Genomic DNA, 288,358 nt, shown 5'->3' with positions numbered 1-288,358 from the left:
CCATAGTGTTCTGGAGAGCGTATAGGAAGCGTGGCAACGACATCATCTTAAACAGCGCCGCCCGGCCGAGCGGCGAAAGCGGCAGGCGCCGCCAGCGCGCGACGTCCTCCTTCAAGCGCTGGAGGGGGGGAAGCAAGTTCCGCTCGTAGCGGGCTTCCGGGTCCAGAGTAATGTAGACACCCAGGTACCTAAACCCCTGAGCGGCAATCTGGATCGGACAGCCCCGCGGGAGGACGGGAGCCTCCCCGGAGAGCACATACACACATGATTTAGCCCAGTTGATGACAAGGCCTGAGTTGCGGCCAAATGAACGTAAAACATCAACCAGGACTATTAGTGATTTACGTGGGGAGGCTAGGTACAAAAGGATGTCGTCAGCGTATAGGGACACGCGGTCCTCGTACTCGGGGGTCCAACGGAGACCACGGATGGAAGGATGCCACCGCAGCCACTCCGCCAGGGGCTCCAAGGCCAGCGCAAACAGGAGCGGCGACAAGGGGCAGCCCTGCCGCGTGCCCCGGCCCAGCTCGAATGGGGCCGATACTCTTCCGTTTACCACCACCTGCGCCAATGGGCCCGAATACAACAATTTGACCCAACTGATGAAACCCGGGCCAAATCCAAACTTCGCCAGCATCGCCCAAATGTATGGCCACTCAAGCGTGTCAAACGCCATGGTGGCGTCTAAGGACGCCAGTATGGCCGGCTCCCGCACGAATGGAACACGTGCGAGCACCCCGTGCAAGCGCCGCAGATTAAGGGCCGTGTTGCGATGGGGAATAAAGCCGGACTGGTCTTGATGGACCAGATCGCCCACCACGCCGACCAGCCGATTGGCCAGCACCTTGGCAAGAATTTTGGGCTCCGCATTTAAGAGCGAGATAGGCCGATAGGATGTAACCCGGTCCCGAGGTCTCCCTTCCTTGTGGATCACCACGATTGTAGCCAGACGCTGGTCCAGCGGGAGGGAGCCCAGCGAGTGGGCCGCCAGGAACATCGCGCGAAGGTGGGGTGCCAATGCATCCGGCCGCAACTTATACAACTCGATGGGGATGCCATTCGGGCCCATGGCCTTGCCAGAGGCGACCGAGCGTATGGCGAGGGCAATTTCGTCGGAGGTGGGAGCGGCATCCAACGACACCCTGTCCTCCTCCGAAAGGGAAGGAAGCGCGATATCCCTAAGCAGGGCATGGGAATCCTCCTCCGAGCAGGGAGAAACCGGGGAGTACACTTCACGGAAATAATCCGCGAAACAGGAGACAATTTCTTCTGGCTCGGTTACACTCACACCATCCATCCTCTCAATCAGCGGGACCACACGATTCGCTCTCTCCTTTTTATCCAACCACGCGAGCAGTTTACCAGCCTTATCACCCACATCATACAGTCGCCCCTGTTGCTCCCTACTGAGGCCCCTGGCCGCCTCCGTGACGAGGGCCCTGTAGGCCGCCTGCTTAAGCTGTAGGACATGTAGCGCAGCATCTGTCACCCCACCCTCTAGATCACCCTCCAATTCGACAATTTCGGCCTCCACCCGGGTCACCTCCTCCCGCTCGCGCCTCCGGGCATGGGAAATAAGGGATAGGGCCTCCCCTCTGAGAACTGTATTGAAGGCTTCCCACAGGGAGATAGCCGAAGGGACGGACCCCACATTCTCATCAAAGTATCGCTGTAAGGATTTAATCAAGTCAGCGCGAATGATGGGGTCGCGCAGGTACCAGGCATTGATTGGAACTACCCTGCCCTCACCCCTCGGGCAGACATCAATGTGTAACAGGAGCGGGGAGTGATCTGAGATACCCCGCGCCAAATGTCGCACCTCTCCTACCCTCCCAACATAGGCCGCCGGGACAAGGACATAATCAAGCCGTGAGAGGCTACCATGGGCCCCCGAGTGGAAAGTGTACTGCAGCTGCGTGGGATGTTTTAAGCACCAGCAGTCCACCAATCCCAGTGTATCCAAGAGGCCGGACAGCCACGCCTGTGCCCGGGGGAGGTCCCTAGGGGGGTGACGATCCACAGTCCCAGAAACCACCGCATTGAAGTACCCCCCAACCACCAGAAGCCCCCCCGGAAGGCCAAGGAGGAGGCGCCCCAGGTCTGCAAAAGTGGTCGACTGTAGCCCCGGTGGGACGTATACTGATACAAAGACAACTACTTTGCCCTCCATTCTCCCCACCAAGACAGTGTAGCGTCCCCTATCATCATGGAGCACCTCATCAATTTCCAACGGGAGTGAGTTCTTCACCATGATGCCCACACCCCGTGAGCCCGACGTGAAGCCCGAGTGGGCCACTAAACGGTAGCCACGCCGATTCATGGCACAAAAAGAATTACCAATAAGGTGTGTCTCCTGCAGAAAGACTACATCGGGTGAGATTCGTTTCAAATACTACAGGACCACACCTCGTTTGATCCTATCCCCCAGTCCATTAACGTTCCAAGACAACAAAGTCAAGTCCCTACCCCCCATCACACACAAAAGCCATCATTCGTCCCCCCGAGAGCACCTTAAGACCAATACAAAAAAGGGTTTGCCTTGTGGTAAAAACGAACAACACCCCACCCCAACCCACCCACCCCAACAGAACTCCCCCCTCCCTGCACCCCTGCATGAGCCCGAACAGCCCCCCCAAAGTGCAGTGTGCCTGTCGCCCCATAGATGGTTAAACTAACTAAGCCCCCAGAGGAGGAGGGAGAACCCCCAAGAGACCCCACACGACCTCCACAGGAGGGGAACTTACTCGAACAGACGAACAGTCCAAAGTGACATCAATTTTGTCCAGAGCGAGGCCTAATATTAGTCCCTCAGTCCTGATCCGGCGAGCCCTCTCCCCCAACCGCTCCCCCCCCACCCCCCCGAGCCCGATCCCCAGACAAAGTATCCAGCCAGTCCCCAGCCGCTTCGGGGCGATCAAAAAAGTGCGTGCGGCCATCCACCTCCACCCGCAACTTAGCTGGGAAAAGCATTGCATACTTGAGGTTTAGGTCCCGTAGACGACGTTTGACTCCGAGAAAGCTCAGTCTCTGCTTTTGGACCGCTGGAGTGAAATCAGGATAAAAATTGATGTCCATATTATCGAGTCTGATCGGTCCCTGTAGTCTGGAGGATTGCAGAATAGCATCTCTGTCCCGAAAGTTGAAAATCCGGGCAATGAGAGGCCTCGGAGGGGCTCCGGTCTTAGGCCTTCCCCCGGGAACCCTGTGGGCCCGTTCCACCGTGAAAAATTTACTCAGCCCCCGGGGCTGGAGATGGGTGAGAATCAAGTCCTCCACGAATAGGTCCGCCGCCGCCTCCTCACGTCCCTCAGGCACCCCGATAATGCGGACATTGTTCCTCCGGGCCCGACCCTCGGAATCCTCCAAGCGGCGGTCCATCAGCGCACTCGCCTGGCCAAGCCGGCGCACCTCCTTTTGGAGGGTCGCCACATCTGTCGTGAGGCCCGATGTGGTGTGGGCCAAAGAATCGACCCGATCATTGGTCTTGGATAGATCGGCCCTCACCAAGCCAACATCCACGAGGACCGAGTCTATCTTCTGCGCCAGTGTATCAAAACGCTGGCTCACCGAGGCCTTCATCTCGGCGATAGCACCCATGACATCCCGCAGGGTCAGATCCGCGGGCAGAGCAGGAGCATCAGTCGGGCCCTCAGGGGACCTACGCGGCACCTCGGGAGATCCCTTCTGGAGGGTGTAGCGGTCCATGCTGTTAGACTGCTGGGCTGCGCCACGTCGGGTCGATTTCACCTTTGCCCGGTCACCATCTTGCTTTGTGGACATGGTTCCAATACCCCGATCGTGCCAATCACGTCGTAAAGGGCAGGCAAGCCGGTTCACGGGCTCCGGGGGGGGCCACCCCAGATCCGCGGGGTGGATCACAGCCGGCGGGCCGGCAGGGTACCCCAACGAGGCCACACCACCTCACAGTGCCCCGCGACCCAACCTCGCCAAGACAGCAAGGAGGGTGCAAAAGCGAAAGTGAAAGTGCGGGGTACGCGAGTCGCCGAGCCCTGCCCGCCGCTGTTGTTCACTTTGTCTCCGAATAGCCCCACAGATCTAATCCGGGGTCCGGCGTGGAGAAGGCCGCAAACCTCGATCGATGTTCCCGCCGGCGTCCGAGGTCCAATTTGGAAGCGGAAAACGGGTGCCACCTCAGCTCGGGCTCACCAAAACAGTCCCCTCATCTAGGACAGGATATTTTCAGGATATGTGTAGGAGGTCACGGAGGTCCTCGGGAGCCTCGCACCTACGCCGCCATCTTGGTTGCGCGCTAGGCTCCTCCCCCTAGGACATATTCTTTGTGCAAAACTGGAACCGCCTGGGATGGGCCTGACCTGCTCCTTGCACCAAGAACTGTCGACTGCCAGCACAAGGCGCCACTACAGCTCCCTGCATGGACTTGGACTCAGAGAAGGTAAAACTCTTCCCGGGGATAAACCTGGTCCCTTTAGCGGACCTGCGCCCCATCGCAGTTGGCATGAACTTGTGACTTTGACCCGGTCGTACTTGACCAGATCACCAGATAATTGGCGCTTTGTAGCGCTATTTTCACTAGAAAATGTATACATTTATAATTTGTGTACTCCTGAAAGGATTTTTGTCATTTTGGTGCCATCTTATTTACTCAAATTGATGCTATCTTTCTAAATTGTTTTGGGGGTTTTCTTGTGTTTTCACTTTATTTCTGTTTTAGTACTGCAAAAATACTTTACACATTGTCTCTAAAGTAAGCTTGACTGCTTTTGTGACAAACTTTTAGAGAGGTAAGCACAGGTTTAATTAGGGACTTTTTTGATTCACCCATACAAGGACTGTGTTTATTACTTGAATGGCACTCTCACCCTCTCAGCTAATAATCCAATTTCTTACATTCCCCATATGCTTTTGAAAGCTGTCACCCCATACCAGCTCATATTTCGGATCAACAACACAGCCTGGGTTCCAGAAAAAGGTACAACACTGCAGGTAGTAGCCAGCAGGGCCTGCCTGGTCAGTTGTGAATTCCCCATGGGAACCCTGTGCACAGCTGCAAATATTTAAGGTTTGCCTGAGTTTGACATTTCCATGTTTCCCGTCTGCTTAAGAGCAACATTTCAGTGCCTTATGTGTATTACTTTGAGCGACATACATATCTGGTAGAACAAAGCATTATGTCCATGTAATTAGATAAATGTTGGAAATTATTCCCTTATGAAAACTTAATGGTCAAGAAACTGCCTTAAAACATTCCATAAAGCGAAATGCTGCTTTCTGCTAAACCAAAGCCAAAACATCAAAACAGCAAAAGTATCAGTTACACAAGGGAAGCAGAAGCCAGACAGATACATCATGGACTTGTCACTTATCCCATACCCGCTCCGGTCTCTCTCTACCACAGAAGGAATTGAAAATGGCACCATTTAGAATGCAGTTACAAAGTCTAGGACCTGTAAACATCAATGGATTGCCATAAACAAACACTGTAATCTGGTAATTTCATCCACATTGCACGAATCAAGATTACAAACCTCAGAATGCATTGTCAAGTCAAGTCAATAAGGCTTTATTCGACAGACAATGTCTTAAAAGCATAACATTTAAAAAAAAAAAAAACATAGTACATCAATAAGGATTTAAAACATTTGCTCAAGTTTGGACAAAGATCAACCATAAGTTTTAAAATACATATTAAACATATTGATCTAGCCTTTTTGATCTAATGGACCAAGTCCATGATAAAAACTTTGAAACACCGCAAACAAACAAAGGTTGTGTATCTGACATTAAGATGCGGAGTGCCTCATTACAATGCCTAGTGCCTAACAGTCTGCAAATTGGTTTCAACCAACTTTTCCGTGGAAATGCATATGCCGGACAGGCAAACAGAATATGGGCAACAGTTTCTACTTTATTTTTACAGATAGGACAGTACGGTGTTGTTTGGAATGGGGGTTTCCAGCGGGCAGTAAATGCACACACTGGAAGAATCCCCACCCTAAATTTAAAATACAAAGCCCTATCTGCAGGCTTCCAGACAAGGTCTAGATAAGGTTCTCGAAATGCCACATCTTTTATTTTTAAAAATTCCTCCGTTAGCCTGCCAGGATTAGATTCAGAAGTAGCTCGCGATGCAACCCATCTCCAGTACAATGTTTTGAGTGTTGCCTTTGGGGGGGAGGACCTACCTAGCCAGGCTTCATTCAAGCCCAATTCGCCAAGTAGAAATTTAACATCTTTTAACCACTTTATTTTATGCCATCCTGCAAGTGACATAACCTCTATTAAACCCTTGGCATAAGAAGCAAGTTCCGGGACACGCCAAAGACGAGCCCACAGGAGCACCAGGTCTTTGATAGAGTGACAACCTAGATCAAGCAATAAGGGTACCATTGGTGTGCTCTGGGGGAGTGGCATAAGCTCCCTTAAAAATTTGTTTTCCGACTTGACCAAGTGATTGGTATTCGACAAACCCCACAGCTCGGCCCCATAAACGGCAGAGCTTACGCCCTTTGCTTTATAAATGTCGATAACAGGAGCAATTGGTCTAATTAAAGAGGAGCGCTGTTCTTTAAGGAGCGCCCCAGTAACCCTCTTATGAGATAACAACATTTTAGCAAGATGCGGGGACCACTGCATGGTGTCTGACAGACGTATACCTAGATAATCAAAAACAGTGACCCTTTCTAACGGTACGTGGTTGAGTACTGGAGGGCGTCCAAGTTTTTTTGGGGGATTCAGCACCAAAAATTTGGTCTTGTCCGTATTTATTATGAGCCCTCGCTTAGTACAAAAGGCCTGGAAATTATCCAAGAGGGTTTGGAGACCCACCGGGATCTTAGATATTAAGAGTGTATCATCAGCGAATAAGAGGGTAGGGATTCGTTTCCCCGCCAATGAGGGCGCGTCAGCTGGCATTGACAACAGATGGTCTACCACTCCATTAACATATAGTGAAAAAAGTGTGGGAGCAAGGACGCATCCCTGGCGGACCCCTCTTTCCACTGGATTTCTTGTGGTTTTTTGGCCCTCGGTACCCCACCTCTCTTGTGCAAAATTGCCAATGTGGAGTCTCACTAGGATTGATAAAATATTTGGTGGGATCCCCATATCCATCAGCACTCTCCAAAGACATTCCCGAGGTACAAGGTCAAAGGCAGTCCTTAAATCTATAAACGCAAGATAGAGGCTGCCTTTGCCTATAACAACAACTTTCCAATAAAGTAACAGCAATCTAAAGGCTTGCTCTATGGTCCCCGTTCCAGCCCGAAATCCTGCTTGGTACTCAGAGAGAATCCCATGATCTTCAACCCATTGTAGGATTCTCTCAAGAACCACTTTACCAATGACCTTCTGGGAAGAGTCCAATAAACTGATTGGACGATAATTGGAGGGGTCGTCTCTACACCCCTTTTTAAAAATAGGGACGACCTCAGCCCTTTTCCAAGACTCAGGAATAGCGGCACCATTGTCAATAGCTACAAGTAGCATATGAATGAATTTCCCCCATTTGGACGGGTCGGAACGGAACAAATCTCCAGGTATGCCATCTGGGCCTGCTGCCTTTTGGGGTACAATGCGACTGATCGCATTTTCCACTTCCTTAACAGAAAAGGAACACGATGTATTACCACCTGGGGGCATAAAAAAGCTGGGCGTATCTAGATCACCAGCAACTCCCTGGTGGGCCACATACAATTTGGAAAAGTGTTCGACCCACGACTGGGCGGTGATGTTACATGTGATAAGATTGCTATCAGGGTTGTTCTTATCTTTGATAGTCTTCCAGAAAAGACCCGGGTTCCTCCCTGCACTGGCTTCCTTTAATGATTGCCAGTACTGGTCCTCCCACTCCCTTTTAGCATTTACTATCACCAGTTTATACACTTTCCTTGCTTGTTGAATTAAGGGTTGTGACTTTGTTTTTACTGCTTTAATTAGAGCATTTTTCATTTTCCTGCATTCGGGGGTGTACCATCTTTGCTCACCCATAAGCCTCTTAATACCACTCCCAACCCCACTTCGTGTTTGAACCAAAAAACAATTTCCTATCATCTTAACGGTATTCTGGAATACAGCCATTATTCTTGAGGGATCATAACAGTCTGAACCAATCACATCCAACTCATTTTGCGACGCTACCAGAAAGGCTCCAATAGACTGGATTTTCTCTTGATCCAGAACGACTTTGCACCACTTTAGGCGCCTGCCACAATTGGATACAGTGACTTTCGTGGTGGACATTGTTTCAATTGGTAATGTTGAACCAATCCTATTCAGCCATAATTGCTTTAGGCTTAAGGAAAGAAGATTATGGTCACTGTCTACAGTTGGCAATATAGCCATATCTAGCACGTTATGCCACAATTCGAAGTCGAGGAGAATATAATCGATCCTCGACGAATGGTTCACCCTATTGTATGTATGAGCCCCGAAAGGATCTGAAGCGGTGCGGCCATTAGCTGCTCGCAACCCAAACTCCACAGTTAATCCATTCATTTGGATCGCCCTTTGGGTCCATCTTTTTATTGGATGTACTGTTAGTAATGGTATACCCCTCCTAGCATCATCCACATTAAGATCTAAAATATCCTCGGCCGCAAGGGGCTCGAACGTACAGTTAAAGTCCCCTGCGACCAAGACTTGCGTGTCAGCATAACAACTTCTAAGTACACTTTCTAGTGATGCGACTGTCGGGGAAGGGGAACCACCTTTAGTCCCCCTTGCATATATATTAAATATATCAAGGGATTTACCCCCATTGGGACCTTTAAGTGCGATCCATAATATATCTTGTGAGTTGGATTGTTTTTGTTTAATAAAGCAACCCAGTGAGATGCTCACCCAAATGAGGAGTCCACCCGAAGGGCGGCCCCTCCCAAAGGGTGAGGGTACCGCTGGTGTAAAGAAGGTGGTATAACCGACTCTATGATTTGGTTCTAAAGTCCAGGTCTCCTGGAAGATACAGTTCTGGAATGTTTCCATCAAAATATTCCATTCGGGAAGATCTAACTTCCTGGAGATACCTGCAACATTCCAGCTGGCTATCTTCAATATGGGGTCGCCCACTACTGCCTCCTGAAAGCTTTCAGGCATTACACTGGATAGATTAATTTGCGCTGCCACTGGTACTGGACCCAAGATCAATGAGGGAGGAATATTCAAAGAACATACAAGACTCTGGGCAACAGATTTGACTACTGGAATGGTACTGTTAGCAACAAAATCTGCAAGATTTTCTCTGTTGGTAATTAGCCCTGCCTCGGCATTAAATTTAATGATTGATGCCTCCAACTCAACACCCCGACAATTAGGCTCTATAGCTTGGGATACTAGACTAGAACCAACCCCCATTCTAGATATTCAAGGGGGAGGAAAAATAAACGAGCTAAGGGATGGCCAAAGAGAATATGCCTTATCGTTGTCAAAAGGCAAGGAAGGGGGAGATACATAGCCACTGGGTCAATACCCCGTATCTCTGGTGCAGCAACTCGCTACACCTCTAAGAGAGTCAGCGGGTAAATGCTCAAAATCCTCAACAAGCCTTCCTCTAGGGTTTGATCCATTGCATGGTCCTGAACGTTGGTGTGGGGGCTGGGGATAAAAATATCCCAAACCAAATGTACCAATACCAGTACCATCAACAGCATTCTGCTGGTTGCAAATTGACCTTACAACACGGGGATCCCTAAAGTTAATGAGTATGCAATCCCCTGGAATATCCTTAGCCCTTCTCCCCACCCAACCAATTCGTCTAAGGAAAAGAATTTGGCCATCCAATTGCCTTGGGAGAGGTCTATTATTATTAAGCCAGAATGTGGTTTTGTTTTTAAGTTCACTATAAGATTCCAATTTGCCCGGTGCTAGCCGTGGGACTCCAGTGAGGACAACAGCATAGGGCATACAGGCAGGGGGCAAATTAATTTGTAGGGAAGTCAAATCATCATTGTCAGCCAAAGCAGATTTATAGGATGATCTAGGTGAATTTTCCCCCTGCCTCGAGACAGGATTACAAGTATGACCACCTGTATGACTAGATGAAGGTACACTCCCACTAGTTCCCTTTTTCCCCTTATACAGTGGTTGCATAGTTGGTTTACTACCTTTATTATTTTGTGCAACCAGATCAGGAGAATTACTTCCGCCTCGGGATTCGGATACATCTTTTTGGCTTGAGGACACATAATTAGCTGATTCTGAGTTGTCCACCACAGTGGGTCGTTGCTGCTCAGCAACGTCAGCGCCATTTTTAGCGTGTAGTTTGATTAAAGATTTGACCGAGAAAAAGTTATCAAGAATGCTTTGTTCAAAATGGTCTACTCGCTCGGTCAAAACCTTAATTCTCTCAAGCACTGGCAACATAAGAGACTTCATGATTTGTTCAATATGGGCAATAGAAAGAATTTCATTAACTGGACCCAAAAGGTGCTCTGGATTGGAATTGGCATTAGGCGATGGAACAATATTAACAGTAGGCGGCATACTGCTTGCTTGGGCATTACAAAGTTTTTTAACAATAGTCTCCATTCTTTCCCAAAAGCTTACATCAGCTAACATAGGGCTTCCGTTATCAGAAATGGGAACTATATCAGTTACTTTGCTATTAACAAAATTCATTTCCTTAAACAAGTTCTGGTTGGCAGTCACTTTCTTTAATTTGTTACCACCTTTGGTCCCCTTAGCACGTTTTGGGTTTAAACATTCCCCATCAGTAAGCTGTGTCCTACGCCTAGCCTTTTGACCTCTGGTGGTCACATGTGAGCTAGCGTGACTTAAGCTGGGCCTTGAGTCAGGGACCAAAATAGGGCTTAGTGGGGTCTCTGGGCACCTAATGGCTATAGGATCAGGAACCTGTGGAAAACTGTCAGTATTAACTTCATTTTGGGAGAGATTGAGTGATACTGGTAGCCTAGAAGGTAGGGGAAGAAACTCTAGAGATGTGTTGTCCATAATAGAGATTATATCCTGGTTAATCGAACCTTGATGGGCCCCTTGGAAAGCAACATAGGATGATACTAACGGTGTATCCTGTGAGTTTAAATTAGGATCCGAAACATTTGCAAACGAGAAAGGGGGTGGAGAGCCAGGGGGGGGGGGAAAGACGGCACTTTGTGCTTTCAATGGCATTTGCTACCACCCCAATCGTCTTCTGTAGCATGCGATCTATTGCAGTTAAGCTAGGCAATTGGGGAATGGAAGCCACTTTTAGCTTTGAGGCGGGGGTACAAGGTACAAGACAATGCTTTACCATAATTACGCTATCACCCGAGCAAATGTAACAACTGGTTAAGAGCGTATTATATATACAATAATCCACCCTTAAGGCTATACTATAAAAGGAACAGTGAACAGCACAGAAGTGACACTTTCAGGGATCTGTGATGTAATTGGTACCTTAAATACTACTAACGAAGAAATAAATCGTTAGATATGATGCTATGGCTCCAACTACGTAATTACAATGTCTCAGGATCAGTAGACACAAGGTCTGTGGCCCAGCCCGGCCTCAACCGGCCACTAATGGCCACAAACGGTCCCGCCCTTGTCCCGGGCTTCTCCCGGCGCACGACCGCGTAGCGGGATTCTCCGTCAAGTTTATTCCTGCTGCTAGCGGAAGTGACGAGAAGAGGACACAGCTGAGCGGTGTTACGGGGCTGCTGGTCCTCGCAGTCCCGTCCGCGATGTCCTCCCGCAGTCTATGCACAAGGATAGGATCCCGCTTTCAGCTTCAAAGCGTCAGTTTTAAAAAGATGGTTTTTCAGCAGGATTATTACACGCACCAGGCTCCCTCTGACTTCAAACGGCACCCGCGAAGCGGGGACCGTGAGTCGCTTATGAAGGCTCAGGCGGCAACAACTGGGGGCGGGAAGAGGACACAGCTGAGCGGTGTTACGGGGCTGCTGGTCCTCGCAGTCCCGTCCGCGATGTCCTCCTGCAGTCTATGCACAAGGATAGGATCCCGCTTTCAGCTTCAAAGCGTCAGTTTTAAAAATATGGTTTTTCAGCAGGATTATTACACGCACCAGGCTCCCTCTGACTTCGAACGGCACCCCATTGTCAATATATGAATTATCAGGGCTATGGCATTCAATGTCAATAAAATAATCACTCAGTGTCAATAAAATAATCGGCAAACTTATAAAAAGCAGCCATTATCTTTACCCAAGCGGAATGAAGTGTAGAGTAGACCCTGTTAGAATTCAAATGTTTGACCTCTTGTTCTACACTACTCTTTGCCGAAACGGCTTAAACTACTAATTTACCAAATAGCAACTCAAGAAATCTTGCTCAGGCGGTTAGCTTTACAGCAATTCACATAAAGCAGACAATTATCCATTAAAAAAGAAAACATACAAGCATGAACACGATGCAAGTTATTTAACAATCCTGCTGTCTCTGAAATTAGGTTCACAACGAGGTCTGTTGTGGTGTTCTGTATTTAACTTTGGTGGGATTGTATAAGTTGCTCTGTGATGATGTAAGCATACAGAATGTGGGTTTTTGCCAGGGTGAAATGTAGATTACTGTGAGAGCGGCAGTTGAAGCTAGCTACTTGGTGGATGAGGTCTCTATAAAGGATTCTACAATAAACTGACTCTAATCACCAAACCTGAGTGAACTGTCTTGTCTCAAGGGAGGAGCATTACCACATTTTGGCGACGGGCGAAAACAAAGATTTAATTTGACTTGAAGGGATACCTCAACACCATTCACTGTGGAAATGACGACAGTTGAAACAACTGAAGTACAAGAACCTGGGTGTATTGTTACCTCTCAACTGCTGACACCCCTTTGTTGCCTCTGCTGTGAGATTCTATTGTAGCATCTGTCGAACTGTCAGCTAGACGGTGTATGCTGCTGGTAGGAATGTGAACCACTGGAAAGGTTTTCATTTTTGCAGTCCTCCCTGTGCATCTTAGCGTTGAAGAGTCTTTAGCTGTCTCCGGCAGTGGCAGTGAGAGGGGGACATTTTCAAGCCACTGGTGAGTGAAGGCAAGTTTGATTTCGCCAGGTCTCAAGTAATTTCGTATTGGGGGCTCGAGTTGCACATGTGGAGGCCCTCGCGTTGGCATTGCATGAGGTGTGTTGGTTTGCAGCGGTGCTTGCGACTAGTACTGGCAGCCTGCCTGACCTAAACTCCACGTCACAAGAGTGTCTGGCACGTTTTACGGGACGTGCGTGGTGGCCATTTTGGATCAGGCCTAACATTACTTTGAAGGCTGGCTTCATCTATTTCTTCAAGCGCTCCTCACGCCCTTTCGCTGATGCGCACAGCTGTTGTTTTTTAGGTCTCGGCTAGCGAAGGCTGTGCTTGCGCAGTCTCGCTCGCGAGAGATAATGACTTGGAGAAGAGGGGCTTGAACCCGCCCCTCTTCTCCCCTCTTCTCCATTGGCTGGCCTCTTGAATGCTGGCCAGCCATTGGAGAAGAGGTTCGTCACTCCGAACAGGCCCCGTCCTTTTCGGATTCGAGGGCGTGTTTTTTGCAACTTTTCTAATTATCTCCTCCAGCCAATGGCAAGAGGAGAGAAAAGCAAAACACGCCCCCGAATTCGAAACCGCCGCTTCCTTTCTTTGAGGCATTTCTGCTTCGCCTCGGAGAAAGGCGGAGGTGTTCAGGGCGATTTCCCTCAACGACGCACAGTCTCTTCTCTCATTAATTAAATTATACTACTGAACCCGCAGATGACGATCCGAAGAAGCGTTTAGCCTCACAATGATGTTGACAGTTTGGAAGTGCATCTGCACACTTGCCTCCCAGCACACATGCAGCCGCCTCACCTGTATGTTTGTTAGCAAAAACAGCCTATTTAGCCACCATCTAAAAGCCTCGAAGCGTCTGCCAAGATCAGAAGACCCACTTCCAACACGCAACCAAGAACAGCAATCCCATTTTTTATGACGTTTCTCCGCTGTGCCAGGAAGAAGGCTGAGCGGCAGCCTTGGTAAACAGCAGACGTGCCCTCTGACGCCATCTTTGCCTCTCCTCCCTCCCTCCCTCTGCCCCGAGGCGCTCAGAGGTCACATGTTCACACATGGTATTGCTCTCCCCTGCCAGACAGACGCAGGCTCGTCACCGGTAGCTTGCCAACACCATGGAACGCGCAAGCAGTGTGGCGTCGTAGGCGCTGGTAATCAACAACACAGACTAATACTGTGTACCGTTATGGTGGTCCATTAAGTAAATACTTAGTTTCACTAGGCCAGTGGTTTCGAAATGTTTCGTGCCGAGTCACTCTATAAATGTGTCTGGAACCGATTGGACTGATAACATTTTCCATATTGATTGTGAGAAAATTGTAACTATTGCGTGTGGAATAAAATCGATGTTAAAAAAACATGAGGGATATTCCCATCAAGAAAGGTGCAAAGATAATATTGAGGCTTCATTTTTTTTTGTTCTCCTCACAATAAATGCTGTGTTTAGTTATTATTCACAGTACACAATCTCAACATTTCTGAAGTGTTTTGGGTTTGCATTGTCCAAGAAAGAATGACAATGGAGATGCCCAAAGTCTCCCTACATTGCAGTACCATAAAACAATTAACATTTGAAACAGGAGCTGGTGTACCAAAAAATTCCAAAAACGTTTACAAAGAGTTTGTTCCTTTGTGCCAATAAACATACATGTTGCTTCATATGCTAATAAAACGCAATTGCTTTCCAGAGAAACCTACAACCTAAAGCACGATCAGTTCTCTTTTTAGGCTGAGCCTTGCACCCCCTTAAAATACCTATCCTTTCAACTAGGTTTGTCTAGATAGATTCAAGACCACCGCATGGCTTTGGAGTGGCCCCATGTGACACTAGAACAGCCTTGCCTCTGAAGTAAGAAGCCAGTTACATGCTGGGATATGTGGTTTCACTTTTGCTATAGAAGTACGGACCACTGGTCCGAACATGCCAAGTGCTGTTGGATAACAAACTGGGGCACGTTAAAGTTAGCACAAATTACATTGGCGCTTAATAGGGGCTATTCCAGTACATGAAGGCAAGTGGCCCCCAGATCGCACACCTCTTCTCGTGCTGAAGACGCGGTTTTCCTGTCCAGTGAAACAGGGTTCAGGGCCTTGCGTCCAGAGTGCTACAGAAAAACTATATAATTTCTGAAAACAAGGCATGCTGATTATTGCAATTTACTACTAACGAGCTCTCAAGTGAACATCATTTCGGAGGGTTTTTCCCTCTTTGTTTGTGCCTTTCTGTCCTCTGTCCTCTGTTCCACTCGTTTTCCCTCTGTCCTCTGCTCCTCTCGTTTTTGTGCCTTTCTGCCCTCTGCTCCTCTCGTCTTTTGTGCCCTTCTGCCCTCTGTGCCACTCGTTTTTGTGCCTTTCTGCCCTCTGTGCCACTCGTTTTCCACGTTTTTTGTGCCTTTCTGTCCTCTGTTCCACTCGTTTCCCTCGTTTTTTGTGCCTTTCTGCCCTCTGTTCCTCTCGTTTTTCTGTGCCCTTCTGCGCCACTCGTTTTTTTCCCTTTTGTGCCCCTTTTGCCCTCTGTCCCACTCGTTTCCCCGCCGCTGTGCCCCCTGTGGACCCCTTCCAACACTACATATTCACCAAAGGATTGTGTGTGTGGGGCTCGGTGTGTGTGTGGCTCTGTGTGTGTGTGTGTGTGTGTGTGTGTGTGTGTGTGTATAAATGCAATAGGTCTCGCCTTTGCGAGAGCTAAAGCTATTGGCATTGTAAATGACTATGCCATTTATTTATCTGTTTTCAAAACCAACCCATAAATAAAAGTTTGTCATTTACAATACCAATAGCTCCAACTTATGCAAAAGGCGAGACCATTGCATTGTAAATGCTTGTTTCTTTTAGTTTTAAAGTGCATCGAGTGGACACGCTGATGTGCACAGCATTCTGACTTCTTTTATTTCTTCAAGGGCTTCTCACACTCTTTCGCTGATGCGTGCAGCTGTAGTGTTCATTTTAGTTTTAAAGTGTATTAAGCGGACACGCTAATGCACACAGCATTCTTGGTGAGGATTTACCTGTCTTCGGTTTCGGCCTCTTTTCTCTTATTAATTCTCTTGACTCCTGGTGTGTGTTGCCTTATTGCGCTGATATGCACAGCTGGAAGATTTCCTACGTTTGCAGCGGTCCGGAGTGAGTGTGGGTTTCCAGTGCTGATGCAAACAGCTTTTACGAGGGAAAGACGCTCTGGGGAACTCAAATTACAAGACTTCATATAAAGCCTTCTTGGGTTAGATTCATTTTATGTAGAAACAACTTGTATATCTATCCTTGTACATTTGTGATCATAAGGTTCTCGAGTAATTTCAGTGGGATAATATTTGTGGTCCAGGATGCAGAATGTTACTGCCCCTCCATTCTTTTTGTCTTCTCTGGGCAATCCCCCTATTCCTTGGTTAAAACGGAAGAAAGATTTTGCCCACTACGATCAAGTATGTGATATTTCTCTTAGTGCTGAAAGGAAGTCTTCCTTGTTCATGCATTGTTTGGGTTCAGATGGTCAGGAGGTCTTTGAACATCTCCCTGAACTTCCAGACAATGAAGCTTCTGCTTTGAATGAATATGAGATTTGTATCAGAAAAATGGATTTGCATTATCTCCCCAATATTAGTATGGTTCTGGAACAGTATTACTTTGGGAAGAGAATGCAAAGACAGGAGGAGTCTGTGGAGCAGTATATCACTATATTACATAAGTTGGCATCCACATATAGTTTTGGAGGGTCTTTGAAGGAACGGTTGAGGGATCAGATGGTGTTGGGCTGCAATACTGACAAGGCTTAAGATAGTTTGTGGCAAAAGGACAATATTTCATTACAAGAAGTTATCACGATACTCAAAATGCATGAGCACTCAAAAGCGTGTGTGGATACTAAACGCAAAGAAAATTCTTTGGGAACAAATGAGGGGGATGTTGTTAAGGAATTGCATGACAAGTCTTCCCAGAGTAAGTCTAATAAAGCCATGATGACGAAGGCGTCCAGCTTTAAAAGCTTGCAAAGTAAATGTTTTAGATGTAGTAACTCCAGACATATGGCAAATTTTAAAGAGTGTCTGGGGTGGAAGGACACTTGTAGCATCTGTGGGAAGAAAGGTAATTTTTTCAGGTGTTGCAAATCGAGCAAAGAACAGAAGAAAGTCAGAGGGGTAGATATATATGAGCAAGTTATTGAAGAAGTTAATATTCTTCAGATCAAGGAACGTGCAAATGAAGGCCTGTTTGAAAGTGTGTTGATCAATGATGCATCTGTCAACATACTTTTTGACTCGGGGGCTAGGATCACTCTGATTCCCAAAGAGTTTTATGAGCAACATCTGTTGGGTATGGTTGTTTTGTTGAATCCCAACATTAAGCCAAAGGGTTATGGGGATGAAACCATTGATCTTTTGTGCTATTTTTGGGATACAATGGGTTTCAAGGGAAGGATTATTCCTGGGAAAATGTATGCATCTATGAAAGGAGTCTCTCTAATTAGATGGTTTCACCAACGTGATTTATTTGTGTATTTGGATCCGAATGAAAGTCCTTTGGTATTCTTGAAAGAGTTGCCTTCTGTCAGGATGGTGAGTCGGGATGTGAAGTTTGGATCAGAAAGTTTCCAGAGGTATTTGACAAGAAATTGGGCTGTCTCGGGAATTACATGTACCAGATAAAACTCAAGTCAGGGACCATTCCCAAAGTGGCAAAAGTTAGAAGTGTGCCCTTGTTAGTTAGAGAAAGAGTGAGGGCTAAGCTGGGCAAACTTTTAGCGAATGGTATTATTCAGGAGGTGGGATCCATGGAGTGGGTTTCTCCGGTTGTCATGGCTTGTAAGGCCACTGAAGAGGCTAAACTTTGCATTGGCTTGAGAGAACTCAACAAAGCGGTGATGGTTGATCACTATCCACTTCCTAACATAAGTGTCCTCATCCTACCACCAGGTCAAGATTAATTCTTTGCCCCTAGAACTCACGGCTTTCATCACTCCCTTTGGTACCTTCAAGTTCTTAAGAATACCTTTCGGACTCATCTCCACAGCCTCATTGTTTCAGATGGCAAAGGAGGGCATTCTTAGGGGAACTGAAGGCATCAAATTCTTTCAAGATGATGTTTTGATTTTTGGGGTCAATCTCAAAGAACATGATGAGAGGTTGACACCAGTGTAGTGGAAGTTGCTGGAGTCTGGACTCACTCTTAGGGCAGACAAGTGTAATTTTAATATTCAAGAAATTGTGTATTTAGGACACTTAGTATCTGTATCTGGGATTAGACTCAAGTCTACTCCACTCCGCACGGCCCCCGTGTGCCCAGATTCTGCTGCTGCTGCCTTCTTGGCCTCTCTTGCTGCCGCCTCTCCTGAAGGCCCCTACTCTCCATGCTTGCCCAGGCTTGCCCTCGCTCTCCCGCTCCGTCTTCCCGCTCTTTCCACCCCCCCTTTCGCTCCCCGCCGCTGCTCTCCTGCGGCCCCCCCCTTCTCTTGGCACCCGCTCCCCATTTGCCGCCCCGCTCCCGCCTCCCAGCTGTTCCTCCCTCCCACTTCGCCATATATGGCGGGGACCACGCGTACGCGCAGCGGCCACGCACAGCGGGCGCGCCGATTGCGCGCCGAAGGCGCAACAAAGGCAAGCCCGTCTACGCCCATCCATGCCTGGACCGCGCCCAGCGCCAGAACCCCTGGGCCCCGCCGGAGCCAGCCAACCCGACAGAGATACGACGACGCCACCCTCCACGCGCTCAACACCGGCCGACAGCCAGCCTGCTACCAAGCCAACCCGAAACGCACCCACGGAGCATTCACCTGCTACGCCTGCAACTTCCCCTGCACCCGATCCTGCACCGCACCCACCAAGCCAGGCTCCAGCAACGACCACCTCAAGTGCATCTTGCTCAACACCCGCTCCATCCACAGGCACGTCGTCGAACTCTGGAACCTTCTCGACCCAACATCACCAGACGTCGCCTTCCTCACAGAAACATGGATGAATGCCTACTCAGCTCCCGACATCGCCATAGCCATCCCGGATGGCTACAAGATCGCCCGGAAGGACCGCGTCAACCAAGCCGGAGGAGGCATCGCCATCGTCCACAGAAACACCATCCGAATCACGACCAACTCCGACGACACCCTCACAGCCGCCGAACACCTTCACTTCCAGATACACACCGACCCCAAGACCACCCTCAGAGGCACCCTCGTCTACAGACCCCCGGGACCACGCACACAATTCAGCGAAGCCATCGCAGACTTCGTCAGCCCGCACGCCCTTACCTCCTCAGACTACATCCTCCTAGGAGACCTCAACTTCCACCTGGAGAACAACAATGACAGCAACACCGCCACCCTGCTGGACAACCTCGGACTCAAGGAACTGGTGAACACCCCCACCCACATCGCCGGCCACACGCTTGACCCCATCTTCTCCTCCAGCAAGCACATCTCCTTCAGCCACTCCACCGGACTGCACTGGACAGACCACAGCTGCGTCCACTTCAACTTCAGGAGAACCACGACCCACAACCACCCTCAACAGGTTCCCCGCAGAAGCTGGAGCAAGATCACCGCCGACCAGCTCACCACCTCCCTCAGCCAGAACCCCCCCACCAACACGACAGACCCCAACGAAGCAGCCCACAACCTCACACAGTGGCTCACCAACTGTGCCGATGACCTCGCACCACTGAAGAACCCCCCCCAGCAGACACAGCAGCAAGAAAGCCTCCTGGTTCACCAACGACCTCAAAAACTCCAAGAAAACCTGCCGTACCCTCGAGAAAGCCTGGCGCCACGACCAGACTACAGAAAACATGACAGCCCTCAAGGACGCCACCCGCAAACACCACCAACTGATCCGCACCACCAAAAGGACCACATTAAAAGAACGACTGGACAACAACTCCCACAACATCAAGGAACTCTTCAGCATCGTCAAAGAGCTCTCAAGCCCCAGCGCCTGCAACAACGACATCACACCCTCACAGGACCTCTGCGACTCACTCGCCTCGTTCTTTCACCGCAAGATTGCCGACATACACAACAGTTTCGGCACACAGACCGCGCACCCTACCACCGATCCGGCGCCCCCCACCACCACCCTCCGCACCTGGACGACGGTCAGCACCGAAGATACCACCCACACGATGAACACCATCCACTCCGGCTCCCCAACCGACCCCTGCCCACACCACATCTTCAACAAAGCCGACTCCATCATTGCACCCCAACTCCGGAACATCATCAACAGCTCCTTCGCATCCGCCACCTTCCCAGAGAGCTGGAAACACGCCGAGCTCAGCGCCCTCCTGAAGAAACCCACCGCGGACCCCACGGACCTCAAGAACTTCCGCCCCATCTCGCTCCTCCCCTTTCCGGCCAAAGTCATCGAGAAGATCGTCAACAAACAACTCTCCGCCTTACTCGAGACCAACGGATCCCTCGACCCCTCGCAGTCCGGCTTCCGAGCAAACCACAGCACCGAGACCGCCCTCATCGCAGCCACCGATGACATCAGGTCTCTGCTCGACAACGGGGAAACAGCTGCCCTCATCCTCCTGGACCTCTTGGCAGCCTTCGACATCTTATGCCACCGCACCCTGATACAGCACCTCAGCAACATCGGAATCCAAGGAAAGGCCTTGCAATGGATCATCTCGTTCCTCGCCGGCAGAACCCAGAGAGTCCGCCTTCCCCCGTTCCGGTCCGTGGCCACCGAAGTCATCTGCGGCGTCCCGCAAGGATCCTCGCTCAGCCCCACCATCTTCAACGTCTACATGAGCCCCCTCGCAGCCATGGCACGCCAACACAACCTCAACATCATCTCCTACGCCGACGACACCCAGCTGATCCTCTCCCTCACCAACGACCCCGCCACAGCTAGAGCCAACCTCCAGGAAGGAATGAAAGACGTCGCGGAATGGATGAAGCTCAGCCGGCTGAAACTGAACTCAGATAAGACGGAAGTCCTCATCCTGGGAACATCCCCCTCCGCCTGGGACGACTCCTGGTGGCCCCCTGCCCTGGGCTCCGCTCCAAAGCCAACGGACCATGCTCGCAACCTGGGCTTCATCCTGGACTCCTCCCTCATGATGACCAAGCAAGTCAACGCCGTCTCGTCATCCTGCTTCAACACCCTGCGCATGCTCCGAAAGATCTTCTGGTGGATCCCCACCGACACCAGGAAGACGGTCACCCAGGCCCTCGTCACCAGCCGACTGGACTACGGAAACACCCTCTACGCTGGAACCACAGCCAAACTACAGAAAAGACTCCAGCGCATACAGAACGCCTCTGCACGTCTTATCCTGGACACCCCCGCTTCAGCCACATCTCTCCCCAGCTGAGAGACCTGCACTGGCTCCCCATCAGCAAGAGGATCACGTTCAGACTCCTCACCCACGCACACAAGGCTCTCCACAACATGGGACCCACATACCTCAACAACCGCCTCACATTCTACACACCCACCCGCCACCTCCGCTCCGCCAGCCTCGCCCTCGCCACTGTCCCGCGCATCCGCAAGACCACCGCCGGAGGAAGATCCTTCTCCTACCTGGCGGCCAAGACATGGAACTCCCTCCCCACCCACCTACGACTGACCCAGAACCATCTCTCCTTCAGGAAACAGCTCAAGACCTGGCTCTTCAAACAGTAGCGGATACCCCTTCCCCCAGCGCCTTGAGACCCTACGGGTGAGTAGCGCGCTTTACAAATTCATTGATTGATTGATTGATTGATTGATGGTTGATGCTACTTATAATCTTCTTCCTCCCAAAAACAAGGACGAGTTGGTAAGATTTCTGGGGGTGGCTGAATTCGACAATAAGTTTATTCCTACGTTTTCTGAGAAAACTGAATGTATGAGAGCGCTACTCTGGAAAGGGAGTGAATCTGTGTGGTGCCAAGCTTGTGACAATGAGTTTGGGATTATTAAGAAATATTTGAACGAAGATCCAAATGTGCGAAGCTTTGATCCTACAAAGTTCTTTTATGTAATGACTGATGCAAACTTGAAGGGCTTAGGTGCTGTTTTGTTGCAAAAAGTGGATGGAATGTAGAAAACTATCTTGTTTATCGCTAGACCATTGAGAGGAGCTGAATGCAATTATTCGGTTGTGGAGAAAGAACCTCTAGGTGTTTATTGGGCAGTGTGTAAGCTGAGGACATTTCTGTGGGGTGAGAGTTTTGAGGTGTTATCTGATCATAAGCCTTTGAGAGAAAGTTTTCACCAAGAAAGGCATTGATTTTGTATCACATTAGATAAGAAAGTGGGTGGTAGCCTTGCAGGAGTTTGAGTTTAAGGTTTCTTACTTACCTGGTTCTAAGAACGTTTTGGCTGATTGCCCTTCCAGACTGAGTGGGAATGAGACGGAGGCATCTTAGGATTTCGCCACATTTGAGGATTGTGATTATTTTGGGTCGTGAAGAAGTTGAAGAGGTGGTCAATGTCTGTGAGATCAATGAGGGTTTGATTTCAGAAAGCAAATGGAGAGAGTGTTTGGGAAATGATCAGGAATTGCAGCAGGGTATGGCGAAAGTACAAATTGGCTGGACTGAGAAGCGGAATTGTGAAGGTGATCTTAGAGGTTATTGGCAGGTCCGGGAGGACGTGGCAGTGATTGATGGTCTTCTTATGCGGGGTAGCAAGTTGGCTGCTCCTGGTAGTTTGAAAGACAAATTGGTGAGTAATGCTCATGCTAGCTGCATGGGTATTGCTAAAACCAAAGAAAGAGTCTGAGAAGCCTATTGGTGGCTCACCATGGATGTGCATATTGAGAGGGTGGTTCGTGATTGTACACAACGCATGTGTAGCGATAGGATTTTGAAGTGCAGGACCCAGCCTATGGTAATCAGAGAACAAGCTAGTGGTCCGTGGATGGACATTGCACTTGATATTTTAGGTCCAGTCAGTTTAAAGTCTCAGGACCGGTATGTGTTAGTTTGCCTTGACATGTTTTCTAGATGGCCTGAGATCAAGGTGGTCAATTTGGTCGAATCTAGGGTAGTGATTGGCTTCCTGGAGGAACTCTTTGAACGTGAGGGTTTTCCGGAGTCTTTTTTGTCAGACAATGGAGTTCAGTTTACCTCTCGGGTAATGGTGGTCTTTTTGAGGCAGAGAGGGATAAAGCATAAGAAGGTAGCATTGTATCACCCAGAGAGTAATGGCGTAGTAGAAAGATTTGTAAAAGTACTTAAAGAAACTCTGCAACAAGCCGTTGTGTCTGGAAGTGATTTGGAAGCCACCATGAGGAAAACGGTACTAGAATACAGATTTACGCCACACTCTTCTACTGGAGTAGCTCCCTTTTGGTTGTTCAAAGGCAGAGTTGCCAATACTGAAGTGACTCCATTGTGGGTCACTGCAAAAAGGACGATAGTGGATGATCGTCTGGGTGGCACAAAAGGCTGGAGAGAAAGAGAGAGGGTAAAGATGGAAAAGAGGCAGGAGAGGTATGATGAGAGAAAGACAGTGAAAAAGACCATTGTGAGTGTGGGTGATTGGGTCAGAGTCAAATCACCAAGGACAGAGTCGAGGAAGTCCAAATTCAGTCAACCAGTGAAGATTATTAAAATGTATAAGAACGCAGTTAAAACTGATGATCATAAAATATGAAATCTTAGTAGAATTGCTAATTGTCAATCTAATGGAGCTTGTGGTGCAAATATACCTGTTGTGCAAGGGGAAGGGGGTAGACTTCTTTGTGTAAGAAAAACTCCACTTCGTTTGCCAGACTGTGTCTGCTAAGATGTTTTCAGCATCTTTGTTTCTTTTTGTCTTATTTGTTTTTCAGGGTTTGGCTTTCATTTGTTTTATTGTGTTAATGAAGGGGAGGTGATGCAGTGTTCTGTATTTATCTTTGGTGGGATTGTATAAGTTGCTATGGGATGATGTAAGCATTCAGAATATGGGGGGTTGCTAGGGTGGAATGTAGATTACAGAGAGAGCGGCAATTGAAGCTAGCTGCTTGGTGGGTGAGGTCTCTATAATGGATTTTATAATAAATCTACGCTAACCACCAATCCTCAGTGACCTTTCTTGTCTCAAGGGAGGAGCATTACTACATCTGTGTAAGTACGGAAAAGTCCCTCGCATTGTGATGGACGTGCACCCCTGCCCTGAGTGTTCCAACTTTAATAAGATCTGGATCCCCAATGCTGATTTTTGCTGTCATGGGCGAACATGGATCATGTGAATTGAAGTCTTTTTGGACTCGAAGGGGCGCCCAAAGTGCTACCCTCATAGTGGTGAATGGCTACTGCTTTGGAGTTGAGAAGCACAAGCACAGTGGTGGTCGCATTCCTTGTAGTGATCATCAGAAGTGCACACGTCTGTCTTTTTACCTGTTTCACTGGTGTGAGGCCCAAAGGCTCACTTATTAAAAGCTCTACTGTTGTGTGCCTACAGAAGTGGCATGCAGTGCATGTTATTCATGTACTGGGGGTATGTGTGCCTGTGAATGGTACAGTACTGGGATTGTGCAATGTGTATATGTTCTATGCATGTGCTGGGTGTTTGTGTGTCTATGGATGGTACAATACATGAAAGATGTAGTGCTGTGCAGTGCATGTATGGTATATGTATATGCTGGGTGTATGTGTGCATGGCACAATATATGTAAGATTCTGGGTTCCATTTTGCGAGACCCAGGACTAACTAGAGGAACATGTGGAGGTAGAGGAATCTCCCCATACAGATTTGAGGATTGCTGTATTCCTTTGAAGTAGGTGAGAAATACTAGAGAAAGGGAGAGCCATGTTCTTCAGTATACTTCTAAGGGTGCACTTTAATTCAAATAGAGGTCAAAGGGACGGGGCCTTGGCACATCTCAGGAAAGAGATGAGGCACATAAGAGAATCATAAAGAGTAGGGCTGAAGCCCTGGGGTAACCTTTTGATACACGTATCACTGTGGCTGACATCCAGACATGAACCTCTAGTAACTCACTTTATCTGTGTTATGGCGCTATCAGATTTTCAGTTGCTCTTGCTGTGACAGACTGCTTTCTGGACGAAAGGCAGCGCAGAGAAGAGCACATAATCTTCATAGACTCAGACTCTAAATCACATTTGGTGCCTGGAAATGGACTAGAACAAGGAGAGCTCAAGGCCTCCAAAATGATCAACTGTCAAGGAACCAGTCAGGATGAGTGAGGACGAGAAACTCTGCAAGACTTCTACCTTTGACCAGGATTTGGGGCCAAGGCCTGCTAGTCTCCCAGCTTGGTGAGGGGACATCATCCAGTGACTCCAAAACCACCTGCCCCAGGAGCCTGGAGCACCAGCACTTGCCTGCTTGCCAAGACCAGTGTGCCCTGTAGTGAGCGAGGTCCAATGGGGAATCCTGACTATTGGATTCCTGTAGCAAAGTGTGAGGAGACAGCTGCTGAACCTATTGGATCGTTGCTGGTGTGGAGGGAAAAGTCAGCGAACCTTGTATGCCAGGGGAGGGCCACAGTGAAGTGAGCTATAATCCTTTCAGCACCAATCGGGTCGCTGCCCGTATGCAGGGAAAAGCGGCAACCCCGTATGCCAGGTGTTGCCACAGTGAAGATTGCTGCCGTACCGATCTGGTCATAACCTTTGTATGGAGTACAGTGGCGACCCCATATGCAAGGTGGAGTCACCGTGAACATTATTACTGATTAGATCGGGTTGCAGTCCATGTACCGAGGGAGGATGGTGACCCCGTATGCAAGAGGAGGCCACCGGGATAAGGCAAGAAGCGTGGTCTGGTGAAGAGGAGGCCACTTTAATAACTCAAGCGGTGCCAAGCCTTAATTGAGGACCCACATCAAACCCCACCCCAACCTGTGGGGAGAATCCCAATAAACTTAACAGCATAGGGGGGAGCATTGAGGAAACCCTCCGCTGCTGCCCCTGCAGGACTACATGTACAGAGCTCATGCACACCAAACAGCTGTTTATTATCCCTCCGTGTCTTGCACATGTGGCTGTCCTCAGCGTTCACCCATTCAGCCATATCTTTCAATCAGTCAGCAATTTTCAGTACAATCGGTGACAGCCACCCATAGCAATTCTACATTTTGCCAATACCAGCCCCAGGACAAGAAATGGCCTACTTTTTCCTAAAGGGGGTATTTCCCAACAGACAAGGACCCACTTCCCCGGGGATTGTCCACACCAAGGTCGTGCCTAATGACGTGAGAACTGTCTGCCAGTATTCAATTATGTTCACACACCCCAAATCATATGTAAGAAATCTGTTTCCCGCCCTTTGCATTGGGGGCACCTAGAAGAGCGCGCCGGGTATGTTGCATATAACCTATTGGAGGAAAGGTAAACCTGATGTATCACATTATAGTGCAGCAATTTAAACCGCAATTTGGCGGATGTGGATTTCACACCTTTATGTATTCCCTCCCATTCTTTTGTTGAAAGGGTGCCTCCACAATCTCTTGCCATTTGTGCTGTACTGAAAGTTCGAACAGAAGAGCATCCTTCCTCAGTGCTCTGTACGTATGGGAGATCAACCTCCAGCCATGGCTAACAGAGTTTACAAAGTGTGGGAGGCCTGCGAGATCTTGGGAAAGGACGGCTATATCTTGTGTGCAGTAGCGGCAATTTTGGAAAATTGAAGGAATTGTCCAGTTCCCAGTTGAACACCTCCGTGATGTCCACAAGGGTGAGTTGGGTATAATTCTTGTAGAGTGTGATGACTCTGCTCCTAGCGCTGGGAGACCTTCTGGTAGCCATGCGCTTTAGAAATGCAAATTGATTTATTCATTCATTCAGTATCACAATCGCCAGCCTGCCATTTATTTAGGGGCAAGGTTCAATAAGTTTAAAGGGGCGCAATGCCCAGATGCTCATATCTGGTGCAAAGGGAGCCCTCTACAGCACTATCTTGACCACCCGCTTGCATGCCTCACACACGTATCTGGCCAGGTAAGATTGCCGGTGCCCTCGCCCCATCATCAATAACTACCGGAAATGGAACCCCATTATAGGTGACCCTCAACAGTCTGCGTTCCCAATTCTCTTGGCTGTCCAACCAGTGGAACGCATGCTGCAATTTTGCAGCAAGAGAATAAGTTCCAAACAGGGTAACTCAAGACTGCCCTTACGCCAGGGGCACTTCAGAGTGGCCAAGCTAACTACCTTTCTTCCATTGGCCCATAGTTATTCCACTATCAACCTGCCAAGGTACAGAAAGAACTTCCTGTGGATGTTGGAAAGGGTTCCTTGGAAAATATACAGGCAGCGAAGAAGTAATATCATCTTTACCAATGCTAGCTACCCCATCAAGGAGAGACAAAGTGTATTCCAAAATTTTACTGTAGGCTTCAGACCAATCAATCACTCTGCCTATATTTGCTGCATCAAATTCCCTAGCCCTAGGTGTAACCCGTATCCCCAGGTAGCTCATTGCCCCTGTCGGCCGCCCGGCTCAGAGCAAAGCTCCTCAACACCACGCTACCCACCTGCACCCTAGCCGAAGGGGCACCATAGAACAGCTGCACCCATTTTATGCAGGCCCCTCTAATACCAACCTTGCGCAGCACCTCCCATAAAATCTCCAGTGACAGGGAATCAATGCTTGCTCTTTGTCCAACAGCGCAAGCGCAAACTGGTCACCCTCCAAGGTCGGTGAATACATCACCAGATATAGTGTTCACAGGTTACAGAGGGTGTTTCTGCGTGGGATGAACCCGCACTGATGTTCTGCAATCAATTGGGGCAGGTACTCTAACAATCTTGTGGCAAATATTTTACTGAGAATTTTCACATCCACATTAAGCATGGACAAAAGGTGGTAAGAGGACACCACTGTACTATGCCTGTCAGTCTTGGGACGCATAACTATAAGAGCCTCTCTCATGGATGCAGGGAGTATCCCCCTTCCGTAGGCTTCATTATAAACTCTAGTAGTCCATCGGCCATTCTTCCTACCTACCTTGATAAAATTCAGCTGGTAAGCCGTCCCCCCCTTGGGCTTTATCTGTCTTTAAAGCCCTCCATTTCTTCTTTAGTGATGGGGCGTCTAGACTGTCCCTCTTCTCCCAGGATAAAGATGATATTTGTATAGTAGCTAAATATTTAACCCTAACCTGAATGCCCCTATCTAGCGGTGCTTTATACATCTCATGCAGATGCAATGCAAACACCTCGGTGATGCCCCGCTGTGAATTCACCATACGCACCCCTGCACGTCCTGTATTCCCACTATAGGTGAGCAACGAATTTCGCCTGGATGAGCATGGCAAGCATCCTGCTAGCTTTGTCCCCTTCGACATGAAGACACTTTCTATAATTTGAGTGAACAAATTTATCCAACCTGTCCCAAGTGTCTAGCAGCTCCCGTTTACACTGCTTACATTCAGGCAATCAAAGGGGAATTCAACTACCTCGCATTCCAGGGTACCAAGCTGTCCTTCAAACTCATCCAAGGACCAGGTTATCTGTTTGACACCATTCGAGACCTTCATACAATCACCACGTAGCACCCCTTCAATGCTTCCCATTCCAAAGCTCTCGTGTTCGTGCGTTTTCGGCAAAATAGTGATCAATGACTTCAGACACTACTCCAGTGAACACCTGGTCTGACAAACGCATCCACACTTATCCTCTATAACGGCACCCCAGTAGCCTCCTTATTCATTCAGAAAGAGACAAATGGTCAGACAAATAATGCTCTAAATAAGAAGCATTTTCCACGCATTTCCGATAGCAAACAGTAGTCAATTCGGGCTGTGCGCCTCGGTAGCAGGTACATAGCATGAGTAGTTCTGGTCTGTGGATAGCGCACCCTCCATGCATCATGCAGTCCCAGTCCTCCCATCAATTCCCAAAGAAAGCTTGTGTTTGCAGGCTTGGTGTCTATCTTTGGGTGGAGATGATCTATATTGCCATTTAGCACAGTTGAGGTCGCCAGCCCGAATTATTGCTGGAACCACATGCTCTATGGCCGCCCCAGCACCGGCCCCAAAAATTCAGGATAATCCACATTGGGAGCACACACATTCACCAAGCAAACATCTTGAGCACCCAGTACCCCAGATACTATCACAAAGCGACCCTAAGGATCTAAATTCACCCCCTTTGCTGCAAAGGGAACAGTAGGCGTTATCCAAATCAAAGTCCCACTGGCATAACTGGAGTATGATGTGGAAAAATGTTGCCCCCGCCTCCTGTGACACAGGTGTGGGATACAAGACCCCCATGTGTAAATATCCTTAATGAAGACCACAGAGACCCCATATTGGAGGAGAAAGGAATATACCGTTTGTCGTTTTCTAGGTTGACCCAATACCCTGACATTCCAGGTCACAAATTTCGATCCAAAAGTCATAGATAACTACAGTCCACTACACCAATGTCCCATCACGAACTCCACACCCGCCTCGCACATCCCCCTCAAACATACACTGTGACCCATATTCATAGACATCTTCACAGAGCCTGACTCCCTGAATCCCCAAAACAAGCACCTCAGCTCAGAACAGCGGGCAATTCCCCCCACTAACAGGCTGTGAGTTCAAACTTTGAAGGCATAACCGAACACGGCCAACAGTCAGGTCCCACCGTCCCAACCCCCCCATAGAGGCAACCATCTCAACTAAGTAAAACGCGTAGTGCAGAGGACCTAGCATCCAACCAGGCCAGCGAGGCCTAAGGCTCTCAGCCCGCCCGATAGGACCTTGGTCCACTATGACCTCTCGCCAGTACATTTACCACATTGCCATCAATGGCATGCCATATAGTGACAAGAAACTAAAAAACTACAATCATACCCCCATCTATAGTAGGGAAGGAGCCTTGTCATAGACCAGCGCACGCCAAAACCAATGTGAATGCCATGCATATATTGGGAAAGAATTGCAACAATACATATACTCAATTAACTGGAGAATACGAGGTATATGCACAATGCCCACACCATAAACCCAGCTCCTGATCCTAGGCATCCCTCCTGTAGTCTCCTGTATCTCTGTGCAATGTAAAGGATTCACGGATGTCAGGCACACAGTTCGAGTCCATTAAAGTTCCATCCGGGCATACTATAACTCGCCCAGTACAACGGATATTAGTGCTTGGCGGAGAGTCAGAGGAGAGTTTACGGGTTCTATGTCTCCAACGTTTAGCGCCACTCTCAACTCTATTGGGTTCCTGAGGTCCTTTCCGAGGCAGTTCTCCTAGTGAATCCATCCAGTCATTAGCCTCGCTGGGAATGGTGAAGAATTACACTTTCCTCCTTGTGTTGTACTGTGAGTTTCGCAGGAAACATGAGACTGTAGCGTAGATCCCTGTCGTGTAGCCGTATCTTAATTGACAAAAAGTCTCTGCCAAGGTCATGCACCTTACAAGTATAGTCTGGGAATACCATTATGTTCTTGCCTTCAAACTGGGGGGGCTCCATGAGACCGAACATGTTGCAGGATTCTGTCTCTAAAATTATACAAGCGTACTATAAAGGTGCATGGTGGTGTGCCCAGCCTGGGCGGCAGCGCTAGCACCCTATGGGCCCATCCAATTGTGAAAAGTGTCAAAAGTATTTTTGACCGCAGGTTGTTCCTGATCCAATCCTCCAGGAATAACTCTAAGGATTTCTCCTCTGCTCTCTCAGGGAACCCACAAAGCAAAGGCTATTCCTCCTGGAACGCCCTTTTGAATCTTCAATCCTCGCTTCTATGCGGGCCGATAAAGTCTGTAGCTCAGACACAGTCTTTTTCAGGGTATCCACCACACTTTGCAGCAACTTTTCATTACCCTGTGCCTCTGAGACCCTCTCTAAAACTTTGCGGAAGTCTATGCAGAGCAAGCCCACTTCAAGTACCACCGTGTCCATTTTTGCAAGGGGGATCTCTCTTGAACCCCTTATCTCTGCTAGGATCTCTGCCATCGCGGGCACCCCTCCCCCCAGGATGGGCAGACTGCACAGTAACGCCCGTCGCACCTTTTGCCGGCAGGGGATGGGCATAATTATCAATGTTATTTGTTTGGATAGGCTTTGATGGTTTCTCCTTGGCCATGTAGGCTTCCTAAGGTTATGATCCCAGTGCAAATGCTGCCACCAACCAATAAAATCATCCTCAGGGGACCTATTTAGCCTCCCCAAGTCAGTCACTACAGAGGCTAGAGGCACAGTAAATGAGATGGCTAGAGCGCACATGCAGAAGTCTCTTTTCATGGCCCAAGAGCTTCACCACAGGGACTCTCCCAACATCAACCATACATGTGGTCCCAAGGCCTGCTATTCGGCAGCAGTGTGGGTTTATTTTGCTCCACAATTTAGGGTTATTGTCTATTAGGCCCAGGCAGCGCGTCTTCAATCCCCCAGGCCTTCATGCTGACACAGCTTACACCTCCCGAGCAACCACGCGGCCGGTCCCAGCTGCCCTCACTCAATCTTCCTCCGGATCCGGAAAGCTTCGGGAGACCACCCGGGGCTGGACAATAGTAGGCCTGTTGAGCTGAACACAGCGTGACCGGTGGCGGCCGCACTGCTTCCCTCAGTAGTCCGGCTGACTCATGCACGGCCCCCATCTCTGCGACCGGAAGAGCAAGCCAGAACCAGGCCATGCCGCTCCACCCAAAGGAGTCACCAATCCGTCTTGAAGCTGTGGCCGACAGTGGGGACACATGTAGTCTCTCCGATCATGGTTACATGCTCCCCTGTGGCCTAGTATCTCGGAGCAATGACAACGCAAGCCGGCAGGCCCTCCGGTGCACGCCAGCTCCACCTTCTCCACAGAGTATCCGCGTTGCAGGGATTCAGCAGTGACACAGCTCCGCTGAGAGGTGGGGGCCGTTGTGACTTTGAAGTAGCGGCAGCAATTGAGTATAGTAAAGAATTATTTGTGTGCCAGCTAGAGCTCCAGGGAAACATGTCTAGGCAGTCATCTTGCCTGGCCACACCCCCCAAATCCAACTAATAAAAACAGTTGGTTAATTATTTTTCTAGCTAAACCCATTCCGAAGATACAGTATTAGTATTTAACATTGCATCCCAGTCCTGTAAAGTGGAACAGCCTATTCTGCTACAGTGAAAATAGCTTTTGGGCTTTTCACTGTGCGGACATGTTTAACATTACATTTTCCTGTCCTACTAAATACCGTGCCCCCGCCTTATGGGCAGTAAGGCCTGCTTAGGGGGTGACATAAATATTTAAAAGGAGGTTTTATGCCTGTCAAAAGGGGTTATTTTGACAGGTAGATTTTACAGTTAATATGTTGCACAGCCAAGCTACTGGTGGCCTTCAGTCATGTTTACATTGTCACTGTGGAATACAGCACAATGCCTGCTGTAGTCCACTTGTGACATTTAACTTACAAGCCCTGAGTACACCTTGGTAATATATATTAGGGACTTGTATGGAGATAAAATATGTCAATAAGGAGTATGCTAATTTTACCATGTTGAAAGGAGGAGCACACATACTTTACCATTGGTTAGAAGGGGAAAATTGCACAGAGTTCAATAGCTAGCAAAATAGAAGTCAGCGAAAATTGGGATAACCCTGCAGAAACGGCACATTTTTTAAGAGTATGGCATGCCATTTCACCTCAGGCGAATTTTAAATGAGTAGGCTTTGCCAATAAAGTAAAAGGTGCTTAAGCAGTTCCATAAAATTTAGGATTTTAACTTGGACTAAATTCACATAAGCCTAATATTATTTCTATGTGTAAAAATATATTAAACTTCTTTTATGTATTTTCATATGCAGAGTGTATAGCGATTTGTATTGTATTTCAAGTATGGTATTTGCTTGATTATTTTTCAATGGCTTCCCTGAGAACATAGCTTTTTTTAAACCAAATTATGATTGGCTGACTCGTATACTTCTACTGCTCACATTTAGGGTAGTACTTTTTTCTTTTGGGTACACATTCATAAGTTTTCCAGATCTCTCCCCCATGTGCTTTTCACTAGTCAAATATCTACCCCCACGCTCCTTGTTGCTCTCTCCTGCGTGTGCGGCTAGCTCGCAATCCTCTTGCTTCTCCCCTGTGATCTTGCCTGAAGCGGACTTATTATTTTACCTGTTCTCTGTGCCGTGGTAGAACTCTATCAGCACCCAAGGACGCCCACACCAGCGTGAATCGGTGTTTCCCTGCCGCTGCCGCATCCTACATCTACGCGGCCGCTGTGTGCAGTGGGACCACAGTACCCACCAACCCTTGCGGGACAAACCCGCCGACGTCAGCAGAATCGCGCTTGAAGGCGCATAAATTAAACGGGAGCCCCGGCAGAGCGGGGGTGATCTTGCCTGAAGCGGACTTATTATTTTACCTGTTCTCCGTGCCGTGGTAGAACTCTATCAGCACCCAAGGACGCCCACACCAGCGTGAATCAGTGTTTCCCTGCCGCTGCCGCATCCTACATCTACGCGGCCGCTGTGTGCAGTGGGACCACAGTACCCACCAACCCTTGCGGGACAAACCCGCCGACGTCAGCAGAATCGCGCTTGAAGGCGCATAAATTAAACGGGAGCCCCGGCAGAGCGGGGGTGATCTTGCCTGAAGCGGACTTATTATTTTACCTGTTCTCTGTGCCGTGGTAGAACTCTATCAGCACCCAAGGACGCCCACACCAGCGTGAATCGGTGTTTCCCTGCCGCTGCCGCATCCTACATCTACGCGGCCGCTGTGTGCAGTGGGACCACAGTACCCACCAACCCTTGCGGGACAAACCCGCCGACGTCAGCAGAATCGCGCTTGAAGGCGCATAAATTAAACGGGAGCCCCGGCAGAGCGGGGGTGATCTTGCCTGAAGCGGACTTATTATTTTACCTGTTCTCTGTGCCGTGGTAGAACTCTATCAGCACCCAAGGACGCCCACACCAGCGTGAATCGGTGTTTCCCTGCCGCTGCCGCATCCTACATCTACGCGGCCGCTGTGTGCAGTGGGACCACAGTACCCACCAACCCTTGCGGGACAAACCCGCCGACGTCAGCAGAATCGCGCTTGAAGGCGCATAAATTAAACGGGAGCCCCGGCAGAGCGGGGGTGATCTTGCCTGAAGCGGACTTATTATTTTACCTGTTCTCTGTGCCGTGGTAGAACTCTATCAGCACCCAAGGACGCCCACACCAGCGTGAATCGGTGTTTCCCTGCCGCTGCCGCATCCTACATCTACGCGGCCGCTGTGTGCAGTGGGACCACAGTACCCACCAACCCTTGCGGGACAAACCCGCCGACGTCAGCAGAATCGCGCTTGAAGGCGCATAAATTAAACGGGAGCCCCCGCGACGCGGGATCGCGCGCGGGTCGGCGCCGGGCTAAGCCCGGGAAAAGGGCGGGCCGTCTGAGGCCGTCAGAGGACGGGACGGGCCACTACTCCTCTGACTGTGGTTGAGTGAGTTTTTCATTGATTACTAGCTCGCTTGGCACCATTGTTGACTGAACTATCTACAGCTGACACTAATTTGCTACGAACTACTACTATACTCTGTTACAGCTCTGCGATAGTATGCCGAAATCAAAAAAGTCAGTAAGTGCAAACACTATGGACAATTACATGGTGCAGATCGTTAGCAAAATCAATAATGACAGGAGGGTTTCACTGGGGTTAAACTGCTCTCCAACTTCTTCCTTGCCAACCCCCCTGTCAGATTCGCTGCTGGCTTCTCCTTCATTGGCTAATAGTAGCACTCCAATTGAAACAGAGGTCGTAGATAGCGATATCTTTGAGTTAAGTGGCTACCCAACTGTTAATTCACAACCTACCCCTGATGTAGACCTGCATACGGACACCTAATTAGTCGATCTTGATTCTCCCGTTCCTCCCCCTAGAACCAGGCAAATTAGAGCATGTAGGAAAATCCAGACTAGAAGCAATGGATCTCGTCCAGGGAAAAAAAAGGCAACCTCCGCACCTAAAAGTATGAGAAAAGCAGAGGCACCAGAGTCACAAGTTGCTAAAAATTCTGAGAATGAATTATCTAGGAAAATAGCAAATATGATTGACACCAAAATTGAGAGTATTATTACTCCTCTGGTAGCCAGGATTGATAAACTAACGACAGAGGTAGCCAGATTAAGTGCTTTACTAAATAGACCTGTAGAAGAAGCGACCAGAGCTGTGTCCCCGGCACCAAGTTGCCTTACCTCGATTGCACTACCTGTTAGAGGGGAGAAAAGGGCTACACAAAAAGAGATAGTGAATCCCCCACCTCTGCAATCCAGAACTGATGAGAACCCCCAGAAGGCATTTAAACCAGGTCCCTCCATTGACCGTTTTGTTCCGCGCCTAGCGAATGATCAATTCCAATGTACTGCTGAGGCCCTTCCTACCACATTGGTTCTTGCCAATGTTCCTATTTTGTCACCTGACAAAATAGAAACCACATCTTCTCTTATTAGTAAATCTTTGCATTGGTTGATAACAAATATGAGGATGTCCCCCTGGGGAGCGCGACAACTAGCCGGGGAAATTATCATGGCAAGAAGAGTCTCATGGCTAGGCCATGATCCTAAAAAGTACACTGGGGATTGTGTGGTTCTCAACTTTTCTAACCCAGCTGTTCTCCCCAATGTCCTGCACAACATATTTCCCCCTCAACAGAGACATGGTGCTATCATTCCCCTAACACTAAAATTTTTTTTATTGTGGGAGGAATTGGGAAGTTAACCGGGTGGCACTGAGGAAAAGGTGGACCCCAATGCCTAGTATAGGGGGCGGGAGTGACCCTGCCAGGATGTGGAACATCAATATAGAAAATAGGTTTGGGGTTTTGTCAGATTTGAATGATTGCGATTGACTTGATGGGAAGGTTAGACTCGAGGATAATGTATTGATATCGCACGATAGGTTATCTACTCCTATAACCTCAGCCAGCTGCCAAGACAATATTGCAATAAGCAACTTCAGTACTAACCAACCAAATGCAATGGAACTTTATAGATTAATGTCACCCAACCATCTAGAATCTGGAGATATAGCATTAAAGGCATCAATAAATGAATCATTAGGTATCCCATGCATTAATGTTGAACACGCGAATAGGATTGATGGTGAGTCCCAAAGCTCATCAACATTAAATGAGCTTTCTTGTCCTTTCGAACCTGAGTCACGTCTGTCCTTTTTATCCTGGAACCTTGCAGGAATCGGCAATAAACTACATTGTACTGAATGGCACACTTTTGTCGATCAGTTCGACATAATTTTATTTCAAGAGTCGTGGTCCATGGACCCGGTTTATTGTCTGGGTTTCCTTAATTTCTACGTACCTGCTACCAAAAAAACTAAAGGTCGTCCCTCAGGTGGCCTGATAATTTGGATCCGCCAATCCCTATGTTGCAAGATTAACCAACATAGTCTCCAATCTAAAGACATTTTGTCATTAAATGTCACTTGGCCTAACGACCAGGGTATTGTGGAAATATGGATTTTTATGGTCAGTTATGTCCCCTATCTTGGACCCCAACGGTTTCATGTATAAACCATGAGTACATGTATGTTTCCTCCAGTTCCAGTTATGAAGACGCAAACACATGTGCGTCCACCGTCAACATGTCCTCTTTCAGATCCGCCATGAATGGGCCGGATATTCTATTCCTAAGTATGAAAGGCCACCGGCTTTATATGGTTCATTTATCCCATTTTACAGTTCAGGCGAGTAGGCCCTGATTCTGCCATCAAGCCTTTTCTGCCTTCTGCCTCTGAAAGCTCCAGTCTGAGCTCGCATCTGTACCCATGAACTTTGTCCTACTCCCTGCGCGGCTAACGGTGCCTGACTCCAGCCTGTTGCCTGCCAAAAACTGTATTTCACCTTCAAGATTATCTGTTTTGCTCCGCTCCCTATCCAATACATTCCTGTCTAGTAGTTTAAGTAAACATTCTTCCAGCTACCGAGCAAAGGGCCCGGCTTCTCTGTCTTCATGCAAGTAATTCATAGCCCTATTACTATGGAAGATTTCTGCCCTCGCATCTAGTGTAGACACTTAGACGCTTGTACACGCACTAACGGTCAGTATAGTCAGTATAGAATAAGATTCTATCCTAAGAGTCCTTTCTTTTTGGATAACACAGTTCTTTAAACATAGGATATTAGATATGATTTGGGATTAGGTTGACATAACCCCAGACTTCTGTCTCCACATGTAGAGCTAAATGTCAAGTCCCCTTCACCTCCTAGTTGCACGTCAATCACACGTCATGCTGCTGCGCGCGCATCTCTGCCAAGTATTTCTGCTGACATTGCGAAATTCTTTCATGGAACCACCCATTTATGACATCATACCTGATGACGTTCTTTAGTTACGCCCAGTTACACCCACTTTAGTTACGCATGGATGTTTTATCTTAGTTATCAATTATTACGCCTCCTGCATCTGTTTCACTGTAATGCCTATTGTATAAAAATGATTACTTGTCAATAAAGTGGGGTCCTTCACTTCCTGAACCTTCGTGGTGATGGAATATGGAGTCCTCAATTCGAATTGATTTTGGAATAAAGCCCGTTCCGAACCTCTAATACCACGGATTCTGCCTCTTATTTTACTGAGCTATTATTATAGATTTTCCGCATCAAATTAAGTTCCGGTAATTAAATTATTTACCACATATATGGCGCCCGAACAGGGACACTTTCTCATCTCACGCACCGGAGGTGCGTTGCAGGCCCGGTCTCCTGTCACAGCTGGACGGACAGCAACGCGTACCCACAGGATTTCCTGTATCTCCCTCCTGCCGAGCGGGGGTAACTGAGGCTGCGATCAACACCCAGACGAGGCGGTGAGAAGTGCGAAGTATCCCGACCAGAGCCTAGCTGAGAGAGCAAGATCCGAGGTATACAGAGGCCCACCAGTTCCGAAGTTCCGAAGTTCCGAAGTATCGAGTCCAGTCCAGTCCGGTCCGAGTCCAGTTCAGTTCAGTTCCGAGGCCTTCCGTTCCGAGCTACCCGGTGAGTACCATTGTCGGGGAGGCGTTCTGACGTGCACATAGGTTGTGCCGGTCAAGACGGGTTTGGGTACACAAATCCGGTCTGCGCTGTTTCAGCAGTGCATCTGTACTGTTTAGCAGTATATCAAGTATTTGTAGTATATAATTCAGAATTACCTAGTTAGTGCCGAGTATTATGCTTAGTAACTAATTCCCTAGATGGCCATCATTGTTGTTCATTAAATGTTAAATGTTAAAAATGTTTTAAACACGTTTCTGCATATTGTGGTGTGAATGACTGTTCATTATTGTGTTTTCGTTGTATTAAACGTGTTCAAAATTAGGTATCAGATCAGTTTTCAATATGCCGCTCTTTTCGAAATTAAGGCAGATAAAAACCAGAAAAGGGGTACTCGAAGAAGCTGTTCCCATTCCCCCTAGGGACACTCCAGGGTACTTCATGTATCATAAACATGGCCTAGACGCCATATTATTTCTTGATTTATGGGTAGACTACACCAAGGAATTACCAGAAAGTCAGAGGTGGCCCGCAGCTGGGACCTGGGATGCAGATTGCATCGTGAAAGTAGAGGAAGAATTATGGAAAAAGAAAGCTAGACAATCACAGAAAGAAGCCATTGAATTATGGCGTAAAGAATCGTATAGACGTACAGAAAAAGCACGTAGACAGGAAGAGAAGAGTAAGGAGAATTTAAATAAAGTTCGAGAAAATATATTAATTGAAGAAGGTACTCGAGTAAAATCAGAACAAGTAGACAGACAACGAAATGCCCTTATGAATGGTATGTATCCTCTCCTGGCCGAAGGATTACCTAAGGCTACTCCGGAGATACCAAAAGACTTGCCACCCCCATTGTTTCCGATAAAAGTACATCCCAAAGGGCATCCCAGAACCGCAGAAGATGTTTTTCTTTCCTCTTATTTAGACGACGCAGCTCCCGAGTATGCTAATGCTGCGCCACATAGACCGCCTGCCGAGGGGGTTCAACGCCAAGACCCTCTTCCGTCTGTACCTCCGCAACAGCAAACTCCGACACAAGTTCAGGCAAGCACATCTGCTTCGACATCTGTATCCACACCTATAGTTGCTATATCACGTTCGACGAATCCTTTCACATCCAGCACCCCAGGTGGGGCTACCGGAGGTACATCAAACATTTTTTCCACGCCACCCAGAGTAAATAAACTTTCCTTTCAAGAATTAGCCCACCAACGTACGCCCAAACTAGTAACTCCCAACACGCTCAAGGAACTTCTAATAGATTGTAGATATGACCCTGTGCCCGGAAAAGGGGACGAAATGATGCTAGCATCATTACGTATCCGACGAGCTGCAATATATTTAGGGAAGCTACCAGGAATGACTACACACTTAGAAAATATATATCACTTTGTTCAGTGAGGGCGAGATTCTGAGAGTATTAACAGAGCCATGGAGTACCAAAAAGTGGAAATACAGGGGGAACTGTTACGTTTCCTCATAAATTGTGTGATCAGAAATCAAGACCAACCAGGGGTAAATCCGAAAGAAATGCAAATTCTTACCACATGGAGTCAGAATATATCAGAGGGGAGACATGATAAACGATCATGTATAGTAGCTATGTGCCGAAAGATCCGCAAAGAAATAGAACGAATACACGAAGAAAGATTAACAGTAGACGAACCTGAACAAACCGAGGAGGAGGAAGAATTAGAACTGCCCACAGGACAGTTAGAAACCATGGCCTATATAGGTAGAGGAAGATCTTGCAATAATACTAGATGCTTCACTGATCCGATACGTCCGGTACGTCCAGATAATAGCAGAAATTTCCAAACTCCTATAATAAATATAAGGTCCCCCGAACATTCGTTCCAAGCCGCTGACAACCTACTCCGAGAACGAAGGGGTTATCATATACTCGATTCTATGGACGAACAAGAATTAGCCAGGTCAGCCGTTCATTGGGTTGATAGTCCCGGAAAATATAGTGATGCTACATTAGCACACACGTTTTTGAACCTCGCCCCAGATGAACAGCGTTTAGCTGGTATCTATATGATTCAACAACTCCTTATATTATATAAAAGCCAACACTCCGACCCTGGTCCCTTACCTGATATATTGACTAAATTACTCACGAATAAATGGAGAGGTTCAGGTACTGAGCTAATTAGAGAAATACTAGAATCCAGAAAGCAGTACATTCTTTTTGTATGTCCCGAACATGTTTCACTGCCCATCAAGGAAAGAACGACGTATTATATGGATAGACAGAATCCCTTACGCGAAGTGCATCCGATAAAAGGTGATGACAATCAGTTTAAACGTGTGTTTGTATACACACCAATATCTAAAATAGAACTATTGGAAATGAAGAAGGTGGTACCCAGTCATGACAAAGACCCAGCGGGTTTCCACCGAGAAATTAAAGACATGTTACTCATGGGAGAATATACCTACCCCGACATTATGACAATATTGAAGGTATTAATGCCTGCGGGCATTTATGAAAAACTCAAGGAAAAGGACTGGGAGGTGGGAGACCAAAAGATAGATTGGACAGCATTAGAAAACGAAGAAAAAGCTCGAGGTCCAGGTGCAGGGCTTGGGGAGTAGACCAAAACACTACCAGGTTTACTAGTACAGGTACTGCCACGTTTATTAACTACGAAAAAGGAAGACTGGGGTGCAATCTCAGCCTGTAAACAAAAACCAGACGAGGACACTAGTGATTTCTATGCCCGATTCGAAAAATGTTTTGGTATAAATAGTGGAATAAAAGCAAGTAGCGAATCGTATCCGCATCTGTTTGTGACAAAGTTAGTTGAAAATTCTTTGCCCCAAGTTAAGAATAGAGTATTGAAATTCGAGAGTACCTGGCAAGGTAACACTCCGTCACAAATGTTACAAATGTTACAGTACCATCACAATAGAATTAGAGAGGAACAAGAACATGAACAAAGACGCATGAAAGACACGAAAATGAAAATGCTAGTTTCCCAGACAGTTCCAGCTGACGGTCATAAAAAGGGTATGACACAGTCCAGTGTTTCAACAGGTCCTGTAAAAGGGACATGCAACTATTGTAAACAGCCAGGCCATTATGTACACGATTGTCCAGTTTTAAAACATAATATCGCCACGGGTAATACAAAAGAAAGACCACGGCCACTTAGACAGGATCAGAACCAACAAGGAGCTCCGCAGCATGCACAGTCCATGCCAGCTCCGCAACAGTCTATGCCAGCTCCACCACCACAGCCTATTGCTGCCACACAAACAACGACACGACAGATGTACCAGACCGCACAGTATGACTATCCTGATTATCAACGATACTCATGAAACAGCCTAGAGAGGGAAGTTGGCTTACCCCTTATAGAGGTCCCTGTAGATCAAGAAGGACCTTATGTACACAGTGAACTATTAGGCCAAGATAGAAAATTTTTACTTGATACAGGGGCAAGCCGAACAACCATAAAACGTAGTGAAGTTCCAGGGGCACCCCTCTCAGGCTCACAGAATATTTCCCTTGGCTTTTCAGGAAAACCTATCGTTAACGAAGTATCACAGCCTCTTCCCCTTACGATTGGTCCTTTGACACGAACTACAGATTTATTGCTTACTAAATCATGCCCAGAAAACCTGTTAGGAATAAAAACTTTGAAAGCTCTAGGAGCTATAATATGTTGTTCTCCGGAAGGAGTAAGATTGTTTTTACGTGATTTCAAAGGGCACTATGTGTCCCGAGACATGGATCACCGACTGCAGACTTTACCCACACATTTATGGGCACAAGGCCCTACAGATGTTGGTTGCATGAACATTACACCATATCGAGTCACACTAAAGGCAGGAGTGGTACTACCACGAATGCGACAATACAAGTTACCACCAGATGCTGTAGTGGCTTTACTGCAAATCATTGACGAACTTATTACCCAAGGAGTGGTTGTGGAAACAGACTCCAATGTATGTAATTCACCGATAATTCCGATTCTTAAACGAACTGATCCAAAGGCCCCGCCAGTATATCGATTGGTTATTGATCTGCGCGAATTAAATAAATGTATTGTACCACAATACCCCGTAGTTCCAGACATTTCTTCATTACTGACAGCTATTGATTCCGAAGCAACATTCTTTACTGTAATTGATCTCAAGAATGCCTTTTTCAGCGTCCCAATAGATCCGGAAAGCCAATACTTGTTCGGATTTAGTTTAAATGGACGAAGCTTTAAATTCACACGCGCACCTCAAGGATTCACAGAAAGCCCCAGCATCTATAGCCAAGCATTGAAACGAGAACTTGACAGTATCCACATGCCAGTCAACACTGCCCTGCTTCAATATGTCGATGATCTGCTGATCACCGCTAGAAGCGAACCTGAATGTGAAAAGGCCTCACTGACGGTTTTACAATTTTTGGCCGAAAAGGGGCACAAGGTGTCCCCTTCTAAGCTGCAATTCTGTGTCCAGCGAGTTGTTTACCTTGGTCACTCGCTGTCCAAGGAGGGAAGGCAGCTTACACCAGATCGCATCCAGTTAATTGCTAACATGCCAATACCCAAGACACAAAAGGAGGTGCGGGCTTTTATAGGCCTCACTTCATATTGTAGGCAGTGGATCCCTCAGTATGCATTTCTAGCAAAACCACTCATTCAGTTGACAACACAGGAGGCAGCCACATCGACTGTCCTCCCTTGGACTCAGGAACATACACAAGCTTTTGAAAGCCTAAAGAAAGCTTTATGTCAAGCACCCGTTTTAGCAACACCATGTTACTATAAACATTTTACACTCTTTGTTACAGAACGCGAAGGTACTGCTTTGTCAGTACTCACTCAGGAACAAGCAGGATCACACAAACCGTGTACTTATTTTTCTAGTACATTAGATCCCGTAGCTCAGGCTCTGCCTGCGTGCCTGAAATCAGTGGCAGCAACAGCTTTAGCAATCAGACAAAGCGATGCCATAGTGTTAGGACACCAATTGACAGTACAAGTACCACATGCAGTAGAGGTTCTCTTGAACCGCACACAGACACAACACTTGACTATAGCACGACTCACTGGTTACAAATTAACATTGTTTCAGCCACATATAGAAATCAGACGTTGTAGTACATTGAATCCTGCCACACTGTTACCAGTAAACGGAACAGACCCACTTGCACATGATTGTATTGAAGTTATTACTATCACGACGAAACCTAGACAAGACTTGACAGACGTCCCATTGTCAGATCCAGACCTGACGTTGTATGTAGATGGGTCATGTATGAGAACAAGTACAGGAGAGTTAGTGGCCGCGTATGCAGTCACAACAGATACTGAAGTTATTGAAACAAATCGCATAAATACCTTGTCCGCTCAAGTAGCAGAGCTCGTCGCTCTGACACAAGCCTGTATTCAAGCTACGAATAAAAAAGTCAACATATATACTGATTCACGTTATGCATTCGGAGTTGTACATGACTTCGGCGTGCTGTGGCGAGAGAGAGGTTATTTAACTTCTCACGGTACCCACATTCAGCACGGACCCCTCATTCATGCCTTATTAGATGCAATACATCTACCCACTGCAATATCAATTATGAAATGTAAAGCTCATACGAAAGTTACTGATATCATTTCCCAAGGCAATGATTTAGCTGACAGAACAGCTAAACAGACTGCTCAAACCCACACATCTGACATGACAAAGACAATAGTTCCGACACCAACACATTGCATGACGGTTAAGGATCCCGCTCTTGACGTAAGTGACATACAGACACATGCTACACCAGATGAAATAAAGAAATGGACTGAATTAGGAGGGACCCAAACGGATCAAGGATGGATGACGAAGGAAAAATCTGTGTGGTTCCTTCCTGATTCAATGGTCCAAGTTATCATTAACACTGTACATAGTCCAGCGCACCTAGGAGAAAAAGCTATGCTAGACAGCATTCAACACATTTGGTTCAACAAACATTTACGAGCAGCAGCTAAACAAAAAGTCCGTACCTGTATGATCTGTTGTCAGTTTAACCCAGGTAAAAGCATTCCCGTAGAACAGGGTGGATTTCAGCCTCCTGATCACTCTTTTGAAGTCCTCCAGATGGATTATATCCAGATGGAACGATGTCGAGGATTCAAATATGTTCTCGTAGTTGTCTGTGCTCTTTCCTGTTGGACAGAGGCATACCCGGTTTCAGATTACACTGCCTCGACTACTGCCAAACAGTTGGTTCGAGAATTCTTCCCACGATACGGTTTACCACGTGTTGTCTACTCAGATAACGGCCAGCCGTTCTCCTCCGAACTAATGAAACACGTTTCACTTTTGTTAGGCTATCAGTGGAGATTTCACTGTGTCCGACACCCCGAGGCAGCAGGTCTCGTGGAACGACATAATCAAACTCTGAAAATTAGATTGTCCAAAATATGTAGAGAGAAAGGTGTCGACTGGGTAGTAGCCTTACCAGTTGCACTCTTTTACATGAGAATGGTAGCGCACTCTCGAACAGGGCTATCCCCTTATGAGGTGGTCTTTGGTAGACCACCAAATATGTGGGGGACGCCTATACCACGAAAAATAACTGATGTTGACTGTAACATGCTGACAGATTACTTGGCTTCCTTGATGTCTGCACTACAATCTTGTCGTTCACAGGTAGCTGCAGCCTTTCCCGACAACACCGAGGTGAAACCCCATGACGTAATTCCAGGGGATTTGGTGTTAGTGAGGAACTTTGACCGGAAGTCTCAGCTGGATCCTAGGTGGAGATCGCCTCAACTCGTACTGTTAACCACGAGGACAGCCGTGAAGATCGAAGGTCGAAAAGGCTGGATACATTCAAGTCATATCAAGAAATTTCATGGACTACCGTCCGATGTAAATGACACACCTTGCGTGTCTTCACCGATTGACTCAAAGCTTCCTTTGGTTGAACTGAATGACAAAGAACAATACAGACTAAAATTAAGGTCTACCAAGTCAGACAATTTGATTGTTTAAGTCCTCTCCAAGGTGAATCGGTCGAATTTGTCCCTGACATGAATCCCCTAGACCTGAATAGAGAGAGACACCGAAGGAAGCGAATGAAACAACATGCGTACTATAAATCACTGCGTAGTCATTGCACAGTGACGTTATTAATTTTGTTTTTCTTATGTCTTTTAATAATAGCTGCAAGTATATTGTTGCACATATATTATCCTATTTCTAAACATGTTTATAATGTTACTGCTGAACATTCTTTTAGTGAATTTCCTCCGCATGAGTTGTCATATAGATTTGCGCTGCGCAATAACACTTTTATTAGTATGTTACATCATTCCCATCAGGTTAGCAATGCTACAAATTGTTGGATATGTGGCCGACTCCCTCCCTATCAGAACTATAAAGGAATTCTGCCTCTCTTCCCATACCCGTTCACACACAATGGCTCCTGTGGAGCATGGTTTAGTCTAATTAATTCCCAAGATTCGAATTCCGCAGTTTATCAAGACAACTGGGTATGGGGAAACCTGAACTTAGTTTTACTCAAAGTCTGCTACCCTGACAAGAAGGGACTTCCCAAAGGAACAGGAACTGATCTAGAAAATGAAGTATATGGATTAGGTAATTTCACGCTTAATCTCATGATCCTGAACGTTGAATCTGAAGCTGCACCAATTTTGCCCGCTATGTCAGTGTTTCCAGTTAAAGGTGAATTGTGTATAAAAAAGAATGGCTCCACACACATGGGCCACAGTAAATGCACCACTGTAATAGAATTCAGTGATCAAGGCAAGTCTACATTTAGAGCTTCTCGCCATTCCTACTTCATATGTGGTCCGACTGCATATATACGTCTGCCTCTAGATTGGGATGGTACCTGCTACATTGGATTCCTTTTGCCACCTGTTTTCCTAGCTCCTCCTGATTATCATAGAAATACTCATTTAGTACACAATAGAGAACGGAGAGATCTCCCAATAGTCGATTACACTGAGACAGCATGGGAAAAATACACAGATTTCAATAAAGGTCTCTTTCCCTATATAGGTACAGTTACCAATAGTAAGCTGATACGTAGATTAACCAGAACCCTTGAAGCAGTAGTGAACGAAACTATTTCCGCCTTAGGCAATTTAACAGAAGAGCAGTCTGCTATGCGGATTGTTGTGCTTCAAAATCGTCTTGTCCTTGACGTCATCCTGGCCGATAGGGGCGGAGCTTGTAGGGTCATCGGATCAAGCTGTTGCATTTTCATACCAGAAAATTCGCCATCTGTATATAAAGCCATAACTCGCCTTCATAAGATTGTAAGCCAGATACACCAGAATCCAGGCACCTGGACTTGGTCCGGTTGGTTTTGGAGTGTATTATCTACCTTCGGATGGAGGGTCCTATCCTTCCTAGGTATTGGCTTTCTCATACTATTCAGTTGCTGTTTATGCCTACAATGTGGACCAGCGATTTGTGGTCTGTGTGCCACCTCGTGTATCCCACATCCAAGTTTTCATTCAAGATTCCGGAAGAAGAAAGAAGAACAAATGATGCTATATGAACAGATCAACGGATTGATGAAGATTGATATCTCTTAAGGGCAAGTAGGGGACAAGGAGGGAATGTGGAAATATGGATTTTTATGGTCAGTTATGTCCCTTATCTTGGACCCCAACGGTTTCATGTATAAACCATGAGTACATGTATGTTTCCTCCAGTTCCAGTTATGAAGACGCAAACACATGTGCGTCCACCGTCAACATGTCCTCTTTCAGATCCGCCATGAATGGGCCGGATATTCTATTCCTAAGTATGAAAGGCCACCGGCTTTATATGGTTCATTTATCCCATTTTACAGTTCAGGCGAGTAGGCCCTGATTCTGCCATCAAGCCTTTTCTGCCTTCTGCCTCTGAAAGCTCCAGTCTGAGCTCGCATCTGTACCCATGAACTTTGTCCTACTCCCTGCGCGGCTAACGGTGCCTGACTCCAGCCTGTTGCCTGCCAAAAACTGTATTTCACCTTCAAGATTATCTGTTTTGCTCCGCTCCCTATCCAATACATTCCTGTCTAGTAGTTTAAGTAAACATTCTTCCAGCTACCGAGCAAAGGGCCCGGCTTCTCTGTCTTCATGCAAGTAATTCATAGCCCTATTACTATGGAAGATTTCTGCCCTCGCATCTAGTGTAGACACTTAGACGCTTGTACACGCACTAACGGTCAGTATAGTCAGTATAGAATAAGATTCTATCCTAAGAGTCCTTTCTTTTTGGATAACACAGTTCTTTAAACATAGGATATTAGATATGATTTGGGATTAGGTTGACATAACCCCAGACTTCTGTCTCCACATGTAGAGCTAAATGTCAAGTCCCCTTCACCCCCTAGTTGCACGTCAATCACACGTCATGCTGCTGCGCGCGCATCTCTGCCAAGTATTTCTGCTGACATTGCGAAATTCTTTCATGGAACCACCCATTTATGACATCATACCTGATGACGTTCTTTAGTTACGCCCAGTTACACCCACTTTAGTTACGCATGGATGTTTTATCTTAGTTATCAATTATTACGCCTCCTGCATCTGTTTCACTGTAATGCCTATTGTATAAAAATGATTACTTGTCAATAAAGTGGGGTCCTTCACTTCCTGAACCTTCGTGGTGATGGAATATGGAGTCCTCAATTCGAATTGATTTTGGAATAAAGCCCGTTCCGAACCTCTAATACCACGGATTCTGCCTCTTATTTTACTGAGCTATTATTATAGATTTTCCGCATCAAATTAAGTTCCGGTAATTAAATTATTTACCACAGTATGGTTATATCAAATATTTATGCTAGAGGGACGGTTGGTGGCACCTTATCCGATGTGACATCCGCCCTAGACCATCACCTTTCTGTATTACCATCGGAGAAGCTTGTTGTAGTGGGTGGTGATTTTAATACGACGTTTGAGCCCATTGGCCCCGAGGACCAGTTTCTTGCTGAAGAGGAGGACAGTAGGTGGGGTGTTCCCCAGCTGGATCTCCCCCCAGTCAAGAGATGGACTGCCGCGGCCATTCAACTTAAAGCACTCTGTTTAGAGAGAGGGCTCAGAGCTGCCAATGGACGCACCCGGTCAGACCGCCAGGGCGCCAGTACATTTAACAATGGCAGATCCACTAGTCGCATAGATTATTTTCTGGTGGATATAAGGATTTGGGATAGACTAAATGATATGACTATAATCGCACGAGAAGATAGTGACCATAACGCCCTGTGCTTGGAATTACAAACTCCCAATGGGCCCACAGAACCTAAAACTGATGGGGCAAAAATTAGCTTGGACGTTGTCGTATCAAACAACACGAGGCATGTCAAATGGGGTAGATTTATAGAAAAGCCTGAGAAATTAGAAGATCTCAAAAAAGTGGTAACTGATGAAGTGGCTAAATTGAACGCCCAACCGACTGGTAATAACTTTCCTTTATCTATGGATGAGGTCCATACTACCTTTTTCTTAAATCTCCAAAAGTTTTTTATAAAACCCCTTGAGGGTGAGAAATCTAATAAGGGCAAACAACCTGTGGCGGGATGGTTCAATAAATCTTGTAGAGCGGCTCGCCAGAGTTTAAGCCTGGCCCTTAGATCAAGAAACATCGAAAACGTGAGATCTGCCAGAAAGCTATATAAACACGTACAGCTAGTGGCAAAGAAGGAATGGGACGAGGATCACTGGCAGGATTTGAAATCTGCTTGTCTGGCCAAAGATTATAAGCAGTTTTGGGCAATAGTGAAGTGGGATAGAGGTGGGGTTGCGCCATCACCCCAAAATAACGTGGCAAAAAAACAGTGGGTTGACTTCTTCAAACCACAATATGCTTCAGTCTCGCGTGAAGGAGAGCACCCACTCCCTCCGGCTACTTATTTCCACACGCAGGTGTTCACGATTAAGGATGTTAACCTAGCACTAGATTGTATAACCAGGGGCCGCGCTCCCAGGATGGATGGGATACCTGCGGATGTATTTTTAACTGATAGATCATCCTGGTGTCAGTACTTTCAATGGCTAGCAAATTCTATAGCTATGGGTGCACCCGTTCCCCCCTCATGGAAAGGGGCTGAAATAATCCCAGTTTTTAAAAAAGGGGACAAATCACTACCCAGCAACTATAGACCTATCAGTCTCATTGACTCTGCCCAGAAACTGATAGGTCGATTAGTACAAAACAAACTACAAACCTGGATTGAAGAAAATAATATCTTGTCCCCATTCCAGGCGGGGTTTAGACCATGTACCAGTTCGGTTGACCAGGTATTTTATTTTTTAGCACTCTATTGGAGGAATGTGAAGCTAACTAATGGGACCCTTTATGCGGTTTTCATAGACTTAAAATCTGCATTTGATTTAGTGCCCCGCTCCAAACTTTGGAGGGTTCTCGACGAAGCAGGGATAGCACCGGAACTACTAACGCTACTCGTCCGCTTGCATGAGAACAATTATGCACGAATTAGGTGGGGAACACAGGGGGAGGTGACTGACACATTCCCTGTAGAGCGTGGTGTTCGGCAGGGATGTGTCTTGGCACCCACGCTGTTCTCCCTGTTTATAAATGGCATCGTAGAATATCTGAGCCGTTCACCCACAGACGCTCCTGTATTGGCTGGGTCTCGCGTGCCTGTTCTCATGTTCGCGGACGATACGCTGATAGTTTCACGGACACCTAATGGCCTGCAGAAGGCGCTAAACGCATTTGGTGACTTTTGTCGAGAACGTGGTCTTGAAATAAATACCTCCAAAACTAAGTTCATGTGCTTAAATCAGCGGCAAAATTTTAGAGGTGTTATTAAATTCAATGGCACCCCGCTGGAGCAAGTGGAGGCATTCACATATTTAGGGATTTCCCTCCAGAACAATATGAAATGGACAAATCATATTGATATGGCCGTCCTAAAATTTCATCAGTTAGCGGGAGCAATTGTTTCCAAATATAAATTATCCTTGACTAAACCCATTACTCCAGCCTTGGAAATTTATAACATGAAAGTTATTAATGCTGTACTATATGGATCGGAATTATGGAGCTTTGGCAACCTGAATCAACTAAGACTAGCTGAAAACAAGTTTTTACGTTGTTTAACAGGAGTTCCCCGAAGTACCCCAATGATTCCATTAGCATATGATCTTGGCAGGAAAAGAGTCGAGGATTTGGCACGATTGCGCCCACTCCTTTATTGGCGACGGATCATGGTCACACCGGAACTTGCGCATTATGCTACCGCCCTAAAAGATATCATTAGGGCTGATCATTTTCACTCCATTACATGGCTCAAAGAAATCAGAGATTTGTTAATAAAGTTAAACTTGGGGCATCTATGGAATGATTTAAATGGTTTAAATTTTCCACCTAAGTCTGCATTTAAAAAAATGTACTGGGACTTTAACATCTGCTTTTAGCTCTGGCCAGAATTCCAATCTAACAGGTCGTTATTTTGACATTAAATGTATTCCATCTTGTGAGGCATTTTGGGATTACATAGAGAGGCCCACTGATAGAAAACTGTATTTTCAGTTTAGAATTGGGTCTCTCCCTGTAAAAGCATTCACCCATAAATGGTCACCTAATCAGGATAATAAATGTCCTCACTGTCGAGATTTGATTGAGGACGCTGGCCATTTATTGTTTGTCTGTCCATTGTATGTCATTCCACGTCATAGGTGGATAAAACCAGTATGTTTAAATCTGGGAATACGCAGATATAAGGAGGCCCTAAGGATACTTGAATCTGATTGTACCCCTTGCTTGGTTATTGCTGTAGCAAAATTTTTGGGGTGGGCATGGATAATACGTTTGCGTACCCTAAAAATGTTAGAAGCTGGACAATGAGTATCTGACACTAAGGTTATTGATCTATTTTTAACATGAAGGTTTTTATTTTTTATTGGATAAATTGATGTAATTAAATTTATCGGAACTATTCGCCAGCATCATGGTTTAATGTAATTTTAAAATTTGCACATTGTATTTTAAAATAGTATTTATATTTATGGTATTGTTAGGATGATAAAATGCTTTTATGACATGCTGTCGAATAAAGCTTTGAAATTTGAATTTGCTTCTCCCCTGCACTATGTTTCTTTTCCCCTCATATGCTTCTTCCCCTGCCACCTGTGCAGCTGTGTGCTGCTTTCACTGTCCTCCCTCCATCCAGCTTTATTTTCACTTAATCCACCTCACCCATTCCCCGTTGCTTACCAGCTTCTCTCCACCTCCTTAATCCTTTTTTCTTAGTTCACACTTACAGGTAGGCAATCATGTAGAGGTTACTTAGGCTTTTAATTAGTCTCCTCTGTAAACTCTCCTCCTTGCTGTCACCTCTCTTCACACCCATCTCTTTGTCTCCCAATGCCCTGCTTGCACCCAGTCAAGTGAAAATGGGCATGACTGTACTCTCTGACTAAATGCACTGCTAATGGATGCCATAACCTTACAAATGACCGTTAGTCTCCTGGGTTATGTAACCAGCTGTCACAGGCACTTAATTGTGCCTTTTTAAAAAGGATAACAATGTTCCCCCACTCAGAAGACTCCACCTAAAGAAAAATATGGTTCAAAATTGTGTGTAGTAAAGACGAAGTGCTGATGCACATGTACTTTTATGGCCTTTGGAACTGTGTGTCTCGTGTGTCATCAGGGCACTAATGAGAAGCAGGATATCACACAGCTAAACCGGTATATAAGGGGAAAATCACAGAGGATCCAGCCTGATAACTGGAGTCACACCTTGGCTGGCTGCTCCTTAACACACTACAGACCACCTTCCACTGCTCGATTCCTCCTCACATGGCATGTTGCAGAGACCAGGAATGTCTGTAACCTGTTATACAGAGAGTGCACCTCAGCTAGTGGCACAGCAATAACTTTTTATATAACACCAAGTAATGCCCTTTTGCTGTTTCTGAGAGCCATGAAAACATGTAAATGCTACCAATTCCAGCTGCAAACAAGTGATCTTTAACCAAATGAAGTACAGTGCTTAAAGAAAGGTCCTCACTTTTCATGTGCATGAAAAGTAGAACATTTCTGGTTTTATTAGCACTAGATTCTCAGAAGTTGATTGAAAGATCTGCACTCTTCTCATCATTCTTTTGTATCTTTTTTTCTCATTCTTTCTCTTACACATGCAGGTTTCCCTGTCCAGTACACGGCTACTGTGAGAGATGGCGCGTTGGTTCCTTGGATAGGTCTGTGGCAGCCGGAAGAGCTGTGAGTCAGTAAAAGAGAGAGACGAAGCTTGCACAACCGAGAGAGCTTGAGGGCTGGCCATGCCTGAGTCAGGCAGTGGCAGGTACCTATATATGGGCGCAGCGCTCACAACAATCCCCACTGTGCATGACACCTGCTCCAGCTTCAAACCAGCCTTCTCCGAAGCCACTGGGCAGTTCCAGGCCCAGAGTGCTTGAAATTAACAGATCCCGCAGCATAATGAGGCTAGACTCGGTGGACTTCCAAGCCCACACTGCTGTGCTGCACCAGGAGGTGGGGCATGGACCCATAAATTAAACAGCCACAACCCATGGCACAGGATGCATGCAAGACACACCTGGGCGAAGACTGTGATCTTTGCGACTGTCCGCCACCGGTCAAGAATGGGCTGGGCACCATCTCCTGGCTGAACTCTTGTGGGCCCCATCAGCTGCCAAGAACTACTGAGGTATTTTTTCCTTTTATTTATCCCTTATATGTAACTGACTGTACATTGTCTGTTATAATATGGTGAAACAGAAGTGTAACCCACTCGCAGAATCGTAAGCAAGAAAGGCGTCAACACAAAGTCCATCAAAGAACTACTTTTCCTCAGTCATAGGGATTACTGACTCTGAAATAGGGCAGGTTAAAGCCAGGTCAGACACCATACTGAGAGATCCAGCTCGGTCTCTGATGCAGTTCAAGCTGCTCCCCATCTGTCTGACACTATGAGCCCATGTGTGATACAAGACCCCCCCCCCAACAGCCTGCCAATTAAGAGGACAAGAAAGAACAATCTATGGTCCAAGGAAGTTCTGCGGTCCAGTACTGATTCCCTGAAGAATATCTCCAATATTCCACACAAAAGAGAGTTAGCACAGTTGGTAAAACAGGCCTGCTGGCCATGACTGAAATTGAAACTAGACTCAAGAATCACTGGGGCAAATGCCTTAAAAAGGTGGATAAATTAATAGTTTCTGCTCCCATATGCTGAGCAAAAAAGAGGACCAGGACGAAAGACTTACCATCTTTTGGAAGGTCCTTGGAAAAAATTCCAATCTGACATTCTGTGAACAACCCAGCAAATCTCCTATATGTCCACTGCCATCAGTGAGTAGAGCCGAAAGACACATGCCTACCGAGGCGGGCCATCAAGGGGGTAATGACACAAAGAGGGGTACTGCCAGACTATAGCCCACACAGCAACCAGAGTGATGCGCCACAACCTAGCACACATCCTCAGATTCCATAAATTAGGGCATCCTCAGAAGGAAGATCATGCATACCTTAAAAACAAGTCATCCACTGGTTCAGGAAACATTCCGGTTGGACATGCAACGTGCATGCAGAAATCGTTTTTGTTGGAAAAATTGATTGGGTTGATACACGCTCAAAGGACTCTCCAGGGGACTGCGTAATTGTTCATTTAAAAAACATCCCTCCTTTATTCAAGCTATGCTGTACGGTTGCTGTCCGCTAGTCTATAAAACAGGAAACATCAAAGCCCACCCGTTAGGTTATTTCTACAGTCCAATTAGCAGAACTGGCAGGCCTCAGAGGTCCCAGAACCTTAACAACGAATCTCATTGTTCTAACTTCAAATCAGCAGGCAACCAACCAGTTACATATAGATGTGAGGACCTCTCAACGCTGTACCAGCTGAACTGACCATTAAGTCTTCCTTCTAATGATCCTGGCCCACAAGGGGAGTCTACCCTGCAACTGACTGAAAACTCTGTCAGCATCGTTGCCCATGCAGCAATGCAGGGACTGAAGGCTATCTCCTGGAACTGTGGTATCCTATGGTTTCATGTATTGTGATATAGAATGCCACACAGCTCAGTTCTAGTACAGAACTCAGGTGGATTGACGGTTGGTGGAGGGGTCCTGGGGAAGATGACCTGTACCTATGCTCTCCTGCATTCCCAATAAAATTGTTACATAACAATCACCACAGAGTTCAGTCTTGACTACAATTTGGCGACCACTTGGACCAGGACCCACTGACCATCCTGCATGAGGATCGGCTGCCTTTTGCCAATTAAAGTGGAAGCTGCAACCTCATAACCGATTGCTGCTCAATCGTGCAGTGCTCTCCGTTGAGAAGTTGCAGTGGAAGTGAAGCGCGATGGAATTGCAGTGGGCTGTTTTACTTTTGAGGACTCCGGTACAAGCAGGGGAGAAAGCATTGTGCATGGCGCATCGATTACCGGCACAAGCAAGTTGCTGGCGTGTGCAAGTACTGTATACACACGCATCTCCAGTGCGTTATTTATCTTGCCTCGTGGGGTGCGCAGTAACGTACCTGCTTCCAGTGCAACTCTTTGATTTTCTTCAAGTCAGCGCTGTGACGAGCCTGCTGTGAGTCTTTGTGTTATCCAAGCTGCCTGACTTTATTGCCGACGCCTGTTCTGCGGCTCATGACATCATCGCGTGCCCTTGGGTGGCGGCCAAGGTGGGTGACTGATTTTCGCTTTCAGTGATACGCACATCATGAGTTCACCTTGATTGTTTTCTTGTCACGAAGCTCGTCGGCTGTTGGGAATTCATCGCATTGTTTTTTGGTGACAAGCACACGTTGCCTTATGTAGATTCATTGTAATATGATCCAAGTTGTTATTTCCTCCAATTTCATCATCTCCAAGCAGCTCCACTGTCTCTTTTTTGTAGGACGCTTCGTGCCACACATTGGGGTTGTCATTTTCACAGTGACACGCACACCATGCATGTTGCATAAGGTCACTTTCGTATACATTTCTAATTGGAGGAATGGGTCCTCTGCATCTGCATATTTGACATTTCCAGTGATTATTTTCAGCATGATGACACACACACACACACACACCTTATTTTGTGATAACACAGTGACACACCCACCTGACTAGTGTCTTTTGTCATTTTTGCACTTACTTTAGCACAGTGACACACAAACGTTATTTGTGGTTATTGTACTTGTGTACTACATTTTTGTCTTACCCTGGTATTTTTCTTTTTCTTCTTTGATAGTCTTCCTGTGTGACTCTTTAGCAACCATGTGTGCGCAATCATTTTCTCTCACACTACCCTAGCCATTTCTTTCTGCCCCAGGTGAACCGTTGATGAAGAAGCCAGAGTGGAATTATTATTTTCTAGATTCTCTCTACTATTGAAGATGAAGGCTCAGAAGAGTTTCCTGCAGCGAAGAAGAAGATCCTCTTACACAGTTTGGGTCCCAAAGGATTGAGGGTATTTAACCAAATGGAAAAGAAAACTAGAACTGGTAGTGGACAGAATGTATTTATTAATGCTTTGGAAGATCTCAATAATTATCATCAACCTGCAGTTTGTGCTTCAATCGATAGATGTAATTTTTTTTTTTAAAGGAAGCAGGGCAAGGCTAAACCTATTGAGGACTGTTTCGGCACTCAAAACGTTAGGTAATACTTGTAGATTTGGTGCATTACATGATGAATTGGTCCGAGACGAGGCAAGTTAACCAGGAGGAAGACAAAGGGATTCTTTCGCGACAAGAATTAGAGTTGGTACAGGTGCGGTAGCAAAGATCACCTAGCCAAGGGTAAAGGACGTTCTGCTTTGCAGGCTAAATGTAGGAAGCAACAGAGCTTGAAACTTGTTTCTGGTAGATCAGACTCTCTCTGAACATTCTGATGAGGACAACCGTGAGTCTGAGTGTGTGTTGACTGTCCAATTATCAATCTTGAAGGGCATTCTAAATCTAAATCCATGTGTTACATGGTAATAGGTGGGATCATCATAGCTATTGTGGCTGACTCTGGGTCACCCTATACCATTGTCAATAAAGGAGTGTCGAGTGAGATGTTGCTGCCTGCACTTGGGGACCAGTTGAGTAAGTCTGATATCCATCCTGTCACTTTTAACTGGGGAGAAGATACCCATTCTGGGGTATAGAAAATTGAATTTACGGTTCAAAGGCAGGAGCACTGGGAGCAAGTTGTATGTTGTGGGGGTGGGTCCATCGGTCGGGTTGATCAAAAGGCACATGACGTGTTAAATCCTAATTGTGCTGATCAGCTGCTCTTACTTGAGGAGGTTGAACAAAAACTTGTAGGCGAGTAAAAAAAAAAACCTTTCCGGAGGTGTTCTCGGGTAAGGATGGCAAACTAAAAAACTGTTGTATACCGTATTGTTCTATGGAAAGTAGTGGTACCAGTAAGTTACAAGGTATATACCTTTCAGTGTAAAAAATATGGTTGCAGAAGAATTGGAAAAGTTGCTGAATAAAAGTTTTATTGCACCCTTTGAGAGCTCATAGTGGCTTGCTCCCTTAGTTGTAGCCACAAGGGCCAACAGGAAGATTAGGCTTTGTGTTGATTTGAGGGATATCAACAAAAGCATAGTGTTGGACGAATTCCACTTGCCCAAGATTAACGAGTTATTAGCCATGACTAACTGTATTAAGTGGTTTTCCACTGTGGGCTTGTCCTCTGCATACCAACAGGTGGAGTTGCACACAGAGAGAAGGACCTTAACTGCCTTCATCACGCTTATGGGTTGTTTTAGAATTTGTCCGCATGCCCTTTGGGCTGGCTTCCGCCGCGGTGGTCTTTCAAAGGCTGATGCACCAGTTGTTAAAAGAGATACCTGATGTGGCATATTTTCAAGATGATATCCTCATCATGGGCAGAAGTAAGGAAGAGCACGACGTTGATTTAAATTTGGTCCTAGAGAGTTAACAGCAGAATTAGAGAAGTGTAGGTTCCGTAGACGCTGATTTTCTTATCTAGGACATGAAGTCAGTGATAAAGGTATATTCCCTAAAAGAGAAATAATTGAGGCCATCAGAGAGGCACCTGCTCCCACATCAAGGGATGATGTAAGGTCATTTTTGGGCCTCGCAAGGTTCTATGCTAAGTTTGTAAAGGACTTTGTTGAAAAAACGTTTGGCATCAGACAACTTTTGAAAGCTCATCAGACTTTTGTATGGGATGAGGACTTGCAAAGGGAATTTGTTAGTATTAAGAACGATATCTGAACAGCTGTTCCCTTACACAGGTTTTACAACAAAGCATACACTGTCTTGACTACTAATAACAGAGGTAAACGTTTAGGTGCTGGGTTGTCACAGGTATCGAAGGATGGAATTGAAAGTACTGTCTCATTCGCTTCACGCTCCCTTACTATGTCTGAAGCGAAATACTCTGTTATTGAGAGAGAAATGTTAGCATATGTGGTAGAGAAGTTTAGGCAATACCTATGGGGTACCATGTTCCCTATATGTACAGACCATAAACCATTGGTTAAGGTTTTAACCACTGAGGGTGCTGAGAAAGCCATACCGCGTATAGCAAGAATGTCGCTCAGGCTGTTACACTATGCGTATAAGGTCAAATATTTACCTGGCAAGAAAAACAATGTAGCAGACTACTTGAGTAGGTCACCTGTACAAGAGAGTAATACAATAGTGAATGAAAGAAGCTGCAAATGGGATACATACAGTGTGGCTTGTGTTGTTGCTGACATCTCTGCTATTTCTGAGGAAGAATGCTCTGTGGGTATGCCAAGGACATGTGCTTGGGGAACATCAGAGGGCGTATTTTGCAAGGTTGGCCAAGTAAGTGTAGCCTGACTGAAGATTGTAGGAAATTTTGGGATCTGAGAGAAGAATTGTCAGTCTCTGATTCAGAATTCATTTTTAGGGGAAGTAGAGTGGTTACCCCTCTGGCCCTTCATAATAAGATTTTGGATCTTAGGCTTACATGTATTGTGGCACAGAATGCCACACAGCTGAGTTCTAGTACAGAACTTGGGGGTTGGGGGGAGTTGACAGTTGGTGGAGTGTTCCTGGGGAGATGATTGTATCTATGCTCTCCTCCTGCATTACCAATAAAACTGTTACTTACCAATCTCCACGGAGTTCAGTCTTCACTTCAAGTTGGCGATGAGGATGGGATGGTTACAGTGTGGCTTGTGTTGCTGCTGACAACTCTGCTATTTCTGAGGAAGAATGTCTCGGGGTAAGCCTGAGACACTTGCTTGGGGAAAATCAGAGTATGTTTTGCAAGGGTGGCTGTACAAGAGTAGCCTGACTGACGATTGTATGAAACTTTGGGATCTGAGAGAAGAATTGTCAGTCTCTGATTCAGTATTCATTTTGATGGGAAGTAGAGTGGTTCCCCCACTGGCCCTTCATGGTAAGATTTTGGATCTTACGCATAAGGGGCACTGGGGCATCATCAAACGCAAGCAAAGGGTTAAACTTTTCTATTGGTGCCCGGGAACTGATTTGGAAATGGAAAAGTTTGTAAGAAACTGTACACAGTGTGCCATGACAGACAAATCCCGAAATGTGTGTAGATCTCCCTTAGGAAAGGTTGAATTGTCATCAGGGCCTTGGAGCAACCTTTCCTTTTTTTTTTTTTTTTTTTTTTTATTATTGAGTTTTACAGATGTTCTACAAAGGAAATCCACAAAACAGTAAAGCTTCTTTGTACCTCACATGCCTTAATGGACCTTTAAAAAAAAATAATGATTCAGTATATGGCTGCTAAAGATCTCTCCAGCTAGTTACTGGAGCCCAAATGGCTCTCCCCTTATCCCTTACTGTGATGCTTTTTGATTCAAATAAACATGATTCTATATTATGAATCCCGAGCAACCGTGCCAGCCACATTTGAAATGTGGGAGGAGAAGGTTCCTTCCAGCCCGCAGATATAATGATACGAAGCACCGCTGTACAAATAAAGACCAAAGCTTCCGCATTGCTACATAATTTCATGTTCCTATCAACTCCCATTACCATCAATGTAGAAGAAATATCAATTCTGCATTTTAAGAGCCCCTCCAAAAAGACTGAGATTTCTTTCAAAATAATAAACAGTTTTTCACACTGATAAAACATGTGTATTAGATCCGCTGGGCTTTTATCACATCTAGGGCAATTATCCTTCGGCACCAGACCCCAAGCCGCCAGCTTTGCCGGCGTAAAGTATAGATTAAAAAGTGTTTTGTAATGTTGAGCCCTCAGATTAGATGATCGGAGTAATTTCTTATCTAGCATTAAAGCAAGATCTAAGTCCACATCAGGATCACCTGTTTTGACTGCTAGTGAAGACTCTACTTTCTCCAAATCATCCTGTATTCCCTCCAGCAGATGACTATATATAATTTTTATTTTACTACCCCCATTCCCTACATAGTCTATCACAGGAAGCCTTGTGGATATCAGAATTCTTGGTCTAAATGCCTTCAATGTCTTTACTACCTGTCTATACAGAAACCAGTGATTGGTAGAAATCCCAAATTTAGACTGGAATGCTCCAAAGCTTAAAAATTCCTCCCCCTCAAGAAAATCGCCTACAGATCTAATTCCATGTTCGCTCCAGAGAGGATTAATCATATTTTTTCCTAAAAAAGGAAATAGATTAGAGTTCCAGAGAAGGAGGTACGAATTATACTTGGGAATTTCCAATAGCTTTTGGACTGCTTTCCAAGTCCCCCATATCCCATTCAGTATCTTCAATCTAGGCTTCTTGTAAAATCTCCGATCAACCTCCCTCAGGAGCAGCCCTATAGCATTTTTCCCAAGAAGGAGCTCAAAAATGGAGGGGGGGCCTGCATACTTCCCTGGGTCACTACCAGGCTGGAATCACGATAGAAGAAAATTGACATATGTGCTAATAAACAAGAGAGATGGTATAACCGAAGGTTTGGGAGAGCCATACCACCCCTGTCAAACGGGAGTGACATAAGGTTCAACGATCGTCTGGTTTTCCCATATTGCCATATGAACCTGTTAAAAAGGCTTTCCATATTTTTTATAATTTTTTCCTCCAATAATAAAGGGATAGCTCGAAACAAATAAAGAATCTTAGGAAAAAAGTCATCTTAAGTACGTTTATCCTTCCGACCAGGGAAAGGTGTAAAACATCCAACCTTTTTAACTCTGCTTCCATCGCAACCATAAGAGGGCTGTAATTTTCCGTAATGATCTTATCAACATCCGAATTAACTCTGATCCCTAAATAAACTGCTGAGTCCAAATATCTGCTGTCTAACCTAATAATATTCTTAGTGCAGATGATCTGGGTCTTCTCTTCATTAAGCAAATACCCCGAGCTACTACCAAATTCCTTGGCCAGATCCACTAATGCGGGCATTGCCTGATGTGGATCACTGGTGAAGATCGCCAGATCATCTGCATAAGCTAGCAGTTTAGTTGTGTGCCCATTAAAAATAACGGGGCTAATCCTATGGCATCCCATTATTTTCAGGATCAGGGGGTCAATATATAGTGCGAACAAAATCAGGGAGCAGGGACATCCCTGCCGTGTTCCTCTTTTAATCAATATCTTCTTCGACTTCTCCCCCATTACTGACACCCTGGCCACCGGGTCTAAGTACATAGTTCGCAGAGCTTTAATGATCTTAGGGCCAAAACCCTTTACAACTAAAATATGCCATAAAAAGTTCCAGACTACGCGGTTAAAAGCTTTCTCCGCGTCGAGGAGGATCATGGCCATCTCCCTCCCCCCAGCAGAATGGGCATCAAAAAGAGCTATAGCCCGGCGAGTATGGTCCGTGGTGCCCCGTCCGGGCACGAACCCATGCTGCCAAGGGGAGACAAGGCTACCAATGACCCTCCCCAGCCTTTTAGCCCAGATTTTTGAGTATACCTTAGTGTCTGCGTTAATACGCGAAATTGGCCTATAAGATCCTGGTTTCTCCTTGGGTTTACCCTTTTTATGAAAAATGATAATGTTGGTCTCCTTCCAGGAATCTGGTATAATGCCTGAGCATAAAATGCCATTAAAAAGATCTAGCAGGATAGGAAGTAGCTCGTTTTCCAGACTTTTATATACCTCCAAAGGGATTCCGTCGGGACCCACAGCTTTCCCAGCAGCCAATTCTCGCAAGGCATCTTTAATCTCGGTAATCGTTACATCCCTTTCCAGCTCCTCTCTTAATGCTGCATCAAGTAAGGGGCCTATATTGCCACTCTCTAAATTATACACCTCTTGCTGTTGGTTCTGATGACTCTCATCATCATACAAATTTTGATAAAACTTTTCGAAGACTTTTAATATGTCCTTAATCTCCGAGTATGTTTCCCCCTCATCCTGTATACTCATGATAACATTTTTTGTTCTTTCCTGTCTGATGCGTAAAGCCAAAATCCTGCCCGCCTGTTCCCCGATCTCATACCGCTTCTCCTTTGATACCTGATACTCCCCCACCGCCTTCTGGGTGACCAGTTTTTGCAAATTAGCTTTAATAACCGCCATACTTCTAAAACTCTCCAGCCCATCCAAACTCCTCCCTATTCTTTCACTATGCACCTTCTCCGCTATTGCAAGATCCTCCATAAGCTTATCAACCGTTACCATATCCTCCTTCCTTAATCTGGCCGAACAGCTTATAGTTTCCCCCTAAAGGTTGCTTTAAAGGTTTCCCAAACCCCATTCCTAGAGGCACTATATCTATTTGCATCAAAAAACTCCCCAGTCCAGTTTTTAATATGTTCAAGAAACCTCCAATCTGATAATAATTTTCTTTCAAAAGTCCAATTAGTATATTTCTTCTCTGAGCAATGAACCCTATACGATAAAATAAGAGGATTGTGATCAGAAATTAATCTGGGAAGTTTCTTAATAGTAGCCTTAGTAATTTCAGATTGTGAGATAAAAAAGTAATCTAATCTGGAGAATTTTTGATATGGATTCGAGAAGTATGTAAACCCCGGATCCTGTGGTTCCCTTTCACCCCAGACATCTTGGAGTCCATGCGATCTTATAAGGGAGGTCAGAGCACAGTATACCCTAGGTTTCCTTCCAAGATATTTAGACATATTCTGCCAGACTGCAGATATATTTAGATCCCCACAGACTATCAGCGGAGTTGGCCACCCTGCCAACTCAGTTTCCAAATAATCAAAGATATCTGGATCATCGCAATTTGACCCATAAATAGAACAAATTGTAACACCTAAACTTAATTCTGCAATGACCCAGTGACCTAACCTGTCATTTTTAACCCTCTTCGCTCCCCCTATAGAGGTTCTGGCCAGCAATGCTACTCCCCTATTCATAGATGTCTGTGAAGAACATACAATCAGCTCATAACCTCTTATATTCAACAAATTACGTTTGGCCCAGGGAAGATGGGTCTCTTGTACGCAAATTAAATCCAGCCTATTATGTCTGATTAGGAAGTCTAACCTTTGGCGTTTCTTCCAATCATTTAGTCCCGAAACATTAATCGTACATATTTTAATACTCATACTGATATGATTTTTCTGAACAGCCCTGCCATACCAATACCCAGCAAGAAACAAAATTACCAAAGCATGCTATTAGTTTATCAGCAATAGAACACATTTCAAAACTATAAGTCCTTCTACAACATCTGATCAGCTCCTTTTTATTTTTACACCCCCAAACCCGTGCCACCCCCCATGACCCCCCCCACCCTGTTCCTCCGAACCACCCAACACCATCCCCTTCCCCCTTAAATGAGGCGCCCAGACCTAGTCTGTGCATATGATGAGAGCAGTGGTCGCGAAAAAGGAATGAAGAAATAAGAACATAGAATACCACCTAGAGATCAATGTGGATTAATCCTAAAGAATGAGAACCTAAAGCCATGCCGACAAATAACTCCCCTAACTTTCCAGAGAAACTAGAAACTCCTTCGCCTTTATCTCTGAAGCAAAATAGAAAGCTTTCCCTTCCTTAATGACTTTTAGTTGAGCAGGGTTTATCAGAAACACTTGTAGTTTCTTCTCCTGGAAGGGTTTAATAAGCTGGCGAAGTCTCCATCTCCTCTCCACCGTGGTATGGCAGAAGTCCGGACGGACAAAGAAAGATATTCCTTCAACAGTCCTCTTTGCATCAGGTCTCGCCTTCTCTGCAACTAGCTGTCTTAGTGTAAAGTTGCCAAAAAAGATCAAAATTGCCCTCGGTTTATCCCCCTCTCTCACATTTGTACGAGCTCTAAAAGGGGTACGATGAACCCTCTGAATCTCGGACTGCCAGTTCCAGGTGGAGAGCTCCGGGAATGCTTGAGTGAACAATTTAAGAATAAAGGCTTTAGTATCTGACCCTTCAGCCCCCTCCGGGACCCCTAGAACCCTTAAGTTATTCCGTCTTTGCCTATTTTCTAAATCCTCCAATTTCCATTGGATATCAGACACCTGTGAGCACTGTACGTCAACCCTGTTTACTGCCTCAGCAGCCTGACACTCTGATGACACTATCCTCTCCTCCAAATTTGATACTCTGTCACCTAATGAGGCACTAGCTTTTGAGAGCCTCCTCACAGCCCCCTGCATTTTCCTCATTGCAGCTTGCACCTTCTTACTGTCTTGTCGTGTCTCCTCTCGATGAGAAATAATTTCCTGGTGTATAGATTCCAGTAAGGCCAGCTCAGAGGGGCTCCCTTGCAATGAAATGGCAGGTGGACGAGCCCAGTTGCTTTCAAAATCAGCCTGACTTTTTGAAGTTACCTCTGATCTTACCGCAGTAGCAGGAGGCTCCTGCTCTATATCACTATCCGTGCCATGAGTACTACCTTCCGTAGAAGAGCGATGTTCGTCATCATCATCATCTGACCACTCCGAGACCGAAAAGAAGCACTCACTTGGCACTTTTTCCGACACACTCGGCTGCGAATCCCCTGAGGCAGTTCCAATAGTCCCGATAGTTACTGTGGTGGAGTTACCAATCTCACAAGAGACATCCTTCTCAAGTTGTTCCCCCCCCCTTGTCTCCTCTACTAACCTGTTGACCCGTCTTGGAACTAACTACGGTTTTACAGACATCTGATTCATCTTCAGAAAACCTCGCAGTCGGGGTAACAATTGTGCTAGCAGCCAGTACTTTCCCTCCGTCAGAGACAAGGGTGATTGAAGCCTCCTCCCTCAAATCTGAGCCTTCGCTGCAATCTTTAGTAAATAGATGTTCCTGTTCCTGTTCTCGTGCTCCTTCACCAGATTCCGAAAGGAGATTCTTTTTAGATCCTTTCTCCTTTCCAGAATTCAGAAACATGCTGGCAATAGATGGAATTGTGGTGGGGGCAGGAGCAATAGCATTCATGCGAGTCTTGCCGGCTAGCTGCTGTTTTTTATCGGTTAGGGATCGAGGCTCAGCCAATGTGTTTGCCGATGTATTTGCCTGCTCCGCCATTACACCTTCTGCTACTCCTTTCTTTTTAGGTGCCACTGCTTTAACATTACTTACTTTTGGAGGCATGGCAGCTGTATTCTGCAATCGAGCTCCTCGTCTCGTCATAACGGGAATCTGACTGCCAGCGCTTCTCTCCTGAGCACAGCCTCTTACACTGAGCTCCCACAACACCTCACGACGGTAGCTTGCACCGCTCCGCCGCCCCCGCTGACTCCGCAGCCACCACTGCCTCCGCCCACAACCACAGTCTACCGAGCCTTTCCAGTGATGAGAGACACAGTCGGCAACGGCAGCAACCAGCGCATGAAGTGTGTCGCCGCCAAATCCACAGGAACACCGAAGCCAGAGTATCATCACAGGAGACGGTACTCTTTCAAACCGCAGGTAGGAGAGCCAATTTTTTCTCCACAATGATCCCGTAGCTCCTACTTTATCCTTCTCGCGTCCTGCTGCTTGCGACCGCAGTTACACGGCCGCCATCTTGCCTCGCCCGCCTGGAGCAACCTTTCCATAGACATTCTAGGGCCCATATTGGATAACAAAGGGAACATTATCCTAAAGAGAAGTCAGTTTGGATGTCCCGGAGATACCAGAGTAAATTGTCACCTGAAGTTTTTAGAAAAGGCACAAATGACATATAAAGTATATTACAATAAGAAAAATTGTGTAAAGGAGGCTTCACTTAAGGAAGGTGATTGGGTGTGTGTGAAGGTAAACAAGTCTGCGAAAGGGTGACAGACGTTTTTCTCCACCATACAAGGTTTTGAGGATGTATGGTTGTTCTGCAAAATGAAATGACGGGAAAGTTTGGCCCTTGAGTATACTTTCGAAGTGTAACTTTATCGTGGAACAACAAAGGGTGGTTTTGTCCGAAGAGATGGTTGTGGGATGAAGAATGTACCTCCACTTCAACCTTACCTACTCTCTCCATTTCGTCTTTACCCACTGCCCTGTCTGGTCTTCCAAGGAACCTTAGTTCTGTTGGTACCTTTGATTGTGAGGCTGCATCAACCAGCATGGTGGGTGTGAGGGGGAGGGAAGTCGTGCCTACAGAGGATTCCAGTGTTCATGCCAAGGAAGAGAAGATAATTAAGTCAGGTAGATTGGTTACTATACCGTTGAAGTTGAAGGATTTTGTGGTGGAGTGAGTTCCCCCCATCCTTAGGATTCTTACTTTAAATGACATTAGAATTCTTACTATAAATTACAATTTATTTGTTTTTTTCCCCTTATTTGTATTACATTGTATTTTGTTGTGTTCTACCTTGTTCTGTTTTGTATAAAGAGGGAAGGTGTGTGGTATCCTAAGGTTACATGTATTGTGACATAGGATGCCACACAGCTGAGTTCTAGGACAGACCTCGGGAGGGTTGACAGTTGGTGGAGTGGTCTTGGGGTAGATGACTTGTACCTATGATCTCCTCCTGCATTACAAATAAAACTGTTACTTACCAATCTCCACAGAGTCTAGTCTTCACTACACGAACGTGGTGGGTCTTCAATCTAAATTGTCTAATCCAGAATGGCTACATTTAATAAACCATTATGACATTGTCTGTTGTAAAGAGACCTGGGTAAGGGAAAGTAGTCCTATTAATGGGTTTCTTTATTTTGTAGCTGAGCCGTTCCATCACCAGCAGGGAGGGTAAAGGAGGGCCTGTTGACATCTCTCAGTCAGTCTCACCAGATAGGTCGTGAAGGTTTTGTATTGCACTCCACATTACCAGATATTCCTTTTCAAACTCCAAACAACCTACGACCTTCTGTTGATACACTTTTTTCACAACATCTTTGATTCTTCAGTGACTAAGGATATCGATCTTGACGCTCATTTGGTATATATAAAATAAAAAGGCTTGATTTTTTTTAGGTGGGGAATTTAAATATTTGTAAACCTAATCCCACATTTGCTATGACCCCTGCGATTTACAGGATGTCACAGATTTAGAGATCACACAATTTTAAACAGGACAATGCTGCCTAATAATGTGGTATTTGCACAATACTACAAGCCTACTAAGGTTAATCCCTTTAAGGGAGCCTGAAATTGCAGTGGCACTGTCAGTCATAAACTTTAGTCGGTCATTACGACCATAAGAATGCAAGTGCTTACAGTATAGTTATACAACAATATATATATATAAATATAAGAGAATCATTAGATAGTTTACGTCTTTTGCCAAAGGTTTTGAGCCATCACTGTTTAAAATACTAAAAGAATTATAAAATCTATTATTATTTTTAAAACATATACCACATTACAAAAGGGATTTCTCCGAGCATCAAAATTTGATCAATTTACAAAGATAAAACATTGCATAGTTGTTACAAACTCTAGATTTGATACAATTGTGAAATACAGACTATCGCGTCTTGGACGCATACCTTCTGATGATCCACATTTTTCTAAGGAACTTTGCAACTCTACATGCTACAGAAGGACTACAATCTGATTTTAGGATGCGAAGACCTTCCCGGTGGCAACGAGTTCCCAATAATCTGAAAACAGGGGCTAGCCATTTATATCACGGAGTCTGTTCAAAGGGCAAACAAAGAAAATGTGGCCAGTCGTTTCAATCATTGTAGGACAGCCCGGGCAGTGCTGTTATAGCCAGGAGCTGCCTTAAAGCAGCTGTAAATGAGTTCACAGGAAGGAATCCAAATCTAAATTGGATATAGTGTTTCCTATCCTGCGGGATGGAAATAAGCTCCATATACTGTTCGAAAGTGCTTATAGTTTGTGTTCCATGAATTCTAGAGTGATGCGGTCCACAAGAGGTTGAGCAACAAAAGATTGTGATACCCAGCTCCAGTATTGGTTTTTAACCACTTCTTTAATTGGCAATTGGCCAACGTCTTTAGTTTGCCATGAACTTCCAAGACCTATCGCTGATAGAAGTGTCCTAACCTCACTGAACAACCCAATGTTTTTGAAGCAGTCAAGCTTGGAAACCTCATCAAGTGCTGCAGCATAATGGGAGTTTGAGACAGAGCCAAAAAAGCAGGGGGCGGAGCCTTGCTTTATCCGCAATTGAGCGTCTGCCCATATCTAGCCGTAGTGTTTGAAGTGGTGTACTCTGGGGGAGTGAACATAAAGATCTTAGGAATGTATCCTCTGTAATTAACAGGCTTTCAATGTTTTCAAACCCCAGAGTTCAGCCCCATATACAGCAGAACTCACTACCTTATGGTCATAAATCTGTAGCGGGGCAGCTATTGGCTTAGTTTTGTAAGTTCTATGCTCCTTAATCAGTGCCCCAATAGTCTGCCTCAGCTGTAGATTCCACTTTATAATATGATCTTTCAATGCCATTTTCTCAGATAGGGTTATGCCCAAATAATCAAAAGTGGCCACTCTCTCAATGGGGATTCCCCTAGCAGCATTTTACCTTTGAACGTTCTATCTGGGTTCATTCGCAGAAGTTTGGTTTTCGAGGTATTAAACTCGAGACCGCTTTGATCGCAAAAGGCCTTAAAGCGATCCAAGAGCAGTTGCAGACCACTGAGCGTTTTGTACACTATCACTGTGTTGTCCGCAAATAATAAGGTTGTTACTTTGACACCCCCCAGCACAGGGGAGTCAGCTGGTACTTCAGCTAGGTATTGGACTACACCATTGATAAATAATGAAAATAAAGTGGGGGCCAACAAACAACCCTGTCTGACCCCCCCCTGTCCACACGGATCAGTTCTGTCAACTGGCCCTGGTCTCCCCAACAGACAACTGGCGTAGTTGTCCTCATGAAGACGGACAACCAAAGCCAGGATCTCAAGGGAAAGACCGTGCTGCTGCAGGACATACCACAGCCTGCACCTAGGGATAAGATCAAAAGCTGACTTCAGATCAATAAGTGCAATGTAGAGGCTCCCCTTTTCGATACTCACGGTTTTCCAGGCCAATACACTAAAACGAAAAACCTGATTGATGGTGCTTATGCTCCTTCTGAACCCTGCCTGGAAGGGGGATAGAATATTATTCTCCTCCATCCAAGCAATGATCTTTGAAAGAAGTGCCAGAGAGAAAACTTTCTGAGTACCATCGATCAGGCTGATGGGCCTATAGTTAGTTGCTATGGAGCGATCACCCTTCTTGAAAACTGGGATCACCTCGGCACCCTTCCATGAGCGTATATGGGAGCACCTGCAGCAATACCATTGGCCAAGCTCCAAATGTATTTTGACCAATTGGCGATGTCACTTAAAAAGACATCACCTGGGATGCCATCAGGCCCCAGAGCTTTGTTCCTTCTGATAGATTTTATGCTAAGTGTGATTTCAGCTAAGGAAAACAGCCTTGAGATCTGGTGGCTGCTATGGTCAATAATAGGAGCTTCAGTAGCCAAATCTCCTGATTCAGTGTATACTGCGGTAAAATGGTCATACCGGGTGGATATAGAGATAATGTTGGAAGGTGGACTTGGTCTTGCAGGCTCCCTCCTTGCCACTAAAAGCCTAAACTGACGTGAGTCTTTCCTCATGCACGCATTACTAATTTGGAGCCATTGTTCTTCCTCCCAGGCCTTTTTCGCCTTGACTAACGCTACCTTGTAATTTCTCCTTGCCTCTCTTAGTTCTGGCAAATCATTTACTCTGATGGCAGTAGTCAGTTTATATCTTGTAATCCTGCACTCCTGGTTGAACCAGGTGGATCATGGTCTGGCTAGTTTGGACTTGCCCTGGGGCCGATAAAGCATGCTAAAATAAGACGTCAGTTGTTTAGAAAAGGCTGTATGACATTCCGTGATCCTAGGGAGCCCGTCCTGCTGCTCAAGTAAACTTCCCAACTCACCTGAGCAATCTAATAGGTTAGTCTTTATGTTTTCGAGTTTTGCTAAATCAATTGCAACTCGATCCAATTTGACTCGCCTATTGTTATTTGAGGGGCAGATCTCCCTAGTTATAAGAGTAGTACTTGGGACAGTGGGAGTTGAGGCCCATAGTGAAGACATTGTGAGTTCAAGAAGATTATGATCACTGTCAGTGGTCGTTCCAACCACCATATCCGTCACCCCAGGCCACAATTTGACATCTAGTAGAATATTATCAATGCGACTCAGACTACCTGTTCTATTGTAAGTATTCGCCCCCTTCCTGTCAGACCTGGTGCATCTGTTTGCTGCCCTAAGCCCATATTCAAGTGTTAATGCATGAAGCTGCAACGCTGTGCACGTCCATTTTGTAATAGGTGGCAAATCAAGCAAAGGAACATGCCATAGCTCATCGAGCTTATTGCTGTTGATGATATCCTCTGCCTCTAGAGGTTCATAGGAGACGTTAAAGTCACCTACTATTTTTTTTTTTTGATAATCACATTTTTATTGATTTAAACACTTACAAACAGTTCAGCATAATCACGGATAACAGATACTCATTTATCTTCAAGAGGAAAAGAGAAAAAACAAAAGAAAACCTCCCATAGCCCCAAATCGGAACCCCACAGGGAATGTAACCTCAGGAAACTGGGAGCTTCATTAGTTTCCCCCAACAGCGCCCAGCCATTTACCCCACACCCTTCGGTATTTCTTGGGGCACCCGCGCGCCGTGTTTAAAGCCTTCTCCTGTGTCGCACACCAGTCCACTCCTTTACGCCACTTTCCCAGAGCTGGTGGATCGGGACAAATCCATACTGCCGCTATATCGCGCTTGGCAACTATCATTGCTGTGTTAAAAAGAGGTCTTGTCGTTCGGGACCCGTCTAGCCCGTCTGTTATCCCCAGTAATGAATGTCGTGGATCGTGAGGCACTGTCCACCCCAAAACCTCCGTAAGTTTCCCCTCAATGGCTCTCCAGAAAGCTGCCAGCCAGGGACAGGTCCAGACCACGTGAAAATAATTGGCTGGGGCCAGGCCACACCTAGCGCAGGACGCATCAGAGCAAAGGCCCGGTCGATGAAGGCGTACCGGGATGAGGTAAGCGATGTGCAAGTAGTATATTTGGATAAGTCTAAGTTTGACGGAGGCGGTAATGGTTTTAGGCGCCATGAGCGCGTCGCGCCAATCCACCTCGTCCAGTGGCCCCACCCAGTCTACCCATTGTTCTTTCAGTCTGTCCAACGAGGTGGGAGTGTTGTTGATTAAAGTACGATATATCCGGGAGATACCCCCTTTCCCAAGTCCCCCAGCAGCGTCTGGGCCTCCGTGGGGCTGTATTCCAGGAGCCGAGTATTGTCTACGCTGAGTGTCTGAAGGGCGTGTCTTAATTGCAAATACTTATAAAACTGGGAGGGGTGCAGGGAATAACGATTGTGCATATCTTGGAAGGAAAGCATGTGGCCCCTCACCCAGACGTCCCCAAGCTGTGATATGCCTATGAGGTCCCAGGCTTTGAACCCCCGCAGACCACTCACTTCCCGTAGCCAAGCCCCTTGCCAGAGGGGGTGCATTGGGTCAATTTGCCGGTCCAGCCGGTGTGGCGCAGCGAAGCCCGCCAAGTCAGGAATACCGAACACGTCACTTCAGGCAGCTGAAGTGGGACCGGTCCCCTGTACAACATGGCCTGTACTGTAGAAAACCCCAGTTCGCACAGCTCCAGCCGGTAGGCCGGGTCGGACCATCCCCCGTTAAACCAATCGTGGACCACCAGCAAACGTGTGGCTAAAAAGTAGAGGTACAAATGCATCATGGCCATGCCCCCATCGAAGGAAGGGATCCGACATGTGGAGAGAGCCAGACACGACCTCCCAACGCCCCATAAAAATTTGGTAACGAGCTTGTCCAACTCCTTAAACCAGGGTCTGGGAAAACAGAACGGGGTGTTCTGGAGGACACAGAGGAACCTGGGGAGAACCAACATTTTAAACAAGGCCACCCAGCCCAGAGCGTTCAGGGGCAGCGTCCTCCATTTCTGGAGGTCTTCTTTAGCCTTTTTGACCAGAGGGGTTACATTGAGGGACCAGCCTAGCTCCGGGAGCGTGGTAATCCATATTCCCAGGTACTTAAAGGAGTTGTGTCGGATCGGAATATTAGACTGCCAATCATAAAAGTCCCTTGACAGGTGAAGTGGGACCAATACAGATTTCCCGGGGTTCAGCCGAAGACCCGACGCCTGCCCAAACGCTCGCAACAACTGGAGGCAATGCGGCCTGAGGAGACGGGCTCCGCCAGAAAGAGCAGGACGTCGTCCGCGTAGAGCGTGATATTGTCCATTTCGGTGCCGGGCCACTCCCATCCCCTAACACGGGTGTCCGCCCGCACCAGGACCCCCAAGGGTTCCATGACCAGGGCAAACAACAGGGGCAAAAGGGGGCAACCCTGTCACGTACCCCTCGCTATGGGAAAGGCCTCGAACAGGATGCCATTCACCAACACCCGTGCCCGCGGTTGCCCGTACAGCACTCGGACCAGTTCTCGGAACCGGGGCCCATATCCCATCTCAGCCAACACATCTTGGAGATACACCCAGTCCACTGAGTCAAAAGCTTTTTCGAAATCTATAAGGAGGAGGGCCAAATAGGGAGTAAGGAGGTGTCGGTGGGCCAAATCCAGCTGCACCCTCCGAAGGCAGTGCCTGGTCGCGCGGGCGGGCATGAAGCCACATTGGTCCGGATGTACCAGCTTCGGCAGATATGGCTTTAACTGTTGGGCCAAGATGGTGGCAAAAAGTTTGATTTCGGTATTGAGGAGGGATATGGGACGATAGTCCGCACAACGACGGGAGGGAGGCTGGGATTTCGGAAGGACCACAATTGTGGTGATGTCCGTCTCTGGCGGGAAGGAGCCCCGATCAAGGGCTTCTTGAAAAAGGCCAGCCAAGTGGGGCACCAGTGTGTCACGATAGGCCGCGTAGTATTCTTGGGGAAGACCATCTGGTCCTGGAGTCTTGCCCGGGATCGTAAGAGAAATGGCTTCTTCGATTTCTTTCTTAGAGAGGGGGCGGTCAAGATCTTCCTGGGCTGCCATCTCTAACTGGGGGAGACTGACGTGGCTCCGTCCAAGGAGATCACGGAGCGACGATTCGGTTGTTTGTGCGGCATACAACCACCGATAGTAGCTGGTGAACGTGCTTGCCATCGCTGCGGGGGCATTGAATACCAAATCCTGATCGTCGACCACTTCCGGAATTATTCGGCTCGCCCTGGGGAAGGTAGCCAGCCTGTGTAAAATCGCGCTGTTTTTGTCTCCCCAACCATAGACTTGTGCCACTGAGGACCTCCAGAGTAGCTTGGCCGCGTCCAAAGATAGTTGTCTAATCTCGGACCGGAGAAGGGCTAGTTGTCGGCTTTGGACCGTGTCGTCAAGCTGGGAAAGGGACTGCTCCAAACGAAGCGCCTGCGCCTTCTTTGTGGTGATTTCTCGGTGTTGCTCCTGCCTCTGCTTTTTAAGTTGCCCTTTCGCGAACCCCCGAATTGTTGCTTTCCCGGCCTCCCATAGGGTCCCGGGGGAGGATACGGAGCCCTCGTTGGTGAGGAAGTACTGCTCGAGCTCCTTCCCTACCGCCTTCCAAAAATCTTTATCTTGGAGGAACCATGCATTCATCCTCCACGTTTGACGGGCCGAGGGAGGGGGGGGTTCCGATACTGAGGAGTATCGGCGAGTGGTCTGAAATTCCCCTGGGTAGGATACGAGTATCTACAACTGTCAAGCAGTCAGTAGCAGGGAGAAAGATCATGTCTATGCGTGCCTGCATGTGGTGGGCTGCGGAGGTGTAAGTGAAATGGACGGCGCGCGGGTGCCACGTAAGCCACGCATCACAGAGGCCCAGGGACTCGGACCAAGACCTCAATTGTTTGGCTTGTGCAATGCGGACAGCGGAAGGAGGGCCCGATGAGACTATGGCCGGATTGGAGACCGCATTGAAATTGCCCCCCACAACCGTGACGCCCAGGGAGAGAGAGGCTAGGTGGGTGGAGGTCTGTGTCAGTGTAGATGTAAGCAACGAGGGAGGCGAGTATAGGGACATAAGGTTGAGCGGGGAGCCGGCCAGAGAGCCGCATACCATCACATATGTGCCGTGAGGGTCGTGGATCACCCGGGAGAGAACGAAGGGTAAGCTGCGTCGCATGAGGATAGCCACCCCCCAGAGAAGCCAGAGTGCCACACTCTCTCATACCCGTAACAGGCAAGAAAGGGGCTACAGTTACCCAATAGGTGTGTCTCCTGGAGGAGAAGGATATCGATGTGGAGGCGTTGTGTGTAGCGCAGGACCACGGTGCGCTTCAGCCTGTCCAGGAGACCATTCAAATTCCAGGACAGGACATGAAGGGAGGTCCCGGTCACGGTGTTGTCAATCATGGCGGATGAAGTCTGGGGCTAGGTCGCGCCATCACATGGAGCAATTTGAGCGCAAGCTGGGGCCGGTGCGTGTGCGGGTGGTCGCGCGCATTAAAAGCTAGTGCTATCTCTACAGAGAAGGCATATATCTGTCCGTGGAGGCTGAAACAGTAAGACAATTAAAAGAACAACAAAGGAAGAACCCAATCCCCAACCAACCCCCAACCCCCTCCCCCCGCCCTACACTTCAAGAACAGAAGCATCTGTCGACCCCTTAATCAACTAAACCAAACTAAAATGCTCGGATCGATAGCATGGAGGACCCCTCCAGAAGCACGGATTAATTTGAGCCTCGGCATAAAGCAATAGAAAGAGCATACAAGTCCATCAAAGTCTGATCCCCCCCCCCCACCCCCCCTCCAGATGAAGCGCCGCAGCCCGATAGCGGTCCAGCGTCCAGGCCTGAGTTCAAGGCAGCTAAAGGGTGGGGGTGCGAGAAAGGTCTGAGTCCACCGAGGCCCGCGTGGGGATGAGCCTGTTAAGTCCTCTGTGGAGCGGCGCCTGCTTCGTGGCGGAGAGCCTGATAGACTGGAGGAATCGCGGTGGTCAGGGGCCACCCCCCTGGGGGATTGGGCTGTTGAAGCGCGTAGTTGGCGACCCATATGGGACCTTGTGCGACGCCGCCTTTGGCGCCCCGGCGATCTCGGCGCCACAGGTAGCAGCCCCGTATGTTCTGAGGAGTCCTCGTGCTGAGGGCGGAGGGGATGTTCCTCCATCAGCCATGCCCACGACGCCTGGGGAGATTCGAAAAATTGTGTTTTGCCCTGAAAAATGACTCAAAGGCGTGCCGGGAATTGGAGCTGGTATTGCATGCCCAGAGTGCGCTTCTTCTTCTTAACCTCCATGTAGGAGCACCAGAGATCCTGAACTTCCCTGGTGTAGTCTGGGAATACCATAATAACATGATTTTGGAACCTGAGGGGACCTTTCGCCCTGGCCGCCCGTAAGATGGCATCACGGTCCTTGAAGTTGAGAATTTTAAGGATGATGGGGAGGGGCACCGGAAGGAGGCCTAGGCGCCAAGGACCTGTGGGCCCTTTCTACAACAAACCAAGTTGACAGAGCCTCTCCCTGCAACCAGGACCGCTTCCACCCCCTCGGGAAACCCCACCAGGCGAAGGTTGTTGCGGCGTGCGCGGTTCTCAGCATCCTCGGCACGCCTGTGGAGCTCCCCGGTACGAGCCCGAAGTTGGGCCACCTGATCCTTCAGTTGGGAGATGTCGTCCTCAGTCGTGGAGATGCGGGATTCGGCCTCTGTCAGTCGGGCGGTGGTGTTGCGAAGGTCCTGTCTGAGGAGGGACACGTCCACCTTGATTTCCCCTATCTTCCCCTCTACGGACGCCTGAGAGGGGAGCCAGCACAGAACCAACAATGCCAGTACAGAAGGTGGGGTCTATGCTGCGGCCAGTCGCTGCCCGATAAGGCAGCCGATCTCTCCCCTCCGCCGTCAGACAAGGGGGGGGGGCGCGAAGACGGCCGCCCCGGCCAGACACAGGGAGTAGCAATGGGGTGGGGGGGCACGCACCAACACCCGCGCCGCTGCCCGGACCGTCAGCCGGTCCCCCTACTCACCACACAAGTCCGCCAGCCGACTCCTCCGCCACACTGCACGGCAGACCGCCGCTCGCAAAAGGCCTCCTCAGGTGCGGCACCAGCCGAGTTCCCACCAGAGGCCCCACCAGCTGCAAGGCCGCCACTCCCCCGGGCCGTCAGACAAGGGGGGGCGAAGACGGCCACCCCAGCCAGACACAGGGAGTAGCTATGGGGTGGGGGGGCACGCACCAACACCCGCGCCGCTGCCCGGACCGGCAGCCGGTCCCCAGACTCACCACACAAGTCTGCCAGCCGACTCCTCTGCCACACTCCACAGCAGACCGCCACTCTCAAAAGGCCTCCTCAGGTGCAGCGCTGGCCGACGTGCCAGCCGAATTCCCACCAGCCGCAAGGCCACCACTCCCCCAGGCCGCAGGTCATCTAACGCCACTCCTCACAAGCACCTCAGTCATCCGCCCGCAGCACCCGCCGCCGCCTGGTTGCACAGACGGGGGGTTGCGAGGCCCTGCCCTGCCAGAACACGCAGGAGTCCGTTCACGATAACGCGGGGGGGGGCGGGGGCCCGCAACTCACGCCACCGCCACCATCGTTGCTGACAGCCGGGCCCCCGGCTCGCCTCTCACCGCCAGAAGTACTCCACACTGCCCAGAAGCCGTCCACTTTACGTCTGCCGCCCCCACACTGGCCGATGCACCGGCCGATCCCGATCGGGGTCGCGAGGCACAGCTGGAAACGTCCTGATGGGCGTGGCCCTGCCACTCAGGGCCGCCGATGCCGAGCCGCCGCCGATGCCGAGCCACCCCCACGCGGGCCACCGCCCGGCCCTCCACGGCCTCACAGCTCACACGAAGCCACGGCTCCACCTCTCAAGGCCGCGCCGCTCGCCGCGCAGGCCGCAAGCCCTAGGAGGCCACAGGCACCGTGGACCGCAACACCAGCTGAACTGCCCCTCCAGAGGGAAGCACCACTGTAAGCAGGTAGGTAGTGCAGATGCGTGCCGAGGGGTGCCGGATTCGAGGTGGATGACGGAGGGGTTCGGAGCACTCTTAGAGTGCGACCGCCATCTTGACGCCTCAAGCCACGCCTCAAAGTCACCTACTATTAGTAATGGAGCTAGAGACTTCCTCCTCTCCAGACAGTCTTCTAGCAATTGTATGGTAGGTGACCTGCAACCAGCTTTGGGCATAAACATTAAAAAGATCTAGTCCTGCACCATCCCTACCCCAGATACGAATGGCTAAAATATGTGGGCCATCGGTCTTGATCCCATATAAAATAAAATGGAGATCAATTTTGATCCAGATCAATAGCGCCCCCCCCCCCCCCCCCCCCCCAACAGGCTGGCCTCGCTTTTTATGAAGTGCTGTGCAACAAAAGGTCACATACCCAGGAATAAAGACTGGAGTACTAGACCAGGTTTCCTGCAAAATACATATATCATGTTGTTCTATGTATTGAACCCAGTGCAGTGGCACTGATTTTATGATACTCTCATTAGCTCCTGTCCCCATTCTAAATAAGTATGAGGTGTTGGTAAGTTGTAAAAGTGATCATACCCTGCATATCCTATACCTCAACATTAATCTTGTAATAAGGAAGGAGTGTCTACTCAAAGAACAAGGCTGTCTGAATCAACTGGGATAAGGTGGACAAGGATCAATTTATTGAGGATTTCATGATAAAAAAACACAGCAGGCACTTACTCTAAGAACCCAACAGGAGGAAGCCCTACATATTTTTATGCATGAATATATTCCTTATGTGCTTACATTTCAACAACTGTAACAATACACAAATCCCCTTGTCCAACAAAACATAATTGGTTCAATCGTGCCTGCTCCCTAGCTCACAAACGTCTTAAGTCAGCTTTAGGGGAGCACCCATGTGACAAGAAGAAAGTAAGCTTAACCAGACAGGTTTTGAAAGCGTCAATGGCAGCAAGGAAGGCAGAAATTTGGAACAAGGCCTGGGAGGACCTTGAATCTGCAGGAAAGCGCAGACGGCAACACGTTCTGAAGAGTAATCATCCTTTCTTCTCAATTTATGATAGGTCACAGATAGACACAGTAATGCCAGTACAAGCATGGGCTGAGCACTTTATCAAGATCTCGGACCCAAGAAACAGGATCTGGGCGAAGTGACCACAGATGAGATCATCTATGACCCAGAGTCTGCCATTAGCCCAAGCTAATCTACTGATGTAAAGGATGTGGTCCTCGTAATCAACGGCAGATCCTCAGGTAAAGCATCCGGCCCAGACGGAATCCCTAAAGGTCTACTTAAAGATTATCTTCCCTTCTGGGTCCCTATAATCACAAATGTCTTGAGAGCTGCTATTGCAGGTCCACTGTCCCAATCTAAAGAAGGATGACAAAGGCCTCCCTAGCTGATATCACACCATTTCCATGCTAGATAGCACTGTTAAGATCCTGGGTAGGGTGATACTCTCAACACTTGAGGAATAGGCACTTAATGAAAAGGCACTGCTGGATATGGAGTCTCGTGCTAGGTAGCGTGGATCAGTGCCTCAATTTACATCAAATTACTCAAAAATAGGTCAGGGCAAGGAAATGATCAATGCATCTGGCCTTTATGGACCTTACCTGTACCTTCGACACAGTTCAACGCCCTAAACTTTGGGTCATAATGGAGGGCATGAGTATAGATAAGGCACTGATAGATTTAGTCGGTTACAACTCAGCAAAGATTTGGGTTTAGTAACAAGTGTAAACTTTCTTTTGAAATAAACTCCACTATTGTAGTACGACAGGGCTGTGTTTTGACCCTATTCTTATTTCTAGTCTATCAATGGCTTCAAGAGATTTCTGTGCTCAAATGGGAAAGATCTGCCCAAAAAGGCTCCTGCACTGTCTCAGTATTCCTGTGCGCAGACAATGCAATGCTATTACCCAGAACTGCCAATGGGCTCCGGGGCCTCCTTTTTTTCCCCCTACAGTATATGTATTAATGTACCCTCTTGGCCACAATGCCGCCTGCACCCCGGATCTTCTCTACTAGCCAGTGTTGGTCCTGTAACATATATCCTGTGGAGGGTCTTTATTTGGACCAGTCTACGTCTAGCTTAAATCACAACCTCTCTGGGAGAAGCCATCGCTTCCTGCCATTCATCTTCATCCAAAAATGTCCCTCTCCCAACACCCACAGAGCTTTCCCAGGGAGTCTAAGGCATTATTGATCAGTTTTTTATAGCTTAAGGATATTGCTTTTGTTTGCATATAGCAATCTAGGAGCCTGTCTTCCAGTGGCGAGGCCTCCGGGAGGGACTCCCCCTTCGATATCTTTGTTATCAGTGCGTGTTGTACCTGTAGGTATCGAAAACGCTCTGTGTCCGCCATCTCAAATTCTTGTTGTAGGGTAGGAAATGGTATAACCTCCCCGCCCCCTTAAGTCTCCAACCCTGGAGATTCCAATTACATCCCATTTATCAAATCCTTTAGTCTTTCACAAGGTGCCCAGTTGTTCTGAATCCCACAAGGGAGTAGCCTGAGTTATTCTCTGCCGCCAACCGATACTTCTAGTGGCTGCATAACACACCTGTACTGAGTGTCTGGTGGGTCCGGTCAGATAAAATTTTGTGGGTTTGGAATAGAGTGCCATTTTATAGTACCCACCTGGCAGTAGCCATTTATCCATCCTGTAAACAGGGTCATTCCAGTGCGATACGTGCATTGGTTGATGGTAGTCAGGTGGGCCCCCCAATAGTTCAAAGGGAAAAGAGAGTACCTGCCACGAATAGATCACATTAAGGCCCTAAAAAAGGTCCAGATACTTAGAGACCACCACCAAAAGGCAAACCGAGTCAAGGTAAAGAAAACAGACAAATATGGTCTAAATAAATTAGAATATTTTTAGAAAAAAGTCTTTTTTTATTTTATTTCATCATTATTATTTACGTAGATGTAAAACTCATTTATTTGATACATATAATAGAAAATTGAACAGAATGAATCAGGAAGAATAGTGAGACAAAACATCCAAATAATGCAATTTCTATACAGGGAATTGCTAACAGTCCCAAAGGTGCTCCTTCAAACAAACAAACAAACATTCATACAATCACATATCCAACAACCACATCAGGCAACATATAACATTAATACATCTTCATAAAAACATACAGCAGATTGAAATAATTGTTTAACAGCTGAAATTTAACAGGGATGGACTTAAAACAGTCCAAGCGGCTAAAAGGCACACAAAAGCACGTTTGTAGTAGCCGGAAGTGCGGTAACAAAATGCCAACGCGCGTTTCGGTGAACAAGCCCCAACGGGGGCTGCACCTTCATCAGGGCGAAGGAGGACAAGGATGGTGGGACAGGCACACCTGTAAACAAGCAAAATGTAAACAATAGGCAAAAAGAGAGCAACTCAAAATAACATAATATCATGGCATAATTATGTGGCTGCAATTACAAAGGTAATAAAGGCTCCAATACTGCATGAGGGATGCGATTAATAAATGTGATTAGGGTCAATCAAGGATGAAACCCCAACATGCTAAGTACGATCTAAATACGATAGATAAGTTTTCATAAAAACGGTTTGCCAGTGGTAGAAGCAACGACATATAAGTTTGCAGAAATAAGATTAAAAAATTGGAATAGAGTGCAACATAGGAGACAAACATCAATTAAACGATATAGGTTTTGAAAGTGAGAATGGGTAGACAAAGTGTATAGATGACTCAGCATATATTGCATGAATGGAAATATGAGGAATGACTCTCTTAATAAACACAAAAAAGATATAAGCTCAACCAACAAAGCATAAAGGATAAATAAGATGTGGACCATGGACGGTATAATCCTATATTTCTTCATAGCGATCAGAATGACCAGTGAATATGAAACAGAAAAAACATAAATGTGCTCCGAATAGAAAGATAGCCAATACCTCATGGTAAGAAAGTATGAAAATATGTGCACCAACACCAGACCTATTACATATCTAGACGAGGATGACGACCTTATATCCCCTCAGAGCAGAGACAGAAAGGGTCGGGATAGTGGGAAAGGGGAAAGTGAGTAACATCAATACCATTTAGGGCGAGAAGGACCAGACACTGCTTAAAGGTCAAGCGTTCTCCGTATCGAGGACTAAGCCACACACGAGTGGTCAAGCGTTATAAGTAACCGCCACCGGTAGCGGTAATTTTTCAGAAAGATAGCTGCCATACTGTAGAAGCGTGTTCCTGGCAGTGAACCCACTGCCAGGAACACGCTTCTACAGTATGGCAGCTATCATCCCCGCTGCCAAAGGGACAGTATCCCATTCAGCCAGTTTCTTCGAATTCGAAGAAACTGCTCCAACATCAATGATTTTGTCGATCAAGCTAATGTACTGAAGAGTAAACTTATTCATCGAGGTTATCCACCCAAACTCATTAAGGACTCCCTCAAAAGGGCCAAATACTTCAACCGAGAGTCAATGTTCCTCCCCAAAGAAAAACCCTTGGCCGACAAACTGGTCTGTGTGACCAGACACTCCAACATCAATCATAAGTTGAGACAGACGATTAATTCGTGCTGGTTTCTCTTGAACATGGGCAATGAGGATGTCATCTTCCCCAAGCCGATTTTCGCTTTCAAAAGGAACAGGAACCTCAAGAATTATCTAGTCAAAGGGAGACTCCAGGGACCCCCCTCACTCCAACAAACAGGCATCACCAACGCCGGACCTGTTCTAGGCAACCACCGCTGTGGTAATTGTCAGGCATGTCCCAATGCTATCACAGGAGATAGCATAGACACCCCTGAACGTCAAATCAGACTATCCAACATGACTAACTGCCGTACTTCCAACATTGTATATCTGATTATGTGTCCTTGTCGGATGATCTATGTTGGAGAAACGGGACGAGAATGCAGAACAAGGATAGGGGAACATAAGTCGAACATCCGAAATGGAAAATTGTCGGCCCCCCTGGTCCAACATTGGCGGGACCTGAACCACTCTGTACAGGACCTCAAGTGGTCGATTCTAGAGAGAATTTTGACCCCTCCTGGAAAAGACCCCACCCAGATCCGTAAGAAAAGAGAGGTATTTTGGATCTACCTTCTGAATACGGTTAACAAAGGACTTAATGAGCACTGTCCCTGGGAGAATGCTATCACCTAATTCACCTGCAGTAGACCTCTTTAAATAACTCCTTCGGTCCATTTATCTGGACCCCACCTGATTTTTAAAATTATTATTATCTCCTTTCTTCGTTGTCCCCTATATTCCTACCCTAAAGGTTCTCGTTTGCATTCCTTTTGCGATTCTTCTAATATTATTTGTTTTTTCTTAGGTACTTCTTGACCGGTACAAGATGGCCGCCGTGTTCATTATCCCCATTGTCCCTCTTCTATATCTAGTGTGTTCGCCATACACCCCATCCTCAGCTTGTCATTGGCCACTAGACCGTCCATATTGACATAAAAGAAGGCGTCCCCTCTAGTGACTTTTCCTTCCCCGGAAGCCGCCGATTCTCCGTGCCTCCGTAGAGATCTGTGCTCAGAGCCCGCTTGGTCGCCTGCCAGTCGGGTCAAATTCGGTAAGTGTTCCCCTCTAGGTGGTGACCTCCTCAGCCCTATTTGCTTTCTGATAGAGACGCTAATTTCGTTTTATTTACTCCACTTTAGGTGCACCCACCCTTGTCACCTATCTATTCAAAACTCGTATCAGTTCTCTTGACCGAGGGACACCTGGTACGCCCATTCAATACCCCGTTATAGGGAAAACTTTCCCTTTTACTTTTGGACGACCTCTCTACGGGTAGGTGATATCAAACATTCCCTTCTCACCAGTCCTGCGGGTTATCAGTGCAAATATGTTCATTGAAATTCCTTCTTTAACTGTTACCCCCATAACCTTTTAGGTTCTGGATCACGTGAGGCACCCATCCGCCTGCAGATACTCGCTATCTTTCTGAAAAATTACCGCTACCGGTGGCGGTTACTTATAACGCTTGACCACTCGTGTGTGGCTTAGTCCTCGATACGGAGAACGCTTGACCTTTAAGCAGTGTCTGGTCCTTCTCGCCCTAAATGGTATTGATGTTACTCACTTTCCCCTTTCCCACTATCCCGACCCTTTCTGTCTCTGCTCTGAGGGGATATAAGGTCGTCATCCTCGTCTAGATATGTAATAGGTCTGGTGTTGGTGCACATATTTTCATACTTTCTTACCATGAGGTATTGGCTATCTTTCTATTCGGAGCACATTTATGTTTTTTCTGTTTCATATTCACTGGTCATTCTGATCGCTATGAAGAAATATAGGATTATACCGTCCATGGTCCACATCTTATTTATCCTTTATGCTTTGTTGGTTGAGCTTATATCTTTTTTGTGTTTATTAAGAGAGTCATTCCTCATATTTCCATTCATGCAATATATGCTGAGTCATCTATACACTTTGTCTACCCATTCTCACTTTCAAAACCTATATCGTTTAATTGATGTTTGTCTCCTATGTTGCACTCTATTCCAATTTTTTAATCTTATTTCTGCAAACTTATATGTCGTTGCTTCTACCACTGGCAAACCGTTTTTATGAAAACGTATCTATCGTATTTAGATCGTACTTCGCATGTTGGGGTTTCATCCTTGATTGACCCTAATCAAATTTATTAATCGCATCCCTCATGCAGTATTGGAGCCTTTATTACCTTTGTAATTGCAGCCACATAATTATGCCATGATATTATGTTATTTTGAGTTGCTCTCTTTTTGCCTATTGTTTACATTTTGCTTGTTTACAGGTGTGCCTGTCCCACCATCCTTGTCCTCCTTCGCCCTGATGAAGGTGCAGCCCCCGTTGGGGCTTGTTCACCGAAACGCGCGTTGGCATTTTGTTACCGCACTTCCGGCTACTACAAACGTGCTTTTGTGTGCCTTTTAGCCGCTTGGACTGTTTTAAGTCCATCCCTGTTAAATTTCAGCTGTTAAACAATTATTTCAATCTGCTGTATGTTTTTATGAAGATGTATTAATGTTATATGTTGCCTGATGTGGTTGTTGGATATGTGATTGTATGAATGTTTGTTTGTTTGTTTGAAGGAGCACCTTTGGGACTGTTAGCAACTCCCTGTATAGAAATTGCATTATTTGGATGTTTTGTCTCACTATTCTTCCTGATCCATTCTGTTCAATTTTCTATTATATGTATCAAATAAATGAGTTTTACATCTACGTAAATAATAATGATGAAATAAAATAAAAAAAGACTTTTTTCTAAAAATATTCTAATTTATTTAGACCTTATTTGTCTGTTTTCTTTACCTTGACTCGGTTTGCCTTTTGGTGGTGGTCTCTAAGTATCTGGACCTTTTTTAGGGCCTTAATGTGATCTATTCGTGGCAGGTACTCTCTTTTCCCTTTGAACTTTGATGATTCCCCTGGTAGTCCTGCCTGTATCAGTTTTCAGGGGTCCCCCTTCTTAGTGGGCCCCCCAATAGTATCTTTTAATGTCCGGGAGCCCTATTTTTCCATTGTACCATCCTCTCACCAATTTTGGAAGTGATATACGGGGATGCCCCTCCCAGACTAATTCTCTCTGTGCACTCTCCACCGCTTTAAAATATATCGTCGGAACCGGATTAGGGAAATTCTGCAGGGCATAGAGGAAGTGTGGTAGTGACATCATTTAAATAGGGCAGCTCTTTCCAGTAACGATAGTGGGAGAGTCTTCCAGTGTTCTACATCTCGTTTTAATCATTGCTGCGGGGGCAATAGATTACGCTCAAAGCTAGCACTGGGGTCAGTTGTTATATACATCCCCAAGTATTGATATCCTTCGTTTGCTTCCTGCGCTGGGCATTTAGGGGGCAGGGGAGGAAGCCTCCTACTTAGAACATAGATCAATGATTTACTCCAATGAATTGTATAGCCCGAGTATTTGCCTAAATTAGTAAATATATTGAGGACTCTGTGCAGCGACGCCCTGGGTGAAGCCAAATACAGTAGGATATCATCCGCATAAAGGGAGATGCAGTCTTCCTAGTTTTCTGTCCATTTCAGACCCCGGATAATGGGCTCTCTGCGGATCCAGGTCACGAGGAGCTCCAAAGTCAGCACAAAGAGTAAAGGAGACAGTGGGCATCCCTGTCCAGTCCCTCTTCCGAGGGAGAAGACGGCTGATTTTTTATTATTGACAACCATCTGTGCTTGAGGTTCCGAATATAAAAGTTTTACCCAATGAATAAAATTTGGTCTGAATCCCATCTTACCCAGAACCACAAAGAGGTATGGCCATTCTATAGTGTCAAAGGCCAAGGTGGGATCCAAGCACACAACTACCGCATCTTCTCTTATAGTTTCCTTACGTCCCAACACCCCATTGAGTCTCCTCAGCATAAGTGCTGTGTTTCTGTTAGGCATAAACTTCGACTGGTCGGAGTACACCAACTTACTAACAACCCGAACCAGTCGAGCGGCCAGTAACTTGGCCAATATTTTGGGCTCACCGTTCAATAATGAGATTGGTCTATATGAGGAACAATTATTTTTGGGCTTACCTACTTTATGTATGGTTATCAGTGTGACCACCCTCTGATCCTGAGGGAGTCTACCCAAGGCACGACTCTCCCCAAACATGCCTCTCAGATATGGAGCAATTCTGGCAGGTTTCAGCCTATACAATTCAATTGGGAGACCATTTGGACCCATTGCCTTTCCTGATTGTAGGCTTCTTATGGCTGGAGCAACCTCATTGTTTTATGTCACTGTCCAACAGCTTCATATCTTCTGTTGATAATGTTGGGAGTGTCATGTCAGAGAGCAGGGCTTTAGAGTCTTCTTCTTGGAGGGAGGTTTGGGGTTGATAAAGGATGAAGTAGTAATTGGCAAATTTGTTCGCTATCTCCTGCGGGTCAGCTAACACTTCCAATGAATCAATCCTTAGTTCAATGACCAGACGATTTGCAAGTTCTTTTTTATCCAGCCAGGCCAGTAGTTTCCCTGTTTTATCGCCAAACTCGTACAGTCTACCTGCTTTATCCCTACTGTCCCAGGTCCTCCTTGATGCTGTTTGTATTTTCATGAATAACTTGAAGCTGAAAATGAATCCCTTAAAATTATCTGTAATAAAATGTGGGCCAAAGTACTCTAAATCCCAGAAATGTACTTAGTCTGGATAAGAGGTGGTTATAGTTCAGACTTTTACCTACTTGGCAATTGCGATAAAAACAGCAAGTAACTTGAAGTTTTTACTAAAGAATTAGGTATCTCTAATTCCATAGATCGAGGGACTATCTTCTATTTTGCTAAAGGATTGGGTCACAAGCCAGTGAAGGATTTAGCTCACCTCTTTAAGAGCAAGTGCCTTTCGATCAGCACTTAAAGTGCAGAGTGTGGGGACACCTGTGAGACAAACAAATAACAAGTTCCACACTCACTCTGTTTCCTGAGTCCCCGGTGAAGAGCTGAGCGGAGCGTGGATAATAAAACCATGCCTTTAGTCAGTACCGGTGGGCCGGCCACTGATTGGGCTGGATTTGGTCCTGTGCGGCCGCAGCAGCCGTGGCGATAGCCTGCGTGAGTAACCGTTTTTGAATTCCTTTCCGTCTGCCTGTCTTATCATCAAGAGGCACACATGCACGACGCACCAGCGGCAGTCCGGCACTATCATTTGAAGCAGCAACGTGCATTCAGTGTGCAGCAGCATGCCTCTAGTAAGCATTTCTGCCATGTCCAAATGGATGCAGATTTATGACTTCCGGGAAGTCATAAAACTTCCCAGGAATGTCTGTGAAGCTGCAAGAGCCACATGACTCCAGGCACCCTCCTGGACATTTTGTAGCAATTCGTTTTTCTTTTGCTGGCTTGATTATATGCATGGTGAATACAATGCTACAGCCTTTCTGAAATGCATATTTTTTATCCACTGGAAAAATATATTTCCTCAAAGAGAAGCCCTTTCTCCTACATCCATGCTGACTTTTGGGGTGTTCCTTAACCCATAAAAACCTGGAATGGATTTTTGAGTGCTGGGTCTCCTTTTATTTTGGAATATGTTGCATACATAAATAAAGTCATTTGCCTATTAAAGCCAGATAACATGGTTAAATGGCTCTGTGAGCGGATGTGCATTGGTGCAAAATCCGTGCCCATATTTTAATTTGTTCTGTGCCACGCGGTGTGGAGCGTGATTGCGATGGCGCTGTCATGCAGTTAGTGTCCATGTTTACTGAATGGTTGCATGTGTGATGTTCTGTGTAATCTTTGTGTGATGTCTCGGAGAGCCTGAAGAAGTAACCCAGTCTGTGGTTCTTTGCGGTAGTTTGTGGCAGCTTGTATTGAGAAGGGCAAGAAGTTAGAATTGTGAATCTGCTGTTGAATTTCCATGGAGAGTTCTGTTGGCTGGAGGTCTGTGTGGTGTTTGTTGAGGTGGGCAGTGTTGGAAGTCCTGACCTATTTGAGCTGTGTTGTTTGTAACTAAAGAGTTTTTATCTGCTTTGGGGCCATCCTTTGGGGAAAATGCAATTTATCTGCTGTCTTTGGTACGATCAATCACTCCATATTGCTGTGCTGCCTGGAGTCTGGCTTTCTTTTTAAATACGCAGTGAAAAAGGAGACACTACTGCTGTGTGCAGTGACACTCCAGCATTTACTTCACTACCAATCTTCCTTCACACCGATGTGCCCTGATGGGGGTAAAATGAAGTGCAATATTTGTGTCCAATGAGGGTGAAAACCCAAGTCACGATATGTTAAAATGGCACTAAGAGATGCACATGAGTTTGAGACTTGCAATGCCAAAGTTATTTGCAATTGCATTGAAAAAGGGTCGAGAAAAAATGATTTTTACTTCATCCTTGTATTTTGTGTGGAAACGTATCATTGCTTGCAGGGTGCTCGTGTGGTGGGGTCCAGAGCACTGAAAGGTCACCGGATGGCCTTTTCCTTTGTTAAACATTCTGACAGAGAGGCAGTAGCACAGCCAGTGTGCCATGGGCCCCAGTGCAAAAAAGAAAATGAGTCGCTGGCTGCTGTCTGAATGAGAAAATACTGCAATAATCAGGCCTATGGGTCCAAGGGCCACTGCTTCTGCTGCACCTATGGAAGCTATGGTCTGGGCCCTGCAGACGCTGACTGTGGAGAGCAGCTTTCACTGTGTGAATAAACCGGTCTGTCAGGATAAGTTAAAGAAGACACAAGTCACTGCAGCAAAGTTGCAATTATCAGACTTTCTGAATGAAAATTACAGGTCTTCCTGTGTCTCTGCATTCACGGACATTTGCAAGGATTCCCTCGTTAACACTGAGGATGTGGGCTTTTTAAGTACTAGGGACCAGTCTCTTTGCTCCCTGCTGCAGTAATACATCGAGGATAGCGCAAGGAACCAGACCAGTGACACCGCAGGCGCTACACAAACCAGTGCTACTACAATGCTGCCTGCTAATAATACATTGGGCTCCTAGTTCGTTAGACTGCAAGTGCGATATGCGCTTCAAGACTGTAGTTGTGCCAGAAAGCATTACACACCATTGGCCCTGCATAGCTGAACAGCTGCATCTCCTTTCACAAATCATCCAGACACCTTCGTTTGGCCGGACTCCTATTTGCACACATCCTACGTAAAAGTTGCATCTTTGAACTTAGGACACAATTAGACTCTGCTAAAAAGTTACAACACAAAGTACCTTTGCACATACCTCAGTATTGTCCTTTCCCCAAATCGACAAACAGAGCACTGGAATATTTCATGTGTGCCTTTTAAATGCATTAGTCATTTTAGCTAATATATCCCAAAATTGTGCTTTAAATGCACTTTTGTTTTCAGAAATTGCAAAATTGTCATGGGGCGAGGTAAGCTCATATCAAAACCCTACTTGAGGAAGGCACCCTTGCTGAAATTCAGATCAGGTATTACCTCTGGCTTTCAGCAGTGCCAGTTGACAATGTGGGTTGAGCCAATACAGTAATTGGGTGGAGCTAGTAGAGGAAGTGGTTGGATCTGGGAAAAGTGGGTGTGGCCTCCGACAAAAATTTGAGCACCTGGACTTTATATTTTACAAATGAAGCTAGCATTCTCAAATTTGATCTATGCTATTTACAAAGTTTTTAATAATTATGATGATAATACTTTCTTGAATGGTTTGTAAGAGATTACCACAAATTAAATATCAGTTGTTGTTGAGTTGTTGGACAGGTGTGTGGGCCCTGGTCAAGCAGAAACCACAATTCTTGTCAAGGTGAGGCACCAGCCAATCCTAAATTAACCTGTGTTTAACTCTCTGGTAGCTTGGCACACAGCAGTCAGGCTTAACTTAGAGGCAATCTGTAAAGTATCTGTGCAACAGTTAAAACAGTAATAAAGTGAAAACACCACACAAAAAGGATCCCACACCAGGTTAGAAAAATAGAACTTTCTTTAATAAATAAAACAAGACCACAACGACAAAAATCTAGTCAGTAGAACTGGAGATATTCAATTTTAAAGGTTTTAGTTAAAATAGCAGCAAAAGCACCAACTGTGAATATATGGTCGCACCGGACCGGGACAAAGTCACAAGTTCAGGCCGACTGCGTTGGAGCATGGGCTGGCTACCAGGACCCAGTTAGGCCCACTGAACTGTTGTGAGGTTAGTAGGCCCTGTGCACAAACACTTCCATTTTACATGTTCACTTTTAAAGTTGACATCTTTTTAAACAGTTTCTTTTAACACACATTTGCTTGTGTGCCTGTATGAGATAGTGTACTCAGAAAAGGTTTGCTTACAATTTCATTTCCTCGTAGGCACATTATCATACTCTACATTCTGTCCAAGGACTGGGTACACTGCACAAATTGACCTTGTTTGTTGTTGTCTATACGGTGAAAGCTCTGGGTGGGTAGAATCAACATGACAAACGGACCAGAACTCAGGCACAGTATGAATGGATTCAGTTCTATTATATAAACTGCACAAAGCCTTTGTTTAGACAGAGGAGCAATTTGAAGAATTGTTACAGTTGCACCATGCCGGAATTCTAGTCCCGTAGAATTCCAGCACTATCCCGAGATGGACAGGGGCCTGCTCTACACCAAGACTGGCTACCACATGACCCCCATATGCAGGTAGATGGGGAGTTACACCACTCTTAGGTATCTGGCAGAGTAACAGCCACCATATGCTCTTTAGGATAGGCAGCGCTAGGTAGGAGTACAATTATGTGAATTCATATAATCAATGTAAATGCACAATGGTTGAATTGTTTTTCTTTTTCACCATTCTCGTAATGCTGGTTTCTAGGCTCTGCTTTATTCTTCTCATAATTGCAGCACACAGATTTTACACAAGAATCCAATTGCTTCAAAGAATGTGGGAAGTGCCAATTTGTGAATTCCTTGTGTCTCCCTTTGGGCATGCCCGTGTTAACAACGAAAGGGTAGATCTATTTCCATGATTTCCTTGGGATAATAAGGGTTGGCATGTTCTGAAGTTGCAAACACCATTTGATACCTTGTAAGGTTTAGAGGTTCAGATGGAGCATTATAAGCTAGTCAAGTCTGGTACGAGTGGACTCAGTCCCTCATGGTTTTGACACTCATGTTGCCCAAATGCACAGTCTAACTGAATTAGTAGGAACCGTACGACATGGCGCTCCCAACTTTCTAGGTCAGGCTCTTGTTTAATAGGTCTCCTGAGTAGTTTTCTTACGTTTGCCCAAAACCCCTAGTCATCATCATAACAGAGAAATTCATGGCGCTAAGTAAAACTCACCCGCAGCAAAATAGGGAATGCTATTTCTGCCTGTAAATTGTTCAAGCTTGAAGCTTGAACCTTTAAAAGGATCACCTCACTATAATTTAACTTCTCTGAACTTCATTAGCTAAAATGGCTAATTCATTAGCAGTGGTTAGACCACTAAACTGGAGACTTGCAGTAACACAAATACAACACGGGCTTCTTTTCCCTGGAGGAGATGTTACCGTCATGGTAGAGGCCCACAAAAAAAATTGATATTCTATTCATGGGTAAGATTATACAAGAAATGTTCATACATATACTGAAGAAGTCATACCAAACAATTTAGAGTTTATAAAAGATTTTTAAATTCCACTAACATTTCAGGAACATACAAATTGGTTCCAAGGCGCCCTACCAGATCTATCAGCAAACGTTAGATTGGGTCCCCTCAGCAATGACAGGGCAACATAGCCCAGTCTTAGCCAGCTACACACCATATCCACAAATAGCAGCAATTACAGCAGCTGAACTGCGTACACTTTACACTGGTCTAGTTAGATTATACAGACATAAGACACACTTTGTTATGCGAACAATAACAACAAACCAAGCGAGAACTGCTCAAGCTAAACAACCACATATAGCAATGCCAGTGATTAGTCTGGTAGCCATTAATTAAATGTTGGGAAAGGTTCCCACCAGATGGGAGACAATTATGTTCTGGATTGCACAAAAAACAAATCAGCTTGAAGCAGTGTTTCCCCAAAGGGGACCTCAAGATAAACATAGAATTCTCACAATGTTGCTACCCTTAGGGATGGTCCCCCGGTAGAAGTGAGTGCCACATGGGGCACAGTACTTGCTGCAATCTATACCATCACACATGGTACACCATTCATAGCTGTTTTATCTGAAGTACTCAAGCAAATTCTAAATGAATATCGGGCGGCCCTTGCCCTGGGCTTGGGGATGAAACTTATTGGCAATTATATTAAATAATATTAAAGGGAAATCAGCAGCTTTGGCAGTACGCCAACACCTTGCGCAGGTCGCTTTGGCAGTTCAAGAGCACGAACTACCTAAAATTAATGCTGAAACCTATAAATCAATTCTAGATAATTTGGGGGCCATATCAAATAAACCACAACTTGGGGGAAATTCTGAAAAGAATAACTCAAAACTGGCACCAGTCTTCTAAAAAAAAAAATGGGATAGTAAGAAAAATAAGGAAAAATTTCAAACACAGGGTGTCCTCCGAAAAGCGATACAATCTGCACAACCGTGAAAGAGTTAAACAACCTAATAGGTATCGGTATTCTGCTACACATCCTTCTAGTTCCTTTCAAGAGTCAACCGAAAAACACTTGAAGAGAGGAGGGCGATTAGAGTGCAGGGCGGAGGAGTACATGAAGCCGAAGGACGACTCACAATACTCTTCTGACATCACCATAAAAAGGGAAGGGAAACTTCCCCAACAAACGCCTCAATTTAAGAAAAAAAAGGGTGGCTAGTATCGAACTTAAATATGCCACAAATATTGAGGACTCTGCTTTTGAGCAACTCTGCTAGAAAGCGCGGCAGACATCACAACAGTTCACCAGAACCTTCAAAATTTTTTGGTGGAGAAAGCAACTAATGAGTTTGTTGAGGTTAGAGAGTTAGTTCTTCAGGCAGATTATATAATCTGCAACTCAAAATTGAGGGTGATATAACCTGTACTATTAAAGTTCTCTTTTGGGAGAGCTTAACATTAGACTATGACGTTCTCTTGGCTGAAAAATATTGGCCACCTGGGTTTGTACGAAAAGTCCCACCAGGGAAAAGCTTGATAGTACCAGCTTTCTCTGTCCTTGCTCCAGAATCAGTTTAACATGCCTATGCCAAGGAGTGATTACAAGGGCAGTTTAAAGTAAATGCATAAATCAAGAAGAAGGGGAAACGAGAGCCAAGATAAGAAACAAAGCATTATTATTATACAAATAGTTAGAACAGCACTATATTACAAATAAATTAAAGTAGCCAAAAACACACCAATTGTGTACTGACCGTGCTCAGTGCAAGTGATAAGTGCAGTGACACAAGTGATATATATACAGCGTGAAGCGGCGCAAAATGGAAACGAACAATAATCACAATCAAATAACATAAATACTCCTGACCTTTCCCCCCTTCGATATCCATACGTATCAGTGGGGTCCCCCCCCCTAGGGGAGCACATGCTGCTATTTCTGACTGTGGGTTGCCTTGTGGACTTGTTCTTTGTTGATTATTTATATGAAAATGAAGCCGTTGTGTGGGGTCCGGATGGTGTGGCTACCAACGCCTCTTCAACTACTGTGAATTTCCTTCTGCCGCAGCATGCGTTCTACTGTCTGTATTATATGCTCCTTCTGTGTGCTAGCGGCCGGCCTGGAGGTTGTAGGCCCATCTTTGTATATTTTTTGGATTCTGTAATAAACGGCTTAAAAAAAAAAAAAAACATAAATACAATAAATAATTTGTTTTGAAGTTTTAATCCTAAAGTGGCCGTAAATTACACTGGAATGTCGACGGCGTTTCGACCTTATTCAATTAAGGTCATCATCAGGACAATGGCTACAATTTTGAGAAGTGCTGAGATCATGCAGTAAGTCAGTCCACAGGAAATCACAAGGAATGCTGACAGGCGATCATTATCAATAGCCATTGCAGGCACATTAAATTGAAAATATGTTCAAAAACAGGAAGTGCCCAGGAAGGCTCTCCGTAGTGTTAACCGGTTAAGGACGCACGTCCAAGATGCAATTTGTCCGGAAAGAGTCGACTTAGCCAATTCGTAGTATACAGAAGACCGATCACGGATCGATGGACGAATACTTTTCAATTGAGCCCCAAAAGACAGTAAATTAAATGCGTGAAAGCGAACAAATCTCACAGAAGGATGAAGCAGTAACCGTAAATGGAACCGGACATCCTACGCCAGCAATTCCGGAGGATTAATCACCAGAGGCAAGCGAAGTGAATGCGCAGGTGCAGGGGCGTAGGATGTCCGGTTCCATTTATGGTTACCGCTTCATCCTTCTGTGAGATTTGGTCGCTTTCACGCATTTAATTTACTGGCTTGATTTATGCATTTACTTTAAACTGCCCTGGCAATTACTGGTTGAGACATTGTTGTTATGTTATCATAATCCACCCGGTCTCAACTGGGTGACCGGGTTTACTCCCGTTTCACGTTCTTTTTCTTTTTGATGCCAAGGAGTGGGCCCTTGCATAAGCCCTAGCATTATATTGCAATCATGTGGGCTGGGATCAAGATTCAGCTTACCATAAAATACCCATAAGGTCCAGCCCACAAGTGCAACAACAATACCCCCATATAACATGAAGCTAAATGTCCGGTTAGAGAAATTCGAACACAAAGTGAATATCAAGGCATAATTGAGCCTTGTACCTCACCAATAATCCTTTGTTTCCAGTAGCGAAACCAGATCAGTCCTACAGTTTAATCTTAGACTACTGACAATTAAATAGTCGCACTCGCACATATACAGTACAAAACGCACATAATGCAGCACTAATGAATAACATCGTGCACAAAAAATACAAAACATTTGACATTTCAAATTGCTTTTTCTGCCAAAACAAAGCACCTGAAAGAAGGTTTATAATCGTATTTACCGCGCTGGGGTCACAAAAACAATTCTGTCAACTCCCACAGGGGTATAAGGACAGCCCAGGCTTGTTTTTTGCCACCAAAACAAGCCTGTTACAAATTTTTTAACAGGAATAATTGTTCTATGTCGATGATATACACCTTACAGATGAAGACTTAGAAACACACAAGGCCAGAGTAGATAGCATTGTTGTGGGATGTGCTCAAATATTATACAAATTAAATCTCCAAAAATAGCTTCTCAAATTTCTCAGTGTCCTGTTTTTGGGATATGAGCTATCTAATGAAGATAAGAGCATTTCCTAGAGAAATGTGCACTCTGACAACCACCCAACACAATAAATAAGCTACAATCACTTTTAGGCTTTCTAAGTTTTGGTAGAACATACAAACCAGATTATGCACAACGGTTAAAACCGCTTTATGATTTAATACATCCAGGCTTCTCAAGCATGCATTGGACACCAGAACATTCACAGATCTTGTATTCAGTAGAGACTGACATGCTAGCTTCAAAACACTTATACACACGTGTCAACACTAAGAACCTGGTGATCCGCGTAATCGCAAGGACCACAGGCTACAGATATGTCACTTTCAAAGAGGTTGGCACGGTACCAATTGCATATAAATCGCATGTATATTCTAATGCAGAGATGCGTTTTGCACAAACAGAATAAATACTGACAGCGGTTACGACAGCTGTTTTGAAAGAAAGATCATTGACTCATGGAAAATGCATAATTGTTGTAACTCCAATTCCAGCCATAGAGGCTGTCACAAAGGCACGCAAAAGCCTTACTTCCTAGATAGATACAGCAACAGAAGTAGACTCTCTACAATTCAACATTACAAACGCAAACATACCTACAATATGAACATGAATACCCTCTGCCCAGGGAAATAATGCCTCCAGATCAGTACGACTTCATAATTTATTCTGCTAGCTCTGCCCAGCCTGCAGTTGGAAGAAAACACCGCTTGCACATCTGTTAAAGGGTTAAAATGAAGGATGAAGTCTCCCAACCTCTAAAAACATTCATGCAGTCACTAGGTGATTTCACTGCGCAGCTGGCTGAACTGAAAGATCTAATTCTGGCACTTGAAAATACTGATCCTGAATTCCCCACACTTATAGCGTGTGATTCGTTTTATTGTGTCCAGTCTTGCAATGAGTATTTACACTACTGGAGACAGAATGGATTCAGAGAAACTCTAAAGGGTATACTATGAGGCACAAGTTGCTTTGGGGAAAGTGGCAAATCTTAAAGCAAATTTGCCATTGGCTCATGTTGTCCACACAGTGGGCCACCAACGTGCAGGAATACACGTTGCAGGGAATTCCCTAGCTGATGAAGCTGCAAAGGCAGCATTGCGAACTGCTGTTGTAGCTGCAAAAACTCATTCCCAAACAAGGGGAGATGAACACATCATGTGGCTGTCAAAGTTTTGCACTGTGGCATCCGACTGCCAAAGTCATATACAGCAAAATACTCCTAGCTATTGAGTGCGCAAAACATTCTGTTTGCCTGTACTCCCAGAGTGGGAGATAGAGTAATTAAAAATTCAGATCGCAGAATCATGGCTGCACATGAGGCGTTAGCCTCTGCCCACGCAGGTGTGGCGACTACAGCAGCGTTACTTGTGGTGAGGTCTATATAAACACACTAAAGACTATGACCTTAAATGTGACACTTGTCAACAAATAAAAGTTTCCACCACAACACACTCACCACAGACACCCCTCTTGATTGCTCTGGCCTGTGTTTATATTGACCATTGTGAACTGTTAAATAGTAACGGCTCCTGTAAATACATGCTGTTAGCAGTGGATTAATGTTCTCCAATCCTATGGGTATGGCCACAGCGATTGGCATACGCTCGAACTGTTAAAAATGATTTGCAAGTCTTCATCGGTTCCCTATCTCCCCCAAAGAAATCTCAGATCAAGGAGTCAGCTCCTTCTCCGTCCGATGTATTCGAACAGTAAAACATGGCAGTTGGTTCTTTTCTTATCTTGCTCCCCATCACTGGAATAAGCATCCCTTTATATTAGGGCATTCACAAGTTTTCAGGCTTTAAAAGACATCTCAAGACTTGGCTGTTCTAATGAATGCTTCCAGACTTGCCTGCTACCCAAGCACCGAGATGTCTTTTTGGAGGTGAGTCGCAGTGCTATATCAAGTTTAAAAAAGATAACATATGTGGTAGTTGCATTCCATTTGGACCAGGGCCCAGTGTTTGCCTCTAGGGCGTACCATGAGAACCTTCGGCATGGCTGTGCATTAATCCTCCCCATATCATCCCGAAGGAAATTCGACAGTGGAGAGGAAAAAAACGCGACTTAACGCTGTCTTTAACAGCTAGCGTATTCGGTTCAGGTCGTAGATGGATCCACCACCTGTGTGGGGTCCAGAGAGCTCTAAACAATCTGCCTAGAAGATCCTTGGGTGGTCGGTCTCCCTATGAAATCCTGTTTGGGGTCCAGATGTGGGTTCCGGATCTTGACTATCCAAGCACAGGCTGTCTTACAGGATCTGAAAGACTTTCATGATGAGCAAAACAACAAGCTCGAGAAACGTTCCGCCACTGGAGAAGTAAGGTACAAGCAACAACTCCTGGCTGGATTCCAAAGATCAGGCATCTGATCCGAGAGAAGATTGTGGGCAAGGAGAGTTCAGCCCATCTTAGAGAGTGCTGATCCTAGCAGCTGAAGGTACCAGAACTGTACTTTTACCGCTCCTTGCTGGTTGTATAAGCAAACTATTTGTGTCCATTGACCTGATCAAACCACACCATGTGGCAATCCTACACAGTAGGCTACAAAGGCTACTGGGTAGTTACCTGCCTCATCTCACTACCATACAGGAGATACCTTTCCAAGCATCAACCAACACATAGGTTTTTGTTCCCCGGCAGGGGAGATCAGACACTGAAGTCCTGCTACTCCCAGTTACATCTAGAGACACCATACAAACAGTGTCTGCAAATTCACAGGTTTCAACGCGATGTACCAACAACAAAGGTGTTTATTATAATCCACCACTGGAGTCAACTACCAGTTCTACACCACCAAGTTAGGTCCTTTTTTTTTGCACAGACTGCCTCTGGCTATTTTGCGAACATTGATGACTTTTCCTCAGATTTGGCAGAAGCACCATTGCATGGAACTCGTGCATTATTAATTTGTCACAAAAAGACTTTTAGATTTACATTTAGATTTTCATTGCATTGCTTTTCCTTTTCATCTGGATTGGTTTTGTGACAGTATTCTTTTTGCTTTTGAACACACATTATCTCCTAGAATGCTGTGCGGTTAAACTGCTAGCTGAGGTACTGAAGCCTCATTTTTCATCACACAAAGTTCGAAGAGACCTGTCCCTTGTGAACATTTCTGCAGTTCACTTCACAGAGAGCACTGTTTGTGATAAGGTCCCATTTGATATTTTTGACCCTACAGAAAAATTAAAAATACCATATGTATTCAAAATATCACTGAATGACGTTATCCCTCCTAGCAACATCTCTTATGATTGGTATATTAACAATGTAGGATCTATGCTCTCTGAGCAAGAACATTATACTTTATTGCCCTACACCACCTTTGGGTAGCTCTAAAACCTACTCCCAGAAGTTTTCATATGTTTCTAGCAATGATCCCGTAGACCCATAGTTGTCTTATTATAAACTTCTCCCTTCAACGGCAAAGAAAAATATGCTGACCAACACTAAATTAATTTATTCGGCCCCCTTTATTTCCAAGTTTTCAGTATAAGGGTACGACTTTTGATGACATTATTAGTTTAAAATCTGTTTGGGGAACCAAAGACTGCAATTTCAAGGTAATGAGGCTTTGTTTAGAGCATGACTCATGACCAAGACAGATGATTTTCCTGAACAAAAATTCACAACAACAATCCTGCTTAGGCTTGGCTAAGATAAAGGATTTGAATAAACCAAACATTCCCACATTTGGACGCTTTGAAAATTGGCAACAATTCACAAATTATACAGTGGAAAAGATCAACAGTATGCTTAGGAATGGTACATACAATTCTTCACATTCCCGTCCAGAGGGATGGCTAGTGTACATTAGATACTAATGGATATCATGCATGTTTTTTAACAACATGGTTTTAGAATAGACAGACCAGACCCAGACACAACACTCAGGGCGGTAATAACGTATAGCATGGGAGAGTTATGCCTTCAATGGTTACGACATTCCACGTTAGACAAGGTGAAAGAACACTTGTCTTTCATTTCAGGTGACATGGATATACATGACTTTTATTAGGTCCTAGAAAGCCATGTCATAAGCGCCTTTCGGAAGCCGTATACAACGAGTTGTGAAAGTGTCACAGCAAGAAGCTGCTGAGCTAATACATGATAGTGACATAGTGAACTTGGAAAAGGATCTACCAGTAGTTGATAATGGTATGACTATCTTATCCACTAGAATCTATTCTCTGAGTAACAATGTGTTGTCTGCTATTGACATCATACAGAGTGACATGTCCCTCTTACAACATGGACAAAACCAACTTATATCAATTATGCTATTGAGCTGGATGTTACAAACTCTGTGGAGTGGTCGTGCACCCTGGTGCACTTGAATATTACTAATTTATTTCTGCCCTATAATTTGACCAGATAGCAGAAAATTATGACAAAGAAGGATGTGACATACACAATGTTAAATACAGAACGTCTAGAGAAATTACCATTCACTGTGGCAGACTCACCTTCAGCCAATTGGATAATTCGTAGTTTTATATCGCTGCCAATTTCAACATTCAACTTTTCAAGCTGTTTAAAACACTATCAGGGCGGCATATATGAAGCATTAGGGGAAAGAGTTGTACACAAGAAATGGGTCCTAATTTTTGATTACAGGTGTAGGAATGGAGACACTGACATTTTTCTTAGCGGCACAGACTGCAAGAACACTTTTGGCTATTTGGTTTAAAGGGAGGTTACACTTCAAGGAGCATGTAATGCGTCCAAGGCAAACTTATCTTGTTATCTTAATGGTCCCCACATTGCTGTAGTTTATCCGGCATTCTGACTGCTTTCTAATGGAAGCTTTTTGATGTGGAATGACTAAACCTGCTGTGGAATGAGGCCGGGAGTACCCTATGTGGTGACTGTTTTGACCTGTTGTACAAATGTGCTTTTCCACCAGCCCGTACCGTTAGAGATGTGACAGTTTGGCCCTCAATTTCTATTTTTAATGTGAACTTTGATAGTCTGAGCAGGCTGGAAGCCTTATTGTTTCAGGAGGAAGTATTTTAACATCTGCAAGAAAGACGTTTGATCTGCAATTTTACAAGGTCTTCTTCTAAAATACAATCGCTACTACGCACTAACCTCCCACAACACTTCGGAGTGCTAGTGCACCGCTTTTTTAATGCATCTAATACTGTGGGAATAGTGCACTTTTTTTCAAGCGATTGGGTCTGAGTTTGTTAGCACTTTCCCGACTGTATTCGAAGTGATTCCATCTTTCATACTCGCCTTGGTTTCCAGTGTTTTTGGAGGCATTCCTCTTGTATTAATTCTGATTGTAGGGATCCTGATTCTATTTTTTGCTGCTCCGCAATGGATTTTCAGCCACACGGACAAATGTGAATAGATCTACCACATGTGCTACTGTGTCATGAACGCATTATGCAGTATTTTGGCGCGCCTTTACTACAGGAACAAAACAACTGGTTTTTGGCCTTTCGACCTGCATGGTTACATTACGTACAGCCTGTGTTCTTCTGTTTGCTGTACACTTTTGAGAGTGCCTTGGATATGCCTTGGAATGCAATTGGTCCAGTCTATGGAGAAATGGTCCATGAAGAATCCATGTCGAAAGATGTCCTGGGCAGTTACCCCAAAATGCATATTATGAGTGTTCTTTGGATGCCTCGGCTCCTGGATTTTCGGATCCTGACTCACTGTCAGCGGTTGCACTACTGGCTGCTCTGCTGATTGATTTGAATACGACCATTTTTCTTCTTTGGAACTTGTGACTTGGCTGCCAATCGTAACATTGTTTGCTAAAGCTGGGAAAAGCATTGTTTCCAATGAACATTTAAACATTCAAGCAGTTTCAAGAACTTTTTAATTCGACAACCTCTTAATACAAAATAATTTTTTTATGCAGATATTATTTGCATATTTTTAAATAGGCTTTTAATGCACCTTTCATTATGCTTTGAAAGTAAAGTGAATTAAAATTTAGATTTTAGTATATTGTCACCTTACAGACAAGGAGTGGGTGTTGTGAGATTAGTAGGCCATGTGCAAAAACACTTCCATTTTATAAGTTTGTTGTCATTTAAAGTGGAAATCTTTATAAACGGTGACTTTTAACAAATTTGCTTGTGTGCCCGTATGAGATAGTATACTGAGAAGATGTTTGCTTACAATTACATTTCCTCGTAGGCACATTATCATACCTTAAAACATTCTGTCCATGGGTACACTGCGCAAATTGGCCTTGTCTGTTGTCGTCTGTTCGGCGACAGCTCTGGATCGGTATAATCAACATGACACCTGGACCGAACTCAGGCACAGTACGAATGGGTTCATTTACATTATATATATCACCCAAAGCCTTTGTTTAGAGAGAGGAGCATTTTGATGGATTGTCGCAGCTGGTGCCTGAATTCTAGCCCAGCTGAATCCCATCACTATCCCGAGAGGGACAATGGCTTGGTCTATTACCGCATGGCCCATGCAAGTAGGTGAGAAGTTAGACCACTCTGAGGTATCTGGCAGAATAGTATCTAACCTATACTCTTTAGGCTAGGCAGTGCTAGGTAGGAGTACAATTATATGTATTCATATAATCATTGTAAATGCACAATGGTTGAATTGGTTATCTTTTTTTCTTCTTGTAATGCTGGTTAACATGCTCTGCTTTATTCTTATCATAATTGAAGCCCACATATTTTACACAAGAATCCAATTGCTTCAATGACTGCACGATGTGCCAATTTGGAAATTCCTTGGGTCTCCCTTTGGGCATGCCTGAGTAAACAATGAAAGGGTAGATCTGTTTCCACAATTTTCTTGGGGGAATCAGGGTTGTCATGTTCGGAGGTTGCAGACACCATCCGGTACCTTTGTAACGTTTAACGGACCAGATGGCACACTGTGAGCTAGCCAGGAACTATGTCAATATATTCGGATGGTATGAGTGGACTCAGACCCCCATAGTTTTTACACTTACGTTGCCCAAACACACACTCTTAGTAGGAACCGTAACACAGAACAGAGCACCTTAAAGCCTAGTTTGCGGAGCATTGAGAGGGTCCACATCGAAGCTGCGTCGGACAGCTGAAGCAGTGCGTCAGATCTGAGATGCGGCGAGGGAGCGCTATGAGGGCCTGAATCCTTATTGGGGATCCCATCAACAGGGCTTGCGATGCAAGGTCAAGTGTCAAGGATGTGACACGCAGTCGGGGCAATGCATTGCTTCAGAGGAGCTATGAGGCTGGGATGCAGAGTCCGGCACCATCATTAAGGTTGCTGTCGGTGAGGGTTGCGAGGATCTGCATAGACAATGCGGGTCTTTGCAATGGGTCCAATACATGCAGCAGCGGAGATGCTTCATTCTGCTGAGTCATCCTGCGCAGCAGAGGAGCTGTGTTAGTTCCATTGGGTCCACAGAGACTGGTAGAGCACCTTTAGCCCACTTCCAAGGGTCCAGAACTGGGGTGGCACCAATTGGCAGAGTAGACTCACATATGGCAGAGTCAAGGTGCAAGGTTGTGGAAGCCTGTTGTGTCTCTGAGGCTTCAATTCACGAGGCCAGCCAACTAGCCTTGAAGTTGCTCTGAGTTCAAGAGATGCAGGTCCAGTCCTTCTCACCCAGGCAAGAGGGCAGCAGTACTTTAGAGCAGCAGTCAAGCAGAACGGCAGTCCTTTCACCAGCACAGCAGTCCTTCTGGGCAGAGTATTTGCAGGTCCTGAAGTGTACCGAAGAGTTGGTGTTTGAGGTCCAGTATTTATACCCAGTTGTTCGTTTGGAGAAACCTTCTAGAGGCAGGCCTTTGAAGTGTACAGGTGCCCTGCCTGCCTGGTTCCAGACTAACTACAGGGGGTATGCAGCCCTTTGTGTGGAAGCAGGACACACCCTATTCAAGTATAAGTGGGGCTGGATCCAGCTCCTCCCTCTCATCTTGCCACTAATGGCCCACCCAGGCTCACCACAGCTCCCCATTGTGTGTTGCTGTCTAGGAGGAATACACAAAACCCCAACTCTCAACTACATCCAGTCAGATTACCCAGAGACAGGCTGCAGGTACCAAATGGCTAAGGCAGAAAAATGCCAACTTTTTAAAAGTGGTATACAAAAATAGGAGGGCCTTTTCATTGTCAGTAAGGCTAGGCCACTGTCAAAAGTAAAACATGGAAAAACACCAATATTGACATTAATTGACAATACAATTACTTTTCAATCATGGTAACGAAACGTAATTCAGGGGTTCACGTTTTATTCTATCTTTTCAATCTGTTTTTTCAAACCTTTATCAAAATACTGCTGTACATTTTTCAGCATATTATGTCATACAAATTGGAACACAACAAACAATAATGGAAACAAAAAATGAAATATTTCATTAACAGAAATTTTCACCACAAACACCTATAAATGAGTGGAAGAAAAGTGTGTCCCAGGCCATAATTTTACAAACAAGAGGAGCCAGCAATTGATCATCACATAAATCAAAAACTTCTTCAGTAAACTGTAACCAGGGGATGGAACGTCACTTATTGTTGTCAGGCCATTGTTTGTAAAATTATGGATTGGGACACAATTTTCTATCACTAATTTATAGGTGTCTGTGGTGAAAATGTCTGTTCATGAAATATTTCTTTTTTGTTTACATTACGGCTTGTTGTGTACGACATAAGCTCGCTGTTAGTCGGCACATCTTAGTTTTCCTGTTCCAATGTGTATGACATATTATGTTGAAATATTTACAATAGGTTTTTGATAAAGTTTGAAAAAATAGATTGAAAAAAATAGAATAAAACGTTATCACGTTAAATAAGCTTTGTGACCACAACTGAAAAGTAATTGTGTTGTCAATGAATGTCAGTATTGGTGTTTTTGCATGTTTTAACTTTCTAAAATTGGCATTTTCAAAATTGTAACTTCTAATACGACTTCACCATAAATTCCAAAGATACCAAACATGAACTGAGCACCTGCTCCCATTTGGAAATTTCACTTATAAAACATAATAATGTAACTCCAATTTTATCCTATGGGAGAGGAAGACCTTACAGTAGTGATAAACGAATTTAGGAGGTGTTTCCCTATCAAGACATGTATAACCTAAAAGTACATGTTCAACTTTTTAAATACACTGCACCCTGCCCTCCGGGTTGTTTAGGGCCTACTCTAGGGACGATGTATATGTATTAAGAAGGAATGTTTGGGCCGGGCAATTGGTTTATTTTGCCAGGCCTGAGACATGTTTAAAGTTCTACTTAATTGGGTGGCACAATCAGTGCTGCAGTCCCATTAGTAGCATTTAATCTACTGGCCGTAGAGAACAGGTAGTACCACTTTATCAGGGACTTATGAGTAAATTAAATATGGCATTTAGGCATAAGCGAATCATATCATGTTTTAAGGACAAGCAATTTAGCACTGGTTAGCAGTGGTAAAGTTTGCAGAGTCCTAAGGCCAGCGAAAACGCAGTCAGCAAAACAAGAGGTCTGAAGGCAAAAAGCTTGGATTAAAACCACTCCAAGGATGCCAGTACAAACACAAGTTAATGCAAAAATTGGTGCAGGATTATTAACAGACATTCTACGAGTATTGCCTATAGGAGATAAGACAAAAATTAGAGAGGGTGACTCGTGGGGTCTGCCTTGGAAGCAGGCTGGTGCCAAGAAAAGGATGATCACGCTTAACTTTTTAAAAAAATAATACCTTTTGCAGAAGCATTTTTAAACTGATAAGAATTTATGAAGAAGGGGGATCAGAACTACTGAGTAAATATATACGAGAACCAAGTTAAGATGAAATACCCAAGACAAAGGGAAAGTGCACACTTAACCATTCTGGGCAGATGAAATCCCACAGTCAAAGCAAAATCCCATCAGTTATATCCCATAGTGCGAATAGAGAACACGTTTATCCATAATAATCCAGGTTACAATTTCTTTTGTTATTTTTCACCTTTGACAAAAAGATGAAACAGTTTTTGTCCCTTTACAAACCAAACACCATGAGTACAGCTAACCGGTGTAATCGATCTTATGATTTATTTAGACACTACCTAAAATGAATATTTAAAACCATTTTGATTTTGTGTATACAGTAGTACAAGAGGGGGCACAATATAACCGATTAAGTATGCACATGGAGACCACAAGAATATTTTCACCACATTTTTTCCATGGAAAACTGAACACTTACTTATTTTTTAAAGGGTATGTGGGCTTAGGTACAACTATGGAAGCATCTTACTAAACGACTTGGAAAGGACTTATTTGTGTGTACAAAATATCGAACTGCCCAATACGTATGCGGAAAGATAGAAGATTGGGAATATGGATTGTCATCTAAAATACTTTTTGGTATACTACATTCTGGTTAAGGAGGCAAATACTGTCTAGGATTTGACGTGGAAATGGTTACACAAATTAAAGCCTTGTCCAGAGCTCCTCAGTAAAAGGAAAACAAACTCCTCAAAATTAAAACATAAAAAAAGAAAAACTGCATGATTGCAAAATACTACGTTGTGTTTGCATTTTTCATGCGCTTCTGGTCCTGGCCTTAAAGGTAATTTTTTATTTTTTATTTAAAACAACCAATACAAATACTTTATCTTATATAAATATGAAGACACTCTACCATTCAGCTTTTCTGGCAGCATTATATGCATATACACGGGATCAGACTTCCATGCCATTCAATAAATCACTTTTGACCTTGTCCTGAGAATAGTGTTGAAAGAAGTAGCAGTTAAAGAGATAATCCCTTTAACAAAAACAACATGAACCATAAAAAAACAACGGAAAAATCAAAAAAGCACAGTTGCAAACTCACATTCACGAATATTGTGTTTTCTAGGATTGATTTCCGTTACACTTTTCCACAGAAAAGTTCTAAAACAAATGACTGGGTAGAAAAAAAAAACAGGTTACACTACACAAGGCTGCTTTGATTATTTGTTAAAAACCGATTGTGAAATTATACCTTTACAGCACTGACATGGAACTGTGGTTTTATGTACAAGGAAGATATGGCGGTTAGATAACATGAGCATTAATGAATAAAAAAAAAAACGGATTACTAAAGCTTTGTGCTGCTATTAAATACAATACACAATGAATGTTCGCCAGTACACTACTGGCAAAAAGGGGAAGCTGTGGGGTCAAAGCCTTTAAAAACATCTTTCAAAGAGCCAGCATCCAGTTCACCACCCTCCTGGGCAGGGCTATTCCCAGCATATGGGCTTCCTGGCCCAGGCTTCGTGGTCTGCTTAACGGATCCATACAGTGAGGATACCGGGAGGTTATGAACTCCTGGCTGGCTGGCCTCCTGCGGCAGTGCTGCAGTTTTTGGACGGGGTCTGTTATAACTGTTGTATCGGTCCGTTGGAGGTTCGGAAGTGGGTTTGTCAGCTTCAGGGGGCTCCAGCGCTGACTTACGTGTAAAAAGTGGCTCTTTTTGTTTATTCGTACTTTTGTTATTGTCTAGCCCCTTTGATTGAGTACTTGATTCACTGGAAGACTCAGTGCTTTTGTTGTCCGCACTCTGGGCCCTTGGATCATACAAACTAATGCCACTTAACACACTGCTCTGGCTGTTTCCTTTAGTGAGTCCACCAGCGGTCAGTATCCTTGGATCATAAGGAGCAATAGTAGGTACAATGTCACTCGGCGGAACAAGTAAAAGGGCTGGCGTTGGGATAGGAGGTGGGGTGGGTTCAGCAGGCTTTACAACCCTGGGTGTTGGAATTTCAGCAGCTTTTTGTAACCTGGGATCAGTAAGTCCCTTTCGCATCCGAGGATCACTTGGTTTCTCACTCGGAGGTGGTGGTGGTGGTGTACTTGAAGCTGCATTTACAGTCTTTAATATTCTTGTCAACAATTCAAAGTCTGGGATGCTGCTGTTTGTAGCAGAAGTGTTCGATTCGGGCTGCAGCCCGCTCCGCTGTCTAGGGTCAGAAGGGCCTGTGTTAGCTGGCCGATTAAGACGGGGATCAAGGGCAGGCAAAGGTTGAAGAGCAGAAGGGATTGGGACAAATTCCTGTTTCGGAATAGGCAGTGGTATAAGATCCTCTGGATTCCAAAGAACTGTTCGGGCAAAACTGGGCTTGTTTAAGACTATGTCCTTTTTAATGTGGCTAAACTGCTGCAGTTGAGACCTGGGATCTCTTAAAACTTGGCCCGGCAGTAAGTCTAAGGGAATATTGACAGCAATGTCCCTTAATGCTCTTTCTCCTTCTTCCTCTTCAGCCCCCAAAGCAGGCTTCTGACTGGTTGTAGTAACGGACTGGGGTGTTTCCTGCTTTGATGAGGGAATGTGGCGAGCTAGTCTTGGGTCACTGGGACCGGATTCCCCCACACTGGCCACTGTAGAAGTTTCAGAATTTCGAGCAAGACGGGGATCTCTGGAGAGGCGGGGATCAGTCGGTCGACTCGCTGCTTGCTGAACTTTCTGCAGTCGAGGATCACTCGAACTCTGGCCAGATACATTGTTTGCTTCTACCAGGGAAGACTGTGTCGGAGGACGGTTTGATTGTTGTCTCAGGGTTTTTAATATTGAAGAAACGCTATTCCCGCCTTCATCTTCGTCACTTGAATACCAGTTTCCAGTGTCACCTATAGAAAAGAATGTTTAAAAGATATTGAAATTATTTAGAGAAATCAAAACCATACTCTATTTTCCCCTTCCATTGACTATTTAAAACAGTATAACCACATTTTAGTTGACATCGTTTTAACATTTTGAAAATAATCACCCTACGCTGTAATGTGATATCAAAAACACGATAAACAAGAAAACGTATGTATTCCATAGTCTATGATTTAACTTCAATTTTTACAGATAATGGGGTTGCTAACTGGTGGACTTTATAGAACAGTCTGCACATGTACATAAACATTTACCAACATTTCCAACATTATTTATTTTACAAATGGGAGTTTTTACAGACCCTTTCATGACCACTTCTGAATGATGGTTGTGCAGTATTTACATTGTTTTACGTAAGGGATGCTAGACAATAGCATGTCTGGCAGGCATGCCTCTTTTCAAGTGTGACTTGGAAGTGTCTATGAGGGAACCGAATTACAATAAACACATAGCACAACGCAAACCACTTAGAAAGTGAATGCTTTGAAATTGTTTACAAAATTTTGTGACAAAAGGACCCTTCTGTTCCAAAACTTGCACTAATCGCAGGCAAACGGTATCTAAGAAATACTGCAAAAAATAGAGAGGCAACGTCCCACAAGCAGTTTAAGGTTTCACAAATAATTCATTAAGTCCAAAGTTAAAGCTTCAGACAAATTGAGAAGATGTGATTAAAATTCAATTCTTTATTATTTTTCCAATTCTCTTCATAAAATACAGCCAAGGAGCCAACATTTTAATAGCATCTTCGCAAGACGTCTGAAGCTTCGATTCTGGAATTATGTCAAACTGATTGTGGGATGTTGCCTCTCTTTTTGTATGCACACTAACAGAGGAGCGAGAGGTGCTACCCTTCCTTTTTTCTCCCTAGAAACACATATAACTCACACCAAAGAAAAAGAAGAGGAAACTCTGAACAGCCTCATTTCAACATGAGAAGCCCACTATGGTATAAAAATTGCCCTCACACAGAAGACAGTGTCATGCTTCATCACTGGACGTGCTACAACACTCTGGCGGACTAATGGTCAGAGTGGACAAAACAAATGTTTTTTATTTTCTCAGGGCCAAAGATTTTTTTTAAATGTATGCCTCTCCATTTGTTGCAGTATTTCAAGGATTTGCGTGTTGGACAGCTGCCTCGGAGAGGTCAGCTACCTGCTAACCAAACTGAAAGGGAATTTATGGGTAGTGTGGTGAAGTATTAGCTGTCCAGTAGGTGTTCACTAAGCAGTATCTGAAGGCATTTCAGCGTTTAGTGGGCACGCCTGGTATAGAACAGAAAGAAGAAGGTATTTGGCAAAGATTAATAAATGATGCAACAAACAAAATGATTAGAAATCGTATTTAAAAAAAAACTTTAGATTGATTATTATATTTACTTTTCCTGTAAAATTAAAAGCAAATATATCAATAATGTTGCTTCCTTGATGTGTTACAGCACATTGAATCTACTGCGTGTAGACACCAAAAGTGAATCAAGCATTGGAAAAGGAAACAGGTCTGGAGTTGGCCATCAGACTTTTTGCAATTCTTCTTCTATTCTGTCATGGTTTATTGTTTGGGAAGCTGCAAGACCCTCTTTAATGCAAACAAAAACATTTTCTAAAAGCGAAAATGTTGCTTTGAGCTCCGAAAAGCCCACATTGGCATAGAACTTCCCGGCACTGGAGGGAATTACTTTGTGAGTTGTCAAAGGGCAGGCAGTCATAACTCATAGTGAAATCAGCCAATGGCTGAAGTGGGCTGACACTTTGCCCATTGATGAATGCTGGAGGGTGAAAGACCAAACCACATATTAATGGATGAAGTATGGCTGAAAACCCTTATAGGCAACTATGTTATACACATAATTTTAGTAAAATCAAAAGATCTTGGCTAACACGGACATAAAAACAGCAATCAGCCAACCTTTACCCTCATGGGAAATAAAGAAAATAAAGAGGGAGGCAAGAAAGATGAAGACAAAAAGAGGGAGGCAAGGAAAAAGAGGGAGGCAAGGAAAAAAGTAAGGAAGGAAGAAACATGAAGGCAAGAAAGAGAGAAGGAAGGCAAGAAAGAGAGAAGGAAGGAAAGTAAGAGGAAAGTAAGAGAAAAGAAGGAAAAGAAAAAAGAAACTGAGTAGGTTTAGGTCTTACCAGTAGAAGAAACAAATACTGAAACGCAATTTGTGTAACATCTACGAAATCAAGAGTCCGCTCACTAGACTTCTTTTTATAAGTTGAAATACTAAATACATTATCTCTGTCAGTTGAGCACAACTGGCCAAAGGTTAATATTTTACAATATTTAATTCAACAAGAGAAGGAATTCAATGAGAAACAAACGGGAAATATTTTTCAATCGTGTGCCCTCATCTTTCTGGTGAAGGGTATAATGGATTTGTTGATGACATCAATGCAGTCTTGGGAAAGTTCTGTCTTTAAGGTGTAAGCAGTCTGGGGAGAGTTCATATATTAAGACATGCTGGAATCTGATTAAGGACCTTGACCATATCACGCACAAATTTGTGGATGTCAGATACATTCTCTAATGTGTAGGGACTTGGGTAATCATTGTAACAAGTCATGCTGATATTCGCCGAAGCCCCAGGAATGATGAACTAGCTCAATTACGAAATACAATCTCTTTGGGTTTTGACTCTCTGGCTACTAGGACTAGCAGTGAAGACTTGCAGGGTGCTAGAGGTTTAGAAACTCACATTCAGTAGGTCAAGGTTTGTCTTTATTAAAATAATTACATTTGTGCGCTATTACTCTCAAGAGTTCAGTGGCAATATATTGTTTCACAATTAAAAATGTTTCACCTAATTTGAGGTCAACGCCTTCTTTTATTCAGTGGCAACCTACCATCAACAAGCTTTATAAGCTACGGATCAGGAGCAAACTTGCATGTTTGGATTCATCAATGTGGTTTATGTGCTCTGTCCGGTCAGAGCAGTGCAAAACGTTTCGTAAATGTATCTTTCAGTATTGCATGTATTCGGAAGGCTTGTATCAGCACAGACAATTCATGGTGGAATTCCTTGGATGAAAAGATAAGTACTAGCAGGTGCTCCAGTCAGACAGCCTGATGTTGGACAATGAATGTGAAATGATACAACCTTCGTGGCCAGCTGACAGCAGGGAGGTAAGTTGTGGGAGAGCCCACAACACTATGGTCAAAAAGACAAGAGAGGGACAGGCTGCAAGGAAATAACAGTACCGCAAGAAACCCAGTGAAGGGTAGCTCTTATGGTCCTCCTAGTTTACGGCACTTACGAGAGGGATTCTCTTGCCTAGCAAATGCGGAGTATCATTGAATCGATCTCCATGTAGGTGTAGTGCATCCTGGACCTGGTTGAGTAGAACAGGAACCAAGCCTCCAATGTTACACAGGCTGCTAATCTACCAGGCAGTAAAAACCCAAATGGTAGGGCTGAAAGCAATTGAGCCTTTTCAGTTTCTCAAATGAGCAAGACAAGCCCCCTAAACTCTGGACCATTTATTTCTATACCCTGGGGTCTAAGTAGGAGGAAGTTTTCTTACTCTTTCCTAGTGCAAATTCCAGTCTTAAAATATGGTGGCTACAGATTCCCACAGTGAATCCAACTCTCCCCTTTAGGATGGTGCACAAAGCATTCTATTCTGGCTCATATTAGTGGCAATTGGTGCCAGAGCAATCATCCACTCAAGTCTTATGCAGCTAATGTGTAGGGAACCAAACAAATTTCATAAATTAAAACTGCATATTACCAAAACCAGGTAGCTACTAAATCACATTTCCAAAATAATCCAGATATGGCAACTGTCCAAATTCCCACAGAGTCACAAAGAAGCCTGTTCCATTTTATATTCAGACATACTCACCCTAATGACCACCCACATCCAAAAACCCTAACCAGGCTCTGGGCCGAAAATCAAATATTTGAAAAGTCATGCCCGAAATACTGAAATGCTCTGTGACGCCATAGAATAGGCAGGTTGTGAGCAGTACAAACAGTAAATAACCATAATAACAATAACGTCACATTGTTATTGGTGTAAGTCAAACGTAGTGAATAAAAACAAACGTAGAAAACCCTTTTTTGGCTTTATGTCTAGCAGGTACTGTGTTTCATTAACAGTGATTTTAGTCATAAAAATGTGTGTTAAAAACATATATGGTTTTTACATTTACTTGTTTCAAATATATCTGATTTCTGTTTTTATTAAATGTTTCAATAGAATGCCACTGGATGTTTTTTTAAAAGGTGGTGGAGTAAGATGATATAAGAGTATAGTTTAAGCGCTCAAATATGAAACCGTTTTAAAAACGGGCATAAGCCTTTAAAAATTAGTTCCTTTACAAATCCCAAGAGTTGATCTGAAACTAACCTTACTTTTCCAATTCGTTCCACTCAAAGATGTGAGTTCACCTTTATACAACATAAATTAACTTGCCTTCTTCATTTTCCCGATCTTGCCTGCTGCTGTCGGCCCTCTTTGCCCCCTCTTCCACTTCCTGTTGTTTTTGCTGTATTCTCATGAAAAGTTCTCTTTGTGCGGAAGGGAGGAAGTTAGGCATGTTGGCCGCTTGCTTCTCCGATCCACTAGCCCTCGCCTCAGACAATTTATCCTCTTCAGTGTGGGAATGCTCTTGGAAACTGAGGCCTCCAGGTTTTGCTTTCATATCCCCACACTCCCCATTGCTCTCTGTTACGGAAACAGGTCAGATAAGAACTTGTGAACGCCAATTTTCAAAACAGCTGCATCTAACTAATACACTTAGGATACTATATAACTCTAGGTTACATCTGTAACTAAAACAAATCCGAGCCTCGATAGAGTATTATTAGTAAAGCATGTGTGGGGACTATTACAATTTGAATGCATTGTCAATGTTGTTTTCATACACAGGGCCACTTGCTGAAAGATTTGAGAGACTTGTTATTGTTCAGTCTTTTTCTAAATGATGGAAATTAGTGAGAGTCGTGAGGACAGTAAACAAACTTCCTCAACATCATTGCCCCTTCCAAAGCCCGAGCCCGGCCTCAGATACTAAATCATCAACCATGCCTTACCTAGAACCTGTGTTACATATTGCTAGGATGCAGGAATCATGTTTCACGCCGATCCACCCCCTTTATGCGTGTTGTCTGCTTTTTAGGTTGTAGCCTAACAGACAGCGCACATTTCTGGGTTGCTAAAGACGTCTTGTGGACATCCACAAAGCTGACCTCGAACTATATTATGTACATTGCTGACCATTGGCTTTGTGGTTTGCAACTCACATTTTCTGGCTTTCTGTTTGCTGGCTTTATTTGTTTTAGGCTGTCCAGCTCGAATTCATCCCTCTTGTTACCCAAATACTAGTTTACTGTATTCTTCCACAAACTCACTTTCTGTAAACAGGCCTTTAAATCTTGCTTTTATCTTGTCACATTTGATGTGCATTCAAAGACATGTGTCAAATGTCAAGCTGTCTTATGAGGGAGCTTGGCCTTTACTTTTCCTTTCTCAGACTTCAAAATGAGAGAATTTATGTGACAATCCTGCCTAGTACCCATGTAAGAGAAGTGGGTGTAGGATGTTTTTTTCTAGCAAACAACAACAAAAATGAACTATGCTGACGTTTCAGAATATATCATTATTAGCACAAATGAAGCACATATTTTTGCAATTCTGAAGTGTGGTGAAAACAAATATTTGAATACAATAAAAACACATTAATACACTAGGTAATGACGTTTGCACACATTATCATTTGTGTGCAGTAAAACCGTATTTCGGTGCAAATGTAATGTTCACTTCAATTGAAAATGTGTTGTCTGCAATGGCAGCGCACTACTAAACCATGCATACTCCACACTACGCCACTCCACTCTATGTCCTTCCACTCTAAGCCACGCCACTCCATTCTACCCTACGACATGCCACTCCACTCTACGCCCCTCCACTCTCTGAGGCAGCATGCCACTCGACTCCTCGCCACTCACTCCAAGACACAGCATGCCACTCCAATCTATGCCCCTCCACTCTACACCACTTATTCCACTCAAATCTACCCCACTCCACTTCGCTACAATCCACCAAATCTACTCCACTACCATCTACCGCACTCCACTTCAATATACCACAATACACTCCACTCCAATCTCCTCCACTCCATCTAACCTAATCAACCCCACTCCACTACAATCTACCCTACTCCACCCCAATCAACCACACTCCACTCCAATATACCCCACTCTGCTCCAAAGGACCCAGTCCACCCCACTCTTCTCCAATCTACCCCAATCCAATTCACTCACTCCAGTTGACCAGGCACCACTCCAATCTACCTGACTCCACTCCAATCTACCCGACTCCACTCTACACCTCTCCAATCTACCCCAGTCCAATTTACCCCACTCCATTCCAATTTACCCCATTCCACTCAAAATGCCACTGCAATCTATCCAGCTCCTCTCCACTGTATTCTACCCCACTCCACTCTACCCCACTTCGCCACAATCTACCCCACTCCAATTTACCACACTCTGTCCCACTCCACACCAATCTACCACACTTTCAATCTACCACACTCCTCAGATCTACTTCACTCTACTCCAATCTAACCCTCTCCACCCAAACCCACCCCCACAACAATCCACCCAAACCCACCCCCACAACAATCTACCCCACTCCACCCCAATCTACCCATCTCCAACCTACTCCTCCTCCCCAATCTACCCTTGCCACCCTACCCTACTCTAATCTACCCCTACCTATTCCACTACAATCTACCCCATCCTACCAAATCCAACACAATCTACCCCACCCCACTCTACTCCAATCTACCCCACTCCAATCTACCCTGCTCTAATCCACCCAATCTAGCCTACTCCACCCTAATTTACCCCACTTCACCCCACTCTACCCCACTGTCCTCGTACCCTTTCTATCTCACTCCAATCTCAACTCCATTCCAATCTACTCCACTACATTCCAATCTACCCCACTCTACTCCAATCAACCCCATCTACCCCACTCCACTCTACCTTAATCTACCACACTCTTTTCCACTCTAACCAATCTACCCCACTCCACTCTAATCTGCCACATGCCACTCATAACTAATCCACTCTACCACCATCCAGTCCAATCTACCCCACCCCAAACTACCCTATACAACAATCTAGCCCCACTCCATTCCATTCTACGTTTCTAAAATCCACCCACTCTACCCCACTCCACTCTAATCTACCTCACTCGTCCGTAATCACCCCAACTCCACTCCTATCTTCCCCAAAATATCCCAATCTACCCTACCCCAATCTACTTCACTCAATCTACCCCACTCTAATCTACCCCAATCTAACCCACACCATCCCAATGCAATCTATCCCATTACAATCTACCACGTTAATCTATCCAGCTCCCCCGCTCCAGTCTACCCCACTTCATTCGAATCCACTCTACCCCACTCCACGCCAATCTACCTCACTCCACTCTACCCCATATCTACCTCACTCCACCCCAACCCACTCCACTAACTTTTAGCTATGCTGAACAGCAGCCACAATGGTGTACAAAATGTTTAAAAACCGTGCCAAAGTCAATAGCTCCTGTATAGGCGAGACACAATGGCTTTGCCAATGCTTGTTTTTCCTGACTCTCCGTCTTAGGATGGGGAGGTGTTTTATGGCTATTTAGCTCAAAAAAACAAAATAAATGAATACAAATAAAACTTGCCTACCTATGCGGCTTCGATTTCCAATATACTTCAGACAATATTTTGGATTCGAGGGACAATTTTCAATAGCTGACTGATATGGGAATCTCTTTACTGGCGGTTTTCTTATGGTACGACCCAGTGCTTTAACAATAGTCTGGTGTCTGATGTACAAAGGGACACAGGCGACTCTTGACTTCTCATGGGGACCTAATACTTAGCACTCAGGTAAACGGGATTCAGTACAGTGTGTGACAATCAAGTCAAAACCGCTTCTCTATACCAGTCCAATGGTGGTCTCTATTATTACAGGGCTTTACCTTTCATTCATTCAGCAGGTTTTTCCTTCAGTTCACACAACTGGTATCACCTTTTGGAGGGCAAGCGGAGTCTAAAGACTTTTTAGCATTCTGTACCATCCAACTCAGCTATGATAAGGCTCTGGAAGAACCACAGATGAGTACTCCTTTCTTAGTAATATCCTAAAAAGGATTTGCACACACTCACCCTGATAAGATTTTGGCTGAGTGTTTCAAGAAGCTTGACAGATGCTTAGTAAAAACCTTTCAAGTGGAGGTCAAACTTTGTCCCATTAAGCGACCAAGAAATCATTAAAGGTGCGTCTGCGATTTGGCATGGCTGTAATAATACACTATAGGAGCCTAAATCCACTACTCACTCTCAAAAATGTGCGTCTGCGATTTGGCATGGCTGTAATAACCCATAGGAGCCTAAATCCACTACTCACTCTCAAAAAGAAATTGAAAAGATGTGTTGACGATAAGGATTTTTCTAATTAATAAAAAGCATATTCAAAAACGAGATATGTGGCTGGGGAGAAAGGGCTCACGCACTTAAGTATCAATACAGTTCCAAATGTCTTAATCAACAAATAACATCAAGTGACGGGTGCTCAAAAAGCCACTACTACTACTTCTGTGGATTAGGTCCAAATCATAAAATAAAGAACTTCAAAAAAAATCAAAGTTGAGTTCCGTTGTGTATTATCACTAACGGGCGCTTAAGGAATTAACTACCATATATTTGAGGATTTGGATAATAGACACAGCCTCATAGTGACACTGAACCATTCCTGAAGAAGGCTGCTGCCACAAAACACATGTTGGCAGAGAATTGAAAAATGCTTTGAGAGGAATAAAGGCTGTTGGTGATAATACACAATGGAACTTAATGTTGACTTGTTTTGGAGTGGTCTGTGCTCTTTATCTAATAAAAAGCTTTTATGACGACCTAGTTTAGACCCAGCTTCCTTGTTTTTTAAAAATAACGCACCCAAGAAAAGGCATTAAAACGACAGGAGAGAAAGAGAAAAAAAACGAAGCTCTCTTCATTAATTTAAGATTTTTCCTTTAAGCCAACTAGAAACTGCACTTTTTTCCTATTTTCTCTGGTACCAAAGATTTACCCTTCTGTATTTGGTGCCACCTCAGTTTCTATTCCCATTTCTAACTTTGAGAAAAAAGTAGGAGTTTAATATTTCACATCTATTTACAGTATCACCTGAAAGCTATTTCAAACGCCCCAGGGTTTCCAATCTTGAAAAGAAAAAAAAAAGAAGGTAGCATTATCAATTTGGCTAGTTTGCTAATGACACCACATTAAGTGGCATCATAAGACAAACCATCCCGCAAACATCACTAGCAGTGACATCATACGAACTGACCTATAGGAATAGATCTATGAGAGACAGTATGGATGACATCATATTACCAACAATTGTAATACCATTTAACAGAAGATAAGAACAAGTTATTTACTGCCAGTGACACTCTTTCTAACCGCAGATTCATCGCCTGAGGTATATCCCCAGGTGGCAGACTGGATCCAAAACATTTTTTCAGCAATGCTCTAGAGAGCCGATTGGTATTACTAAGTGGGTCTGTAATGACTCTGTTCTGGAAATTACAAAATTGAATTTAAGCACAACCTGTCAGTTTCCTAATCTTTTGCCTTCAAACGCAGAGCAATATGAAAAAATTGCAGGACTCCATGCCAGAACGTTACTATACTGTCCAGGAATCCACTGCACAGAATGAGGAGTAGGGAGGGTAATGAGCAATATGTGGTTAGACAGAGTATCCATAGCTGAACCTCCTAAAGATGGAGGGTCTGATCAGTATATTCAGGCCTGAAAGTCTTGCAGGACCGAGTTTTCAAAATGACCATCACGTCAAACATGGCTGACAAGGCATTATGTTTCATAAACATGTGTACTGATGCCAACGTTACAACCTGGCATAAGCCCAGAACCTACACTATCCTTGCCAGTACCACTGTAGCAGCCTTGGCTCTGAGGACTTCTGGGACAGGCGGCAAGATCTGGTTGGCCATGTCCCATAAAGCATGAGTTTACCTGCCAAGAAGGCACACCGCTTTCAAGGATTTTAATGTCAAAGTAGCTGAAGAGAACAACCTCCTTCTGAAAGCATCAGTGTGTTTTTAAATCTCTCTCCGTAAGATTAGTCAGAAAAATAATAGTAGTGACTTTACACCTGAAAGCCATGTGATACATGCATCAAGTAGAGTGCTTTGATCAAAGTCAATGGGTGCAGGCCTGTTGCTGGCAATAGTTCAAATGAACAGAAGGTCAGAGTACAGCTTGAATCTAGTAACCATAAGGGTGTCCGTTAAGAGCCGTGTTGAATAGCAATAATGGCTCAGTAGAAGTCAGACCTCATTAAAAGAACTCAGTTAATACATCTGTCTTGCTTTTTAAAAGTAGGCAACAGTAAATCAAGCATTACTGCTGCCCTTCACACAAATACTGCGAAAGAGGCACTTTTTCCATTGGTGGCCAAGGTGGCTAGTCTAGCTCAGTCTCCGGAAATGTATATGATCCACTAACATTTTGTAGATCCAGGTAGAGCCCATTATTATAGTTTTGGTAGGATTGGGGCAGCTGGTTGTTTGCCTTTTAGTGATCATCAACGTCATGGGGGACGTTTTACATACCCGGATCCACATCAGAGTTTGCGCCAAATAAGGCCTCCGACCTCTGATAGTACTGGTATTGAGACAGAGGTCAAAAATTGGAGTCTGGTTCCGCCTTTGTGATCTAATAGCTCTGGGGGCTTGGAGTGAAAGAATGATGGCTCAGGGTGTGATACTGACATCAGGATCAGGTCCTGGGCAGGCAGAGACTGCCTGTGAAACCTGCTGCAAGCAGCAGAATGGGCATGGGACTGATTGGACCCTAACAATGGCATTCTGGCAACGAAAAATGCTCTGTAGAACGTTAAATGGGGCAAGCTTTTGAAGAAACTCACAGCCAGAGCGGTATTTCCTGTAAAGCTCTAGTCGAAGCCCGACTGAGGCTCCAGTAGGGCTTTTTTTGAGGGGATGCAACTGAATACTGCCTGCTTTCCATCTTTATCTATCGCCCTTTAGTAGTCTTGGTTTCCCCTCTGATGAACTGGGGCATATTGAGGATTCTCCCTAGGCAAGAAGCAGCATAGAATCGGTGTTAGCCCCTCTTGGCTTTCACTTTTTCCACTTGTCTTCTCCTAAGGGGGTTACTGTGTTTAAAGTCATGCCGTTTTTGGAACTAGAGACTTGATTACATGCATTGGTTTTTTTTATCACTACTGGTTCGTAAATTGGGAACCCATGTGAAAATGTTTATAAGTGCTCATGTTCTGCTTCTTTTGTTTGGATAAAATAAAAAGAATTTAACCTTAATACTACGATACTGGTAATGGAAAAGGAGCAACAAGCAAAAGCAAAATATTATTCTTCCTGGATTTCCGAAAATCCTTGCACCAAGCTACGACCAGTGGCTGAAAAATGTGATGATTAGTATTTACAACTAACTACTGGCTGAGCTCTAAATAAGGTACTACCAAAATGCCTCTGACTGCAAACTACATGGAAGCTGCCCTGACCTCTAAAAATTACTGGAGCTCTTATTTTAGAACACCAAACAAAGATGCCTTGTGCTATGTATTAATAAAATTCGAACAATGAAGAGGTAATGGGATTGCACTCATAGTAAATGACGATCATTTATTGTAGCAGTTGAAGTTATTATTTTGGTGATCACAAATAATATTTACAACTTTAAAATAATTTTACCATACTTAGAAAGATTGCTTGGAATGTTCCAAGATTCTGAAGGAGATTTAAAATTCTTATATTTTTCTATTTGATATTAAAAAGAATTTAGTAGTTTTTAAATGTAAGCTTTGGAAAAGCCAAAATGTCTGGCCTTGGCAAGCTAGTGCAATGGTGATCTTTTTTTACTTTATTGTGTATTGCAAGCAGATGGCACAAAAATAGAAAACGAAAAACACATGCTGCCGCTTAAACACATGCAAAAACAACAGTTGATGGACAGAATGCAGAACAATGTCATACATTCACGCCAGTACAGAGATCTGGGCCTAAATCTATCATTTTTTTGCTCACCATGCAATTCCAGTTTGAACCCGGCCATATGCAAATCAGTCTTGACACTGTGCCTCATGGGAACAGTCCAGCCCGAACTGCCAAGCCATGTCTTCCCTGGACCGGAATCATGCATCCTAGGACCGGTTTCTGGCTATCAGCCGTCATCAGCCAGGATAGCTTGACTCCAGTGGCGTAGTGAGCACGGGTCCCACGTCTGGGAATACCCATCCCACTTAGGGCGAAAAGCGTTACAACAAACAAATGATGGACGGAATGCTGACAATGCAGACATTCTCCCCCAGTCAAGAGATCTGGGTTAAATCCATCGTTCTTTTGCCCACTACGCCACCCCAGTTTAGACATGGCCATATGCAAATCAGTCGTGACCCTGTGCCTCATGGGAACAGTCCAGCCCGAACTGCCAAGCCAGGTCCTCCCTGGACTGGAACCAAGCATCGTAGGACCGGTTTCGGGGTTTCATCTTGTGTGTTTTGCTGTTCGCCCTATGTGGGAAGGGTATGCCCAGACGTGGGATCCGTGCTCACTACGCCACTGGAGTCAAGCTATCCTGGCTGAAGAGGGGTGAAACCCCGAAACCGGTCCTAGGATGCTGGATTCCGGTTCAGGGAAGACATGGCTTGGCAGTTCGGGCTGGACTGTTCCCATGAGGCACAGGGTTAAGACTGATTTGCATATGGCCATGTCTGAACTGGGGTGGCGTGATGAGCAAAATAACGATGGATTAAACCCAGATCTGTGACTGGGGGTGAATGTTTTACCAATGTGCAACATTCCGTTCATCATCTTGTGTGTTTCGCTGTTCGCCCTATGTGGGAAAGGTATGCCCAGACGTTGGTCCCGTGCTCACTATGCCACTGGAGTCAAGCTATCCTGGCTGAAGAGGGGTGAAACCCCGAAACCAGTCCTAGGATGCTTGATTCCGGTTCAGGGAAGATATGGCTTAGCAGTTCGGGCTGGACTGTTCCCATGAGGCAGAGGGTCAAGACTGATTTGCATATGGCCATGTCTGAACTGGGGTGGCGTGGTGAGCAAAATAACGATGGATTAAACCCAGATCTGTGACTGGGGGTGAATGTTTTGCCAATGTGCAACATTCTGTTCACCATCTTGTGTGTTTTGCTGTTCACCCTATGTGGGAAGGGTATGCCAAGACGTGGGATCTGTGCTCACTACGCCACTAGAGTCAAGCTATCCTGGCTGAAGAGGGGTGAAACCCCGAAACCAGTTCTAAGATGCTTGATTCCGGTCCAGGGAAGCCATGGCTTGGCAGTTTGGGCTGGACTGTTCCCATGAGGCACAGGGTCAAGACTGATTTGCATATGGCCATGTCTGAACTGGAGTCGTGTGGTGAGCAAAATAACGATGGATTAAACACAGATTTGTGACTGGGGGTGAATGTTTTGCCAATGTGCAACATTCCGTTCATCATCTTGTGTGTTTTGCTGCTCGCCCTATGTGGGAAGGGTATGCCCAGACGTGGGTCCCGTGCTCACTACGCCACTGGAGTCAAGCTATCCTGGCTGAAGAGGGGTGAAACCCCGAAACCGGTCCTAGGATGCTTGATTCCGGTCCAGGGAAGACATGGCCTGGCAGTTTGGGCTGGACTGTTCCCATGAAGCACAGGGTCAAGACTGATTTGCATATAGCCATGTCTGAACTGGGGTGGCGTGGTGAGCAAAATAACGATGGATTAAACCCAGATCTGTGACTGGGGGTGAATGTTTTGCCAATGTACAAAATTCCGTTCATCATCTTGTGTGTTTTGCCGCTTAAACACAGCAGCAGTATGCTTGCAATAAACAAATGTAAATTGGAAAAAAAATAACCACAATTCACATTTTAATAGAACAGCACGGCGGCTTCAGAGTAGGCAGGTGTACTTAGAAGAATAGGAATATAAACCCCTTTAGCTTTAAAGCACATCACAGGAAAATATGATTCTTACTGGCACAAAGAAAAGTACAGTTGGGATTGAATTGAACACAAACACACAGTTTAAACTAACAAGAACTACCGAAAAATAAAAAAGGGCTAAAGAATGAAAATAGAATTGGCGAAGTAAAGTATTATCCTTCCTGCCCTAGCACTGAATAGCATCTTTACGAGGATGTGCACATGTGATCAGGAAAAATGCCATCTTTCGAAGTTCAAGATAGCAAACGGCGGAAAGGAAGTTACATTTCTACGTGCTGTTTGCTGTGGTGGACAGACGCAAAATGTAAATGAAAGCTGACCAGACAAATGGATGAAAAGTGCTGCCCCAAAGCCCCTGTACGTATGTATGCATTCTTGCACTTTTTATTTAGGATTTATGTTCTTTTCTGTTACATAAGTCTGGCGAGACACTTAATCTGTCTCTAGGCCATACCTGATAAATGGATTCTGATTTTTCTCTACAAACATTAAATGCCAAACTACTGACAAAAACTGTAAATATATGCACTCTAAAAATATGCAGATTTCCAACAGGACTTTAACACTTGCCATTTGTTTGTAATTTAAAGTTGAACTGATTCCAATCTAGAACAAGCATTGTCAAAAGAAATAGGTCAGGCTTGTATTTTCAATTATAACTCAGGCCTAATGCATGAAAAAGCTACAAGGTGACCTGACCTTGTACTTTGGCAGTAACCTAGCAGAAGAAGCAGAGACTCTTATCAGCTACTAGGTGGCATAATGTTGTTGGTAGGAAAGTCAAAGGGTTTTTAATAGATACAGGGAACAGCCATTATAACGCGTTTTTTACCACGCGTAGCCATTACATCGCATGCGTTACAACGCATGCGATGTTACACCGCGTGGTAAAAACCACGCATATCATTACATTGCATGTGCTTTTACAACGCATGCGATGTAATGGCGGCTATCCAAGTCGTTGTGAGGAAACTGAGGCTGTTGCCTCACAACGACGTGCACCGCCCCTCGAAGGAGGAAGCAGGAACCGGGAGCAGAGACGGCGACGCTGGAGACGAGAGAGGTAAGGGGGTTTGCGGTTGGGGTGGGGGTTACTTTTGTAGGGTTTAGGGTAGTGTAAAAGTAGTGTTGTAATGTTTGTGTTGTGTGGGTTTATTTTTTACGTTTTAGGGTGTTGTAGTGTAGTGTTTCAGGGTTTAGTGTAGTGTTGTAGTGTTTGTTTAGTGTAGTGTATTAGGGTTTAGGGAAGTGATGTAGTGTTTTAGGGTAGTGTTGTAGAGTTTATGTAGTGTAGTGGTTTAGGGTAGTGTAGTAGTGTTTGTGTAGTGTTTTAGGGTAGTGTTGTAGTGTTTGTGCAGTATTTTAGGGTAGTGTTGTAGTGTTTGTGTAGTGTAGTGTTTTAGGATTTAGGGTAGTTTTGTAGTGTTTGTGTAGTGTTTTAGGGTTTAGGGTAGTGTTTGTGTAATGTAGTGTTTTAGGGTTTAGGGTAGTGTTGTAGTGTTTGTGTAGTGTAGTGTTTTAGGGTAGTATTGTAGTGTTTGTGTATTGTAGTGTTTTAGGGTAGTGTCGGGGGGTTGTGCAGGGTAGTGTAGTGTAATTGTAGGGAGAGGGGTTGGGGGAGGGTTGTGCAGGGGTAGTGTAGCGTCACTTACCTTGAAAACTTTTACCACGAGTATAGCTTTAACACGCATGCCTTTGCGTTGTAATGGCATGCGTGGTAAAAGCATTTACGTGGTAAGTTTGCAAAGTAATGGCATTTCGCTGTCAGTGACATCGCGTAGTAATACCCGCGTTGTAATGGCACGTGTGGTATTAGTATGCGATGTAATGACATACATCCAATAGATACCATTAGAGCAACATTAAAGCAATTTATTTGTTTTATCATAAAGCGAACTAAAGTGTAAAAGCAACAAAAAGGGATTGTTTTGTGTACTATGCAAGTTTGATATAAAGAAATTAATATGACAAAAAGTGTAATGTTTTGGTGTACTTTCAGGTGAAAAATAGTCCCGTTATCCTTGTCATGGGAGCGCTTCGTACGTACTGGAATAAGCCACTAATCAATGGCATATGGTGAGAGTGTACACTTCGCACTGCTGTAGAAATGACATACAGTTACCGGTGAGGGTATACTATTGGCTCAGGACTCGGTCCAGAGAATACAAACAAATCTGCCCCTCTCCCATTTAGGTCAAAGCACTGCCTATAGTATGAGAAGCCATGAAAGGAAAATTGAATTTCACAAAGCTGTCTTTAAAGAAAAGACCTCTGTATGGTGTGACCAAATTTGAGCCTTAACATTAGAAGGTTTGAATTGAGGTGGATTAAATTGAAAACGCCCCAAGAAACTAAACGGCAGACTAAAAATAATGTTTATAGTACCTGAATTTTCAATTGCATTGGAATCTATTTCCATGCCAGGTTCTTGGTAGAATTCATTGTAGAATTCCTGTCCGGGTGGACCAGGAGGCGGCATTCCAGAGTCATCCCCATCAAAGGGCATCATAGGAGTACCAGACCCAGTCTCATGATGCAGAGAGCCAGGAGGGGTCCCAGTAGGTCCAGGGAAGCGAGGAGGCTGTGGACCAGTTGGCCTGGAAGGAGGGAGGGAAACAGACAACAAATGCATATTATTACAACTAGTGTTAAAAAAAAAACGAAAGAGGTGAACAAATTTGTGATAAAGGAGTATACCTATATGCCTCCATAATGAGGTCCTTAAGAATGTTGGAGAACAAGAAAAATCAGACTTAAGTGCAAAACATTTGAAGTCAGCAAAAATGGATCAATGTACCTGCTGAGCAGATAGAGACCAGTCCCTAGAATCCCACCATATTCTTGATGCCTTTTATCCCACCATTGTAAACTGTAATGTGATTCTACAATTGAACTTTTTCAGGGCCTAAGAAATTTGCGCTTAGGTGTAGAGGTAACTTGATGAATCGATTATGGTGTTAGCTACTATCAAGAAAATAACCTTGTCTAAATCCAATGAGGCATCATGTATTTCTTATCAACCTTGTTTTCACGGATGACTGAGTTACACACAGTATCTCAATCAGTCATACCCCCAAAGTCAAGAAACACTGAAAACCCAAAGAATAGTGTGCATCAGAAACATTTTTGAGATTTATTTTCACCTACAATTTACCCCAAAGTACTCAACCCTTCTCAGCTGAAATGAGAGTGGCGCCAATAACAGACTACCAATCTACTAAGTAAGCCATCTACTGAGGAGTTAAAAGCAACATAGTACAGCTAATGGGCACTTATCTAACCCAGTGGTTACCTGTGTCCGTGAGGCCTACTCAGACTGTCCGTGACTCTTTTACAAAATTAAATAAAATTAATATGAGTAAAGTATATACAAATAAAGAAGCAAAATTGAACATAAAAAACTTTTTTCTATATTTGAATTTGAATTAAACAAAATATTTAAATATTTGAGTGTGTGTTTGTTGTATACCTGTTTTTTATTATTGTATATTGTTTTGAGGTTCACATCATAGAAATTAGGCCAGGGGTCACCAGCTTTCAATAATAGCTAAGTGGGTATCCCCGGATTCTAGTAATGATTCAGTGGGGGTTCACAGAATTAAGGACCATTGATCTAACTCATTTACAATTGAGAGGGGCATCAGTCAGAGATGACCTCTAGCTCTTTTATTATACACATTAATAATAAAAGGCCCTCACAGTATGGATTACGAAATGTGGCTTAATATAAGGATTTCAATGGGTGGGTGGCAAAGAAGACTGCAAGTGTTTGTACGCAGATGATAAGCTACTGTTTTGCCTATACCCACGATAGACCATAGCGAGGTTAGCGACAATCTATGATATCTACAGAATAACCTCTTGTCGAATAAGAGAACCATGCTAGTGCCATTAGGGAGGATTTAGAGGCAAAACTGAGCAGCCCTCAATCTTCTAACTGATTAACCTACAAAACTGCTGTTTAAATATTTGGTGATACAAATCAAAGCTGATCCAGCATTATGCTGGGAACTCAATCTGGCCCAGTTAATAACCAGGCTGCTAAAAGAAATGAACACATGGGGCTTTCTCCCCATCTCTAGTTGGGGGTTTGGAGGAGAAGGGGGGAGAGTGTCGCTATTCTTATTCTCCCAAAATTTTTATACACAATACAAAATTACCAATTTCAAATTCCTGAGCAATTTTTTTGAAGACATGGACAATTCTGAGATTCTAAGTAAGGTGCGCTAGAGCACCCTGGATAGAATTGGATAAATGCTCAATATCCATTTGATGGCGGCCTCAGAGGTGCTGCTATGAAGCTATATTATTGTTTTCCATCTTCTGGTCATCAACAAGATGGTACGTGATGCAAGAAACGATGGAACGATACAGTAAGAACTAGAATCCGTTGAGAGGCACAGAATACTAAATTAAGTACATGGGTCTGAGATCCCAGATTCATTGCTCATGCCCTCTAAAGCGATTTTTGAGGCCTGGAAAGCCACATTGCAATAGATCGAAGGAGCAACAGACTAACCAATGAGATGTCAGTGTGGCACTTTACTCAAATATCACAGGTAACAACACTAGTGGGATTGGAGTGCTGAGACCTAATCAAAATTAGGGGACATTAGTGATACAACACACCTCAAGTTATTTGATGTTTTAGCTCACAAATTAGACTCCTCGCGAGCCAATACTTTTGATATTTACAGCAGAGGCATGCTCTAAGCAATTACAGATCAAAACTGGATGCACTTCTTGAATATAAGTCCTGGAAGCAAAGGTCACCATCGAAACCCAGGGAAGAAAACAGATTATCAAATTTACCTGGCAGTAGTGATCAATACCCTTGACTGTATGGAGAGACTCAGAGCCCAATGGGAAGCAGACATCGGACCCAGAATGGCTTGAAGCAAAAATAGTGCCCAGAGAACTAGATGCCTCTGCACACCTACGATTCATACAGTTTAAGATTTTGCACAGTTTTTATTTCACATTAACACACATTTACAAAAGAGGGAACTACTCATTGTGCCATGTCCGAGACGTAACGAAGATTCATGTAATGTTATCCACCTGGTGTAGGCCTGTACACACATTAACAAGTTCTAGGACGGTGTTCAATCGATACTTACACCGGTCCTCAAGATACCCAATAAACTCCCAGTAGAGAAAGCAATTCTCAGGATAGTGATGAGGGGGCACACGGAAGATACACACGAAGTCTGATCGGGTTGGGCTACCTACTTATAAAATGAGACACTGCCAATTATTGCCTCAGCAAAAATGTACTACCAATATCAGTATAGCAAAGGTAGAAGGACAAATGTAGATATTTAGAGAGTGAATTGCACAGAATGAGAGGTGGACCTAGGAAGCACGAAAAAAGTGAGGACCAGAGGTCAAGATAGTAAGGATTGAGCTAATAATGAGTACACTAAGTGTGTCCCTTTGGGAGCTGAAATAAAAGTCACAATCATAGGCATTCTCACTGAATTTATGAGCACTGAATACTTCAGCCTTTGCATGGGATCGCTGATTATTTTTTATTTGAAAGAAAATATATTAATTATTACTTGAACTAGCCTATCTCTCTAATAATTTATCATCAGAAAGTCTGGAAAATTCATAAGTTTGAAAAGCTATCAAAAAGACCTACGAAGAAAGGAAACACATTAATGAGGCAAGAGATTTCAGAAGGGAAAATTAAAAGTCGGGGTGAAGTTTCTGGCAATGGCATGGATGGATTTACACATGGCTGGCTCCAAAATATCAATTAATGGACTAATCATATAAACTGTGGCAGGGTCTGATTTATTTTTAGTAGTACTATCTTAAGGCTTGAATGGATGGGGCCATATACTCTGTGGATGAAAGAGAAAATTAATGATTATATCCACTTTGCAATGATTTGTTTGGCAGCAGGAAAACCTTAATGGACACTTATTTAATTTATAAAGAGCTTGTTTAACTTCCTCATTCATTTGATCAGAATATTTAAGAGCTATCTGTACATTAAACGTGTAAAAAGATTTTTCTGCTAAAGTCTGTGGATTTGAGGAAAGAGGAGAAAGATAAATTGTCAGATTATTATGAACATCTGAAATCACTTCTAAAAGGAAGAAGGGTGAGCCCTGGGCTGTCCCTTACTATTATGTAATTCTGTAAAACACGTATTAAAACAACAGACCCAAATCACACTAAACCTCTTGGGAAATGGGTATGCAATACGAAAATAACGTTTCAAGACAGAAGTTGAGGTTCTGACTTTTACACTGGTTGTGAAGAAGGTTGATCAATTAAGGAAGTACTATGCTAAGCTCCTGAGGTACCATTCTCAGTATTGGGAGGTGAGTATTGAATATTTATACCACTGAATGGTGTTAAAGGATGCCTGAAAAAACATTTTCTGTATGGTGTAGTGTTTGCTAATACACTTTAATGGAAGCGAACTGAAAGACAGACTAAACGTAATTAAGATAAAGTGGCTATGTCTTTTCCTAACAGGTCCTCAGGGTAATGTTCTTATTCAAGTACCATATATAGAACCTATTCCATTAGGTATAATGCAATTATCTTGTTAAATGACTTTTGTAGTCTATGAGGAAGATCATACAGTCTTGAAGAAGAAAGGAGGCACGCAGGAGGCAAGTTTTCACGTTCAATGAAGTAAGGTTCTGATGGTGCCTTCTGCCATATGTGCAGGAGAGAAGATCTGGCCCGCATAGATACAAGGCAAATGCCTGAAAACCAAGAATCAACATGGTTCTAGGCTCCTAGAGCTTCAGCAGTACCTTTGCTAGGCGTGGTGGCAGGAAAGACAGACTGAACAATGTCTGAAGGTGATTCCCAGATACCTTAATCCAAAGTCTCTGCTTTTTGGTTGTTGTATAGAGATTATGCTGCGAAGAAACACTACAACCAGAATATTTCCCCAAAAAATGTGTTGATAATCGGGTTATGATCTTCTGACCCTATCTGTCAAATAGTTCTGTAGTGTGGGTTAACCACGCCCTATGTACAACGCTAAGTTAGCATAACCTCGATGGCTGTTAGAAAGCCAGCTTGCTGCTTCTGCTGCTTTTGCACGCGACACTGTTGTTACATGTTATTCATTCGAGAACTGCTGACTCGACTTTGCTTCACATGAGAACCGTCTGTTGTTTAACATCTTTAACAGCGAGCAGTGACCTTGGTCTGTACACCGTGTAAGGAACGAGTCTGGGTCACTAGACGGGGCAGGTTGTTGTGTTCAGGTTGATCGTACCACTTTTTAGACATAACATACATACAGCTGCCAATACCTGAAAGACGAGCCCTTTAATATTACAGAGTAGCATGTTTTCTGTTACATTCGAAACGAAGAGCTGAAGCAGGAAGAGCCTAGCTGATTCTGTGATGTGATTCCACTAAGCTGATCTATAAGGTATGGGGTCCCCCATGCAAGCCTAAGAGACCTTCTATTAGTCTAATAATACTTTATTAGTTGCTAGAGAAAGGAGGGTGGTTGTGTTCCACAGTCATTATTATTATGATTGCTCCTTTCATTTTCTATGGTATTGTAACAATGCTGATGGTGCTGATCCTAACCATTTGTCTGCTTGTGTTAGCCAAAGTACTGCATCTTAGGACGCGAGGTTTATAAAATAAACTATTTAAACTTTTACCATGTCTTTGTTATTCTGTTGTGGACTGATATATAGCTACCAACGGGTATTTTGGGTTCCCACCACTCCTGAGAGTATCTAAGTCGCTTGTTCTGAGTTGTCTATACATTGGGACCGCCGAGCCAAATCTCGGATAACGAATGTGACACTAAGCTAGTCGGATAGGGGTTCTGAGGGGAGTTTCTGGTACACCACAATTCTCTGAGGTCCTGGTTTCCTGCGCATAGTTCTGTGCATAAGCAGAATCCCTGCAACAGTTCCTGCTTTCATATTTTCAAGTAGCTTCTTGTGTGCTGTAATTCTTAAGCTAGGAATTAATGTAACATTGCATGGACTGCCTTTGAGAAGATACTACATTGCCTGCTCTCATACTCATGGAGTTAATGAACACATCAGTGGTATAGTCCATCAAAAAAAGGACAGAGCTCACCCTTAAAATCAGGACATTATTTGGGTGCTTAGTTGACTGTCCACACTTGTAGAGTGTTAATACAGAAAAGGTTTCTCTTTCACAGACCATGCACCTTAAATTGTTAGATATCCATAGGAGTCCGCCACACTGCCACTGAAGCCTGTGTTAATACTGAGTGAACCAATAATTATTTTGTCACGGGTTCAGCCCCTCAGCATATTCTACTTTTGAAACAAGCACGGAAGAAACAGAGCACATGAGTTAGCCCTTGATTCTTTTAAGTCTGCTGTTCTCTGGCACAGTTGGCATTTCATATATTCTGGAGTGACCTTGTGTAACTGAACACCGGGCCAGTACAAATATAGGAGTTCATCATACTCTTGAGGGACGAGATTTGGCTCACTGTTCATTGAGTGGAAGGAATCTACAAAATGTAAATTATTTGACCAGTGCCTCAGCTGACTCTTAACGTGTAGCTTGTCAAAGGGTGTGTAGAAATGTATCTCTACATAGAGAGGTGTCAAAAGTGAGTGATACATCACTGCCTAACATGAAGCTGGTGAGCATCTCAGTGGAGTCCTAAACAACAGGGAGAATGATGTCTGCCCCAGCCAGATCCTTTCTAAGAATTAAATCCTTTTATGACTTTTCACTGTACAGTGAACCTAAAAGGATATAAGATGTTCTATGAGAACCAACAGGATTTGGCCCAGCTCCTACTTACTACATTTGTAAATGATATATTTTGACAAATATGACTATCTCCTATTGTGTGGCTTTCTTTAAGACAAGTGAAAAGTGCTAAGCGGTTTTTACTGAACAATTCCCTACCACTAAAGGTGCATCAATCCCCTAATGGTAACATGGTGATTGAAAAGAGTTAAAAAATTACAGTGCTGAAAAATACCTTACATCAACCAAAGTAAAAGTTCAAACGGAACACTAAGATGTCTTCAGAAGAGAAAAATTGCATTAAAACTGAATTTTCTAACTGAAAGTTTCATATGTATAGCCTTACGAAACAACCTTACTTAAGACACCTAAAAAATGATCTGCAGCGTTAAATGCCAATGTAGTGTATTGTGTGTTCCAGGATTTTGAAGCCGTCTTAATGAGGCACATTTTCTATACCTTAGTTTACTCTATTTTGTTTTTTTTCTTAATCTAGGGTTTGGGAATGTAAAGCGAACAGAAATGGGGCATTTGTTTATGTATTTCTGCCTATAAATAGCCATACCAAAAAATAAAATGAAAACCAGACAGTTCTGTTTGTTTATATGCAAACAGAAGTGTTTGTTAAAATGTGCTAAGAAAAAGCGCGCACAAGAGGAGAGAGAGAGAAAGTAGCCCACCTGGCACACTGGGAGTCAGCCACTATCCTGAAAGTCTGCATTGTGGACTCACGACCTACAGGGACTGAACTGCAGACTCCACTGCACCCTTCAGGCATTTTTTTCCTCTGCTGGCTGGTGCACGGTGAGCACTGTGTTTCCTATATGTTTTGCGGGTTTGATGCGGTTGGGCATGCTGGCTGGACACTGCAGACACTGGGTTACATTACTGGGGCCTACTTTCTTACATTGGTGCCGCAGTGCTGTAGATCAGATACTGCTGTGGCAACACTGTGGGGCACCCTGTGGAGGTGGTGGCCCATATCACTGGCAATGCCCAAATTTAAGTTATATGGTTGAATATAGCAGAGCATCCGTAGTGAGCTGGATAGTCTTGGCCTTCACTGAGGTTGGATCGCCCGACTTGTTGCAGACTGGCCCATGCCCCAGGGGGGTACTACTTGGAGTCCGGTTTGAAATGCGCTTGGTGCTGAACCCAGAGGGAGACCACTGATGTGTCTATTTGGGTGAGCACCTTATATATCAGTTGAAAAGGGCACAGGTGGTGAGCGGCATCATGGGGCATAACAATCAGAAACAGGCCATAATGGACTTTGAACAGAAAAAGCTGCCCAATGTGAACAGGTAGAGGGTGAGTCTCAAAGCGAGGAGAAGCTTCTATTTCTATTAACTTTAATGCTTTTATGCAAGCAATACAAAATGAATTGTACACAGTCCACTGCCAATTCATGCGTGTGACTCCTTTTGTGCCCCACATCTATCACTGGCACTATGTGCTCACTTTATTCAGCGAGCATGTTTTACTTTATTTAATCATAGAAATGTCCAATCATTTTCTGAAATATGGTACAGAAATCAGACCAATAACAGATGGTCACGTTGTTTTCTTTTGTGCATGTTTTGTTCTTTACTGCACCTGTTTAAAAGATACACATTTGGTATTTGACTAATATTTGAAACTATTGTAAACAAAACCTGTTTCTACACTTGTTGTTAACTAGGTTTACCCTTGTCCAAATTAGTCTGTGGGTTTCTCCTGCTGTTTTTAGATGTCACATTTTTGGGTAGGCGCTCAGGCTAAGCACAAAGGGAGAACGGGTAACTCCATCTTGGATTTTGGGAATAAGGTGCACTGTTGGATTAACTGCAGGGGGATAGCGAGGAACGGATGTAAAAGCGGGTTGGGTTGCCGTGAGAACTTGAACCCCCTTGGTTAGGGGCTTTTATTAGGTTAATGTTATTATTAAAGCACCATATATGGATGCTGTTTCATTAGGAATAATGCAATTATCTTGTTAAATGACTTTTGCGGTCTATGAGGATGATCATGCAGTCTTAAAGAAGAATGCAGGCATTCAGGAGGCAAGCTTTCATGTTCAATGAAGTACGGTTCTGGTGGTGCCTGCTGCCATCTGTGCAGGAGGGAAGATCTGGTCTGCAGAGATACAAGATAAACGTCTTAAAGACAAGGATCAGCATGGTGAAAGGTGGCATCATCCTCAGAACTCTTTCTGTACCTGCTGAGATCAGACGGAGACTGAACATGCAGTCTGTGACCTAGGAGGAGACCTGAACAACGGCACCTGACCCCCACCCACCCCCGTGCACAGGACAAAGAGGTGGACTCCCAGGGTCAGTTTGCTGACCTCCTGTGTGGCTTCTGAGGTACAAGCTGCAGGAGGTATTTTTCCTCAATTGCTCAGATGACGAGTACCAACTTGACCCCGAAGGGACCCTGCTGTTGGCCCAAGCCTCACAACCTGTGAGACTATGTGCCTCTCTTGAGATCATGGGGGCCTTAGAATTGTACTCCTGTGTTTGTATGGTAACAGAAACGTTTGCAAACATATCCTCCAGGGCTTCAGCAGGGCCCTCTAGAAAAGAATACGACCAGTAGTTCCATTATATTAGAATGGATTTCAGATTCATCCAGTTCAAAGATACCCGCACCTACTAAGTCTCAATTCTGCTTTGGGAAATTTTTCTGTGAGAAATCAGAGCTCCAGAGCACCGGTGGGCCCGACATTCTTCTGGTATCTGGTCTTCAATTCCATGGCAGCAGTTACAGTTTTAATGGTGACCTGCTGGGAAAAGATTTTTCTTCTCAATAAGTGACAAAGTTTCTTTCTGCGTTGGAACTCAGGAGAAATATCAATAATTTTCTTCAAAAAAGTGACATGGTCCCTTTCTGAAGAAGTACATAGAAACTTTTTAGACTTCTAGACTTTCACCAGGATCAATCCACTTGGGGTAAATGACTCAGGCTCCACTGCTATCATCCTGAAAGGGCATCTTGGCCCAGTCTACAGCAACCTTTGCGTTATATTGGGGGCTTTATTTGTCTTGGAGCGTTTTCAACTTAAATCTTTACAAATTCATACCTCCGGTTCCCCTGAATGGATTTTTGTTGTTTAGTTGTAATTTTGCTTTTTTTTGTTTTCCTTTCATAAATTGAAGAGGGATTCTCATTGTGTAGTGTCTTTGACTTTTTAACTGTGGAATCTATAAATCCTTTACACATTTTCTCTAAGTTAAGCCTTTCTGCTCTGTGACATAGGTACCAGAGGTTGAACTCAGGTTGAAATTACTGGCCCTTTACTTACCTTTAACTGGACCTAACAAGTCTGTGACTTTATTACTACTGGTCCACTCCCACCCACCCCACCTAATAATCCACTTTCTTACACTGCTCATTTAATCTTGTCTGGGAGATAAGCAGCCCCTCATAAGCTGGGATAGCCACAAACTACCATACAAGAGAGGGCTTTATGGTCTTGGTTTTGTAACATTATTAGTACACAGCCTAGGCCCATTCTGCATTTTACTGGTAATACACTACACCTTAGCCACCACATCTGCTGGTCGAAGATGGGCGAGTGCTAAACAGAAGATGGCAGATGGTACCTGTTCTCATATCACAGAGTCCATGTGCTGAGGTGGAGCCTGGAGCATGCTAAATATGGTGACTGGTCTGGGATTTGCTGCTCGTAGACAATCATGGTTTCATTAAATTATAAGAATAAACGGATTCACTTTAAATGTCTTCATTGCATACACTACACGCCGAGACTACTACATAAACTAGACCGCTTGATATGTCCGAATTGCAGAAGATGCCATTCCACTTATACTGACTTTATAGTTCTTACTTGCACTTGTGCAAGGGTATAGGAAGTATTGGAAGCATGTACCTGAAAGTCTTTATAAAATGTTAGACTGGGACTTTATAACGGATCCCCTGATTACAAGGGCCCAGCGCCTCTGCTGAAAGACTGTTTAAGAAACATGGCTATCTGCAATGACAGAGCAGAAACTTACATCTCACAGCAGCCGGTAAGCTCAAGTCTCAAGGATATTTGGGGCCTATTAGGAGATAATGTATCAGAATAGGAGCTTATATATCAGAGACACGTGAACCACAGTGCTCATCAGTAAGGCATACACAGCCTGAGACATGAGTAAATTAACAGCAGCACTGAATCCATAGAGGCAAATGGATTGGTACAGAGCGTAGTTTTGTGTGCAGTTCCTGGGCCACTGTGGCAAGCCTCCTACCCCTGGCAATCTTTGCTGTAGTCAATAGTATTATTTTGGGTGCTGGAAGCCATGTTACAAACGTCCATTGGTGCCTTCCTGCACTGAAATGTGCTATTAAACACAAAGTGGGAGAAGTGTCTTGTAGCTGCTGGTTGGAGTTCTAAAAACAATCAAAAAAAGAAGATCTCATTGTCTGAATATCCAGGTGAGTGACCAAAAATGAGCAGGATTAAGGGTGGAGAATCTTTTCTCACAAATACCCTGAGGGAATCAATAAATAAAGGCAATCTCTATACTAGATAGCTCTGGGGGGAAGTGGGGGGCTGCAATTCAATTCAATGGCCAATTTAGGTTCAAGTGGCAAAGTTAATAACTGTAGATAAATGTTTTATACTGTTCTTCAAGCTGCCAGTTAGGTATACAACCTCTTACAAGAGAACTGATGAATTAAGAAATAAATTGGTCAGACATGTACTCAGCTGTGAGTAAAGGAGAATGCCTCTTTCAAATAAGAAGAAGCCTGTAAAAAGCATGCTGTGGTGTTGATGTACATGTGAAACATAAAAAGATGGCAACTAGTTCCTACATCCCTTGGAGTCCTTTTCAAGTCTCTGCAGCCTTTACCTGAAAATATTTTATCTCTGGTGTTAAGACTATGAAAATTAATATTTTGTACGTTTGGGTGGAAATTAAGTTGTAGTATTCCTCAGGGACCAAGATCAGGAAGTGATCATAAGAAATAAATTAGGTCAAATTGGGCATTCCTTTACAAGGAAGTGCAAACTTGGGCTAGGTGAAGGACATACGGGTACAGTAGCGCCACAGGCATAGTTGTGGGGATCAAACACATATATTAGAGCTGCACAGTTCATCACTAAATAAAACTAAACATCCTTAGCAAACAAGAGAAATGGAAATGTGACGAGTTAGACTCAGAAGACAAAGAAAAACCATCTTGAAAATAAAACATGTTAAAAAATGCTAAGAAAGCAAACACTTGTACCAATCGTTAAGTGAGCTAAAACTAGCAAGTACTTAAACCAGTGTTTTGCGATGAGCTATATGCAAGTCCCACAAGAGATGGACGTTGAAGAATCTAGCAAGAAGTGCTGAACAGCAGCATGATGAAGATATTTTAAAAGCATGGACAAAAGCCTTGAGTGAGGAACTTGCACTTACAGTTTCCTATTGGGGACATCAACAGTAACAGTTACTTACATGGATTTCAAGTCTGATCTAACAATCAAAGGAATAAGTTACACATCCTCAATTAAAATAAAGATTGGCCAGGACACCTTCTACACTGTTTATGATTGTTAGGAACAAACTCATATTGGACCGAAGGATTGGGCAATTTAATGTTGCAGTTCCAGGTAAAAGGTTCTTTAATTGCTGAATCACTTTGTTAAGGCAAGCCAAGATTAATAGTGATATGAAGTTACCTTTTCTCTGCTCTTAAGTGGCTTATGTGGAATAAGTTAGTGTCAAATTAAACTATTAATGGCCTGTTGTTAGCGTCTTCAAATACTACCATTGCAAATGGCAATGCTTAGTACACTTTGCGTCAGTTAGCAAGGGCATCAAGAACGTAATAGCTACAGCCTAAATAACTTTATTTGAAGTGGTCATTACAAAACAGGGTGGAAACCGGTAGATATGGTTATTGACGGAGGCTTGCTAAGTAGGTTACTGTGTTGCAAATTTTTTTTAGATGAATCGTTATATATATTGTTTCTGTAGTGATAGTCGCTTAACTTCTTAAAAACTATGTACATAAAAGAAGTGAACAATGATGACACAAATCCATCAAATGCTAGCCATCATAGTTTGGTAGTAAAAATGTCTTCTAATGCCTAAGAAATGATGTATCAAAAAAGCTGTGTTACACCTCCTAGAATAGGAAGAAAACATATCAAGGACATTTCTAAGTCCAGAAATAATGGGTGGTAACCACGTTACCACTTCCAGCACCATTTGGAGGCTTACCCTAAGTGGCTATTTCTTAGCTTAGTAAAAGACAATCTTACAATCTGGTCTGCCGTTTTGAAAACTGGCCACACTTCAAAAATAGTAGAACAAGATACCAGTGGGAAAACAATATTGCTTATGTTAGCAATAGGTTCACTAGGTTCCATTTAGTTATGGTCATAAAAATGAAGTAAGCAATGTTCTGTTTGCAGTGTAATGGCCCAGGGCTAGAGAATAGTTAAAATAATTATGTGCCACAAAAAAAGACAATATAATCATATCTATTCAATTCAAGCAAGTCAGAGTTTAGCCATTATTTCACAATCAATGTTTTAGCTTTGATAACACAAGTACTCATTCTATACCTGTTAACTCCAAGTTTGTGAGCCAGCTGGGGTGTAGGTCGCACCACAATTTCAAACAGAGATGGGATTTTTCTTTGGGATAACGGATCAAGTTGGTCCAAATCATCCTCTTCTTGATCCCCCTCTTCTGGAGGGGGCGATGACCCAGAAGGAAGTGGTGGTGTAAGCTGTGGTGGCGAAGACTCCCCAGGTGTTAGTCCATCAGGTGATGTTTCACTTGGCACTGATAATTCAGGCATGGGGCTGATCTGCATAGCAGAGTCAGGTACAGAGCCCCCAAACAAAGGAGCACCAGTATTAGGGCATGCAGACATGGAACCCACAGCTATTGTCTCTCCAGGACCAGGGATTGCAGACACTGGTCGGCCATTTGGAGACGTTGGAGGTGGCGGGCCGAGTGATCCTGGTGGTGAGCCAAGTGATACCGGGGGTGGGCCTGGTGGTGAAATCTGTGGTGGTGGTCCTTGTGGCAGGGCGCATGGTGGTGTTGGCAGACATGGTGGCCCTGGCGGAGGTACAGATGGTAGGCTATGTAGTCCAGGTGGAGGGCCACAAGGAACAGGCGGTGGAGGGCCTTGGGGTGGCCCTGGTGGGTGAGATGGTGTAGGCAGTAGACCTACACCAGGAGGAGGTTTTGGTAAAGGATTAATGCCCTGTTTTTTTAATTCCTCCACATCTCGCTCATCTTCTGCACCTGCTTCAGCATCCTCAGCCAGCATCTAACGAAAAAGAAACAGAAAGGTGTCCAATCCTTTGCTCTTCATTTGACTTTAACAGAATATTGCTCTGCCGGCATAAAATAATACAGAGTTAACCAGATAAAATAAATGGACTGTATCAAACCAGACAAAACTCTAGTTGAAGATACCAAACATTTCCCTAAGAGAAATTACAATAGCCTCCAGACTAATTTTGGTACAACATAGTGATCTCTGTTCTTGGTGGACACATTTGTGTAACAAATTTTAGAGACAAATCCATTCCTATTTGACCAATCAATATGAACGTAGACATCATTTACATTCACAGTGTAAGGCAAAGGTACTTAAAAAAACATATTTAATAACCTAACAGCAAAACAAGTGTGTAATTATTATAGCTTTTCATCATACTGAAGGAATCCATCCATGCCAATGTCACACCAGTTCAAACCTTTGCAGGTATTGCCTTAAAATAACTCCCAAAACTCACTTAAACAACTTACTAGCTTCAGCAAAAGGGGACTAGTCAGTGAATTCCGATAGTTAACACGTGTTTGCTTTGGTGAAGAAACAAGGCTGAAATTGCTTAATTATTTAAAGGTTGGCTCTAAAAACATGTCAAATTGTGTAAGTGAGAAGAAAACAAAGATCATGCTTGTTCAGCTTCATTAGAAATTAGTTGCATACTGAGGCTGAGATGTATCGCTCATTTAGCGACCCCAAAAACTTGTAAAAGGTCAAAATCAAAGAAGAATCCAACTTGTAGTGAACACTAAGATTAAGCAGGCTAAAATTGTGTTGCTAAAAAAAAAAAAAAAATACAAGTAAACTAAATACTAGTTATAGATTAAACCATTCTTATTAAATGTTGGTATCATAATAAGAAACATGGTTTAGACACAGAGCATTATTTATATTTAGTTTCAAGTAATGAAGATACCAACCAAGTTGCTTAAAAATATGTAAATACTATAGTTGTATGTTAAGTAACTGGATCGCAATTTTAAAAGTAATAAAAGGAACAAAGATGGGTAAACTATGTTTGTGGAATGAGTTATTTGAGGCGCGTCATTTTGAAAATGATCTGCCTTTTTCCATGCCACTTAATACACCACACCTGAGTTTTTTTTTTTTTTTACCCAGGCGAATCAATCAATTCAAGTCTAAAGACAGGCTTGTAGTGACCAGATGGGTCTTTGGAGAATATTTTTACACGAAGAATTATTATTTCTGGGTGTATAACTACTTCTCTTGAGGGCTGTAATGTGTATGGATCAAAACTAGTGAGCTGAAGTCCAGGGCACACAAAATGTTGATGAAAGATCTAGAAAACCTAATCACACTAGGCAACAAAATGCAGAGACACCACTTAGCCAGACCAAGTTTAAACTACGTAGCAGTCGGCTGAAAATCAGTAGTCTTTACAAAAAGGCCAAATACCGCGCTGCAGTTGATATACACTTCCCTTATGGCAGTCAGGATGAGGTCCTGACCTCATATGACAGAGTTTTAGGGAATATTACCCCAGAGGTCGTAACTCACTCAATTATCCAATGATAGTCTTATCATTTAGATATTTCTTTATTGACCACTATAGAATACTGTATCTTCATGAGGAGTCAGAAGTCACTCTAGGTCCCAATCTTCAAGGTGATAATTTGAGGGTATAGTCTCTGGAGTATTACATTCTTCAGTTAAGAAATTGAGGTGTTGGGTTTAAATCGATAACCTCACATTCATTTTATAAGCCAAGACTCCGAACCCTGTGGGGTTCCCCCACTTTACTCAACAGATGAGCCATTTTGCATGTCAGCAAACTGCTCTGTGGGATGTGTTGGATTTTGTTTCCTATTACAGAATTATTACAGAGATAGTGCTCCCTTAAATAAAAAGCTTCTACTTTGGTTACTCAAATGGCAGATATTATTGATAGATACAAGGCTTAAGTTTTTGTTAGGCAAGGTTTGTCAACTTTGTGTATAGGTTCTAAGTGAATGTTCATGAGAGTAGATAATTATTAAGTAACATGTGGGCAGGAACCTTGCTCCAAGTGAGTTTGGATGGAATAGGCCCTGCATAAATTATTTTCTTAGCAGTTTCTTCTGGTTGGGTTAGGTTTGCCATCCAAGTTACGCAGAACCAAGAGTCAAGAAACAAAAAGTTAAACAGCCTCCTCATTCTCAAAGTTCTTGAAAACATTAACACAGATATGGAATTCAGAGCTTAAATTACTGCCCCAAAATTAGGCTTACCCAACCTACAGAATTAGTATTGGAACTTTCAACTAGCAGTTGTGAATGAACACCTACACAGCTCAAGTCCAGCCTTTGATACACCTAAAGAGGCATGTGATCATAACAAATGTTTTTACTTTCTGCATGGGAGCCACAGAAGGAAACTTCACTAACGCAAAGTGACAGCAATTACTGTGGAGTAAGGGAACATATAATAGAGTGGAAATATATCTTTACCAAGGAAAACCTGCTGAAATGTTTCCGTAAGTGGGACCACATAGAAATATCTAATTTAAGCAATGTCAATAAACTGAAGGTAGTCAAAATGAATAAAGCTCTAAGGAATGAATATGAACTCCAAAATCATAAACGCTAGAAAAACATTCAGCTTCGGAATGCCCTCAAGGGTTACCTAAAATATATTGATGTGATCATATGTATTCAAAGCTAAACAGATCAGGGACAAAATAAATGTTAAGCTAGGCTCAAAGTTGCATGGTGGCCTGATGGTAATCATATGAGAATCCTTCAAGACTATCTGGTTTAGGTGGTATGACGGTGAAGGTGGAGAGTTTTGATTTGCCCTATTAAAGTAATATTGAAGTCTAGTTCAGTTAAAATATTTCCAAAGGGCCTATTGTACAAGTATGTATCTGCACACGTTGAGGTACACTACAACACCAGACCAATGATGTTCAGCAAAATAATGAACCCTCCCAGCAGAATTTAGTGAGGAACTCATGACGCTCTCATATCTCACAGAAATTCATAGATGTTAGTCCAAATGAAGGGTGGGCCCTCCTGTGGGAATGGCAAGGGCCAGTGTTATGCACTTGCACCAGACTGCCTGAGGTGCGGGAGAGGACAAAGGGAATTCATAAACACATTCCATACCAACCATAAATTATGGAGAGTGAAGGTGCAGAGTAAACGCTATCAGAGGTAATAAAAAAACAAATTTGCTTTATTAAATACTAGGTGACACCCAGTGCCACAAAAGATTTTGGTTGACCAGGACTAGTGGTGTTACACCGTGACATAGTGGCAAAGGTCTCAATCCAGTACATAGGAAAGCAGTGGATAAGGAGGGGTAAATCAGTGATGTTGAAACCAATAATTACTCTTCAGCAGGAACATGTCAAACATTTCATAATGTACAGGGCCCCATGCCAAACACACTCAGTGATAAATAATGCACCAATTCTAGGGAAGCTAACCATTAACTAAACCCACATCGTAAGCTCATTACTATGGAACTGGAGACTATGGAAGGAAGATTTTTGATGTTTATTCTTTTGCCTTTAAATGACAAGTATTGTTATTCATGCATTGTACTTTTATGAAATATAATATCTCTATTTTATTCTGTTATGCTTCTGTTTACTAAATACTGTTTCATCTAAAAGCAAGCATAGAAGGATGCATCAAACCAAGAAAAAAACGAAAGCACACCTAAGGCAACCAATTATAGTGTCTCCTAAAATGCTAGAATCACATTTGCTGCACGTGAGAGGACAAACTGTGCTACATGGTTTGCAAGAAACACCACTTTTTAAAAAAAGTTGTAATTCAACACTTGTTGATGTAGTACTAATCGCCTCAGAACCATAACCTTTTAATTTCTTACCCTGTCCAGATGCTCTCTTGTTTCATCCGTGAGAGGCTCATGAGAGAACATGCAGTCATCTCCATTAATACAATTCCCTGTCGTATGGTAGACCTTGCAAGGAAAGTCACGTGAAGCACGGTGTTAAGGAAATTACAGCTCTAATTACTCAAACTGTTAAAATAACATCAAATTTAACTTTTGTTATAAGAACATTTTTACTGATTTCTAACTCAGCAAGCATTGCTCTCACCAAACCATCACATCGAATACAAAGCTTTCCTAATAGGTTCACCTTCCAATTTAGATTCCCAGGAGCCACACCTAGCGTGGATATCATAACTCTATTCAGCAAAGACTTTCCAGAGCGTAGTAGGCCCACCATTTGCTCCAGACTGTCATATATGCGTGGGTACCAACTTGCAGTATAAGAACAATTGTTACTTACCTGTAAACAGGTGGTTCTCCAGTATTGGTGTCTTTCATAGATTCACATGCTTGAATATTCCCCGTCGTCGGAGTGGGAGTCCCACGGTAAATAATATAGCAATATATACAGTCATAATATATATATATATATATATATATATATATATATATATATATATTACCTACTGGCGGTCGCCAGTAGGTAGTTATAGTTAGGACCACGTTTCCATAGGAAATCCGCAACATTCTATTTTGAATAACTTTGGCGCCAGTCGACGAATCCTCGCCTTTAAATCAATATATATATCTGAGCCAGCTTACGGTGCGCTTACGGTACGCTTACCGTACGCGTACGGTGGCGTGCGCGAGAGCGATTCTGATTGGCTCTTAGATCTAAGTAAACATTCGAATCGGCCAAAACCAGGAAGCGGCGGCCGCCATTTTCTCTCGCACTGAGAGTGATTTTTAAAATATAAAGCCCAAAAACATGTAAAGGGGCTGTTTAGACAGCTCCCACACACATAGCCATGTTGAGGGAGTCCCCAAAGATCCCCCAAGGCCAAAAACGGAATTTTCATTTTTTCGGTAATTTCGCCGATTACGCTTACCGTACGCGTACGGTAAAAAATTTAAAAAAAATAATAATTATCCACACTCTCTCCGCCCCGTGTGCAATTGGTGACCGAAGGGCACCAATAGTGCATGGCTTATTACACCTGAGATAAACTAAAATATTTTTAAAAAAAATAATACAAAAAAAAATTAGCCACACTCTCTCCACCCCGTGTGCAAATGGTGCCCGAAGGGCACCATTTGTGCATGGCTTATAAAATATACGAAAAATTAAAATATTACCTTTCAAAACGAAGTGCATCATATGTCCTCCATGTGCGCACGGTGCGCGAAGCGCATCGTGCGTACATGGCCCATCTAGCGTAACGTGGGCTATGCGCACCGCGTGCCCACCGTGCGTGCACGGCACTAACTGCGTAAAGTGGGCGCGCGGTGCGCGAAGCGCACCGTGCGCGCACGGAACAAACTGCGTTAAGTGGGCGCGCACGCCACAAATGGCGTAAAGTAACTTAGCATTTAAAAAACCGTACAAATTCACTGAAAAAACCATAGGTTTCACACACGTTAGTTAGGAATTAGCATTTAAAAAACCTTGCAAATTCACTGAAAAAACCATAGGTTTCACACATGTTATAGTTAGCGGAAATTTTACTGATAAAAAACCAATGAAATTCCCCCGTTATAGTTAGTGCAGGCAACTATAACTCACACAACCGCAATCTTCTGCTGATGACATATGTGTCTTTATGAAAAAAAAATATTTGTAATATATGTATAGCTAAAAATGTATGGAAGAAGACATGGGCAAATAAGTGTCTAAATACAGTATTAGCATCAGCAGAAGATTGCGGTCGCGTGAGTTATAGTTGCCTGCACTAACTATAACGGGGGAATTTCATTGGTTTTTTATCAGTAAAATTTCCGCTAACTATAACATGTGTGAAACCTATGGTTTTTTCAGTGAATATATATATATATATATATATATATACATATACATAAGTAATCATATAAAAACAGAGATATAAGTAAGTGATAAACATCAAGAATGTCCCTATATGAAATCTCCATAGAGATACATGGAAAGAGAAAAAAGACATTCGCAGTCTATCTCTGTCATTATGTTAGTCCAAACTACGGCCAATCAGCCGCCAGCTCCTCTCTAGAACCTTCTCCTCAGAGCTCCTCACCTCAGATTTTCGTAGCACCAAAGTGACTTTAGAGTGTATGAGGAGAAGAGAGCCTCTGAAGGGAGGAGGGAGGGTCGCATGTGAATCTATGAAAGACACCAATACTGGAGAACCACCTGTTTACAGGTAAGTAACAATTGTTCTTCTCCAGTATTGGGGTGTCTTTCATAGATTCACATGCTTGAATATAGACTAGCCAGCAGTAACAATTATCATTGTTTCCATAGTCATAACAGCACTAAAAAATTGTAATGCCAATCAATATCCTTATATATATGATATTACTGAATATCTATACAAGTGTAAATGAACCATTATTTCAACGGTACATGGAAACAATATGGAGGAGGGAAGGAAGAGGCTCACCTTATATAAAAAGATTGCGAAGCACTGCCTGCCCAACTGCAGCATCCTCCTCGTTTAAAGTTGCCAAGCAGTAATGTCTTGTAAACGTATGTCTGCTTGACCACGTAGCTGCTCTGCAGATCTGATGTAAAGGCACTCCAGCAAATAATGCAGTTGAAGAAGACATCGCTCTAGTCGAGTGAGCCCTCACTGGTGACTGCAATGGCTTGTTTGCCTTTTGATGGCAGAAGACGATGGCTGCTGAAACCCAACGTGCAATAGTTGGTTTTGTAACTGGACGTCCCTTCTGATAGCGTCCATAAGCTATGAAGAGTTGATCAGTCTTTCGTAAAGAAGCTGTTCTGCTGATGTAGAACTTTAAACATCGTTTCACATCCAGGGAATGTAATCTTTGCTCCGCAGGAGTTTGAGGATTAGCAAAGAAGGTTTTCAAAATCACTGGTTCGTTAATATGAAAGTCTGAAGGCACCTTCGGCAAGAAAATTGGATTTGTACGCAATACTACAGAATCTGGTTTGAACTGTAGGAAAGGTGGATTTATGGTAAATGCATGAATGTCACTGACGCGACGTGAAGACGTTAGTGCCAGAAGAAGAGCCACCTTCCATGTTAGATACTTCAACTCGACCTTGTGAATAGGTTCAAACGGTGGCCTCATTAGTTGTGCCAATACGATGTTTAGATGCCACAATGGAGGCGGGCGTCTAACAGGATGAAATTTGCAAAATAACCCCTTGAAGAATTGATGGATAATCCTTGAAGAACAAAGGGACGTCGAACCATCCTGACGGAAACGGGAAATTGCCGCCAGAAAAACCCTCAAGGTTGCATGAGACAATCCGGAGTTAGCTAAATGCAAGAAGAACGGTAACAATTGTTGTGGCGTGGAGTGAAACGGGTGAACCCCATTAGCTGCACACCAGTGGCAGAATCTTTTCCACTTTAATTTGTACGTTTTTACCGTAGAAGGAGCCCTCGCCTGAGCCAAGATGTCTCTACAGTCCTGTGGAATGTCTAAATGGGCAAATTCACAGTGCTCAGGTTCCAAGCTGATAAGCTCAGTGAGGAGGGATTCGGATGACAAATTTTCCCCTTGCTCATTGTAAGTAGATCTGTACGAGGATGTAGAAGGATTGGTTCGCATTGAGACAGTAGGAGTAACTCTGAGAACCATGCCTGCCGAGGCCAACGGGGGGCTATTAGAAGTAGATGGCAAGGTTGCCTCCACATCTTCCACAGGACACGAGGTATGAGTGGGATTGGAGGAAAAGCGTAGGCAAACAGATTGTACCAGTTCATCAAAAGGGCATTGCCCCGTGATCCTTGGTGGGGATGCCAGCTTGCATAATCTCGGCATTTCCGGTTCTCTGGTGTGGCAAAGAGATCCAGTTGTGGGCGACCCCACCGTTGAAATATTTTCTCCAGCGTCGGCTGATGTAACTCCCATTCGTGGGTCGATGAGGAGGACCTGCTCAGGGAATCCGCTAGAATATTGGATACCCCAGGTAGATGAACTGCTGCAATCGTGATGTGATGGTCGAGAGACCAATCCCAGATCGACTGAGCTAGTCAAGACAGTTTCGGAGATTTTGTTCCGCCCTGCTTGTTTATATAGTGCATGCAGGTTGTGTTGTCTGTCTGTATTAGGACTGATTCTCCTTGGATTAAAGGGAGAAAGGATTTGAGAGCCAGAAATATAGCCATGAGCTCCAACCTGTTGATGTGCCAGGCTTTTTGGCATATTGTCCATTTTCCCTTGATTGATAGATCCTCCAAATGAGCACCCCATCCTTCTAGAGAGGCATCTGTTGTTATTGTCATGTCTGGTACTATTGACAGAAATGTAATGCCTTCCATTAGATTTAACGGTTGTGTCCACCACTTCAGCGCCGACTTCATCCGATCTGTGACGGTTACGAGATCGTTGAAAGAACCCGTAACCTGACGTCTTTGAACATCCAGTTCTACTTGGATGGGGCGTGTCCGTAATCTGCAATGAGGGATCAATGCAATGCATGATGATGCCATTCCCAGAAATGACTTTAACAGTCTTACAGAAACGGATCTTTTTGATCTGATAAGGGTTACCAGTCGGAGAATCCTTTGAAGACGGTCTTGGGAGAGAAGTGCCCTTGCAGACACTGTCTCCAAAGTTGCTCCCAGAAAATCTTTGTAATGAGAAGGCTGTAGATGGGACTTCGTGGTATTTATGGAGAGCCCTAAGGCGCGAAACACCTCCTTGCAAAGACGTGTGTGCTGTCGAAGTTGCACTTCCGATTGTGATTTTAGGAGACAGTCGTCCAGATATGGGAAGATCTGGACACCCTGGAGACGTAGGAACGCTACCACAGGGGCTAGCACCTTTGTAAACACTCGAGGGGCCGCGCGTAGCCCGAATGGTAGTACCTTGAACTGGAAATCATTCCGACCCACTCGAAAACGAAGAAATTTCCGATGTTGTCGTAGTATGGGGATATGAAAATATGCATCTTGGAGATCGATTGTTGCCATGAAATCTCCTTGTGAGAGTAATCGCAAGATCTCTACAAGCGTTAACATGCGAAAGGATTGTTTCTTTAGAAACCTGTTGAGAGCCCTCAGATCTAGAATGGGTCTCCATTCCCCGTTCTTTTTGGTGATAAGAAAAAATCGGGAATAAAATCCTTTTCCTCTTTGAGATCTTGGTACTACCTCTATAGCTCCTTTGTTTATTAGAAGTTGAACTTGATGTAACAGTTCCTTGATATGAGTCGGTGGTGGTCCGGTAGGTGGTGTGGGTGGAGGGAATTCGATGAACTCTAAAGTGTGACCTCTTTCTACAATGTCCAAAACCCAACGGTCCCTTGTTATGGAGGACCATTGAGAAGAGTACAGAGAGATTCAACCTCCAATTTTCTGGGACTGATACAAGTCATTGTCTCTTAGGGGTGGAACCCCTATAAGAGGATTTTCCTCTGTAAGTCTTGGAAGACTGCTGTCGAGAGGTTTGCTGTTGGTTATAGGAATAACGGTTGGACCCCTGGTTATATGGTCGATACTGGTTGTTTCCTCTTCGAAAATTAGAGGAGGTGCCGCGTCCACGTGCACCCCGAAAGGGCTGTTTCCGAAATTGTAATGTGCCCAAAGAGCGAGCAGTCTCCGTATCCTTCTTTATCGATTGGAGAGCTTCATCCACATGATCTCCGAATAAAGCCTCTCCGTCATAAGCCATGTCCAATATTCTTGCCTGTACTTCCTGACGAAAGGATGTTGAGCGCAACCAACCTTGCCTGCGCAATACCGCTGCTCCAGCAAGTTGATGGAATCCCATACAGGCGATATCAACTGCACAGTCTATCATCTCTGCAGATGTACTCTCTCCCTCCTGGAGTAGCTTTAGGGCTTCACTCTTCGACGGTTCCGGCAGTTGTTCCAACTAGCGTTGATATATCCGCCCATACTTGACGGTCGTAACGGCCTAAGATGGCTAAAGCATTAGCCGCTCTCACAGTGGTGGAAGCCATTGAAGAAAATTTTCGCCCTATGGCGTCCAAACGACGTCCATCACGATCAGGTGGTGCAGTGATCGTTGACGCAGGGTTTCTAGCCCGACGTTGCGCTGCCTGTGTGACCACAGAATCTGCCTTTGCTTGACTAGTGAGACACGCTGGCGCTCCTAACGGTGACTTGTACTTTTTTTCCAATCTGGGCACCTGTGCCGGAAGGCTATTTGGGGTCTTCATAATCTTTTTGCCTTCCTCCCAAATAAATTCGATTATAGGGATTGTATGCGTTTGTTTGAAAGGTTGATTTTTGAAATCGTAAAGGAAACAATCCTCTTCCTTATGTTCCGTTGTTAATTTGAATCTTTGTGCTGCCCTATCCATTAACTGGTGAAAACTTGCAATATCAACAGGTGGTGAGTCACCAGGTATCACTGGAGAGGGAGATGGTGTTTGAGCATGATAATCATCCCACTCCGCCATACCATCATGCTCATCATCGCCACCATAATCGAGAATCTCACCATCCTCCCTGTCTTGAGGAATTTCTTCTTCTTCTTCAGTAGCATGAGAAGGTACTGTCCGAGTTGAAGAATGTCGCAGCGGTAGTGAAGGTGTTACCACAGATGGAATTGGAGCCGGCACCGGTTCTGATATAGTTGTTGGCACCACTGGAGGAGGCGGAACCACAGATTCTTGTGGTGATAAAGGAAACCGCCGATTATAATCGTCCAACATGAGTTGAAGATTTGTTATCAGGGACAGTGGTAGCGTCGCAGTTTGCCTTTCTGTAGGAATTTCTTCCTGATGAAATTGTTCCTCATCTTCACTACTATACTCTTGGCATTTTATTATTAAATCTGAGGGACTGCGTGCCGTCCCAAACGATTCAGGTAAACCTTCTTCTGAATCTTGATCTGAATCAGTGGCAAACAATGGTGAAGGAAGGTGGGAATCCTCCAACGATATAACTTCACCTGCCATATCTGGTCGAGAACTCGGTGGCAATGGTAACAAAGGAACAGCGGCAAAAGACGAAGTAGGTGCTGTAGACGTGGAAGAAATTTGATCTTTTAATGACCTCTGAGCAGAAGTCGTCCTTTTAATCTTTATTTTCACCGAAGAGACTGCAGTCGACGGGATCGCAGACATAGAAGGTACTGAGGACATCTTTGTAGACGGACTTGTCAACGGAACCATCGTCGACGGAACCATAATCGATGGAATTGGCGTCGGCGGAACCATCGTCGACGGAACCATCGTCGACGGGACCATCGTCGACGGGACCATCGCCGACGGAACTATCGTCGACGGGACCTTCGTCAACGGGACCTTCGACGACAGAGTCGCCGTCGGCAGAAACCACGACGAGGTTTTCTTCTTCGTCGACGGAACACTCGTCGACGGGTCAATCGACGAAGTAATCGTCGACGAGGACGATTTTACAACCTTCGACGACGACGATGTCAATGTCGACGAGATCTTTTCCTTCTTCGTCGACGACGATGCAATAGGTAATATAGATGATACAGTCTTTATGGTACTGATGATCATCGTCGACGACATCGACGGAACCGTCGTCGACGATTTTGATGCTGACGTCGTCGTCAGAGTCACCGTCGACGAGCAGGAAATTGCAGATTTCGTCGTCGGAAGCTTCGTCGACGATGAAGCCAGTTTTTTTTCCTGAAAACTGGGAAGTGGAAGCCTCAGCAGCCTGAGAACTATGTCTCGTGGGCGACAAAGCAGTAGTCAAAGAAGAAGAAGTGGCAGATGTTATAGTCAAAGACATTTTCTTCTTTTTCAGAAAAGTAGAAGGTAAATCTTGTATACTACTGCGCTTTGAGGCTGTGTGGGAACGGCCAGAAGTAAGGCTTTCAACTTCAGAAACCACTTCATCTTTATCTTTAAGTCTCTGGAGCCACAGCAAGAGACGGCCTTCCCTGTCTTTCAGAGTTTTTGTAGAAAAAGTTCTACAGAACTTACATTTAGCTACTTCATGGTCTGGGTAAAGACAGTAAATACACTTACTGTGTGGATCTCCTGAGAATAAACGTAGCTTTCCACAAGAAGAACAAGGTCTAAACAAAGACTTCTTACTTGAAGACATGCTGAAGAGAACAAAACTGAGCAGAGCTCAGGGAGACTCCCTTTCACACAACGTGCGGTAGAAAATCTGAGGTGAGGAGCTCTGAAGAGAAGGTTCTAGAGAGGAGCTGGCGCCTGATTGGTCGTAGTTTGGACTAACATAATGACAGAGATAGACTGCGAATGTCTTTTTTCTCTTTCCATGTATCTCTATGGAGATTTCATATAAGGACATTCTTGATGTTTATCACTTACTTATATCTCTGTTTTTATATGATTACTTATGTATAGGTATATATATATAGTATGACTGTATATATTGCTATATTATTTACCGTGGGACTCCCACTCCGACGACGGGGAATATTCAAGCATGTGAATCTTTGAAAGACACCCCAATACTGGAGAAATTGTCTTCTCCAACTCTGCGCACAAGTCCATACCCCCCCTCCAGGGTGCGGTACAGGACCTCCAGTATTTAACAAGGTCTCTTTTAGCCAACATCACCCCCACCAGTATCCTATCCCCTTGGGGTCCCCCCTTATCTTCAAGGATGCCAATTATTTCCAGTCTAGTGTTTGTCTCAATTTGTTGTCCCCCACTGCCCTAGACAGTATGGAGAGGACACCTGTTCAGTATTGCTGTATAACTGGACAGGCCCATACCACACAGTAGAAGTCTCCACTGTGCTCTGGGCAACGTAGACATGCTGGTATGGGTCCTTCCAGAGGCTATAGGGTGTGAGATATGCCTGATGTAAGTATTTAAACTGGACGTGGTGTAGTCATACTGAAATCACCACGGTGCGAGGGGCCATGCAGACATACTGCCAGTCTGTATCCTGTAATGGACTCACCTTCTCCTCCCAGCGTCCCCTCAGGACATCTAATTGGACCGGTGAGTGTGGGCCCAGGGACTTGTATAATTGTGAGATCCCTCCTTTCCAGAACGCACAAATCAGCACCTGGACCTCGAGTGGCCGGGACATACCCCCGGGGTATCCTGATATGAGGAGAAAGCGTGTCTGAGCTACAGGTAACAAAACAACTGGAATTTGTGCATATGGATTGAGTATGCAGCTCCGGGAAGGAGTGAATACGGTCCCTGGCCCACACATCTCCCAAATGCGAGATGCCAAACTGGTCCCAACCTCAGAACCCCTTCGAGATTCGCCACACGCACCCACCATCGGCCAACCCACGGGGGAGTATCCAATGTAAGCCTGCGGTCCCTGCACGTCCAGTGCAGTGCCACCTTCCAGACCATGAAGACCACCTCCGAAAAGTGTTCAGGAATTGGCACTCAATATAAAATGTGCACCATGTTCTCCAACCCAATTAGTGCACCGTTCTCCTGGTACGAAGGGTCCTCCCTTGTAATCAGAAATTTGCAGTCAGGAGCTGCACAGCCCAATAATATAAATGAATGTTCACCATAGCAAGTCCCCCCTCGTAGGTAGCCCAGACATATCTGCCAAACGCAAACAGGGTGAGGGGCTAATTAAGCCCATAAGAATTGTTTCTCAAGTGATGCCAGCGTGTTAAACTAGGTCTGCAGAATCTGAAGGGAAAACATTTTGTAACGCATGGAGAAACCGAGGGAGTGTCATCATCTTAAACAGGCCAATAGTGCCCATGAGGTTAAGGGGCAATTTTCTCCACTAAGCCATATCGTTCCAGGCCCTGAGCAGCAAGGGGCAACGATTCAGGTTGCAAGAAAGTTCCGGCTCCCATGATATATGTAAAACCAGGTACAGAATGCTAGGTTGGCGTATAGGTATCCCCCGGTGCCAGGTCTCATCCTTTTGATCCCCTCTTAGGGGCACCAGTAAAGATGTGTGTCAATTAACCCTCAGTCCGGAAGAAGAGCGAAGGTAGTTAAGATGCAAATCAACAGGGGCCCTCCTTCGGTGGGCCGCGAGAGGAACAGAAGTACAACATCTGAGTACAAAACAATCCTCCTTTGCCACCCCCTAGGTGCAGCTCCACACCTCACAGCAGACCCAGGCCCCCAAGGAACTTAAGGGCTAGCGCAAACAGGCCTGCCTTTTATCTCTCCATATGGTAAATCTAGAGGAAACAACTACATTTATGTGAACCAGGGCTTGAGGAGTTGCATACAGCACTTTGATGTAGGCCCATAACAGTGGCCCCAGCCCATTCTTGGTAAGAGTTTCCTCTGAAAACGACCAGTGTAGGGTATCACATGCCTTCTTGAAATCGATAAGCATCAGCGCTACCACCGCCACCTCCCCCCACCCTCCTCCAAGGAACAAATGCGAGCCAGGTGGACTCTCAGAATGCAATATCTTGCGCGCTGCGATGAGGGATAAAAAACACATTTGTCCGAGTGGACCAGGTAGGTCAGCACTCTTAAGAGTCTGTTAGCCAGTAGGTTAGCGTAGGTCTTGATCTCCGTGTTAATGAGTGAGATGTGGCGGTACGAGGTACACCGGTCCGGAGGGTGGCCCGTTTTAGGCAAGACCACCAGCGTAGCCAAATCAATCTCCACTGGAAAGCAGCCCATGGTGACCACCTTTATAAATATGATCTATAGTATGCCAAAGTCTCCAAATGTCAGTAAGTCCTAGCCCTACGACCGAGTCGGAGAAGCCCCTCCTCATCCTTTGCAAAGCGACGGTTAGCCCCTGCCAGTCTGTATCAGTCATAATGTCGCTGACGCCCCCTCAATGATTCTTAGCCCATGTGACAGGGCTAATATAAGCCCTCTAAGGGTCATCAGTTTGGAACAGGTCAGTGCAGGCGGAATGCACACACAGAACACATTAAATAGGGCACCCTCCAGAGACCCCTCAAGGATTACATTGCGTCCAAATTCTTCCTGTGAGACCCTAGAGACCACCATGGGCAGGGTTTTGTGCAGGAGTGGAGCTGCAAGAGTGCCCAGCATGAAACACCCGGTCGTAGCCCCTACAGACCAGGAACGAACACCTAGTGCCCCGGAGATGGGTCTTCTGAAACATCAAAATTGCTGGGGAGTGTCGGAGCACAAACTGCATCACTATCTCCCATTTAATCCGGTCTAGAAGCCTGTTGACATTCCACATCACGAGGGTGAGTGCATACATGTTAGCAGAGTTATTGGCTAATACTGGATGACAGGGCCAGGCGGCCCCACCCCCAATTAAAGGGATGCCATCACGACAGACCCCCACCTTGGGAGTCTGAACCATACGGTGCATGTACATGTAAAATGTGGACCTAGAAGTGAGAGCATACGAGCAATAAAGGGAACTAAAATAACAAAACAAAGAATCCCCATCCCCCATCTCCCCTTTCACCCTAAACTTCCTTCCCTGAAGAAGCATCTGTCACCCAACTCCCTCAATTAAAACTAGAAGAAACTTTGAGTCACTGTCAGAGGGCAGCAGTACCAGCAAGTCCGTCCCACCCCCCTCAGAGGAGCGTCATATTAATGTACAACAGGAGGATATAATGGTGCTGGCGTGCAAATGTCAAGTATAACACAGGGCTGACTGCAGCTGCATCCTGTCCTATGCCTCTGGCCCTGCCCCCCCTCCCCCGGGTCTAGTCACTTTTAGAAGTTCTCAGGAGTGTCTCATGGAGCCGGGGCCTGGGGTTCCCCCCCAATCATCCCCCCGCGGTCTCCCCCACTCCCTTTCCGATCCTGTGGAAACCTCAGTGTTCAAGGGGGCTGTGATTCCTCCATCGTGATTTATTTTGGTGCTTACCTACAGTCTGACTCCCCTGACCCCGCCTCTGAGGGATGGTCCGTTTGCCACCAGGGCAATTGGTGCTTGTTAAGTGGACGCCGCTCTGTGAGCCAGGTCCAAGCCTCCTCTGGAGTATCAAAGAAATGCATTTTCAAGTCATGCAGCACTTGCAGTTGTGCAGGATAGAGAAGCACATAGGTCCCATTGAGGCAGGACCGAATTCACCATTCCTAGAAGGCCTCTGGTGGGACCCCTTCGCTCCCTCCGGGAACCCAACAAAGCAAAGATTGTTCCTTCAGGCCCGGTTTTCAGTATCCTCTGCATGATCCTGAAGCAACTTAGTGGAGTGTGTGAGGCGGGCCACCTCCGTAGACAGCCCCTCCACTGTGCCTTCCAGCTTGGAGATCCTACCTTCGGCTTCCAGGCCCCATACAGGACCAAGCGGAGATCCTGGCGCAGCAGGGACACATCGACCTCCACCTCTCTGATCTTGATCTCCAGCGCTGCCTTAGACTCCTGAATGGCCTGCAGAACAATGGATGTGCCATCGCCATCAACTGTGCCTGACCCACGGGAGTCCCCAAGGATCAAGCCCATTGCTTCGATGTCGCCCAAGGGTCTTCGCCATGGAGCAGAGCCCAGGATTGTACACCAGGGCCACAGGGGTCCCAGCTCGCCTCGCTCCGGATTCGTTCCTCACTGGATCCCGGGAGGGGGAGCCCCCAAGCACTCACAGCTCTTCTGCTGGACACCCGGTGGGTTCTCGTGTCCTCCACAGGATACAACTGTTCTCCAACCATGCCGGGACACACCATCACAGTCTCGGGCACCTCTTTCCCCATCCGCAGCTGCATCCTGGAGGGTAAAGTGTGGCACGCCCTTCCTGACCTGAGGTCCTGAAGCAGGGCCTACCCTTCGCTGGTGCAGATCCCCTAAAGACCCATTAAAGAGGTGGGAGGGCCCCCATGGCACTCATCCCTCTCCAGAGGAGCTTCTGCTGAGCCCTCCACTCCTGGGAACCTTCCTCTCACTCACTCTGCATCACCGGAGCCTTATGGTCCAAAATCCACAGCCCTCTCAGCACACCCCAGGGCTCGCCGCATCCCGATCACTGCTGAGGTCCGGCCTAGGCTCTGCAGTTAGGATCTCCCCTCCCTTGCAAGTAAGGAGCTTCATCACTCCATGGTCACTAGCCCTCCAGTGTCGCTTGACTGCCGGCTGGGCCACCTCCGAGTCTCCTGGGAGCTCACAGGACGGCTCTCTGCTCTGTGTTCATGTACCGAGGGTTCACCAATCCCCATGACCCTACAAGGAGAGAACAGGGGTACGCCAGCATCCCAGGAAATGCTCCTCTAAATCAGGCCGGACGGGATCTCAGCCCAGCGCGTCCGCCATCTTGGTCCCAACTGCAACTTTTAAAGCCAGTGGCAAGGTTAGCTGGTGTTCAGCAGGTTGATAGTATGTTTAATGTGTGCTAGAAGCAAAAGTAAAGATCAACAAAACAAAAAACATTTTTAAAGAATTGAATGGATGAGCCCCAAACCAATGGCATGAAGATGGAAACATTCTGGTGCAGCACATGTTCCCTTCCATTAATTCTTCATTAGCCTGACACAATTCCATGCACAAAATTCATGAAAGTGGGAGTGATGGTAATCCGATGACAAGCTTTCCATATTGATGGAACAATTGAGGCCATAGGCTGTGCTCGCTGCCAGGACCCTTACTTTTCTAAGAATTGCAATCTGCTGAGCAATCAATCTAACAGGATGGAGGTGCTGCAGTAGCCCGTCTATGTTCATGCTGGTGGTGAGCCTGCATTCCAAGCTCCTACAACTGTCACTGCAATAGTGTCTGCTGCAGCAATAGTTCGGTCCATTCCAGCAGGAATATGATTGTCAAGGAGATCAGGCGTGGGCGGTTAGTTATGGCTCACCGTAGATCAAAGGCCTTCCTCTTGATGACTACAGGATCAGGAGATCCTTTGGGTTTGACGTCTTTATCCTTGCTTGCATTAAAACCTAGACCATTCCTCGCTGTCCAGACTGGTGAGGTCCAGCTGCTGTCTCCAGGAGCACTCATTGGTAGTGGGGATTGATTTACATTTACCCAAGTAAAACTGGAATATCTATAATTTTGAAACAACTGCATCTTAACTACGTGCGGGCAGATGGAAAATGAGTGGACACTTCTCAATTTCAAGCCTTCTGTTACAAAGATCCCTTTTTGTTTTTGTTACAGTCAACTCCATGTCTTATTATGCAAGTCAAAATTAATCTGTCACAAATGTTACTATTAGTCTGCACTGTAGAATCAAAGAGAGCATGCTTACCTCTTTTATATTAAAGCTGTACCTTTAAGATATATATATATATACACTAAACAAAGTTAATTGGCTCATCTGTCACACTTTTAATATGTACGCATGCCTTAAAAAAAGAAATTGCTGTTATTTAGGACTACTTAAATACATATCTGAAATATATATTAACACTGAAAAGGATATCATGCATGTAAGGGCAATTTTCAGCTCTTGCGCAATAGCCAGTGACGTAAAACTTGCAAAGGCCTCGTCGTCGTGGAACTTCAAAATCATGGCTGAAGTTGCAGTGTTCCGCCTAGTGGAAAATGGTCAGATTTAAAGGGTGAATCAGATCATCTATTTTCACACAATATTGTCCGAATAGAAAGAGACCTATTTCTTTGAAAATACACGTGAAGTAAAGAACTTGTGCTTTTTCTGATTCAGGCATCATAGAGAGAGAGCAAAACATAGACACAGAGTAACAATGAGAGTAATCTAACTGCTGTGTCTTGATAAAAAAACATGGTACAGATGATAATCAAAACAATAACGCTAAAAAAGAGGACATACAGTTAACCAAATAGTATGACTGAACAGAGTGCTGTGTTCTGAAATCCTACTGTGATGGCAAATTAAGCTTAATAATAGCAATTCGTATATAATCATAAAGGTAATGGCAACATTAATGCAGAATTATGATTTTCAGTCATAGAACGTGGAGTTACGCAATTTAATAAATTTGTATATACTTAGCATATCAATAATAAATTCACATCTGAATTTTCAGAGAAACACCCTTCAAAAACAGCCCATCTACATGATCCTGGAGTACTGATTTAAGAAAAATAAATATTTGGTATTTCTTACCCAGGTACACCTGCCCTCCAAAAAGTACTTGCAGATCACTTTTCCTTTCCTATCAGACATGTGTTTATCGTGGTCATACCGTCGATGTCTTCTTCCCTCCTAGTGGAAGGAAAATATTTTAGTTCAAGTCTGTGAAGGCAGGCAAAACATTAAGTATTATCAAAACTAAAATGGTAACTGTGTACAGAGCATGAATTACAATAATTTCTGCCAGTGTGACCATGCAAAATCCCTGCTTCTTGAGGAATCTGTTCAGGTTGCGAAGGTCTAAGATCGGACGCCATTCCCCTGATTTCTTTTTGACAAGAAAAAAGCGGGAATAGAAACCCGTCCCCTTTTGAAGTGCAGGAACCTTCTCGATTGCATTCTTGAGGAGCATCGTTAAAGGTTCTTTGAACAATAAGTGAAGACGAAGGGGAGGGGGTCCCTTGGGTGGGGTGGTGGGTGGCTTGGTGACAAACTCCAAGGTATGACCGTTGTTTACCAGGTCCAGAACCCATTGGTTCGATGTAATTTCCTGCCACTTGTCCACAAATGCCGAAATTTTCACACCCACAGGGAGGGAAAGGGGAGTGGAAGGCCCCCTGCAGAAATCACTGCTTCCTTGCGGTGTCTCGTCCTTGATTTTGCGACCTTTTTCGTCCGCCTTGACGAGAGAAACCAGACGTGTTGGATCGTCTGTACGACGACTGATAAGATTGTCTATATTGGGGCTGGTACCTAGTCTGCTGGGTTTGATACCCTCCTCTAGAAGAAAAACCACGCCCTCTTGCACCTCTGAAGGTACTGCGTTTGTACTGCAAGGAACCCAAGGATCTTGCGGTATCGGTATCAGTCTTTATTGCTTGGAGCACGTCATCTATATGTTTCCCAAACAACGATTTGCCATCATAGGCCATATCCAATATCTTTGTCTGGACTTCTGGTCTGAAAGTGGTGGCCTTAAGCCAACCCTGGCGTCTGAGTACAGCTGCACCAGCCAACTGGCGAAAATTGGTATTAACAATGTCCAATGCGCAGTCGATAGTCTCGGACGCTGCGCGCTCACCTTCCAATAAAATTTTTCAAGCGTCTTGACTCTTGTCCTCCGGAATGAGCTCAATGAGCCCAGCCATTTCTGACCACATTTGGCGATCATAACGCCCTATTATCGCTAGGGAGTTAGCCGCTCTGATGGAAGCAGCAGCCATTGTGGACATTTTTTTGTCAATTAAATCCAGACGACGCCCCTCCTTGTCCGGCAGTGTAGTAATAGGTGCTGCCGGATTTTTAGATTTTTGTTGGGCATCCTGTGAAATGACCGAATCTGGCCAAGGATGGCCAATGAGACAGGATGGACTATTGGCCGGAGCACGGTATTTCTTGTCTATCCGCGGAAGCACCGCTGGCACGGATGCAGGATTTTTCATAATTTTGACCCCTTCCTTCCAGATGTAGTCGATGATGGGGACAGATCTTGTGACTTTCCTTGATTCCTCCTTAAAATCTCAATGGTAACCGGCAAGTGAAACCTAGCCGCAGCCCGCTGCATGAGATTATGAAATCCCCCTATATCCTCTGGGGGCGAATCAGATGGTAGAGGGGTGGGTGGCGAAGGCATAGTGATAATATAGGAATCCCAAGGATCTGCTGGATCTGGTAGTTCACCCTCTTCAAATTCCTCTTCAGAGGTTGAGTCTTGACCCTGACGTGGGCCTGGTGGAGGATCTGGAAGTTGAGGCGTTGGAACAGGAGCATCAGGTAAGGGCAAAGGATCCGGAAGAGGCGCAAGTGGTGGAACCTGCGGAATGACTGGTTGTGGGGGAAAACGCTGTCTGTAATCTAAAGCATGGCTTGCAGGTCTTGAGTCAGAGTTGGAGGCAGATGGGACATCTCGCTCTGACGAGGTTGCTTATAGTAAGTCTTATGATGCGGGACGACAATGTCCTCCTGATAATAATGCTCCTGATAATTGTCCTCCTCCTCGTCATCGTTCTCCTGACATTTGATGTGTAATTCGGAGGGATGGCGAGCTATTCCAAAGGGCCCTTCGTCCTCGTCATCCTCATAGTCATCATCCTCATCCTGCACACATTTTTCCAGGAGATGTGAGGGAGTAAGCGGTGATATATCGCTATAGTCATGCCTTTGAAAAGTTTTTAGTTGAAAACTCCTGGAAGAATGGGAGTGGAATGATAGGGCGGCATTGCAAGTGTCGCAGACGGAACAGGCAAATCCCCTGGCATCGTCGTCGACGGGCTCTCAGTTGATGCCTTCGTTGTCAACAGGCTTTTTGTTATTGTCGTCAACGATGATACCGTCGACGGGGTCGTCGTCGACGGGTGACGGTATCTTCGTCGACGGGATCTTCGTCGACGGGGCCGACGTCGACAGGCTTTTTGTCGACTGGGTCGTCGTCGGCGGGCCCGACGTCGACGGCATCTTCATCGACGAGACCTTCGTCGACGGGATGCTCGTCGACGTGGTGGGCTGTAACTTCGTCGACACTTCTCTCGTCGACGATGAAGGCTTTGTCGACTTCGAGCCCGTCGACATGGATTTCGACGCTGGCTTCATCGACGAGGACTTCGCCGAAGATCCCTCGACGACGGGTTTCTTTGACAGGATAGTAATCCTCGTTGACAGAATAGGAGAGGTGATAGACATCGTCAAGGTAGTTTCCGTCAACGAAGGAGCAGAAGTGACAGAAATCGTCGACGAAGGAGGGAAAGCCAGAGATTTTGAAAGGCTTCTACTCACTGTTTGCAAAGATGGCTTTTTAGAGTCCTTGAGGTCAGGGTCCTGAGGAGAGTGCGCTGAGTCAGAGGAAATGATGGGAGTCCTCTGAGAAGAGCCAGAAGTAGAGTGGGAAGATTTATGGCGTTTTTTCCCCTCAGTGGAAGAGCTGTCATACGACCTACCTCTCTTGCTAGAAGTAGAGGCTCTGTCGTCCTCCTCAGCCGAGTAGGACTTAAGCCACAATAGCACTCTCACCTCCCTATCCCTAAGAGTCTTTGTAGGGAAGGTGCGGCAAATTTTGCAATCTTTTGCCTCATGTTTCGTGTAGAGGCAGTAGATGCAGTCTACATGTTGGTCATCAACATGGACCCTCTTCCTGGCGTAGGTTCTACAGGACTTGAACATGGCCTTCTTGTCAGACATGATGAAGAAAGTTGAAAACTGAGTGGCACTCAGGGAGACTCCCTTCCACACGACGTGCGGTGAAAATCTGAGGAGAACTGGCTCTGCTGAGAGGGTTCTAGAAGGGTGCTGATGTCTGATTGGTTGGTACCAATTCTTCGGTTCTTTTTGCATAATGAGGTAGATAGGTTGCTAAGATCCAGGCCTTAGGCCTTTTCTTTGGGCCTACTACTATATAGTAACACTTTTGGCACTACTTTTTTATTTACCGTGGGACTCCCGCCTCAGCGACGGGCAATGATTCATGCATGTGAATCTATGAAAGATACCCCAATACTGGATAAGTATGTGTAAGATCTTAAAGCTCTGCTTGGCACCCTTAACGCACCCGTGTCAACATGGTGGCTTTAATCATATTCAAATCTTTTTCAATCTGGACAGCACTTGGTGGTATGTCCAAAATTAATGTTTAAATATTCGTTCATGTCACACACTTCCTTTGTGAAAAGATTTTTTAAAAAGGTAGAGACCTGATTCATTTCCTAAATAGCGTAAGCCTAAGAACACTGCATAGGTGATTCGCGGGGGACATCTTCACAAGTCCAACACGTTGCTAACACAACTACAGCAGTACTGGACTACACATTTATGTGTGTGGAACTATTTTCTGTATAGAGAATTTTTTTAAGAATACGCAGGCCAGAAAGTGATCATTTTATGCCTCATGTTTAGGTCTCCCAAATGGTGTGTGGCAGCAGAAACGTTTAAGATGGTCACTAAACCCGACTCTAAATAGGCGAGGTGAAAATGTGCACCTTAATTAGAGTCAAACTTTGTTAACCTCATTCATTCTCCTCTCCATGAGGCAGTGACTCCCTGAAAAGGTATGCCTTACACACTGAAGAAGTTTTTACTTTCCTAATCATTTACCTAAGCATTCAATTATGATTTCTAACATTTATCTGAGAGGAAACTGGTTCTTGAGATCCCTCAAGCTAAAAAAGAGAGATCTCAACAGGTCAGTCTGGTTTTTAGTCATTACAAAGACAATCATTTTGCCAAGCTCAAAATCAAGTAACTAAGAAAAGAATAGTTACTCTGCTAACTAATTCTTTTATCGATCTCAGTTGCCGAAAATTCAGGAAATCTTCAAATCCAGGGACACTAAAAGGTTTTGGGAATGTATGAACACCTTTGACTTACCCAATAACCCTAGCCTGCAATGTGCAGTCTCTTTATCTGACTAGACTAAACACATTTCTTTTTTAAATGGGGATGGAGAAGCCATTAATTTTTAGCATCTGCGCGGAACCCTCCTTGCCAGTTCATCTGCTGGAGACTACTACATTAAGTCATTTAAGCCAGATGCTCCCCCAAGCTCAAATAGCCAGCCTGCAGCAATTTTCAAGCATGGTCTCGATTTTTGGGACCAATGTCTGACCCCACTTTTCAATTTTGGTATTTTGTATGACTCTTTCCCTTGACACTTTGATGGTTCCATTTTGCACCCCATGTATAAAAAGGAGCCACTTAATATCCCTGAAAGCTATAAATTGGTAGCTGTCAAGGTACATTATTATACTAATATTCTATTGACCCACTTTACAATATGGGCCAACAAGCGCAAATTAATGCCCAGCTATTGACAGGTCTCCGGGTCACTTCTGGCATACCATTATCTCTTTATCCTTGTTAACTAACAAACATATTCAGTAGGCTAAAGCATGTATGCTGGATTCATTGATTTCATGAAAGGTTTTGAAAACATAGCTAGAGCACTCCTCTGGTCAAAACGACACCAATGATGTGAGAAAATTTGAGTTCAAATTACTCGATGTTGCACTTTTGCATTATCCTTAACAACTGACACCAACAGAGGTCTGAAGCAGGATTGATTTTAGTTCCCCTGCTTTTTAATATCTGTATAGCAAATGTAACCAAAGTCTTGACTGACCCATGTTCTTGGCCTCCAAGACTAGGAGATACCACAAAGATTCAAACATTACAATATGCAGATGATATTATCCTTCTGGTCAAAATTAGTATAGATTTCCAACATCAGAAATACGCTTACAATTCCTACTATAAAGCATCTAGGTTAATCATGGATAAGAGCAATATTAGTCTTTAGCAAGGAAATAAAGAAAGTTGGTGGAGGTTTTTGGACAAAAAGGAAGACAAAAGTGCTGCCTTCCATGCTTGCAGTTTTCGATGTTGTTAAAGCCAAATTTTTCCCATCTCTTGCATCAAAGCTTTTCCATGGAAACTGGTTATTTGGTTAAGCAGAAACTGTGAACTTGGTTAGGCCACTGTCTCATCCCCATAAGGCACCTCTCAGACGCATATCTGTCTGGACTTTTGTTTTTTTAGACAGTCAATCATGTCTGATGCCACATTTATTTGCAACTGCCATGCAGACGGTATTACGCCAAAAGGAGCTTAATAGGGCTGATATGGAAGAAAATACAGAATAATTCAGCTGACTGCAACTCAAGTTACCATGCCCAACTGCTGCAAGCTACCATAAAAAAAACGCTTACCAAATTTTGCAATCAGACATTGACACATTTAACTTTCAAAGAAGTGCTGACTAAACAACTAAGAATTCCCTTAAAAGAAGCCGACCTGCTCGAGTTTCCTTCTCATAGACATGCAGAACTGTATAATATCCTCAATTCAGAAAATAAATTCCCTACAAACCTCCTTGAACCAACTGCGGTATCTCGTAAAGTTAATTATCGGAGGCTCAGATTGTTCTTATTGCCAGTGGCACAAAGCATTGGCTATAGGTTATACAATTATAAGCAAGAGTCTGTGGCACAAATTCTTCAATGCTGAATGGCCTTTGCCACCGAACGTAGACTGTTTCTCAAACCTTCCTTTTTGAAACTCCACACTCAAAGCTTCTTTTAGTCATTTTGGCCTGCTTTGTAGCAGTGATATGTAGCTTTTTCTTGTTTTAGATGTGCAGCTATGGTCAATAACAATCTTACAGAGCACCAAAGCTAATCATTTTGTTGATTACATCACTTTGCATATTAATAGTGTTAATAAAGAGCGGTGGACCTCGAATCTGGAGAACTGGGTTCGCGTCTCGGCAATGACGCTGAACATCTTGTGATTCTTGGCAAATCACTTAATCTCCCTATGCCTAACAATAATGAATGTGTTCTCATGTAATGCAAATGATGCTATGTAAAGCGCTCTGATACCCAATTCGGGGCAAGTTAGTGGTATATAAAACTCTGTAAAAAAGAAAATAATAAAAAATTAAGAATTTAAATGTCTGAGCCTTGGTTACTGGACTGACTGTTACTGCTGCTGCACCTAGCAAAGTGATTAGGACACTTTTTATATTTTTTATTTTAATTGTATTAGGATTTTATTCTGCTTATTGTTATTATTTTACTGTTGCCACTTTTATCAAGATGGTTCTTATTACATGTTTAATAAAGTGAACTTCCTTCCTAAGAACAAAATACCAAGTGGTGCGCCAACGGTCTTGTAGTAGTCTAACAAGAGTGCAAACATTTTCGGGATGTGTAGAAGCATCATGACGAGCAGAACTATGTCAGCTACTCAATGCACCCTGAAGTCTTAAGCACAGTTGCTTCAAAGACTGAAGCGTGTGGCAGAATGGAGGCCAATAGTGAAAAAGGGCTGTTTGGGTAGTGTTTGTTATAATTGTGCTAATCACCTTCTACTGTATCTTCGTAGGAGATGAAAAGGAAGAGGGTAACAAGATTTCTACCTTCCAACTAAGTAGTGGACTCTCGGGATCCACAAACCTGGGAGCTGAATCAACCATCCCCTTTATAAGCCATCAAAAGCGGTGGAACCAGAGAAGGCATTTCAATGGTTTAGCTATGTGAATCATTTGAAAACCTGTCTACGTCTGGTGTATTTGCATGTGTATGTCAAGAAATGCACAGCCTTGCCTTCCGCCAGGGTTTTTTGATGAAGCTTTTGGGATGAGTCCAGAACACAATACCCAAAACACATCACAGATAACTAAAAACACTGGTCTACAAAATGAACAGTAGTAAAACGGATTCCAGGTTGCTCACAGCATTGTAAGGCCACTCTAATAGCAGGAAATCGACATACTAATGTTGACAGCTTACAAATATCGGTCAATAACTACCAGATGGTCACACCCACAGGCTGAGGTGCTTATAAGATGTACACATGCACAAAAAGAAAAGGCACTCTCTGTAGTACATTGAGAGGAAAGTTGAATAAGGATAAATAAATAGGCGTGGAAAAAAAAAACTTGAGTTATCAAGTGAATAAGAACCCAAATAAAAATGCCTACGGCAGCTTAGAATAACCCCATGAAATAACGATCTGGATTTCAGAGATGTTCACAAGAAAAGGTGTTGCTGAGACAGAGCTATTTAGGATCGTGAACCTCATTATAAGAGGAGGACTATACTACAGTGAAGAATTAAAGAGCAGCTTAGGAATCCGTGATTGGACTTCTGTATAAGAACATTTTAGAAGATATTAGGTTCCACACTTTGAAATTTATAAATTGCATCAAATGTGTTGTTAAAACTGATATTTCTTCAGATGAAGCACAAAAACAGGAAAATAAAAAAAGACAATAATGAGATTGAAAAGTCAGAGACAAGTAAAAGAACACTTGGGGAAAAAAACTTGAAGAAATTAAAACTTAGTGTTCTCAGTATTTCTCTAGATATGCAGAAAAGAATGAACTGAAGTGGCTGCCAGGCAGCTAAAGTTCACATGTCTGTGTCATGAAATAATATAGTAGAGCTGAACACAGTTGCTTTTTATGGTTTAAATGTTTTTATTAATATATCACCTGCAACAAATAAAAGTACATGCGTAGATGCTCATCAAGCACAGCAATAATATACCTTAACATAAATCTTATGGAAGTGCCATCCGAGCTGCATGTGGGGGAGAATCCCTCCAAAACACCCCGCCCCAACCCCCATCCCACCCCCTCCCTGTGCTCCAAGTCCCTCCACCGTCCATCCCGAGCCCTCTGCGCTCCTACCGGCCACCCTCCTCCCGATCCCCAGTGAACAGTTGCTTTTTAAAGTGAATCACTACATTAATGTTTAGACGAAAGTGTCCATGTATATTTTACATCCTTCTAGGGTAATTCCACTAGGTTGAAAAGTATAGTAAAGATGATCAATCCACAATATAGAAAAGAGGAATCCCTAGATATGCAGCTGGAAGAGTAACATAAGTATAAGAATGCAACAGGTTTCAGTCCGCAAAGAATGGCAAAAAAAAGGGAGAGGAACTGAAAATTTAGTAGAGAGTGCAATGGCATGATAGAAAGTATGTATGTTGTTTTATTAGCCACACATTCTAACAGCTAAATAGTATTTTAGGGTATTTATTATTTGGTCGTAGCAGTGGCACAAGTTAGGTAGATGATAACACTGCGAAGAAGTAAAGTGTTTTAACTATGCATTTGTTTTTTAATGTATACAGCATGCATTTGTGACCGTGTGACAAATGTGATAGCATAAAGAAGCACACACATTTCTTCAAACTTACTCCCATTTCGTCGCCATAGTAGTCCTCGTCATCATTTCCACCTTTATTCCTGCCTCTTCCTCTTCCCATTCCCTTGATCCCTCTGCTTCTAAGACCTCTGCCTCGACCGCGACTGTACCCTGTGGGAATTCAATCATTAAGATCACATTTTTTCTCTTTAAATTAAAGAAAAAGTTACTTACTTGTTTTTTTTTTATCGGACATTCACCTATTCCACTGCTCTCATGTATTTCCTCTATCAACTCAATAAAAACAGTTCTCGCAACCTCATTTGTCCCAAGCAACTACACACTGCGTAGACACTGGACTACTAAAGTTAATTTTACTATTGCAGTCTCATTCTGCCTATGAAGTACATTATCTATTTGCAACAAAACTAAATTTCTCACTGATTTCTTAACTGCCATTCTCTTCCATCGCATGCGAGTTGTCACTGAATATTGGTTAACTGCCTTCTCTGAACCCTTAGCATTGGTGCTTTTATGGAGCTTATGCAAGATCTTCTCTGTAAATACAGTAAATTCAAGATCCAAATATTCAATGGTTAGGGGCCAGATATGCGCCTTGCAAATTGCGACTCATTTGCAAGTCGCAATTTCCGAGGTGCAATTTGCTGTGTACAATAGTGTGTTTAACACTGTTTGTGATTCCCAATGGGGAATTGTGGGGCTCATTAATATTAATGAGCCTCTCGAAATTGGCGAGCCCATTGGGAATGACATGCCCTCCCAATAATGGTGGCCAGCTGGGCTCCACAGTCCACCATGTCTGGGACTGCTTTAAAATAAAGCATTTTTTTTTATGCAGCCCCTTTTCCTTAAAGGAAAATAACGTGCATTTAAAAAAAAAAAAAAAAAAAGAAACGTTTTAGTTTCATTTTTAAGGGCAGGACCACTGCCTGGCCTTAAAAAATATTTTTAGAGACAGTCACAAAGTGGACGACCCCTTCCAAAATTGCGACTGCATTACCACCCTCTTGAAGAGGGTGGTAATTTGCGAGTGTTTTGCGACTGCAATTGCGGTCACAAAACATTTGTACATTGATTTGCGGAAGCAATTAGGAAGGGTACGCCCCTTCCTAATTGCGTCTCGCAATTCCTAAATAGCGAGTCACAAATAAATTGCAACTCGCTATTTAGGAATTGTACATGGCCCTGGTCCATTTTGCATGCGCAAACGGGTCGCAAACATGTTTGCGCAAGCAATTTAGGGTCGTACATCTGGCCCTAAATGTCTAACAAACCAGTATCACTTTCCAAAGCATGCAAAGCCTATCCAAACATCAGTTCCATCTGCCCTCTCTGGATCACCACAAACTAATTTTGCTGCTATGTTTTGGACAGTTCCTTCTCCATCATCTCCAAAATCTGAGTCTCCTCCGTGATGAAACAAACTGCTTCTCAACTTCTCTTCTGCCTATTTTCTCCCTCTTTCCCCTGCTTATGTCTTCATTGCCTTCCGCACTGAAATTAGCAGTGCCAAATGTCTCTACCTACCACAAGCCCATGTTCTACATACCAAAAGCCCATCTGATCCTTTAGGCTCCTCCTTTGGCAGTCTTTGGCCCCAACCCCATCCACTGTGCACTTATCTGGACTCGCCCCCACCCCTGGATAACTGCTCAACCTCCCGGACACCCATCAAGCACAATTAGTGTGAAATACATGGTACTGGAGGGGACCTGATACTTTAGGCCCCTCTGTCATCCTCACACCTTAATTTAAGGTGGGAGGTGAGTGGAGAGGGCTAAAGTAACAGCTCCCTTCCAGCACCATGTACTTCATTAAGGAAAGCAGGGGACAGAAGAGTGCAACTTTAAAATTTAAACCTGTGCTCTCTGGTGCCAAACATGCGTCTTCCCTGCTTTGTAGTGCTGGTGTGCTGGCCCCACATATGGGCCACAGTATTTTTGTGACAGGCACGTTTAGCGTATGTTGCAAAAATGCCGCAAATTTTGCATTTTTTGGGCTGCAATTGTGTTATTTTAAGGCTGCAAAATTTGCCAAAACAAACTGCAAAATCCTGGGGGTCTCTATAAATGCTAATATATTCTATGCCATGATCTCCTTCATCCAGAAATTTCAAAATCCGTCTTGAATCTTTCTTGTTTATGTACCAAAAGCAGAACATCTTTCACTAAAATGGTTCTCTATAAGAATACACATACTGCTTCCTACATTCTTATAGCAAGAAAGGAAAAAAGATAGGGTACATGGTGCCAAGATTAGCTAACATGTACAACCTTACAGTCCAGGTACGGTAGTCAGCCAAGAACAATTGTATCACATCTTGTTCATTCTTAGTGTGCTGCAAATCCAGTGTGGGTTTTTAAATATGTCAAAAAAGAAGCTGACTTGAGTAGTATCACTTGCTATTCTCTATTAAAATTAAAATAATCATCTGATGGTCTCCAGGACACATGCCCAGTGATTTTCTAAAATCCAAAGCAACAGCTTCAAGCAGTCTCTGAAAATATTAATCTCATAAAAGCAATAAATTGCAAGCAAAGAGGACCTATTGGGACTGGTCTACAAGACTTTGCTAGCTGTCTGCTTGAAAAAGGCCTTTTATATGTTTACCAAGAACTTACACTGGGCTTACAGAATTCCCATTACTTAGCACTGATTGGCCATATTGTCACTCCCTTTTGCTTGTTGCTTATTTAATGGCTTTCCTAATCCCTCTTGTTCCATCTCATATTTGCCTCTCCCCTGGAGCATACCCTTTGGAATGACTGACTGCTGCCTGTCCACTGCTAATTTATATGTAACTATTTGTTCTTATTCTTGCTTAAACACTTCATGAGCGTACGTGTTTTCCTGCTCAATCCCTTGTGTTGTTCTCCTCCACCACGCCAAAAGTGTCCTCCACGCTCCCTGTTAAGTTTGTACTTGTGTGCTTATCCCCTGGTGTTGCTCACGTCATTCTGCTTACGTGTGCCATCGTTCCAATTGTGCATGCTTACAAAATGATGTGGCCGCTGCTGTACATCATTGCCAAAAGTCATTTGCATGGCCAATATGTCCCAAATTAGATATTTATTGGTTTTGCCACCACTGGTTTATTTTGTGGTGTTTTGGGGAAGCTCTTTGGGCTAAATCGAAAATTGTTTAAGTAGTAGTTTATGCTTTTTGATATTGATTAGCATGTGATGAAAAAATATTATAATTAAGGCTCCATGTTTTCCGTTTTTACGGATTTTTACAGATAAATACAGACAGAAAACAATGTATTTTCTGTCTGCATTTATTTTTAAAAGTGGTTAAATACAGAAAATGTTGCTTCTTTGAAGAGACTCTCCGTGCTGTCTTTCATGAGTTATAAGCCAGCAGTGAGCTGATGGACAGTATGGGAAATTAAACAACAGGATGAAATTTCTTTAAATAACGCATATGTCAACATATATTTATGGTATAATGCTTGTATTTACCAGTAGATGTATCATTATGTAATATTTGGCAGCTTAAATAGCTAAAACACAACAGACATCAAAGTAGGAGTGCACGCCTATCAGTTAAATAGATATGGAAATGTACAGTTTTACCACATCGTTTATACGCAGTACACAAAATAAATATGGATAAATACAGATAAAAGAGCCAAAAAATAAATATGGATAAATACAGACGGAAATGGCCAAAAAATAAATACCATAAAACCGGAAGCCCTAATTATAATACAACCTTGGGGGAAAGCCAAAAGAGAGGCAAATAGGTTGTATAATAAAGATCATATGTCAAACGATGATATCGTTCATTGCTTTTACTACAATCAAAGCAAATTCTAGGAAGAACCCAATGCTTGGTAACTGACAGGTTGGATAATTATACACATACTGGAACCCAAACACAACACAAATGATATTCCAGAAAAAAAAATATCTGTTGTTACATCAATTACCTCGACCTCTACCGTCCTTTGATTTTCGGTACTGGTTCAAATCCTTGGAATAATCATCGTATTCCTCATCTCCCATGGGTTCATTATCACCGTACTAAACATTACATTTAACAATGGAAGAGAGATCATTATTCAAAAACTGTTGGACAGCTCAAGATTTAAACTTCACATTCCTGCTTAACGTAACGTATTCATGCAAAAGCTGGTTGACTGACATTGACGATTACAACATAACAAGAAATCCTAATCTCACTACCTAAAACAGTTGAACAAGAAACCTGTTTTAACATAACTTTGCTGCACTGAGCTTGCATAACTTGACTTGACTGTATTTTTGCAACTGCACTTCACCAATATAAAATCAATTTAAGGGACTATCCACAATACCTATTCCATTAGAATGGACCCCATTAAAATGAAATGCTTAGGCAGGTTATTGTTTTTTTTGTTTTTTTAAATCAAAGCACATGTACGCAATTGGCTTTGTTGCAAAACTTAGGCTAGTAATTTATAAGTTATCACTTTATCCTTGAGTATTATCAAAACTTTTTGCTTGACACCATAAAAAATAATTTACAACAGAAAAGGCACTGGTGAATTGCCAAGTGGAATACATACATTAAGCTTAAAGGACTGCCCTGTCTCAGTCCATGCAGCACCTATATATAAGGAGTTGCAATTCTAGCTTAGAAACTATGTGACTGAATGTGTGCATTTGTGGTAAAGAAAGGTGGTAAAGAAATGTCCATCATATCGAAATCAATATTTTTATGCTAACCATTCTACTTTAAAAAAAATATATGTTATGTTTCACCTTGTGGTGTTCGTTCTGAGCTCTATAGCTGATGTTCCTCTCCAGCCACAACTAGTCTCAAGGTGGAGGCTGTTGGCTAGATAACTAAATGAGTTGGAGACAGCCTGCATAACAAATCGGCCACACATTTCCCTTGTCACAACTGTTTATGTTTGAATACACTATCACTATAAAAATGTATATTGATATCAGGTTCAGCATGAGTCCATGATTGCAGTGCCAGTAATTTTATATGGCGAAATGGGAAACCGGAGGCTCAGATTATGCCATATCTCACTTCGCTTTATTATTTAACAAATTTCATAGCAGACCAAAAACAACAAACTCAATAAAAAAACATCAACTCCCATGAACCATAGGGAGATCCAACATTATAGTCTTTCTACAGTGTCCATTAACTCTCATATAGTCCTTTCATTGTGTCATCTCCTTCGCTGCTTCGTTAAGTGTGATTTCCTTGTTCTTTCATACAAAACTGTGCTGTTTGTCTTTTCCGTGGAGGCGCGTGTTCAAAAGCGACCTCCAGGGAATGAGAACGAATGTTTAATTGTTTATTTGCTCTTGTTTTTAATTTCCAGATTCCTTGACCGAGGAAGCGCTTTTGCGCCCCTCACGCGGTACTCGATTGTAATTGCGATGCACTGTAGGCCCGCTAGGTGGACTGTTCCGTCGCGAAAGACGCGCTGACAGGAGCCTTGGCCACTACTGCCACCACTCACGCCCGTTTATCAGGTCTGTATTTCCCCGCATTCTTTAAATTGACGCCTGGGGCGTATTCACACGCAAACTACTGAAGGGAGGTTTTAACCTTGATTAGGCGCACAGCGAGGTAGCGGAGCCCGGTCAGGAGTTCCTGAGGGCTATTGGCTGTGCACAGGGTGGTGCAAGCCCTATTGCAGGTCTTAGGTCTGCCCTTATCACTAGCCTGGGTCTTACCCAGCGATCCTGTACTTATATTTATTTATATTAAGGGTACATACGCTTTAATTCGATCAAAGCCCTTGAGGCATATATGATTATATATATTTAGTTTGCCCTCTTACAAAGTCATGGAGGCTCAGGATTGAACCTACGAGGAGGAAGAGTCCCAATCCTATATGCAATGGGACGATGAATTTTATGATGCTGTTGACTCCTCCATTTTTAGGATGGTCCGTGAGGTCGTGGGACCCATGGAGCAGTGCCTGTCTGATAGCATTGTCCAGGAATGCGCAAAATTGGCGCAGTCCCAGGCAGCATCCCCTGTTTACCCCTCTTTTCCTCCCTGAGGGGACGAGGCCCCTCCACCCAATAAAAAACACGCAGAAGGGGTCAACAAGGATGCGTTGCACGTCTTAAGAGCGCTTTTTGGGCCCAGGGGAATCCCCCCCACCCCAACTCTTTTAGTATCTCTGGAACCCCCGGCTTCTCCCAAGCCCGATGGGGATTCCCGGCATGATTCAGAGGATGAGGCGGGTCTTTCCCGTCCCAGGCGCCCTGTGATCACCTCTCCCTCAGCTCAAGGGGAGGGTTTGGGCATGCTGGACCCGGAGGAGATTGTACATCCTTGGTCCGCTGCTTGGACTCCGGGAGACAAGGTGGCAAAGAGTTTGGTGCGGGCCCCCCCCCGCAAACCCCTTGCGATGGAGGCCCGGGGCTGCCTCAAAGCAGAGTGCCCAAGACCCACCTTGGAGAGTAAGGTCACTTTTACCCCAGAGCTAGACTCAAAGATGGCCACTTTTTGGCTAAATATATGAAAGATCCACGTAAGGGTATCGACAGATCTTGGCGTTATTGCCAAGATAAGCTTCTTGACGCCATTGGCCCTATGACTAACATCTTCGATATGGCAGAAAAAGCCAAGGTTTCCGGATCCCTATATCACCGGAGGTTCTTCCAACTGGGCCCAGCAGGCCATCATTTTCATGGCCAAGGCTAATTGTGCCCTGTCAACTGAGCGCCACCGCTCATTGTTGATCAAGCTCGACCCTAAGCTCGGAGACGCGGCTTCATCGGAGGCGGGCGCTGTGGCCCAGGGTGATCTTTTTGGGAATCCTTTTGTTAAGGAACTCAGAAAATTAGTAGCGACCTTTACTTCTCTTGATAAGGAGCAATCAAATATTAAATGGATTTCCAACCAGCTGGTTTTCCATGCAGCTGGCCGTGGATTCCAACAGAATCCTCCCAGGGGACAAGGCTCCGGGCGAGGTCAATATAATACCAGCGCCAACTACACCAACTTTCACCCAACAGGGGCCAGCGGTTCAGGGGCTGAGGAGGCTTCAAGAATAACACCGGAGGTGGAAATTCAACTGGTAAGTTTTTACCGTCTTCCCAGGTCCACATTGGGGGTCGATTGGCAGACTTTCTGGATGTATGGTGGGCTATAACCTCAGACGCCTGGGTCTTGCGAACCGTACAAGGTTTCCATATAGAGTTCTGCGATCATCCTCGGCCTATTTGCTTCTCAGCTTGCGATGCGGATCTGATCGACGAGGAAGTCTCGGCGCTTCTGGACAAAGTGGCCATTCGCCTGTCGGTTCTGCATCGCAATGGTTTTCTGAGCAACATAAGTCTTGTGGACAAGACCGACGTCGGCCGCCGTCTGGTCATCAATTTACGGCTGGGTGGTTTATCGCCACTTCAAAATGGTGGGAATCCATCTTTTCCTGGATGTCGTACTCCCATCAGACTAGATGGTGCGTTTGGATTTAAAGTACGCCTATCTAGTGGTCCCGATACACCCTCCTCATCTGCGTTTCCTGCAGTTCAGTTGGAGGGATTGGATCCACGAGTTCACCTCCCTTCCGTTCGATCTTTCCTCTGCACCATGGTGCTCCACCCGGCGGTGGAATTCCTCAGAGGGCAGGGCATTCGAATGATCGTATATTTAGACGATATTCTCCTCATGGCACAATGCCCCAGGACCCTGAACTCCCATCTTCATCAAGCGTTGAACCTTTTGCATGGATTGGGGTTTGTCATCAACGAACTGAAGTCGGTCCTCATTCCTCCTCAGAAGGTCAGTCAGAACAACTTTATTTCGCCAACACAATGTAGGCATAAAAAGTATACTACAGTTAAAAAAATAGACATTTCACAGCATTACAATAAAGTATAAAAAATATAAAAATTATTACATTAAAATCTAAATTCATAATTATTTATACAATACAATAAAATTGATTCATTATTCGGAATATAATTTTAGCAGATTGAACGTCTCTTTTTTAAAGCAGATAACAGAAAGGACATCAAAGAGAAACAGATAAAAGGGTCAGGTAATAGTTGCAGGTAATAAAGGGCTACACGACACTGTTTGAAGTTCATTTTACGCATAATGGGAATAATAAATCATTTCCTTTCATCAGAATAAAATGTACAGAAAAACAAAAAGTGTAAATCGTTCTGTACAGATCGCTGATCACAGGGACAAAATGGGAGGTCAGAGACAACATACACATTAAGGGGGGAGCCCAACATAAGTGGAATATAGTTTAATCGAAATCTATCTAGAATGTACCTGTGCTGTAAATTAGTGACGAAGGAAAGGTATATTGTATTTTTGTCCATTTGCGTTATACTCGGAGAAGCCAAGTATGTTTTTACTGTCGACAAATTGATGTTTTTAATTTCCCTTCTTATCTGCCTGCTAGGAAAAAAAAAGACGATGTAGCCCAACTGCTTTCAATGTGGTTTCAATATAAGTTAACCAAGTGACATTACCTACCCCATCTAGTTTTAAAACATCCTTTATAATCTCTCTTGTTAAGGCAAGGGTCTCCTTTCGCCATACTGAGTGCCACATGAGAATCGGGGCCACTGCAATTTTATCTGTAATATAGGGTACTCCCAATTCCATGTGGCACAATCTCTCATTCCCCAGACAGCAGCTCCATAGGTGGCAGCAGAGATGGTCTTAGTTTGACACTGTTTTTATTACATCTATAGGTTTTAAGCCAGTTTTTAAAAAAAAAATTTGGTTAATGCCCCAATATTCTTTTCCATCGGTGACCCTCTATAAGTAATCATCTTTTGCCAATTAGCTTGGGGGTCAAACATTACCCCCAAGTAGTTAAAACAGTCAACAGCTCCCAATTTTCCCCCTTCAGTAATAATTTGCGGATGACTTCGCTGCTTAGTACCTGCTACTACAATAAAAGACTTTGAATAATTAACTTTCATATCAAGGTTATTCATAAATTACATATATTCCAGGACTAGGCGACGCAATGCATTATTAGTACGAGCTAAAAGCACAGCATCGTCCGCATAGAATAGAATTGGGACCTGTGCTGAATTAATATAAGGGACATCCGGAGTGGAATCTAACAATGCAGATTCCAAACCGTTGGTATAGAGTGAAAATAAAAAAGGGACAAGAACACAGCCCTGCCTCACACCTCTTGCAATTTTAAAAGATCGAGTGCACTCACCATCCCTTCCATAGCGAACACAAGCTGAGGCACCTGAGTACAGGTCACAGATGATATTAATAATATTCAAGTTAATTCCCATAGCCTCCATAATCTGCCACAGCCTAGGCTGTGCCACACAGTCAAAGGCTGCAGACAGATCCATGAAGGCTAAATGGAGATGACCTTTTTGTGCAGCTGTGTTTTTTGCTATAATTAGACTCCGGTTCAGACACTGATCCACAGTGCCTTTCCCTTTTCTAAAACCAAACTGGCATGGGATAATGACATTTTTTTCCAAGGCCCAATCCTCTAATCTATTTAAAATCAGTCGGCCCATTAGCTTTGCAGTAGAATCTATAAGAAAGATAGGTCTGTAGTTTTTCACAACTGACCTATCCCCCCTTTTTATATATTGGGACTATTACAGTTGTCTTCCACGATGAAGGTGCAGCTGCTTGGGCAATTTTATTAAAAACATTGGTTAAAAGTGGAGCCCAAAGATCTTGGTTATCTAAGAACAAGTCAATAGGGACTCCATCCGGTCCCGGTGCCTTTGGTCGTTTACATTGTTTTAAAGCATGTTTGGTTTCCGCAAGAGTAAAGCTAGCAGCAACCTCAGCTCTTTCTAAATTTTGGGAGATAGGTTGTAAAGTTATCTTTTCTCCCGCTCCGAAAAGACCTTCAAAATGTGTTACCCAATCTTCCTGGTCAGCGTTATCATCTGTGGTCATAGCCTCCTCATCTTTTAGAAACGGAGCGTTGATCAAAGACCAAAATGCTTGCGAGCTTTTTAATATTGCAGCCTTCTGTAGATTTTCCCACCATTCTTCCTTTAAGATCTTAAGCCTGGTGGTTCTTGCTTTCTTATAAGCTTGCCGCAAGTCTTTAACTAATATTGTATTTCGGGGCTTAAACTTCAATGCTTTATGTAAACTTTTTAACGTTTTATCACAGTCAGATAGCACGGGTTAAATTATTTTTAACATCATTTAAAATTAACTCAAAATCCGAAATCATGCTGTCGTGTAAAGCTGGATCTAGACAAAGCATTATCTTTCCAAAACATTTGGACACTAAGTTGGTCAAAAATCTCCCAGTGTCTACCTTTTCCCACTTTAAAACAATCCCATTCTCTTTTGCAATTACTGGATTTATAGGAAGTTTAAAGGCACAATCAACTTTCTTTGCAGACTGCATAGAAAAGGTTATTGCAGCGTGGTCACTGAATGAGTTAAACACACTCTTAAAGTGAAAAAAAGGTCTCTCATAGGGTCAGAGACCAACACATAGTCAAGAGTTGAGGAAGAAAAATGATTTAAAAAGGTAGGTTCTAACTGATCAGTTAAATGTTAAAAAGTATTTAGTACTATTAGATTATTTATTATTAATAATCTATTTAAGCTGTTGCCATAATCCGAGTGACAAAAATGAGGGGCACTTTCCCCATGATCATCCTGTATTCCACAAGCTAACACGTTTATATTATCACATGGATGAATGTTAAAATCCCCAAGCCAGATTATATTACAGGGTTTGGTACATTTATCTTGCAAATCATTAATAGCTTTCTTACAGCGGGGCCAGCACCTCTGCTTGTTTACTTCCAAATGTATTATTATAAAAGTTAATAAGAAGCCAACAACAGTCCACGGAGTATTCAATTACAATAATAAGATAATAGGGTGACATATTAAAAAATGACTTTACTTTAAAAGGAAAAGCATTGGAAAGTAGCGTCAACAGACCATCCTTAGCCCGACCAGAAGGTGACGGTATGGCAGGAGAATAAAAGGTGCGGTACCCATTGAGGAATATTGGATCTATAGCCCAAGTCTTTTGAAGACACACTATATCGCTCAGTGTCAACAAAGACAGCCAATCGGTATTAGACCTCTTTTGGTTATAACCTGCACTATTCCAAGACATAACCGCTATAGCTCCCAAGAGATTCTCTCGGAGTTGTAGAGTATTTGACAAAGTTAAGCTATCTTGGTGACTTGCAGATGTCACACAAGCAATTATATGAGGGGGAAGTGCACAAGGGTGACAGTTTTTGTAACTCTAACACATCATCCCCACTAGGTAATATAACCTGATAATCCAGTCAGTCACAAGGACAGGCCTTCTAAAGCAGCAAATTATTCCTTAAAGGAAACGGTGAGACTATGGGGGGGGGGGAAGGTTGGTTAAATGGGAAACGGGATGGTCTCCAAGGAGCATTTGAACTAACAATAGATGACTGTGGTGTAGAATAGGGTTTATAGAAAAACCCCAAAGGTAGAGCAAAGATTTCAGAATGAAATGATGGCATATTTGGTAGAACAGATAGTAGTTCACCCACTATATGATGGTTATCAAAATTCACTATGATACAATCTCCTTTAATACTTTTGGGAGCTCTTCCCACCCAAGAAACTCTCCTGGCCATAATAACATTATGGAAGGCATTGCTATTTTCAGCTAAACACTTAGATAGCCAATGCTTAGATTTAGTTATAAGTTGCTCCGTACTTTCTATCATGTTTGGTTTCTGTTCAGGAGTATTAACCAGGACTATAACATAAGGACAGGCAGCTGGAGGGAGATCCAATCTTGACTTGGGCTTCCCACTTTCATCTTGGTGCTGGGAGGTACTAATTCCTAAACACAATGACTGTGGCCCTCCCTCCGGACAGGTTCTAAAAACTGATGGAATTATATGTGGGCGAGGAACTGTCTAACTAATACGTGTTTGTGACTCATCGTGAAGCGTTGAGCAGACAGTTTTCTGATGGTTATCTTGTACCTGTACCGGTGTTCTACCATTATTTTTATGTACATTGGCTCTCAACATTTTGGTAGAGTCATGGGCAGAGCCAGGAAGAACTACAGGAAGCCCTGTTGCTTGATGTAGGGCCTGGTATCCCACACTATCAATAATTCGATTTGTCCTATCAGGCAGGGGGATTTGCCCATTTTAGAATTAGAAGTAGGTACATTAGTTAGCAGGGTCGTGTCGGGAAGGGGGTGAGTTAAGACATGAGAGGCCTCAAGAGTAGATAGTTTTTCCTCTATTTTGGACAGTTTATACAATATAGGGTCCAATAATGTAGACAACGTAGTCTCTAATTTTTCCATTAAATCAAAGTTGCAAGAGTGATCAGTCCCCATAGCTGGTTGATTGGTAGTTTCACTTTATCTAGTAGTCCTTGACTGTGATAATGGTCTTGTGTCCAATCTCTTACACCCAATATCTTTCTCCTTACAAGCCCGCTTTAGTGTTTTTTTCCTTAAGGGGCCGCCTCCCTTTCGGTTTTTAGATTTTGTGTCCAAATAGTCATTTTCCACTTGATTGGACACTAATTGCTCCGGAGTTGTGTTATACTCCTCATCTATATCGGCAGTGGATAAAGATGGATTCACTGCTGGGGCTGTTGCAGAATTCAAATCATCTACTGCTTGGCCAGAAGTCAATCGGTCGATGGCTAGAGTCCCTCCACCCAAAGAAGAGCGTTTTTGCATAATCAGAGTATCCAGAGAAAGTCTTCTCTCAGTAAGTTCAATTTCATGGGCCAGGACAGATTCCGCCCTTGTTAAAAAAGCATCCAGGGTTCCCACATGTCCAGACCCTTGTTTTTCCTTGGGAATCTTTCTTTTACTCATTTTACCCTCAGTGATAGTTATAACCCCGTTTCAGCTTTGATATTCAGTCTGTCCCAACAATGCAGTATATAGCAAATCAGTAGATTTATGAGAACATGCGAGGCTCAACGCTTCCCTACCTTAGCCCTTAGAGTACACTGACCGTCGGTCTACAATGCCAAGCCAAGAAGGTAGGCCCAGTCTCTCCAACACTTTGGCCCAGGGGCCCAGTGGTTATTACGGGCCTCCGCCTGCAGCGGGGATGACGCGGCAATGGAGTGCCTCTGGGGGTTAAACTCCCCCTCCTCTCCGGTGGTGCAGATAATGCCGGAAAAATCCTTAGCGCGTACAGTACCTACAAGCTAAGGTTAAGGCCACCGGCTGTGCACCTCAATGAAAATGGGAAAGTCAAGCGACTGTCAGGAAAATTACTCGCAGCTCCTGTGCGTTAGGCTATCACCTGCGGCTCCCTGCCACGACAGAAGAGACACTCGCAGCTCCCGACGCGCACGGGGAATGATCTGCGACTCCCCACTTGTGGTCAAATCCAGCCGTTGGACTCCCACTGTAGTGTAGCAAGTAGCAAATGCTCGTGCTACCACACTCCTGTGTAAGCACACATGTAAGCACACATGCAATGTGGGTGAAATCCTTTCTTCACATGTTATAGAGTCAATGACAGGGCAGGGCAGAGCAATGAAATGAAAAGCGACCAACAGCCGCAGGAACGTTTTCACCAGAAAGTATCACTAGAACAAAGGTTCGCCACCGGAAGCACCTACTTGAATCACAATCTCTGGATTCAGCTCTCTTCTACTTGTGCTGCTGGGTAACATGGAGGGATGTATTACTGCTCTCACCACCCTCCTGCTCTCCCACCACTCTCCTGCTGCTCCCTGATGCTCACGGTACCTTGGGCCCCCCGCGGCTCATAGGGGCCTACCGGGGCTCACCAGGGCTTCCTGCAGCTTCCTGCAGCCTCCTGTGGCTCTTGTTGTGGCTCCGGCTCAGCTAGGTTCATGGTTCGCGGAGCTCAGCTCTTGATCCCTGCAGCTCAGCTGCCGCTCGCCAGTTACCGCTGCTCTCCCGCTCCCGTGCTCATACTAGGTCACTTGCAAGACCGGTGTCCAAATAGGGATCCTTCTTCCTAAGTCAGAGTAAAGGGCTACACCCTTTGATAACCCCTGCTCAACCCTGTGGTAACGTAGCATGAGCAGACTGGCCTATCTCAGAGGCAGTGTGTGAAGCATTTATGACCATACACAATAACTCAGTGAAGACACCACACAAGTAGCTATAGAAAAATAAGTATCTTTATATAGGCTCAATACAAGGCTCAAAAGCGATCAAGAAACCACAATGCACATAATTACAGATGCACTCCAAAGCAATAGAGGCACTCAAAAAGCACGTGGAACGAACTTAGTTCGAGGCCGGGGACCACGCGACATGGTGATGTACAATGTACCTGAGATTTAAAGGGGAACGACACGCAGCCTCACAAGGAAGCCGCGGTGATGACAGGCAGACTCGCAGCAGCCACAGCTCCCCGCTGTAGCGGTCCGCGGCGTACACTCACGATAATCCCGGGAAGGTGGCTTAAAGGCGGGCGCCCACAGGAGATAGCAAGATCCTCGAAGTGGTGACTAGTGCGGGCACTCAGCGGCACAGCTCCAGCGGCCCGCGATAGCGATGATTCTCGTAGGACGGCCAATGCGGGCACTCAGCAGCACAGCTCATCAGCTGCAGCGGTCCGCAATAGCGATGATTCTCGTAGGACGGTAAATGCGGGCACTCAGAGGCACAGTTCCTCAGCTGCAGCAGCCCGCGATAGCGATCACGATCACGATGACTTTGGTAACACAGGTAAATGCGGGCTCTCAGCGGCAACAGCTCCTCAGCTGCGGCGGCCCACAAAAGCGATCACGATGACTTTGGTAACACAGGCAAATGCGGGCTCTCAGCGGTAACAGCTCCTCAGCTGCGGTGGCCCACAATAGCGATGCAATTACTTTGAGCCCGCGTTCCCCGCAGTAGAACCAGAGGTTCTGGAATTCTCAACAGAGGCCTCACCTGCGAGTAGGATCCCTCTCAAATAGGAATTCGGACGGCTGATGGGTGAAGTCTAATGTCCCTGAGACTTCAGCAGGAGGCAAGCTCAAATCAGGCCCTTGGGTAGTTGCTTCAGCAAGAAGGATAAAAGTTTCAAAGTCCTTTCCCTCTCGTTACACGGACAGAGGTTCGTCTTGACGTCCAGAAGTAGCACACCGTGTAGGGGTTTTAGCACATATCTTTATACCCCAAAAGACTTTGTTCTCAAAAAGTCACATATCACTGAACCTAGTCAGAACCAGTTTTGTGTCGTCCTGGAGCACTTTATTTACGAGGCTACATCCTGCCTTTCAGGGAGAGGGGGTCTACCATCAGACGCAGAGTGGGAGGTGGAGCCATCATTCAACCTGCTCAGATCAAAGGGTCACCCATCCCCATACTCCAACTGCCGATCTCTCTATTTAATCCAGGTCGGTCTCAGCCAGCCCTGACCCTCCAAAACCAGACAGCAAATACACATAACAGCAGAGCACACAGGAAGGTTTAGGCAAGAAAATACCTACTTCCCAAAAGTGGTAGTTTTAAGTATAGAATATAAAAATAATCATCACTAAAAGATGCCCTTTAATATTTGGAGCTCAGGCATACTAAATTCGACTTTCCTATCATGTTCCTTGGGTCAATTAGGATTATACCAATTCATACAGTCAATTTACAATAGGGAGCATTCGCGCTGTGGCACTGAATGGCAGTGGCACAGCGCCCAGAGCATCTAACACCAGCAAACACAGAGGAGACAAAAGCGAAAAATGGAAGGGAGTCCCACATCAATGGGGCCAGGTCTAACAGTACTTCTTTTTGAAAGAGCTCTCAGCTAAGCTGGCTATGCTATTGTGTTTGATCTCCAGCAGGAGAGTTTCGAACGTCAGAGCTTTAGACGTGTCTGCAAGAGTTTTTTCCCCTGATGGGGTTGTCTTTACGGTGGGGCACCGCACCAAGTCGCTCACCCGCAATGTTACTTATCCAGCTTTTCCAGACACTTCTAAATTGTGTGTTGTGAACTGCCTTAAGGCGTATGAAGATCTGACTCAAGAGTTTCGTCCTCGGGGCGAACGCCAATTGCTTATTGCTCTAAAAAAGCCTCACAAAGCGGTCTCTTCCCCCACTATAGCCAGGTGGGTGCGTTGGGTCATGCAGGAGGCGGGCATTGAAACGAGGCAGTTTGGAGACCACTCTGCTTGGGGGGCCATGGCCTCGAAAGCTTTTTCGTTGGGGGCTCATCTAGAGGACTTGATTCAGGCAGCAGATTGGTCCTCGGACTCGACTTTCAAGGGGTTTTATTTCATACCGGTAATAGAGGTCGCTCAATTAGTGGTGAGTGAGCTTAAAAGTAGCATAATCTGAGCCTCCGGTCCTGACATAGAATAGAAATTTGCCTAGCTCCGTAACGGTAAGTTTCAATCCTATTAAGGACACGGAGGTGAGGATTATCCCGCCCGATGCACTTTTGGTGCAATCCCTCTCTGTATGGTGGTAAGTAGCTGGTTTATAAGTTTCATAAATATTCTATGGTTAAAGGCTTTCAGCTATCTTTATAGTGATCTTGTAGTTTTGCGTGCAAAATGCTAATAACCATTCAACGGGCTTGCTTCGGTGCCTTACGTTGTCTTTATTCTTCCTAGGGAACGATAGTTTGAAACAGGATCAGTGATTGTGCTCTTGGCATACTCCGCGCGAAGAAAGAGGAGGAGATGACACAATGAAAGGACTATATGAGAGTTAATGGACACTGTAGAAGGACTATAATGTTGGATCTCCCTATGGTTCATGGGAGTTGATGTTTTTTGATTGAGTTTGTTGTTTTTGGGCTGCTATGAAATTTGTTAAATAAAGCGAAGAGAGATATGCCATAATCCTCGCCTCCAAGTCATTAATAGAATTGAAACTTAACGTTACGGAACTAGGCAATTTTCTATTCCTACGAATAATTTCCAACTGAAGTTAATGTATTCCAGAGAGAAAAATATTATAGAAAGTGTACATACCGGACTTTGTCAATCTATTATAACGGCTAATGAGCTACAAAATGTCAATATTTCACATTAGCTGTGGTTATGCCTTTTAGTAACGCTGGCCTGGACAGACATTGCCTTGCAAATTCTGTGCCTCTTAAAGCCAGATATTGCTGTGACGTGACCATTCATTTGGCTTTGCTGCTCACAGGAATTATCAAGCATTAGCAAAGCCAACAGGTTTCACCTAGGCGTGATCTATTGGCTTTTTCAATGTTTTTAGACATGTTGCACAGCAGCACGGGCTGCTGTGCAACATGGCTTACAGTAAAAAAAGAAAATGTGCTATTGTGCAGCCAGCGTTTACCACATCATAGCACTTTTTTTCTTCTTTAAACCATGTTGTACAGAAGGCAAAACCTACGGGCTTTGTCAACACTTGTTTCTAAGGAGAAATATGCATTTTGACTGTCGGTCTTTACACCCATCCACAGACACAGATGAGCCAGCCTCCCACTAACTAACACATTATGAACCCTCACTGGGAAGCCAATAATACATTCTTGAGATTGTGAGAATATAAGAATAATAAAAAGTTCTCTCCTTTTATTCTCAAAAACACAGGCCTATATTCAGGAAGAAATGTCAGGCTGAAAGAGAACCTATTCGAGATAAAGAGAGAGAGATGAGCCACGGGATATGCATACTTTAACATTCTGGCTATGTCTGCTCCTTTTCATGCTAGTACATAAATGTATAAACAATGGAGACATCCTGCTAGCCAGGGGGATTCTCTGCACCCATGTGATATCTGCACTATAAGTCCTCTTTCATAGGTGCTCAAAGTACTCTACTTCCTTTGATTTCTCATTTGGAAGGATGTTACACAAAGCAGCGTGCACAGCAGTTTCACAAAGAACACATTAGAAAGCAGTGTAGAGACGGAAATTGTTTGTTAATGCCTCTTCTAATTAATGCTACTAGACTTGTATACTGTTGCCTTCAGCCCGAGAGCTTCGCTTACAATGCTCTCTGTCTCTGGACAATTCTATTCTTGTATACACAGCCTATGCATGTATATAACAGAGGCGCAAGTCTTGCCTCTAGTGAAAGGTGAACTGTACTTTTAATAACTTTACACCATACTGACCAATGTGAGTCAGACTTCAAAAGGGGGAACAAACTTCAAAAGTGTAGCTTTCACTGTGCTATATTAGGTGAAGGTTGACCAGAGGGGTCAAAAGGAGTAGGGCGTCCAAAATCCAGTGGTGGGGGGGGGGGCAGACTGCCCCGGGCGACTCAAGTTTGGGGGCGCTGGACAGCCTCCCCTTGTACCAGCCGCCGTGAGGCAGGATGCGCGCGAGAATCACCAGCCACCCTCCCTACCGCCCTTCTGTCAAGGGAATCAGCTCTTACAGTGACATTTCATGGAAATCGGCATGGGTGACTTTCTCTGTGTACAATTTAAAACAGTTGAAGGAAAATCAACCACAGTCTACAAGCAAGACAGTCTTTGTACTTTTCATTGCCTCTTCTCGGTTTAGTGCAATTACTTCCTGCCATTTTTGAGTTTTCAAAGAAAACACCTAGTAGCTGTATGCATGATCTAGTGCCATAAATGTGGGTACATTTTGGAAAGAATGTATAATTCTTAGTGAACAACTGAAAGAGGCAGCACAGTGTGTGTCGGCACAATAATGTTTTACACTTTCCAGCAATATCCACTAACACCAATGATGGTAAAAACTTTTTTTTTCTTTTTAACGTACCTAAAGGAGGGTGCTGCCAGTGGAAGACAACTGGCTGCAAACAGGAAGCTGTGCTAAATCCATGCTCCACATTGGAGACAGAACCCCCAGGAGAAAACAGGGAATGAGCAGCCGGGAGGAAGCAGGAGGTGTGACCAGTACGAATCAAGTAAACGAGAGTGGTGTGGAAGTCAACCAATGGTAAGGATTTGTAAGTAATGGGCGGGCTTCTAAGTCAGTTTCCATTATTTTTTCTAATTAAAAGATTTCGCTGAAAGCGCATATTTCAGGCAAAACCTAAAAATGAGCTACCCAATGTAGCTCTCTGCCGATAAATCGTCTATATTGGAGATGTTAAAGTCACACAAACCCAATACTAAAAACTAAATATCACACAAGGGAAATTCTTGAATTTATTATGCACATGCTAAAACATATCAGTAAGATACTGCACAGTACAGAACTTTAACACACAAACTAAATGTTCGCAGATTGTTACAAAACCTCATACCTTTGACTCTTATTATACAGATGTAGAGCATTGCAAATGATTTCACTTTCACTCCTCACTTCAGACTAAATGCGGTCCTATTACATATTCATTCTACCAGGTAATCACATGTACCCCCCATATGTATACTGTAAGTATCTTGAGCAATCCCTTACAAAGCAAAATGGAAACCACTACTAAAAAACTCTTCATTCGAAAAATCAATTGGCTAGTTCTGATTGACAATGTAAACAAGCTAGTAACTAAACACCATGATGCAACTGATGAGATCAACACTATAGAAACCCTGAAATAAAAAAATGTCTACACAAAACCAAGACAACCTAACTTTGCTGCAACTCCCTTTTCAACAAAGACTGTCATACCGAAACATTGATAGGAAGTTGCGACCTCTAAAATAAATCTCTTAGTAGCAGATCCTAGCTAAAGGCCTAAATAAAAAATTACATGGTAGCAGTCCTAAAATCGACTGCTATTTATATCCAAAAGCAGATCACCATGGCCTACATAATAACTGATGTGATACAGAATTCAGCTCTGCATAATTATATGTTGGTTGGTTTTCCAGGACTTGAATTTCCCAGGTGCAGGACTAGGGACATTCCAGTTTTTAAAATTGCTTTGGGAAAAGGGCTCCATTGCATGCCAGACCGGTTTCCTGACACTTGTGAGGCCCCTAGACAAGGCATGGGAAGGAGGCATGTAATGCTTCCCCTATCAGGAGACATCTTAACCTTTCCTCTCCCAATCTACCATCCCAACTGCTGTGCACAGGTACCCTTGCAGACATTCGCCATTTGTTGAGAGTAAGATGTAAATGCCTGTTTTAAACTCCCTTGAATCATGAATGCAAAACAGCAGAAGGGAAAACTGGTTTGGGGGAATTCCAAGAGGTTATTTCATCTGGTTTGGTAATTTGGGTCGCCAGTAATTTCTGCATTGCTTGCTTTCAGGCCCCATGTCAGGGAACCCGCCAAAACATTTGTACACCATGCAAATTACCTACAGCATCAGCTTCTAAAAATGCATTGAATTTGAGATATTCTTCACTCGCATAATTACCATTATTAGAGACTAATCACCACCAAAGAATCATCTTCAGAGATTCTTCCACAAAGCCCAAAACTCATGGGACTCCTTTACTACAATCACTTCAAAGGGTTTACATAAAATACAGAGACATCATAGACCACAAAGTACCACCAGGATGCAATTCAGGCAAAACATTCTCAATACAATACTCATCTCCTAGAACATTCATGATGCTGCTGATCAATGCTTCATTGTTGCAGGGAATGCCTGCGAATCTGCTGAAAACAGTCAGATCCCTCCAATCCTACAGAAACTCAAAATGGGTCAAACAAATAGGGCTGGTCTTCATACACCCTTGGCTGTGGTAAACAATTCAAAAATATGGCTCTTCCCAACAAAACTCCTGCATAAATGGCAACCAACTACCAGCTGACTATCAATCTGGTTAACGATAGGGTTTTAGCACAGAAACGGTAACTCTGAAAATTATTGATGGAGTCCATCACATTGTAGATGGAGAATCATTTCACTCATTTATTTTGGATGTGTAGGCTGCTTTGATCATCACAAACTGCTAGACATACTAAAACATAGAAGCAAGCCCTAAGTTGGTTTTGCACCTTCATCTCCAATTCTAATAAGATTGTCAAAACTAGTAAACACATTTCAAACACTTCTCACATGTGGAGTTTACCATATATCTATACTCTCTCCCTACTCTGTTAAACTTGTATCTAAAATCGCTAAGTAAACACCTGTTCAACTGAGGCTACAATATTCACCAACAAACAGACAATACCTAAAGAAAGCCTCAAAATATCATTGATTCATGACATTCTTTCCCTTCAAAGCCTGGCTTTCAAAAAAACGCTGCACTGGTTGTCGCACCCATTTGATGTTGAACCTACAAAAAAATGAATGCCTTCTCATCAGTCCAAAAATCAATACGCAAAATAGACGAGGCACTTGTTCAAAAATTAAAGGTAGAAAGCCCCCAACCTCCCTTCAGTGGTTATTACCGGTAGCAACATCATTAGGCACATTCACACTGATGCCCCATAAAAGCAAACTGGCTCGATCAGCAAACGTCTGCCTCAATTCAATAAAGAGAATGAAAAACTCTTCTAACTCCAAGCCAGATAAAAACAGCAGTCATCGTGCCCTGATCATCTTCAATCAGGAAAGTATATTCTGTTCATTATTCCACTCACTACTGATCCTACAAAAAATGTAGTGGTTTCCCCTAGAAGCACGGAACACATTACAAATTGGCTGACTTGCCTACAAAGCAGCTCACCGAAACAATTTACCATATTTAGCTGCCCTGCTCACAACTCATATGTCATTATGACTTACTGTTCCCCAAGTCTCCAAAACACGGGACTCTCCCCATGCAAGCAGCAGTCCTTCACTGGAAGAACAACCAATATCAGGGACTGTCTCTCACTGATCATCTATGACCACATACTGCCCGTGTATCATCCTAAAGGAGACTAAAAAATATTTTTTAAGACGCACCTAAATTAGGTCTACTTTCTGAACCTATCCTCCCACCCCAAAATGCATGTTCAGTGCACAAAGCCTCCTTAACCCAATCGCTTTTCTTGTTTCCCAATACTATTCAGATGTTTCTCCAATAGCTTTTGTATATTACTACGTACAGCGCACTAAAATGTTTTTGATGGTTGAATCTACTACTAGCAGCAGAGGCTGGGGGTCACATTACAAAAGCGACAGTACTTTGAAGCTTCCCCTTCGAGTACTAGCCCATCCTGGGGGAGGAGGTGTGACACCTCTGCCCAGTATGTGCATTGATTCTGGCCCCAGAGAGCAGGGGCTCTCCACTCAGGGTTCCAGAAACATGTCTGGTGGTGGTTGCCTACAGCCGGTCAGAGACCACACCAGAGTTGGTGGGTTTTCAGGTGGCACCTGAGGTGCTCTCTGAGTACATGGTACAATAAATCTCACACTGGCATCAGTGTGAATTTATTGAGAGGAGTAGTTTGGTACCCATGTACCCTTTATGGCTTCACTGGCACTTACAGTATTAAGGAATTGACAATAATATTGCTCATGCAGATTTGCCCTCAACTGTGTTATAGTGTGCCCTGCCTTAGGGATGTGAGGCCTGCTACATGGGGTGACTTGACTTAATACCTTAAGGCAGTGCTGGCCGGCATGGCACCCAGGAAGGGTGCCATGTCGACTTTTTCATTTTCCCCCTCACAGGGGCATGCAAGGGCAGTGGCATGGTCCCAATGATGGAGACCCAGGGGACCCTCTCCAGCTCCCTGGCCCTAGGTTCCCAGGGTACTATTTACTAGGAGCCTACATGGGGCAGAAGTACCAACGTTGGATGTGTTTTAAGAAAGAAGCACTGGCACAGGGGACCTGGCTGGCAGGAACCCTGTGCACTACAATTGAAACCACATCAAAACCAGGCAAAAAGTGGGAGCTAACCATGCAAAAAGAGACACTTTCTCACACAGCTCTATTAGGTCGCTCTATTAGGTCACTCTGTTTGGAAACGCCCATCATGTATCAACTTCTAAAAACCTTTAGTTAGACGCTTTCAGGCAAGCGTGCCCCCACCCATAACAGGATTTTCGTGTTAGTTTTGTGTCTCATCGCATACATTTCAATGCTCCTTTCCAGGCTACTTTTGTCATTTGGGTGGCCGTCAATAGTCTGTCTCCCCCCATCCCTCCATACAAATAATGTAGGTACCATTTGTGCTGAGATTGCCCCTACTTTGAGTAGGTATGTAGGGTGATCTCCTGGTGTATGTCCCCAGTCATTTACTACTACTAGGTGGGAAACCCAGTAATATTCACACATATCAGGGAGGTAGTCATCCATTTTATGGGTTACTCTGCAGTGTTTATTTATTTTATTTTTATTTTGTGTATTTTATATAGCGCGCAGCTACCCCAACGGGGTGTCCCGGAGTGAAAGCAGAGTGATAGTCCTGGGGGGTTAACAAAAGAGAAAAGTTTTTAGTGCCTTACGGAAGGGTAATTCTTCCTGGATCATCCTAATTGCGATCGGGAGTTCGTTCCAGAGAGTTGTGGCACAGACCTGGAAGGTTTTACCTCCAGAACGTGCTTTCCTGAATCTTGGTATGGAAAGCAGATGTTGGGAGTTGGAACGGAGGTTCCGAGAGTTACAGTAAGGACGGATACTAACAGAGAGGTAGGTCGATCCCTTACCCCTAGTTGCTCGATGGGCTAAGGTCATGGCTTTGAATGCAGCTCTTTGATGGATTGGTAGCCAATGTAATGCTCTGCGATGTGGCGAAATATGGGTGCGTAGGGAAACCCAGCCAAACAGCCGCATTCTGGACTGTCTGGAGCCGATGTAGGAGGCCCGCGGGCAACCCTAAATACAGGCCGTTCGCATAGTCCAGGTGAGATGTAATCAATGCCTGGACTATGGTTTTCCTGGTGTCACTAGGGAGATAGGTGATGAATTTCCTAATCATCCTGATCTTGGAAAAACAAGCGGCTGAAACGGTCTGTATTTGGTTGCTAAAAGAAAGATTTGAGTCCCACTTGACCCCTAGATTTTTTACAGAGTCCTTAGGTACAGGGGGAAGGCTAAGTTCCTGTGGCCACCAGAGAGTTGCATCAAGAGGGGTGGGTTGATGGAAAAAAAGAAGCTCCGTTTTCGCCACATTCATGCGGAGGCAGTTATGGTCCATCCATTTTTAAATGTCCCGCAGACAATCCTTCAGAGGATCAAAAGCAGTCTGCGTGGCACTCTCATAGGAGAAAAGCAGCTGAATATCATCTGCATAGGAAGTAGCTATGATGCCCGACCTAGCAATGAGTTCAGCCAGAGGAGAAAAATAGACATTGAACAATAGTGGGCTCAAAGCCGAGCCTTGAGGGACACCCCATTTCAGGGTGCGGCTAACAGAGGTAAAAGGGTGAGTATAGACTGCCTGGGTGCGATTAGACAAAAAAGAGGGCATCTAGACAGTTCCATCAGTGAGTGTTCCAGTGAGATTGCCTCAAAGTCTGAAAAGGTGGAAGAAGACTCGATGCGGTCAGGTAAAGGCGTATCACTCCCTAGATCATTATTCTTGGGGAAGGTGTCATAGATATTCGCGATCTTGTCTTCAAAGAAGTCAGAGAGGCGGGAGCAAAGGGCCTGAGAGACTGGAAGACATTGTTTAAGAGCCAAGGGATCTGTGAAAGTCTTCACTGTGTTAAAAATTTCCCTGGCCGAGCCATGCGCTCTATTAATTTTCTCCTCCAGGTAACGTTTTTTATGCTCAATTATTTTCCTACGGTATTCTTTGAGCGCCAGTTTATATTTAAGTTTTGTGTCAATAGAATAGGATGACCTCCACCGGCGCTCCAACAGCTTACAAGAAGATTTATATTTCCGAAGCTCGTCGGAGTACCATGGGGCGGAGGGAGCTGCTCGAAAGGTTTTAATCGGTCGCATAGGAGCGAGCGAGTCAATAGCAGAGGTGACCCAGCAGTTGAGGTTAGTCAGGTGTGAATCTAAATCAGGGGCGTCTTTGGGAGTGGTATTTACAAGATGTAGGGCAACACTGTCAGGGGAGATCTTACTCCAATTACGTCCTACCGCCTTAGGGGGAATTCTAGGTCTCACGTGCTGGCAAAAATGAATAGCAAAAGGGATAAAAAAGTGGTCCGACCAAATCACCGGATAGGGATCCTCAAACAGGATGTTTGAGAAATTCGAGCAAACGAGATCAAGAGTATGACCAGCTTTGTGCGTAGGTTGAGAAACCAATTGGCTTAATCCAGCATCTTTTAAAGTAGAAAGAAAGTTAAGGCAAAGCTTGTCAGAAGAGTCCTCTGCGTGTAAATTTAGGTCTCCTAGTAAGGTAAAATTGGCATAGCGTAGGCTAGCCTGAAGGACATAGTCCAAAAATGTAGCCAAGTAGGAAGCCTTAGATTTAGGAGGGCGATAGACCAGTAGCCATGTCAGTGTGGTGTGTTCAGCTAATTTAATACAGAAGGGAAGGGCTTCAATCAGTTCAATTTGTGTGTAAGGGAAGGAAGAGATCGTCCATTGGGATCTATAAATAATAGCTACCCCACCTCCCCGATTGCGACCCGCTCTATTGGCGCATAGGATATTATATTCCGGGGGAATGGCCAGGCATAAAGACGGATTAGATTCATCCTCCAGCCATGTTTCCGTAAGAAACAGTAAATCCCAGTTATTGTCCATCAGAGACTGGGCGATATCGAGAGAATGTTTAGGCAGGGAGCGACAATTAATTAGGCCAGCCTTAATAGAGAAATTGCTGGTGTCTTTAGGGGCCTGAGACGGCGGCTGATCAAAGGAGCACGGGACCAATGTGTCATTCAGCACATTGCAAGGTATGCCCAACTCTGGATATAGGGCTAAGTCCCTTTGAAGAGAAACAGTGAGAGCACAGCATTTGTGTTGTATCGAAAGAAGAGACTCCTTACTATATGTTTTGAAGCAAGATGTTGGGGTTTCCACAGAGTACCTGGCCTCGGCCGCGTCCTGATCGCAGACGGGCGCAGACGGGCGCGACTCTGGCACACGACTCTGGCACACGACTCTGGCACGACTCTGGCACGACTCTGGCACGACTCTGGCACCTATAATATCTTAGGTAGTGTGATCATCTTGATCAGTGCAGTTCTGCCCATAAACGTGAACTGCGTCACTGCAGAAGTCCTTCATACCCGTAGACCCCTTACATACAGTAAAATGTAGTCTGCTTATAATGAGATCCTTTCATCATTTCCTTACTCCCCTCGTATTTGAAAACCTGTGATGTTTGGGAACCAGGCAGGCCAAAGACTCCAACGTGAGAGCAAACAGAAAGGGAACAATGGGCATGCCTGTTGCGTCCCCCTCAATAGGTAAGTCTGCTGACATCACACCATAGACCCTGACAGATACGACTGGGCTAGTATACAACAACATTATCCCCTCCAGAAATGTGGGTCCAAACCCAGACTTCTCCAGGACTTGTACCATAACGGGCCAGTCGACCACATCAAATGCCTTTTCAGCATCTAGGGACAGCAACAAGTGCAGGGTCTTTCGGTCAAGTTCAGAATCTAGACAGTTATGGAGCCTCCGGTGGTTGAATCTTGTCAACCTCCCCAGCATAAATCCGGACTGATCCAGGTGGATCACGGGGCATATGACTACCACCAGTCTTGTAGCAAAAATTGTCACTAGAATCGTTTTTTTCAATATTTAGAAGAAAGATTGGCAAGTAGGAGCTACATTGTTGGGGTGTGTCCCTGGTGTCTGAATAACTACAATGGTAGCTCAGCGGAGGTGCAGCGGGAGGTTGCCTCCGTCCCTGGCATCCCTGGTCCAACTAAGAGTCTTAAATGAGGTGATTAGGGCACTTTAAAAAATCTTCTTTTTGGCTTACAAAATCACACTTAAACTGGTAGATCGTAGGAGTGAAATACTGGCTTAAGATTCTGCTCTAAACTAACTAAAAAAGGTGAGCACTCCTTAGGAATCACAAGCCTCATATGCATTGAATGCCTAAAAACAACAGTTCACAGGCTGTGAATACAAAATGTGTTAGTTGAGATATCCAAGAATATGTAATTTTGGAAGCATACTGCACAGTGAATGTGTTTTACATACTTATTTTCCGCCCACAAAGTTCATATTCTGAAAGCTGCAAGGAATCAGAATGCTTCTTAATTTCAGCTGTGTCATTGCTAAGAAACTCAGTCCCCCCACCGCAGAATCATTTACAAACTGCACACTACTTATGTTTCCCTCCCAAGCGTATTTGAAAAAAAGAATCTGCTTGAACACTGTATGATAAATGTCTGCCAATTTACCTTTGAAATGAAGAATGCACACATTCTTTGGGATTGCCCCTTGTTATCTTCGTATTGGTGACAAATCCTGGATGAGGTGGACAGATATTTTGACACAGAGCAGCCCAGACTCCCTGCTTACAACATCCTGGGGGTCCCCAATGCCATTACTTACCCCTTGAAGTCCCACAGGGGGAAACAGATAGCCCTGGCACTAGGGGTGGCCAAACAGTGCCTGCTAGCCTGCTGGAAAACACCCCGCATACCCACACATTTAGAATGGCTGCACCACCTCTGGCATATCTTAGGGATGGAGCGTATCTCTTTGACATTGGCAGGAAAAGGCGCCTCCTTTCCGGAACTGTGGCAGCCGTTCCGGTCCCTCCTATCCCAGGACTTCAGGGAGCTGACGTGTCCCCGATACTTACGTCTCTTACGGCTCAGTACAGAGCCGGAAGATAGGGAAACCGCATAGACACCCTGATTAGAATATTGGCCCAGAGGTGGCCCTTTACGCTCTGCTTTCAGGTCCCTTTGATCCCGAGATAGGGTCTCAATTCTTTTCTTTCTTCTTCTTTCTTTCTCTCCTCTGCCTATCTTGTTAACGGGAAAGAGGGGGGGGGGGGGGAGTGAAGGCGGGAGGGGGGTTTCTGGGGGGTTTGGGTTAAGGGTGGGGGGAGAAAATGATAGCGGCTGATGGGACTAGCAAGCATCTCTTCGACTTCCCACCCAACCGTTAGCGGTGGAAGCGAGCCAAGCTTATTCTGCCCCCGCTGAGGCCAGGGAATGTGTAATTGCTTGATGCTATACTTTCCTTTGTTGAAAACCTTAATAAAAGATTTAAACCTAAAATGAAGAATGCTTTCAACATAATTAAAAATAGCCCACCACTTTGACAGTTTAACCAAAGCCCATGACTTACTTCCATTTCTTCATCGTACATTTCGTCATCTTCCTCTGGATATTCTCCCACCATGGTACCTCGGCCTCTCCCTCTTCCTCTGAAACCCCCTCTTCCTCTCATAGGACCCCTGTTTCCGTGACCTCTGAAGCCTCTCCCTCGACTCCGTAGCCCTGTTGGAAATCAGAATTCGTGGTAGTTGAGGTTTATGCAGGCTTAAATACACTTTGGACAAAACTGTTCCTTAGTGGGAGATGGTGCACAGATTATGTTTTCTCCAACACCATGGAAACTTTCCTTTTCAGCCAGTAAGAAGCAATGAAAGGTTTTGAATAAGATAAAGATAATTATAACAGAGAACTGTTATTACAGGTAATGAGCATTTGCTTGCAAATCTAAGTGACTTCGTTGATTGGAACAAAATACAGATCTTTATATGCATTGTATTGATGAAAGCAGAAACCTTGCAAACAAAATATTAATCAATTTGGTTTGTGCCAAACTGTTTTTTTAAATGCAACCATTAAAGCTGAAATCCTAATACTGGATGGAGACCAAGCAACTGTAACTACTGACATGAATTTCAGTTAATTCTGGCTGACAAAAAATAATTCCCATAATACAGCACTATTTAAATGAGGTTTCCGCCCCTTCAGGTTCTGAAGTGAAGCAAGGATCAATTTGGTTAACACAAGATGAAATGTATGTTTGATACTTTCTAGCATTATAGGAATGGGTTTTAATTCTGGCGTCACAAAGCTAGTTGGTAAACTAGCCTTTGGAAGTTAAGGATTAAAGCAAAACTATGCCTGTATTAATGCCTGATCGTATCTGTAATTTTTTTCTTTCGCCACTCCCTTTGCTGAAGCTGAGGTCAGGAGAGATAGCTCTGGCATAATCTTCCACCTATCACGTCAGGGGTGTAGTACTGCACTGACACCAGCTACTAGAAACAAGATTTTGCTGCCAACTTTAGATGTATTTACTTTATCCAAACTACCACAGAAAATATTTTTAAATGTCCTGGAGATGTAGCATGGTTGCGAGAATCAACTCTTTCACATTTTCCCACTGTACCCAAATATAGTGCACAGAATAGTTTAGGTTTACATTATTAATCAGACAAAGAAAAACCAATTACGGTTACAGAACAACAAACAGTACCTCTTCCTCGGCTTGTGCCCTCTTTTGCCCTCCGATACTGATTAAGCTCCTTGGTGAAATCATCATAATCGTCCTTATCCATCTGATCGTCATCTTCCCCATCATAATGATCATTTTCATACTCATCATACATGTAGCTCTTGTCAATTTTGGAGTAAGCCTTCTTTGGTCCGGGCACATTGTGTGGTGGTGAATACTGTGAATGGGGCTATAAAAAAATAAAAATAATTGAGTATTGAGTAATAGTTTATAGAGCATCTGATTTACCGAAATAAGTCAAAAGGGAGGTTTGCAGTGTTGCAAGTCTTCAATCCTTCGGTTAACATGCACTAAAAGCATCAGAAGCTAAAACTAACATTTTACTGTGAATAGTCATGCCCTTTGGAAAGAGACCTCAGTTAGAAGTTAACAATTCAAAATCTGCTCCAATACAGACCTGGGTCAAAATTCTCTGGAGCACCAATTAAAATAACGTTGGGCAGCATAATGCCCGCCACCTCAGAACACTCAGTTGAGGTATTAATTATCATTACTGCAGCAAAGAAGCATTTAAAAGGACATTGAACATTGGAGAGATCATTTATTCAGTAGCTGGTTAAAGTTTAAGCACTCTATTTTGCAGATTTAAATGTACTTTTCAGCAATTCCAGCCCAAGAAAAGCAAGTCTTTAATCTCTGTTAAGGTTAATATATGTGCATTTATATTTGCAATTTGCAAACGTAGTTTGCTTCTGTCAATCATTAAAGATGTAATGAGAAACCTTGACCGGATGATAACTATGCTCATCCAAGGATTGACATTTTAATGGGTCATTTCACAAGTACATTGATCTGTATGCGAACCATTTGACTTTAAATACTGCCATTTGCGCATTGTTTCATGAAGTTATGCAGGTCTTTAATATTTTGTTTTACAACAAGTTAAGATGGACCTTTGGGATAAATTGCTTTTTAGAACTATTGGTTTAGTACTTGCAACTCAAGCTGGCAGCCTTTTTTTCTGGGCCTCAACCCTCTAATTTGAAATGAGGACACTAGATTCCCCTTTCAATAAAGTTCTGCCTTTTGTCTAAGGGATAAGGTAAAAGACGAAGAAACGTTTCAATGATCTTCTCCTTGCAGAGGACATAGCTTTGATGCACAAAATGAGCCACATTCACAGCTGATATGAGAATTGGTAAACCCATCATGAAGAATATGTTTTGTGAATTCATATATTCTATTTCGCCCACAACATTCATTGAAAGTGGTTACTGCTGTAGAACTAAGTTCTGAATGATGCTGCATGCTGGGAACTAAGCAAAATAATCTTATTGTGTGAACCAAATCGGAGCAATTACAAAGTACAAATAACTCCTGTCCTTCCTGTACAAGATGTAAAATAAGTTGATCCTGGTATCACTGCTAGTGACCCATGCAGACAACTTTCTGGTGGAGCTTCTGAACAGGGATGCAATGGTGGGCTGTAGTGAAAGGTCCAGACACACTCTGGTGTTTCTATGAAATGGAAAAGTCTTGCTAATATGGACTCAAGTATCTCGGTCAAACAAATGTATTACTTTTAAGCACACATTTAAGTGATGTCTTGTTGGACACCAAAATCCCACACAAAGGTTATGTGGGCACAGAAAGGATGCACTTCAATTATATGCTTTAATCCATGTGTTAGGCAAAAGTGAGGCCAAGCTACGTTACATCCTCACCTACAAAGCTAGAGAATGCAAAAAAGGTTTTTTGTTATGGAGTATTAAATACTACACTCAAAGATGATAGCAACACGTGTGCAACAGAGCAATAGAAAAGGCTTGATGTAAAGATAATAAGACACAAGGGACTGCCTCTTAGCCTATAATAAAGTGTTTTTTTTATTTACATTTTTTTATTAGGGTTTTGCATACAACTTTCCACATTGAGTTTCAACTGATTTTACAGACTAATTGCCTATAATAAAGTGTTTGACAAACATAGTGACAACACCCTTTCCAGATCACCCTTCATTTTCACAGATCACCTGTGACAAGGTTTGATATGGCTCAACAAGCTGCAAACACCAAAATCACACACATGGGACATCTTTCAATATGCTCACAAAGGTTGGTAGCTCTTCCATCATCCAAAAAAAAGCTATCACTCTTTCACATGCAATTTCTACAGCTAAGATTTATTTTTTGCTTCATCAAGATATTTGTAAAAAATTAGAAAAATCGTTTACATTTGCAACCAAAATGTACCCCAGTGCCACACCAGATGAACAGAACAAACCACAATTTTTCCTCCCAAATGTATGTTAAATCAATGTAACTTACCGGTGGGTAGGAAGGACTATATTCTCTGTATTTCCGGCGCACTTTCTCACTGGGACTGAAGTCTGAATCATCACTGTAATCAGAGTAGTCCTCGCTCGAAGATGCATGTCGCTAAATTGCAGAAAACAAGGTCAATCCACTAGGTAGATCACTCTTTGGCAATGACAATAGCAGTGCTGTCAATGTAATTCGATTTTTCTTTGACATTTTTTTAATGTACATCTTTGTACAGTAAATTAGGATTGAATTGACCGTGTTTGCTTTTAACAACTTTTGGTATGTCAAATAAGTTCTATTATTTAAGACTAATTTGAATTAAGAAGAACTACAAAAACCAGGACAAACTCTCAAATATTTACAGCCTCCATTCTTTTTGTTTGATTGCGTTCATAACCACTACTGCAGGCTACTCAGCCTTCTCATTGTACATAAATTATCTGTCAAAAATTCAATTTCTTATGTTTACACAGCATGTTTAACTTTTAAAGCTCATTACTTTTTGAATCGGACAAACACAATGGATGGTTACAAACTAATATTGTGGAAAAACATTATTGCCCAATTCTGCAAAATTCCCCAGAGTCATGAGGCATTACAGGTTTTGATGCACTGGCAACTAGCAGTTAAGTAATGAGGCACTTTGACAAAAATGTGTCCAAATCCACACATAGCATGACAGGTAAGAATAACATTGGTTTATCCTGTCAATCGGTGATTTAACCCCCTGGGAACATGCTTCCTTGTGCCAAATTAGTATAGATGGGTGAACCTGAATGAATATATGAATATATATATATATCTCACAACATAGGTCTTGGCCCTAGAGTATCAACTATCCTGAAACCCTGGTCTAAATTAGTGCTTTATGTCCTCTACGGACGGCGTCCTTCACTCCCCCAGGGTTGCCAGTTGACCGAGGCGGAGGAAAGCTTCAAATTTCTGGGAATCTGGATTTCCAAAGATTCATCTAAATTCTATGACCACAATCTTCGGCCGCCACTGATGCGTCTCAAATCTGATGTCCAACACTGGAAGACGCTCCCTTTGACTCTCCTGGGACGTGCGGCCTTATTTAAGTTGATGTCCCTGCCCCGACTTTTGTACGCACTACAGAACACCCCACTTCCAGTTGCTGCCTCATACTTCAAAGAACTTGAAAGTGTAGTTTGTGATCTGCTGTGGGAGGGCAAACCCCTCCGCATCGTCACTCAAACTAGGTTGGTTTGATGGGGGTATTGGACTCCCGGTCATCAAGAGGTATTATTGGGCCTCGCAACTCGCAGCCATCAACCAATGCAGATATAGACCGCAAGATGACCCGGCTTTTCGGATCGACAAGTGGCTCCTCCCGGGGGATAGTTTTGAGGGTGCGTTATATGCGTGGTCTTTGAAACCCGCCCTATCCGGCCCAACCAGGCAAGCCGTGCACGTGTGGAAAGACTCAAACAGAAGTCTGGGCTGGGAGGGCACACTCACTCAAGCCATGCCGCTTTGGCATAGTGATCAAGTAGGTCGGCTGTCTCGCTATAAGGGTTTTGATAAATGGGACCTCATTTGTATCTCCAGGATGGGGGATCTCTGGAAATCGGGCGAAGTCATACCCTTTTCCCAACTTCAGCAGGGTTACGAAATGGCCAAATCAGAATATTTCCGGTATCTACAGATTAGACACGCCCTGCTCGCTGCTCTCCCAACAGGTAGCGTCTTACCTAACTCTTCCCCCCTTGAGGACAGGATACTAGACGGCGACTTACCCGAAAAGGCTATATCACTTATCTACAAAAAGCTCATTAATGACATGACAGATCCCCTGACTCGTCTGAGAAGTAAATGGGACCACGACGTGGCCGGCCTGGATGATGAGGAATGGCGGGCTGCGGTGGCTTCTCCCCGTGAGGTTGCCATCTCCTCCCGACTCCGACTGGTGCAACTAAGATTCTCCACAGGACATACTTGTCAGGAACCTCACTGGTCCATATGGGTCATACCCAAGATGGTGGCTGTGTGCGACTGTGTGGGCAGTAGGGCACCTTCAAATCATACACTCTGGGAGTGTGCAGGGATTCAGAAATATTGGGAGGGGTTCGTGCTCATGATGGAGGAGGTATTGGGGAAACAGATACAGTGTAACATTAAACTGATATTATTGAACATATGGGATCCCTACGACCTGAACGCCAAGGAGAGAATTTGGGTTACTCTGGGGTTCATGGTGACCAAACGAAATATTGCACGACTGTGGAGGGCCCCAAGTCCGCCGAAGATTGCTGACTGGGCTAGTGATATGGACTGGAGTATGGTAACGGAGAAGCCCATTTACGAATCCAGAGGGTGTCCGAAAAAATGGTCACAAATATGGGGGACATGGAATTCTTATCGGGGGGACATCTGTGAGCCGCCAAGAACTGGGGGGGATATTGACGCTGAGAAATAGCTGTATATGACTATTGTTATCTGCCCTATGTTAATGTGTATACATCCATATAGACACATTACCTGAAAGAATGGTACTGATCACCTGCAAAGTGTTGCATTGTAACCATGTCATGCCTTTTTCATAATAAAAAGTTATTAAAAAAAACTTTCCTGAAACCCCAAGCCGGCTCAAAATGTGCCTTGACCACTAGATATATACATTCATATGGAGTGAACATGAACTAACTTTGTAAAAGTGTAAATGTATATGCTGCATCCATCAAGGTTTGCCTAGCCTACTTGAGTTAAAAAAACTTATTATAAAAACTATTCCTAATACAAAAAAGCAAACTATAAAACACTATTAAACATCCCATATCGAAAACCCTTGCACTAAAAATAACTTAGACCTGCAAATCTGATTTAGCCACATTCTAAAAATCACATTAAGAAAAAAATCCTCACAACATACAAATGCTGACAAAACTACCAAACTTATGCTGTACACTCAGTGAAAAATGGACCTCCGTAAACATAATCTCATCCTCAAAAAGGCACAATTGAATAACAAACCATAATTCTGCTTTGCCAACAATCTCCAAAGCTATTCCTAGCAGGAAGGCCTCAGGCAGCCATTATCTTCAAATAATCCAAGCTGCTTAACATCCAAAACAAACTATAATCACAGTCAAACTTACATACGAGTTCTTTCGGATCCTTCATAATGAATTGTTGCAAATAACTGCATTCAGAAGAAATGAACATCAGTAATAATATAACCAGTTACTTACATTAGGAAAAGCTCTTTCAGTTGACTACTCTAACTACAGATTTCTCACCTTTAGAATATTACCCCGGACAAGATCCACATGTTTTTCGTAGCAGTGCTGTTACACACTGCTAGGGGCACTATAGGGCTCTGCGTTGACTTCATTATGTCTTGGTAGTGACAAAGTGGAGCCACTTATAGGCGCCATCCCTGTGAACCAACATCACTTTCTTGCTTGACTCGTTCTGTGCTCTTGGACACTGAGTACACGCCAATTGTCAGTGCCAGTATGCAAATGTCTAATTTGGCTCCTTTTTAGATGTTAAAAAGAGATCACTCCACAGAACAGGGAAGTGGGATGGCAATAAGGAATCTGCAGCAAGATAGAGTATCCACCAGAAAGTGTATTACAGAAGGTAAGTAACATGTTTTTCTGATGAATACGCCTAACCACAAATTCCTCGCCATTATAAAGAAAAACACCAAAGCAATATGTCTTAATGATGAAGGGTCTGTGGAGTGGGCTCAGACCAAGAAGTTCTGCAAGAACAAAAAGGTGAAATGTCCTTTCCTCCAGATGTGACTGACAAGGCAGGAGTGCTTTGTGAATGTGTGCATTAACACACATGCCGTTACCTGACAGATATAAAGGACAGGCACTCCATGTGACAACAATGTGGTAGCAGCCTTAGTCCTGGTGGAAATGGTTTTCAGACATTCCGGAGGCTCTTGTATGGCGAATGCGCTTTAGATCCTACTGCAGAGGAATATCCACCTCAGCAAAGTCCTCTTATGTCCCGCCTTCCCCTTCTTCGCCAAAGGGAACTCTACAAAAAGCTGATTGTACACCTGACACTCCCTGTTATGATCGTTGTAAAAGCTGTAAGCTTGTTTGGGATCTAAGCAATAGTGCCTCCCCTCCTCTTAACCAGGGCTGGGGGGGGGGGGGGGGGGGGGGTCAGGGGGGATCTGGAAGAGCAACTGATTACAAAATGTGGAAAGGAGTCACAACTTTTGGCAAGAAGGCTGCACGACACCAGAGGACCAGTTTGGTACAAAGGTGGTGTAGGACGGTTGCTCGACAGGCTGAATTGTTCGCCCTGAGATAAACACTATTTAGAGTCATCTGACACAAAGAACACAGCTGTGATTCATCTCAAAGAGAGAAATCATGAGATTGTCAAGACCAAGTTAAAGGCCTACTATGGAATCACAAACGGGTTAGTAGGGAACTTATGGGTCAAACCTTTAGGAAATCACATCATGAGAGGTTATTTAAACAAGGACAGTTGATCAGGCAAACACAAAAAGGCCAAAAGGACAAACAGATAACCTTTTATAGTACCCAAAGCCAAACCTTGATGGGCCAAAGACAAAACAAACAGTAAAATATCTGAGAGTTTGAGTTGCAAAGTGTGCGTCTTGTGAACTCTAAAGCTGACCACAAATTTGCCAATGGGTCCAGTGTAGATGGACTTTATAGAAGGATGCATACCAGCAAGGATGACATCCACCATTTCAGGTGGTAGACTGAAGGCAGTCAATTTCCACTGCTTAATCTCCACCCATGGAGGTGAAGATTGTGCAGGTGCAAATCCCTGCCCTCCTGCTGCGACAGAAGATGCTCCAAATGGGGAAACCTGATGGAGGGACAGACACTCATGTCCAGAGGATCTGGGTAACACATTCTCCTTGTCTAATCTAAGCTACTAGGATGATTTAGGCCTGATTGCCCCCAATCATCCTTAGAACTGTGGGCAGGAGTGGCAAAGGCAGGAATGCGTACTGGTATCCCGTGTTCAACTCTCATTGAAATGTATCTCCTAGCTAGAGTTTTCCCAGGAACTCCAATGCATGAAAGTTTTTAAACTGTGTTCTCAACAGTGGCATAAAGATCAAGCTAGGTTTTCCTCCACTGTTGAAAGATACCCTCTGCTACACTGGGAGGCAGACGCCATTCATGATAAACCAGGTGCTGCGCTCATTTGCCAAAGCATTCAATGATCCAGCCAGGTGGTTTTTAATCTGTGAGATGCCATGAAGCTCCAGGCAACACCAGAGAAGAAGCCTCTTCACACAGGTCCCAAGTCCTCACCCCGCCTAGATTGTTGCAGTACCACATGGTGGTAGTGCGGCCCGTGAGAACCTGCACAAGCCTCCCCTTGAGGTATGGCAAGAAGTCCCATAAATTGATATAGAGCCAGGTTTTTACTGAGACCAGAGTCCTCTGATTTCCAATTCCACCAGATGACCTCCTCAACCCAGCAGTAAGGCATACGTCACCACTGCAGTTTCCTCCAAAATATGGATGGCATACAACAGGTTTCCTTGTGCTTGGCCAGCTGAGAGTTTAAATCCCACTGCATAGCCCAGATATGCCATCTTACATAGTGGACAAGCAGGATGAATAAGGCTAAAAGGCCAAGAAGCCTCAGAACTGCTTTTACCAGCTGAGTGGGTTTCAGGCTGGGGACAAAACTGAAATATCCAAACTAGCTGATCTTTGGTTACTGAATCATATGCTATCGTATGAGCAAGCAACAGAAGATCTCTGGCTCCATAAGCCACACTTTTTTCCACATTTGCAGCACTGGAAGTGTTTGAAGACCGGTTGTACCTCATTCCAGACTTGAATCCATTACATCCCAAAGGCACTATGCAGGAGATAACGGACAAGGGGGTCTGTCAGCTCTATAAAGCCCTAGTGATAAATGTACCTGACCCATATGCGACCCTGCGAGAGAGGTGCGTCCAATGGCTACAGTCAATTCTTAGATATATGTCAAGTCACCATCAAATAAGTTAAGAAGATTATTTTCATCAGTCATTTTTGTATCTTCAAGAAACACACCAAGGATCGAACAACCCTATATTTTCCTGAGTATTAGCTCAATTTGATCTACAAGGCATAATTGGAGATAGGTTTACATATGCTGGTAATCTTTTGAAATAGGCTTCCTTACACTGCATCAAACCATACGGTATTCTGAGTACAGAGAGCAGCTACATATATTGGGACATGCAAATCTTGATTTTATGCACCATTGATTGAGATTGTAATGTGCGTTTTCCCATCTTGTTAATGAATTCCCACAGTTCCAAAATGATTGTTTTTGTCACTTCCCATCTAGATGTTCATATAGGTCTCAACGACAACCTATATTTTATGATGATGATTAGACAAGTAAGTTCTGCAAATACATCATGCTTAACATCTACATAGCTCCAACTACATTTCTGTTGAATTTACCAAACCTCACGATCTTACCTTCTGTCTGATTAAGAGCTGATATACTTAACAAAGGAATTCCAGTTTTTTTTATCTAAAGTTGTAGCCCTATTGGAATATGACTATATAGTATCTTATAGTCAGCATTCAAAATAGCATAAATACACGTTAACAATTCTGGGTGGTTCACAATGCAGATTTAAGATAAACAAGTTAAAAGGGAGGGGTGCCAGCAGACATTCTTTGCTTTCCAACCTTTTTCAGCATCGTCCTGTTTTTCAACTGTTTTGGAAAGTCTAGAATTCTCTTATGTTTGCATAGATGGTGGTAACAATGGGGACTTATCTAATCACTTCTAATTTACTTCTAAGTTACATACGGTTATATTTAACCATTTTAATTTGTCAGAATAACTGTGAAAATCTGTTTTATTTGTTTAGTAAGCATATTGCCTTTGGCTGACATCCCATGTTTTGCTACTCTCCTGATAGTATTAATCCAACGGTATTTGTTATGGTTTGGTGTTTACATTCTAATCATCGATGATGTTTTCCTTACTTTCCTCTCTTAGATTATACATTCACTTCATTTTATACGGAGTATCACCAATTCTAAATGTATAAATTAATGCTCTAGGCGTAAACATTCTCTTATCTAGGGCAACATAATCAGAAATAATTTGACACCTCAATATTGTAATTTCAACATTTTTAATATCTACCAAATCCCCAGGTGTATTTCCCTACAAAGGAGTCTCTCTCTAAAACCATTCATCTTGCATGGGTTTTAGCAAGAACTATGTACTAACCTCATTCATTTGATATGTTGTTACCTTACTTAGGCAGTTCTTTAATTGTATTATGTACAAGACACTTTCATCTTAGATGCCATAACTATGATTTCTTTCAATGGGATAATTTGTACAAGCATTTTCTCCAATTGCTAATTTCAGGATGTCACAATAATTGGTAAACTGTTTGCCATTTTAGCATTATGTGCTACTAACGAATGACAGATCTAGGTCAGTACCCATAGACCCCTAGGTAAATACAAATATTGCTATTTATGCAGGTTTAGCAGGGTCGGAGAGAAAAAGCAAAGGACATTATTAATTACTTTTCACTCGTATTATTTGCCTTGTTTTCAGACCCACTGTTTCTAGGTATCAGCAGGAGAAGTTCAGGGTTAACTGAAATGTCCGATAGGTCTTTGAATTGTGTTGTTCATGTGATGAAAGCTTGCTTTTTCATGGTATCTTTATTGAACTGGTAAAAAAAAAAAAACAAGCACATATTCAAGAATTAAGCTAGACATTAATATAAAAGCATACATGTAGAGTCTATTTAATTTTATAGCCATCCCTTCTCTTCTTATAGGCCACTCTATTTTCTTTTTTGAACAGGTGTATTTACACTATATTTTCTGGTGTAATCAATCAAAAATATAAATTAACCAAATGCCACTGCAGTTACATTTCCTCATGTGACTTGATTGCATTAGAAGTAAGAATAGTGGTGCAATTATTTGATTCTGACAATGGAGACAGCAAGAGAGCTTCATAAAAGTAGTGCAGTGATGCCTGGTTATCCTTCATTAAGTCCTGCTTATCAGAGGCGCATTTTCCTATTTAGTCCCCCTCAGATCCTTCTTTTTGACTTGAATCAGTAAGAGTGTTATTACTGCCTTACATAATCTAAACCTCCATGTCACTTTCTGAAAGTGAGTGCAAATAATGTTATTAAGACAACAAGATGACTTCTTTTCATTTGTGAAGTTGATGGAGTGGCTTCCATAATCCAGGTGTGGATTAATTAAATTCAGGCTGATACAACTTATTTTTGTGAATCTGGTAGAGTGGGTTCTGTAATACAAATGGCGATTAGTTCAAATCACTCTTTTGCTAAGTGCCGACTGTGAAGATCCGGATAGCCTCTCCATGTGGAGCTAGTAATCTTCTGAGTGACACAAACAAAATGACACAGAGAGGGATCCATTCAGAAGGCAACATTGGGAAAGATCAGCAAGTGCAAGAGGCATCAGACTCCCTGTGTTAGGGGTAATCAGGCCTAAATCAGGAGCACTCCCCACCGCTCAGTGTATACGGTGACTGTGACAATAGTGACTCCATTGGGAACTATAAACTTGCAAACATTGGAAGGTGGGTTTTTTCATCGGGCAGAAATACTGAGACAGGCCGCTGATACCAAGAGTATTTGCAGACAGTGATGATTGCAATGTCAAATTGGAACTAGGAATGCTGGAACAATATGCCTGTTATACCTATTTTATGGCCAAATGATAAAACCTGTCCCCAGCCACAAAGACCCTGCTTTAGCATGGCATGCGGCTTCATCATATGTTGGATCTGGACAGCTTTCATCCCTGGGACCTGACTGGTCTTTCAATGTGGAAGATGTCTGGGAGGGGAGCCACAGAAAAACCTTCAAGTAACAGACAATATAATACTCACTATACATATCAAACGTATGGGCTGCCTACAGCTGCTTCATGCACTTAAAACCCATAAACACAATCTTAAATCAGTGGCCGGGTTCAATTCTCTGGAACCAAATATCACCATGGCACCGTTGGACAATGAAGGAATCTACGCAATCTACAAATCGCTAATCAAGCACACTCCTGACCCACTGATATTAATATGCATGAAACGGAAAAACTATTTTTTTCCTCTAGAAAAAGATCATTGGAAGGAAGACAAAATGGTCCCTTGTTCTCAAAAGGAAAACATTTTAAAAAAAATGTCAATAGACCATGCCAACTGCACAACTCAAAATGAAAACCTAACAAAACAATGCCAAAGTCACTGAAACTTACCTTGTGCTTTGACTTCCGCTTCTTCTTGGATCTTCGCTTCTCTTTTTCTCGTTCCTTTCTCCTCTTTCGCTTCAATCGCCGATGTGATTTCTCATCCTCTGAATCGCTGTTCTGTTTTTCACCCTTTTCATTTTTGTCTTTTTGACTCTTCTCCACGGCTTCAGACTCTTCCTGGGGAATCTCCTCACCTCCATCATCTTCAAGTTCACCCTCTTCTAATTCCCCATCCTCTCTAGAGGAGCAAGGCACACAAAATTAAACTTACTGCAATAGCTATTAAAAACCATTAATTGCACAGGGCGACAAAAAGCTACCACTAGTGCAGCGCTCACAACTGATGACTACAGATAAAACATGTTTATCAAATTTTACAAAGGTACCAACTCCATAATTAAGCTGTGTTCCTGGGTTGTAGGTTAGGAGGAATTACACTATAATGTAAAAACCCCGAAATATGTACCTAAAGAAGACGAGATTCGAAGAATCTGCAGTAGATTAGTCCTAAAAATATAAATTGATGCTTCTCAGTGATACTAGTGAAACTCACACACCAAGTGGCAGAGTAGACTGCACCACCGGAACTGTCCACGGTTATCTTCAAGCATTTATTCAATATGGATACTGTAAAAGTATGTGGCGCAAATTATTTCATTGTCTAATCATACAGTGAATACAAACAGGTCAAGTAGAACTAATCAACCTGGGGAGAACGAGGAATACAAAACACCTAGTAATGATGGAAATCTGGATTCCTATATGGCAAAAAAGTTATTTCTGGTGCGAGCAGCGACATTTTGGGTCAAAATTTGATCAAATAAAAATAAAAATACTACCAGGGGGTGAAGCCTGTATGTGTAAACTATTAGCTAAACATCACATCATATTACCAAGGAAATAAATAATGTTTCATAAGTTCAGAAGGAAGTATGCTTCATCTGTGCAGTCTTTTCAGGCCAATAAGCAGAACATACACTTAAGACAGTCTACTGAAATATTTGCCTGACAAAGAAATTAATATATGTTTAGTTCAATATAGAATGCTGGAAGCGGAATATACAGTGGGTATACTATTCTGTCATATTTCCTGCACGTGAAGGTGGACCTGTGTTCTTTACTTTTTCAAATTGATTCTAATGACATCGAGACACGGGTCAGTCTACAGAGGCAGAAAACTATTGACTTATTAAAGCTCTGTGAAACTCCACCGTGTCCCAAAGACACCCAGTGATCCCTGGAAAACGTAGAGCGTATAACACCAAGCATTGGCAAAGACTACAAGTCTGAATTGTAAGTGAAACTGCTTCTTCCATTAATGTTTGTGTGGTTGTTTGGATGGAGAGACCACGTCTGTAGGTGATTCTATTATTCAATGCATGGGTTGATGGCTGAACTAGTTAAGTGAATACATATGTGGATGACGGGAAAAGGCAATATGTGGGGGAAAGGGTGGGGCGACCCAGGCAGTGACTGTTTGAGTGTAGGAAAAGGGGCAACGTATTTGGTAGGAGTAGTACACGGGTGAGTGACTAGATGCATGAATGAGTGCACTGATGGATGGCTAAGTTAATGTATAAGTGAATGAAGGATGGCATTCTGTGGGGAGAAGCAGTGGGTGAAGCAGCGTGACAGAAGGAGTATATGGGATAAGGCATTCAGCGGGTGAGTGATTACATAGATGGATGCGTAAGTTCAATTAATGGATGAGTGATTGCTTGAATGGATGGTTTAATTAACGGGTGAGTGCATTAATTGATGAAGAGTTCAGGGTCATCTATGTGTGAGGCATGTCAGGTGCACAGGAAGCAATGACAGTGTGGAAGAAAGCAGTGTATGAGGTTTATGACGCACAGGCACTGAATGGATGAGTGCGCACGGTTTGAAGCGAAAGCGCAGCAGTGGATGGTTGGATGGAGAGTGAGTGTATGGTCAATGTATGGATGAGTGGGTAAATGGATGGATTGAGCAGCAAGGGAGGTGTGTGGCTCAGAAGTAGGGTAACGTGGCAGGGATTGTAATTGACAGGAAAAGAAAGGGGCAGTGTGATGGAAAGGCAGAGTTGAGAACTTAAAGCCTGATGGTCTGGTATGTCCCACGAATAAATCCCAGGTACTTTGGACTCCAGTATTGTTGGTGTGTTTACTGCCTGCTCTCTACAGAAGATCAAAGAACCAGCTTTGTCTGACAAGACAGTCTGTTGCCAGATGTGGCTTCAGAGCAGCTTGCTTTTTGCGCTGTTCGACATCAGTTGTATATCACAGCTCTGCAGCTCGAAGGCAAATACCCTGCGGCTGAAGGTCCACCATTCCTGCCCCCCCCCCTGTTCACTGCAGCTCTGAATGCAGAAAAACGCCACTGTTTCAGGGGAGCGCGTAGAGTTCTGTTTTTGCAGACAAGCTCATGGGTGTCCAACGGACTCTAGCCATATGGGGAAACCCATCTCTTGAGAACAGAGCACGAGGGAAGAGTTACATACTATGGACGCAAGCTCACCTGCCTGTTGCATTAAGCTGTGTGACAGCTGGTATGTGCAAGGATACATAGTCTCATGTGAATTGTATGAGACTACAGAGGCCATTTTTACATAGAGATGCTTTTCGTCATAGTGATTTAGAATGCATGAGGATCACGACGAGATGTACACGAGGCTTTGTTGATTATTTTGAGTTTGGCACCATGTTTTGTGTTTTATATGGGCCACAATGCAGTGTTTTTTTTGTTTTGTTTTCTTAGACAAATGTGGTGTCTTCTAACAGTTGAAGGGAACCCTGACAGAAGAAAAGGCATTAACTCTGCCAACTATACAACGGAAGGCTTTGCCCTGTCTTACTAGTTTCTATGAAAGCCTCCACCATGGCAAGGCATTCAGCTCCAGAATCCAAACACAAGCCAGGAGCAGAGCAGTGGGATGCGAAAGGGGATGTGAGGCTCCGTGTGACTGCCATGACCGCAATGACACGTGCACATAGGCCACCAAGTCTCCGAATGGGAAGACTGGTTAAAAATATAAACTAAGTAGCCCGGTTAGCAAATCCCACTGCATTGTGAGCGAACTCCTATCATCTAAGATGTCCTCTGCAACTTAAAATTCACGTGGCGATGATCTTAGATGAGAGGATGCCCCTAACAATCCAATGAGGCTCGATGAGCTGCAGTTTTAATAATCACTGCTGAACGTTTCTTTCTGTGCTAGGCTAGAACCCTGCCACCCAAGCACTCTTTGCAGTGCTTTGTCTGATCAAAAATGTGAATGACACGCAAAGAAACTGAAGCCTCTTTGTAGCTCCATGCAACACAGTCTTCTGGAGTCATCAGCTGCAGTGAAAGGGATTCCTTTGCTAATTACCCACGGAAATGTAAAAAACACACAATGCTTTGGGCTGATCCAAATCATGCAAGACACTTCCAAGCAATGACTGAAGGGGTTGATCGAAAAAAAACAATGATTAAAGGGGGAGGTTCCCACACCCCTTTCTGAGTATTTATCATGGTAAGAGGTTTTGGCTATGCCAGACCGAAAAAAAAACAACCTTTGGCAAAGCTGACAGTTATCAACTTTAAGTCCTATTGGCTTTGTCAATCGTTTTAAACAAGCCGTATAGCATAATCAATGCTGTGTAGCAATACTTAATAATAAAAAAAAAAGCCTATGCATCCGGCCATGTCATTTTGTAGGCCCACACACCAAGCATGCGCACGCCTACAAAATGGCATGAGTGTTTTTGTTGACCCACGCTGGATCAGTAAACAAAAAGAAAAATAAGCTGCACTGGTGGGGGAAAGCAACAGGAGATAGGGTGTGTCGAATCATTGAGGGATGGGGAAGCAACAGGAGGACGGGGTGTGAAGAAACACAAGGAGCAGGGGTGGAGAAAGAAACATGGAGGGCAAGGATGGCAAGTAGGAATACAGGTGGACAGGAAAGAGAGGAGGAGCAAACGGATGAGAGAAAGAGCAATAACGAGTTGAGGGTGCAAGAAGCACGCTGCGAAAAAGCAACGCCGGGGATAGGCACACAAGGCATCATGGAGGAGGACTGAGGAGAAGTACACAGGCAGCGAAAGAGCAACACAAGTGAACGTGGGGGAGAATTACACATGGGAGACAGCTGGAAAACACATGCACTCTAGTAGAGTGCATTAACAAAATAAACAAGCATTGGCATAGCCAATCGGTCTCGCCTTTGGGACCTTATAAGTGTTTAGTTATGCAGCACAATAACCTTGGTGCAACAACATCAACTGTTGCATGGCTAAACACTTATAAGGTCCCAAAGGCGAGACCTATTGGCTATCCCAATGCTTGTTCTACTAGTGCGTAATTTACTTAACATAATCAAATTGGCAAAGCTTTAGAGACAGTGCCTCATTTACGCAGCTGCTGCACAATATAGAAAAAAAATGAGCGCCTCACTAACAGACATGTTCCAGTCAGGAAGGCTTGAGAGACGAGTACCTCATTTTAATAAACATGTTCAAATCGGCGAGATTTTAGAGAAGAGTGCGGTTCTTTGTAAATATTACTGGGAACAATTAAACTGCATTTCCTGGGATGTTAACGCAACCTTCAGCAAGGCAAAAAGAGCCTTTCAAACATGCAAGCATGAAAGGGAAGGATATGCAGAGTGCCGGGCAGTTTGTTACAGTAAGGGGTCACATTGGGGGAAAGACTGTAACTACTGTGATAATACCAAGCCAAGCCACCCGTGACGCTGGGCCATGAAGAGCCGAAAAACCCCACCGCTTTATTACAAGCGTGCTGAGCTACAAATCCGAGCCGCCATGCTTTATCTTCCCAATGATCTTTACTTTTCAGTCCAGTGACTTTCCTCACCCAAAAGTGCGTGGTGCAAGCTTTCGGCCAGAGTTTCACATGAATGGAGAAGTCTTGAAGCTGCAACGAGGCAACACAACAGCGCCAACACGGTCACGTAGGGACAGCAGCAAAAATGTTAGAAACTGCTGAAATGAACAGCGCCAACACGGTCACGTAGGGACAGCAGCAAAAATGTTAGAAACTGCCGAAATGCTGACAAAAGCGCACATACACCATTGTAAGCGTAAAAGCGCTGCATTTTGCCGTTGTTGGAAAAAGAACAAGCAGGAAGTGGGATAAGGGAGGGGGTGGCAAATGGTGAGCACTTTCGCGGCCGCTTTGATGTTCTCAGTGGCCGCGCGGCTCACTGAGAACATCAAAGCGGCCGCGAAAGTGATCAGGCAGGCTGACAAATGGTGCGCGCGCCGGGCGCACATGCACTGTATTTGGAGGCCTGAAAAGCACTAGTCTGCACTTCCCAATCCCTGCTTACTACAGCTCTTGCAAGAGCAGCGCTAAAGCGCTGGCTCAGGCGAGACCTAAAAAGGGCGCAGTGACGCGACACGCGTAATTCGGCAATGCTCTAGAGGCGGTACAAGCGGTACAAGCAAAAGAAGAGGAAGGAAAGCCCATACACACGAACTAGTAAGAAGCAATAACAGTGTCAGTGAAGCAACCAACAGTAAGCAGTGGGCATGCTCCACAGTATGCGATCTATACGTCTCGCAACCGACAACGCACGCACTGTCTAGTTGGCAAGATCTAAAAAAAGAATAGAAGACTACTAGCATTAAAACCAAGACATGTGAGTTATCTCTGTTTTCAATGTGTCTCTCGGTATGCTTGCTTAGAACTATATATATGCTAGAAATTTGAGAAACATTATTACTTTTTGCTTCTACAAGGTGTTTTCCTTTGGATGTCAGAGAGGTTACATGCCCCCAAAAAAAGCTGTCTCAAGACGGCCTATGGAGACAACAATGAGTGACCTAACTTTCATCAGTTTACCTAAGGCACTCTCACCCCCTGCAGCCTGTTTCGTAACGGTATGCGAGGCTGAGGTGTCTGGGAATCATTCTTCACTCGTCTGTTGCTGGCTGCCAGCTCCCAGGGCAATGGTCAAATCAACACTGGTTAGTCCCTAGGAGAGAGCCAAACCGGTTTTTTTGTGGTGTTCATCAACGAGTCCCTCAACTATCTGAACAGTGAAAGGACATTCCTATGAGCAAATGTATCTCATCAGGTACATTTGTCTGGCTCCAATAGGCACACAGAATGGATACCCAATCGACATCTACTTCAAACCCTGGGCCCAGACATCAGTCCATGACTGCATCGCTGCTTCAAACAATGTAAGCATGAGAACAGTAAAGACAAACGCACAAAAAACTCTGATGGATTACACAATCAATACACGCAGCACGTAAGCAGCATGCGCAGCTACAAGATCAAAAATGCTTCTGTGTCCCTCCTGGTAAATCTGTGATTGATTAGCACCTATTAAGGGAGTTCCCCATTTGAAAAGGTAAAGTATTTAACTGTTACTGCTGTCATCTAAATATTGAGCATAAGTGTGAACAAAAGTCGTATTAATTTTTAATGGTACAACACTGACATGATATTAATAATTAGTCTTCTTATGGGCTAAACCTATATCCCACTTGATCAGTCATTCTTGACTCTTTCACAGTGTTAAACTTTGCCCTTTCTGCAGGGTCATCCACAGACTTGCTGTCTTCACTCCTCTATTTTTGCTAAATTCATTTTTGTAGGCCTTAGGACTTTGTGCACTTTACCACCTAACCAAAGCTAAAGTGCTTGTACTTTTTCCTTAAAACGTGGTAATATTGGCTTATACCCAATTGGCATATTAATTTTGATTGTAAGCCCCTAGTAAAGTGGCACTACCTGTGCCCCGGGCCTGTAAATTAAATGCTACTAGTTGGCCTGCAGCACTGATTGGGCCACACACTTAAGTAGCACTTTTGACATGTCTCAGGCCTGTCATTGCAGCCTGTGTGTGTGCAACTTTAAACTGCCAAGTCAACCTGGCAAAGTGAACCCTTTGCCAGGCCCAAACCTTCCTTTTTAATACATATAAGTTACCCCTAGAGTAGGCCCTGGACAGGGTGCTGTGTATTTAAAAAAGTTGGACATGTACTTTTGAGTTTTACATGCCGGGGTAATGAAAAGCCCTTGCACTCGTTTTTTACTAATGCATGGTCCACCTCTCCCGTGGGATAAAAAAAGGAATTACCTTATTACATTTTATAGGTATAATTTTCAAATGGGAACAGGTAACCCTTTTATGTTTGGTGTCTCTGAAATCGTAATTTAAAATCCTAGCTTATGATGAAGTCGGATTTTAAATTATAATTATGAAAATTACACTTATATAAAGTTTGCATTTTCTTGCCTTAGCCATTTGGATCCTGCAGCCTGTCTCCAAGTCACATGTCTGAGTGTGGGTGACAGTTGGGCTTTGTGTATTCCCCACAGACAGCCACACACAATGGGGAGCTTAGGTGTGACTGGGTGGGCGAACACTGGCAGGATGGGAGAGAGGAGCTGGACCCAGCCCCGCCTCCACTTGAATAGGCAGTGTCCTGTTTCAACACAAAGGGCTGCATATCCCTTGTAGTTAGTCTGCAGCCAGGGCCAGGAAGGCAGTAAACCTTTGCACTTCAAAGGCAAGCCCCTAGAAGCTTTTCCCCACTGCAAAGGTAAAGCTATGTATAAATAATGGACCTCAGATACCAACTCTTCAGTACACCTCTGGACTTGTGGATACTCTGACAGGAAGAAGGACTGCTGTGCTGCTGAAAGGACTGCCACTCTACTGGACTGCTGCTCTGAAGGAACTACTGCCCTCTTGCCTTGGTGAGAAGGACTGGACCTGCATGTTTTGATCTCAGAACCTAGAGTGACTTCAAGGATTAGTCAGCTGGCCTCCTAATCTGAAGCCTCAAGGACATAACAGGCTTCCAACAACCTTGCATCTGCACCTATACTCTAACATATGTGAGTCTACTCTGCCAAAAGGTGCTATCCCAGTCCTGGACTCTCGGAGTGGGTGTAAGGTGCTTTGCCAGCCCCTATGGTACCAGCGGAACTTTAGAAGCACCTCTGCTGCGAAGCACAAACCTGAGCGGAACCGACGCATCTCCCCTGCTGCATGAATTGGACCCATCGTTCCGCAGCTCACAGCACATTTGCAACCACCACTGCCCGATGCATCCGCGGTGCAACCCCTCATATGCCTGGTTGATGGCAGCCTCAACTATGAAGCCGGGCTCCACATTGCAGCTCTTCGGAACCGGTGCATCACAATGACTGTGCACCGCATCCTTGACGCCGGACTTCGCATCGCAAGCCCCGTCGACAACAACGCATCAGAAGCCACATCGACAACAATCCCCAATGACAACGCAGGCCCTTGGATCGCAGCCTCGCCACATCTCTGAACCGAAGCATCGCATCGGCTGCACAACGCTTCTTTGTCGCAGATCCTCACAACGCTCTGCAAACCAGGATTTAAGGTACTGTGTTCAGCAGGCCTAAATGGGTCCTGTAGTCGGCCCGCGCTCCATCGTGATCGGCCTGAACTTGTGATTTTGTCCCAGTTCGGGGCAACAAGATATCCACAGTTGCTGCTTTGTGCTTTTTGGGGTTATTTTCACTAAAATCTCGTAAATTGAATAGCTCTGGTTCTACTAATTGGATTTTTTATGCTTTGGTCAGGTTTTATTTACTAAAGAAACTTCTATTTTTCTAACTTGGTGTGTGATCCTTTTTGTGTGGTGTTTTCACTTTATTACGGTTTAAAGTGTTATACACATATACACTCTACACATTGCCTTCAAGTTAAGCCTGGCTGCTCTGTGCCAAGCTACCAGAGGGTTGAGCACAGGTCAATTTAGGGTTGGCTTGTGTCTTACACCGACAAGGATTGTGATTTCTGCTAAACCAGGCTCACACCCCAGTCAACCAACAACCCAATTTCTCACAGACAGCTTATTCTCTGAAAGTCAAAACATGAAAAGGAGGTACCTCGGCAATTCAATGAGCATGCTGGAGTATCTGGTTCCTGAAGTCTTAGCGTTCATTCGAGCCCACGGCATGGGCCCGTAAACATCACTTCCACTATACAAGAAATTGTGGCATGAGGAGTCTCTACATTTCAAACCATATATATGTATGACATTGTTGATAAATGGTGGTCTGTAAAGATTTAGGCCAGACCAATGTATGCCTCAATGGATGGGTGTTCCAGGAGACCTCCTCTTTTTACTAGGACTATATGTTAGCTTGGTTTCTCTCTTATCTGGTGAGACTTGTGATCAGATGTGAATCCACAATACTGGCCTTTTAAGAGAAGTGCCACATTTGTTGCTTTTGGAACGCATGCCCTCACAGCGTGAGGTATTTCTCTGAAGGACAATATAGAGAGGCTACCAGTATTCATGGTGGATCCCCACATCCAGACACCAACTCCGGTGTTTTTCATGAAGCTATGCTATTTTCCTATGATAAAACGCTGATTGTTCAGATTATCGTCACCTACTACAAAAACTGAATTTTATTCTGTTAACGTATGCTGAAAACAATATTGTACTTATTTAATTAGCCTTCATCCTAACAGGGAATTACAACATCTCACTTGGGAATGATCCTGTGTAAATGCTAACAAGCACTCAAACAACAATCGTAAACCCCCAGTGAGAAGTACTATATGAAAGAAAAGGAAAGCATGAATAAACACACCTCCTCTACCAATACAAATGTTATCTATAAAGAATCTCTTATGCTTATTAGTCCACGATGTTCTGCTCAAATGTTCTAGGATATGGACGATGCACCTAAACTGGAAAGATTGTCAAATATTCCAACAAGTAAAAATAGAATGATGCAGTGAATGATTTACTAGAACACACTGGCAATTCCTTATCACTATTTATCTTATACCTGTGTACGCAACAATGTAATTATTTAAATTCCAAAATTGCCATGTAGCAGCGTTTGGGGAACTTCATCTGACAAAAATACTGAAGAAAAGGTGTGCTAAAGTATGAACGCTTCAGAAGGCAGGTAAAAACAGAAGCAATATATAACATCTCCATAAAAACTTCTGTGAAAATAAAAATCAATCTTGATGTATACTTTCACAAATTACACCATATCTCACATTACATAAAATTGAAACCGAGTGAATCTCTCAGCAAATGCCACATCACTATGAACCACAAAAGACATCACCAGACCTTCGCCCAACCTACAACCTCCAGAAAGTATTTCCTACAACCTCAGGTTCTTTCTCTGTAGTAAACCAGTATCCTGATTTCAATGCTACCATATGCCCCGCCTGTGCCAACCTACACTACACAGTGTCAAGCCCATACCTTCCAAACTCAGATTCCTATTTTGCAGCTGTTACTGCAGATCAGTCTCCCGCACATCTGTGGAAGGAGTGAGAGGTTTGCGGCTCCTTCCGTTTTTGATGGTGGAATAATGGAAGCCTTTGAGGGAAGTGTACAGGGGTGTGTGAGGGTGGATAAGAAAAGCGGGAAACCTGACATGGTGACTTTGCATGGCGTTAGATTGCAGAGCTCTCTGGCCTACTCCACAGATTAGCAGAGGCATATTTGGGAGAGAGAGCAAGTTTTTCCTCTGAGTTTTCGGCCAGGAGGCATGGCTGACACTGAACTTCAACCGTCACAGCCCGTCAGGATGATGTGGGATTACAGTAAGAAGTGATAGTGGCATCTATAGGAAACTGGATTTTTGTTGCAGTAGTCCCCCTACATTTTGCCCGCTTTTTAGCTACGAGATGCTGATTTTCAACTCTGAAAGTGCACTAAGGCCTGCTAAGCAGACCTAAGTGCCAGTGCTCCTTTATTAAATCAAAGTAATGCTTGATTGTTTCCCAATTGGCTAAGTCCCTAATAAATGGTAACCCGTGTACCTAGGGCATGAGTAGCAAAGGAGGTCCCTAAGGGCTGCAGCATATCTTATGCCATCCTAAGGGACCCACACACAAATTGCACACAGACTGCCATTGCAGGTTGCGTGATATGGTGAAAACCATGTTTGAAAACATGACCATGCCAAAAACACTGCACTGGCTATATGTAAGTGACCCCTACAGCAGGCCTTGGACCCCTAAGGCTGGGTGCATTATAGCACATGTGAGGACATATCTGCATGAGCAGATATGCAGCTATAATGTCTAGTTCCATTGCTGAATATTATACGTGAGCAGGGAAGCCATCTTAAGCTAAGTACTGAGCACTGGTCAAAACGAGTTTCCCCAACTACTTAATAGTTTCACTGAAACCTATGGAGTTGGGTATCAAACACCCCGTATTAATAAACCCACACTGATTCCAGTGATTGATATATTATTACATGCACCCAGAGCGTAACTTAGAGGCACCCCCTGAACCTTAATAGTCCTGTAGAGTGCTGGCTGACTGGTCCTGTCCATCCTGCCACCACAGATGAGTTTCTGACCCGCTAGGAGGTGAGAGCCCCACTCTCAGAGGCCAGAAACAATGCCTGTTCTGGCAGGAGGTGTTTACACCTACTCCAGCAGGATGGCTAGTAAATTACCATGTCATGGCAGGGAGCTTCAAAGAGCCCACCGCCTTTGATATGTGAGTCTGGCTTTCCCCAGACCTGAGAGATGCCACCCCCTGTCCTGAGGCTCATTTGGCACCAGGACAGGTGGGAAATTAGCCATGCAAGGAGGCGTGCTACACCTCCAGGCTAGTCACACCCCCAGAGTGGGCTACCTGGAGTGGACACAAAAATTTGCATTTCACCTTATTGGGTGTGGTGAAATTAAGTAGGGTGATGCCCATTTCCCACAGGAAGTGGTCTTCTAGAGGGTATACTGACCCATGGGTATGTAGCCCATTGGCTACTAGTCCTCAATTCCCTTTAACACCCTTAGATTTAGAATTTGGGTGGCCCCTGACACCAAGAAATCAGATTAGACCGATCCAGAAGAAGAGGACAAATAAGAGCTATGAGTAAACAAGAACTGAAGACTGCCTGTCTGCACCAGCCTGGACAGTCGTGACCTAGTGACTCATGCTGCAGCTGAGCATTGCCAAGAATGCCGGTAGACTGCCAGCCCTTCACAAATTGCCAACAGTCTCCCTTGGAGTAGAGGAGCTACTCCCCTGAAGTCCGCATGCACCGAAGAAGCAGAGTATGATTCCCTGTGTTGTCGTTCCCAATCAGCCTGGCACAGCAGCCACCCAGGAAGAGGTACCTGTGTTACTGAAGTTCAGATCTGTTACCCCACCGAGTAAGAGGACATCAGAAGCGACCACAGCTGCACAGCACCAATACACGGGGTACCGGATCCTCTACAGCAACCAAGACCTGTTTAAGTCCAGCCAGGACTCTAACAGCACCAAGACCGAGCAGCCATTGAGGAACTTCAGCACAGCACAGACCCACTTCCAGAGTGGCACAGCTGTCCTGATTTCTGCACCCTCAACCGGCGGGACCGGAAACCGCGAGGGTTTAGACTGTACAGAGCCCAGCCGACCTATCTATTCTGCCCCCGAGCATCCCGGCCAGGGTACCAAAAACCGGCTGTGCCCCTTTGCTTCCAGGATCCCTTGCGGCCTGAGTGCCCCGTTGGGGACTCCCGGACTTGTCGCCAAATCCCTCTCTGCAGCCTGTTCTTTGGTGGCCATCCTTCTTTCCATGGCATAGCGCGCAAAGCTACCAACTCGATCAGTACCTCTGCACCTGAACACCCCAAGGCATGTAACGAGTAACTGCTCATGGTACTTTGGACAGTGGCCGCCCACGACCCTAAGTCCAGAAGGAGAACCCCAGAAACTGACCATAGCTATCTCTTTGCAACATATGCATAAATTTCCCCAATAGGAAAGCATCACTGCGTAACCACATTTACTTACCTGTAAAAATCAATATATTTATAAAAGAACTTGCTTGATAACGAAATTCTTGGTATTAAAATTTACATAAAAATATGACTTAGTTTTCTAAATTGGTCTCCGATTTATTCTTGAGTGTGTGTCTTATTTGTTGCCTCTGTGAGTACAACATATGCTTAGCACTACCTCTGATAAGCCTAAACTGCGCACCTACACCACCACAAAAGATAGCATTTTGTGGTATAATTTTTACCTCTGTAAACCAATAAGGGTAGCCTGGACTCTCTGCACAGTGTACCTTGTTTTGGCGCACAATATAGAGAGCGAGCTTCTGACAGCATCACCATAAACATAAAATACAGATTTGCAGGCAATTATTTCTTGCTATCACAAACTGGAGAAGGTGAGTGACTGGGCATGTCTGAATCAACAATCCCCTCCAATTTTGTCATGAAACCTCAATATAAGCATTTGGAAGTCTTGCAGCAGTTGAATGCCGTAGGCAAAAGCATTTCATTTGAATACATCGACATTTATTATGTGAAAGACACTTTGAAGAAATAGACAAACAAGAAATCCGTAGCAAGACCAGCTTTCTGGCATGATCTCCAGCGGATCACTAACAACCTTCACCTATTTACTGTAGGTCTTTCCAGGTCGTATTTTTAAGAATGGAGAGAAGTTGTGGACAGGTTCCTTGAAAACTGTCAACAGATTGGGAAGTGGCACGTTAAAACCAATTTCACTATCCGACTCGATAATGTAACAAAAACCACAAGCCAAATCATCCACAGAGAATTGCGAGCCGCTTTTAACCGTTGTACTGAATCAAAACACACTGGAGCAAAAAGAATAATAGAGATGCACAAGCACATCTGATCAGTGTACACTCACTGAAAACGCTTAGTAATAACCGAACTAAAGGTATTCAAATCCAGCAAGCCCGTGTTAGCAACATAATTGACGCAATTAGTTTAACACTACAGAAGTGTGAATAAACTATACTGTATGTGTATAATTGAAAATCCAAAGCACAGCAACACTGTGCCTCCAAACTTCCAATTTCATTTCTGGCAGACGCTGTGCGTTATCAGGTCTGGTGATGGAATTTACTAAAATAAATATACAATATACTTACGTATACGGGCTTTAAAGCCTGCCCTCTTCATCAATGGTTCTGTGGTTGTTTCATCGATTTTTTTTTCTGCCCACTATAGCACATAACACAAGACTATGGATAAGCCCACTTCGGCAACTGGCGAACTTCACTATGAGTGACAGCATTCTACTATTTCACGGAGAACACATCGAACACAAAGTAGTTCCCTTCCTACCAAGGACTTCTATAACAAAGTGTTTTGTGATAGGAAAAAAATATTTTCGCTTTTAGGCACAGCAGGTTCCTGAAAAATAAAGTTTTACAAAAAATATGACAAAACAAAACGGGCAATGACAAAGATAAAAGGCTGACAACCAATGTTAGACCTATTGACGTTGCCTAGGCTTTTATTTGATGTTGCTCTTCAGATGGGGTTCTGATGTTTGTAAGAGATGGGAGTTCACATTGAGTGAGCCTCCTTCCAACTAGGGTAACTACCCTGATAATTTCTAGGGAAAGACGTGACAGGCAGATGATGGCAGATGGCTGACTGTGATAACAGTCAGCTTCACTAGTCAAAACTGTCTCTGGCTTATACTAAGAAAGGCAATATTCTTGGCAGAGTGCCATGTGGATGAGCTAAAGACTCATGTTTGTGCAAAAGTGTGATAATGAGAAGGCAGGGCTGACCCAAATAAGTTCACATTCAAGAAAATAGTGCACTGTCAACTGGTTGAGATTATTTCTGGTTACAAAGAACTGCCCATGGACTGGAAGAAAGAAGTCTTCAATTAATATGGCTGATTTTCATGATTAAATTTATGGCACCATAGATTTTCTTTTTGGTGTACTTTACAGCAACATATGCTGTAATAATGCCATTTTGCTTGCCCTTATTTCATTTCAGTTTGTTAGTTTTGGAAGTCAATGTTATTAATGCAGTAGTTCCTTCTACAAGCCACATTTGTCAGAGAATGCACAATCTACCAAATGGTTTGGTCCAAGTCACCACCCACAGTCAGTACAAACACAACAGCATTGTGGTCATTTAATCTTGCAGGGCTAACACTAGCTCATATTTGACACTGACCCAATGTATAAACTACTGTAAATATGTGTTTGGCTAAAAAAATATGGTGTAACATGGGTCTAGAATATCAGCTAGACGCCCTGAAGGTAAAAACCTGGGATTAATCTCATTGGGGATTTCCTTTTTTACATGCTGGTCTCTCGTTTCTTTTGAGATTCCTTTAAACAATCTACATTTTCTATGGATATATTAAAATCTCTTAAAATCAGATAAGCAGGAGACACTGAGTTAGGGATATGGAAAGTGCCATAGACATACCAATATAATTAGGATTGTGGTGAAAGAAGTTGTACAAAATCAATAATTCTCCCTTAAGAATCAACGATTATATTAGGCTCAGGCACATACAATATTGTAAGTCTAACACAAAAGGGCAGCTGAGTACCACAGAAACTATAAAAACAAACAACGCTATGCATAGCGAATGGAAAGAAATTGCAAATCAACAGGGGGAAAGTATTAAAATCATTTTTCAAATAAATATTCCAGTATCAGAATACGGGAATGCAAGCCAAAAGAAAGGATACTTTATAAGGGTAGGACTGAGGTAAATGGGAACAGGAAAGTCATGCCATGCTCTCTGGGTTGCTAAGAAAAAAGGATTAGACAGACAATCAAATGCAAGAAGTAGGAAGGACCACGCTCCTCATCTCAAGGCTGTATGTAAGTCTCCCTCTGAAACACAAAGGTTCGCATTTAGTTTGGATCCTATTGCTAAACTTTAAAGCCAAAAATGGCCTCAAATTGAGTGGTGTTAAGGAAAGATAAGTGAAAAAGTTCAGTTCTTCACCATCAACAAATATGACCAGCTTCGAAATATTTAATAATAACTAGTCTGTTTATTGACTGCAGGTGTTGTATATCTGTGTCAGGAGAGTATGCATGTGAATGCTTGTGCCCACTATACAGTATGGGACTTCAGCTCATACAGATAAAAACTAAAAGTGCATGACACTAAATTAAGTTAAATAACCACTTTTCAAGTTTGGCATAGTGTCAACTTCAGCTGTCTCAGCAGACTTATATTTTTCAAATGGTTTAGAATATATTCGATTTTTTTTCGCTGAAAAAAACGCAGTTAAAATAGAATTCTGATTCGGACAAAAACGCCCAATATCACTACCAGTCATGATTAGCAACACACGCAATAATTGCCATACCGTAGCTGTCCACGTTATTGTTTTATTCGCTTTTTTTGTTCACGCTTGGTCTGCAATTTTTGTTTGTATTGCGGAGGGCACACGTTATGGTGTGTGCTGAGTGCATTGCTAACTATAACTGTCGGATTTCAGTGGTTTTAGGCATTTGGAACAATTTATTTGTACAGTTAAATAAAACTTTAACATACAATCATCTCATTAGTCTGCGATCGAAGCAACAATTAAAACAACAATGCCCATTATAAAAGACAGTAATACAAGAAAAAGTACAAGGTGCTAAAGCAGCATTGTTGTCAGTGACAAAAATATTATGACATTCCTTGTTAGTGCCAGGGAGAAAGTGCGGTGTGCAAAGGGTGATGAAGGAATGCCCCACAGTTACTTAAGATGTTGTCTCCGGTCATTCTGCGGAATTGCACTGTGCAGAGACAGTAAAGGTTTGTACCGCATTCCACAGAAGTTCATTTAGACTAGGATCCATGCAAGTTTGGGGAATGCTAGTGCAAGCAGCACAGATGTCCCAAGATGAAATGCCAGCTGCACAGAGATGTATCAACTTTTGGGCATTTGAGCCAGACCCACAACTCAGGTTTTAAATGTTTTGTCATGTGACTTTGATGTTTTTTATTGTGTTTTTACCATTCCCATGCATGTCTGTTGGTGGTGAACAGCAAACTTTGAAAATGGCTAATTAGCACATTGTTATTAAAATATCTTTGTATCTATGCCGTGGCAAAGTCTTTATTGTGTACATTTTTTTGTATTCTGCAAACATCTCAAATTATGTGAAAAGTGAATTTTTGTGAGGTGGTCTACATGTTTCAACCACAAGTGTCAAATTGAATGGCTTTCTTCAGGACCTGTGGCTCAGAGTGAACCCTGAGCTCACATAAACCATACACACAAGCTAAGGTGTGCATAGGGTTGGAACGGACGTGACTTACGTTTTTTTACCGTCAAGGTTTCTGTACTTTAATCACAAGTACTTCTCGTGACATAGATCCTGGAGGAAAGCAGCGCCTACTGTCACACTTGCATCAAGGTCGGCCGCCTGCGTTAGAACCTATTCGTTCCTCTCTCAGGATCTCAGCGACCACCTCACAAAAATTCACTTTTCACATAATTTGAGGAGACGTGCGTGACCAGTGTCTCACTCGCGTCCATTTTAATTTTATTTTTTAATCCTACCTCAGGGACCACATAATAAAGGATCAGGTATCCTGTAGGTAGTTTTAACCTTTCACTTTCACCGTACCCTCCTTTCACATAAAACAAACAAAAAAAAAACAATTAAAAAAACAGCTCTGCTGTAATCAGGCGTCAACGCACACCTAGGAGGCATTCGGCCTTCTGGGTGGGAACCCGATGATCAATCATGCAACAAACTAGGCTGGTGGGTGAGGGTTCTTCTAAAAAAACACAACGGGTTTGCCTGTTGAGGAGACAAAAATTCAATTAACCCTTGATATTGGGGTTTTCTAGAGCATAGCTCTATGCTCGTTCTCTTTGTTTATATTGATCTATGACCAGGGGAGACAAAGGAACACTCTAGCTTCCTCCTCTTTCTCTCCAATTTGTTATTTGGTCCTTGTTCATGGGCCAGGAAGCGCACACATTTCTATTCAATTAATACACACACTTGTTGACAGTTTCCATGGAAAGAGAACTTAGTGAGCAACATGCTGCAACTCGGATCCTGATTTCATAAGCGCCATTTTGACAGAGGAGATTTACACACATAATCATATATATATATATATATATATATATACACACACATACACACACACACACCAACATATACATACCTGCACACACTCCAAGACTGCCAATAAGGTTAAAAATAGTGTAGTAGCTGATAAAGTACCCATTCATGGTTGACTGTCGGCCAGGGCCGTTAATCTAAATATTTGCCCAAAACATCCCACAAAAGATAGATGAGATGGACAAGAAGAGCTGTATAGTCTCGAAGACCAAATACGACTGTCCATAGAAGTAGCGGCCCTGGCACTTTAAACATGGAAGAGGCCAATTCAAGCAATGTGAGATTACAAAAGTTGGAAATCATGATCAGGGGTCATACAACGGACCAGTGGAAAAATATTCTTGAAAAAACTGACACAGGACGATGAAGCTCAACAGGAAAAAACAGTCATTGTGGCAGTTCAAACACAATCGATCATCTCTGAAGAGGATGTGCTTCTGAGAAGGTCTTGTGTGGTAATTAATGTCCCAATCTCTATCACTTCAAATGATGCAACAGCCACCCTGGAGGCACCAAGAACTAATAAAGACTAAGTTGCGGATACAGGAAAAAGTTGATCCCCGGAGTTCAAACCCTGGTAGAAGGAAGTGTTGTGGGGGTTTTTTGCCAAACATCTGGGAAGGGAGAAATACCTCTGTGGATAAAAGTGGAAGAGTTCAACAAGATGCTGAGGCGAAAAGTAAGTTCTGATTTTTGCACCTCGCTCAACATCAAACACCTTCTGGATGTTCTGGATGAACACACTAAAAAGAAATTGAAAAGGACATAAATACTTCTACAAGTACAAGATGAGTCAACAGGGATTCAAGAAAGGATGCACTCACTGATGCACATCCACAGTGCAGGCATGGCAAAGTGCAATAATGAATAGATGCTACCTGCATGTATGTGGAAGACTGGAGCAGATACTTGTGAGTAATGACTTGTGCCCTGGAGAATCTCCTGGCTTGGTCCTAAGACTTATGAACATGGGCCACTGGGAGCTACCCTCATTCATATCTCTGCCCTCCGTCAAGGGCTAGGCATTCAACAACATTTACAACATGGCAAATTCTCAACTGCAACATGGGGATTTCAGGTTCCAAACCATCCAGATGATGGTATTATACCACGTTTTATGTAAGCATAATATATACTATGAAAGGACTCTTGCTTTATTACAAATTAAAACTATTAAACATAGTTAATGATCATGAACTATTAAACATAGTTAATGAGTTTCTTAGGGCAAATATCTATGTACCCAGTTTGACTGGCATTTGTATTCTACCTTTACATATTACAGATAAGTAGTACTTTGTGTGTCAACAGGACTTCTGGAGGGGCCTAGACATCAAAAATAGAGCCATAACTTTACTTCTCTGTTTCCGGAGTACAGGCAGTAGCATGTAATATTGATAGAGCATAGTGCAAGAACTAAATATCCTTAAATACTTCTTTGGAGGTCAGACTTGAGGTGAGGGAAGGTAAGCAGCCATTTTGATTCTAACAGTATATATAAGATGTCTTTACTGTAACCACAAGTGACATATCTATCTGATCACGTGTCTGGCTAATACAGACAGGCATGGTGTTGCATTTTACCTTCCTTCTGCTCTTTATGGCATTGAGAGTGAAACTACATCGAGGGACACCATACTGAAAAACTAAGAAGAAGTCCTTCTCTCCACAGGGCAAGTGGCCAGACGTGTTTAAATTTAAAAAATGCCGGACTGTTTCTGGAAAACTCGTGTTCAGGACACAGTCGAACAGAAATTGGTGTCAAACTGCTCCACCACTGACAATCAGATAAAAAAAACTCACTATTAAATTCCTAAACCTAATTTTGCATATGTCTCAATAGGCTTACTTGCGTTCACTCCTACCCATGGCCATTTCAGCTCCCCTTCACTGACATCCAAAGGGGTAGCGTGTGCGCCCAGTAGATCTGTGGATTACACAAGACCCTTTATACCTTCTTTAGACTTTCCTAAAACTCTCTGTGAAAAGGTATGCTTTAACAGTAACAGAGACTGGTTTAAAAGGGAGTGTTTGGAAGTACCCCAATGCACAATCAGCTCTTGAACGCTCTACCCCTTTCAAATAGGGGTGAAGGAATATGCCTACTCCAATTGACTGGGGGGATGCAGCATTTCCCATCTGTTAGTACTAAAATGGCTGGGAATTTCATGTTGATGGTAAAGGAGGGGGAGTAGGGGAATAATAAGCCTGGTATTATATATCCCTCAAAGAGAATTAATTATTTGATTACCCTATGAAGACTTGCAGGAATCTACTTGCCTTTTTTCTTCATTTCGGAGGCCCAGTTTCCATACATGCCAACCCTCCCGATTCAGGTGGGGGACTACTGATTTCAAGGCTAGTGTCCCACCTCCTGATTCGTGCATGCACAAATCTGATTCGATTGGCTTTTGCCGACAGGGATTGGTCTTCTGTGACTCGGAGTATGCAATGCCAGTAACCTGCTCCCACAGGTCAGTGGACAACATTTTCCTAACGCTCTCTCTGCATGCTATAGTGCTATCTCCGTGCTTCTGACAGGTAAGAAAACGAATGCATTTGTGCTTTTCTGATATCTGACTTTTCAACAGCACACTTGCAAGTCCCATACATGACAATAGACCTGATTAAGGCCTCTCTGTCACTAAAAGTCAAAGGAGAAATACATTCTCCCTATTATTATTTTTTCTTCTCCTGCTTTCCTCTTCTAAAATGTTAACATGTATGAGTTTCCATTCCTGGAGAGAATGATCCATGCTTTGAATGTTCCTCTGCAAATAGCCTGTGGCAAGAGCCATACAGTGTAATCTAATAACGCAGATGATGTGGGAGTGGACAGAGTGGTCTTTCCCCAAACTTGGACATTTAGGTCACACTAATGGACAAAGGAAATAAACTTGCTACCTCTACGCCCACAGGAAAGATAACATTTCCAAGAATCACTGTTAAGGTGTTGGCTGCCTAACCGGATCTAGGGAAAATATGGGTACTGCCGAGATAAGTACTGAACGGTAATGAATCACATAAGGAACTATTCTGGTGTTTTGGAAGAATGGACGATCTGGTAGCAGTGCCGAACCTTCACTGTGGTCACTTATATCTATCACAGTCAGCCAGCACAGGCAAATTGCATTTGAATGTAAATGAGTCTGCTGAAAGACTCTAAGATAATCATGATTCCTGAAAGCAGCAGATAAGACTGCCTCTTTATCTGATTGAATCTACAGGAGAAGTGAAGAAGCTGGAGGTACCACAAGAGGCACATACCTTAGGGTACCCAGACGCTGCTGAAAGATAAAACACAACACTGAGTTTGAAATCTGCTGTGCTTGCTTTGTGCTGCGGCAGTTCAGGCTGGACTGTTCCCATGAGGAACAGGGTCAAGACTGATTTACATATGGCTGAGTCCAAACTGGGGTGGCATAGTCAGCAAAAGAACAATGGACTAAAACAAGATCTGTGACTGGGGGGTGAGTGGTTGAAATGTTTCAGCACTCCGTCCATTATTCTGTTGAGTTTGCTATGTTCTCCCTAAGCGGCCAAAGATATGCCCAGAATTGGGTCCCGTGCTCACTGTTCAAGCTAGCCTGGCTGAGGAGGGGTTATACCACGAAACCGGTCCCAGGATGCTTGTTTATGGTCCAGGGAGGACCTGGCCTGGCAGTTCGGGCTGGACTGTTCCCATGAGGAACAGGGTCAAAACTGGTTTGTATATGGCTGGGTCTTAACTGGGGGGCATAGTGAGCAAAAGAACATGGATTAAACCCAGATTTGTTAGTGGTTGAAAAATTTCAGCACTCCGTCCGTCATCTTGTTGTGTTTGCTGTGCTTGCTTTGTGGTCACTTTGGCCCAGTCATAACTATTCAAGCTTATCGACCTTTATCCTGAAAGTAGGATACCAGATGTGTGCTTAGCCTTGAAACATCTACATTTGATTCAGAGATGACATGGTCACAAAAAGACTCTCCAAATGTATGATGGGAAACAACCATTATCCATGTTAAGTTGCTGTTTTTCATCTCACATAACACATTATGCTAGTGACTCCTAATCTTTTTTAGATGTGGGGGCGTGGCAGGTGTTCTCCCACTTGACTGGTTGGCTACTAAAGACTGCTTTTAAGAAGAAGGCCTATATAGAGATAAATGATCTAAAACCTAGTCAGACGATTTTGCCTTTATGTGAACCAGAAGTCCCAACTGACTATTCAATTAATTAATGACAACACTTAGATAGCGTTCTACTATACAAGCATCTATAGTCACAAAACATGTAATAGCCTGCAACAGAACGAAATAACTCAATAGGAATTTAGCAGGTAACAGATCAGAAGGTGGAGGCAAAGAATAGCTAGAAATTGATTTATGGGCTAGTAAGGTTCATTTCCTAAACGATACTAATGATGTGTCCCATTCCGTATTTGCCTCACTGAAAATCTTGTAGAGGAACTCACACTTGCGTTCGTGTTTATTTTTAGTGCTTTATTACAACATGACATCCCTCTACACGTGTGTTAGATTATGCAAAAGATAGGTAAAATCAATAGGAGGAAATCACTATATTCCCTAGTCCATAAAGTGATCATGGAAATACAGCAAATGGAGCTACAAAACATCATGAGGGTAAGAATGCTTTGCTATTTCGCCAAAATAAAAACGACAACCTTGGAGCCAGCCAGGTGCCAAGAGACAGGTTTGTTCTGTAAGTGCAGAACCTTCTGGGCATTGCGCCAGCCTCCCATTTTTAAGAAGTGCCACTTAGGAAGGCAAGCTATGAAGCCCGAGTAGACGTGTGTGGTAGTATGGATTAACTGACTTTGTTCGGTTGGGCAGATAGTATGAGCCACACATGTGTCTCCGAGAAAAACCTACAGAACTACCCTGTGGAATATTAGAAACATTTTGCGTGCAAAACGGCCGTTTGACTTGTGAGACATTACAGAGGTTTCTGTTGTCCACACTCCTTTTTAAGTAGTCCGAGATTACTGTAATCCATATTATATAGGAATATGAAATGAGACGCAACTCTAACACCCATAATATATAAAGCTACCTGGCTGAATATTTGACTGCATGCATAGCTACTCAGTTGTTTGAATAGCACTTATGTCACAAATGTTTACAACTCTATAGGGCAAAGGCAGAGTCCATTATTTTCTTCAGTAGTAAGCAGAAACCACCACTGCAGCTCACTTGTGAAACCTTAACTCGTTTTTCAGATAAAACGATGCAGCTGTAATCTACAGAACATGCAGTAAAAGTAATCATGTATTCCATATAAGATAGAAACACTATAAAAACAATGTTTTAGGCAACTAAGGCTTAAAACATTCTGCACTTCCTCTCAAGGAAACATCAGAGTAGGGCAGTAAGCGTTTTGGTAAATTTCCATTTCGATCACTATAAGCTTCCTATAGGTCAGATGTCCACAGTGCCAACTGTAACACCTGTAAAATAGCTGTATGTACAGCCCCCAGGGTTAAATGGAAATTGTGTCGCTGTTGTGTGCAGATCTCTGCAATGGCCCCAGTCAGTGGGCATAGTTTACGTTGGCCCTAGGGCCTTTATATGCTATAATCAAATCAGGCTGCTATCCACGCCAAAGCTGGATTCGCGCTTTGTCTTTCTGGAAGCAAACCTCATTGCTATGGGGTTTTCTGTGAGTGGACTTCGTTTGCATTCATCAGATATTGCACCTTTACTAAGTTCAAACTATCAAAAAGGATTTCTAGTATGTTTTCTTGAGATCATGGGAATCCTCATTGGGCTTAAATGTGACACTGTTTTGACGTAACCACCTGAAACTCCTGATCAGGGCCACTGGTATTATGCGATTGTGTGGCCACTGCGATTTTCGCATAATTACAGATTTGCCACATAATCGAAGATTTTTTTAAATATATATGTTTCTAGCTTAAACGGTTCAAAAGTTACTTAAAATGTGATGAAACATGTTGAAGTGCAGTCGAGGGCTCTTTGCTAAGCTGGACTGTACACCTTTCTGTTGTTTATTGCTATAAGTGGATAGTAAACTGGTACTAATGAGGTGAAACCAATGCCCAGAGTCTTCCAGTGTTCAAAAATTATGAAAGAAATAAGTAATACTTTTACAAAATGTGCCGTCTTATGCCGCATTATTTGCCTGGTCTTGCTGCACAAGTTGCTCAACGCTGCCGCATAATTTGGCACTTTCCTGCCGCATAATTCAAGGCGCCATGCCCATGACCCTGGAACTGGAACCATTTCTGAAATGCAAAAACCTGAAAAGGCTCATCTTATCACTAGAAAATCTGTACTTCAAGAGACTGGACTTCAGATAATGAATTCTAATCTCATCCAACAGAAACGAGATAACGGAGGTGCTAAGATAAAAAAAAAAATGCCAACCACTTACCTAAAACGCATCACTTATCTTTTAACAGCATCAAATAAGGCTCTAGATGCCCCATCAGTGGGCACCAAAAAGATAAGATATATCCTTTTCATAACCTTAAAGACTCGGAGCATAACAAAGTTTGAAGAAGGATGGGGCACTGAACTGGGTGGAGAGTACTTTCAGTCTTTACCAATGAAGGATCTTTACAGTTGAAAATAATGATAAGTGACAATTTGGGGAGGGCAAGATGAATGGAGAAAGTATGCCCAACCGTAAAGAGACACCTCCAAGCTAAAGAGAACCATAATTTGTCTTAAAACGTCACTCAGGAATATGATCAAGACGTGTCCATGCCAGACAGACTAATGATGAATATATGCTGCAGAATTATCTTTACACTGTAGCGTTATGAACATTTATCAAAAATGAGTACAGTGAATAAATAAGTGCAAATACACACTGGCTTAAAATGAGAACAATGTACCATTTTTTCTATGCTTTTCCAATTACTATTCTCCCATTTACGAGTATCTCTAAAGAGGTGAGGGGACACATCCCTTGATCCCAATAAGAACATTTTGCCAAAGACTTTCATTTTACACATGCTAATGTAGTCTTTGTGGATTATTTAAATTTATTCCAGATTACCAATGAATAGGAGACTGTTAATCATACCAAGCACAACATTAATGGCATTAGGCAGGAAATGTTTCTGATCAAAATAGATACATTGACAAATGTATGCATATCGATGATGCTTGATTGTTTACATTTACAAATTAAATAAAACAAAAACTTCCAATGTCACATAATTATGTTTCTATAAAAAAACAGAAAACTTCAAATAAAGTACAACACAGTACAAAAACTGCTTTCCAGTCTGATGTCCGAGTGAATAGTTAAGAAATATAAGTAGTGGACCACTGCATCAGTACAAATCTGGCAACAACAAAGGAGCAGCAATTGAATTTAGAATTAGAGAAAATAATGAGGGGGGACGCATTTACAAGCCTTTTCTAGTCGTGCATGATTTTCTAGGATGTCTATGTGCAGACAATAAAGATGGATCTTTAATTTGCAACTTTTCACAGTCAAAAATATCTAGGCAGTGGTAAACATTGACAGCCCTCGATAGCATTAATTTATCCATAAGGGCTGCTTGCAAGCGTTACTATTAATTAATCCCAAAGTGATTACACTTAATAAAATGACGGACTAATTAAATGATCCATTGTAATAAAGCAAACAAAAATGGACTTTCAGTCATACCTAGGAAATATGTAATTGCTTAAAGGACAAATATAAAATTATGTCATCTTGTAAAGTGTCTAGCATACGATATACAGTTGTGGGATCAACAATAACAGTGTTTTATAACGGCTGATACACAGGGATTGTTTTGATGGAAATACATGATCTGCTCTAATAAGATGTTTACCCTAGAGAACATTCTTAATATTCCTCACCCAGCTATGTGGGAGAGCAGTTTAACATTCACAGTAAGGGCTTAAATCAAGATGTTGCTTTTGGGGAAACTAAAGGGTAGTGAACTTTGGTAAAAGATGTGTAATGGAAACGGTCTGCAAGCAAGTTATAGCCTTTAATACATTCACACAAGTGTAGTAATAGTGTACATCACCTTCTGCCCCAATTACATATTCTATACACAGTGAGCATTGTTGCAGGCAATAGAGCTATATGGTGCACTGAAGTATCTTATTCTGGAAAAATGCACCAACTAATTTGATAAAAAGTTTACTAAACTGGCTTACTTCTCTCTCCTCTACTCTCCTATCCAGAAGGACAATGGGGCCAACTGCTTCACCAACTCCATTGCTTTCTTAAAACAAATGGTGCATATGTGTTTTGAAAACAACGGGGCTTTAAATTATCATAAAATCAAAAAATGTATCACGGAACACTACAAAATGGCGCATATAGGTACTTAAGGATACAACAGAATGATCTGCATCACTGGAGTGAGGTGAAGTTTAATTTTAAGCTTTAACCAACACTACTAATAAAAGTGTTGTTCTTTTAAAGGATAGGCCCAACTTTTAGTTTTATAGGACATATTTAGAAGGTATAATCAAAACAAAGTACTGTGATTTATTACACATTAAATGTATAAAGATTGTTATCAATTGACAGAGCTTAGTTAAACGAGTAGGTGATGTGGTACTCTTCTATTCATATATTAAGGCTTTCGGGGGAAAAACAAGTAAATTATCGTACAGTATGAAATATAACATAGGATTTCTGTAAATAAACTTGAAGTGAGGGTCAGATTGGCAAATGCTATTCCCTGCAGGGCAGGATTTCATTTCTGGAGGGTGTTAATTGTATATTTTCAAAGCGATCCCCACTAAAGAGGCCATGTTTCCGAAGTATATCGCACTTTAAAGTTTAGTTTAATGTCAGGTTACATTGAGGATACATGTGCATCATAGCCAGCTTTGATAATAAATGTGCCAAAGTATTTTGAGACAATACTAATTCACTTAGGTCGTAGGTTTTCAAACCATTCCTAAAACAACATTTCGATATGAATGGAGACTGTTAAAAGATTAGAGACCAAGTCTCAACTGCGAGTTGAAACTTTTCATCAAGTTTACTGTTTGGAGTTTTAGCGCTACACAGATATCCATCCAAACACATGTATTATACATGTATTGACACTAGGGATTCTCTGTTGATATTACTTTTTTTTAGTTTGTCAATAAACCTCCTCTTTTACACGTACCAACAGGATACGACTATTTAAAATATTACAAATCCCTCACGTTAGAAGGCCCCCAGACAGCTACTGGGCATGCTTATGTATGAGCATACACTGTCTTTTGGCTTATATGTTTTATTACAAGCGCTCCAGTGAAAAGGTCATATGAGGTTATATAACCTTGTATTTCCACGCTATTAAAGGTTGGACCGCGATCGTTTTAAAACGATATAAATGATGAATAACGGAAAAGTCCCCCTCTAACAAAAGCCTATAGGAAAATCTTTCGTTAAGTGTAAAAAACGATTTTACATAATGAATTACCAATTTAAAATATATACATATTTGGGGAGGGGCGAGCTGACGTGTTTTCTAAACGGACCGCCAGTTAATACTTTTCTGATAATATAATATGTACGATGTTAACAATAAAATAAAAAGGAAATGTAAATGCGTCATGGTTTACATTATAAATTAACAGGTTACGGAACAAAATAATTGAAATGAACTATGAGGATTCAATTGGTCGTTGTTGGTAAACTCGCCATTTTCCTCAGTTTTTATTAATAAATGTAGCGACCGGGACAAAACCAAGTGTTTAAACTTTCACCAATTTACGGGATTCAAAAAAATTGATTACGTGCATGCAAAATACTTCAAAGTGGTTCGCTGCTTTACAGTATACTCATACATTTTGTTTTTTTCTCGTCGAGGAAACAAAAACTATTTTCGCTCACAAAAATATTCATATTTTCCCCTTTTACAACACGAATTTCGCGTTTAAGACGCAGCGCGCCCACCTCCCGCACCCCGCCATTTTCTTTTCTTTACCTTTCGTCCGCTATTGAAAATAAATGAAAGACTTCGAAAAGGTTCCAAAGTATCGGTTACCAAAAAAATATAGCAAATCAAATGAAATAAAAAGGAAAAGAAAAGGAAGAGATAGATTTGTCACGTTACTCGACCTTTCGTCAGTGAGGAGGTTGTTGTTGTGTTCATGGTTTGATGTTGGGGAAGATGGACTGACATTCGTGCTTTCCACATCCATTTTTTCCTCACATTTAGAAATACTCTCCACAAGTGAGGGGCGAGCTGCACAAAAACACGACTTGATTATCGTATTTTTTTTAAAGGGGTTCACTGTAAAAGACGTTCTGGTTGTTGCTTTTAGATCACTTGTTTTTATGCAGAGGGTGAAACTTTAAGGCAGTCTTTGGTGTTGGGCTGGCGCACGGATTGGGCTCAATTGGGTCTATTGTGGTTAGCTTTGGGTATTTTTATCTTAAAAGAAAGGGAATATTCGGGAGAGAAGCGAGACTAACTCCGAAGTGTCCCATCCGCAGTAAATAATTCACATAAAATGGCGGCAGCGCCGAGATAGAGGGAGGTGGTCATCGCACGGTGATGTCACAAAGGGGTCATTATCGAGAGGCGGGGAGAGGAGGTGCTTTTCTGCCTCTTTCCCGGATAGGTCCGACTTGGGCCAAATACGGCTCTTGCGTGCTGTGCGTGATGACGTCCCATCGGACTTGTGCGTCGCTCTAGCTGGGAGGGGGGAAATGAGGAGGGCAGGGCTTGTGTACCTAAGAAAGCACAAAATGGCGGCTCGGCACTCAGTTACATAATGACCGTATGTTCACCTTTCCCGTGTAAGGAGTGGAAGCCCGACCCAATCCTTTCTGACAGTCGCCAATCACAAGGAAGAGTTTTTGTCACTAACTGTTTTTAACCAATCAGTGACACTGACTAATAACTTTTACAAGATGTGCTTGGTGTGTATGAACCCGCGGCACGTTTTCATTGGCTCCGGTGTGTCATACAGTTGCACTGCTACGTTTTGATTCGTTAATCCTAATTTGCACGTACAACGATATTTTCGATTGGCGGGGAATATTACTGAAATCCCCAGGACATTTGTTTCCTTGTTCCCATTGGTTGAAGATTAAAAGCATCATAGATTACTTTATTGCAATTGGACGTTTTTCTGCTAAATGTTGCAAGAAATTGATTTTCCTTGTTATCAACAAGTACTCTGTGAAATACACTTACGAATGCTGACTTTGGGCAGGTTTCAGTTGTTTTCCTCATTTCAAAGCGTAACAATTTATGTTGATTTAAAAACCGTTTTGGGGATTTGAATAAAGTTAGGTTAATCTGTTAAACGTTACTTAATTGGTCGTGTATAGGCTGTATTTAAAATACCACTGTTAACGCACCTGCAGTAGAGATCTTTGTGTGCACAGCATTTTTTGGGGAATTTTAATGGTAAAATAACTGGTGGGTAATGGAGTCCCAGGAGACTTGTGGAGCTTATTTACAAGCAAGGGCTGTAACGTTGTGCCCCTTACACACTGGTGGTACCCCCCACAGAAGATAGGAGTCGTGGTGGTGGAGTTGAGGGGTATTTATTACAAAATACAATCATCAGCAGGAGCGCCGGTACGGAGCTCCGATCCCCTTTTGAATCGGCGTGCTAGTGCCGAATCCAAGATGGCCGCCGCCGGAAGTCCGGTGACGTCGCACGTCGTGCGAGCCGCGGACTAGACCGCAACACCACATCTCCCTCCTTTATAAACACAACGTTCCATGTTCCCCTACGCACGTGCACAGTCTTACTTGTGGTCCAGGCTGAACTCTTCGAATCTTCGTGGCAGCATTATTCTCCTCCCGCAGCGTGTTCTCCTACCTCCTGTGCTCGCGGTTGGAGTGGTGCCCCCCCCCCACTCGGGGATGCTGCTCCACTCGCTTCATCGAGTTCAGGACCACCCAACTCTGTCTCTATCGCTGTCTCTTGGTCTCTAAGTCCTGGTGTCTCAACTCCCCCTCCTCTTGGACTCCAGGCCTCTTGAGGAGAGCCTCCCGCTTCTTCTTCCAGTCTTCTCCTATCTCCCTTTGTCGCCGGTGTGGACCTGGTTTTGTCCATGTTGTTCAGTTCCGTTCTGTGCTCTGTCTCCTCGGCCCTGGTACATCTTGCCATACGATCTTGGGCCCATATCTTCCCGTCGCTCAGTAAGGCCGATGTGGAGTAGGGTTCCACTACTTGGAATGGGGGCGTGAATTTGCTGTCCCCCTTTCTCCCGGGTGTTGGGAGCTTCACCCTAACCCACTCTCCTTTTTCCAGTGCGACTTCCTTGGTGTTGTGCCTTTGGTCATAGTAGTTAGTGTACACGGCTTGCGCCTTCTCCAAGTTCTTGCGCACCACCGCCGGTGACCAATGGCTCTGCACGGTGAGCCTCTTCCATGCCACGTTGTCTCGGGTGAACGGTTCTCTTCCTCTCAGTATTCGGAACGGGCTGTAGCCTGTGGAAGAGGGAGTTATCCTGTAAGCCCATAGCAAACGCTTAAGTTCCTTCTCCCAGCTTGCCCCTTGTCCGATTGCTGCTTGCACCGACCCCATTATTACTCTATTGAATCTCTCCACTGCTCCATTCCCCGCGGGGTGGTAGACGGGGGTGCGTATGACCGTTATCCCATTTCTGTCCATGAAGGCCTCCCATTTGGTCGACGTGAACTGCGGGCCGTTGTCGCTTAGGATTCCCTTGGGGATTCCTTCCCTGATAAATATGTCCGTAAGGAATCCTAAGATGGTGTCTGTCTCCGCGTTCTCATCCACATGGATTTCTGGCCACTTCGAGTACCTGTCCACGACTACGGTGAGGTACTTCTGGTTGCCACTGGCGTCCTGTATGGGGCCTAGGACGTCTATTGAGATTTCTTCCCACGGATTTTCCGGACACTCAAAACGTCCCAGTGGTGGACGCAGCATCCTTTGTGTCTTGTCTGCATTGCTGCACTGTTCGCACGCCCTGACGTGTCGTTCCACCGCGAGGTCCAATCCTGGCCACCAGTAGTCCTCCTTCACTCTGCCCTTCGTTTTCACGATTCCCAAATGCCCTTCGTGGGCCAAGGCCACCACTCTAGGTCTCAGCGCCTGCGGAGGAACTACCTTGTTGCCCCGGAACAGGAAACCTGGGTCGTCTCCCAACGACAGTTCTTCTCTGATTTCCCAGTACTGCTTGAGTTCTTCTCCGAGTAGCCTCTTCTCCGGCCACCCTTGCGTCACATACGTTTTGACGGCCTTCACCTTCTCGTCAGCCTCATACTCTTCTTCCCACTCTTGCCTGCTGATGGCTTTCTCGTGATCGCCCATGAACGCCACCGCATACTCTGCCCACTTTTCTGTGTCTTGTGTCTCTGCAGATTCCTTCGCTGCTGCCCTGCTTAGGTAGTCTGCTACTCTGTTCCTGGTGCCTGGTATGTACTCCACGTCGTACACGTAGTCGAGGAGTCGTAGCGTCATTTTTGCGATCCTCGGTGTTGCGTGCTCATGGCCGTTGGACGTGAGGACTTTTACCAGCGGTTTGTGATCTGTTCGCAACAGGAATCTTCCTCCCCACAGGAACTGTCGGAACCTCTCCACCGCCCACACCACGGCCAGCATCTCTTTTTCAATCACTCTGAATTTGCGTTCATTGTCATCCAACGTGCGGGATGCGAAGCTGATCGTGGCTGCCGCTTCTTGTGCTGACTGTTGAGTTAGTACTGCGCCTAGGCCTTGGTCGCTCGCGTCTGTGGTCAGGATCGTGGGAGCTGTTGGGTCGAATCCTTGAATGAGCACCGCACCGCATATTTCCTCTTTCATCCTCTCGAATTCCTGCTGTTGTTCTTCCTTCCATGCAAACGCCGTCTTGTCCTTCAAGATCGACCTCAGGTGGTGTGTCTTTGACGCGAAGTGGGATACGAACTTGCTGTAGAATTCAGCCATCCCTAAGAACGTCCGTACCTCCTCCTTGTTTGATGGTGTGGGTGCGTTCCTGATGGCCGCCACGTTTGACGCTTTGGGTTTTATGCCGTCCTGGCTGATTTCATGCCCCAGGTACGTGACACTCTCCATTCCGAACCTGCACTTGTCCCACTGGGCTGTGAGACCATTATGCTTGAGTACTGCCAGTACGTCCGCCAGCTTCCGGTCATGTTCTTCCCTGGAGGCTCCCATCACTAAGATGTCGTCCTGGAAGTACTGGATTCCCTCCATCTTGTTGAACAGGCGGTACATCAATTTTTGGAACACTGCTGCAGCAGAGGCCAGCCCGAACGGCATCCGTAAGAATTTGTAGCACCCAAACGGCGTTATGAACGATGTGAGATGGTTGCATGATTTGTGGAGTGCGATCTGGTGGTATGCGGACGTTAAGTCTACCGTGGAGAACCACTTGGCGCCTTTGGTCTTGGCCAGCATCTCGTTGATGCGGGGAAGAGGGAACTTGTCCACAACGATGTTTTTGTTGAGCTCCCTGAGGTCCACACACAACCTGACCTTCCCGTTCGGCTTCTGTGCCACAACTAAGGGGGCCAACCATTCCGCATTGTCGATGGCTTCAATGATCCCGTTGTCCTCCAACCTCCGCAGTTCCTCTTGTACTGCCTCTCTGGTGCGGAAGGGAATGTTCCGCACTTTGTGTGACACCGGTCGGGCTCCTTCCTTCAGGTTTATTCGGTGTGTAAATTTGGTTAACTTCCCTATATCATCTCTGAAGACTTCGGGAAACTCCTCCTTCCACTGCCTTGCTCCCACTCCAGTGTCTTCCTCCATCATGAGCACTTGAACACGACCTCCCGGGTTCAATTTTATCCCAAGCTTCCCTTGATCCCTCCATCCTAATACTGATGGCCCTTTTTCTGCCACGTATAGTTTCCCTTCGCACGTTCTACCCTTGAACTCGAAGGTTAGGGGGCAATACCCGACCATCGGTATGGGTTCCCCGGTGAATGTCACGGGATGGATGTCCGTGGGACGCAGTTGGTGTGTTGTAACCGGTTCGAAGTCCTCCTCCCATATCTTCCTTCTTATGATCGTGTAGGGGGAACCCGAGTCTGCGACCATTGTGACTCTCACTCCCCCGATGTTCATGTCGCATCTGGGTTTCTTGTCGACTGCCCCGTCAATCCCCAATATCTGATCCTCTATCATCAGGATCTCCTCTTCGTCCTCCTGGCTTTCCGCTTCTTCCTCCTTGCCCGTCTCCTGTGCCACGTACTTCACTTGCTGCCTCGGCGCTTTCCTTCGGCATACCCTTTCGTAATGGCCCATCAGGCCACAGTACGTGCATTTGGCCCGGAACGCTGGGCACCCTTTGTCGTTGGCGGCGTGTCTATTGCTGCCGCATCTGTAGCACGTGTTGGTGCTCCCCTGTCCCTGTACTTGCTGTTTCGCGCCCTTGGTCGTGGACTTCCTGTATGGTCGCGTGTTGTGTTGTTCCGCCGCCGCTTGGCCCTCGCGGTTCTTCCGTTCCTCTATCCTGCACACCGCTTGTTCCGGGAGACGGTCTTTCTTCGCCACCTCTGCACACCTCTTGGACAATTCGGCTTTCTTTACCATGGCCACCACTGTCTTGAGGGGTTCGTCGCCATTGGCCCACAGCTTGTCTTGGATGGACGTGTTCGCCGCATGCATTACTATTTGGTCCCTGATCAACTCTTCCTGGAAGGTCCCAAATTTGCATGTTAGGGCCAGCTTCTGTAACGCCGCCACATACTGGTCGATCGTTTCCCCTTTATGTTGCGCTCTGTGGTAGAAGTTGTACCTGTCGACAGCTACACACACGGTCGGGCGGTAGTGGGCATCCATATCATCGATCGCGTGCTGAAACACATCGTCGTCGTCTGTGGGCCGCACTACCTTCACCAGATCGTCGTACACTCTCTGACCTGCTGGGCCCAAATGGTGTAAGAGTATCCTCTTCCTGCGCGTGCTCGAGAACACTGCGCCGCCTTCCTCCTCTAAAGCGAACAGGTAATTCAAGAAATACCGCTTCCAGTCCTCCCACGGCATCTCCGGAATCCCCGCCTTCGTTAGGAAGGGTACTGGGTTCGGCAACCCGGTCGATGTGGCACTCATCTTACTCCCCGCCTCCGTCCGCCGCGTCCTTGGGCTCGAACTTCTCGACGCACTGGTGCCGTCGGAGCTCCCTTCGCCTGGGTCGTCGTCTTGGTCGGATTTTCCGCTTCCCGCGTGTCTTCCTGTGACCCCCGCCACGGTGCGTGGAGTTGCCTGGCCACGTGCACTCTCCCTGGCGCTGTCCCTTACCGCCGGGCTGCCGCTGTCCTGAACCAGGCTCGGTTGGGACCCTTCTGTCCTGATGAGCGCCCTCTGCCGCTCTCCGTGACACTGCCGCGCTCCTGCCGGTTTGGGGTGGTGACCGTGGGTGTAGACAGCGTGCTCACCGCGTGGCACTCACCCTGGAGGCAGCGCAGGGCCGTTTCACCTCCTCGTCGCCATTGTAACGTTGTGCCCCTTACACACTGGTGGTACCCCCCACAGAAGATAGGAGTCGTGGTGGTGGAGTTGAGGGGTATTTATTACAAAATACAATCATCAGCAGGAGCGCCGGTACGGAGCTCCGATCCCCTTTTGAATCGGCGCGCTAGTGCCGAATCCAAGATGGCCGCCGCCGGAAGTCCGGTGACGACGCACGTCGTGCGAGCCGCGGACTAGACCGCAACACCACAAGGGCCTTGCGCCACCAGTACGTCACTTTTAACTTGGCCAAAAGTAACCTACTTGAGGCGTAATAGGCTTGTAAATAAGCATCTCTCCGTTTTATCCGGGCACAGTATTGACTTGTGAAGTACATTGCTACCAAAGTTTCAGATTGCTTATGTGTGACATTTTCATAATTTTTGGGAAATTATGAGTGACATTCTACGACTATGAGTGACACTTTCTCGCGAGCAAAATCGGGCAATGAAGACGAGGGAAACATATAAGTATCAGCAATTACACCCATTTTAGCAGCGAGAGACTCTAAAATCTTAAAATTGCTGCAAGTCATAGCTGCCAAGTTTTGCAATTGCTTATGTGTAACATTTCAATGTACTTATGAGTTACATTCATCTGCTATATGTGTGACACTGGGAGTGTCACTTTCTCTCCTTTAAAACCATGGAATGAAATGCATTGAAGGAGCTAAATATCAGAAATGACAATATTTTGAAGAATGAGAAGCTCTAAAGATATCTTGAAACTAATAGAAAACTCTCGAAATGAAATCTCTGTAAAACAAATGTGGCAAAGCCTTTCATGGCAATGAAGACACATTAGAAGGAAGTTTGCAGGGGGCTGTGAGACACTTGCTTAGCCTGACAAGACATCAATAGTGGATCAGCACTATGTAGCAGGCACCAAGTAAATTTTGGAGGCCAGTGCGTCTGAAAATATACTGAGATTAGGAAAACCATGCTCTCAGTACATTTATGGCTAAAAAATGGAATGGTGGCGTAGTAGTGATGCATCGGTGAACTAGCCACAGATAATCCAACACCATATACTCACCTGGGCCCATAAACACATATACTCACACTGACTAGTTAAACTGCTGGCGGTTAATTTTTATGTTGTTTCTTATTGCAAGATTAGTTACCTGTCATACCTAACCAACCTTTCACTGATCAAAAAGTTCTTTCCTCTGATCAATGGGCCATTAGTTGAACTAGTTGATGGTGAAATTACATAAATCAATTTTCTTTGTAATGAGAATAACCACAGACTCTGGAACGTTTTTAAGGCTTTATCTAAATTAAATTCATGTTAAACAATTCAAAGTACAGTACAGTCTCCGTTACCCAAAGGAAGTAAGATTCAATTAGTCAATTATTCAAACAAAACATAATTTGCAATAGCGGTGCTAAGTAAGGAGAGGATAGAGAGAAACGTACATCTGCACTTTCATGAAATTATAGTTACCTAGGATGGTGTGAAAACCAACCCCTGGCCAAGGAGCTGGGAAAGGTCCCCCGGGCAAGATTTGGCGACACAGGCTTCAGGACAGGACTCAGGACAGGATAGATGACCTCTCTAGCACCAACGCTGGTGTCGCACCCCTCTCTGACACGATCTTCCTCCTCGAGATTCTTCCGCAATCTTCTTCTATTATAATCTAGTCTAAAGTGATGTATTGCAATATTCTTCTTCACAGCATCCCGAGCTCTGCAGCATTCAGCAAATCTCCGTCTCTGGTTCGCTCGGGCAGTATCCCGGTCTAAAGCTCTGCTCTTGCTATTAACTAATTAAAGCTACCTCAATTATACCCTTCTATGCTCATGTACCACCCATTAATGTTTCAATATCATGAAACTTCTAACTGATTGAACAGGCAAGGGGGGATGATCATCACACCATGCCTACTTTCTCAATTATTCTTTGACTTTTTTTGTGCAGAGTTTTATGTAGCGTGAACTTGACCCGAATCCAATCAGAGCGCCTTACATAGCACCAGTTACGTTACATGAGGACACACATTAATCTTTTTGTTAGGCACGGGGAGATTAAGTGATTTGCCCAGAATCACAGGATGTTCAGCGTCATTACCAAGACTCGAACCCAGTTCCCCAGATCTGAGGTCGAGCGGACTTCTTTGTTCAATGATCCCACCCCTTAATTTTTATTCATATTTCTTTATTCCCACCCGCATTCACATCTTTATCAAACACAAAGTATACACCTCATATCATTTTCTTCCTTTTCACAGGACATCATACTGGTTCCCAGGGTATGTTACTGTTCTCGTCCTTGGATGGCGTTCAAGGATTACATCGCGGCTTCTGGCTCACTTGTACTGCGCATGTGTAGAGGTCACGTGAGATATAGACTTCGGTTTCTTACAAAAGGCCCGAATACGAACTAATAAGAAAGTCAAAAAGAAGCATGTTAATTTCAAAATAAAATGATCTCACTGTATACCACCTATCTCTACTCTAATCCCATTTACTTATAAATGCTCTCCCCGCATTAGCAATTGGTAAATAGCTTGATTTAGTTTCAGCAAAGCAGATGCTTAGCATGTGAGCTTTTAAGCGGCCATTTTAGAAGCATCTGCTCAGGTGCAGAAAATTCCCTCCAAGCGACAGCTCGTCATACTGCGTGGATGCAGTTGACACATGCGCAATACAGTTTCCCGCGTTTGTAGCCATTTTAAATTTCACTCTAGTTACTTGTTAATAAAACACATAAGCAAGCTTCTTCTCTTTCTAATATTTGAAATGTAGTGCATATTAATTACACAATACACAGTTAATACGAAGTTATGAGTTATATGAGAGGATTGCTTTCAAGCAAGTCTCTTTTCTACAAGTCCTTGCTCCATCAATCCCCTCTCTGATGGCATTTTAAGCCATCACAAAATACCCATCAAACCGAGATGCCAACATTTAGCACTTCTCAATTCCCTTTTCTGTCTTTTCACTTTTACTCCCATCTTCAGCTTTCAAGTTTTTCATTCTCTTATATAATTCTCCTTTCATTTCTTCCAACTGTATCTCTTCATACTTTCTTTTCATTCCTTTTCCATTTACTTCATACCTCCTCTTTCTACAACATTTGCACCATATCATTATTATGTAGACTATCATGGTTACACCAACTAACGGAATTACTGTTTGACCTATAATGCCTTTCCCTATATTAGTAAACCATGTCCCTATTGAAGAAATACTCTTTGTTAGTCTTTCCCATACACTGTCAACCTCCAGTGGTTTCAATTCTGCTTCTAATTTTGTAATATTCTTGATATATCACCTAATTTCTGTGCTTTTATCCGGTATATACGTGCAAAAATGTTGCACTTTCAACATTTTACAGACTCTGCCCTCTCTCGCTAACAATATATCAAGCGCAAGTCGATTTTGTAAAACAATAGACCTAATTGCAACCGTTTCCATATTAATCATCAAGAAACCTCCAGCAGTATCCGTCGATAGACGTTCAACTACTGTAGACAATTGACAGATTCTAAGTGAATTTAGTATGACTCCCACTGAAGGTATTAATGCACCAAATATGTCACCTATTATCTCTGAAAAACTAGCTCTCTTTCTATGTGTTAGTTCTTTAGTGTTTTCATTGCTTCCAGTGATTCTTTTTACATGGTTGCTTTCGGAAATACTATTCCGAAGTAACAACGCCCGTACCACTGTGCAGGCAGCTTATAATAAGCATTACTTCCACACATGTAGTAAACACCAGGAAAAACTGGATCTGTTCCCCCTTTTAGTCCCCAACCTCCAAAAATTACGAAATTATGTTCACACTCACTGGAACCAATAAATAGATTTTTATAGTCTGTTTTTAATCTATAGAGGCAGGTCTTCCCTGACTTTTCAAAATCTAGGGACATCGCAGCACGTGTCTTGCCAGCTGTATAAATTCCCTCTTTTTAGCCCATGGTGGAATATGGGTTTTTGGCTCAGAAGCCCTTTTCTGGAAGTCCTGTCTCCTTTCTTCCACTAAATTTAAAAACATCTTCTCTTCTTCACGTAATAAGCATGTTAAATTATTTTTATGTGCCTTTGCTATATCTAATGTTTTCATAGTTAAAAATAACTCTCCCATAAACTGTGAATCTAAACTACTAAGTACTGGATTCATATTCTTTTGAATAGGTATTTCTGAAAATACAAGATCTAAGTTTGAATAATAATATTGAAGTCTTCCAGTTCTATAAAATAAACTTGTCAGTATACTGCATGAAATTCCATATGTTAATGGTAAATGATGGTAAGTGACCCCCCTCTGCTATTGAGGCAGGTAATTTCATACAAACATAACAATCACTAATCTCCATAGCATCTACATATTGAAACAACTTTGTGAATACATTTAATGTAGTGTCATTATCTGTCACAGTGTGATGTAAATCTAACTCATCTGATGCTTCTAATTCTACCCTATCTCCTTTTATGTTAGCCAACTTTCCATTAGTGCCTGTGTTATTTTTCTTATCTGTTATCATAAGGTAAGGAATCGCTATTGTTAAAAATAGCCAAACTATGACCACTAACAAAATACTGCATATACAAATTCTACAACACTTCTTTACGCAATTTTGTCTTGGTCTTCCAGTAACTTTATCTTCAGCCATTTTAGTCAAAGAATATTTCTCTTCTTTTATTTACTTTGCTTTCTGAATTTTTGTTTTATTTTATTTTTCAAGGAGGTCTCACTTCTCCTTCGTCAAAATGTTCTGCAACTATTTCCTCATCACTTTCTCCATTTCAATCTAGATTCTCAAGTCCTTCAAGAATCACATAGGTCCATTCGGGACCCTTGAACTTATTGTTCAAGATTCACAGTCTTTGATTTCTTCGACTAGTTTTCACAGTCAACGGTCAAGACTGACTAGTGACTTCATTTACTTGTTCAGGTTCCTCACTGATTGTTTTTAAACAATATTTTAACCTTTTGACTTCACCTGGCCAGTTATCACCTTTTCTGACCTTCTTAGCTTGCATTGCACTTTCACTTTCCTTGTCTCTTTCAAGAACTCTTTTATTTTCGTTATGTTGTGGCACAACCTGATTTTCTTCGTCTTCAGAGTCCCTCTCTGTCTGTCCTTATTCAGTTCCCTTTATTGCATCTTTACTAGACTGAACATGTTCTTCTTTCTCTATCTGATCCTGTTCAGGTATTATCTTGTACTGTTCTTTTTCCACATGAACTTCTTCTCCTAACTGGTCCTGTTCAGGTCTTACTGCAATTTGTTCTTCAGCAGCCTGAATGAGTTCTTCTAGGCCTTTCTGTCCCTCCTCAGGTCTGTGAATGTGTTGGTTCACCGCTGCCTGAGTATGTTCTTCTCTCCTTATCTGGTCCTGCTCAGTGTCTTCAGTAGCTCTATTCACCCTTTCCTGAGCGTGTTTTTCTACACCTATCTGGTCCTCTCTAGTTTCTTGTCTTTCTAATTTGGTTCTGCTTCTTTTCTTGATAATTACCTCAGGTATGTCAACCACTGGTATCCAGTACTTCTGACTTGTGCTAGGTTGTTCCTTGTTAGTCTTGGCATCTTTTGGCGTGTTTCCCCTGACTTTTTTGCTTTCTGACCTCCCGGTTTTGACTCTGTGTTTGCTGGCGTAACGTTTCTGCGCACTTTTCGCACTGCTGATCAGTGGTAAAGTGCAGGTGTTCCGTGTAAATTGTGCTATGGATTGGTGTTTCCATGATTGGATATTTGATTTACTTGTTAGTCCCTAGTAAAGTGCACTGAGTGTGCCAGGGCCTGTGAATCAAATGCTACTCGTGGGCCTGCAGCACTGTTTATGCCACCCACGTGAGTAGCCTTGAAAAGGTACCTCAGACCTGCCATTGCAGAGTCTGCGCGCAGTTTGTAACTGCCATGTCGACTTGGCCAGTGCACACACTGGCCAGTCTCCAATCTTCCCTTTTCTTACATATCAGGCCCCCCTAAGGTAGGCCCAAGGTACCCCTGTGGGCAGGGTGCAGTGTATGTGAAAGGTAGGACATGCCCTGGTGTGTGTGGCATGTCCTAATAGTGAATTACAGCCAATTTCGTTTTCCACTATTGCAGGGCTACCAGTTCCCCATAGGACAAAATGGGAGGTTTGTTTATAACATCTTATAAACATAACTGACTCAGGGAATTCGGTAAGAAAATCAAATTTAGTATGCCTGAACTCAGAATCTAAAGATGCATCTTTTAGTGAAGGTGATTTTTACATTCTGCGTTTGAAGATACCACTTTTAGAAAGTGGGTATTTTCTTGCTCAGTCATCCTGTGTGCCTCTGCTTGAATGTGTATTACCTGTCTGGGTTTTGGATGACAGAAGGCTGGGGGGACGGAGGGGCTCCAGATAGTCTAGGTAGGTCAGGAAAGGGCTGAATAGACCTGGGCTACGATGGGGGAAGGGGGAGACGATTTCCTTGTACCTCAAAGAACCTGGTCTGCCTCTGACAAATGCCGTCTCCACCTCCTGCCAGGAACTCACACCAGAGAAGGCCCAACTGGTTCTGGCCGGGCCCAGACACCCTCTGCCTGAAAGATCAAAGGATTTTTGGACATAAATGCTGGGTCCCAGACCCCTGAACTTTAGAACTCATCTGGATCAAGAAGATTGCCAAGAAAAAGAGCCAGAGAAGCTGCAAAAAGGAAGGACTGCTTTGCTGGGTGCTTTGCTGGGCTGACCTGCAGGGGCTGCTTCTGTCTTGGGCAGTGAATGGCCTGGACTGGACTTTCTGCAACCTAATTTGTGAGTCTCTCCAAGGGCCTGAGGTAGAGCTTGCCCCCTGTTCACGAAGTCTCAGGAACAGCAAAGACTTCAAGTTCTTCGACCCACAGCACTGGGGACTGTGTGTTTTGTGCTGCAACCCGAAGAACACCAACTCGACGTCTACAACGCCACTGCCTACTCCATGTCCTGAAGGCACGGCAGAGGGCACCGCTGCAGCACCGCACCGCAACCCTGGTCTCACCGGCGCCGCTGCTTGCACCGCGACCTGTGGGCACCGCCTCGCTTCACGCCGAAGCTTTGGCACTGCAAAGGGCACCGCCGCACCACGACCCTGGACTCACCAACGATGCCTGTTAATGCCGCCACTCAGCCGCTGCTCGCTCCGCGACCTGTGGGCACCGCACTTCACACTGCCATGCTTCACGAGGACGCCCTGGCCAGCCTGACGCCGCCCCTTCCCGCCGAAATCGACACCGCTGCTTGCACCGTGGTTCCCGCTCGTGAGTCACACGACGCACCGCCCTCATCCCGCACCGCAGCCTTGGCCTACCGACGCCGGCGCCATCGACTCCAGTTCGTCAGCCAATGACAGCGCTCCAGCAACAACGACGCTGCTTGCATCGTGACCTGCTAGCACCGTGACGAGCACCGCCTTCATCTCGCACTGCGACCCTGGTCTCACCGATGACGTCATCTGATGCCGCCACCGAGCCGCTGCTCGCACCTCAACCTGGGAGCACCGCACGCTGCAGCGCAGCACCCAACGCCTGCCAGCGCTCCTGATTCCACCAGAGAGGAGCTCGACCCGCAACACGAGTGACTTCACGGGCCTCGACGCCCAGCATTTTTAACAGGTACTGTTTTGCGGGTCTTCCTGACACCTTAGCTGGCCTGCGCCCAGCCAAAACGGTTGGATTTTGTTGTTCACAACGCCGTGGTATCCCGTACGGTGCCATCTCCACAAGGAACCCTTTTTAATCAGCGTATTTTTGGAACTGTGAGCTTTTAAGTATAGTAGTGTGGATTTTTATCGTTTTTGGTCTTGTCTTAATTATATAAAAATATTGGATATTTTTCTGAACTGGTGTGGTGTCCTTTTGTAGTGCGTACACTGTATTACTGTTGGTTACATGCAAATGCTTTACACACTGCCTCTAAGATAAGCCTGGCTGCAAGTGCCAAGCTACCAAGGGGGTGAGCAGGGGTTATTTTAGAACTGTAACTCCCTTATCCTGACTAGAGTGGTGGTTTGTGCCTGGCTTTGGCCCACACCCTAGCCTACTAAAAATCCAATTTCTAACATTCCTTTTCAGCCTCTTCAGAATCTATTACTTCAGATTCTTCGGCTGCACAACCGTCAGCGGCCTCAACTGCTTGAGTCAGGTATGGTCTCTCTTCATCAGGGGCTGGAACCCTTTTTGTGTGACTGGCATGAATCCAGTTAGGTAAACCTGCACACTTTACTGCTGTGGTAGTGACCAGTATAACCTGTTTTGGTTCATCCCACCTGTGTGTTAAACGTGACTCTCTGGTGTGATTCTTCACCACTACCCAATCTCCGGGATTCAGATCATGTGCTTGATCCGGCTGCCTGGCAACTGCGTCTTCTCCAACCTGGTGAGAGACAGAATGCACTAGGTCAGCCAATCCTTTACAATAGTCTAATACCAGATCATCAGTTATATTCAACAATTTATGTCCTGATATAAATGCTTGTCTCATTGCTCTTCCCATGAGAATTTCATGGGGACTCAGGCCTGTGTTTCTGTCAAGAATACTTCTGAGTCCCATCAGAACAAGAGGTAATGCATCTGGCCAACTCAGTGATGTGGATGCACACATTTTTGCCAGCCTTGACTTGATTGTGCCATTCATTTGTTCCACCACTCCAGAAGCCTCTGGGCGGTATGCACAGTGCAGTTTCTGTTCAATTTTGAATGCTTCACAGATTAACCAAATTATTTCATTATTAAAATGAGATCCTCTATCTGACTCCAAAGTTACTGGGAAACCAAACCGCGGAATCAGTTCTCTCAACAACAATTTTGCAACTGTTATGCTGTCATTCCTCCTAGTAGGATATGCCTCCACCCACTGTGAAAACAAACATACTATAACAAGGACGTACTTCATTCCTCTGCATGATAGCAATTGTATGAAATCTAACTGTAACCTTACAAATGGTCCTTCTGCCTTTTCAATTTATCCCCAACTGACCACTGTTTTCCTGCCTGGATTCATTTGTTGACAAGTTAAACATCGCTGGCAAAGACTTTCTGCGACTGCCCTAAATCTTGGATTGTACCAATCTTGTCTGAAAAGTCTGATCATGGCGTCCCTGCCTACATGTGCGACTCCATGGTACATTCTAGCCATTTGTGAAACCAAACAATCTGGCATGACTGGTCTGCCATCTGGATAAACCCAAGTGTCATCCTTTGTCCTCCTTTCACAACCTGATTTTATCCAACCTTCCTTTTCACTCACTTCTGCCTCATCCTGCAACTGTCTCACCTCATCCCATGTTTCTAAAGCTGAGAATAGCATAAGTTGGCAGCTGAGTCCACTTGTTTCAATTTTCTTGTTTATTGCCATGTTATTTCTAGCACAAAATTGAGCAATCTGGTCAGCGTATCGATTACCAGCTGTCAAATAGTCATTTCCTGACTGGTGTGCAGCACACTTGACCACTGCTAGTTCATTTGGCAATTGTATTGCTTCCAACAGTTCTTTCACAAATTTCCCGTTTCTTATAGGGGATCTTGAAGAAGTCATGAATCCCCCTAGCATCCAAAGCTGGCCAAAGTCGTGCACAACCCCGTAACCATATTGACCATCAGTATATAAGGTTACTCTCCAATTTTTCCCAATTTTGCATGCTTTAATTAAAGCTATCAATTTGGCTACTTGTGCAGACTTCACTCCCGGTAAACAGGATGCTTCAATGACTTTGGAAATTTTACATACAGCATAGGCTGCTCTCAATCCTCCTTCTTCAAGCCTCATGCACGAACCATCAACAAAAAGGTCAGATTCTTTTAGTGGCTCTTCTTGTATATCAGGGCGGGGCTTAGAGCACAACTCTGTCACATCTAAGCAGTCATGGTCTATTTCATCTTTAACTTCTTCACAACGTGAGTCTGGCAATAAAGTTGCTGGATTTACCATTGTGCACCTGATCACGGTCACATTTTCTGCTCCCAAAATTATTCTGTCGTACTTAGTCATACGACTAGGGGTAAGGTGCTGTGTTCGAGTTCTTGTTAAAAGGATCTCGACGGAATGTGGAACATACAGCTTTACGGGATGTCCCATCACAATTGACTCACTTTGCTCCAAACTCATATAGGTAGCAGCTACTGCTTTTAAGCAGCCAGGTAATGCTGAAGCCTCAGGATCCAAAGTAGCAGAGAAATAGGCTACTGGACGTCGGCTTAATCCATGTCTCTGGGTTAAGACTGAAAGTGCACAACCTTCCCTCTCACAGCAGAACGATGCAAATTATTTTGTATAGTCTGGCATACCCAAAGCAGGGGCCTCACACAGACAGGTTAGTAATTTTACAAATGCCTCAACACTTTCATCATCTCAAACGATTAGATCCTTCACTATTTTTCGTGTCATCTGAATTAGTGGCTTTGCTAATAAGGAAAACCCTACAATCCACTGCCTACAGTATCCGACTACTCCAAGAAACAGTCTACTCTCTCTCTGAGTTTGTGGATACTGCATCTGTTTTATTATCTTAATTCTTTCTGGGGTCACCTTCCTCACTCCCCTTTCTATTTGAAGACCCAAATATTTGACTCCAGTTTGACAAAATTGTAATTTTTCTGGGGATACTTTGTGTCCTCCCTTAGCCAAATGATTTAATAATGCAATTGAATCAGTTACACGGTCACCTGGAGATTTCAATGCTATGAGTACGTCATCGATATATTGCACCAGAACTGAATTTCTGGGCATAACCAATTTCTCAAAACAGTTTTTTAAAATTTGATTAAAAATTGAAGGACTTTCTGTATACCCTTGAGGAACTCGGTTCCATGCCAAAATAAGATCCTCAAATTTAAAAGAAAAAAGATATTGGCTGTCTGGGTGTAAAGGAATGGAGAAGAATGCTTGACATAAATCAATTACAGTGAACCATCCTGCATTCTAAGGTATCGGATACAAAATCACTGCTGGATTTGGCACTGCAGGACAACAAGGAACAACAATCTTATTAATCTTTCTTAAATCCTGCACTATCCTGTATTTTCCACTAGGCTTTTTAAGACCAATTATAGGTGAATTACAAGGGCTGCTAATTATTTCCTTTAAAATGCCTTGTTTAATCATTCGATCAATTTCAGAAGTTACTCCTGCTTTGGCTTCAGGACTCATTTTGTATTGTCGAGTGTTAGGGTAAACTACACCTTCTTTCACGGTCACTTTCACTGGGTCTACATTTGCCATTAGCCCTATATCTTTTCCAGTGAAATCCCATACTTCTGGATTCACAGTTGTTTTCAACTCTTCTGGTAAGTCATCTTTTGTCATTAATTAATAGATTTCATCTACCTCTGTGCCTTGCTTTGCAAGCACTATCTTGTAGACAATGTCCTCAAGGAGTCTGAATTGCTACACCATCCGGTGTGCAATAAATTGTGCAGTTCATTTTGCACAATAAATCTCTTCCTAGTAAGTTCACTGGACTGGAGTCGCACACCACAAATTTTGCATATCTTTAAAGTTGCCAATTCGCACCTCCATGGGCTCTGTAATTGGGGTTCTAATCTGCTAATTAGATACACCTACAACTTGGATGGCTTCTCCCGAGAGGGGTAGGTTTGGGATGTCTGCTGTTCTCACAGTAGAATGGGTAGCACTAGTGTCCAACAGAAAAGTGAAATCATGACCTTCCACCTTCCCATCAATAAATGGGCCTGACTGATCTACCAGCAAGGATGCGCCAAGTACGCATTCCTCTTCCTCCCCCCTCAGGCACCGTCATTGTTCAAACTCAGTGTTGTTGTTATTTTGCAAAAAATATTGTGAAATCACAGAATTCTTCTTACCACTTCTTCCTTGAAATCCGGCGTCCGCGCTGTACTTTGTCTTGCCCACAAAATTTGGCATAGGGGCAGGTGGCACCTGACTCTGCTGATTAACAACCTGCTGCGGTTGATTCATAAGCACCTCATTCTGCGTCTGTGGATTTAAATTTTGATTTGGGCCATTATTATTCTGAATATTCTTACACTTGTTTTTCCAATGTCCTAACTTTCCGCACCCATGACAAGGAAACATTTTCTTCGCTTCCTCTCTGCTCATTCGTCCTCTTGCTTTACCGCCACTCACAATATTATCATTCTGACCTCGTTCTTTCATTTGTCCATCAGTTTGATTGTTCAATTTAAGTTCCTGCTGTTCTGCTAATTTGACTTGTGCCCACACCATCTTCTCTTTCAATTTTTTATGCCTTGCCTCAATGTCATCTCCATAGTACTTCGCATATTTTAAAATGTCACCAATGGGCGTTCTCTGCCAACACAACATGTGCTGCTGAATCATATGACTAATCTCTGGTTTCAATCCATACAAAAATTGATACACAAAATGGCCCATGGCCTTATCTCCAATGTTTTCAAATCCACTATATTGTGTAAACACCTGCAACAATCGTTCATAAGAGGCATGAACAGATTCAGTCGGCTCTTGGGTTGTTCTATCAATTTTTACCCAATCTGTTTCTTTAAGAAGAATTTTTCCTTTTAAGAAAGTAATTACTTGGTGATATTTCTTCATCACATCATTTGAGGGTGCACCAGTCTTCGGGTCTCTTGGAAACTCATCACTAGGCCAATCAACTGTGATCTTACATTCTGTCCATAAATCAGCAGGTACCACTAGGTCAAATAGACCATCCAAATCTTTCAACAAAACCTTTGAAACCTTCACAAACCTCTCAACCTGTTTGTACCATTCAATGGTTTCTCGCTCAATTTAGGGAAGTCATTTGTATAGGACAAAATATCTTGTCGACTCCATGGAACATGTACATATTCCCCTCCGGGAACTTCTCTCATTGGGCACAATCTCTCTGCCAATAAATATTCAGATGCTGTCCGACTTGCCTGTGCTTCCTCTTTCTTCTTTGTCCACCTAGTCTTCCACCTGTCTAAGTTTCCCCACTTTTGCAAAATAATCATTAGCTCTCTAATCTGTACTTTTCTTCCAGACACATTCAAATTTTCCAGGTCTTTATCAGTAAATTCTGTTCTATATGGTTTCTGTAATACCTTTGATCTTCCTATTTCTATCCCCATTTCGGATGCAAGATCTGTCAATTTCTCATGGAATGTCTTTGCATTTCTGGTTATGCTCCAGCAAATGAACAATAACTCTTCTTCACTATAAGTATTTAATCTATCTAATCCCACATTTCCAGCTATCATCTCTTCCAATTCCACTTTTAATTTGTAAATATCTAAAATCTTTGGGGGTGAGCTTTGTTTTTCTATTCCTTGTGCCCATCTCTCCAGATCTTCTGGAGTTACCGCTGTTGCACTTCTGATTCCTGAGGATGTCACTGACCTTCCTTCTTTTGAACACCTCGGTGTAACTTTTCTCGGGGTTTCATTTACTTGTTCCCTTATTGGTAGATCCATTAATGAAATTACTGAATCGCATTCACTAGCTTGGTCATCAGTTATTACAATTTCTTTTCTAGGATTATTCAAAGGAGTTGTCATAGCTTGTGGCTTTGGACAATTTACCTTGTCTCCATATAATGGAACAACTGGACCTATAGTTAGGGGTATTGTCAATGCTTCAGGGTGTGTATTCAGTTGGGTTATTTTCTGTATTAGTTCTTCTCTGTTTTTATTTATTGCTTCTCTTTCCTTATCCTGGAGTACCCTATTAACTGTTGAATCATGTATAACCTGTGGAATCAAAGGCGTTCCCAGGACAGGGGCACTCAGAATAATTCTATTTGGTCCTTCCTGGTATGGTGGAGGGTTTTTAGTTAAAATATCCTCCATGAATTCATCTTCTGATTCACCAAAACCTGTCATTGTCAAAAGTTTTGTTTTCTCCTTACACTTGCCCCCTGTCTGTTCTTCAGCCATTAATACTGTATATAAACCTTCTGATACCATTGCTTTTCTCCATTGCTTCATCTGACCCTCATGTGATTCATGCAAATACCTGGGGAAATGACCCATGTATCTTCCACTCCTATTCTTCTCTCTCTCATAAGATTCAGTCTCCCATTCTTCTAGCGCTTCATACTGTGTCATTCTGGGTCTCGGATCTAAATCATTAATTTGCATTCTAAAATTTTGAAGAATTCTCCTATTAAACGTACCATGTTCTGGAAAAGCCAAAACACCGTCACTCTTTGTGTACTCTATCCAATTTTCCATCCATACACACGTATGATATCCTCTCTCCATCATCATAAACGAAGCAGGTGTTTTTGGCTGAGGTGTAGGAATTCCCTCTCTAGTCATTACAGGTTTGTAAATTCTTAATTTTCTTAATCAATTACATTTTTCTCTGTACACCATACATTCTATACTGTGGAAACATAAAGCAGTAATCTACAATTCCTTGAGCTTTCTATCAGGGCGACTCACACTGAATCGCAAATGAGAATCAACTATACAAAATTTTCGTCAACCAATCCTAACACGGCATCTATTCTTTCGACCAATCAAACTTGGGCTCACGCTGTTCGTCTAACCAATCCTAGCGCTGCTTTTTTGTGACGTCAGTATCACTCCTTGCTACTGACCCCTCCTTTACAAATTCGCGTCAGTCACACACCCGCTGTTTCAACCTATCCCTGTGTGGCTCTCTGTGACGTCAGTGCAACTCCGGCGACTGACCCTCCCTTCACAAGGTAACACGAAAACTTATTTTCTTACAATTTTCATTAATAACAACATAGAAACATTCGCTACTCTGTCCGTTTCACTAAAACCAAAGGATAGATTATTTCTTTTGTTGCGAGTAAAACGTTCCGCTTACTCTTCATATACTGCGAGTAAAACTTTCCGCTTACCCTTCACTCAAGCTCGGAAGAACCTGTTACTCCATCAGAGTTATCCTTACTAGGTGATATAAAACCAAAGTTTCACCTGCAAACCCCTTTGCTGTCAATCACTCTCACTTTTATACGAAAAGACCCTAAATTCGCACTGCTAGCCCTGCATAGCTTTTCAGCGCTTATTCTAACAGACGAGTAACATCATGCAGTGAGGCTTCCATTTACCACCAGCTATTCACTCTGCGACAACTCAAAACAAAATACAAACGGGTTTGTTAAAACATAAATCAATAATTCAATAATCAATACTTATCACCAATCTAGTCAATAATAACCATAGCTCTGCTACCAGGAAACTGATCCAGCGGTGAACCAGCCACAGATAATCCAACACCATATACTCACCTGGGCCCATAAACACACATACTCACACTGACTAGTTAAACCGCTGGGGGTCAATTTTTATGTTGTTTCTTATTGTAAGATTAGTTACCTGTCATACCTAACCAATCTTTCACTGATCAAAAAGTTCTTTCCTCTGGTTAATGGGCCATTAGTTGAACTAGTTGATGGTGAAATTACATAAATCAATTTTCTTTGTAATGAGAATAACCACAGACTCGGGAATGTTTTGAAGGCTTTATCTAAATTAAATTCATATGAAACAATTCAAAGTACAGTACAGTCTCCATTACCCAAAGGAAGTAAGATTCAATTAGTCAATTATTCAGACAAAACATAATTTGCAATAACGGTGCTCAGAAAGGAGAGGATAGAGAGAAAAGTACATTTGCACTTTCATGAAATTATAGTTACCTAGGATGGTGTGAAAACCAACCCCTGGCCAAGGAGCTGGGAAAGGTCCCCCGGGAACGATCAGGCAACAAAGGCTTCAGGACAGGATTTTATATTACTTCACCAATCTCCCAGTAATCCCACCCGCTCCTTTTTCAAAGACTTAGACACACTCCTCAGTTCTTTAATATGGGGTATGGGGCGGCACAGGATCGCGCTAGCAAAGCTAAAACTACCCACGACACAGGGGGGGCTCAGCGCGCCATCATTCGAAGCCTACTTCCTGGCATCGCAGCTCCAGTGGCTTTCATATTGGACGGCAGACAGATACACACTCGAAACATGTACTGCCTCAGCACAATTTTCCAAACCCTGAGCCAGAACAAGGCATCAGTAGGCAGCAACACGAGGGTCAGGGACTAGGAGAGTGTTTATACGCGTCTCCGCGCATTCATTTCAAACCTCACAGAGGCAGTCAAAATGGCTGCTGCGCATGCACGGGGCTGGCCAGCATGAAGAACAATGAAAGAGGAGCATGTGTTAGGCAGACATGCAACGTCGCTCCCAGACTCTCACTCCACAAGTGCAATCAAGCGCGGGCTGCAAGCGTCCCTCTGGGAGGATAAACGCTCCCTCAACTAGTAACTCGGCGCAGCCGTGCGGCCCCAGACTGATAAATGCGGAAGGCTTGCGCAGATAATACTATTAGCATCAATGTACAATAACCACATGAATAACAATATTAGATGAATAACACTAATAGCGTCAACGGTACACGCAAAATAGAGAGCAATTTAAAGTGCACTTAATTGGCTGCGAAGCAGCAAAGAAAGAGGATACTATGATGTGGTGGAAATGTTATATATGGCAGTGGCTCTATGGTTGGCCACATGAAAGTATAGTATCATGGGAAATGTAGTATTTTAGAAAAGTTTATTGTGATTGGCTGCTGTTAAAAAGTAGTAAAGAAAAGAGAAGCATAATCGGAGCCTCCGGTCCTGTCATAGAACTGACCTTTACGTTCACTCACACACACTCTCACACATACACACGCTCACCTGGATGCATGCAAACTGCATACATTTAAAAGCATTTTTTGATTACTCGCTCCCTCTTTCTTATGAGGGGACAAGGAGAGCGAAAAAAAGCAAAGAAAAGGCAATATAATAATTCATTTCATTTACAGTAGGATACATCAGCTTAATTTTGCATGTTATTTAATGTTCATAGCATTCAGAAAATCCAAATGAATACTCCAAAGGAAGTTAAAAAGAGGCATGAAAAACATTACACAAGAATCTTTCATTCTGTTTCCCCCTCCTTCCCCCCTCTCTCCTTCTTCCTTTTGAATATCTTGAAGACATTTGATCCCAATCTACTAGCAGTAGACCCCGAGTACTAACCAGTTCTACCTTCCCCTTCCCATATTTTCTGAAATTTAAAGGCGCCCCAATCTGCGAAGCATAGAGTTCTTCCTTTGATTTAATATGGTGCATTTTAGCTTTCCGCTGTTCATACAAGGGGGCTTCTCTCAATTTCCATTTCTGCAGGATTAATGATTTGGCCACTAAGGTCGAAATAAAGTAACATTGTTTCTAATGGATAGTTAAATTCCCTGAGTTACATATCCTAAAGAGAGCCCTCATTGGTTCTGGTGTAAACACGACTCCCAAACATTTATAAGACTGGACAAGTAAAAATGATATGTAATCAATACCCCCTGTCCACCCCCACATCTAAAGCATAATTGTGATGAGGTTGGAAAATCCTTTGAGGTTTAGCTGGTGTCTAACATAAAAGCCCTTTTGAAAAAAAAACTTCCTCTTAAAATTGAGAACCCTAATGTACTTATGGGCCCATATATTATATGTATTCCAAATAGAGAATTTTATATTGCAGCCCATAGTGGATGCAATTTTTGCTAGAGCAGCTGGGGCCACCTTGGGATACAGTTGTTCCAACAAGGTATTGTACCATTTGCCAACTCCCACTTGTCCCAAGAAATAAAAACTCATGGCTTAATGCCGAGGTTCGAGAGTCCCCTTGAGGTTTTGTGTCATCAATAAAATATTGAATTTGAGAGTATGATAAAAACAACCCCTCGGAGATTGCAGGGTTACCATCTTGAAGCTGCCTCCAAGGCCTCATGGCTCCAGCTACTAAAAACTCCTTAAGCCTACGAATCTCCGCTTTCTCCCACTTCTGAATGCACACTCTTCCTAAAGAAAGACCTAACAAATCACAGTCTTTCAATCAGATGTCCTAGTGAAAATGAGGGAAATCGTAGATTTCCTTCAGTTGATGAAATCTCCAGGCTACTACCAAAGGGAACTTATATCTTCACCGTTTTGGGAGCTTGGGAACTTAAAGGAAGGGGAAAAGGTTGATATTTGCTTCTTTCAACATAAGGTTGAGATAGAAGTTGTTTGGGGATTTTGAGAGGTTACTGTCCTCACGTACCAATCCAAAAAAATGAAGCCTGAAAATACTTCTTAAAATGTGGGGTTGCTAGGTGACTATCTTCTATTGGCTACTGAAAGGTTTCTAACTTGGTTCGAGGTTTTTTGCCTGACCATATAAAATGTTGCAGCATCTGGTCAATTTCTAAAAAGAACTTCTGTGGAACCTTTATAATATATTAGAAAAATTGAAAAGAAAAAGAGGTAACATCCTCATTTTAATTAAAGCTATTCGCCCAACGATTGTAATAGGATATAGCTGCTATTGCGACAGTAGAATCTGAGCTTTTGCCAGTATCGGTAATCGTGTGAGATAAAAATACCTAGGTATCTGATTGGACACACAACTTGCACCCGGTATTGCACTTCATTAGGTAATACAGAGACAGAGGGGTTAAATAACAAAATTTCTGATTTCGAATGGTTTAGTCTATGTAACTGCAAACACTAATTTCCTCCTCCAATCCATTGATTTCTTTGCCAGTAAGAACATCAAGGTGTTCATCATTATGATAGACGCTGAAAAAACATTTGATCTAGTTCAGTGGGAGATTCATTTTACCACCATGTTTAGATTTGGCTTTCCATTAAAATTGGTGACATGCTTAAATAATTTATACAACCAAGCACAAGCTAGGATTATGTTAAACGCACACTTGGTGGGGAAAATCATAATTAGTACGGGCACTCGTCAGGGCTGTCCGATCTCTTCGGCTCTTTTTGCGCTAGCTCTATCCCGTCATCAAGATTCGCATATTGAACCCCGGGTTCTCAATGCTCCCAAGCTTAAATTGTTTGCGGATGACTTGATCCTCTACTTGAATGCTGAGGAACACAATATCAAAAGAACTTTTTTTGATGGGTATAGAGTGCATTGAGATTAGGGCCCCAGTTGATGCCCATAAGAATGAGCTGCTTTCAAGCTGTGTTGCTAACAATGAGTTTGCTACCGCTGAGGCCAGGGTTCGCAAGGGGCAAGCCAGGGGTTGCAGCTGTGACCCCCTAAATGACGTCTATTAGATATTTGCATTTAATGTAGACAGGTAAGTTGGTTAGTGCTTTTTACCCAGGTCCGTTTGTTACTTCCAGTTCATAAATTGAAATCTTAATTTAGCATAGTGAGCTATAAACTTACATCAAAGGAGCTTCATGCAAACTACAAGTCAAATCTTTTTTTCACTTATTTTTCAAAACACAAAATATTACAATGCATCAATGTATTTTTCACAGTAAAACATGACCATACAAATCTGTATATAATCCTTTAAAGGGGGAACTACAGAAATAATAATATTCATCAGGCATGAGTCACAAAGGTAACTTACACTTGAGAGTAAGTTTGTACTTTTGTGTAAGCTTACCCATTTTCTGTATTCACATACTGCACTTTTGTTGTAACTTATTCTTTCGTAGTAACTTACACAGGACACAAGTCCCGAGTGGACCCCATTCCACCTGCCAAGATGTTGGGTCCAGTAAAATATGATGAAATTGTCTTTGGCGTCATTTTCAGACATTGGGACACATTCAGCAGTGCCTTCAAATTGTCTGCTTTATTTCAGAGCAGCAGTATGCAGGTGTAAGGGGACTATCGTATTTCCAACTTTCAGCTGGGCTCAAGACAAATGCTTTGTTTAAAGAGCAATCAGCCCTCTCTTTTTCCAAGTGGCATCCTGGCTGGGAACTGTTAGAAGCTTCACACCTAGATGCCAGAGCAATGGAGGGGAAACAAAGGACAGCTTGTTATTACTTCACAAGTACTCACAAGAAACTATGATCTGGAAGCAAGCTTTTGATTATGTTCAATCCCTGTATTAGAGATGTGCATGCACTTTAAAAATGTCAGATGTAACAGTCTGTATGAGTATTTACACAAATAACATTTTAATTACCACAACTGTTTTTATTCTGTTTTTATTGTAATTCTTTAAAGCGGTACTCATCCCAGTGTAGAGTGTCAGAGCGTTTTACATCAGTGGTTCTTAACCTTTTGACGTCTAACAGGTTAATTAATAAATGTTTTTGTAAATCGGCAAAAAATAAATTGGTAAAAAGGACACATATTGACAGTCAATCTGTTTGACTTTGACATTGTCCTAGTGTAATTTTCCGACACTGGGACACATTCAGCAGTGCCTACAAATTGTCTGCTTTAGTTCTGAGCAGCAATGTGCAGGCATAAAGGGGCTATCCTATTTCCACTTCCCGCTGAGCTAAAGATAAAAGCTTAATTTAAAGAGCCATCAGCCCTCTTTTCTTCGAGAGGCATCCTTGTTTGGAGCTGTTAGAAGCTTCACACCTAGATGCCAGAGCAATGGAGGGGAAACAAAGGACAGCCAGCTTATTACTTCACAAGTTCTTAAGAGAAACTATGATTTGGAAGCAAGCATCTGATTATGTTCAATCCCTGTATGAGATATGCATGCATTTTAAAAAATGTTAGATGTATCGGTCTGTATGAGTATTTACACAAATAACAATTTAAATACCATGTTTCTAGTTAAATCTTTTTTCAGCACTACTCATCCCTGTGTAGGGTGTCAGAGCATTTAACATCAGTGGTTCTTAAGCTTTTGACTTCTGAGGACCCCAGTAAATTACTACTGGAAGCCAGGGACCCCCAAGAAATTCGTACCATTTAAACTTCAAAACAATAATGTTACTGAGGTGGAAGGATTAGTGCTCTTCAGAGGGGATGATCATACCAGTATCTCATTTGCTCTTCTTTCCCCTGCAGACTATCTGTGAGACACTTTTAGTCGTTTTCTCCCAACATCATTCTGAAATCCTCCACTTGCATGTTTCACACCTCACCAATTTTCTTTTCTGCACCCTCTTTTCACTCTCTCCATCATATACTTCCTTGCATCTCATTCACTTCACCAACATCACCCACACACAACAGAAAACACCCATTTAACTGTAAGCACATTTAGTCTCTGTCAATATTTAAGCCGGTTTGTACTCCTTCACACACTTTCACATATAATCACAATTACAAGTGGCACATGCCACCACTGCTCTGTGCACTCTGCAGAGAGGCTAAGGATTGCATGTTCGAGTAGTCTAAAGACCTTAATGACTGATGGGCACTGTGAGAAACTTGCACTGCCTTCAACCTCAACTCCAAACCCCTCAATTATGGCCCGTTAGAAATACCCACCCACAATCTCAACTCACAGAGACACGTACCATTAAGTCATGCAATATCATGCACAACAGAAGATTAATATGCAGTATGTGAAAAACTACAGAAACATAAAATTCTGTAAAAAGCAAGTAAATTAAATAAAACTCAAGAAATTTAAACACGAGTTTTCTCACTGATATGGATTATCATTATCTCATTTTTATTAATTACTGCTCACCGTTGGCCACAGTTTCCCTAGATTTCACAAACACTTACTTTTTTGATGTCAGGATGAGGCCATGGGCCATATGTAAAACAAATAGGAATTTGTGATTTCCAAATTGCCATTTTCACAAAATCGCTATTAGGAAATCGCAATTACTAATATAAGAAAATAAAACTTCACATAGCCTTGGACCACTGCCTGCTCTTAAAAAATATTTGTTCCAACATTCACAAAGGGAAAGGGGTCCTTTTGCAAATGTTTACCACCACCCTTGAGGTGTCAGTAAAAAATGAATGTGTTGTGACCGTAATTCGGTCGCAAAACATTCACACAGAATTACCGTTGCAAAATATTCATACATAGCTCTTTAATTCGTTATTTGACAGAGACACCAAGAACACATCTCTTTTAAATACCGAATCACTAAACACAAATTGCGATTCAGTAACATGTTACCGAATCACAATTTGGGCTTTGTACATATAAAAAGCATTTTTTGTGGGGTCGAAAACGGTCTGATTCTGCTAATCTGGCCATTTGCGACCACAAAAATGTTTTTGTACATATGGCCCCAAGCCTACACAGGAGGACAGGGAGTCACTGCACTGCTATGTGGATTACAAAAGTGCCTTCTGACTTCGAACCTGAGCAGCTGGTGCTGCCATTTCTCTGGCTCAAAACACAAGGAGACTGCAGCTGCAAAGCGTGTGAGCGAAGGGAGGCCAGTCTTAGAAGAGAGAATCAGTGGTTCTCTGCTTTCCTAAAAGACCGCAGTACAACCTCCAACCAGTAGATCAGGGCCCCACAACTCGCCTCGGACCTCACTTTCAGCACAGCAAAATAAGGCCGAACATCCCGCAGTTTTCATAAAGCTGCCTGATGATGGCCTGAATTTCTTCAATCCCACCTCCCCTACACTGTCATTCACAGTCTTTGTGCGATGTGAATGTACACAGGGGCCCTATTGACGGCCAATGCCTCCGATGATTGGAGCCTAGTCTGCAGACCCCTGAGAAAGCATTGCGGAACCCCATGGGTCCATTGCCCACAGGTTTAAAACCGATGTTTTACAGAACAAGCATACATTATAGATTGACAATAAATTGATGAATTATGTAAATCAATGTACAAGATGTCTTACTTAACCCCTTCCATGCCCATGACGGAACGGTTCCGTCATGAGCATCGGTTGCGCTGTGCTCATGACGGAACCGTTCCGTCATGGCCCCGCCCGCGCTCGAACCCTTCAGCACCGCGGGGGAATTCCCGCCGCGCTGAAGGGGTTATAAAAATGAGAGTAACAAGGTCCAGGAGTTGCACATCGTACTTCGTAGCTCACTATGTTAGATTATAAGGCATGTCATTTATGAAATGCAAGTAACAAAAAGATCGCTGTATCGGTGTCGGGCGATATGTTTTGGAGGGGCAGACAGGACACACACACGCACACATAACACTCACAGCCATGCATTCACATGCGCGCACAAGCACATCCATTCACACCACTCTTTACCAAACATTCATACATACAGGCATGCACGCATCAAACATTAATTTAAAAGACACAACTCTTACCTGCAGCCAGCTCTGCCTCGAAGGTTCCAGGAGGCTCGGGATTGCTGCCTTCCCTCATTGGATGACCTAAGGTCAGCCAATGAGGGAAGGCAGCAGTCCCAACGTCATCACAGAGTGGGTTGGAGTCAGTGAGACTGCTGACCCCACCCCACTTTGTGATGAAGTGTCACTGATAGACACTCGACCCAGGGCACTTCAGTAGTTAAAACTGAAGCGCCCAGGTGCAAGGCAATGAAAAATTATCTAGCAAGCGCGACAAAGAATGTTCAATTCTATTAAGGACACGGAGGCGAGGATTATGCTTCTCTATCTTTACTGAAATCAACAGCAGCCAATAAACAAACTTTAAACTGTCATGACCCCGGAAGGTAAACCCCTTCCTGTCTGTGCACCAATCACTGTACAGTCCGCCACATAAGTACATATGACGCCGCCATAACGTCCTCTTTCTTTGCAATCATCTCCAACAGTCCAACCAAACTGGAAACTCCACTTTACGTAGATCCGTGTCACAACCGAAACTGTCGTCAAAGTTCATAGAACCACGTCCTGCAGATGCCGTAACTCCAGGAACTCAGGTTTGCTTGTTCTGGTCACCTGCAATGGAAACTGACATCGTAACTTCCATTCCAAAATAATGGAACTACCATAAACATAAAAGAAGTCCAGGACGGGTAAAATGCCTTATAAAATTATACAATATTGTCACTGACATTGTAGCCTGGGTGGGATAATCCTCGCCTCCGTGTCCTTAATAGAATTGAAAATTCTTTGTCGCGCTTGCTCAACAATTTTTCATTCTATGTCAGTCCACGGAGGCTCTGATTATGCTAGTTTAAAGTTGTTCTACCACCGCAGACGCCACATCCACAATAGGTTTATGATAAAACGTCTTAAATGTGGAATCAGCAGACCAGTCCACCACGGTCATGATATCTTGCAACCGGGACCCTGCCCCAAATGACTTGGAGGCCATAGCTCCCCTAACCGAATGAGCTCCAAAAATGGAAGTATCCACCCCCGCTAGACCCAGTAACCAAGTGACCCACCTGGCCAGGGTTGCAGAAGTGACCGGGCGAAAAGGTCTGTGAAGTGAAATTAATAATTGGCCTAACACATCAGGTCTAAATTCCCTAGTACAGTCTTCATAAACCTTTAAACATTTGACCACACATAATTTGCTGTGATGAAGAAAAGCAGGATAACAAATACAATGTGAATGCGTTTTTGTGCGCCTTGAAATCGGAAAGGAAACTCCCGAAGGAGTAAATACTCTACCTGCCAAATCCAAGGCCCGTACATCCGACACTCGTCTACATGAGATCAGACACAGCAAGAGTGTCAATTTTGCTGATAACTACTTTCTAGACAATGCTTCATTATTCGGCCAGCCTATCAAAAAACGCAATACCACAGAAACATCCCAAAGTACATTGTACCTAGGCTGAGGAGGATTCACCAAACGAATACCTCGCACCACCTTGCAAACCAGAGGATGTTCCCCCACCGGTTTGCCCTCTACGTGTGGATGTCCCGCCGAAATCGCTGATCTGAATTTATTCACCGTCCTATACGCTAACCTAGATTTGGCTAGCTCCGACAAGAAATTTACAATCATATGAATGTCGGATCCCATGGGATCACCCTGTCGTTCACCACACCAACTAACCCATCGTTTCCAAGCGGATTCATATCGCTTGTGTGTGGAGGGTGCCCAAGCTTGCAATAAGAAAAAGAGAGTGTCCTGTGAAACTCCCGGCACCTGCCAACGACGCCTGAAAGTCTCCAAGCCATGAGGGCTAACTGGTCTTGTAAGACCAACGGGTGCCGAAGCCCCTGCGGATCCGTGAGGATGTCTGGAAACGACCGAAGTCGAACCGGAGGGGCACACGCCAGTGTCAAGGCGATCGGAAACCACGCTTGTGCTTTCCAACATGGTGAAATTAGAATAACTTCCGCCTTCTGTCTGCGGACCTGTGCCAACACCCTTGGGATCATGGCAAACGGTCGAAAGGCATAACGAATGCCCGTCGTCCATGACTGAAGGAAGGCATCCGAGCCGACCGCTAACGGGTCTGGCCGCCAACTGTAGAACAGTGGAAGTTGTCTGTTGAGTCTGGACGCAAACAGGTCCAACACACAAGGACCCCATTTGAGGTCCCAAGTCCTGAAAATCCTGGGATGCAGCTTCCAATCGCTACCGTCCTGTAAGTGTCGTGAATTCCAATCCGCAATCACGTTGGATGACCCGGGAATATATTCCGCTGTCACCACTATGCGATGGTCCAGGCAATAATGCCAGAAGTCCTTGGCGATTTCCGCCAGGAGACGAGATCTGGTCCCTCCGAGGCGATTTATGTAACGAACTGCGGACACATTGTCCATGCGGAGGAGAATGCAACAAGAAACCCGCTGAGGGGCCAGAGTGCGAATCGCAAATGAGCCCGCTAGAAGCTCCAAGCAATTGATGTGCATTTTCAATTCCTCCCGGGTCCACCGACCCCCTGTTTCCAGAGACCCACAACGGGCTCCCCAGCCCCAGCGACTGGCATCCGACTCTATCACTACATCCGGACTGGATGAAAAAATTGCTCTGCCATTCCAGGCATCCATATGCTCTAACCACCAATTCATCTCCGTACGAGCCTCTGTGGAAAGAACAATCTGTTGCGCGAATGAAAGGCCCTTGCGCAGATGTAAGATTTTTAATCTCTGTAGGGCCCTGTAATGTAAGGGCACCGGAAAAATCGCCTGAATGGAGGCTGCCAGAAGGCCTACCAGGCGAGCTAGCATCCTCAATGATATTGTCGGAGAGGCAAGCGCTCTCCTCAACTCTTTCCTGATCGCCACTCTCTTCTTGAGAGGAAGTAGTAATTGTGTCGTGAGAGAATTGATTTGAAAACCCAAAAAATCCATTATTTGCGATGGGCTCAATAACGATTTCTCCAGGTTCAGCAGAAATCCTAATTCCTGCAGAAGTTGAATTGTCCATGAAACAGATCTTTCGACTGCGCCATAATCAAAATATCGTCCAGATAAATGATCAGACGCACCCCCCTTTCTCTCAACCACTGCACGACCGGTCTCATGAGTTTGGTGAAACACCAAGGGACGGATGAAAGGCCAAAGGGCATGGCGGAAAATTCGAACCATTGGTCGCGCCACAGAAACTGAAGAAAACGCCTGTGTGGTGGGAATATGGGTACCGCCAGGTAGGCGTCCTTCAGGTCCAAGCGAACTAGCCAGTCGTTTTCTAGAAGGATGTCCCGCAGAAGGTGTATGCCCTCCATTTTGAAGTGGCGATACACCACCCATGCGTTGAACTCCCTGAGATTCAACACCAAACGGAACCCCTGATCTTTCTTGGGAACCAAGAAAATCGTGTTTACAAAGCCCTGAGTGTGTGGAGCAGACCCCACGATTGCTCCCTTGTGGATCAAAGCCTCCACTTCTTTGTCGATGTAACTCTGCTCTAGTAGGGTAAAATGTAGGGGTCCGGGCACGTGAGTCTGTTTCGGAGAGGCATAGAACTCTATGCGAAAACCTTGCACTGTTTGTAAAATCCAGGGATCGGACGTGAGCTCTTGCCACCTGTGAAGGAACAATGCAATACGACCTCCCATCATACATTCCGTGGTACTTAAGATCTTTACCTGAATATGAGCCATCTCCTGCTGAATTCTGCTGCCCTCTGTAGACTCCTCTCTGGCCTCTACCTCTACCTCCTCTATTGTGGGAGGCATAGAACTGTGGCTTCTGGCCACCTCTGCCTCGTTGCTCTGCTCCTCGTGAGGTCTGATTAAAACCTCGGCCGAACCCTCGACCTCGTGAGCGGCCGGCCCTGTCAAAAACACCTGTGTGGAATACTTTTTTAATGTTCGCCTGAGCCTTATCCAAGGCCGAAAACGTGGCCACGTATTTCCCCATTTCTTTTACAAATTTGTCCCCGAACAGCATGCCGTTGGCAAGGGAACCTGGTTCCGTTGTGGCCATCTCCGCCAACTGGGAATCAATGCGCATCAAAAAGGAGCGCTTCCTCTCCGTCGAGAGAGCCACATTGGCATTGCCAAGAAAACACAAGGCCCTTTGAGCCCATTCCATAACGTCCGACGTGTCCAACGGAACATTTTGATTCTTTGCGTTGACCGCCGCGTCCAGAATTTTCGTAAGGGGCCCAGAGACATCTAATAGTTTGTCCTGACACCCCCGCCAAGCCCTATCTAAACCCTTTTTAGGGTCCTCCGCGAATTCTCTCATAAAAGTCGCCATGTTCGGGTCTAATTCTGGCGTGTCTGCCACCTTACCAGTCAAGGAGGGTCTCGGGCATTCTGATCGTAAGGTGGCTCGCACCTCCTTCTCAAATCCCTGTCGCACATTGTGAGCCACATAATGCGCCACCTCTGGACAAGGTACCCACTCAGTGGACCTAGGATGGATCAAGCTCTGGGGGTCAAACAATAGGTTCTTGGGCGCTTGACTGTCATCCGCTTTGTATGCTGTGTGCTTGGACTTTTTTGCCTTCTTTTTAGGCAGCACCGATTCAACCTCGGAGTCTGAGGTAGCCGGTGTGGACGGGAAAGACTCGTCGGTAGTATAGGTAGCCATGGAGCCATGATCCTTCATCACATTTCTGGCCATGCGCGCTAAAACTCGGGCAGATGACTGCATGCTCTCTGCGCTAGTGTGAGAAGATTTCATCTTCCTCTTACCATAACTGTGAAGGGGTTTGGTAAATGACTTCAATGCCTTAATCAAAGTTTTATTAACAGAACCCTGGACGTGGGTATCCAGGGCTTCCACCAGATTCTCCTCCAATTGTTCGTCTTCTGGCTCCTCATATTCCTCATATTGGTTGCATTCAACCCACTGATTTTCCTCTTCGGCGTAGTACGCCATTGCTTTAAGCAGAGAGGGTTGGAAGAGTGTCTCAAGGGGGGGAGCAGCCCAGGGGTGTCTCAGAACGTTTACAAAAAATGTTTTAACCCTGATAATAACAAACCCTAATGTCCTGAAACTCTACAATCAAGGTGGAAGGAGAAACCCCTTTATAAACTCCCCTAGAGGCAAGCTCTAATCCGGAAAACGCTCCGGTCAGCGTTCAAATGAGGCCAGAGATGGGTGCAGTCTTGCCGAGCGCTACACGCTAAGAGCCGCTCACTCGTAATGTGAGAGAAACGGCACTTCGTGGGCACGCGCAGCGTCTGGGGCAACGACGAGACTGCTCTCTGCGCACGAGGGTCTCGCGTCTGCCTCCTCCTACTCCACCACCCCCTATCGCTACACGCGCACCGTCGGCAAACTCTACCACACGCCGCAACTACGCGCGCACCAGCGAAGGAACGAGTCACTGAAACAATATTACGATCATTTGAACAAGTGAATTCCGAGTCATTGAAACATTAGTAAAATTACCATGAGCCAAACGCTAACTGTACCGCCCCAACAATCTCTATCACAACTATAAAAATAAATGGAAAGGCACTTATCTGCTGCTGCAGCAGCAAAGAAAGAGGACGTTATGGCGGCGTCATATGTACTTATGTGGCGGACTGTACAGTGATTGGTGCACAGACAGGAAGGGGTTTACCTTCCGGGGTCATGACAGTTTAAAGTTTGTTTATTGGCTGCTGTTGATTTCAGTAAAGATAGAGAAGCATAATCAGAGCCTCCGTGGACTGACATAGAATCAGTGATGCTACCCCTCGTCACTGAGGGGAGGGCCTCAGGGACCTTTGCTGAGCTGATGACTTCACGCCCACTAGAGCTGTGACTTTCTCAGCCCAGCAAAGTTCAGCTCAGGCAGCAAGGAGCCTGCACACTTAGCGCATGTCTGGCTCCTGGCTGCCTGACCTGAAATGAACAGTGTCTGTCGGGTTGACTTTTGTTCAGTCAGACAGACACTGTTTGTGAGGGGCAAAATGTGGAGGGGCGTGGCCCGTCAGCCCCAATTAACTGGCTGCAGCTGCTCTGTATTAAAAACAGTAACTCACTTACATGGGTGTAATGTAAAGGGATGGTACTTCCCTGCAGAATGTGTCCTGGGGTCCCCTAGGTCTCCCATATCTTACAGATATTCAGTTGCCTTTAGCAGAATGGGGTGCTGTGTAGTTCCTATAAATCTATATTGGATCTGCGGGCGTGGCTTAACCAGCTGCGATGGCGGACACGTTCTGCTGAGGCTCTGTGCGAGGGCCCGAGAATCGTTGTCCATCAGCCACAGCAGGAGCCTGCAAAGGGACTAGAATGCTCCTGCCAGGTCGCTTAACACCGGAGACTCTGGCTGAAATCGGAGTGAGGCGGGAGTCAGGCTCGAACGGACACTTTCTGACAGCTACGAGGTCGGGCTCCTGATTCCAACAAACTATCAATATTTCCTTGCAAAAGCCAATATTTTCTTAAAAGTGGTAACTGAAACTGGATTTGTATGCATCTTTTTCTTATGAGTTAACTTTATCACAATTTCCTTCTCATCCTTGGACACTAGGCAGCTTACATTTATTTTGACGTGTAATGGATACCTCTTACTGTGAAATATATTGTCCATTCTGTTTGTGGGTATTCCAGTGGTACTGATTCTAGGGTTAGCTGTCCTTCAGTTGCACTGGTAAACGTGATGATGAGTTAGATATAGTTATGCCAAGATTGAGAACATGAGAGATGTTTGCTGCTAAATGTAGAGGTGACAACCTTTTGAGGGGGAAGTGTTCTATTTATAAAAATATAACTACAGAGCCCCAAATGTTTTCTTATTGTCACATTGCTGAATGCCAAAGTTGCCATTTTCTTTTTCTTCCACTACCCTACACTTACTTTGATTTGATCTTATTCTTGCAAGTTCTTCTTTCATCCACTTTTCTGCCTTCATCATTCCTTTCCCCTTTCTCATTCTTTATCCCCTTTCTATGTTCCTCTCTTGCTCTGGGTCATGATCGGCTTGAGAAAAATGTCCTAAAATGAGTGCCGGTGTCCACCACATACACATTAAATGGAGGGTATGTCTGGGTAAGCATACTTCACATAGGAGGGCAACTCACCTCTAGAGAGCGCAGGAAGTTAAAGCAATCTTATCTACACAGAAATGTGCTACACACAGACGTATTACGCTTGGTGGAGTGGGCTGGCGGCAGAGTTAGTTTGGTCAATCCGTGGGTTATGTAACTTTTATACTGATAAAAGGCAACATTGTTTTACGTGTAGTCTACAAAAGCGTAAGTTGTCTTCTACCTACATCAGAAGTGTTGGCATGCATACTTCCTGTTCTTTGGCTTCATTATCCAGTTTAGAATATCTGCAGGCATGCTGGATGGTTTCCCAATATATGGCAAGGATGGTGCACACTTCGTGTTGGATGCCTTGGCCACTGAGCTGTCTGACAAGTTTGTGAACTGTTTTCAGTCTTTACTAGGGTTTCACTCCAGTTAATGTATCTACGACATAACTTTAGATGTTACTAATTAAATTCTGCAGTTCTCATTACATACATTTTTCACACTTGTGAAAGTTTGAGGTGGCATTTTGATGATGTAAACATATGTGCATGCTACTCATGGGTGTACAGTAGTAGACATTTAACACAAACAGCTTAATGATCAGTTCACCACTCTTCAATATTTTACGTTGTATATTTAAGCCTTTTAGACATTTAAAAATCTCCCCAAAGATTTATATTTTTTTCTTTACTGATGTCGACAATTTGCTTCTTGGATGCATAAATGTTCTTCCTGTATTCTTTTATTACTTTTTAATAGGACATTGTAAAGTGTGGGGTTAAAGAAGGAGAAGTGGCACCCACAGTGCATAGACGGGCAAGTCCTGGCTTTCCAAGAACTTTAGAGCCCTAACTAACTGATGGTTGCAGAAACACCCCTTTAGCAGGCTCTTCAAACAAATACACAAGAGTAAATGTGAGTATCCATAATAAAATTCGTACTGCCCCATTAGTACAACATTATATGGCACATCATCATACAGAAAATAAAATGTCATGGAGCAGTCTGAAGCATGTTTGAACAAGGAGCCATGACACAGAGACAGCGCTCTTTAGAGCTGAAGCAAGGATGATACTTAAACTACGAACAATGAAACATGGCCTGAATTAAATATACTGGTTTAATAATACATAACTATTGAAGGATTTTTTCCTTAACCAATAAGAGTTTGGGATGAAGGTGGTGTTATCAACCACATAAGTGTACAATAGTATCTGGAAACTATGGTGATAGTATATTCCACAGCACCTATCATACAAGCTTTGAGCTAAGAAGTATGAGGATACCTCCAAACAAAGAGGCAAGAAATCATGACTGTCAGGTCTTTGTTAATATGAAGTAACCGGAGAACAAAGAAATTGCATACTTTGCACTCAAATTATTTCACAAGTTACCGTGATAATTTTATCCAAGTCATTTGAAATTGATACAAAACGACTGAATAAGCAACACACAGGTCTCACGACTATGAGGAATATGGGCTATGATGGATGAGAAATGACAGTTTTCAAATCCCCAGGTTTTTGTGAACATAAGATACCCGGAGTAAAAAGTAACCACATATATTGCAATTGAAATAGTAAATGAGAATGCCCTTATGATAATGAGAACCTGCAAGAACCAAAATACCACATCCCTAGGTAAGTAGGAAATCGGCGTATACAGCGAACACATACAGATGTAACTGTAAACCAATAAATACTGCGGAGATTGAGAATTATGTGATCTTGAAGGGAAATTACCTTATCACTTATACTGTAAAAAACACGTGATTGCATAACGACAGCCTCCAAGCAGCATACAAATGAAAATGTAACTTTGAGGGAACTAAACCTTGTGTGGTTTTCAAAGGGACAGGACTACATTTCCCATGAGTCCTAAGAAACACGTTACCGTAATAACTGCAGCCGACAGGAAGCGCACACGTTGAGCGTTTTGATGAAGATGATAGATCCCGGGAGGAACTCACTATGAACAGCACCAACGAATGTGAGAAGACCACAGTTTCCTGCATTGGTGCCACTGGGAAATAGCAGTATGACCAGTAAGATGAAACTTGCCGAATTGTGGTACTGAGAACTAAGGTTAGCTGAAGAGGCAGCAGTGAAGAACCCACATGGGAAAAAGTACAAAGATATAACACTCTGCAGTCTCACCGTTAAATCTAGGTGAATTTATTGGCATGCATCGCTCTCTGTTTTTTAGCTTCTATAAGTACCTTAAATACATACATCTTTCAGCAGGTGTGATCACAAAAATATCACTAAAAGGGTATTAGGTGAAGGGTCAAGGCTCTAACACACTGATTTTCATATTTATGTCCCCTCGCCTTACAGAATTTTAGGTACACAAAGACAAGTATTAACATACAAGACTATCACCAAAAAAGATTGCTCTAGCCCCGAATAAGAGCTTGCAAATCGCAGCCCACACAGAGATCGGAGCGCATCGGCAAGGAAATTGAGTATTTCGGTTGTATATACAGAATAGAACTCAAAAAACACTGTTGGGCCCTACAATACAGGCAAGTGCACATGCAGGGGGCATAATATAATAACAGATTGGACACTAATTGACTCCATGTAGTTTGAGATGTCGGGTTGCGTTGTTTTAAGCAATAGGTGGCCTACTGGAAAATCTTTGAACTTTTTAATGGCTCGAATCGAGTGAATTCATTTATTTATAATTTGTAATTTGCGTATCGTTGTTTAATATTGTGCACCCTTCCACAAAGTTACGTACAACTGTGGTAAAGGTGTGTATCATATTTGTGTTAGCTGATATTTGGTGAAAATGAATTGTATTGTGGAAATTAACACATAGGCCTGAAAATTTGAAAGACCAAATGAATTTCAATTAAGGGAACGAGATTAGACATGATTGCCATGCAGATGATAGTCAGTCAAATCGTTATCAGTCAAGTATGTTTGGCAGTAAGCCATAAAAGCATACAATAAATCTGCATACATATGTTACAGGTTAAATAACAACAAATTAGTCAATTACAGACAATAAAAACATAATAATTTCCTATAAATAACATTAAATACATGTAAAATTATATCAATGTAATAATTCAAACCTTTTTCTTATACCCATGGCTTTCTTTATAAAAATTTAAAGCTGCATAACAGACCTCTTTCGTGGGCAGTTTTTGCATAAACTCCAGTTCTAATCCTTATTGTATAACATTTGCCCTACGTATCACTGGTACAAGACAAACTGACCTTGGATAAGATAAAGTGCAAAACAATATAAAGTGGCAAGTGCTCTGGGACAATACATTATTGCATAGGCAAGGTTGTAAATCTTGGGACCAGTAACATTGCTCTGGAATGGCCACCTTAAAGTGAAGCATGCTCAACCTAAAATAAGTAAGAAGGAGATCACATGTCGGGTTCTGAACCCATAATAAATCGGGTTCAGTAAGACTAAAGGTTGCACCTTGTATATAAGCTTCTTTGGACTGCCCTTTTTGTGCCAGTTCCAATCTCTCAGCCATCTTAACTGTATGAAAATGTTGTTTCACTCTTGATTTTGCATCTATACCAGGTTTTTGTGGATCAGAAAACATTTCTTCTAGGTCAGGATATAAAACATCTTTTTAACATAGCCCAGCCAAAGTAAGTTTCCAACATTGTGTACATTTAGACAATCAAGGCTGCATGATCTTTCCAGGCCTGCTTCCGAATCAACCAACATTTGATCAACAGGAGAAATGATGCCACTCCAATCAAATCCTCTAGATATTAGAGGCCTAATTCTTCATGACAGATTAAATTTGCCGTACTTTTTGGCACCAGCCTGCAAGTAAAACCGTTTTCAATACGTTGTAATATCTCAGCTTAACAGAGACCCCAAACACCTGCACCATACAAAGCACTCAAAATATATTTGGATTTATACAAAGCAAGATGATACTCAGTTTAGGAAGTAGATCCTACTGAACATCACAACAAAAAGATACCAAACACCTGGGATTTTTTAAAGTGATTTTGTTACCCATATATTAGGGATTAAAAGATGTAAACAGGTTTTACTACTTGCTAATTTCTATTTTTATTATATTCAAATTTTATTGTTTTCGAACACGTGAAACAAATCAGCAGGTACACGGAAATCATTAAGTCAAATACATTCCTATAGTCAATGCATCCCACAATCACGAAACCCATAAGACATACACAGACATGGTATGGAATCATATTACTCAAAACCCTCCACATTACCCAACCACTATCCCCACACTCTCCGACACTTTTTGCCGCACCCCTTGGCCACATAAAAGGCTTTCTCCTGGATTGCGCACCAGTCCATCCCTCTACGCCACCTCCCCAGGTCAGGTGGATCAGGACTTTTCCAAGCCGCCGCTATGTCCCGCTTGGCCACAATCATAGCTGTATTAAAGAATAACGTTTCATTTCTGGACCCGTCCAGCCCGTCCTTGATCCCCAATAGTGAGTGACGTGGATCATGAGGAACTTCCCAACCCAATACCTCCGTAAGTTCCGCCTAGATAGACCCCCAGAATTACTCCAAACGGGAGCACGACCAAACCATGTGGAGGAAGTCAGCCGGGGCATGAGCACATCTCGCACATGACGCGTCCGAGCGCAAGCCCGCTCGGAAAAGGCACAGGGGCGTGAGATACGCAGCGTGCAAGGAGTAGAGCTGAATCAGCTTGAGTTTATTTACTCATTTCTTATGGCTAAACATCCAGTGGCAATATAGCATGATTCATAATGTTTGAATTAATACATGTGCAGAATATCCAGTTATAACAGTATCTTTCATAGGGAATATTGTTTGTCAAGCTCAGAATACCAAATGTAGTGTGCAAGTTCCATTTTTTTTAAAAATAATTGTCAAAGTGTGCTAAAATTGGCAGAGTATATAATAGTGGTATATTTGGTAGGTTATTACATTATATACTTTTTTTAAATTAACAGTTTTAATTTTTAGCATTTTTAAAGCAAGGCCTGAATTGTGCTTTGTTCTTGGTGCCATTTTTAATATGCCTAGCTTGTAGAACTTAGTGTCTTGTCTACTGTAGCTAGTCAGACACAACATTTCATCCACATTTGGGCTGTTAATTCCTTCAGACAGGAAAGTCAATTCACAGGCCAGCATTAATTAGTTAAATCTTGTAACACGATTAAATGAACTCATGATAGGCCTGCTAAATATATGTGTGAGGTCTTTAATCTGATATCTTTTCTTCTCATATCACTTCCTATGAAGTCATGGGTCGTGATGCCAGCTATTGCGATTACATTTTCTTTGATGCTATACGCTGTTTCACGCGCAGTGATGTCAGTTGCCGTGATGTCACTTGCATACTTTCTAACTTAGTTACTATCCACACTTTTGTTTTAGGACTTGTGCCCTGAACTTGTGCCTAGAACATACACTTTTACCGTAAGAGCAGCACTAAACATGGCCAAACTCCAGTACTGCAGCAGCCTCCCATAGAAAATAAGGGAGTTAGGACTTGAAATAAAATACCATAGGAAATAATGCTAAATTATTTAAAATAGTTTCAATATAAATATGAATTAATTCCAAAAAACAATATACAAATAGTACAAATGTAATATTTAAATATATAATTTTACCAGTTGTTGGTCATGTGCAGTGCTGGACTTACTGCAGAAGCGTAAGCTACTACAAAAGTGCAGTTTATGAATACCGAAAAGTAGTAACCTTACTCAAAAGTACTTTGTAGGAATCAGGCCCAAAATATGTAGGATGGTAAAAAATAGCTTCTTTCAATAAAATCTAGACTTCTAATCTTTAGAGCCTGCTTCGAAAAAAGAGATTACACTAAAACAGGTATCAATTGATTGCTTTTTTTGTAAAAAAAAATAAATAACATAGTTGGTCTGCATTTTCTAAAAAGGTGTTTCTTGCACAAACAACATAACTTAGGCCCCCAATAAAATTTACAGAGTACAAAATCAAGGGAACACTGTGTGCCATCACAAGGGCAAAAATAAGGATATATAGACCACTCACCTCTCTTAGGAAATGCCACCAACTGGTTGACAGTGTTTAACTAAAAACGTGTCAATAAAAATCAGTGTTCATAATTCATCTCAGTTTCTAAATAATATTGCAGGCCATTGGAAGCTAGCATCAGTGTTTGGGCAATGTTGGTAACTTTAGACAACTCCCTCTGCCCCCTAGTTTCCTTGCAATAAGGGCATGTAACGACACGGGCGTATCATAAAAATCTGTAACACTCAGCTTCACAAATGATTTTCCTATATAGCCTACCCAGGGTATGTGAACTGCATGATCTAAAGATCGACAGTTGCGGAACACAAATCTATTCAGGGTCGTTTCTGGTTTGGACCACACCGAGTGCCCTTATAGAAGCAGTTGCTATCTAACCTGGCCCTCCAGAGTACTACATGCGTAATTCTGCATTGCAAACTTAAATTAGAGCAGCTATGGGGACCCACCAATAGTCTTTAAAAAAGTCTGATATTTGGAAGGTCCCATTATCCCCCCACAAACATACATTTAGATGTATAGTCAGTGCATATCTATTTTAGGGGTTTCTGCCCTAGCTTTGTCGCAAAACTAAAAACAGTCCCCAAAGCCCTGACATATTGCTGTTTTCTAGTATCTCGTAAATGATCCCAATACCCTGCTATATACACTTGGATTCCCAGATAGGAGCATTTAGGGACTTTTCCAACTATACTACCATATACCAAATGGGGGGGGGGGGGTTTACAGCCCTAGGGCCAAAGATCATTGAAAAAGTTTTACTTGGAATTTGTTTTGATGTCGAGATGAACCATGAAAGTTGTAAAGCCATCAAACAGTTTGTGTAGGCTTTTTGCAGTCCGCAACAACAGCACAGCATCATCTTCATAAAGCAGAACCAGGATAGGATGGTCACCTAACTGACCTCTTTCTGTTGGATATCTTTCCAGATCATTGATGTATAACTTAAATAAATATGGTGTCAGGACACACCCTTGTCTAACTTTTCTGGAAATCTTAAAGGGTTTGCTGCATTACCCATTCAAGCCAAATTATACATTAGCCGAAACAGCTGTATACAACTGCCTAAAAAATAGTACTAAAGATTGGTCCACACCTAGATTTAACATAATTAACCATTGATCTGAATGGTTCACTCAGGCAGAGGCACTAGTGAGGTCCATAAAAGCTAGGTGCATCAACACTTGTTTAGCTACAGTATATTTGCCTTTTAAAAGTGGCAAATGTAAGCACTTTTCTGTGTGCCCAATCCTTTCGTAACACCATATTGGACATCTATCAGGACCAAATTCTATCTGGACCAAATTCTCGCCCATCCAGCTTTATTCTTCAGCTCAGCCTACTCTTCGATGTGTCCAGTATGTAAATGGGAGACATTTTTTAGGACAATAACATAAGGTGTCATCTCAGGAGGTAACTGCAAGGTCAAAGCTGTTCTCTTATAAGATTTATCTGCCATCTGGATTGCCATTTTTCAAACTCAGTGGCCATGGATCTAGGCCTAGGGGATTAAACTGGGGGTCCATAATATTACTTGCACCATTGGCTCTAAATTCCTTTTAATCCTTTTTATATGTATCCCGTACTGTCAAGTCAGGTTTCTCCTTGGTTATGTCGCTGGGGTTGGGACGAACCACGTGAGTAGACCATCTTAATTTGTTAACAGGGTCCATCAAGGACGATAAAGTAAAATCAAGATCCTGCAACATACTACAAACGGTATCCAGCATACTCTTAGTAACACTCTCGATCCGATGTACTCTCTGGGATGTTGGGGCCATCTGGGTAGCAGTCGGTGGGTCTAAGATAGTTATCATTTCCTCGGGTGATAGGTCAGCGGAGCTGTTTCCTTCTAAGGCGCTAGCCACTATAGTGCCTTCCATACCCTGATTAGGCTCATTATACTCATTACTAACATCCTGAATCAAATTAGCTAAGGAAGTGTGACAATTAGTATTTAGGGGGGTTAGAGCAACAATTTCAGGTCGCCCCAGTGACTTCCTACGCTCCTGGTTTATCTTATCGACCATTTTCACAAGGTAATTATCCATGGTCGATTTTGCCGACGTCGGTTTAACTTTGGACATGGACATAGATTAAACTGGTACAACCCTGTAACAGAAACTACAAATAGCGAGTACTTATCAGCCCTTGTATGTACACTGATTCCTACTATATTATCGGATTTAAACAGAATAATGGATTCTCCGACAAACTATTACCGAATGACAGATCAGAGGAGGCGGAGCCCCCACCTGCCCCCTCCTGTCCCAGACTGTCACAGACTGTCCGCCCTTTGTCCGGGCTTCGTCCGGGGCGTCCCGCGGCGCGTCCCGCGCTGCGGTACCAGTTGATATTTAAGGAATACAGGGGCCAATAGGCGGGAGGGAGTGCCGCGACTCAGGTGCAAGCAATCACGCACGGGCTCCTGGGAACTGGAGTCCGTCCAGCAGCCCCTTTCACCCTCGGCAGCGTCACAGCGGTCACAGCGGTTCCAGGCTCAGCCTTTCAGGTAAGACAGTCTCCAAAGTTCCAATACCCCCAACAGCGATGCGGGACCCGCGCCAGCGGGTTCCGCGAGCTTATTTAAATGACTGTGGGCGGGGGGGAGTGCCGCGACTCAGGTGCAAGCAATCACGCACGGGCTCCTGGGAACTGGAGTCCGTCCAGCAGCCCCTTTCACCCTCGGCAGCGTCACAGCGGTTACAGCGGTTCCAGGCTCAGCCTTTCAGGTAAGACAGTCTCCAAAGTTCCAATACCCCCAACAGCGATGCGGGACCCGCGCCAACGGGTTCCGCGAGCTTATTTAAATGACTGTGGGCAGGGGGGAGTGCCGCGACTCAGGTGCAAGCAATCACGCACGGGCTCCTGGGAACTGGAGTCCGTCCAGCAGCCCCTTTCACCCTCGGCAGCGTCACAGCGGTTCCAGGCTCAGCTTTTCAGGTAAGACAGTCTCCAAAGTTCCAATACCCCCAACAGCGATGCGGGCTGGTAGTCATTTTGTGTACTTCACACGACCAAGCACCAGAATTCAGCCTCCCGCAGTGTGGGGCACCAACACACTCTATAAAGCACCAAGCCCCTCCTCCAAGGTCACTTTAGGGGGTGAAGGGCTGGTAGTCATCTTGTGTACTTCACACATTCCAGCAGTAGAAAACACATAGCTGCAATTCATGGGTTTAGATTCTTATTGATTTTTTCTTTTTCTCAATCTTTTGTTATTATTCCAAGTTTGCAGAAAAGGATTCCTTTGGATACTAATAAAGTCTTGTTAGCACAGACCAGCCAATCACAGCATTACGTTTTAAATCCTGACATGTGTATCTCTTCCCCTTTAATGACTAAAAGTATTGACGATATGTGACAACTACATCTTATAACCCTCATTGTCTTTTGTAACATTTGCAGTACATTGAATTACACACTAATATGAATTATTGTCTGTGTGTGATGTAAAGCTCCCTACACCCAGCATTAGGTTGAGTAGCACAACAAAGAATTAAATAAAAAATAAATTAGTAAGTGCCATTTAAATAATTATTCTCGATATTACTCATACACACAGATACAACAGATGTTCTTACAGTGCATGCACATCTCTTTCATAGGGTTTTGAACAAAGCTAAAAACCTGCCTCCAAATTGAAGTTTCTCTAATGTACTCATGAAGTGATAAGCTGTGTGCCTTTGTTTCCTTCCATTGTATAGGGTTAGGCTCCAGATGGCTCCCAACCGGAATAATACCTGAATAAAAGAAGGGCAGATGGCTGAAGACCGAGCTGGAAGTAAAACTAAGAAAGTGGCCTCGCCGTTTGCAGTATTGCTGCTTCAAACAGAAAGTAGATAACGTGCAGGCGCTGCTGAATTGTGCCTCCGTATCGAAAAAATTACACCAAGACAAATTCAGCAGTGGCGGCTTCTCCGCTAAAGCGGAGGAGCGTCACCCCACTGCTCTGTGAGCAGTAGTTAAAGAAAACTAAAATGATAATAACGCTATTAACTAGCGTTATTATCATTTTAGTTTTCCTTTCCTGTTGCGGGCGGGGCAGGACTGCCAGAGCTGGGCAGGGGAGGAGTGGTTTGCCCGCTCCAAGCTGCGCAATGACGTTTGACCGGCTAAACTGTCATGCGCACTTTGTATGTTCTGCACCCAGGCTGCACAGCATGGGTGCAGAACATGCCCCAGGCTCCCATTCCCTGCCTGAGCGCCGATCCACAGAGCTCAGACCAATCACAGCGCTGCATTGCAGTGTTGTGATTGGCTAGGGAAGTCAGAAGCCTGGGTGCTTCCTGTTCCTGCTTTCAGGAGCGAGAGGCGGCAGCGAGCAGACTGAGAGCAGCAGCTGGCTGGCCTGAAGGTAAGTGTTTTTTTCATTTACAACCCTCCTCATCCCCGGCCCACCTCACCACCCCCAGTAAATAGCGGCCGCCACTGAAATTCAGCACATTTCACTAGAGCTCTATTCATCCCTGCACTGCACTGACTTGAACTAAAAAATCGGTCGTTTTTCGCATGAAGCTCACTATAGTCTGCAGTGTTGGACATACAAACATGAAAATCCTCCTTGCTTCCATCTATCCTAGAGTTTTCTATAAGAGGTGAGTGAGTCAGCAAATTAATAGTGAGAGCCTTTATGAGGCTGAACACGAGCTGATCCATCAACATATTTAGAATTTAAATCATCCAACACATGCAATAAATATTTTTTTTATTTTTGTTTTATTATCTGTAGTTTTTATCTGTCACAAACTCAGCCGGATTATGTAATTGTGTTGAGTAGCAATTATTAGAAGTGATCAGAGGAGCAACAAGGCTCAAGCATTTGGGGTGAGGGTGCTATTGTTCAGCAGTAGGGGAGAAGATACCAGAGCTGAGTCAAAATTGTTAGTGGAGGGCTCTGTTTGCTGTTCTGGTGCAAAGCATAAGGTAGGAGGTTTTCCTTCTGGTCTACATGTGGCAAATAGTTCTTTTAAAGCACACCAGGTCAGCAAAATGTCTCTCAGCTTTACAGGGTTTAATAGAATTTACAGGGGTTTGGGGAGTTCTCCACCAAGGAATGTTATCCAAATTAATTAAATATGTTCTGTTGAATACATACTGAGACCAGTGGACCTAGTACAATGCTGAATAACAAATTCTAATTTATGGAATATCGTACTTGAAATGAGCTGAGACAGTTGTAACAATCTTATAGGACTTAAGGAAAAACCTTTTAAAAGATAGCATCTTTACCCAATATGAAGTTTTGGAAAACTGGCCGCGGTCCGTGCAGGTAACAGCAGTGGGGCCGCGTTGTGCGGGGGGGATGTTGAAGGTCGATGCAGTGGGAAACTTAATTTTCCCTCTGCATCGTCCCTCGAACTCCCCCCCCCCCACCCCACGCAACCCCACCGCTGTTACCTGCGCGGACCGCGGCTGGTGGCAAGTCATTGACTGTAGGTACATTTCTTTTATTACTTCTCTTCGTATGTTGCATTTACCAACACAGAGCACTTCCATGCTATATGCAGACTAGATAAATGAACTTTATTGGATGATTACTTCAAACCATTACTAAGGTACTAAAAAAACGACAAGCTAAACATCATGTGCAGGGGAAAAGACAATAAAAAGTTTGTTAATTCACAGTTTTTAAAAAGTTAAAAAAGACTCTGGATTATAAGTACAGTGCTTATCAAATGCTGGGTTATTTACTGCTGGGGGTGGGGTGCGATAGAGTGTTGTCCGGCCTGTGGGGTGTAATGTCTGACAACTTGTCCTTTAGCAACGTGTGCACCAGCTGTATACATTTTCAGAATCTAGCCGTCTGTCACCATATCCAAGGAAAATAGAAGGTTTTGGGAATCCATGACAGATCGTATGCCTTGGTGTCAGAAGATTGGCCTCAGGAGCAAACGACAGGCTGGGCAGTAGCATAGCAGGTGAGCCAGCAATTAGTTTCTGTAGTCACACAGCCTACAGCGTACAATGTTTTCAAGCGATTTCCAGCCAGCATTCACTTCTCTTATTGGACGGGGCACCAACCATACCCATAGATCAGTCACATTTACCCAGTGCTTGTTGCAAGTGCAAATGTCTGGTCTGGGTTATGTAAGGTCTTATTAGGGAGGCATGTGTGCCCCTTTCCAGTAAGTTCTTGATATCCGTTTTTTAGGTCTCGCTGAGTCAGTGCGCATGCGCTACTCGGAGAGACTTTAGTAAAGGCTTTAAAAAATGCTACCACGGGCTATAGCTTGTAGTGCATGTGCGCGAGCGCGCACTTCAGCAGAGGCACCATATGGCGTGATTACTGCTGCGCGCTCACCACTCGCGCACATGCACTGCAAGCTGTGGCCGGCGGTAGCATTTGTAGCTTGCTAATCGCGGCACCGGTGCTTTACTTTTAACATTAAAAGTAAAGCGCGGGTGCCGCGATTATAGCAAAAGTAAAGAAATAGATGTTTGTTTCTATTTCTTTACTTTTGCTATAATCGCGGCACCCGCGCTTTACTTTTAATGTTAAAAGTAAAGCACCGGTGCTGCGATTAGAAAGAAAACAAGCATTGGCATAGTCAATAGGTCTCGTCTTTGGGACCTTATAAGTGTTTAGCCATGCAATGTAGGATGGGTTAGCCACTCCCTATTTACAACACTAAGTTAGCGTAACCGAGACAACTGTTAGAAAGCCAGCTTGCCGATTCTGCTGCTTTGCACGCGACACTGTTGTTATATGTTATTCATTTTAGAAATGCTGACTCGACTTTGCCTTAAAGGATAACAGTTTGTTGTTTAACATTCTTAACAGTGTGCTGCGACCTTCGTCTGTACATCATGTAAAGAACAAGTCTAGGACACTAGACGGTGCAGAGTGTTGTGTTCAGATTGATCGTACCACTTTTTAGACATATCATACATGCAGCTGCCAATATCTGAAGGACAAGTGCTTTTAATATTGCAGGACAGAATGTTTTAGATTCATTCGAACAGAAGAGCTGATGCATGAGAGAGCCCAGCTGATCCTGTGATGTGATTCTACTAAGCTGATCTATACGGTATGGGGTCCCCCCTGTTAGCCTAAGAGACCTTCTATTAGTATAATAAACCTATTAGTTACTAGAGAAAGGAGTGTGGCTGTTTACCACTGTCATTATTATTATGATTGCTCCTTTCATTGTGTATGGTATTGTAACAATGCTGATGGTTCTGACCTTAACCATTTGTCTGCTAGTGTTAGCCAAAGTACTGCATCTTAGGACGCGAGGTTTATAAAATATACTCTTTAAACTTTACTGTGTCTGTATTATTCTGTTGTGGACTGCTAAATAAGTACAAACAGGTATTTCGGATTCCCACCACTCCTGAGAAATATCTAAGTCACATGTTCTGGGTTGTCTATACATTGGGACCGCCTAGCTAGATCTAGGCTAACGAATGGGACACTAAGCTAGTCGGATATGGGGTTCTTGGTTCTGAGGGGAGTTTCTGGTACACCACAATTCTCTGAGGTCCTGGTTTCCTGCGCATAGTTCTGTGCATAAGCAGAATCCCTGCAACAGCAACAGTTGCAGAACTAAATACTTACAAGGTCCCAAAAGCGAGACCTATTGGCTGTGCCAATGCTTGTTGTGAGTAGCAATTCAGTTGCTTTTTGATGGCCAAGTAGGAGGTGTTTTGAGGTCAATTTTTTACCGCTAGTTGAAGCTTCTCCACCGTATATTTAGATAACTATGCCATGACTAGCTCTCTGTTACAAAAATAGTTTTTAAGTCTGGGACCTCTTCATGTAATTTGTATTCGGCGTCCATTGGAGTGAGGCCTGATGCCCACAACTGGGGGTCTTCTCTAAATAAGGATCTGGGCAGGCCGTTGGGCCCTGGAGCCTCGTCCTTCCAAATATTCTTTAGGACCTTGATTATCACTTGATCATCTGGGGTTAGATGTTCCACCTCAGTAGACAGTGTCACTTTGTCCTCGTCCATTGCCTTATGTGGGAGGGTGGTGAGGTAAGTTTTTGGCCCAGCAAATTATTGGATCGCTGCATAAAGGGGCGTAATGTGGCCCATCCATTTTTCTGCTAGTACAAAGTTGCCCCTTTTGCTCTTGCCATGTCATACAATGTTTACATAATGACAGAATTGTTGGGGTTTGTTACTTGCTAGCCCTTTTTGAGATAGCTTTCTTAATGCCCTCTCTTTACAATATATACGTTGACTGGACTTTAAGTTTATCAAGTGTGATAATTGTTTCTTTTATACTTTATTCTGAATTGTAATCGCTCTCCCATCCCATGGAATTAACCTTGCCTTTTCACTATGAATACCTCAGGACATTCAAGTTTACATAGAGAATAACTTGATGATGTAACTAAACAGTAACTTGGGACATGGAAAGGAAATGGCGTGCAATAGAAGTGCACTCCGAAAGCTGTTCAGTAGATTACTGAATAGTGGTGGCCCGTAATGTGCAGCATTATGTGCATGACTCAGAAGCTTGAATCCCAATGATTGGGGCCACCAAGAAGCATCCCAAATTAAGTGGGCTCCTCCAAAGAACAGGATCTCTGATTTGTCCGCATTCAATATCAGGCAGGGTTCCGACATCTAGGTTGCCATCTCTGAGAGACAGTTGTTCAGCTTTATCCTGGTGGACCTCATGCCTTTCTTCAAGAGCTATCATCAGTTGTGTATCGTCAGTGTAGAAGCAAATACTGAATCCCCATTTCTCACCGATTTTAGCCAGGGATGAAACATAGGCGTTAAAGAGTGTGGGGCTCAGGGATGCTCCCTGCGGGACACCATAGCGGATGGATTTTGGGTTTGAAGAAAACGCGCCCATTTGTACGGTTTGCTTTCTATTGCTCAAAAAGGAGCTGAGCCACCGAAGGGCTTTGGCATGTGTACCTTTGTCATGTAGGATTTTTAGCAGCAGTCCATGTGAGACCGTGTCGAACGCTGCCAACAGGTCCAATAGGATCAATCCCCTGATCAATTAAAGATCTTATGTTGTCAAGGAGCGAATCTAACATGACAGAATAAGAATGAAGCTTTTTTTAACTGAAATAACTAAGGTGTAGAAAGGAGGCACAAAAGTACATAAAACAGCTTTTGCAAAAGAAAAAATAACAGCGCTCAAAGCAGATCGCACATCGTGCAAAAGCACCTGTTTATAAAGAAAATAGCATTGCACACACCAGTTTTACAAATGTTCCTGCGAGCACTTCAAGCCAAATGATGATATAACACACAGTTTTTAATACACAGCATCTGACGAGAAGATAGGAGCAGAACTGCATTGAGCTTCCTGATTAAGGGGTGTAACTGGCCTTCCAAGAAATAGACTCAGACAAGACAGATAAAACAGAAAGGAAGCTTGGAAAAAAGGGCCCAGTAAGGGGAGGGGTTTCGGGGGGAGGTGGGTGGACCTGTATAGAGATTAGGCGAAGACATAATATGTAATAAGCAAGTAGTTTATTAGTCAAGCCCCAGGCACGTCCTATTGAAGTGCTGGCTAAGTGATAACTGACCAAACGGACATGGGTAACTGTCAGGAGTGGAATGTGGGGATGGGGTGACAGGAGAATACCAATGGGGAGGGATGGAATGTGATGTGTCACAATACATGAGAGAATGGTGCTGCGTGACGTAGATACAACACATCTTCCTCCTTTATAATTGAGTTACGAACAAGGAGGAGGAGATGAGGATAAACAGAACTACATATATGTTACAAAGTCATTATATTTTTTTGGTTTGACAATGGGCCTACCAAACCTGCTTGTGACAATGGGTAGGCCTTCGGAATTACTCAACAACATATTGGCAGAGGAGTCACATCCATGGTCAAACCTGAGATTTGACGCTGTGTCATTTTGAGAAGTGTTTTCATGTACATCTGCATTGCTATTATTATTTACATTTCCAGTCTCATTCAACATGGTGCCAAGTTCTATCTCACCAAAACCAAAGTCTAATCACACATCCTTATTGCTTTCACAATTTTCATTAACTCTAGTAGGATTAGTTCTGTCTGTACATTTTGCTATCTTATTCATGTGCCAGACCTTTCCGTCACTGAGTCTGACAGAATTTTGGTAGATTTCACTCATTTGTAATGCACACGAGAATTTGCATTCACCCTTCTTTGTTTTCCTTTCCAGGCATACCTTGACAAACTCTCCACATTTGTAGGGCAAACGTTTTGTACCATGTTTCCTGTCATACCATTCTTTGTAACTTTCTTGTGTTGAGGCAATTTTCTTTCTAACCGATTCAGGTGACTATTCCACTTGTCTTGAAACAGACATCCAAATTAGATCTTTGCTCATGGCTTGTCTGCCTCTCATCATGACAAAAGGAATGTTACCAGTCATAGAACTGGGAGTAAGCCTGTATTTCCATATTAATTTATGTAACTCATTCTCCCACTGCACATTGTTTTTCGTGGACAATTGTATGCAACCCTTGATCATCCTGTTAAAGCGCTCATCAAAAAGTCCATTGCCTTCAAGGTGATAAAGTGACGTGGTATTGTGCTTAATGCAGTTGCGAAGGAAGAATTTCACTGCCTTAGGACTAAGAATTGTGCCTGAACACCTAATTTCTTGGTGAGGAGCCCAGAAGTCTTGACCGGAGGTCGTGGGGACCTTAACACACATAAGCGTCTTGTTGCTGGTGAGTGGAATCACAGGTTGCAGGATCCAGCATGGCCCGCTTTGTCGATCGTGCCGTACATCTCTCGTGCAACAAGCCAAAGTCGACTGCATGCTTACTGGTTGCAGTTTGATCACAGGTGGCGGCCCTCAGAGGTGGGGGTGTAACTATAGTAGTGCATCATTCTACCTTGTGGGCTATTGCTGAACTTGCACCGGTGCGTGTGACCAGAACTGTCTGGTGCGACCAATATCAATGTGCACTGGACGTTGTGCCTCATTCCAGGGAGGTACAGAAATTGCAACTCTTCATTGTGTTTGACTGGAGTAGTCTGGTATGACCTATATCAATGTGCACCAGATATTGTGCCTCATTTCTGGGGAAGAAAAGAAATTGCAACTTTTTGTTGTGTGTGACCGGCTAGGTCTGGTGCAACTCGTATCATCGCACACCAGACATTGTGCCGGGATTGACTGGGTTCGACTCTGATCGACGTGTTACTGCCTCCTTCTTCCAAGAGGCTCCCCTGCTTAATTCTCCATTCATCGATTGTTCCCTTTTTGGCCTTCAGTGTGGTGGACAAACTGCCCTCTCCTCACCTTGCCTTTCCCGACAACAGGGTGTTGAGAGGTATTACCTGGCTTGGGCCTGGGTGGTGAGAGTGACTGACTGGGCTGGAGGAACGCTTCAGAAACTATGGGAAGCAGGTCAAGAGACTGCGTGGCACCCCTGTGCTTCGAAGATTTAGGCTGGTGCCGGAAGGCCCTTGTGGACCCCTTTGCATTGACCATCTATTGCCCTCAGCCCGTTTCTGCTCCGCATCCTGTGGGTGAATTCTCGAGTGGCTGCCAAACCCCCTTTGACAACTGCCTCCTAATTAGTCCTGCTACCTATTCCCCACCTGCTTCCCTGGGACCCTGACTAAGAATTACTTTGTCCGAGTGCGGCCTAGTGCCCTGGAGGGGGGTATCTCCAATCGGTGTGTGTAGGATAGTCAGATTAGTTGGAGGGCAGAAGAAGGCATGGGGACGCGGTGTCTGCAGTGTGTTATCAATTGACCCGCTGGGTAGCAGTGCACCGCATTAAGGTTCTGAGTGCATATGTGTGAGAGCGTGTTCTGTACAGACCTACCTGATATCCGTGGCACTGCATGTTGGTGTGGAGTAAGTGTGTGTTTGTGAGTGACTGTCTGTGGGCCGCCTGTGATTCAAGACACTGCCCGGCAGTGTTGCCTTACATATTGATTTCTTGCCAGAAGAGCATCACGTTTGACATTGGTTTTACCTGTGTGGCCTGGGACTGTGGTGCTGCTAAAAAGTGGTATAATTCTGTGTATGTGCATATTTCTGATATCGTTGTGACCCGGGGTGCACCCTCTAACTGTGTGGTATTGAATTATAAGAATTACTAGGGTGGGCCTGGGGTTGACAACATGTTGTACTGCATAAGGGTGGTGGGGGTGTAGATTAGGAACTTTCTCAAGTGTATATAGCTGATGTCATTTGAACATGGTTGGGCCTAGTACTGCTAGTAATCATTCTAAATGTTTTACTGCTAAAACTATATTGCACACAGATGATAATGTGTGCGCATTGGGGTTCAGTGAATATTAATCATCTGTGCATCACCAAGTAAAGTGTCTTGATTTATTTTGATCCTATTAAAATCTTTGCTTCCATTACACTTCAGAATTACACACAAATGTGCTAAATGTTTGCTTTCCTAACTGCGGAATGTGAACAGTTCATTTACAGATATTTATATTTTATTGTGTGTTACAAATAAATGACATCCTGCAGCCTTTCCCTTCACGCTGTCTGTACCCCAGCAAGATTGTCACATAATTCAGTTTACTTTTCTTTTGCCGACTGTAAAGTGAGCGGAGTTTGTAAACAGCAATCCCCATTTTAAAAAAGCAGCAGTTTGTCAAAAGACATAGCCTGATATTTGACCTCTGTCTTTGAAGTGCAGCAACTGTGACAAGATAGATACAAAATTTAAAGTCATCTTTATTTATATTTATTGATTGGACTTTCACGACCCAACCAAAAATCAGCTTACGACCCACCAGTGGGTCACAACCACAGTTTGGGAAACAGTGCCTTAAATAGTATGTCAGTGTCTTTCATCCATTTCCATTATAGAGCTGTAATTGCAACATATCGCAGGTGGGTGGTGTTCTGTTTGTGTGTATGAGGCCTCTAGTGGACCTCGGCAGACTCCTTACACGTATTATGTAATCTGGTGTGTTTTGAATGTAGCTTCGTACCAATAAGCCACACCCAATCCCTGCACTCCCACCTGGGAGGCAAATAACAAAATGCAAAGACTCTATCACTTTTAGAATAAGGCTTGGGGTTTATTACATAATACTCTCTAAACAAAGGCTATCTCAGATAACAAATACATAAGATTCAAATATATGTAGCAAACATAATCTAAAGGCATGAATCAATAACTGAGCAAACTATAATACTGATTAATAAACAAGCAATAACTGAGATAAGATAAGGTACACTGGACGTCCTGCAAGAGATCAGAAAGATATACATATATAGAGAGCAGAGGAGTACTCTGGATGTGCACCTCCCACACCACAAAGAAACCACCTCCAAGAATCAAAGAACCACACAACTCAATACATCACCTGGTGCATACACTGCCCACTTCTGACTGGGGGAATTACAGCCGGGGATCAGAGCTCAGCAAGCCAGGGTTCAATCCGAGATAGACACGTCTGCCCTCGCTCGGAATCCAAACTCCCCGTTTCTCAGCCTGCAACCCTCAGCTATAAACACACTAGAAGATTCGTGAAAGACCTCCTCCCACCGCCAGAGGAATTTTACCAGAACTGGCCAAGTTCCAAGCAAGCATCTCCATGGCAGTAAGGAGCTCTCAAGTCTCTTCCTCCATTCACACTTCTTCCAGCCTCTGTCTTGACGAAGCTCTCACAAGGCCTTCCACAGTACACTAAACAAAAACAATCGCTCAGGAAAACACCAAGACCTTGAATGTGAATAACCCAAACAACTTGCAAGCACAGCTGTGCACACAGCAGCAAGGCAGAGTCAGACATGAGGCCCTGTCAAAGGCAATAGTCCACACCTATAATTCTCATCCACACAACTTACAAGCACCACTGTGCACACAGAAAAGTTTGAAGCAAGGTAAAGTCAGAAGGTAGAATGACATTAGACCACGTCAAAGCCAATAGGTCAAAGTCATAATTCACCTAACCCAAATAACATTATACACTTAATCCCTCAGTATACAACATTGAGCACATGTGTGCACCACCACCCACAAGACTGCACCTCAACATCCCATACCTTCTATTCTTGGAAAGACTATTCCACTAAAAGACAGAATAAAAGCA

The 288,358-nt window shown here is 43.9% G+C and overlaps 1 protein-coding gene across 3 annotated transcripts; it reads right to left on the bottom strand.

Moving 5' to 3' along the window:
- Positions 1-103,532: 103,532 nt before the first annotated feature.
- Positions 103,533-287,747, bottom strand: ZC3H4 (zinc finger CCCH-type containing 4). 3 transcript variants are annotated; one of them, XM_085625634.1, is made up of 15 exons: positions 287,630-287,747; positions 257,781-258,121; positions 204,175-204,406; positions 194,927-195,037; positions 192,621-192,828; positions 191,478-191,629; positions 167,557-167,650; positions 163,657-163,775; positions 154,996-155,094; positions 154,330-154,441; positions 140,023-140,132; positions 135,461-136,179; positions 122,560-122,771; positions 110,580-110,831; positions 103,533-106,124 (listed from the first exon to the last, which is right to left on the bottom strand). In XM_085625634.1, the coding sequence occupies exons 5-15, from the start codon at positions 192,751-192,753 to the stop codon at positions 104,644-104,646; spliced, it is 3,483 nt and encodes a 1,160-aa protein (XP_085481760.1). In that variant the 5' UTR covers positions 192,754-192,828; positions 194,927-195,037; positions 204,175-204,406; positions 257,781-258,121; positions 287,630-287,747; the 3' UTR covers positions 103,533-104,643. The 3 variants fall into 3 exon arrangements, with proteins under 3 accessions (XP_085481760.1, XP_085481758.1, XP_085481759.1); XM_085625632.1 differs by lacking the exons at positions 257,781-258,121; positions 287,630-287,747 and adding an exon at positions 232,077-232,472; XM_085625633.1 differs by lacking the exons at positions 110,580-110,831; positions 257,781-258,121; positions 287,630-287,747 and adding an exon at positions 232,077-232,474.
- Positions 287,748-288,358: the final 611 nt, after the last annotated feature.

Source organism: Triturus cristatus, chromosome 9 (assembly GCF_964204655.1).
Source record: "Triturus cristatus chromosome 9, aTriCri1.1, whole genome shotgun sequence".
Lineage (NCBI taxonomy): Eukaryota > Metazoa > Chordata > Amphibia > Caudata > Salamandridae > Triturus > Triturus cristatus.
This window is presented reverse-complemented; position numbering and strand designations above follow the sequence as displayed.

Excerpts from the sequence above, each read along its gene's own strand:
- ZC3H4 (XM_085625632.1), bottom strand. The coding sequence starts at position 232,159 with ATGGATGTGGAAAGCACGAATGTCAGTCCATCTTCCCCAACATCAAAC. Across the intron at positions 163,776-167,556 it reads AAAGGACGGTAGAGGTCGAG|GGTACAGTCGCGGTCGAGGC; the intron begins GTAATTGATGTA and ends GAATTCCCACAG. Across the intron at positions 154,442-154,995 it reads TGGAGGGCAGGTGTACCTGG|GCGGAACACTGCAACTTCAG; the intron begins GTAAGAAATACC and ends ATTTTCCACTAG.